This window comes from Fistularia commersonii, chromosome 29 (assembly GCF_037954325.1).
Source record: "Fistularia commersonii isolate RoL2024-O1a breed Wild chromosome 29, RoL_Fcom_v1.0, whole genome shotgun sequence".
In the NCBI taxonomy this organism is placed as follows: Eukaryota; Metazoa; Chordata; class Actinopteri; order Syngnathiformes; family Fistulariidae; genus Fistularia; species Fistularia commersonii.
In genome coordinates, this window is record NC_141312.1 from 10,291,761 (window position 1) to 10,572,500 (window position 280,740).

The 280,740-nt window shown below is 39.7% G+C and overlaps 8 protein-coding genes, 1 long non-coding RNA gene and 2 other non-coding genes across 36 annotated transcripts in view; 7 read left to right on the forward strand and 4 right to left on the reverse strand.

Moving 5' to 3' along the window:
- Nucleotides 1-9,549: 9,549 nt before the first annotated feature.
- Nucleotides 9,550-34,638, reverse strand: sec24a (SEC24 homolog A, COPII coat complex component). 5 transcript variants are annotated; one of them, XM_086176874.1, is made up of 23 exons: nucleotides 34,473-34,635; nucleotides 34,315-34,395; nucleotides 28,587-29,177; nucleotides 26,449-26,637; nucleotides 23,350-23,513; nucleotides 22,489-22,676; nucleotides 21,244-21,346; nucleotides 20,634-20,760; nucleotides 19,759-19,868; nucleotides 19,475-19,587; nucleotides 18,883-19,001; nucleotides 18,490-18,545; nucleotides 18,130-18,336; nucleotides 16,809-16,932; nucleotides 16,206-16,364; nucleotides 15,764-15,937; nucleotides 15,558-15,668; nucleotides 14,575-14,750; nucleotides 14,261-14,398; nucleotides 14,011-14,115; nucleotides 12,578-12,670; nucleotides 12,301-12,404; nucleotides 9,550-12,165 (listed from the first exon to the last, which is right to left on the reverse strand). In XM_086176874.1, exons 2-23 carry the CDS (start codon nucleotides 34,373-34,375, stop codon nucleotides 12,051-12,053), a joined length of 3,327 nt encoding a protein of 1,108 aa, XP_086033000.1. In that variant the 5' UTR covers nucleotides 34,376-34,395; nucleotides 34,473-34,635; the 3' UTR covers nucleotides 9,550-12,050. The 5 variants fall into 5 exon arrangements, with proteins under 5 accessions (XP_086033000.1, XP_086033001.1, XP_086033002.1 ...); XM_086176875.1 differs by having other exon boundaries at nucleotides 9,551-12,165; nucleotides 26,449-26,526; nucleotides 34,315-34,638; XM_086176876.1 differs by lacking the exon at nucleotides 34,315-34,395 and having other exon boundaries at nucleotides 9,551-12,165.
- A 77-nt stretch (nucleotides 34,639-34,715) lies between these two features.
- Nucleotides 34,716-47,790, forward strand: sar1b (secretion associated, Ras related GTPase 1B). Of its 2 annotated transcripts, none has more exons than XM_086176888.1 (7): nucleotides 34,716-34,791; nucleotides 37,661-37,736; nucleotides 39,669-39,788; nucleotides 41,558-41,623; nucleotides 42,621-42,724; nucleotides 43,659-43,790; nucleotides 44,629-47,790. In XM_086176888.1, the coding sequence occupies exons 2-7, from the start codon at nucleotides 37,679-37,681 to the stop codon at nucleotides 44,743-44,745; spliced, it is 597 nt and encodes a 198-aa protein (XP_086033014.1). In that variant the 5' UTR covers nucleotides 34,716-34,791; nucleotides 37,661-37,678; the 3' UTR covers nucleotides 44,746-47,790. The 2 variants fall into 2 exon arrangements, with proteins under 2 accessions (XP_086033014.1, XP_086033013.1); XM_086176887.1 differs by lacking the exon at nucleotides 34,716-34,791 and adding an exon at nucleotides 35,130-35,296.
- Nucleotides 47,791-51,221: 3,431 nt separating this feature from the next.
- Nucleotides 51,222-196,171, reverse strand: jade2 (jade family PHD finger 2). 3 transcript variants are annotated; one of them, XM_086176882.1, is made up of 14 exons: nucleotides 195,336-196,171; nucleotides 158,958-159,021; nucleotides 157,141-157,226; nucleotides 152,342-152,416; nucleotides 140,251-140,408; nucleotides 106,444-106,598; nucleotides 102,462-102,673; nucleotides 97,820-97,987; nucleotides 93,922-94,038; nucleotides 86,896-87,381; nucleotides 84,699-84,863; nucleotides 77,554-77,671; nucleotides 61,179-61,327; nucleotides 51,222-59,966 (listed from the first exon to the last, which is right to left on the reverse strand). In XM_086176882.1, exons 4-14 carry the CDS (start codon nucleotides 152,345-152,347, stop codon nucleotides 59,178-59,180), a joined length of 2,523 nt encoding a protein of 840 aa, XP_086033008.1. In that variant the 5' UTR covers nucleotides 152,348-152,416; nucleotides 157,141-157,226; nucleotides 158,958-159,021; nucleotides 195,336-196,171; the 3' UTR covers nucleotides 51,222-59,177. The 3 variants fall into 3 exon arrangements, with proteins under 3 accessions (XP_086033008.1, XP_086033007.1, XP_086033009.1); XM_086176881.1 differs by lacking the exon at nucleotides 152,342-152,416; XM_086176883.1 differs by lacking the exons at nucleotides 152,342-152,416; nucleotides 157,141-157,226; nucleotides 158,958-159,021; nucleotides 195,336-196,171 and adding an exon at nucleotides 122,195-122,241 and having other exon boundaries at nucleotides 140,251-140,342.
- A 9,131-nt stretch (nucleotides 196,172-205,302) lies between these two features.
- Nucleotides 205,303-207,250, forward strand: xtbd1 (XRN2 binding domain containing 1). The gene is made up of 3 exons (XM_086176890.1): nucleotides 205,303-206,266; nucleotides 206,764-206,869; nucleotides 206,950-207,250. Exons 1-3 carry the CDS (start codon nucleotides 206,055-206,057, stop codon nucleotides 206,956-206,958), a joined length of 327 nt encoding a protein of 108 aa, XP_086033016.1. The 5' UTR covers nucleotides 205,303-206,054; the 3' UTR covers nucleotides 206,959-207,250.
- Nucleotides 207,251-211,255: 4,005 nt separating this feature from the next.
- Nucleotides 211,256-217,822, reverse strand: ube2b (ubiquitin-conjugating enzyme E2B (RAD6 homolog)). The gene is made up of 6 exons (XM_086177249.1): nucleotides 217,659-217,822; nucleotides 215,552-215,632; nucleotides 214,716-214,741; nucleotides 213,523-213,612; nucleotides 213,019-213,107; nucleotides 211,256-211,860 (listed from the first exon to the last, which is right to left on the reverse strand). The coding sequence occupies exons 1-6, from the start codon at nucleotides 217,700-217,702 to the stop codon at nucleotides 211,732-211,734; spliced, it is 459 nt and encodes a 152-aa protein (XP_086033375.1). The 5' UTR covers nucleotides 217,703-217,822; the 3' UTR covers nucleotides 211,256-211,731.
- A 1,706-nt stretch (nucleotides 217,823-219,528) lies between these two features.
- Nucleotides 219,529-220,495, forward strand: LOC147216976 (uncharacterized). Its single transcript, XR_015109065.1, has 3 exons — nucleotides 219,529-219,576; nucleotides 220,251-220,327; nucleotides 220,417-220,495. It is a non-coding gene; the product is annotated as an uncharacterized LOC147216976 (long non-coding RNA).
- Nucleotides 220,496-234,352: 13,857 nt separating this feature from the next.
- ppp2cab (protein phosphatase 2 catalytic subunit alpha b) lies at nucleotides 234,353-246,761 on the forward strand. 2 transcript variants are annotated; one of them, XM_086176892.1, is made up of 8 exons: nucleotides 234,353-234,427; nucleotides 234,543-234,660; nucleotides 242,209-242,418; nucleotides 242,530-242,703; nucleotides 242,775-242,864; nucleotides 242,951-243,112; nucleotides 245,814-245,932; nucleotides 246,021-246,761. In XM_086176892.1, the coding sequence occupies exons 2-8, from the start codon at nucleotides 234,559-234,561 to the stop codon at nucleotides 246,091-246,093; spliced, it is 930 nt and encodes a 309-aa protein (XP_086033018.1). In that variant the 5' UTR covers nucleotides 234,353-234,427; nucleotides 234,543-234,558; the 3' UTR covers nucleotides 246,094-246,761. The 2 variants fall into 2 exon arrangements, with proteins under 2 accessions (XP_086033018.1, XP_086033017.1); XM_086176891.1 differs by having other exon boundaries at nucleotides 234,358-234,660.
- A 6,046-nt stretch (nucleotides 246,762-252,807) lies between these two features.
- On the forward strand, nucleotides 252,808-252,880 carry trnar-ucg (transfer RNA arginine (anticodon UCG)). Its single transcript has one exon. It is a non-coding gene; the product is annotated as a tRNA-Arg (tRNA).
- Nucleotides 252,881-253,521: 641 nt separating this feature from the next.
- On the forward strand, nucleotides 253,522-253,594 carry trnaq-cug (transfer RNA glutamine (anticodon CUG)). Its single transcript has one exon. It is a non-coding gene; the product is annotated as a tRNA-Gln (tRNA).
- Nucleotides 253,595-254,833: 1,239 nt separating this feature from the next.
- Nucleotides 254,834-258,227, forward strand: skp1 (S-phase kinase-associated protein 1). Its single transcript, XM_086176912.1, has 6 exons — nucleotides 254,834-254,957; nucleotides 255,716-255,815; nucleotides 255,925-255,998; nucleotides 256,317-256,460; nucleotides 257,515-257,655; nucleotides 257,805-258,227. The coding sequence occupies exons 2-6, from the start codon at nucleotides 255,719-255,721 to the stop codon at nucleotides 257,838-257,840; spliced, it is 492 nt and encodes a 163-aa protein (XP_086033038.1). The 5' UTR covers nucleotides 254,834-254,957; nucleotides 255,716-255,718; the 3' UTR covers nucleotides 257,841-258,227.
- A 734-nt stretch (nucleotides 258,228-258,961) lies between these two features.
- The window catches only part of tcf7 (transcription factor 7), a 62,378-nt gene continuing 40,599 nt past the window's right edge, over nucleotides 258,962-280,740 (reverse strand). For 2 of the 18 annotated variants that reach the window (XM_086176894.1, XM_086176893.1), the window contains exons 6-13: nucleotides 276,727-276,816; nucleotides 274,846-274,965; nucleotides 274,154-274,316; nucleotides 273,903-274,010; nucleotides 272,706-272,753; nucleotides 267,860-267,908; nucleotides 266,943-267,015; nucleotides 258,962-260,630 (exon numbers count right to left, since the gene is read on the reverse strand). In XM_086176894.1, the coding sequence (XP_086033020.1) occupies nucleotides 260,240-260,630; nucleotides 266,943-267,015; nucleotides 267,860-267,908; nucleotides 272,706-272,753; nucleotides 273,903-274,010; nucleotides 274,154-274,316; nucleotides 274,846-274,965; nucleotides 276,727-276,816 (1,042 nt within the window). In that variant the 3' untranslated portion in view covers nucleotides 258,962-260,239. Of the gene's footprint in view, nucleotides 260,655-266,942; nucleotides 267,016-267,859; nucleotides 267,909-272,705; nucleotides 272,754-273,902; nucleotides 274,011-274,153; nucleotides 274,317-274,845; nucleotides 274,966-276,726; nucleotides 276,817-280,740 lie in introns of all 18 variants that reach the window. The other 16 variants (XM_086176897.1, XM_086176896.1, XM_086176900.1 and 13 more) reach the window with 11 other exon arrangements.

The window sequence follows — 280,740 nt, forward strand, 5'->3', positions numbered from 1 at the left end:
GAAGGTAGAGGTGGCAAAGGTCAAACAAAGGGCGTATGATGATGTAACCCCTGTGAAAGTAGGGCTACTAAAATGTAGTAATATAGGAATTACATATAGATGGCACACTACGCTGCCTGAAGAATAGTTATCAACTAGGTTCTTTTTCCATATTTTTTTTCTGCTTTGAACGTGAGTTAATATGGGCTCCCTGCTCTTGAATTGCAAAAAAGATAAGGTACACTTTTAAAACTGATTATTTTCCATCCAGTTAATCTTTTAAGTTACCTTTGTACCTGAAATGAAAGTTAATGCAAGAAAGCAAGACTGTGACATCAAGTTTTATGGTTTTGAGAACTCTGGTGAACAGAGTGCGGTTTTTGTCCTCTGTTAAATCAGCCCTCGCTAGCCACGCAGGGAGATTAACATTTAGCTTACTGGCAAGAAGGATTCCTATAAAACCTGTTGGAGTAGGTGTTGAGAATTGTGTTATGAGTTATCACAGTTACAAATGCACTTAGCGTTTGAAGGTAGTGTTATGTTTTAATCCACTATAGTATATCCTATATCATTGTGTCCATCTGATTAGAGATAGTAAATGCTCTAGTTTGCTGGTGCTGCATAATAGCACAGCCAGCAGAGTAGATTAGATTACATTAGATTCAACTTTATTGTCACTACACAATTAAGGATACAGAGAAACAAAACTCTAACGGAACTATAAATAGACAGATGTCTTATACAGTAACTCTACAGAAGGATAATATAGAGATGTTATATGAACAATTATACAGAATACAGATGGAACTATAAATATATGAGATGATGAGAACAACTTTACTTATCCCGAAGGAAATTGTTGTGCCAGAGTTTCAAGTAAAAAACACAACAGTAATAGATAATAGTAGAAAGGAGGAAGAATAAGAAATGCAATGAAATATAATGAAATATAAATTGTCTTAGCTGTTAACTGTAACTACAAAGATTTGATTTGATTTGTGATATACAGATGTCTTATAGAACTCTACAGAATGGATAATATAGAGATGTTATGTGAACAATTATACAGAATATACAGAATTTTACAGAATATACAAGTATAAATAGTGTAACCAGATGAACAGCTGCCAGATGCTATTGAAGAGAATATGTTATGACCAGTTATACAGCTATGAGACATTCAGATTGCTACAGAGCTGAGAGGAGTGCAGTGAACAGGTGCTGGTGAGGATAAGAAGATAAGAGGGTGGCAAAGATCCCCTATGGACAGAGTTCAGTGTGGTGACCGCTGTGGGGAAGAAGCTATTCCTCAACCTGCAGGTTTTGGTCTGCAGGCACCTGAAACACCTCTTGGAGGGGAGGAGCTGGAAGAGTCTTTTGGCTGAATGAGAGGAGTCTCTGAGAATGCTGTGCACCCAGCGCAGGCTTCTCTTCTTGTAGACATCCTCTATAGCAGAAAGTTGGATGCCTGTGATAAATTTGGTGATTTTTACCACCCTCTGTAGTGCCTTGCAATCAGCAACAGAGCAATTCCTATACCAAACTGTCAGTCAGTTGGTGAGGATGCTGTCTATTGCACAGCGGTTGAAGTTACCCAGGATGTCAGCAGCAGGTTCTTTTTCAGTGCCCTCAGAAAGAAGAGACATTGATGGGCCTTCTTAATCACGTTGGAGGTGTAAGTTGTCCAGGACAGGGTCTCAGAGATGTGGGTCCCCAGGAATTTGAAGCTGGAGACTTGTTCCACCTCCACGCCGTTGATGTAGAAGGAGGCATGGGTGTCTCCTTTCTCCTTCCTCAAGTACTCAATGAATTCTTTGCTTTTACTGGTGTTGAGGTTGTTGTCATCACACTATGTAGCCAGGTGTTTTACCTCTGCCCTGTATTCAGACTCATCATTGTCACTAATGAGTCCAACCTCTGTTGTGTCGTCTGCAAACTTTATGATGGTGTTGGATCCAAACATAGGTCTGCAGTCATGGGTGCAGAGGGAGTAGATGAAAGAGCTCATCACAATTCCCTGGGGGGTGCCCGTGCTGAGTGTGATGGAGGTGGCTGTGTTGCATTCTGATCTGACATGTTGGAGTCTATTGGCTAGAAAGTCCACGATCCAGTAACAGAGGGAGGTATTGATTCCCAGATCCACAAGTTTTGTGATTAACTTGGACAGGATGACAGTGTTGAATGCTGAGCTGAAGTCAACAAACAGCATTCAAGTGTTCTTGTTACCCAGGTGTGAGAGTGCACAGTGCATTGCTGTGGATACAACAACCTCTGTACTCTTGTTGCTGCAGTAAGCAAGTTGGTGTGGGTCAAGTGTGGTGGGCAGACGTTCCTTGAGCTGTGCCAGGACCACTCGCTCCAAGCACTTCATCACTATGGGAGTTAGTGCCACTGGGCGGTCGTCATTCAGACACTTTGGAGAGGAATGTTTTGGCACCGGCACTACAGAGGTGGTTTTGAAGCACGCCGGTACGACTGCTTGGGCCAGAGATGACAAGATGTCTGTGAAGACTTCTGAAAGCTGCTCAGTGCAAGCTCTGAGCACATGTCCAGGTGTGCCATCAGGGCCAGCTGCCTTGTGTGTGTTGATACAGCTCAGTGCTTCAGTACGTATGTGCATGAGAGAGTGAGTAGCTCTTGGTCATCAAAGGGCTTGATCTTAATAGCCTTCTCCTTATTGTCCTTATCGAAACAAGCATAAAAGTCATTCAGCTCATTGAGGAAGGACACATCCATGGTAGCTGATGATTGTTTGCAGTGGGGATGGACAGGCTGACAGATGAGGTTAGACAGGAACCTCCAAGGACTACAGTGTTTGCAGATTACATTGTGGTGGGAGCAGAGACCAGGTGGAGGAAATCTAGAAAGGTGGAGGTATGTCCTGGAAAAGAAGAGAAATTAAGGTTAGCCTCTGGGCTAAAAGCCTCTGGGGGGAAATTCCTTTGTCACAGCAGCGCAACAGTTATAATGTCCAAAAATAAAAAAAGTAAAATAAATATGAATATAGATATAGATAGAGAAACAGGAGATGGAAGATAGCAAGACATCTGCGAATAAATAGACAGCAGCAACAACATCAGGAATAATAATGGACAACATAAAGGAACATTGAGGGTGAAAAATACACAACCAGAACAAACGACAATATAAATAGAGTGACAGTGACAGTAGCAATAAAATAAATCAGGAGGAATTTCTGTGCGCAAGGGACATGGCGGAGGGTCAAAACTGGGCACTGATTCAGCACTGTATTAAAAACAAGCATGAGATAGATATGTATTTCCAAGAATAGCTGGTACATGTGGGGAGTGGGTGTACACATACATATAAATCAGATGAATCATGCATGCAAAAAAGTATGATCCATGGAGCTATTACACAGATCATAAGTCACTTGGAGAGAAGCATGCCTTTGAGAAATCATAGATAATGGGAGACATAGGAATGTACCCTAAACCTGGGAGGATGAAGAGAGGGGTGACCAATGTGTATAACCCCCGTGAATCTTAAAAAAAAGTAAATACATTTAAAGCAGACACAGGTATGTTTCAGATTTAAAAGGTAATAGAGGGGAAAAGGAGCGGTACCATCAAGCTTGTTGTAGTAGTTCAAAAGTCTGAATCTCTGATGGTATGGGGTTGCATGCATACCTATGGTGTGGGCAGCTTACATACATGGAAGGTGCTACCAATGCTGAAAAGTGCATAAAAGTTTTAAAGCAACATAGGCTTCCACCTAGACGTCTTTTTCAAGAAAGGTCTTGCATATTTCAGCAAGACAATGCTAAACCACATATTGCATTGGTCTCATCAGCATGGTTATGCAGGAGAAGAGGTGCTGAAGTGGTTTGCTCACAGTCCAGACCTTTCTCCAAAGAAAACATTTACTCAGAATGAAATGAAAAATCTAGCAACGGCCCAGGACAGTTCAGCAGCTCGAATTTTGCATCAGACAAATATGAGACAAGGTTTTTCTCTCATAGCTCCTGCAACTGGTCTCCTCACTTCCCACACATTTGCAGAAAGTGGTTAAATGGAGGTTGCAGCCTTTTTGAGATATCTTGATGCCATCAAAACAAATTCTTGAAATTGTTTCAGTTTCAACATCAGATATCTTTTTGTTCAATTAGGAATAAAACATGGGTTCATGATTTTTGCAAATGATTACATTCTGTTTTTTTTTTTTTTTTTTTTACATTTTGCACAGTGTCAGAACTTTTTCTAGAATTGGGGTCGTATTAAGGTAGCATCAGCCCAGACCCTCCTTCTCAGAGATGCCTGTGTATGTCAATGTGAGACACTACTGTTAGCTTGTAATGTTCATATTGAAAATGGACTAAACTTAAGGCAAGCCTCCTCTCATACAGTTCACGATTTATTATACAACTATCGGTAGGATTAATCATTAAAATATATTCCCTAAAATCTTCAGATTCTGTAGCACACCTCTTTGCAAAGAATTTTTGCAACTTATTTTGGAGAGTCATATGTGATTCAAATACATAGACATGTGATTTTAGATATTGTCTTTTTTTCTCAAGTCTGATATAAACTTTACATCCTTAAATTATGCAATGTTTCAAATTTGATATTTAAAATAAAATACCACCATATCCATTTCTGACAGTAGGCATCTTGAATGATAATAACAAAGGAGTGTATCTGAAACCCCCTCAGTTTTATAGAGCAGAACTTCACAATTAAATGGAAGATCTTTCATGAAACAGATATGGCAATATTTTAATTTATTTGATCAAAGGCTATTGTTGGTATTCACTAAAATGAAGGGAATCCATTGAAAGGGATATTCAGATCTAAAGGGAACTATCTCCAGCATGGACTGAAGCTGGTTGAAGATGAAATATCTTGAGCTGAACAAAGATGAAGGACATAATGGACCAGACTTCACTGCAGCACTTCTGGGAAAAGTATGCACTGGACTGCTCAGCATATAATGACGAACAGCAGAGTACCTTTTGTAGACTCAAAATACTCACATGAAAACAGATATAATTATACATATTATATAAACAAAAATAATTCCCACATACCTTGGATGGAATGAGGCAGGAGAGCTTTGCTTATTTGTATTTTTGTATTGTCTTCTTATGAAAATGGAAAACGAATAGTAGTTAAGAGGAAATTTTGAATATTGTTATGTAATTACATCTCATTCTTCAATGAAGCCTCAGGGCAGCACTGTCCGGTGTCTCCCTGAGCCAGCCTCGGGGGGGCACGGGGCGGTGTTTCCCAAAGCCGGTCCCAAGCCCGGATAAATGCAGAGGGTTGCGTCAGGAAGGGCAACCGGTGTAAAACTTTTGGCAAAACCAAACATGCAAATGAACCATAATAACCAGATTGTACGGGATCGGTCAAAGGCCGGGTTAACCATAACCACCATTGGTATGGATGACCTACAGGGAACCAATGGAAACTGGGCTACTGTAGGTCAAAGAAGGAGAGGAGGAAGTCGTGTTTGGAAGCAGAGAGAGGGAAGAGGAAAGGCAAGAGTCTGGGACTGAGAGGTGGGACTTTGAATATTGGGAATATGACAGGAAAAGGTAGAGAGTTGGTCGACATGATGCAGAGAAGGAAAATTGATGTACTGTGTGTCCAGGAGATCAGCTGGAAAGGTAGTAAGGCTAGGAGTATAGGACCAGGCTTTAAGTTGTACTATCATGATACTGACAAGAAGAGAAATGGAGTAGGAGTTATCGTGAAGGAGGAATTTGTGAGAAATTTCTGGAGGTGAAAAGAATGTCTAATAGACTTATAAGTCTGAAACTGGAAATTGAAGGTGTCCTGCTCAATGTTGTTAGTGGCTATGCCCTGCAGGTGGGATGTGAATTTGAGAGGGAGAAGTTATGGAATGAGTTAGATAAAGTGATTCAGAAAATCCCCAGAGATGAGAGAGTAGTAATTGGTGCAGACTTCACTGGACATGTTGTTGAAGGCATAGAGGGGATGAAGAAGTGGTGGGCGGATTTGGTACACAGGATAGGAACGCAGAGGGACAGATGGTGGTAGAGTTTGCAAAAAGGATGGAAATGACTGTAGTGAACTTTTTTCCAGAAAGAACAGGTACATAGGGTAACTTATAAGAGCAGACAGGTAGACTACATCTTGTATAGATGAGGTAACCTAAAAGTGATCAGTGACTGCAAAGTAGTTGTAAGTGAGAGTGTAGCCAGGCAGCATATGATGATGGTTTGTTGGATGACTCTGGTGACAAGGAAGATCAAGAGGACAAAGGCAGAGCAGATGACAAAGTGGTGGAGTATATACAGAGAAAGCAGTTAGGAAAGAAGAAGTGGGATACCGAGAGGACTGAAGAGAACAGACAAGAGTACAGGGAGATACAGTGTAAGGTAAAGATAGAGGTAGCCACAGGCAAAAAAAAGGGCGTACGATGACTTGTATGCTCGGTTGGACAGTAAGGAGGGAGAGAGTGATCTATACAGGTTGGCGAAACAGAGCGATAAAGATGGAAAAGGATGTACAACAGGTCTGGGTGATTAAGGATAGAGAGGGAAATGTATTGACAGATGCTAGAAGAGTGATGGGAAGATGGAAAGAGTACTTTGAAGAGCTGATTAATGTGAAAAATGAAAGAAAGGCAAGGGTAGATAGGGTGACTATTATAGACCACAAAGTATCAGAGATTAGAAAAAGTAAAGTGAGGCTTTGAAGAGGATGAAGAGTGGAAAGGCAGTTGGTACTGATGATATACTTGTGGAGGTGTGGAAGTGTCTAGGAGAGGCAGCGGTAGATTTTCTGACTAGATTATTCAACAGGATCTTAGAGAGTAAGAAGATGCCTGAAGAATGGAGACGAAGTATGATGATATAGCCTATTTTTAAGAATAAGTGGGATGTGCAGAATTGTGGCAAAAAGTTGATGAGCCATACAATCAAGTTATGGGAAAGAGTAGTGGAAACTCGACTGAGAGCAGAAGTCAGCATTTGTGAACAGCAGTATGGCTTCATGCCTAGAAAGAGTACTACAGATGCAGTATTTGCATTGAGAATGCTAACAGAGAAGTACAGAGAAGATCAGAGGGAGCTGCATTGTGTTTCTGTAGACCTAGAAAAAGCATATGACAGGGTGCCAAGAGAGGAACTCTGGTATTGTATGAGAAAATCTGGAGTGACAGAGAAGTATGTTAGTCTGGACAGTGGTACAGTGTGCTGTAAGGGTAACAGAGAAGTTCAAAGTGGAGGTAGGACTCCATCAGGAATCAGCTCTGAGCCTCTTCTTGTTTGCAGTGGTGATGGACAGTCTGACAGATGAGGTTAGACAAGAATCTCCATGGACCATGATGTTTGCAGATGACATTACTGCAGTGAGAGCAGAGAACGAGTTGAATAAAATCTAGGTAGGTGGAAGTATGCTCTGGAAAGTGAGGCTCCAGGGAGTGGAGATCAGGAAGTTGGAGGATTTCAGGTACTTGGGGTCAACAGTCCAGAGCAACGGAGGGTGTGGAAAAGAGGTGAAGAGACAGGTTCAAGGAGGTTGCAATGGGTGGAGAAAAGTGTCAATGTGATACAATGTGATAGAAGACTATCTGCAAGAATGAAAGGAAAGGTGAACAAGACAGTGGTGAGACCAGCGACGCTGTATGGACTAGAAACAGTTACAATGACGAAAAGACAGGAGGCAGAACTAGAGGTCGCAGAGATGAAGATGCAAAGGTCTTCATGGGGAGTGACCAGGATGGATAGGATCAGGAATGAGTCTATCAGAGGAACAACACATGTTAGATGTTTCGCAGAGAAAGTCAGAGGAGGGATAGAGAATATATTGGTAGACGGACGCAGGAATTAGAGCTGCCAGGCAGGAAGTTTTGAGGAAGACCAAAGAGAAGATTTTGATTCGCTGTGGCGCCCCTGAAGGGAAAAGCCGAAAGGAGAAGAATTACATCTCATTCTTCATTATAAATTTTCTCAAAAAGATTAATTATCTAACACTTATACAAGTAAATAAAACCTGTATAATCTGTCCATCACCTGCTGCACCTCAGGACCAGATGAACTGTGTACCACACATGAAGGGACCCTTTAGTGTCTTATGGTGTGCTGAGCGTTCAGAAACTTCAGAGAGTAACACATAGTCACAGTCTGGGACATTGAAATGCCATTTTCTGAATTTGTGTTTAGTTGAGGTTTCCAAGTACGGAAACAAGTATATATAAATATATAATGCTCTGGAGACAACACATTAATTTTAAGATTAGTACAATGAAGTTTGTTTTGTGATAATAAAAACATTATTGTATTTTTTCTTCTTCTTGGTAGACACTGATAAATGTAGACTCAGTGGGAACTACCATGATTTGGAAAACCAAGAATCTTTATCCATTTAGTTGATTTATCCCCTAAATATCTGCAGCTGGGAAAGAAAGTGCTGATGAAACATCAGAATGCCTGTTGTGTATGCATGTCCAAGAATATAGTGTTTTTGCAAGACTTGTTTTATACTTTTTAAAATAATTATTTATATATACTGCCAAAATAAGTCCATTGTTTTCTGTGCTTCTATACCATTTAAACATTTAGAGCGCGAGCCCTTCCTGAACATAATTGTATTTTATTTACACACGTAGACAAAATTGCTGGTACCCCTCTGTTAATAAAAGAAAAAAAAACACAATGGTCACAGAAATAAATTCAAACTGACAACGTAGAGGTAGAAGTGATCAATAAAAAAAAACAAAAATGATGGAATCCCTAACTTATTTTGTTGCAGAACCTTTTGAGACAATCACTGCAATCAAACAATTTCGGTGACTTTCAGTGAGCAAACTGCTCATGTTGTCTCAAATTTGAAGGGTTTGTTTGACAGACCGCATGTTTCAGCTCACTCTACTGATGTTCAATAGGATTTAGATCAGGGCTCAAAGAAGGACACTTCAGAATAGTCCAATGTTTTGGTCTTAGCCATGAGGCCTTTATCTCAGCTGTTCAAATGACATTCTCCCAGAAGCATTGCGGCTTGTCAAAATGCTTTTTGCCAACTTTCAGTCTTCGTTTTTTATGATTTACTTTTAACAGCTCATCAAGTCCACTTTGGCTCAAACAGCTGGGGATGGTGTGATCTGACAGTGAAATACCTTGATCTTGGAGTCCACTTTAATGTCTTTGGAGGCGGTGCTTGGATCTTTTGTTAAAAACTTCGTATTTTCTGTCACTTCAATTCATCAGCAACCTTCTTCTTGTGGCCACCTCCAGGGAAGTTGGCAAGTCCCATGGACCTTAAACTTACTGGGCAACTTTGGTCACATGAACATCAAGCTGCTTAGAGACAATCTTTTAGCCTTTATAGTCAACATGCTTGTCTGTAATTTTGCAAGTTTCATTACAAGTTTCAAGACATCTGTGACGGTAATAAGAAGACATGGTTTAACACAGCCCAAATTATTTTCAATCTTTCCTGGGGGTACCAGCAATTATGTCCAGGCCTGTTTCATGTTTTTTTTTATACGACTCTGTAGAATCACAATTCAGAAGAAGTACTTGATATTCATTGGGTGATTTAGATTTTTTTTTTTAAATTTATTATTAATTTTGTCAGTTTCACATTATTTCATGGATCATTGTGGGGTTTTCTTTCATTAACATTGGGGTACCAACAATTTTGTCCACATGTGTAAATGTAATCCAACCATGTTCAGAAAGGTGTAGTGCTATAAAAGTATTAATTATATAGAAGCACAGAAAACAATGGACTTCCACATTGTTTTTATGTGCAGCTGTCAGCATATCCACAATGTGGTTGTCGAGAGTTAATATTTTATTACCCCAGTATATCAACTCAAATGTCTAGCTGTTGTCATAATACATTCAGTTTCAAATAAAATGTATCAAAAGTGATTTCAACTGTGAAACCAGTTCATATAAAACCTGACTGATGAACTATTAGTGAGCAGACAAACTACACACAAGACACATTAAAAGCAAAGTTTAGCGGCAGTGATCTCTGGTTTTAAAAATTCATTCATATCCAGCAATAACAAAATTGTAAACTCCAACAGTGCACCTTAAAATATTTTTAATAATTGTACTGAAAACCTCTGGAGGTCAGGAAACAGAAGTTACCCAGTGGCTGATATTCACTCATTGAATGTAATATTCTTCAAGTATTCAGCTTTGATATTTTTCCTGTTTTCTGAAAATGTCATTTTATCGAACTGTATACAGTAGGTTCCATTATTGATCTACAGATGGAACTGTTGAAAATCAATTCTACATGTATCAGGATAAAAAAACAGATTTAACGTTAGCTTAGAAATCACTGTTTTAAATATTTAGCATGTTGGAATGTATTCAAAACTTTGAAAAAAAAAATCAGCTGAATCAATTGAAAAAGATCATGAGTAAATCCTGAGACTTCTTTATAAATAATAGATCTATAGATTTAACAAAAAATATCAAAAGCCTTCCTTTTTATTTCTTACTATGAAGCTGATTTAAAACATTTCTTGAGAAAGATATTCTCAAAGATTATAGTGAGTGCAATATCACCAAACACTCCTTCAATTGTTCTATTAGGCTAGAACTGGTGACTGAAGGCCAAGCTCAACATTAATAGTGACTCCTGCCTTTACCCAAACTTGGGTTTTTGCCTTGTCACCCACCTACATTTTTTAATTGCGTGTACAAACAGATACACTACTATCCACCACTGTCTAAAATCAGTATTCAATTTCCACTAAAGTTGCAGGTGTTTTTTCCCTTTCATTTCAAGGTTCTTAAAATTTTTGGTTTCATGACCAGAATCCGTATCAAGTAACAAGTCCAAATCTCAGGAACCTTGTAAGTTCAAACAGGCTTTTTTTTTTTTTTTACTTTATTTTTTCCATATATAGCAACTGTGTGCATGCCCTAAATACAATTGTTTATAGCTATGAAGTTAACATATCCAATCAATAAACCTAATAGAATTTCATAAAACAGTAATATTCCTTTTCAATAGAGTAATTGCTCACCCACCATCACACAATTACATTAAAAAAAATGCAATTCTTTTTTTTAATAATTTCACCATAATGGTCATACTAAAATTATCAGCGATTTTTCAGTTTATATAATGCAGTCTTTTAATATACAAGTATCAATAAGCATTAATTAAAAGATCACAATGGCTTTTTTATGTCTGTTAAACATTTTTTTGATATCTCATTGTATTAAAATATTTCATGTATAGGGTCTGTACTTAAAAGAAGCTTCAAATAGTGATTTTCCATACAAAGCAATCATGGACACTGATAAGATTGGGAGCCTCATAAATTAAACAAACAGGGAAGAAAGGAAGATAATAAACAGAAAAGCAACGTCATTGGGAGATTTGAATGTTCAGGAGGAGGAGGAGGAAAAGAAAACATCAGATCAAATGAGTAGATCAACTGAGAAGACTTTCCAATTCTAGGTCCACACATCTGAATGAGCAGATGACATCAGGTCTGCCTACTTAAAACAATTCTATGTAAAGTCTCAGATTTGTTTGACTTACAATAAAAAGACTACAAAATTAAAAGCACACTTTCTGTTCATCAGGTCTTATTTTAGTGTTACAGCGTAAGAGTTCTGTATACAAACAGTCAGGTAGTCTAAGTGACGACACACTAACCTTCCTCTGAGATGTCATTACAAGCACTCGTGTACTTGCATACCTTTGACTGGTTCAACAAAACAAAACTGTGCTCTGAGGACATTTCATATATCAGACTAGCTGGACTTCATATGGGCAACAACTCAGTAGGACATTTGTTCTTGACAACAAACACTGATTCATTTGATCATCGACATACATAACCATATGAAAGCTGGAGATTTCTTGCGTTTGTGTTAAATCCAATACATGGCTTCAGCTGGGTAAATGCCAAATAAACACTAGGATGCATATCCTCTCTCCAGTACTGCCAAGAAAAGTATATTTTAAGAGAGATGGTGGACCAAATAGAGACATGGAAGGAGAGGTAACTATTACTCTGCTTCCACATACAAAGACACGGACAAATACACTGATGTATATTCTTGCTTCATTGTCTGCTTGTCTTCTCAGCCCATCTTTGGATTATTTGGAAATTTGTTGTTGAAGGTGAAGCAGGAACTCATAGTATGACAGGGCTGACTCTGTCCTGTCCTCGACCATGTTCTGCATAAAGTTGGCCTTCATGTGGCTCTCATCCCTGAGAAATACACAAACAGTTAGAAAAAGGTTTGCAGACAATTGGTTTTCCACAGTGGCATTTTTCATGCCAAAGAACAGCTGGTGGAATACCGATATTTGTGTGCAACATTTCGTGTATCAGTGTATTTCTGACCTGATGATGTGAAGAGAGGGGAAGAATGGCCTCTGATCTCTAAGCCATCCGATGAAAGCTCTGGTACGTTTTGACTCTGGGGTGTCCAGATCTGGGAGCAGATACTGTGACAAACACATTTATAGAGGACAGTGTGAATGCTTGTAAATCAAGTATGGAACATAGGGATAGTGTATAACTTAATGTCCAGCACAGAAGGTGCAAGGATTGGGACTGTCAGGTAGTTCTTTTGGTTAATTAAACTTTTTTAGACATGAAACCACTGCATAATTCCTACCATGTTATCAGGCACACTGGCATAGTTTGGAACGCCAAGAACTTGTGACAGGAAGATGGGGTTGCAGTTCCGACCAATCCAGAGATAAATTACCTTTTGGAAGAAAAACCACAAACAAAACATGTATGTAGGAATCCAAACGTTATTAAAATTGTCAAGTTTAAAGTACTAGGACAACAGTTTTTCTTGTGCTGTATAAATAATTTTAAGGTCCTCAGATTAAGGAGATAATTCTGAATCTGCCATGTTCTTAATAATGAGCTACACTTTGGAACAAATCAACATCTCTACGTAAAATAGCATTTTATACAGAATGCTATTTCATCTATTTACGAGCCTTTTGCATGTCTTTTGCTTCCAATTTAGTTCCAATTGCATAATTGATATACCAACCTTTTTTAGGCTAGGTGAAAAATAGGATGTAGCATAGGAACAATAGGAAGAAAATTAGTCATGACAGTAAACAAATCTGTATGGTTAGCCATGCATACACCAAAACAGACCTATCTACACAGTAACCATCATGTAACAGAAAATTATGATTTGTTGTCATTTGATGACTTCCATTTTACAACTGTTAGATAATTTTCTGTTACCATTCTATTTTTTCAGATATCCCTGATATCCCTGTACATTTCCACTTTGCTCTCTGAGACACACTCCCACTGATGCTTTCAAGGTCCTGCAACGGCCTTGATGATCGGTACCGCTCTACAGTCCATCTTTATCTGTACCGCCGCCTGGTTTGTGTGCTGCACTGTACTTCTCAATGCCTGTGTTGTTTACTCTTTTGTATAAAAGGGACCCACTATAACCAATAAATTGGAGTGGTGGTGGAAGAAGAGCAGACACAGCCTCTGTCTCTATCCGCTCCCCGTATATATACACATCCTAATTACCGACAAGATAGGCCACATCCACCATCGGCTAGGTGATCCAGACCCTTGCCTTGTACTAGAGGGACAATGAGGGCTCACCGCGGTTCTTATGGATCGCCACCACTACCTTGCCTAAAGAATGTCCTCAACAATTACCAAATTTAATTTAGTTCTAAATGATACATTTCCATAATTTCCAAGACAATATCAAAAAATATGATGGAGGCCACTTTTATTGCCAGGCCAATAATTCTCTTAGATGGACCCAAAAGTAAATCAATTAAATACAGTATATTTAAACAGGTGGGTTTTTTTTCCTATCAAAAATGCTAAAACTTTGGTGAATTCTAACTTTCATATACACCATACTAAATTGTTAATGTTGTGTGTGATGCATTCGAAAACAGTTTTAAAGCATCACCTATGACCTTTTACATTGTCATTGATGAGTTCAACAGAGAAACCTGTAGGCCAGATAAATAAATCAAATTTTTTGATGCGGCTATTGTTATATTGTTGTTGTTACTGTTTGACCAGAGGCTTAATTCAACACACCGTTCCAGCATCCATGAGGAAAGCTCCATCTCTGCTAAGTTTCTCCACAGATAGCTGCAGCACTCTTGGCTGTGGGATGGTCCGCTCACTGATTACTAGAGCACCCTGAGAAAGAAAAGAAAAATCTATGAAACTGTAATGTTTTTTTAAATAAATCTTGAAAATTAAAATGAATGCAAACAGTTAAAAAAAAAAAATCACTGCCAAAGCAACAAGTTCCTGAAATTTCCTGTCATTTCAACATGCTCACCTCATCAACTAGGTCATCTACACGGTATAATGCTGGGTAGATCATTAGCATGGCATAAACCAGTGGCTGGTACTTCAGTTGACTCATTGCGTACACCCGCTCATCAAGTCGGGTGCTGGTGCCGGTCCTGAAAGCTTTCTGTACAGTGTATGCACAAAATAAATAAAATGTATTGTTCTCGTTGGATTGAAGAGTAAAGGATTTCAATCCAAAAAGGTGGAGTCATTTTACTTTGGTATTTTATTTTGAATTCTATTAATTATGGTGAAAAGACATTTAGTGTATTAGAAAATGTAAAATAATTTTCCACTAACCTGTTTTAGAAGGGCGAGGGTGAAGAGAGGGAAAAGTTTGAGACAGACAGGAGCGAGCAGGCCAGGCTGTTGAATGGTCAACACAGACTGCCGATAAGATGATAATGAGTCAATGGCAGCGTTTGTCATTGCATCTCTGGCATCACTCAGACTGGCTGTTACTGAACGGTCCACAGCTAAAAAGAACAAAAATTTCAGTGGGGAGAAAACATAGTTATTTCAAGCCACTACATTTTGATTTCAGAGCTCCCTCAAGATTGGCAATTACTTTTGTTGAATACATACTGAGAACCATGGAATATTTCAAAATTTAGGTCTACTTTTTCATAAGGTTAAGAGTGTCGTTGTTCCCCTTTTCAGCATTTGGTTAAGCTCCAGCATAAGAAATCAGATCTCCCCTTTTTCCCCCGACAATCAATTATTTATACAAAACCAATACAGGTGTGTATCCTATACTGTAATCATATCCTATAAATATAATCAAGGTAAAACAATAGGATTCAGATGACAAGATTGAACATTCAGAAAATGCAGAACAATTTTGAACTGTGTTCCTCAAGCTGCAGTAATTAAATTTGTGTGGAAAATACTTTAAATTAAGAAAAAAAACATTGATGTGACTAATTATGACAAATAAATATATTTGTACATCTAGTTTTAAGATTTGTTGATTCAAAGAGGATTTAAGCTAATAACTATCCCTGTTCCAGCAGTTCTAAAATTATGATGTTTTGTGAGTTGCAATATCAGTGCAAGTGTAATGTAATGGAGCACATAAAGCTTTGCAAAGGACCAACGCTGCCACATAAAAGAGTTATTAGTTATAATCTTATGTATCAATAGTTTGATCAGGTAGACCTGAAACATCAAATATTTGATATATTTGGAACTCAAAAAGTATTCAAAAAAATGCAAGCCCACTGTCAAATATTTAACAATGAACAGATAGTTAACTGGATAGTGTTGCACATTGGGATACAGACCCATGCAAGCCAGCAGGGCAGTGATGGCTTGAACATCCGCCCCAGCAAAGATATCGGACAGGGAATTGACAACAGGGAGACACAAGGTATGCACACGGATCCTCCGCTCTCCTTTGAGGGAAAAAAATAAACAGGGTTTGTAAAACCCTCAAAGCTGAAGTGTTTCTCATCTTCACAAAAATGTTTTAACCCTGACAAGCGTTCACCTTTGCTGGAGGTGTAAAGCAGCGCGGCTTGGAAAGAGACAACTTGCATGTCGTCTAGATTTTCCTCAATGGACATTTGAACTGCAAAGCCTGCGTCAGGGTTCACGTTGGGGAGGGATAACAGATCCGTTGAGCGCACAAAGAAGTTCCCGTGGAACGTGTGAATTGACAGACCTACAGAGAAAGATTAAATAGACAAACCTTGAGTTGCAACAAAACTCAATTACAGGACACTAAGTCAAACACAATAATTATTCGTGGACCCTTGAGAAATGATTTAACAGGAGGCTCAGATGGGATTGGTTACTGTACTTAAAACTGGCAAAAATTGATGGGGGGATTAAAAATAAATAATAATCGACACATGGGCAAGAAACATTGAAAACAGCTGTCTAACATCTAGGAATGAAGACTTCAGCTTTATGTTCTGACTGCAACAGACCTTTGGTGCATCGTATCCTCATGACAGACTCAAAGCCAATTTTCCTTGTTAAATATCTCTTCAAATCCTTTTGGAAGCGTTCTACTTGAGATGGGTTGTGTTGGTGGTGGTATGATGGGAAGTAGTACACGCTCCCTGCTGAGTATCTGGATATGCAACCTGATGGAAAAGAATATATAATGATGGATTAAACACTGAAATGTTTGGAATCCCATCACATCATATGGGATTAATCATGGGTTAATTATGATCACCTGTCTCTCCTTTTAATTTACAATTACTCGTAAAAAAATATTTTAGATTGCAAGGTAAAACAATTTGTGCTACTAAAAATCGACTTTGTTGGGGATTTATTCAAAATCAACATTATTCTAAATACTGCCATATATTTCACGCATACAGAACATTGAAATTCCTGTTTTTCAGAAATATTATTACACCTCTCTCGCAACTGGGTTTGGATTAGGGAAAAAAAAGAAACCAAGCCATTCTTGAAAATTAATATCTTGTCTTGAGCAGCAGAAACTTAAAAACTAAAAAAAGGTACATTTACAACAGCTTCCTTCATACAGCTCACTGTCATTCAGCTTGTCTGAAACTCACCGAGGGATGCCAGGTCACAGTACTGTGAGGAGAGCAGGAACAGGTCAACTGCTACCTGTTGGCCAGAGCAGTCCAGAGCCAGCTTCTTATAGAAGTCAGTCGCTGGGGATAAGTGTTGAATGTCCTGGGAAGAAAAACAAAACGAAACAAACATAAATAAATAAATAAATAAATAAATAAATAAAACCACACACACACACGCTAAAAGTCAATTCACGTTGTCAATTCGTCATAAATATAAATTTGGAAACTGTTTTTGCAGTTATGTTACACAGATTTATCATGCAACACTCAACTAAAGTTATAATAACCGTGCGTAGATTCCGAGGGATCTAAGAGCTGTGTTGATGAGCAGTCCTCGTATTTAAAGATTTTTGTTAAGCTGCTGATTGACTCAGTCTTTCCGTGCTCACTGTGTCATTTAATCTCAAAGATCAGGCCATGGGTGTTCTCAAAATATTTCTGGAAAGCTCCTTTCAGTAGAGGCAAGATGGCTCGAAAGGGCTATGTTAAGGCAGTTGTTCCTCTCAGCTGTGCCACTTTGTATTTTATCACCAGAATTTAAACAATTGTGACAGACAAGTCTTACAAATTGGCGAGCCCATGGTTTCAGAAAGTCTGACTGCGATTTTTGATTGATGACCAAAATCGTTTAGCTGCTGACAATGTAAGAACATTTTTTGATGCAATTTTGTATATCAGTTACGGTTACAGTTGCTTAGTAGAGATGCAGTTTCATCATTATAACCTAAAATGATCAACAGAAAAGCTGAAATGGGAGTTTAGAACACTGATTTCACTTGCATATCAAAAATGTAAATGATATAAAACCAGGTTTTGGAGAAATTTCAATTTCAATTATTTCAATGGCAAACTCTTTGGAAAAGTCACAAAAAATATTTTGTGCGGAAACCGGGCACTTTGACCTCAAGATTTCCCCTCTAAAGCTCCATAAATATACAAATGAATTGAAAAATAATGAAGTCATAGAATGTTTTCTATGGTTAGTAACTTATGAGATTGAAAAGTTTCAATTTCAGCACTTGAATGGGGTTTCAATGGTAACCTCTAATACACTCATAAATACCATTCATTAATTCAGCAATATGGCTCATTCTGCACTTGGTAGCAGTGGGGCTGGAACCAATCCCAGCTATCACTGGGTGAGAGGTGGGGTACACCCTTGACTGGTTGCCAATCACAGGGCCAGAGACAATCAAATTTACTACAATTTTTTTTATAAACAAGAACATGGATGAAATAAACGTGTCTTCAGTATATAAAGTACCGATATACGAAGAAATCTCATCACAGTTCTTACCTTGGCCGATGCTCGCTGGTTTGGATCTTCTCTTGACTGGAGGGCCCCAGCACCTAGGTTTGGCAACTGAGTCTGAAAAACAGACATACGCCCTCCAGTGGGCGACAGCAGCTTGAAGGCTGCTTGCAGAGCAGAGCCCAATGCGGACTGCGTCTCCATGGTCTTTTGAAATAAAGATGGCAAGCTCTTCAGAAGATCCTGCACAAGCTGAAAAATAAAGATAGTTTTTATACTCACATACTCACAGCTAAGAGACATCCAAGACGAGAAACATTAAAAATGCAAAGAATCAGAAAAACATTAAAAAAACATAACATCTTCTTAAAAAAACAACAAAAACAGAGAACAGAAGTTTCTTACCTCTTTGCATTCATTGAGGTTTACTAAAAGGCTGTCTGGTGTTGGTAAAAAGATATCTGAGGAGCCAAAAGTTCATCATTTAGTTACTCATACAGATATGGGTTAAATCATTGTCCTGAAAACAGCATTTATGAAAATAATTATTAAAAATGATAATTAATTATGAATATGGTAATGCTCCAATGTGACTGTGTTCTGTAAGTTTTATTTTGATCAGAAAAGTGAGGAGGGGTCCTAGTGATTTTACTAATTTTTAAAAAAATGTAGTATACTATAGCTTTGTACAACACTAGTCCTACAGCTATAAGCATGAGAAGTGTTTCAAATGTAACAATTTGACACCTGTCCCTACAGTTTAATAACTATAAGTGACTAATGTGAGATGTTACTCACCTTCGATGTCAGACACAATGAGCATTTGAGGCTGTGAAAGCCCCTCTTGCAGGTTGTAGAAGTGGATGGTGCTGTCAAAAGTGATGAAGCCTACCTTGGTCCGTGTGTCTCCAGGTAGCCTTGAACATAAACTTTGTTGATAAGCGAGCAGTCATCCCCAATTGACAATTATTGTGACTGATCATTTCTAATTAATATATTTTTCTCGGGATAAACATCTGTGCCTTCAAAGAGACATACCTGACCAATTGGAAAACTGTACATCAATTATTTGTTGAACACTTCAAAATTATACAGTTGTATACATACTGTAAATCCCAAGTTCTGAAAAAGGAAAGTTGCCTTTACTTGATAAACCTATTACAATAACTCAATTTAGTTCTACATTTACATTTAATTAATTTCCCTTGTTTGCTGTAAAATCTTTGCAGAACACCTTAACTGTTGAATGACCAGTAAAGGAAAATTCACTTCATACTTAGATGTCTTAACTCAGAAACATGTTGGTTTAACTTTTACACATCTACTGAATCAGGTTTGCGTTATATGATATTATCATCTCTGCTAACTAGAACATTATATTTGTACATACGCATTTAGGTTGTCCAGCACAGACTGACAGAATATATCCAGGTAACCCGTCTCTACTGCATTATGGGATACATCCAGAACAAAGAGGTAAACAGCAGGCTGTGGCGGCCTCAGCTGGGCGAAAAAATAAGACATGTCATTAGATCAATAAAGCAACTGTGCCACCTCAGTATAATGTGTAACATATAAATATAGGATACGAATAAGAAATCAGTTCACAATCGGCAGAAGGAAAAACAACTATATATTGTAACGTGTTTTTTAATAACGTCCAGAGAAACCTACCATATATTCTGAGGGAGCAATGAACTCAATGGTGGCGTTTTGGACCTCGGGTCTTTTGTGTGGTTCTCCATATGACCTACTTACTGGGTTGTACATAAACTCCTCTGGAACTACAAAAAAAAAAAAAAACTTATTAACTTATGAGTTACTAAGTTCATTTAATTTATTTCAAAATCCTGGTAAAATGAGAAGCAACCTGGCATTCATTTAAAAAAATAAATCACAAAGGACAATTATATTTACAAAGTGCTCTCCAAGTATTGTACATACAAGAAGAAATAAGAGTAGGATACGATGAAAAATGAAATCATTTGAGCTATCATTTATTGTCTATTCGACCTATCCTGTCTTCAGGGATGGGTTGGGCTACAGGTTCACATTTCATCAACAGCATGTTTTTGTACTGTGGGAGGAAACCCAACAGACATGGGGAGAACATAGTGAACCCCATGCATCACAGTACAGGACTCAAGGTGGGTGTTAAACAGAATACTGAGATCTCTCAGACTCGTATGACATAAACTACTGGAGGACCTGACCTGAGATGCCAAAAAGGTTCTCCAGTGTGTCTAACAATATAGCATGACCCAAAGCATTAAAAGCACCCAGGTCTAACGGAGTCCAACTGAGTATACTGCCAGGAACAATTCGTTCACCTCCTGTACAACACCAGTTACAGTGGGTGGATCTATAGATTCTCAGCAGGTGAGCAGGCTTCTTCAACAAGGCTTTCACCATTGCAGTTTACAAAAAAGCTGGGAAAATGCTTGAAGCTAATATAAGACATGAGGTTCTAAGCATCACTGATCCATTTCCATCCTCCTCTGGTCCAGGAAGGAAACAAAGAGGTGAATAGAGGTTCTACACAGTCTTACCATCATTGACTCGATAGCACAGGTTGCATTTCCATCTCCTCTGGTCCAAAAATGAGACAAAGGGGTTAATATAAGTTCTGCAGGAGCGACATCTGACAATAGTGCTTGATGTCACCACAGGAAGTTGCTGTGCAAAAAAAAAAAGAGAATAAAAATAATGTCAATAATAAGCCTGTATGCAGAAAGACACTCAAGCTAACAGTCTCATTTACAGATAATAGTAACACACACGCACGCACACACGCACGCACACACACTTGTGTTGTACAAGTTGAATAATGTCAATGTATGGGAACAGATGATCAGCGTGACAGATTTTTCCCAGATAAACTGATAAGATTCAGGTGTAGTTATTTTTTCTTAATCAAAAGAAGAAAAAGCAATAGGATGACATATTTAAACTGACACCACCATCTTTCACAGGCCCAATATGAATTAGGCTAACTGTTGGCCCAATACTTTCACTGTAGTAAACGGTGAAGCCTCCTTCATTCATGCAGGCTTAAAGTGAACTCACTAAAGCTTGTTAGTATCTAATTAAACAATTATTAAAATCAAATCCATTGATAGATGAGTAAAAACATTAAATATAGATTTCAGTTAAGAGTACCGAGAGGTCTTTGAAAGGGTGAAGCAGCAGGCCTAATGGCATCTTGGCTTTACTGAGCAGAGACTGCGTCTGAGGGATGCTGTTCAGCGTGCAACGGAAAACCCTTGAAACACAAAACAAAAATTCTAAACCCTTGAAATAAATACAGATCAACTTAAGCTTTTCAATGTCGATTAGTGAAACACATTTAAGCCCTTTTTGGACACAAACAGTTCAGCATATGGGATACTATTTTCATTTGTTTACATTATTTTCTTCTTTTTTTTAAATCATGTGGATCAGAAGTTATCCAATGCTGCTGTGCCTATAGCTTCTATGTCACCGTTGTGCTGCTTTGGCATCTTTATTATACACAGCATTTCTTTAGCATCAGATGTTTTGTTAAGGTGACATAACCTTTTCTGCAAAATCTAGTGGGAAATCCACCAGACAAAGTGCTGCTTTGGCTTAATGAGTGATAACATGAAGTTGGCACCAGGGATTTTCTAGGTTACAGTATAGGTGTAGGTTTATATATACTATTTCAAGTGTCAAAATCGTTTGACATTCATTGAGAAAAAGTTATTTCATATGTCAAAATTGAAAAATGTTAACATAAACATCACATTTTATTGCAGCGATAACAAGAACAACAGAATGTGTTAACACAGGAGCGCCAACCACTGGATTGTGGACCAGTACCGGTCTGTGGTTCATTCATCTATGTATTTCATTACTCTGTATCCTCACATGTGAAATGACAACAAAGTTGAATCTAATCTTATTTAATTTGTTGTCAAGACGCACAGAAAAAAATGTTTCTTTTCATATAATCATCATTATAAAAGATTTTGTCATTTTGAAAAATGACCAAATTCTCTTTTAATTGCATCAATCTGTGCCTCCTGAGACACGATTAGACATTTCTCTGTTATATGACACGTTACCTGAAAAATTCAGCCTAGTGGAGTAAAAAAAAAAAAAAACTATCATAATAATAGCTCAAGGCTCTCGATGAATAAATGTTATGGTGATTTTAGTTTTTCCTGCACTTGATATTTGTTTTCATACCGGTTGTATCGTTTTATTTAGCGCATTTCTCTGCCACACCTTGAAAGCAGTTGATGACAATATTATCTTAAATGAAACTGGTTGGTGAAACAAAAACAAAAAAAAAAAAAAAGACGCTTAGGACTGCTGTGTTAGCATACATTTTAAGAATAATGACAACATAACATAAATTAATATGAATTTGACAAAACACACTCTGGGTTGCAGTTTATCTTCTGCAGATCATGGGGTAGGCAGGGTGTTGGTGGAGGGATTGGGGTTTGCGACAATAGGTTTCTCTCCTGAAGCAAGTTAACCACTCTCAGTGCCTCTGGGGTAGTTGACTGGAGACTCATGGCTGCTAACGATGGACTCAGCTGAGAGATTCCTGGCCCACCAGGTGACTAGGAAAAAGAAAAACGTCAAAAATCAAAACAAATGCTTCTCCATCAGTGCTTCACCTGCCTGATGTAGCTAACAAATCTTAAGAAATTATATCATTTATATTATCTGGTGCAATATTTATGTTAATTTAGGGTGAGCCCCAAATGTTGACTTATCTATATTGTTACACTGAATGTGAAACTAGTCTTTTAGTAAGTAACGATGAAACCCTTTCTGAGTTATATATAACATTCATATGTAAAGGCACCTGTGAAAGTGCCTTCAAAGCTATCAATTCAATTTTCAACATCAATCTTTGCATAATCCAAACAATAATTCAATTATGTTGTTGCTTTATATCATCTCAAAAATACTCAATATTGGTCTTAATAAGTAACTGGGAAGGAATTTCCCCATTTAAAAACAAATGAATAACTAAGAAATATGAAAATAACAAAAAAACATAAATTTGCATGATATTAGTATTAGTAAAAGTAATATTTGCAGACTCTTGAGATAAAATAAGCTAGTGAAAGAAGAGAATATGGTTGAGATCCATGTATCATAAATCTCACCCATTAAACCAATGGCATAACTGACATACAGGTACATAAGAATACAGTGTATTAAGAGACACTGTAATACTCCTTTTTTTGTTTGTTTGCTCAGTCATTTGCTAGATCAACCTCTCACCTGTTGGAATGGCTGTGGGGCTTGGTTATAAGGCTGTGTGGCACTCGGCATTGCAGGGTGCATCTGGGAGGCTGTCTTGTGGGCCACAGTTTGTTGGTACCCTGGGGGAAGGGAGGGGTAATGACCCAAATGTCGACCAGGCTGTCCTGGCTGTGGAGGGCCACCTGAAGAAGAAACAGGTTTAAAATAAATTCAGTTGGAAAGAGGAATCAGTCCAATCAACTCCAATTTTAAAGGCAAGCAGTATCTGAAACTTAAACTAAAAAGAGCGTGCACCATCTCATAATTCTTTCTTCCTTCTTTCCATCAATTGTCTGAATAACTAAAAAATAATGTAATTCTAATTAAGAATAATTATTACCTAAGACAAATAAAACAATCTAGTACAGTGGATACGTCTTTTTGAACGTTCTTTCTGTCTGTCTGGTAAATTTAGGCCCAACATTTGGCATTGTCATTTGCCTTTTTGTCTAGCTTGACATTAAATAACTACAATTAAAAAAGATTATATGCAGTGTTGAAGAATGAAGCACAGCACAATAGCTGAAGGTAACTATGCAACTAAAAGGATTACTATACAACAGATTGGTGTTGAGGATGCAGCAAGTGTAATACTGAGGCCTGTGATGTGACATACCCTCATGATATATTATATTTGGAAATTGGATGAGTTTACTTTCCTGGCTCTGCAAATTCCAAAACAGCAGAGAAGAAACCCCTTTAGCAAACATTACTGTAAAAGTAATAAGTCCGTTCAAAAATTTCTCTGTTGGTGGGTAAAAAGAAAAAAATAGAATGAAGTTGCCATGTCCAATGTAAGACACATAGCTCTACAGTTCTGAATAATTTACAAAATCAACCATTATAACAGATGGTACTTAAAGTAAAACAGGAGATCATAGTCTGAGCATGGCTAAAACGACTGTAACTGACTGACTCAAGGGCAACTTAACAGGTTCCAAAATGAATTTTATTATGCTTAATTAACCAATTCAGCAGGATTCCTTTTTACTTACTTAAGATAATGGTTGACTGTGGTGTTCTGTGTGGACTTTACACATTTTCCTGGAGACTGTTTGATTTTTCAATTTTTTTTTTTAAATATCGCCACAGTGGGACAATTAAAGGAATATTCTATTCTATTCCAAATGACTGATTATCCAGGCATGCAGAATGTGACTAGAAAAACTGTATGTCTTTATGTGGCCCTGAACTATACTTCATACATCATTCATACTATACTACGTCAGGGTGCTTTAATTGGTAAATCCACTCAATGCAGGTAGTTTGAGAATAAAGAGACACCAATGTGATTAGCGAACATGATTTAAGCTGTTGAATTTCAGAAGGCCTATAGTGGATATAGCTTCTGTTTCCAGTAACACAAGTAAATCATTTAAATATTTTAGTGTTATAAACTGTGTGCTATATAATGTCAATTAATGAAACCTGAGGTCCCCAACGACCCGGCATACGGAATATGGGTGAACTGGTCATTCATTCATTCATTCATTCATTCATTCATTCATTCATTCATTCATCCATTCTCTATATCCCTTATCCTGCACTAAGGGTCGCGGGGTGCTGGATTCTATCCACGTGGTCACTGGCTGGGAGGCAGGGTATAACCTGGACCTCTCACCTCTAGATCATAGAAGACATATAGACATACAACCCTAGACCTCAGAGCCACCTGTAGACATACAACCATTCACTCCCACATTCACATGTCTGGGCAATTAAGGGTTTCCAATCAACCTACTGCATGTTTTTGGACTGTGGTTGGAAACCAGAGAACCCCAAGGAAACCCACACAGACACTGGAAGAACATGCAAATTCCCCAGGGAAAGGCCCCCTGTTGGAATCACCCAGGGTCAAAAAGAATCCCTGGATATATGATCACCACTCACAAAGAACGATAAAGGCTTTTCAACACTGAAACCTACTGTCAAATTTAGTGACACCTGAACATTCAACATGCCCATCTCGGTAGCCAGACTCAGTGAGGGATAGGGTACATTTAACAGCAACCCCACATTGAGGTGGCATGTAGGTGGGAATGAAGACAACGGCAGATGTTTGAAAAACTGAATAACTTGTTTAAAAATAAGAGTTACAATGTTAATACCAAAGCTTTTCAAAATGCAACTTATAAAACCACATATAACTTGACTGCACTTGCGTGCTTATTTTAATAACAGCCACTATATTTCTATTGATGTCATCCAAGGATGTTAAATCAGTCATACTAACCTTGTTACAATAATGTCAACAATCAGTATAGTGTCCTAGTCACAGATTTACATATTAAGCTATCAATTACAGAACATCCATCCATCTCCTTCAGCATATCCTGCATTCAGAGTCCCAGGGGATGCTGGAGCTGATCCCAGCGGTCAGTGGGTGAGAGGCGGGTACACCCTGGACTGGTCACCAGTCAATATAGAGTCATATATAGACGAACAACCATTCACTCATTCCTTCGGGGCAATCTTCCCAATTTTTTCCAATTAACCGGCATGTTTTTGGACTGGGGGAGGAAACCAGAGAACCCGGAGGAAACCCCCGCAGACACAGGGAGAACATGCAAACTCCGCACAGAAAGGTCCCCTGGTCGGAATCAAACCGGGGCCCTTCCTGCTGTGAGGCTGAAGCGCTAACCACTGTGCCACTGCTCAATTACAGAACACCTTCCATATAAAATCCTGATATTAGCAGCAAAATAACACATTAAAATTGTGTGTTGTTTTAGTGTTTTCATTTAGAATTCTTGCAAAATAAAGCAACCAATACTTTAAGACAGATAAATGTAACTACACCAAAAGTATTTGCCTTTATCAATAGTTGACACAAAAATAAACATCTATACTTTTTTCCTGTTGGAATTCATCATTTATGAAATTTAGGTTTGAAGCATCAACTTTCATCAATTTTCAAATAACAATTGAACAAGTAGATGCAAATGTAAAAGAAGTCGCTAGCATAGAAATGGCACTCAGGTATTTTGTGAAAACTTAGCATGTAAATTTCCACCTCAATATTACATACAAATACACAAAGAATAATGTGTTACAATGACAATATGACAAAACTCTTACTGTCTGCCTTTGGTGGTATGGCATTTGCCGGTGGCAGTCCAGCAGAGGGTGGTGAGGTTTTCATCATTGGTGGTGGCTCTGTTGATTGGGATCCAGAAGTTAATGGGCCTGTGGGTGGTGGTAAATAGGGTGCTCTGTTTGGCTGGTGTGTATGGGGAGCCATGGGATTAATTGATGAAGGTGCAGTGCCTTAGAGAGAAATAACATATACTATTTGGTACAGAAAGTGACTATTTTCATTGTGGAAATCCTCTCTAAAATGATATCCATTCATAAATAAATACCTGGATAAACTAGGCCCTAAATAGACACACGCACGCATGTATGCACGCGCGCGCGCACACACACACACACACACACACACACACACACACACACACACACACACACACACACCTGTTAGATAAATTGGGAACCAATCTATCACAATAATCCAATTGAATGCAACAAATATAAAGGTACACGCATCTACTTAGCATTTTCATTTGCTTCATTATATATATAACTAAAACGCCTATATATTGTCACATTGTTTAGGTGCAACTTGTTAAAACATACCTACTTAAATATATTGTAACACTAGTAACACAATACAAGCAACACTTGTATTGTTTATTCTTAGTTCTTCTATTTTTGATACATTTTTTGAATATGTCGTCAGTTATTTTGTTCATCAATAACTGATAAAGTAATTATTAGCTTTAGTCCTACAATATTATTTAGGATGAATTATTTTGATACACATAAGACGATGATAATCTTTGCTTTCCATTTTGATACTTAGAGAGGAACAATGTGTTACATCAATATTGCGTGGTCAACAAGTTTGCCGTTTCTTTAGAAAGCTCTATACAGAAATGACCACAGCTGGTAAAAATGCAAACACAAAACTAACTACTGTAAAAGCACATCTATCTCTAATAATAAAAATAACTGAGGAACTCTTTTATGGCCCTTGGCCAAAGTATGCAACGCCACAATAATTAAATCATTTCTGTAGTCAGTCAATATATGATAAGCTCTGTATAGAAACAGAGCTTATCACAGTTGATAAAATAGCAAACCCGGAATTAACTACTGTTAGTAAACTCACATCTTCAATCATAACTATCTGCATACTTTTTGTGGTACTTAGCAAAAGTATTAAACTACATAATCGTTGAAAAAAAATCTCATGTCAGTCAGTGATATCGGCTTTATCATTGTGCTGGATCAATCTTCCCAGATGATACTGCATGATCAAAGGTCATTAAGGTTAAGCAAGCTGGTCTTGTTGGGTTGTGAATATGAACAACAATATTAAAGCTAATCCAACAATAAGATCTTTAGATATGCAGGTTACAATAAGTTGAAGGCTCTGTCACTGAATTAAAGTTAACTTTATATCCCTTCACAAAAATTACTTGGTAAATAATTCTGCTCCATCCAGATTAAACCAGTCATTTTGTAAGGTTATATTACAAATCCATTTCCTAAAAAAGAAAAAAAATGTATTTCTTTGAGTATTTCATAATGTTTACAATAGTATATTTAGCAACAATTACCAATTGTAATGAGAATCCCTTATCCATTATAACAGTAGTCATTTTAAGAATACGGCATGCTAAAGGAAATACAGAGTTGAAACCTGTCACAGAGCTATATAGTTATCAACTAATTACTTGACCTTTGTACAAATTCAGAGTAAATGAGTGTCTCTGGGAAGGATCCAGTGCCAGTACTAAGGCAGGCACAGGCAGGCACATGTAGGCACAGAAGGCATTGTCCAGCTTCAATGCATCAGCATTCTACATATATCGAATATCATTCTTGCACTTAAGAAAATACACAAAAAGGTGACCAAATATATAAATAACAGTCATAAAGAGTCTAACACTACATATATACAGTGTTTAAATCAGTAGACTATTGAGAAACACAAGTTCATTTTCTAATATTTAATCTTGTGTTTAGCAAAAACCTAAGAGATAGTCAAAATTTCTTATTTGGTCTTTACAGTAACGGAAAAAGACTGGAAGGGAAAATCATTCTCTTTATTAATCATTATAACCTAGAATATAGAACGTAGATAGAATAATATCTCCCTTCCTCAAATTATCAATAGGTGCACAAATAAGTTTTAGTGAAGTCATGATTACCTCTCTGAGGGTATTCATACACAGATGTTGGAGGAGCTCCTTGGCTTGCAGGCTGGATGGTGTTATGAGACATGAGGTCTAGAGTCGATGTCGTGTGAGGTGTAGATGCTGACAATGGCATTTTTGTGCTTACAGCTGAGCTCATATGATTTGATATAGAACCCTGGGATGGTAAACCCATGGATGTTGGTTGCCCCATTTGTTGCAGTGCTGAATTGTACGGCCATGCAGGAACCGCTGGCTGTGACTGCTGTGGGGTTTGATAATAGGTACTGGAAGATGCTGCAGCTGGGGGTGTTGTGCCCTGTGCTGTGGGCAACCGAGGACCAGGGATGGGGCTTGATGATTGAGGAGAGGTATGGGAAGCAGGACCTAGCATTGGGGACCTGGTCAGCACTGTCTGGCCAAGAGGGGCTGGGGGACCTGTCTGGTGTGAGCTACCTGCTGAAACAGGCTGGTATGGCCCAGAGGGAAAACCAGTGACAGGGGGTGCTGGAGCTTTAGGTTGCATTTGATTGTAGATTGATTGGTGAGTCATCCCATAGTTATACTCTGGAAGCTGGTGAAGGGAAACTGGATTCTGTGATGGGCCTAGAAACAGGAAGAAGCAAAAAGGCGGACTATTAGAAGACTAGTCATTATCAAACCAATTTCCAGCAATCACACACTTTTCTTTCTGAGTATCATGACTTTCAAAGTCTACCATTTGTGCTACAAATGTTGCCATTTGTCAAAGTTTTGCTTATTTGAACCTTGGTGGAAAAAAACTGTAATGGCTATTGTTTCATATTTTAACAACAATGCTTACATTTCTGATGAGTTATAAATAAAAACAATCCTACCCCAGGGGTACCAAATACCTCAATTGCGATTAGCTGGTCGATCGCAAAGGTAATGTTGGTAGATTGCAATTAAAGTCTGTCATCTTTCCTTCATGCAACACTTGCCAGTTGATTGAAATACAGGAATCCCTCACTATATCGCATTTCAGTTTTCGCAGTCCCACTGTATCGCAATATGATTTTATATCGTGTATTTTTTTTGCTATACCATGGGTTTTTGCTGTAAAAATGTATTGTAGCCTTTGACTGGATGTGTTCAAAGATGTTGAGTTGTTTGTTAACAAACCTTTCTTTTATTAGAACAGTTACGCCAACAGGCCCACAACAGCAGCAGTTAAAATGAAACTCCACTCCTCTCCTACTTGCACACACCCTGCGCCTTGGCTCTCTCATCCAAACACATCCACAAACATTAGGAAATCACAGAACTCCGAACATTATTCTCAATATTAGTGCAGGCTTGCTACAGTATTTTGATACATTTATCATTTCAATTATTTTTATGGTAAAATATGCCTTCTCTAGGGTGGCGCCCAACCAGAGCACGGTACTCTGTATCCTAAGCCCTGATTTGCTCAGTGACAGGAGCATCATTCTCTGCATCTCCCGCGCATAGCATGCATTCAGCATCTTGTCATTGCCCAATACAGGTGTGCGAAGGGTACTCGTTTAAGAGTGGGTGTTTATCAAAGAATGGGAAAGGTCAATATGAGTTTGGAAAAGGTTTATAATAATCTGGGGATGGTCATACAGCTTTAAAATACTTGTGTATAATAAAATAAAAATATAGTCACTACCTCGCGAATTTTCATTTATTGCGGCTTGTTCTCGAGCAGGCCTGGCCAACCTGTGACTCCCGAGCTGCATGCGGCTCTTAAGTTCATGTTGAATTTTGTGTTTGTGTGTTTTTTTACTTGTGCAATTATGTGCCGCTCCTGCGTTCTCCGGGCACAGCAAAAAAACAACAAAAAAACACAAACACAAAAATCGACATGAACGCAACAGGCGCATGTGGTTCGGAGCCACAGGTTGGCCAGGCGTGTTCTAGAACAGGACCCCAGCGATAAAAGAGGGACTACTGTACAGGGCTACCAGTCTGAGATCTTGTTTTTTTTGTCTGGCACACGAGTCCCCAAGCATGTGCAGCCAACCGTGCAAAGAAACTGTAAGTTCTAGCAAGTAATCCTTTCAAATTATTTCTTCTAAAGAAAGGATAAAACATGAGTGCAGGAGTCAAATCAACTAAGAAACCGAAAACTTTCCACTTCCATGCACAAAATCACAGTTGTCTGGACAGCAGTCACTTTTCTTGGGGCTAATTTCAAAAGCTCAAGACTGGCTACAAGCAGCTACTTTCCCCACTGTCCAGACAATACTGCTGACAAGTCATCAGAGTAAAGTACCCGGTAACCACCAAAAGTGTACTGTGATGCAGTATGCCATAAAAGCCAAAAAGTATGGGCACCCCTGCCCTATCTCAATGCAAAGAATTTCATTCATTGTCCAAACCACAGATTGAGGCTGAAGCCAATACCAGCTATCATCAAAAGGCCCTATATATGCTCTCATTCACACATCTGAGAAATGTAGTCTTCAGTTAACCTACACCATGCTTCAAGAGTGCGGGGAAAAAAAAAAAAAAAAAAAATCCAGAGGACATGCATGCAGACACAGGAAAACACGCAAACACCAGACAGGAAAACCACCAGTAAAGCAAACCGGGAACCTTTTTTGCTATAAGACGGCAATGCTAACCACTGCGGTGTTGTGCCACCAAATGGGAAAAGTTAAAAGTTTAAAAACAAATGTCTTCAAAGTGAATGAATAATAACTGAGGGGCTTAAGGTAAAAGTACACTAGTGTTTCTCCGCTTTTACTCAAGGCCATGATGACAGTGTGAATGAACCAACTCCAAACAGAGTCAACATCCTCCTCCATACTACCTACATGCAGCACATGACTAATCAACCCATAGACCAATATGTGATCTTGTCGTCCAAATTATGATCTGTACTTAAGCTTTGACTGGATATGGTAAATTATGCAAAAATATAAAATACTATAGCCTTTCTGAAATATAAATCACAAATGCAAAGGAATTTCTCTATTCTAAATGTATTGGGGCTGGACTGATAAGGGCTTTTTGAAACTGATTATTTCTCTTATTTTCCTTTCTGCTACTCCCTTTAGGGGTAACCACAGGGAATCAACTTCCTCTATCTAATATCCCAATATTCTCTGTATTTTGTATTTTCTATACACCAACGAACCTCATGTTCTCTTTCATTACACCCATGAATCTTCACCTTGGTCTCCCTCTCACCTCCAGCTTGAACCTCTTTGTCATACCAACAGCACAGGCCACCACTGTCTCACAACTCACATAAATGGACTGTATCAGTCTAACATGCCTCTGTCATTCCAGATGTCCTCATACAGTACCATAGTACCTTTCCTCTCACTGAACCTTGTATGTTTTTTCTAGGTCTGCAAAGGCCCAATGTATCTCCCTATAACCTTCTCTGTACTTCTCGACCAGCATTCTTAAATCAAAATACTGCGGTATGTGCGTGGTAGTCTTTCTAGCAAGAAACCATTCTGCTGCTTACAGATGCTGAATTCTGCTCTCAGTCTAGTTTCCACTCTTCCTCCTAACTTCACTGTATGGCATGTCAACTTTCCTCATCTATAGTTACAGAACTTCTGCACATCTCCCATTTTCTTAAAAATGGGCACCATCACACCTCTATTCCTCGGGCATCCTCTCACTCTCGAGTATCCTGTTGAATAATCTAACCAGAAACTCTACTGCTGCCTCTCCTAGACATTTCCATACCTCCACAGTCATATCATAAGGACCTCCTGCCCTTCCACTCTTCATCCTCTTCAATGTCCTGCTCACATCCCCTTGACTAATCTCTACTACTTCAAGGTCCACAATCGTCACCTGTCAGCTATCTGTCTACACTCTCATCTACCACTACTTTGCCGCCATGGATCTCATTACATTACATTGTCTTACATATTATATTGTCTATACAAGATGTAGTCTACCTGTGTGCTCCAACCTCCACACTTTTAAGTTACCTTATGTCCTTGACTCTTCTGAAAATAGGTATTCAGCCATGTCCACCTTTTTTGCAGAGTCCAAAACCATCTGTCCCTCTGTGTTCCTATCTGTGATGCCAAACCTGCCCATCACATCACCTCTACATCCTGCACCGAAATTACACCAATTACTTCTCTCTCGCCTCTGGCCTCAATGTAGGACAGGATGCAAAATGAAATGCATTCCTTAAAGCAAAAAGTAGCTAAATTTCTCACACATCAGTAACAGAGACCATAAGGAAGGAAGTGACAACAATAGATGTGGCATCTACACGCATTTCAGAATTGTTGAAGAGCTATACCCTTAATGATTACAAAACTAGTACATTTTCCCCATTATTCACTTCATCCTATTCCTTCAATGGAGGCAGTAAATGAGATCAGAAAGGGGTTAGAAATCAGCTCTTCTAAGACTTAGTCTAGGAGAAGAAAATTCAACAAACTCATATAATCCAACTCAAATCTCTGTCTTTCTTGAGAGCAGGACATTTTAAGAACTCATCTTTCTAGTCAGTCAATACTTGCCTCCAATAAGAAAGGGCCAAAAGTGAGAAAACCTTTAAGAAATCAAAAAACATAATCAAAGAAATGTCATTTAAAAACAACAAGCACATTGCAATTCAAGCTGACATATCCACCTAAGTAACAATTCACATTCACTGATCTAAAGAAGCAGAGCTCTCAGCTTTTGAAACATGGTACATGCCTTTTAGAAGAAGCATTCAAGCCAACAATAAATTCACAAATAAAACAACTAGCCAAGGATAGCAACATATCCTTTCCTAGTTAACATTATTCTCTTTGACTCCAAATTTGCTTTTCCTCTATATCTAGGAGTGTAATACTTTTGTTACAGGGTAAACACTGATGCCCCCCCAGGTAGCAGAGCTGTCTTGCAAGGTGTGAATGGGGCAACATGAGATTTAGTATGTTGCCCAAGGACACTTCAGCATGCAGACAGGGTGGGGATTGAACCACTGACCTTTCATTTGGAAGGATGCCCATTCTATCAAATGAGACACAGTCGTCCCTTAAAATATTGGATTATTCACAACCCAAAATCAGTCAGAGAATAGCCTTTATGTTTAGGTGGGAGATACTTTGTGTTCAGCAGTTCGATGTTCTTTTGTGATAAGAGCTCTTATATATATATCAATACAATTATATTTTAAAAAGGTATAGCATGTACCTGAATAAGTGAATGTGGGTGGTGGTGGCTAATATTGAGGCTCCTTGCAGAATGATGCATTAAAACCCCAAACCCCCTCCTAGATACTTAAATGTGACAGGAAAAAGTTCCAGCAACGCAAACAGCTGGTTGTGACGAGATTATTGTCAAAGTCCTAGGGTCAAAACAGTATCGTAATGTTTTTTACAGACGAGGTAGAACAGCCTAAGACCCAGCTTGGCATGTCGCTGTCTAAACCGAGCCCTCAGTTGGTTAACCTGTTGGCTTTGCCACCTAGACAGTCGGCAGAGTAACAGCGACTGAAAACACGTAGCAACACAGTTGCGTTAGGTCCGCCTTGTATACGGCAAGAGCTCCTTGAATCAAAAATAAATCAGTAATCTGGGCTTTGGACATGGCTTTTCCTGCGTCCGATGTCATTAAAAGTGACGCTCGTAACACTTTTTTTTCCAAGAAAGTTAAATAGCTAACTGTTAGCAACGAAGACTGAGTTTAGATTAAATTGCTGTCCCTATTAGCTTGCTACCCAATGCCAACGTCAACGACACGGTATCAATATTGAGATCTTACAACTGTACACTTTACATACCGTTCACGTATGCGTTTCCTGTCCCCGTCCCGTTCTGAGAGTTAAACCCCGCAGTTGACATCTTGAAATAGACACCAGGACCTAATTTAAAGGTAGTTGTCAGGCGAGTGGCTAGCTGCGTCTTTAGCTAGCAAACTTGCAGCCGCTATGTAACGTACGTTCTATCTTGAGACTCTGGTGATGTGATGTAGTCAAACAGCGTCTACGGTGAAGTTTCGTAGTTTCTTTAAGAGCGGGTTAGATTATTTGTTAGCAATCACACGACCATGGCTATGATCGATACCCATTCAACCACATACGGGTGAGCAGCGATAGGCCTTGTCGGAGTAATGTTTAAAAGCGGAAGTTGGGAACTCTTAGAAGGATATCAACGTCGAAAGTGTTGGGCATGCGCAGTGTGTACACGTGGCATTTCCTTCAGTGCTCCCGAATTTATAGAGTACTGGAAACAAGAAGAGAGCCCTGGCCTGGGTTTAGGTAGGTCACTGTCTTTGTTTTAAATACGCACCCAGTTAATTTGATGTGGCAGAACGTTTAGTCACCTGGCAAATTTACCAGTGGAAGTGACACAATGTAATGACTTACTGTGGCTCACAGGATAGATAGAAAATAATGTTACATCACAAGATGGAGGCAAATGTATCGATTATCATTATAGTTGGTATTTTATTAAATGACCGCTCTTGTACGTCTAATGTTGCACGTGTCACTGTACAGTAAGACTGTTTTTTGACAATACAGATGATAGTGTACCATCCGTAACTTGTGCCTCCAGTCGGAAAGATGATGGTGAAACATAACCAGGAAGCTGCTGGGGCCGGAGTTTTTGGGAGTTGTTGGGACAGCCATTGCAGGGTCGTAGCCCAGTAACAAAATAGGAAAGGGGAGGAAGACCTAGCGTTTGGCAGTTTTTTGTCATCTGCCTGGGCCCAATTATATGACGCGAAGAGCGAACTCCCTTGGTAAACGAATCTAAAAACGGGTAAGCGTCCACATTTAGTTTTATCTTCAATGATTGGACGACTATCTTTGAATGTTCGCCATCTAGGCTAACAAATTAACCCCTTTGCTAACGGTACCATGTTAGCAATGCTAATATGTTCACTTCTTACCTATTCATGTAAAGAGAATCTCATATCGGTTAACATTTTTAAAATATGTGTTTTTTTCTAATTTAGAATACTCATTTTTTAATGCTAGCTTTATTTTGTTTATATTTTGGTAAAGTATACAATGTGGGCAAACTGCTATGTAGCTTACGTAGCCATCAGTCCCTCGCTGCTACGTCGCCTTTGGAGAATATGACACGTAACTAGTGGTTTCCTGTTAGCCAGCATGCTAGCCGACGAAACACTGTATATTAATATTGCTTTTATCTGTATATCGAATTTCGACACAACTGTTTGGTAATTGGGATCTATTAATTTCAATTCCTACCAGCGTGGGATTCCGTGATTTAGTCTGTGAGCCTCTCGGACAAATCCTTGGTTTTTAACAGTAGGAGCCACTCGATATTAATCGACGATGAATACGGAGTTTGCAATGTTCTAACGATGTGCACTTGCAGAACGTACCCGAGATCGTAGATAATGTTTAATAGAGACACTACCCTAGTGACAATGTGTCATACCGATTCTTTTAGACTTGTGAGATTAAGCATAATTTGATGTGTACCTAGCAATGTTAACAAAACTATATATTGAGTATTTCTATTATGTGGACGACAATTCATCGTTGTTTACCAAAAAAATGTTCACAGGGATTATGCTTCAAACAAACCATTTGAAGCATAATTGCTCTCCTAAGTTTTAGCAAATTAAGTCCCATTGCCACAATACAATTTGACAAGAGCAAATTAAAAAGACGCAGAACGTTTTTAAATAATGATTTGAGTAGTAATGAAATCTCCTCGTGATTTTTATGTATTGGTGCTATGAACATAGCCCTTTGTTAGACACAGGAAAGTTTTTTTCAACTGATGCCAGAATATGTTTGGGAGAAAGCAACATTTGAGGCAAGGGACTTGAACCCCCAGCAGCGGCTGAAGTACATTTCGGCTCTATGTATGTGGTTTTGACCCTTGACAACATTATACTTTAGCCCTCGTGTTGTTTGCGTCTTGCGTAATGAGTATTAGAGGTCAGCAACTTACTTTGCCAAGATTCCTCTGCCATAGAAACAAAGATATGATAAAAAAAGATGAGAAGAAACTTTTAAGTTTGAGTCTGTCATTCATTACAGAAGAAGAGATTGGGGGGTAACATTGATTAATTACAACAGGCGCTTTTACTGTATAATCTTGTCAATATTTGAGTCAAATTGAGGAAGATTATCCTGAAAGGATAGGCTCTATTGACAGTGTTTTCACAGATGTTTTTTTTTTTTTTTTTTTTTTGAAGTAAACACCAACTTCTCTGAAATTTCTGACTTGCTCTCCAAACAATAGTGAAGTAATCAAGTCTGAGTTGCTGAAAAAAAACAGTTTATCTAATATTACAAGTAGTCAACATTTGAGTTGCATCACTTGGACTGGTGATACATCACTTGCATCACTAGTGCCCATCAGATATTATTTCCTCCTCCCTCTCTTAATTGTATCCTGAATGTAACTATGATCTGATTTGTGAATTGATTGAGTTTTAATCATATATCATCTGCACAAATGAATAATTAGCTATAAAGTGGTCAAATAATGTCACTGAAAATAAGATTGCCATAAGTTATATCCAGGTTTTGATGAAAGATTTGTGCTACTGTCACTATTTTGATAAGAGTAATCTTATTTATGATTTGCTAATTGGGCCCTTTTTATTCCTTTCCCAAAAACAGTTCACAATTGTATTTTATATCAAAAAACAGTTTATTCTATCCTATCAAATAATCTTTTAAGACAGATTTGTAAGTGTATATTTGGCACCAGTGCTTTCCATATGCAAATAGTTTCCAACAGCATTGTTTCGTCAAGGTTTAGGGCTGATTTTAGTTTTGTTTGGTCATTTCAAAAAGCATATTGTGTAGTGGAAATAAAATCTATTAATCAGAATGGAAGCTAATTAATGTAACATAAAACATATAACAAATCCATGTTAATTTAATGAGGGTTATAGACACAAGAAATATTGCAAGCCAAATAAAGACTGTATGCTTTTTGGAGTGTCTTTGGATTTTCACATGAATAATTTTACGTGTTAATTATATATGGTGAAAATGCTTTTTGGTATGTTCAGCTAGCTGTAATGCCGTTATGTATTTTACTGAAAAAAAAGTGATGATTTCAAGTCCTTTTTCTGAATATTGTTGAGAATTTGTATCTTTCTTACCTGTCTTTTTATGTTTCTTATTCTAGGATTCAAAAACTCCAGATATGGCTTTCATATTTGATTGGATTTCTAGCGGTTTCAATAGTGTACTACAGTTTTTAGGTGAGTATTGGAAATCAGACACCTCAACTACTCTTATTTACAATTTGAAAGCTTAAAATTACTCATGTCACTTTTAAAAGGCTTGTTAAAACAGTGTTACTGACGTGTATATATAGCCAGTAATCCACATATTAAATGTCATGTATAAAAGAAAAATTGTTACAAAATGTATATAACTTAGATTTACATTTAATTTGACCCCCAATCACACATGCTCTTCAAACTGCTGAAGTGCCATTGACTCCAATTTTTGATACATCATGAGAAGGTAGACGATACTACACTACAGTGAGGTTTGTTTATTGTGTATCTGTTTGTTGTAGTTGATGGTTCAGGTAATGAAGCATCTATGTAGTCACAGATGTTGTCAGGTAGAATGTTTTAATTCAGGTCTTTAGCCAAGATATCATTCAGTCTTTTTCTCATGGAGTGAATGACATTCATGCTGTACATAAAACAACTCTTTACTCACCCCCCATTCATTAAATGTCTACCAGGGCAAGTTTTTTTCTTTAAAAAAAACAAACAAACAAAAAAAAATCTTACACATGGGAATGATAAGCAACAGAGACATCTAATTCTTTTAAAATAATTGTCCTTGTGTGTTCTATCTCCCCCAACCATTCTTGTAAAATGGTTTCATTTTAAGAATAAATTCTAGAGTCAGCTCCACTTGCTTTTACAAGGTGTATTGATTGAAGGGGTAATCTTGTTCTTTGCCACACAGTTTAATCATGGTATTTTTGCTTTGTATGTTTCGATGATACTAAACATGGCTGCATGACCCGTGTACTTCACCTGCTTGCTGATGTTAATGTTTTCCACGTTGTTAGAAATTAATCAAAATTGTAATTTGATCCTCTTCCTCCAATTGCTTTTGTGCAGCTTGAAATCAACACTTACAGTTTTGATATTGGTTTGTTATGCAAGCCGGTTAAGCTTTGATTTCTACAGGGGACACAACAGCAAATTAGCAATGCAGTAGAGTTCTGCAAAGTGTGTAAAATCAATTTCTGTCCATACTTTGTGAACAACTCATGGCTGTTTGATTTGCTCACGTTACTGACTGAGTCAGTGTTCCTGTCAAAGCTGCATTGTTGAACTTTCTGTCTTCAAATGGTTCCTTTCAAGGTCCTGTTCTCCCTGTTTGACTGGTTGCATCGTGTCATAATTATGCCACAGCTGAAAATGTTAAAAATCCACAAGTTTTAAATGCCAACTAAATATATCTGCTATTTTAAGTCTCATGATACTGTTTTTAAGATGCAGTTAAGTTGTAGAAGTACTGACTTTTTGTGTCTTTGGCTCTTTGTATTAGTTACGTCTCTACATTAATCAAATCTTCTTTTCCTTTTGGCTTTTCCCTTCAGGGGTTGCCATAGGGAATCGTCCTCCTCCATCTAACTCTATTCTCTGTATCCTCTGCTCTCAAACTAGTTTACTTCATGCTAACTTCTCTACATTGATCAAATAGGGGCTGAAAATCAAGCTAACCATTTTGCGCCTCCAATCATTATGGATAATGATTTTCAAAAATTTCACAAAATTGTAATTAAATTATATGAATTTTACACCTTTCCAGAGTTACAGTGCAGCTACAAGTTCCATAACTAAGAATAGGAGAGAATGTAGTGTATTTTCTGTGTAGGACTTCTAATGTTGAAAATATTGGAGGAACACCCCTTATTGCTCATTGTGTGTCATAAGAAACTGTTTAAAACTGACAAGCAGAATGGCAAGGTAATTCTGCCCCCCCCCAATTGTCCTTTGTTTCTTAAAGTTATGAAAAGTTGTGATGGAAAAATATTAATTTCCTTCAGTGTCAAAAATTATAATGCAGTTAGAACATTTGTCACAATTGTATTTTGTAGACATTTTAATTCCTCATAGCCTTACTGTCCTCCCTTGTTCACTGACCTTCTATTTTTTCAGGACTGTACAAGAAATCTGGCAAGTTAGTTTTTCTTGGCCTGGACAATGCTGGCAAAACTACATTACTGCACATGCTCAAAGATGACAGATTGGGACAGCATGTGCCAACTTTACACCCAAGTAAGTTTGCGCCACTCATGCCCAAGCCCACTGAGATGTATGTTGACAATCCTCAATGCAAACAGTACATTTTCAAATAAACTACTGTTAAATGTGTTTGCGCTCCAAAGATGTGCTAAATAAAAACTCGAAATGGGTAGAAAAAATATCTAATGTGGATTTCGCCATTTAGGAAAAAGATCTCTAAATGTTTTATTTGTATGAAATTATGGACATCACATGTTGTTGAGCTTTATAAACATAAAGGCATGGTTTTCCATGAGAGGAATTAATCCCCAGTTCTAGACTACACTTTTTAACTGAGGACTGAAACGGCTTTCTCAGACTTGGATTAAAACAATATCAGGCTTGTCTTAGTCTTGACTTATATAAATTCTTGAAGAAAGGCTGGAGCGAATCCAGGTCTCAGGTCTGAGGACTATAATATGACCGGAGGCAGATTTATCTTCCTGATTATAAAGGTTGTTTGCCTCATGGTGCATAGAGAAAATGGGCTACCTTAACTATATTTATAACACTCAGAGACAGGAGTAACCTGTTATTCCTGAGTTTGTGTTCTTTTTAATATTGTCATTTCGACTTATGAAACTCTATAGCAAGTTTCTCATACATGGTCAGTCTTTTCACTTGTCTGCCTGGGTCAGAGACACTGGCTGCTGCTGCTACCAGTGCAGAGGGCTTCTGTACCTGAACTGTCTGGGTCGCCATTATCTCGGGTACCATTTCAGGAGTTGTTCAATTTTCTAGTCATCTAGTCTCCAAGGTCTAGATAGGGGTCCCCAACCTGTCTCAAAAGTTGTTTTGTTTGGAAGTCATGTTAGCTCCTTTCTACAACCGCAGTCCATGCATTCCTTTTTTTGCGTTGGTAGTTCAATTATGCTGTTTTGTTTCAGCTTTTGGGTACTTAGAAATAATGTTCTTTATAACTCTAATCTCACTTATAGAAGTTTTCTGAGTGTATTGTTTTTTTCCCTTTCTCCATTATAGATGAGTAGTAAAACTCCAGTTACACATACTCATACACTGCTAGTTTTATTTAGAAAAATTCCGCCACAGGTTTAGAGCATCCTCCCCTTTGCACCATTGAAAAATTGTTCATCTTGTCCAAGATTACTTTAGTGTGAGACTGTAGTCTAGGACAAATTGATCTGAAGTTATGGTAAGTAACATTTAGCAAACCATTGGATTAGTGTGGATTAGTTTAATACGATCTAATTAAATCCTGGTTTTATTCAAGCCCTGAATGTGAAACTGACCCAAATAGCAGATGCAACACAACTTTCCAAGTTTTTCTGAGGCAGTCTCATAGTCATTGTATTATTTGTGAGACCACATCTGGACTTTCAACACACCCTATTTAGTTATATAAAAGCTATAGAATTCACATTTCTGAACTTATTTCACCTCTACATTTTAGTCAATGTTGAGTTTTCAAGTTTAGTTCCCCTTAGTAACAATCATAGTACAAAAAACACTGGAGAATTGTGGCCCACGTATTTTACCCAATATAAACTGATTAGATTAAATCAAGCAAAGTAATTCTAAATACAGAAATCAACATTTATTGAACATGAATACAAAATTGTACCTTATAAATAGTCTGGCTTCAGTACAAAAAAGTAAAGCATTTTGCAATGGTAAACTTGTCTGTATGCATTGGTAATCTAATGGTATTTGTGATGAGGTAGTGGTTAAATGTGTTGAACAGTGTAGCTGAATTCATTCCCTTTATTCCCTCCTCAAATATTTTATTTTTTTACCTTCTACAGCTTCGGAAGAATTGACAATTGCGGGCATGACATTCACCACATTTGATCTCGGAGGCCATGCACAAGGTATTATTTGCTCCTTTTTTTTTCTTTAGGTTTTTTTACAGTTTATTGGTCTGTTAAAGTATAACATTCTCCTTTCCATTTGAACACCTTTGAGGCATTATAATTTTTACCATATTGGCATACCTGACCTAGAGTGAAGAATGTGCAGTGAAGACAATTACTGTGTTGTTCTGAATATAAGATGATCCTTGATGTAAGATGACCTCCTTTTCAAGACAGGCTTGTGGAAGAAAGGATTCTCTAGTAACATTTTTAACGTCACAAACACATCTTATTAAAAAGACAGTACCGATAAAACCTGATAAATAGTGGATCCTATATCACAAAAGAGGAAACATTATGATAACATATGGTAGATTGTTGTTTATAACATTCAATATCTTGGTGTTTTCCTGGGATATGGAGGCCACATTGAAGCATCTTTTTTTTGTAGCATCAGCTACATGAAATTTATTGGTTGGTATATTCACCTCTTTAGCCATCTACAAAGTGTTCAGTTGCAATATGGCTCATTTAACAGGCTCATTCTGTTTTTTTAGCAGCATAATCATACCATTGCCTGTCAATTTATTGCAAGTTTTCGTTTTGGGGCTGTAAATACTCATCGCTGAGTGTTTGTAATTTTGCAATGGTCTTTCTGGTTATGCCAATTTCCAACATCACACTCTGTGACTCCATAGTATTTGGCCACTTGAACATTGTTAAATAACTTTGCAGCATTCACCATCATATACCTAAGATTAGCATCATCATTTGATTTGCTTGCTAACTTCAACAGAGATGGAACGAACATGACATTAAGTTATTGACCCTTGTTTGCTGCCATCTATTATTGTGAGAGTATTTTGAACACTGACTATAAAGACAATCCCACCTTTTCAAAGGAGATTTTCTGGGAAAATCTACTCGCATTATATATACATATCAATAAACATTATGATATTTAACTATTAAAGACATTTGACTAAAACTGTTGGTTTTTGTTGATTCATAACAGCCCGCAGAGTGTGGAAAAACTACCTTCCTGCCATTAATGGCATCGTCTTCCTTGTGGATTGTGCGGACCACTCAAGATTGCATGAATCAAAAGCAGAACTTGATGTAAGATCCACCTTCAGATTTGAATTTTAGAGAAGTATTTATTTTACTATTCAGAAGTTCCTTTTTAGAATTTAGTATTATACATTGAGGCTGAAATGTCAGCTTACAGGGGTTTTACAATCATGGTGAAATGAAAAAGAGAAGATGAATGTTGAATCGTTTAGACTGTATGAAGATTCCCAACTCCTTGGTTTGTGTTAATTTTTTCTCACTGTGTCAGGGTTATTCCCGCTTCAAGTTAGAAAAATATATAAAAATACAAAATATATAAAAAAAAAGTGCTCAATTGTAACGTGCCACGTGTACACTAAGCCCAGGCTGGGCTGATAGGCTTACGGACATCTTGCTTACTCTTGAAGTTTGTTGTCAGAAACATTAAATGATACTCAGCATAAACTAACCCAGTTAAATTTTTATAACCTAGATAAAATGACAACTTCAGTCAAGACAGAGAAAGGAACCAATACAGGAGGGGAGGAAGAAGAAAGTAGGGGAATCAATTATTAGAGCAAGGGAGAGGGAATTTCATGTGTCTCACTGGTCAAGTATGGACAGGCCCCATTTGTATCTGTATAGAAAGTTCCTCTTAGCACAATTTTGTCCCCACAAAAGTAAGAACTACTAATTATAACTTAGGTAGTCGCTGAGGTAAATCAGTCTGACTTTCACATTTGTTAATTAAGCTGGGGTAGCTAATCACATTATTGTGGATTGTCCTCTATTCCAAATGTGATTCAGTTCAATGCTTTTCTGTATTTTTTATGAAATTGTGGATACACCTGGGAAATAGAGAATTAAAGGAAAAATTAATGGCATGGCTCATGCCTGGGGGCCCCTAAATATTTTAATAATCGCTAGTTAAAATTTACATAAGTTAGAAAAGCATATTCGTATCTCAGGTTACATTTTTCCCTTTTTATATGTACCCTCCCAGGCATTAATGACAGATGAGACCATTGGAAATGTGCCTATCCTGATACTTGGCAACAAAATTGACAGACCAGAGGCCATCAGTGAGGAGAAACTAAGAGAAATTTTTGGATTGTACGGCCAGACGACAGGCAAGGTGAGTTCAAGACATTCCCCATATGAGACGTTGCACCCTGAAATGTTTGTCCTTAAGTACTGCTGATTCAAGAATTCGTAAGCTTATAGCCCTTTGTGGAAAAATGTTAAAATGAACAATTGTCACTCACACTATTGAGGTTTTTGGTCATATAGAGCAAACTGTATATTGATGAATGGAATTTCATCACAATATCTACATTCCTGCTTACATGAAATGACTACAAAAGAGCATGGGGATCTAATTGCAATGCCTATAATGATATGGTTTTAAAAGTGGGGATACTGCCTCTTTAAGGTTTGGTGAAGATAACAATTCAAAAGAAAATCAGGCCTTGAGGAGGACCTTGAAGAAGCTAGTGTAGCTGCTCGTTTGAGCACCAATTTACACATCTTATCTTCATTTTGACTGTGGAATTTTACTTTTACCATTTGGGGAAAAAAAAAAGAATTTTGTCTCATAACCAAAATGTGTGTAGGTGTACAAATTAGGGGAAGAATATGAATTTTGATTGTTTTTTCGTAACACTTAAAAATGTTGATAAGTAGTTGAAAAAATATTTGCTAATGTTTCAAATAAGCTGACAATGTGCCTGAGAGCTGTTTTTCAACTGTTTGTAAAACAAGCACATGAAAGTCATTTCTGGTTGAAAGAACTGCTTGGTTAAGAAACCTGTGTTAAAGGGTGACTGGATTTTATTTAACCGGAGTCGTTGAACAAATTTTAGAATAGTTTTTAAATGGTAAGTCACTTTTTTTGCATCAAATGCACTATCTTACTCCAACTTTGCATCAATACAGTAAGTATTGTGAATGACATTTACTTGCTTTCCTCTTAGGGTAATATTCCTATGAAGGAGCTGAACACAAGACCACTGGAAGTATTCATGTGCAGCGTCTTGAAGAGGCAAGGCTATGGGGAGGGCTTCCGCTGGCTCTCCCAGTATATTGATTAAAGCAGCCAAGCCTTGTAATAAACCAACGCCACCGCCATCAGTGGGCGCTAAAAACCAAACACCCAAGAAGCCCACCGTTGCCACCACTACCATCATCTTCAGCCCCATGTTTGGTTAAACAAGTTTGCATCCACTTTCACAGAAACCAGTAAAAATTGATCCCAATAGACTTTTTATTGGTTGAACATTTGGTTCTGCACTTACAGAATTCATAACTGTATAAATGTGCAAATGCTTTCCAACTCTCTTTCTTTGTCAAAGAGAGCTATAGCATTAATTCCACAGCAAAGGGTATTATAACCCTAAACCAACAAGTCTTTTCAATATTGTGTCTGTTGTTTGCGGCCCTTTTATCACTCTTCTAACCATCTGTTGACGGCACTGTATTCTCATTGTAAATTACATAATTCCATTGATATATCAACAATCCTTAATGCGACTCACCCTTCAGTTCAATATAAATAGCTAAGCAACATGGCATATACATTGCTATTCACCTTAAATGTTTGATATTCAGTCAACAAAGTATTCAATCACCAAGCTTTGGTTTGTTCCATTTTTTTCCTCCCTTAAATTACATATTAAAAAATAACCCAAACAAACAATTGCTCAAGTTTTGATCATGTTTTCAGCCCCTGCTATAGATGTATGGGTATTCAGCCCTTTAAATGAAAATGGACCATTTGTCATCATCATTTCATTTGTCAAGGTCAGAAATTGCTAGTCTAATTGAAATTAGACTTGAATTCCTATGTTTTGGTTACAAACTTAAATGACATTGAAAAACTTCAAGTTGTCTGGGTTCCCTTGTAAAGAAATGCATGGGGCTGTAGTGTAGAAGTTGGGAGGCCATTTTAATAGAAAATCAAACTGTTGAATTCCCCTATGAAGCTTGGGCTGTAACTCAAATGAGGTTTAAAGACAACCTAATTAGCCCAATGGTCATAAATTAAAACTACACAAGTAGACCACACTTGAACAATTGGCATAATTAGCTTTATAATAGCCTGCGATGACAGGAGACTCATCCGATGGCTGTACATCTATATTGTAGTTGTTTCTAATCTTCTCTATCTACAGATTTATTTTCCGGCACAACTTTTTGGCTAATCTAGTGACCAAATGTCGTTTAGAGATGGACAGTGTCAATACTAGGCACTGGTAGATCGACCATATATACATATATGGGGACCATATAAATATATGAAATGTACATGAACATCGTACATGGATTTTGTATCTTTTGGTGGTATCCAATGTGCATTACCAGAATTTGTCGCGCATGCCTTGTTCTGTTAGATTTTTTTTTTTTTTAATTGATCATTATTATTTCTGAGTACACCAGGAGGGATGACGATGCCAAACTTTACAATGAAAGCTAAAAGTTATGTTTTTAAATGGAAATTACATAATTGCACATAATACGCTCTTTTCTGTCCCAGTCACATTGTGTCTTTCATTCTTTCATAACTATGACTTGGGATTTGCTGTTATTTGCATCATAAAAATGTAATAAATGTTTGCAATGAACAATAGGCTTTAAAATGAATCCATTACAATTCTGCATTTCTTTTCCCTTATTTGCTTTTTTGGATTTTCTTTGACCGTTCAATCATTTTTAAATTCCACCCTCTGTGACTTTAAGACTACAAAATAACAATGTAATGAAAATCATAAATTAGTTCCAAATTTGGCCACTAGATGTCACAATGATGAGTAATTTTAAGCAGTAGTCTTTTTTTTTTTTTTTTTTTTTTTTTGTCATTCGCTCACAATGGTAGATTGGTAGATCATGCTCCAGGACCAGTAAGACAATTAGAATCTACAAAGTAATTTATCTTGAGACACAGGAATGATATGACCTGAAAGACCACTATTGCTTAAATTCTAGTTACATAGGTGAGAAAAAAGGAACAAGGGACATATTTACATTGTATCGCACTAATACGTTTGCATTTTTCTTTTAATCTGTTTGATTACTATTCAGTGTAAAACAGCGGACGTTGGCTTGAGAATTTCTCATAATTTTTTATCAAATCAATTATGGATTGACTCACAGCGAGTAGATAATAGCCAGAACAATGGGAGCTGCCATAATTGACATCACTTTGGCTTATCTGAGCATTCCCTTTGACTTTTCCCCAGCTTACATTGGGGAATACGCTGACAGTGGAAACTAATTTTGGCGGAGATTCGAGACGTGCCTGAAAAAGCGTGCTGGTGATGAATACAACAAATGGATTGCATTTTTCGTGATCACGTCTGCATGGGAAAAATAATGTTCCTTAGAGTGCATACATATCAAAGAAGGTCATGGAAACACTAGGTCTGAGAGCATTCCTGCAAGCTCGTATTTAATGTTAATACAATTAAGAAAATTGGTTTATAGGTATACTGTATATTATACCATCCTATCATATTTTAACTGTGTTCCAGGTTAAAAAAAAACTATATGATTGTAAGCAAAAGGTGAAGAGTTTGCTGCATTTCTTTACTTTTATAATGCTTATGTGGTACATTTAAGCCAGCAGTTTATTCTGACTTAAAGTGTGACAACATAATACGTGCAGAACACTTCTGCCTGACCCCAAGAATTTTCAAAATTAAATTCCAACTTGTCTGTGTGTAGTTTGGGTATTCTCCCTGTGTCTGTGTGGCTCTTCCCCAGTTTCCAAAAACTGCATTTGGATAATCGAAGACTGAAGATGTCTGAATGGTCGTATGTCTACGTACACGTAGCCCTGCGATAGACTGACAACTGGTCCAGGGTTTACCCCACCTCACAATGACAGCTGGAATAGGCTCCAGCAGTGTGCAATGATGACACAGATTTTCATATATTTTTTTCATTTTAACACACATGCTCTATATTCATGTATTGTTTCATAATTTAATAGCACAACATGCTATCATCAGATCACTGCGACCCCCTTAACTGTCCCTTAACAACCCTCATCCCACCTTTTGAATGTGAAGCAGACTTGAATGAAATATCTTGTGTTCATATTGTATACAATAAAATACAATTAAACATACATCTCACTATCTTGGTCAGGATGATACATTTGGTATTGTTGTGTTGTGGTTTCCCAGTACTATTTAAGAAAAATAGATGATTGAAGAAGCATTTCAATCAAGAAACTTGGTTTGCTTAAAAGATCATGAATTTAACTTAACCCTCAAGTGTTTTTAGCCACAGTCTTATGGAAGGTTGCTCATATAAAGACTTGATAAAGATACATTGAAATTAAAATGTGTAATGGCCAGGCCTCAAAAATATTGCATTGGGACATCCACAATGTATGACAGATTATTGCATATTTTGCTTAGCTCTAAAGCAGCTGGTGAGATTGAAAATATGGCTGCATTCCTCTTGTCCATTTAACAAATCAAAATCTACAGTTCTATGCTTTCTCAAATGACAATAAGAATGATTTCAGGATTTCTAATGCATAAACAATAATTTAAGCATGTGGTTTGGTGACAGGATAACCAACATGCTTCAATTTAATTTTTTTGGGTGGAAGTAATAATTGAAGGTATAGTATAAAATTGAGAGTTTTTTGGGAAATCACGGTTGGAAACATCTCCACGTACCTTTTGATTGAGTTTTCATGACTTTTAATGTTTGTTGTCGGAAAGAATGAGATCTACATGGAACAGATTATGAAGCAAAAAGGAATAAAACAGACATCGAAGTATTACGATGTCATACCACAAACAACAAATTTTGGGATATTGTCATCAGTATTCGATTATAATTATTCTCATTGTGGTGCACTGGGTGACATGCAGAACTATAACAGGATAATCAATTTCTAATAAAAATCCATTTAAGGCCCTGAAAAAAACCAAAACCACCTTGTTTTAAGTGCATGTGGTTATCCACACAACAGTGTCTTTGACCTCAAAACCGGAGCAAACAGGTTCAACAGCTTACTGACACTCGCAAAAGGGAAAAAAAAAGGATGGTATGGGAATCAAAAGATGGGCAAGTCAACTATTACGAGGTGTGATGGTGCCCAAGAATAAGGGGGATATGCAGAATTGCGTCAACTATAGAGGGATAAAGTTGATGAGCCATACAATGAAGTTATGGGAAAGAGTAGTGGAAACTAGACTGAGAGCAGAAGTCAGCATTTGTGAACAGCAGTGGACTTCATGCCTAGAAAAAGTACCTCAGATACAGTATTGGCTTTGAGAATGCTAATAGAGAAGTACAGAAAAGATGAGATGGAGCTGCATTGTGTTCTTGTAGACCTAGAAAAAGCATATGACAGGGTGCCAAGAGAGGAGCTCTGGTATTGTTTGAGGAAGTCTGGAGTGGCAGAGAAGTTTGTTACACTGGTGATGGACAGGCTAATTGTGAGACAGTGGTGCAGTGTGCCCGGATGGATAGGATCAGGAATGAGTCTATCAGAGGAACAGCAAATGTTAGATGTTTTGGAGAGAAGGTCAGAGAAGCCAGACTGAGATGGTTCGGTCATGTACAGAGGAGGGATAGAGAATATTTTGGTGGACGGATGCTGGAATTGGAGCTGCCAGGCAAGAGGTCTCGAGGAAGACCAAAGAGAAGATTTATGGACGTAGTGAGAGAGGATATGAAGGTAGTTGGTGTGAGAGAGGAGGATACGGAGAATAGGGTTAGATGGAGAAAGTTGATTTGCTGTGGCGATCCCTGAAGGGAAAAGCCGAAAGAAGAAGAAACAAAATGTGTTGCAAAATCAGCCGCAGAGAAAACTAAAATACATTTCTGCATGTAGCAAAACATTTTGAACTCCGAAGAAGACGATGGGTTGAAGGTTACTTTTAAGCAAAATACTCAGTGTCTATTTGAGTTCGCCTTGTATTCATGGGTAAAAAAAAAAGCAAACTTAAATTATCCACCGGCAGCAAACCAAAAATGCCGTCCTCTCTGTGTTTACTGTCATCCTTTTTCTGGCACGTGCAGTCACTTACTAAGAATGAACAAACAAAAATAAAATACATTTTAATTAAACACTCGTTAATTATTTTCAAAAGCCAAAAGGAGCTGCGTCAGAGGGATCAAAGAGCTGCAGGGTTGCCGACCCCTGACCTCTTCACATCATTATAATAATAATAATAATACATACGATTTGTATAGCGCTTTTCAAGGTACACAAAGACGCTTTACAAGTTGATGACAGAAAACATAGAGCATACACTTTGTGCTCCCAGGACACGGGGCTACTTGCGGTAAAATGGCATCCAGAGCATTCAGCTACCAAGTTCTTCAACTGTGGATCATCTCATCGATCTGTCTTAACCCTCATATTATGTTAAGGGTCAATTTGACCCATTTCACCCATTGACCCAATGGGTCAAATTGACCCTTAATTGACCACAGTCACTCTCTTTGTGTCTGAATAGTATTGAAACCTTCCAGCTTATAGTTAGGTTGACTTGGGCTTGCCCCCAGTTATGCTGCTCGGGCTGCTGACAGATATCCCATAAGGCACCTTTCTCCTTCCCTCCACTCCTTCTACCCTCTCTGCACTCATGCACGATCATCGATGCATGACAGTAACTTCATGTCTTCTCCTGAGTCCTTGGGGTCTTTCATTTTGCAGGCTCACATGGGAAGTGGCTTCATCTTCTGCAGTGGTCTCACCAGGCGTCCACCACGGCTATTTCCATTATCACTATTAAAGTTAATAATGCATAATTTCAGCTTTTATCCATGTAACTGTCATTCCTACTTGAAATAATCTGATAGCGAGTAGATGAAAGGCACATTGTTTCTGTATTCTAGCAGTGACTTATCCATTAGAATTATGTGCCCTTCCTTCCCAAATCCCCCTTGTTTCTGCCCCTGAAGGGAACAACTGTAAAGTAAAAAGAGCGGGTCTAGAACTACTCTACATATAAAGAAAGGTGAAACAACTCTGCTCATGAATTGGTGCTAATTTGGAATTATTCTAAAGAATTCAGATGTGTTGGAATAGAAAAGAATAAAAAAGCGTGACATGATCTTTGTAAATTCAATGTTTTTTTTGTTTGTTTTTTTTTCAAATCAGACACAAAACACCAGTGAGGCCTTCTTTGTCAGATGAACAAATAGGCAGAGTTCAATGTACTGTATGAACACAGAAAGCACTGCTTTATTGACTGCACTGAACTGGAATAGTCTAGAATTGATCAAATGGGGATTGAGCTTAACAAATGAGATCTGGAGTAATGGAGCGTGGAACGAGTTGTGAGGCGAGGCAAGTTGTCAGGGTCGTTGTCAGGGTAATTTTGTGATGCAGCCGTTGTTAAGGCAACACAAACAGCATGCAGTTATGGTCACAGCGAACATAGTTATCATTATATTGCTTTCCAAAATCTTGCTTAAAACAATCATATAATACAATCATACAAAAATGAAGAAAATAGATTTTGCATTAAAAAAAATACATTTTAAGATTTTCTATCCTAAAAAAATATTCTAACAGGAAAATAAATATAGCAAGACACAAACAAAGAATAATTTAATTGATCTTCTGTTGTGCTGGTAACAAATCACACAACATTCTTTGAAGCAAAGAATACAGAATCATATTAAAAAGCCCCATTCAAATCATTGCAAAGAAAAACTGACAAAGACTTATGGACAACAAGGGAGAGATTTTAAAAACTTTGGAGAGAATAAATAAGAAAGGGAGAGAAACTTCGAATAAAAGATGGTGGTCAGTATTTGAATAATTCCCAAATACAATCAACAGGATGCAAAATACACACATACTAAAGCTGCAGATCAATACCCTGTAATATTAAGGAAAATACTGTCAGAATGTACATTAGCTTCATCTTATTTCTAACAAATATAATTATAAGTGCTTAAAAGATATAGAAGATAAACAAAGGACATTTGCGTTGCTCGAAAGTTGAGGAAATGAAACAAACCAAAACACCATTGATTTTTGATTTTAGTTCTTTTTTTTTTACCCTGAGGGAGAAAACTTTGGGTATTTCAGGTCGGGATAAAGAAAGGGGTCAACCTGTCCTGAGTTATCGGACTTAGGACAAAGAATGACGGAGTCAAATTGATCATAGAAAGATAGAACGAGATGACGTTATGGAGATGCATACAAATACATCCACTGTAATCTCAACGCATACTGTAGATCAATGGGGTAGTGGTGTTGTCTTGGAGACCGAAGATCTTGCAGACTGTGTTGATATTTCTTAGAGCAAGATATCTGCCCGTTTATCTCTCCTAAAGCTGTATGATCATAAATGGATGATCGTCGAATGTACGTTCCTCTCGATGACAGATTTTACATGAAATATTCACAATTTGAATCTTTAAGTATTGTCTTAGTGTCCAAATTAAGTTGCTTTTTTCATGAGTAGGTGTGAGCTTAAGCTTCAGTTTGTTATTACACTCACTGTGCTTGTATCTTTTTAGGTAAATACACTTGACTGTCAATAACCTGTATTCGTAATGGTTTTCTTTGGAATCTGTGAAAATACCATTATGTCAGCGCTGTAGCAGTGCAGGGTCACAAGAAACATTTTTTTTTCTTAACAAAAACAAAAAAAAACCAATAAAGACAGTGGATTACTACAATGTGAAGTTTTTAGTTTTAATCAAAATGACTAGAATGTAAGGCTGCTGTCTAATTGTCGGAAATTTTAAAGAACATATGAAGAGCTGAACAATCTTTCTAATCATATACATGTAAACCTGCATTCTCACACATAAACACACAAAGGGACTATGCGCCCACAGATGTAATCTAAGTATTACTCATTGTGAGTGAATAGCAGGGAAGATTGAACAAATTAATAAACAAATTAGCACAGAACAGTTAAAATTAGAATTATACAGACAGAGACGGATGAACCTCTGAATAGTCACACCATGTAACATAGAACCAGACTAAGATATGGCTGGTCACTCAAGTAAACTACTGTGTTTTTGCAGTAAAATTATTCTTTCCTTCATGTGGCATTCAAATCCCTTTTGAATCGTTTATATCCTATCCTGTAACACTTGGCAAAATGTAACTGCCGTCATAAAGGAACGCGCTACTCACAAAAGAAAATCCATTCATGAACTGTTCAGCTCAAAGCTGATAGAAGACAAAAGAAGAAAGAAGACGATTCAATTCTTGATTATTGAAAACACTTCAGCGACATTATTTACCTGGTGTTTCAACAAAAAAGTCTGCTGTAGCTTTATAGCTCAAGGAATAGAAAGATTTTGCTCTGAATGCCAATGAATTTGAACATGGTTTTGGCAATTAAGCAACAACAAACAGCTTTCTTTTCTAGTCAGGATTAAAACCCTTTTATTGACATGGTGAGTTTTCACCAGCAGCAGCAGAAGCGGCTAAAGCAGCAGCAGCAAGTAGCAGAAGGTTTGTGTGTTTAATTCAGAATAGAGTAGGATAGAAAGTACTGTATAATTTTATAATCATTATTATTATTATTGTTAATATTATTTTTTATCAAGTGACAATCATTTGAAATCAAAGTAACTGCAACCGTTTGACTTGTTTCCATTTCAAATTGTTGAGTTTGAAAATAATTTAGCTCAGTAGGATCTTGCTGTATATAGATAAAATAAAGCGAATAAAGAAGGTGATAAGGAGGCAAGAGGAAAAGATGGTGAGGTCTCTGAGTTGATTATGTTAGCTGCTGTTTGGTTCGTAATGTATGTCCCTTGTCTTTCTATCCTTTAACTCATCTACTTGCTACCTCCTGTTCTTGGAGGTACTTCCCTTGCTGAAAAAATAATTCCACATCACATGCTTTTCATTATTTGACCTAAAAACTACTGACAAACAAACAGGGTAGCTGCTCAGAAGAATAATCTCACAAATTGTATTGTATTTAAGCAAACTGAGTCAGAAGCAATGGCACAAATGTGATTTGTAGATAGAATAAAAACAGTAGGAACTGAAGTGTTTTTGATTCAAAATACAGTTTTTAGGTTTTTCCAAAAATCTTATGTCGTAATTTTGGAGAAGAATGCTTTTAAAAAGCTGGAGAGTATCGGTCGCTAGGAAGGATAAATACATTAGAGGCAAATTAATAGAAATAGCTTCCATGACCAAATGCTAATTTTTTCTGGTGAGAGGCAAGATTCTTCTTGGTGAGTGCTACATGGGAAAATTTGGTTCTTATTCAAATGTATTATCAGGGATGTTGTGAACCTTGGATCTAAACTGTTTCTTCGCCACTGTTGAGTCATTAATGCCCAAAATATTCTTGTCCTTAATGTCCTAAAAGTCGCATGCAAAAAAACAAAAATAAAAACAAAACACGTAACCTAGTAGCCTAGACTGAAGTTTCTAACCTCTGCCACTTTTTCTCATTGTTTATATTAATTAATAAGAAAAAAATAATTTAACATACAACAAATTTGACACAATAGTCTTGACATGAAATTCAAAACTTTGCACATTTTATCCTATGATGAATCAAGCCAGTCAAGTAACCCAGCATTAGAGAACCTCCTGAGGTTGTGAGCTAAATTCTGTGGCATGTTTAAGCTTTTAGCACCTCCACCTGGATTGGACAAATCATAGCGCATACGATTAGAACCTTTAGGATGGCCAATGCAACACTGATCCTTTCAAGCAGGGACTACATTTCTCATTGAATTCAAATAAAATGACATTAAAATGGGCTGAAACTCTGGCAGTAATTGTTTGTATGATCAAATGTTGTATCTATTGTGAAGCCTGAACATTACATTGTGACTCGGAAGAGCTTGACGCTATTTAAATCTTGAAGAAGGAGATTTTGTGCTTTCTTGTTAGGTGTGACCTGGGTCAGCTGGTAGAGCAAGGCAAAAACAAAACAAAACAAAACAAAACAAAACAAAACAAAAGGAACCACAACCAAAGGAAATACAAAAAAAAAAAAAAAATAGTAACCAATGAAAATTGATTGCAATAATTAAACAGCATTATACATTTTTTCAAATGGTAAATGGAAAGTTGGTTTAGTATGGGTAGCATAAATCATGGACCAGACAATAATATCAAAACCGGTACAAATGCATTTAGAGAAAATTTGATTCTTACTTTTGGTCAAGAGCTAAAAGACTTAAGAGAATAATCCAGTGTACATCTGCTACATTATTATATTAAACTATATCATATTATAAGAATTCAAGATGACATCCCTTGGCACCACTAGTTGCCTGGATAGTTTCTTCAATGGCAAAGAGAGAAAGAGAGAGGTTAAGAAAGTCAACAGTGCAAAAGATTTGGAATATGTGGCCAAATTTGGATTCTCTTGACAAACCATTTCCCTAGTGAATGGCGGAGTAAAGCAGAAAAACCCTCTTAATAACACTCCATTGTCATTTTGGTCATGAAAACAGCGCAATTATGTTTGTCATGTAATTTTCCACTGTCAAAACAAACAAACAAACAAAAGAAACATTTTCTTTCATGAACGATTAATTATGGACCACATTTTTGTTCATATCCAAGAAATATATCTTATTCTTAATTTTCTAATACAGCCAAAATGTTTTTAAGTTTATAAGAACTCAATTTTGTGTGTTCAGTTTGTTTATTTTGTTTAAGTAAATCTATTTAGTGGTAATCTATTAATTTAGCTCGCTTGTAATGTCCCATATCTTCTATTGATATTGCTCACTCTGAGGCAAAAAGGATTCTACGACCAAAAACAAAATGTAGTTACTGATGACAGAGATTTTAAAGCCTCGAAGAATAATCAATGCAAAGGTGTTGTCTAACTGCATTATTGAGTTAAGACATTTGTACAGATTTGTACAGATGTCAAAGAAGTTTGAGCACATTTCAGTCTTGGAGCCGACACTAACTCTGATTTTCTATGTTGTATAACATTTGATACGGATTATAGATAAGCTTGCAAAAAAGCAGTTGACAGTATCAATGCAGTGAATGGAAATGGTGGTCAAGCCATTCTGAGGCAGCATTTCGATTTAAGAGACTGCACAATGTCTATGTGGAAAAAAAGAAAAACAATCAAATAAAAAACAAAACAAAACAAAATAAAAATGTAATTTACTTATCAAAATAGAAAATTAATCTAATCCTGCACAGCACTTTGAGACATCATTGCAAACTGAATTAACAATTAGAACAAAAAGCTAGTGGGAGGTAAGCTACTTTTTTTTTTTTTTAGAATTGCGTATAAGTAAATTCAAGCATAAACTTTTTTGTTGTTTTGGACAAGTGTGCATAGCAGTTGGAGTACAAGTAACCAGTGTAGATGTCCAGATTCCTCCACCTGTCCTGCATTTGATGAACGTTACACATTAACAGTAAGCTTCATTCAATAATTCACACACAAACCTTCTATTAAGAATTGTCTTAACAGATTTTCAAATGCTATGGAAAAAAAGGACAAGAAAGCAGTATGTTGATGTAAGCCATTTATGATAGCCACATTAAAATGACAAAGGAGAAAGACAGACTTTGCTGTCACCTGTCCAGCTATTAGAGGGCATTTTATTTTGACCAATCAAGCATCCTGTTGCAGTCAAGACTATACACACACACACCCACACACACAAAATGAGTCATCTTGTACATAAGAAACCCTGTTATACCAGTCATGCTTGTGTGAGTGTATGTATTAGCTATACGCTGTGTGTTCTGCTCAGCAGAATTTGCCATTTTATGGTGGAGATTATTGTGTGTCATTATAAGCGTGTTCTTGTAGCAAACGTTAACAATTCTAGTGAAAGAAGATCAAGGGGAATGGATTTTCGGGAGATCAGGAGATTGACCCTGCTGTAGAGAGGATCATGTAATGCTATACCATGAGGCTGTGTCTTGGTGTCTCTGATTGAACCTAACTGGGCTTGATTGAACAAAGCGCAACGTCCAGAAGTCACAAAGACTTTGACAAGGATTTACCATAACCTGGGTGACTGAGGATCTTCTAAGACAAAGGTTCAGAAACTGATATATTTGTTCAATACTCATGTTTGATTGTGTAGATAGTGTGGGAATATACTGCTTTGAGTTATTCTTTGGTGTGGTCACTTTTCGAAAACTGTTTATAAGCTCTTCGTACGCATATTAAATAGAGAGTTGATCAAATCTGCACTTCTTTGTAAGTGATTTTATCCTGCCTAGGTATTTCACTCTACTGGTATTTCACTCATTGATAGGCTCATAGTCAGAGACAAAAATCCTGACTAGTAGCTGTTTAAGATGCCAAATGGCAATGCTCATAAGTTAATTTCTAGACAGACAGACACACACACACACACACACACACACACACACACTTTATACATGTATATATATTTAATATATATATTAATTCTTACTTGAATTTTATATTTCATCCGTTTTATGTTTTTAAACCTGCTTACAAATTAAATCTTCATTAATATATAATATAAAATGCATATATCTTAACACATTTTGTAGTCCCCTTTTTCTTTTATTATTTTTTAAAATATTTCTTCTCATAAAAAAACAAAACAAAAAACAAACCCTGAGAATACCATGGGCTGCCATAAGTATGAAAAACAACTCTTTAAGACAGCAACATAAAGTTTTTTATGGACATATCATTCTAAGAACTTATAAGTGAAGGGTTCTGAAATGAATTACTAAAATGTAATTTAGCATCTAAATAAATCCTTATACACAAAAGCCGATTTCATATTCTGGAACCAAAGAGGCCTAGTAGAGTATTATCAGATGAAAGCTCCTGCTAAGAGCTTCACATGGGATACAATTAAACTGAAGATCCATTCAGTTGTGATTGATTGACAAATTAAATATATAACATTGTAAGTTTGGTCAATGCCAATAAGGAACCGAAATGAGTAACTACATGAAGTTTTAGAACAGTTACAAGTAGTCGAAATAATAGCTATATTTCTTTTGACGCTTTTGACTAAAACTGGCTAAACCCTGCATGCCCTCAGATGCATGAAACAGTAAGAACTAACTTCTGAGGACAGAACATCTTGGAAATTAACAGTGATGTATTAAAAGCCTTATTGTTAGTTTGGAAGAAATAAACTGATCATACTTAAAACTGCTGTCATTGCTTCAAGAATAGATCCTGAAAGATGCAGGAACTTTCTTGCATTTCGATTGGTTTGATTTCCAGTTTTGTATCATCATTTCTCTTTCTGTGCCAGAAACAAGTCTTTCCCTGAAAGTTGATCATTTGGAACCAGAACAAATTTGCCTTCATTTGTAACGACCAGTATTCATACATATTTTTTTAACAATCGTTTCCAATAATGATGGATTACAGCATGGATTCACACAATTGAAACACAGCAAGGGATGCATGTTACTTTGCAGTCCTTAAGAATCAATTACACAGATAATTCTAAACTGCAGTGACCGAGTCACTGGGGGCTGAGTACAATGGGCACTGGCAGTGAAAAGTGGCTCTTCTTTGCAATCGAATCATGCTGATTGACTGAAAATGTATTCACAACCTTATTTCAGGCACTCAACAATTAAAGTGACAAAAGAGCCCAGATCTATCTAAGCTTAAGAACCAGTGCAGTTGGATTTTACACTGAGTTTTGATTGTTTCAAATCCAAAAGAACAGCTGATTGATTTGCTAGCTGATTGTTTCGTCAATTGAAAATATTCGAGGGTTTGGAGGGGAAGGCAGGCATGCATTGTAAGCGATAGAAGGCACAGAGTTTCTACAAATGAACAAGGCGCATCACTGAACTTGATTTTCAGGAAGAGCTTAGGAGTCAGTGGTGTTGCTGTTCGAACACTGGTAAAGTTTCTTTTCATTTCTGGAAGTAAACTGCAGGCTTTTGTGTATTATATTCAATTGACTTGATAAAAAGAGACCCTGACCCTGAATGATAGACAAAGGTAACTATGTTACAGCTCTTGTGATGAGTTGTGCTTTTCAATGTTGAATTCTTGTAGTCCCATGATTCTATACATGTTAAACCATCTTTGATATGGAGAAATACAATTGTCTTCCGACTAAACATACAAAAGAAAATGCAGAATTAGAAGCAATGCAGACCATTCAACTGGGGGTGAAGCGGAACCTAAAATAATCAATTTTAATAATAATAATATTAATAATAATAAAAATACTTATTATTATTGTTATTATTATTACAAATATGATAACAGCTTTTATAACAATGCAGATTTTGTATCCAGGCAAGCCTGGCTAACAACACAGATGTGAGGCGTTAGAAAACAAAAAAGACTAAAGGTTATGTCCATTTCTTATTTGTTGTTTGAATTATGAACTGGTTAAGACACTTAACTGAACGACAAGAAAACAGCTACATTCAAATTACTCTGAAAAGAAGAGCTGCAGACATAATCCACAGAGTCATTCAGTCATGTTTTGTATACTGTAATGTTTACTGGGAGAAACGTAGACTCACAGCACTCAAATATGTGGACGGGGGTTTGAAAAAAAACTTAAGGGTTCTGTTTGTTCGAGTTCATTCTCTCTAGGATGCCAGCACGCTTCTTCTCAGCAAGTCTTCATTTCCAGAATGCAACTGTGATAAGTGGAGCTTCTGTCCACCAGACCGTGCATCCAAGTCACTCTGCTCACTGTCAGAGAAATACTCATTTGCCTCAGCAGCATCCAGTAGGGAACCATCTTTTGAACTAAGGGGTAGGTCAACTGCTTCAGAAGCAGGTATTCTGCCACCATTGCCCCTTCCTTTGGATTTTCCTTGACGGGACACACGGAGTCGTGGTTTACTCCCCTGTAGGATTGCCTCTGCATCGGCCCGACTGTGCTTAGGGCGGGAAATGAGAGATGGGGATAGACTTATGGTGAAACCAGGCTCATCTACTGATGCTATACTATTTTCTGTGTTGTTTTTATCACAAGGGCCATGTTCCTCAGACATGTGACAAGATATTATTTCAGAAATGGGCTGCTGCAGAACTGGATTGCTGTCCAGGTCAGGGCTTTTGCTCTCCTGCTGAGGAGTCGGGGCGTGTAAGGCTCTGAGGCCACTTCGCTGCTCCCTTTTGCAGCCAACATGACCGGGCCTCTCATCCTCGACACTTGCCCAAAGGCTCTTTGTGGAAGGGATGCTGTGGGAGGCCTTGGCAGCAACAGATGAACGCGTCTGTGGTGCGGTGATGCCGGGTGATTGCTGATATCCACGAGCACGAAGTTTGTAGCTTGCATGTGATTTGCGGCCCAGCTGGGGAACTTTCCAAGTGGACTCCATCGAGTTTTCTATCATTAAATTTAGCAGGTTTTTCTCACCCTGCAGGAGCTGTTTGAGAGGAGACAACAAGAGAGTAGTTGAAGAGATGTGGACAGAAGGCTGAAAAAATTAGTTGCAGAAAAGGACAAAAGTAAGAAGGAACCTCAGTGATTTAATGAATAAAGACAGGGAATTATATATGAGAGCAGAAAAGTTCACCATTATTTTGGAATATCACTGAACATTTAACACTTAACTATACATTGAGTTAGATTTTCTGGTGTTGAAAATAGTTTGCTAGAAACATTTTGGGACAAAACAGTGAAAAAACTATTCATAGCATCAACAACTATTTTATTCCCGAATACATTGTTATGAAGGACATAAAAATCTGAGAATTTATCCAAATACTATAACAAGTTACAGTGCTTATAATCTCACACACAGATATTTTCGTGAACTTAAACTGATTTATATACTGAATCACCTTATTGCTTTTCAATATGTATAAAGGGGCGTTGTATTTTTATGTCAAAAGCAGATCATTTGGAACTAGATTTAACTTTTTCATTGACACAGCCATTTTCATTGTCATGGTTCTACTATGTGTGTTTAGGAACCTCAAACAATTGTTTTACCAGAGTCCAAATAATAACAACCTGCAGCTCAGCTACAGTTGGAAACCAATCAACCTCGGTGAGATGTATGCGCATGATGTGTCTTATCGACACAAAAAAGGCCATTATCCTTTCTTATTCACTAAAGAGTAATTGGCTGGTCAAATAAACTATTTGGATAACATAAACTGGCTGTCAGACATTATAATGTGGAACTGAAGACACGGACAATGAAATCAAAAGTGACACCAGTCACATAAGAATTTGGAAGTACTCTATTCATTTGAGAACTTCAAGCGACATTCTGGTATGTCAATTAACAATAATAAAAACCACTACACAAAAGGATCTACAGCCACATCAATAGTAATAGCCTGTGTATTCCTTTGCGTATCCTATAAGCACCTCGAGCTGACCGACCGATAAGATGAAATAATTTTCCACCGAAATCTGTCTGGATATGCAGAAAATTTTATGTTTGTAAATGTCCTTCTCCACATTTGACATTTATAATAGTTTTGAGGTTAGTGCAGAATAAAACATTAACCTTGATCAGTTCTGTATTCATGTTTATCACTTTAAACCTGAACCTGCTAAGCAACTTTACAATGAACTTTAAATATCTCAAAGATCTTTAGCAGGCATCCGGCAACGAAAACCAGACCTGGTCTGTGAGAAGGTGGTCACAAGGCTTGTCCTGATGCTGTGCACCCAGTGTCCACTGGCTGAGCATGTCATCGGCAGTGATCTGAACTGACTGGGCAAGCCAGCTGTCAAACAAAGTGTTGTCCAGTGGAAATGAGTTTGACAAACCTAAGGAGAACAGAGAGTAAGACAGAAAGTGAAAATACATATAAGGTGCTGTATACGTTTTTTATTTACAAAAATATTTGAAAATACCATGCAATTCAAATTAAATGTCTTCAGCCACAAAGTCAGGAACTAATTTCCTGGTCAAATCCATACAACAGAGAATGTAAAAAGTAACACCTGATTTGCACTTTGCACAAATACTGCAAATTGGAATGCTAAAAAACGATACATGATGATCTGGCTCAAGGTGCCAGAACTGTAATGGAAACAAGGCCACAAATCTACTTCCTAAATGTTGAACTGGTCAGAGCTTAAGTTATATTTTGTGAGACAAGGTCTATCATTCAGAGGCTGTCTGCATTAATAATAATAATTTATCCTTTATTCATACCCATGGGGAAATTCATTCTCTGTAATTAACCCATCACAGATGAGCCATAGGCTGCTGTCCACCAGTGCCACAGAAGCAGTTGTGGGTTCACTGTTTTTCTCAACAACACTTCTACACATAACACATGACCCAGGAATTGAACCAGAAATGTTTGGTTCCAAAGGCAATTGCTCTACCTCCTGCGCCACACCGCCCCGACATCCTGTTGATGTTTAAATAATTATTGTTACACTCACAGGCTTCTAAAAGAAAAAAACCTATCACAGGATATCAACATATATCTAATCCTGACAACACTCTTGTGACTTCATCAATAATAAATGTATAAATCCAATTCACATTGAAAATGTTTTTCCACACTCTGGCAATAGGAAAAACCCAGCTAATGATGCTATATATGTTTTATCTGTTTGAGTGTGTTTTTGTTCCTTTGTGGAAATCAAGATATTGTATTTCCAGTCTGTGTGTGTCAAAATAGGAATCTCAGAAACATAATTTCTTATTCTTGGGGTCCAAACACAACACAGTGTTTGGAATAGTGCTAAGATCCAACAGATAATAATGGAGGATACTATTTTGTCTGGATCATGTTCAAATATTTTTGCAAATTTCCTGTTATGGGGTTGAAAAAGGTTGATATTACCTTATTCAGGCCTACAAACTGCATGACTAAGCATTAGCACTATATGCAATCACTTTTTTGATATGTGCCAGCTTTGCATACCATTGCACTTGGAAACTTCTGGTAGAGAAAGAAAAAGAGGAAAAAGAAAATTGGAGGAAATTTGGACTTTTAAAGATTCCTCTCTGCTGAGATCCAGTCCTGGTTTGTACCCTTTTAAATCAATCAATATGAGAACAGGGTTAATTGCAGGGCCACAAGTAGAGACAATCAGCCATTCACTCTCTCATTCACACATCAGGGCAAATTTTCCCAATTAATCTTCTGCATGTTTTCATGCCTAGAAAGATTCAGTATTTGCTTTGAGAATGCTAATAGAGAAGTACAGAGAAGGCCAGAGGGAGCTGCGTTGTGTTTTTGTAGACCTAGAAATAGCATATGACAGGGTACCAAGAGAGGAACTCTGGTATTGTATGAGGAAGTCTGGAGTGGCAGAGAAGTATGTTAGACTAGTGCAGGACATGTATGCTAGCTCTGAGACAGTGATGAGGTGTGCTGTAGGGGTAACAGAGAAGTTCAAGGTGGAGGTGGGACTCCATCAGGGATCAGCTCTGAGCCCCTTCTTGTTTGCAGTGGTGATGGACAGGCTGACAGATGAGGTTAGACAGGAATCTCCATGGACCATGATGTTTGCAGATGACATTGTGATCTGTAGTGAGAGCAGAGAACAGGTTGAGGGAAAACTAGAGAGGTGGATGTATGCACTGGAAAGGAGAGGAATGAAAGTTAGTTGCAGCAAGACAGAGTAAATGTGTGTCAATGAGAGGAACCCAGGTGGAACAGTGAGGCTCCAGGGAGTGCAGATCAAAAAGTTGGAAGATTCCAGGTGCTTGGGGTCAACAGTACAGAGCAGCGAGAGTGTGGAAAAGAGGTGAAGAGATGGGTTCAAGCAGGTTGGAACAGGTGGAGAAAAGTGTCGGATACAATGCGATAGAAGACTATCAGCCAGTATGAAAGGAAAAGTGTACAAGACAGTGGTGAGACTAGTGATGCTGTATGGCCTAAAACAGTTAAAATGACCAAAAGACAGGAGGCAGAGATACAGGTCGCAGAGATGAAGGTGCTACCAAAGATGCTAAGGTACCAGGATGGATAGGATCAGGAATTAGTCTATTAGAGGAAGAACGGAGAAGTGACCGTTCTGTGGTGACCCCTGAAGGGAAAAGCTGAAAGGAGAAGAAGATGTTTTTTGGGGGGGAAACTGGAGAACTGAGAGGAAGCAGCCTGCAGACACAGGCAAATTCCAATACAGAATGCTCCCTCTGAGAATGAAACCAGGGTTCTACATGCTGTGAGGCAGAAGCACTAACCACTGGGCCCCAAACTTTATTCTACATTCTTTACTGTTCTCCAAAGTTGTCAGTTGACTTAGAAATGTGTCATGGTTCTTAATGTTTTTTTCTGTCGGTCCCACCTCATCAGCTGATTTGGTCCACCTGGACACATGGCTGCTGCCAATGACAGGCAATCGGTGCTTATTTAAAAGCTTCAACTCCAGTCCCAGTAGCAGTCGGATGGCCATCTTTTAGCTGTAAGTCATTCTATGATTTCCATCTCTCTGTTTTAGCTCTCAACTTACTATTTGTCTTCCCTCTCTTATCCACAACCCACCCCCTAACACACACTTCATCCATACCTGCTGAGGAATGCAGAAAACACCCCCAGTTGTGGACATTGGTTGATTCTCTAAATGTAATAATACTTGATTTAAATGCGGCATTACAGTTGCCCAGTGGTTAGTGCTTCCACCACATAGTAAAAAGTTTAATTACGGCAATTCCAATTGGGAGCCTTTCTGTGTGGCGTTTGTATGTTCTTCCCATGACTGTGTGGATTTTCTCCAGGTTGCTCAGTTTCATCCCATAATCCACAAACATGCAGTAGGTTAATTGGAGACTGTAAATTGCCAGGAAGTGTGAATGAGAGAATGAATGGCTGTTTGTCTGTGATTGACTGGTGACTGTCCAGGGTGAACCCTGCCTCTCATCTCATGACAGCTGGAATAGGACCCCTGAGAACTGAGAACCTCCATTGACAACTCTCTTAGCTGAGCAGCAACAATATAGCAAATAAATTAAGCAAGTGCAGCTACTCAAGTAAGCTTTATCAAAACATACTTAGTCATTCCACTGAGATGAATCCATGAATGCAATAAATGTTTTTTTATGCTAAGTAATTGTCAGAAACATCACATGCATCTTCGCTGCCCAATCAAGTGCTTCTGTGGAGTGAGCTGTCCTTCCACTCCTGGGTACTACCCTTGCACCCTGAGAGGATTCAGAAAGTACTGGCACACTGTTAAACTACAATACATTATTATATATAACACTAATTATACAATCCCATATATGATGACTTGTATGCTAGGTTGGAAAGTAAAGAGGGAGGGAATGATATATACAGGTTGGCAAAACAGAGAGAAAGAGATGGAAGGATATGCATCAGGTCTGGGGGATTATGGATAGGGGGATGAAATATACTGACAGACAATGGAAGAGTGATTGGAGGTTAGAGTACATTGAAGAGTTGATGAATGAGGACAATGAAAGAGAGCAGAGGGAAAAAGCGGTGACTATTGTGGATAGTGGAAAAAGCAGAGATTAGTAAAGGTGAAGTGAGGAGGGCATTGAAGTGGATGAAGAGCTAAAAGGCAGTTGGTCCTGATGATATACCTGTGGAGGTATGGAGATGTCAAGGAGATGCAGCAGAGGAGTTTCTGGTTAGATAATTCAATGGGATCTTAGAAAGCGAGAGGATGCCCGAGGGATGGAGAAGAGGTGTGGAGAATTATGGTAACTATAGAAGCATAAAGTTGATGAGCCATACAATGAGTAGTTGAAACGAGACTGAGAGCAGAAGTCAGCATTTGTGAGCAACAGCTTCATGCCTAGAAAGAGTACTACAGATACAGAATTCACCTTAAGAATGCTGGTAGAGAGGTAGGGAGAAGGTCAGAGGGAGCTCCATTGTGCCTTTAACATCAACCATCATAGCCTCAGCTTATATTCCCCTAAAGATGAATTGCGGCTGAGTCTTTCAGCACGACAATGATACCAAACACACTGCCTGGGCAACGAAGGAGAGGCTTCATAAGAAGCATTTCAAGGTCCTGGAGTGGCCTATCCAGTCTCCAAATCTCAACCCCATAGAAAATTTGTAGAGGGAGTTGAAAATCCCTGTTGCCCAGCAACAGCCCCAAAATATCACTGCTCTTGAGGAGATCTGCATGGAGGACTGAGCCAAAATACCAGCAACAGTGTGTGAAAACCTTGTGAAGACTAGCAGAAAACATTGGACCTCTGCCATTGCCAACAAAGGGTATTTAACAAAGTATTGAGATGAACTTTTGTTCTTGACCAAATACTTATTTTCCACCATAATTTACAAATAAATTCTTTAGAATCAGACAATGTGATTTTCTGGATTTTTTTTTTTTTTTTCCGCATACTGTCTCTTATAGTTGAAGTGTACCTATGATGAAAATTACGGGCCTCTCTCATCTTTTAGAAATTGCACAATTGGTGGCTGACTAAATACTTTTTTACCCCACTGTATGTGGCAAGGCATTCAGGTCATCACAATCAACAAACCCATCTACTCCATCCCCGCATCCATAAACAAAAATTTTCTGAACAAGCCTAATAACTTCTACGCCAAATTCAAAAGGAACAATAAGAACAAATACACTACCAGCAGACCACCAACCCCCATACTTTCCTCCACTGTTGTCTACACACCGCTGAGGCAGATCAGCCCATGCAAGAATGCTGGTCCTGACGGCATCCCTGGATGAGTGGTCAGAGTATGTGTAGAGAAGCTAGCTGTGATTTTTAAGGACTTCTTCAACCTGTCCCTTGTCCAAGCAGTTGCTCCAACATGCTTTAAAGCTATGTACCAGTGTCATTATACTCAAACCCAGGGGTCGGCAACCCGCGGCTCCAGAGCCGCATGCGGCTCTTTCATCTTTACACTGCCGCTCTGAGTGGCTTGGGAAAATAAATTTTAAAAATTAAATTGAAGTATATTTCATTTGTGTTAATTCCTTTTTTTAACTTTTAGCTCTAAGTTGGAAGATTATTGTGATCTTGAAATATTAAATAAAATTATATCTATTGTTTTTCGCCGCTCAAAATAACGTCACACTTGCGGAAGCCGGTATAACCGCCAGCCGGTAAAGTCCCGATTTGCAGATGGTGTGCGGGGACGTTCAGGAGCAGAAGTCCCATAAACCAGGTAAAATAAATATTCATGAAGATATTTTTCAAATATTTATTGTTTATTGTTTACTGACACAGTGATTTTTTTCCCGATTTATCTTTAAAATTCAGGTCAAGGCTCCGCTAAACGCTCTGAAAGCCCAAAGCTCAAAATGAGTTAATTACATAAATAACATTTAATTTTCTGTGTAATACTTTGTGAATTTCAGAAGCAACACACTACACACTTGTTTATACAAAGTGTAAAGGTAATAAAAAGCAATATATACAGTGGTACCTTTATTTTAGACATCAAAAAGTAATTGCGGCTCCCAGTGTTTTCTTTTCCGAAGAAACCGGGTCCAAATGGCTCTTTGGGCGTTACGGGTTGCCGACCCCTGCTCTAACCCAATGTCTCTCAACGACTACCACCCAGTAGCACACAACACAATCATTATGAAATACCTCAAGCGCCTAGGCCTGGCACACTTGAAGGACCCCCTTCCACTCACACTGGATTCACACCAGTTTGCCGATCGCAGCAGCAGGAGTGTAAATGAAGCAGTTTCTGCAGTGCTGCACTCCTTGCTCACACAGCTGGACAATCAAAACATCTATGCAAAAAATTGCTGTTTGTATTTTTTTTTGTATAGCATGACTTATCATCTGTACATTTCCTCTTGTAAATCATCTCCATTGTTCCCACCTATAGCTTACCACATTTAATGCACATATCCATCTGTATAATCGGTACATAGTACCCAATATGTAAACTATCTGTGTATCATTGATATAATACATCATGTCAGACTGTTAATTTACAGTGTGTGTGTGTCAATGAGAGGAACCCAAGTAGAACGGTGAGGCGACAGTGAGTGATACAGAAGGTGGGGGATTTCAAGTCCGCGGGTCAACAGTCTCGGTCAATGGAGAGTGTGGAAAAGAGGTGAAGAATGGGTTCAAGCAAGTTGGCTGGAAAAAAGTGCCGAGAGTAATGTGGGATAAAGGAGTATCAGCCAGAATGAAAGGAACGGTATTCAAGAAAGTGATGAGACCAGCAATGTTGTATGGGCTAGAGACAGCGGCGTTGAGGAAAAGACAGGAAGCAGAACTGAAAGTTGCAGAGATGAAGATGTTGAGGTTCTCTTTTGGAGTGGAGAAGATGGATAGGATTAGAAATGGGTCTACTGGAGAGACAGAGGAAAGCAAGAGAGGAAAGTTATGGATATAGTGAAAGAGGACATTAAGTTATTTCATGTGAGAGAAGAGGAGACAGAGAAGAGGAGAATAATTGGCTGTGGTGACCCCTGAAAGGAAGAGCTGTAAGAAGAAGATACTAATTTTACAATCGATATTGCTTCAAAAACGATACAGATTATATATTTTTATCCACTAGATGAAGAACCTCAATTCAATCAACCTCAATTTTAATCAATCCAGTGATAGATAAGAGTGTGAGGGGAAAATAAACAGACAAGATTGATTGAGGTTTAGAAATGAGTACACCCACCAACTAAAGTTCAAACATACTCTTATAGAGCATGTATGCATTTCTATTTTGTTCTTCCTTAAGGCTTCCTGCCTGGAAGTTCCAACCTTAGCATTCATCTACTGATATAAGAACACAAACCAAATACAAAAAAAGGAGAAATGTTTTTTCTATGGTATAAATTGTAACAGTAATGTTAAAATATGACTATCGATAGAATACAGTTGAATACAGTTGCCTCCTTTGGTCAAACATTTGATACTCAAATTTGATATCCCTCACTTTTATTGTTTGCTTATGTTTCGGCAGCACTGTCATTTCAGTATAATATTGTCTCGGGTGTATCAATTTACTCATTTCCCATCCTGACCACCCAAATATCTTTCAGACTCCATTTTGATATTTGACCTGCTATCCTTGGTATTTGGCAGATATACTCTTTACAAAATGCATATAACCTGGAACCCATTATATCCTCTAAGAATAAACGGGAAGGAAGTTTGGCAGTTAAATTCAAGATTTTGGGGAAAGCTTGAAATAGAAAACATACCGTTTCAATTTGCTTCTAACACCTAGTTCAAGGATAAACATCACTTCCTTAAGTCTAAAGCGAGACTTAAGTGAAAGTTCATGTCTCGTATCAATCATGTGTGATCATGTGGTGCTAAAGCCGAAAATCACGAGCCAACCTCTCACATATATATAGGTTTTGCCCGAAACTGGAAAAATTGCTTGCAGTTAATGCTTTTAACATTTTTAGATGTCTTTTAATAAACTATACTGTATTCCAACACTGCAATAATTGGAATAACTCAAGAGGATACCAATTTTTGAGCCATCGGGGAAATAATGCAATTGCTTATGGTAATCTCATAGCTAGAGGACTGATAAACTATGAGTGGTTCAAGGAGAAAATCCCCCCAACCTATAAAATGTGGATTAATGACCTACATTATTTGACATTGGAGAAAATTTGCTTTTCTATGAGAAATTGCGCTCAACAATTCTGCATAGGAACCTTTTTTTTAAATATCTGGAGAAATCGAATGCTGATATTAGATTTTCTGGGTACCATCATCTTTTCTTGATTTATTTAATTCAGGTCTGTTTTACTTTCTTTTGATATATCATTGTAAATCCTAAAAAAGAAATATGCAGCTGTTTATGCAATCAGCATTAAGTGATTGAATGGTATGGTATTGTTAGAGGAATGAGGCGCTTTTGGAACATGGCAGATATTATATGCAATGTGAAACTTGATGTGCGACTAATCAACAATCTGAGCTCAGGTCATTTCAAATACACTTTCTTCTTTTTTGTTCTACCTAATGTTGCTTTTCTCAACCCCTCTGACCCGTGATTACATTTTTATAAACGCATACATGAGGCATGCACACATAAGTAGAAAATTGAATTCTGTGATGCTTGTCATTTTGAGAGGGGGTTTCCTCGTTCAAGATTTAAGGTTTTAAGATGTAGGAAATTACAAAAACAACCTTCAAAACAAACAAAAAAAAAAAACAGTAATAAACAACAAAACACTTACAAACAAAGAAACAATCTCAACAAATCTTAACAAACTCTGTGATTGTGTTTGATCAAGACTTGGTTCAAAATGTTCGGCATGTCAAAACAGTTGAAAAATAAAGGCTGCTTTCCAGCGGTTAATGGAAACGGTTGAAAATAAAAGGAGAACTCTTTAAATCCAAATGTACATTTTAGAGTGCAGGCTGTCCTGCATTGAGTGACAGATAGCTCATTCCAGGGGAAGAGACGTGTAAAACACTTACCATTTGGATAAAGTGTTGTTCCAGCACTTGAACTGAGGTAATTTTAGTGTTTATGCGAATGTCAATGGCAGAAACTACCCATAAAGCAACTGCATAGCATATTCTACAGTAACATGATCCCGGAACTCTTCCAAACCATTTCAACTGAATAAAAAGACACCAATGAATGTCGTATGAATTAATGTTAAATTTTTCTCTCCTTCTGTGTCCTATAAAGTGAAATTCTGAAGTAGTGACGCACTCCGAATTTATATTGTGACTGAATCTTTAGCAAAATTACAACATACAATCATTTCCCCTATTTATAATATTACAAGGGATGACTTATATTCATATAGTTCCCCCCCAGGAAGAAGAAAATATTTCACACGCCCCCCCACTCTCCGCTGCAACCATAAATAGTATAATTTGTCTATAAAATTGTACATCTCTGCATAACACTGTATCATTACTAACGTTAAACGAAAGAAAAAAGAAAAAAATATAGATCAACTTACAACCAAGAATAACCTTATTAAAATTTATTAACATAACAGTGCTTGCTGGTTTACTGAAGTAGCTTTCACAAAAGGGAATGGTTATTAGCAATATTCGGCACGTTTTGACAGAAAAACCCAAGCGGCTTAACAGTATAATAGTGGTGTAATGTCTTTAGGTGACGCCTTAATTTATTTGGCTTCATGCTGTCCACTGCCAACATTTTGAAAGTGTAAACACACCAGTCTTTCCTTGTCTCCCACTGTAGTCACACTGAATCTAAGCTCTTCATACGGGTCGTCATATTTCCTCGTCTCAGCCTTCGGGTGACTCGTTTGTCTCATTATCTCCGTCTCTCACCGCCTTTTGTATATTTTTCCATTGTGTCTCTTGAGGGTTTGTTCACTGCACTTCATATTTCCTACTCTGTGCTGTGTGCTTAAATGGTCGGTGCAAAAAAAAAACCCTACACCAGATACTGTAGCTAATACTACACCATAAACATGTTCCCTAGCCCCCCCCCCCCCCCACTTAGCCCACCTCTTCCAATGGACAGGCCAGCTTTTTTCACACTATGATAATACATTAAACTTTGGACAAGTCATTGTAAGACATGATTTATTTATATATTGTGATAGACGAGTAATCCCCAAATAATAGAATAAAGTCTTTTTATCCTTCTTCGGTAAGAATGTTCCTTGTAAACCCCTTTGCTGTGTTGCTTGTTGCTCCATTCTTATAAGAATACTTACAATAGACTTGATGTGGAATCTGTATAAATCACAGATTTTCCATTTTATAGGTTTGTTGTATTGTATCTCTCCTGGGGTGAGTGCATTGTGCAAGATTATTGACATACTGAATATCCCTGGTGTTTAACTATCTATATTATACAATATCTGTAAATGATAAATTGCACAGCTCTCTACAATGTGCATTGCCTCCCTCCATCAGTCAATATTTTTTCTTCTTCTTCTTCTTCTTCTCCTCTTGGCTTTTGCCTTCAGGCGTTGCAACAGCAAATCAACCTTCTCCATCTAACCCTATTCTCTCTATCCTCCTCTCTCACACCAACTACCTTCATATCCTCTCTCACTACATCCATAAATCTTCTCTTTGGTCTTCCTTGAGACCTCCTGGCTGGCAGCTCCAATTCCAGCATCCGTCTACTAAATGTATCCGCTATCCCTCCTCCATACATGACCAAACCATCTCAGTCTGGCTTCTCTGACTTTCTCTCCAGAACATCTTACATGTACTGCTCCTCTGATGGACTCATTCCTGATCATATCATCCTTGTCACTCCCAAAGAGAACCTTCACATCTTCATCTCTGCCATCTGTCTTTTCATCATTGTCAATGTTTCTAGACCAGGGGCGCCCAATATGTCTATCCCGATCTACTGGTCGATTGTAAAGGCAAAACAGGTTGATCCCGGAGCCGTGCCTTTCAAAATAAACTCTGCTGCACAACGTAAAAAAAAACAACTCAACTGCGAGTCGCAGTATACACAACAGTACAAGTAGTGTGGATTGATCGCATTTCATTAAAAATAGCTGTTAACCTATCATCCATTCCCCCTGTGGCATTGCGTGCTTGATTGACATATAGTACAGCCAATCCGAGATCTTGATATGAATACCGTTCCACCATGACTGATCGATTTGGAAGTGTGTTAGAGGCTGGGCTACCTGATAGTTCATACAGTGTAAGACGTCATCAGATTAAGGCCAAAAATGGAGGAGGTAAGGTACCTGACATTCACACACACACACACACACACACACACACACACACACACACACACACACACACACACATATTTTGCTGGTAGATCATTTGGACTTGGTCATTTTAAGAGTAGCTCGCAAGCCAAAAAAGTATAGGCACCCATGTTCTAGACCAGGGGTCGGCAACCCTTAACACCCAAAGAGCCATTTGGACCCAGTTTCCTCAGAAAGAAAACACTGGGAGCCGCAATTACTTTACTAAAAAATAAACTAAAATAAACTTTATTACTAAAATAAAGGTACCACTGTATATATTGCTTTTTATTACCTTTAGACTTTGTACAAACAAGTCTGTAGTGTGGTGCTCCTGAAATTCACAAACTATTACAGGGAAAATTACATTTTATTTATGTAATGAACCCATTTTGAGCATTGGGCTTTCAGAGCGTGCAGTGGAGCCTTGACCTGAATTTCAAAAATAAATCGGGAAAATATCACTGTCAGTAAACAAAAAAAAAATAATTATTTGCAAAACATCTTCATAAATATTCATTTTACCTGGTTTATGGGACTTCTGCGCCTGAACTTCTGCGCACAGCATCTGCTAATCGGGACTTTACCGGCTGGCGGTTATACCGGCTTCCGCGAGTGTGACGTTATTTTGAGCGGCGAAAAATAATAAATGTAATTTTATTTAATATTTCAAGCTCACAATAATCTCCCAACTTAGAACTAAAAGTAAAAAAAAGGAATTAAAACAAGTGAAATACACTTCAATTAAATATTTATAATTTATTTTCCCGAGCCACTCGGAGCCGCAGTGTAAAGGTGAAAGAGCCGCGGGTTGCCGACCCCTGTTCTAGACTATACAGCATCGCTGGTCTCACCACTGTCTTGTACATCTTTCCTTTCATTCTGTCTTCTATCATATAGTACCCCTGAAACTTTTCTCCACTCATTCAAACCTGCTTGAACCTGTCTCCTCGCCTCAATATTTTTTATTCTATTACACGATAAATTCATATTCCATTATATTCTCTCAGAACTGAAGAGGCCTCTTGGATGAGGGTTGAAACGTCTTCAAGTGAAGATATTCAAGTCCAGTTGCCACGACAAGAAGATTTCGACAAGAATTCCCCGTGACCTGGATGACTGAGAACCTCAACAGACATTATATTTTCCTCTATCGTTCCTTGTACAAACCCCAATTCTGATTAAGTTGGGACATCGTGTAAAACATAGATAGAAATGTGCAAAATTATTTGCAAATCATTTTCATCTGATATTCAGTTGAAAATAGTTGAGTACCCTACAAAGACAAGATCAGATATAACGTTCAACCTGATAAACTTTAATGTTTTTTGCAAATATTCACTAACTTTGTATTTTAATCCTACAACACATTCCAAAAAAAGGCTGAGGCCTGAGGAGGACATGACGGCCATTATTTCCATAACACTTTGAAATGTAGACACATCAGACCACAGCACACTTTTTCACTTTGCATCAGTCCATTTCAGATGAGCTCTGGCCCAGAGAAGCCAGTGCCATTTCTGGATGTGGTTGATGGGGGTCCCCAAATTTTTTTCCTGCAACGGCCAAATAACTTTTCCCTTCTCTGAGGGGGGGCCAGGCCAGTTTGTAGGAACAGTGGACCAGCTCTATACCCTTGGCAGGGTCCTTTAGGGCCCATGGGAGTTTAACCAACAGTCTACATCAGGGGTCCCCAAACTTTTTCCTGCGAGGGTCAAATAACTTTCGCTTCTCTGACGGGAGGCCGGGACAGTTTGTAACAAAAAGTGTGACGATCGCAGTGGTGTCTAAACGTAAACATTTATTGTTGTTTTCCAGAAAGCCCCGTATAACCAAAAATTAACCCTTTCTGGGATCTTTACAGGAAAAAAAAAATCAGAAAATAAATATTAACATTATTCATGAAATTATTAAACCCTATTTATGAAATAAATAATGACCAAATAACCCATTTCAAGATGTTCACAGAAAAAAGACCAAGGAACATTAACTTTCTAGTAGACACAACTGTTACTCATATCAAGTTCACTGTGAAAACCAGAAAGCAAGCAGGCTATGAAACCCAACTGATACCAACACAGTAGATGTCATTATGATTATATTTGTTTGTACTCAGAATGGCTCGTTCAAGTCATAAAAGTAAGCTTACCAATATGCCAATATGAATATAATACCAATATGAAATTGTATGTTCATCCCGATTGGACCAGCCTGATTAGACCGCGAGATGCGCCCACAATACTAGGAGCTCTGTCAGTCGTGATGCTAACAAGCTTTGACCAGTCCAGGTTCAACCCTTCCATGGTTATCAAACTTTGCCAAAAATATTCTCCCCCGTCGTAGTCCCTTTGAGACTCTGGAGGGCTGTAAGATCCTCGCACATTTCAAAGTTTACGCTAACTCCACAAATAAAAATTAGCAGCTGCGCTGTGTCCTGCACATCTGTGCTCTCATCCAGTGTTAATGAAAAAAAGTCAAATTCATTCATCTTCTGCTGCAGGTGGGCATATACATTACCCTCAATTTCTTCAATGCGTCTTGTGATAGTAGTTGCCGACAGACTCACGAAATTAAAGAAATCTTTTTTCTTGGGACACATCTCCTCCGCGACAGCATTCAAACATTTCTTGACAAATTCTCCATCAGTGAAACGTTTACCACTGCTTGCCATTAGTTGAGCAACCCGAAAGCTCGCTCGAACAGAGGACCAGTTCAGCTGCGCTTGGCGTACAAATGTACTCTGCTGAGCAAACAGTCTTTCTTTCAGCTTTGAGAGTTTGTCTCCTCGCATTTGGCCGAGCAAGCTATCATACTTGTCTTTGTGACGGGATTCATAGTGTCGGCGCAGATTAAACTCTTTGAATACAGCCACCGTCTCTTGACAGATGAGACAAACAGCCTTTTCTTTGAATTGAACAAAAAAAAATCGTTTGTCCACTGCAGGTTAAATACCCTGCATTCTTCTGAATCTATTTTTCTCTTACCTAATCTTTTCGCCATTATTCCGTGTTATTTGACAGAGGTGTGTCCAGGATTTTTTTTTCTTTTGAGGGAGGGGTTTCAGATAAGGCACAGACTTCAGAAGGGTGGAATAGAATGTTACATTGTATGCATGTACAAATCACGATTACGTGGCCAGAATGGAAAAAAAAAATCATAATGTATCTCTGGTATTGTTCAGGGGCCGGGAAAAATGTGTAGGCGGGCCGTAACCGGCCCCCGGGCCACAGTTTGGGGACCACCAGTGTATGGCTTTCGCTTTGCATGGTAGATGCAGCGATGATCTGTTAACTGGCAATGGTTTTCTGAAGTGCTCCTGAGCTCACGTGGCAATATCCTTTACAAAAAGATGACGGTTTTAATGCAGAACCGTCTGGGGGATCGATGGCCATGGGCATTCAATATTGGTTTTCGGCCATGCCGCTTTCACACAGAGATTTCTCCAGATTCTCTGAATCTTTTGACAATATTAGGGACCTTAACGCCTTACAGTGGCACATTAAGAATTTTTTTTCTTCAACTGTTGGTACTATTTTTTATGCAGTTGTTCACAAACTTGTGAACCATCCTTGCCTGTTAACAATGGAGCCTTTCAGGAATGCTCCTTTTATACCCACTTTCCAATTTATCAGTGGAATATTCCAAACAGGTGTGGTGATTTGCAAATAATTGTATTCTTTTATTATTTATATTTTATTTATTGACATCCCAACTTCATTGGACTTGGGGTTTGTATATACTGTTTTTCTTTTCACACCAAGCATTTTACAGAGCTAAAAACCAAAATCTTGTTTTACGGTGTTATTTGCAATGTTGCATCACTGCAATGACAACAAAATACCTTTCTATTCTATTCTATTCTATTCTATTCTATTCTACTCTTGGTCAATTCAGAATACCTGATGATGCTTTGCTTCCTGTGAACCTCATCAGCCACCACAGCATATGATAATACAAGAGAAATTAGATTTAAACCCATGATGAGTAACAACAAATCAAAACAACACTGGACATGTTCATCTTAGTTCAACAAAAGCCACTAACTGCTGATTAACAACCATCCTCGAATTTAAAGTCTGATCCTACGCAGTGTAATATTTTGGAATTGAAGCCAGTTATGATCCATCAAAGTCAGTTAAATTACTGTCAGAAAACTAGCTTCCTTTTTCTTCCTGATAATGTTACAATGACCCATCAATAAACAGACAAAAACCTATTTTGCTTTGTTTAATCACCTGTAAGAGCCAGAAACATTGTTCTATTTGATTATTGATAGTATGCAATATATGAGCAGTTGCACAAAGCACTCATAATACTCTTTCTAGCAGTTGTGAGTTTTGTTTAGTGAGCCTAATCTCATTGCTTATGTGTTTTATTAGCATTTTGAAAAATATTGAAAAAAAAGGAAGCTAAGCCTGAGTGTGTTGTGTGCAGGGAAACGTCTGAACTTGTTTAAAAAGTACCTCTTTGAGCTGCTCCAACCCTATTCTTCTGCTAGGCCCCTCAGGTCAGCTGAGCAGCTGCTCTTTGAGGTATCCAGATCAACATGGTAGAAGGGACAGAGCCTTTTTGACTATGACTCCAACCTTATGGAACAATCTGTCACTGCAGCTCAGACCCATCTATGACCCATCTAAAAACCTGCTTGACTCCCTGTTCTTTGACCCCATATGAGACATTCGTTTTATTGCCTCTATTGCTGCTGTTGCCTCAAACTACGCCAGTTTGAGAGACAAGAGATCACTGGACATCGGTAGGTAACCGCACACCAAATTCATTGAAAATTTGTAGCTATTCTCATTTGTTGTTTAAACAAACTGATAAAAGACATTTCACAAAAGCCTTTCACTATTTTGGCCAATATTCGGCAAACAGCAGGTGTTACTGTTATATCTCAATCCAAAATACCAATAATCTCTTACATGTGATTGATTATGATCAACTTTTAACTTGAAAACTGCTTTGTATAACTTTAATCATTGCCTGGTAAAAATCATTGGGTATTTGGCAATTTCGTGAGTAGATAAGCTTAGAATGAACCAGTGAACCAATGAACCAGTGAACCAATGAACCGCATGAAATGTATCAAAACACTACATATTTGAATGACCATTCATCACCATTTCTGTATGTAATGTACAGTAGTACATTGCACTATCTGGTGTGGCAAACTGTACAATTGGAGAGAAGCCATTTCCAATACTGTCCAATTACAATGCTCAGTGAAAGAGTTTAGATTTACCTGATGAATTCATATTTGATTTCATATTTTGATTTCATGATTTCATATTTGTGTTTTGGGTGGACGTGTGTTGTATGTGTTAACCTATAATGATTAAAAGGTAATGACTTTACGCTGGTAAATTTAATGTGTCTTGAAATTAAAAAGATCAGCACTGAGAGAACTGTTACGCTTTTACATGATGTCAATCACCTACCTCCAGCCATGTCTTCTTCTAGCAGTTGTATCTGTAGGTGGAAGATCTTCTCCTGTAGGTTGCACAGGGTTTGCTTCATTCTCTCCCTGCGGGTCACCATGTAGCAAAGGTTGCGGACCTTTAACAGATGATTTTTTTAGAGATTGTAATCTCCTGGATAAACTGATAAACTGATTCGGAGTCACAAATATCACAGCACACTTGCACGCACACACGCATGCCTGCACAGATGCATGCACAGACACACATAAATACACACAAAGAACATGCATGCATATGAGTACATACTATATTGGACAACAGCTAGTTTGACTCAAAAGTGTTTAGTCATTTTCACTCCTTGCTTGTTAGGTCAGCCATTAAATTCCTAAAGCCAATGTCGAAGGAGGGGGGGGGGGGTCATACTGTATGTGAATGAGAGGCGGTGTAATCCCAAATACATGCACATCAAGGAAAGTCTTATGGCTGTGGGAATGAGGCTGTTTTATTTGCCACAGGAGTTAACGTGTGGTCGCTGTTTACATCCCCCTATCAGTGGATGCCGTAGTTGCGTAGGACGTCATCAGCTCCACCACTGCTACTCTAAAGGCCAAGCACCCGGATGCATTCGGGATCATTACTGGGGACTTTAATCATGCTTTCTTGGACACTACACGTGACATTGTCACACACGTGAAAATAAAACACCGGATCTACTGTATGCCAATACCAAAGATGCATACAGTGTCAATGCCCTACCCCCATTTGGCAGATCAGATCAGAACCTGGTTCTGTTAACCCTTAAGTATATTTCCCTGGTGCAGAAGCAGCCTGTTCACACAAAGGCAGTGAGGAGGTGGACAGAGGAGGCTACTAATGCACTACAAGACTGCTTTGGGACAATGGACTGGGATATGATGGACTGCATCAGATTCATCACGAGAGCTGGCTCTGATTGGATGGAGAACTTTGTGACTGTGGTGAATAGGAAGATGCTTCAGAAAGGACAACCCCGACCACCCCCTCTATCTCACACTGGATAGACAGCGAAGAAACTTCTCTAGTAGACTGTTACAGCTCCGCTGTCGAACAGAAAGATACAGGAAATCTTTCCTACCTCATGCCATAACACTATACAATAGCTCACACTAATCAGTTACTGCACTGCTTCACATTGTCACTTTGCTCTTTATTTATTCCTGTATATTGGTAAATATGACAAGGCATTTTTTTTATTATACTTTACACTTTTACACTTCAGAGTTGATTTATTTTATTCATTTTTAAGTGTATTTTTGCTTGCCTTATCCTTGTGTGTCTTGCTGCTCCTGCGAAACAATTTCTCTAGCATGAGATCATTAAAGTACACGTCATGTCATGTCATGTCATGTCATGTCATGTCATGTCATGTCGCGTCATGTCGCGTCATGTCATCTCAACTAAGACAATCACACAGTGTCCCCTCTCCTTAAAGATAATTCCACACCTCCTGCATGCCATAGGGGATGTAGCTCAGTGGTACAGCACATGCTTCACATGTATGAAGTCCCAGTTTCAATCCCCGGCATCAAACTTTAGGAGGTGGCGTTAGTTGCAGAGAATGAATTTCCCCATAGGGGAAATAAGAGACAATGGTTGGAAGATGAGGGGTTGATCATGAGACGAGGATAACATGCGGACGAGAGAAGTTGGTTAACTTGTGAGGGGCGGTACTGACAGGAGGAGACCACAAACAATGGACCAAAAACCCAGGGCGGAAAGATTGTACTTAAGACATTAAAACACTTTCTAGCCTTGACTTTGACACTTTATAGTTTTATTTGTATTTCTTATTCTCACCCCCTTTTTTTTACTGTTTGTACAATTTCCTACTCTTATTTATTATTGTTATGTTTTACTTGAAACTCTGGCACAAATTTCCTTCGGGATAAATTAAGTTGTTCTTATTATTATTCTCATTCTTATGAAGAAGGGACCAATCGGGAGACGACAGCACGGACGAGCTCAAGGAGAAGGATACATTGAGTTAGAATGAGATGAAGAACTGTTGATCTTATGAACTGTCACCTCTCATCTTTTGTGCCTTTTTGAGTGAGTGAGGAAAAAACAGGTTACAATAGGACTGTTTTATACCAATGGGTTTTGAGGATCCATTTAGTGTTACATGATCCAACAGCTGTAGAGTACTATTCTACCAGCAATCAGCTGCTAATTTTACAATCTCCATGAACATGTTTGTTTCTAAGCCAATCAACAGCAATAAAAACAGGAAAATCATCTTTCAGAATTTTTGGTATAATGTACTGTTCTGTAGTCTCATAGCTTAAAGCAGTGATTCCAGACCACTGTATCACGGCACATTAGTGTGCCGCGGGAGGATGCCCACTTTATCTGATTGGTCCAAAAATGATTTTTTACACGCAAATAATGTGAGTTTGTATATCTATCTATGTGGGCAGCATGCAGTGACAGACAGAAAAATCAAATGTTCTCCACAAGATGGCAACAAGTATTGAATTAACCTATGTATCTACCTGCTGCTGCTCAAACAGCAGAGGAATTAATGATGCTTAGAGTGAGACAGTGGCAGTGATACTTGATGAATAATTATTTTTTAAATGAAAAAGTACTCCATCAGAACCCTCTGCTCCTGAAGGACATTCTGACCCAGATGAAGGCCCACATATGAGTAGTGGTCAGAGGAAAGTAAAAAAGGTGAGCTCATGACAATACAATGAAAGTTATATTGTGTTTGAATTCACTTTTACTGGGGAACCGACCAAGCCGACTCTGTTATGCCTGGTGTATAGAAAAAAGTTGTCCAACAGTGCGATGGGTTCCAAGCAAACTTAAACGCCACCTCCAAACTAAACACCCATCACTTCAAGATAAGAATACCAACTATTTTGCTCATCTGCATAAACAGACTAAGAAACAGGCAGCGTTGTTGAAGAAAACCACCAAGACGAGCAAGAAAGCACCGAAAACTAGCTACAAAGTTGCTGAACTCATGGTTAAATGCAAACAGCCAAGCATCGTGGCAGAGACATTAATACTACCTGGCTGCAAAATCATCGTAGAAGAAATGCTCAGCCCTGGCGCTGTTCAAGTAAATGTCCAAGTCATGCTCTCAGGTAATACAATTTAGTATTGATGACATGTCTGAAGACATTGAAAAAAGTGTTTCAGTGAGGAAATTTGCATTGCAACTTGATGATATATTAGATTTCACACTGAGTAAGTAAATAAATACTACATCTTTTCAATAACAGTTTTTCAGTAAAAACGTTTTTGACATGTTTATTTTGTGGTGTGCTGTGTGTCTGTTTTCTAAAGTTAAATATGTGCCATGGCTCAAAAAAGGTTGGGAAACACTGACTTAAAGTACTGTATCTAATATCCACAACCTTTTTACTTTCATCTTTGTCTCATTAATAGGAGAAGGGCAAAAATTCTTACGATAATATATGCAAATATTTTGCATATCTTTTAACATTATACTTGTTTGCAGTTCCCCCTCCTCAGTCCTGCCACCTTAACAAGGTGGAGGGACTTGTGCGTCCCAGTGATCCTTGGAGCTAAGTTGTTGGGGGATTTATGCCCCTGGTAGGGTAACCAGGTGCCAGGTGAGGGACCAGAAAAAAGGGGGCTCACAAGATCCCATTGATGAAGAAGAAAAGTTGACCTGGTTTTCCCATTGTCCCGTAGTCCTCACCGGCTCCAGGGAGGGTGAGTAACTGGTGGCTGGGCGTGTTGGGTGGTAAGTGCCTGGTGGCCGGGCCTGCATCAATGGGGCTCCGTCGCAGCCCAATGATAATATGGGCTATGGGGTGGTGGTCGCAGCAGGGGACCTTGGTGGTTCAATGGTGCTACTCGGTGCTACAGAAGTTGACTTAAGGAACATGGAACATTATTATCTCTCTGGTGGGGAAGGAGCCCAAGTTAGTGCAAGAGGCTGAGAGGTTCTGGCAAGATATAGTCGGACTCACTTCAATGTATGGCTTGGGCTCTGGAACTAGGCCACTCAAGAGGGGTTGGACTTTTTCTACTCTGCAGTTTCCCCTGGTGAAAGGTGCTGGGCAGGTGTGGGCATAGCGGTCCCCCCCCGACTCGGCGCCTGAATGTTGGGCTTCAAGCGAGTGGATGAGAGGGTAGCCTCACTCCATCTTCGGGTCGGGGGAAGGGTTCTGACTGTGCTGTGTGCCTATGCATCCAACAGCAGTTTGGACTACCCATCCTTTTTGGGGCTGCTACAGAGCACTCCTCCTGCGCTCCTGCGACCCCCTTGTCTTACTGGGAGACTTCAATGTTCACATGGGCAATAACATTGAGACCAGGAAAGGCATGGTTGCTAGGACCAGTGTGACCGGTTTGAACCCAAGCAATATATTTGTACTGGACTTCTGTGCTTGTCATTGACCGTCTACAACAAACACCATGTTCAGACATAAAGGTGTGCATGTGTGCACCTGGCATCAACGCGCATTCGGCTACAGTTCAATGATTGTCTATTCGGTGACATCAGACTTGAAGCCGCGTGTTCTGGACACCCAGGTGCAGAGGGGAGCAGAGCTGCCATCTTATCTAACTGGTGGTGAGCTGGCACACTGGCTTTGACGGTGAGGGAGGATGCCGAACAGACCTGGCAGACCCACATGTGTTGTGAGGGTCTGTTGGGAATGTCTGGCAGAGTCCCATGTCAGAAAGAGTTTCAACTCCTACCACATCCCCGGAGAAGCGGGGGACATTGAGTCAGAGAGGGCCATGTTCCTCCATTGTCGAGGTGGCATACCTGAGCTGTGGCTGTAAGTTGGTCGGTGCCTGTCAATGCGGTAACCCCTGAATTAGACGGAAGGGATGCCGTCAAGCTGAAGAAGGACTCTTACGGAGCCTTTCTGGCCAGTAGGGCTCCAAAGGCAGCTGACAGGTACCTGCAGGCCAAGCAGCATGCGGCTGTGGTGGTTCCAGAGGCAAAAAACTAAGGCGTGGCAGGATGCCGTTCCGAAGGCTCCAAGGAGATTCTGGTCTGCCATCTGGTGTTTTAAGAGGGGGAAGGGGTACACCTTCAACGATGTGTACAGTGGGAAGGCTGGCTGCTGACCTCAAATAGGACATTGTGGATCGGTGGAAGAATAACTTCCAAGGCCTCCTCAGTGGCGGCGTCTGAGAGTGGATGAGAACCGACTTGGGTTCCTTAAGGCCTTTGATGTTGTAGGGCTGTCCTGGCTGACACGCCTCTGCAGCATTGCATGGAAAACGGGCAAAGGGCCTGTGTATCGGTAGACTGGGGTGGTGAGCCCCTCTTGAAAAGGGTGGATCGGAGGGTGTGCTACAACTACAGGGGGATTGCACTCCTCAGCCTCTGTGGAAAAATCTATTCTGGGTCCTGGAGAGGAGGGTCTGACAGGGTTGCTGAACCTTAGATCTAGGAGGTGTGGTGTAGTTTTTGTCCGTGGAACAGTGGAACAGCTCTATACCCCTGGCAGGGTCCTTTAGGGCCCATGGGAGTTTAACCAACAGTCTACATAAGGGGTCCCCAAACTTTTTCCTGCGAGGGCCAAATAACTTTCGCTTCTCTGACAGGAGGCCGGGACAGTTTGTAACAAAAAGTGTGATGATTGCAGTGGTGTCTAAACGTAATTATTTATTGTTTTCCAGAAAGCCACACATAACCAAAAATTAACCCTTTCTGAGATCTTTACAGGAAAAAAAAACAGAGAATAAATATTAACATTATTAATGAAATAAATAACACTAAGAAATAAATATTAACCAAATAACCATTTTCAAGTTTTTCACAGAAAAAAAAAGACCAAGGAACATTAACTTTCTTGTAGACACAACTGTTTGCAGCTCTCCCATATCAAATTCACTGTGAACATTTCTTGACAAATTCTCCATCAGTGAAAGGTTTACTGCTGCTTGTTATCAATTGAGCAACCCAAAAGCTCGCTCGAATAGAGGACTGGTTCAGCTGAGCTTGGCGCATAAATGTACTCTGCTGAGCAAACAGTCAACTTTTTAGCTTTGAGAGTTTGCTCGGATTTGGCCTTGCAAGCTATCATACTTGTCTTTGTGACAGGATTCATAATGTCGGCGTAGATTGTATTCTTTGAATACAGCCACCATCTCTTGACAGATGAGACAAACAGCCTTTTCTTTGAATTGAACAAAAAATAATCGTTTGTCCACTGCAGGTTGAATACCATGCATTCTGAATCTATTTTTCTCTTACCTAATCTTTTCGCTATCATTCCGTGTTATGTGACAGGGGTGTGTCCAGGATTTTTTTTTTTTGAGGGAGGGGTTTCAGATAAGGCACAGACAGTAGAAGGGTGAAGTACAATGTTACTTTCTATGTACGTACAAGTCACCATTACATGGCTAGAATGAAAAAAAAAAATCATAATGCATCTCTGGTATTGTTCAAGGGCAGGGCAAAATGTGGAGGCGGGCCGTATCCGGCCCCCGGGCCGTAGTTTGGGGACTGCTGGTCTACATGCTCTATATTATCCAATTAAATGTACCTTTTACTGCTATGAAAGTGAAAACAAATGTAAGAAAAAATCAAGGTCATTCATTCATTACCTATACCCCTTTTCCTGCACTCAGAATTGTGGGGGGGCTGGTGCCTATCCCAGCTGTCACTGAGCAAGGGGCAGAGTACACCCTAGACCAATCGCCAGGTGATCTCAGAACCACAAATAGAGACAAACAATCATGCACTCTCTCATTCAGACATCTCCACAATTGAAGGTCTCCATTGAATCTTATGCATGTTTTTGGACTGCAGGAAGAAACTGCAGAACCTGTAGCAAAACCATGCAGACATGGGAAGAACATGGAAACTCCACAGAGAAAGGCCTCAAGTTGGAATTGCTCCAGAGAGCTCTTGTGGTGAGGGAGAAGTGCTACCTGTGCCATGGTGCCAGTAAAAGGAAAATACTTAATTCATTGAGCATTAAGATATTAGCAGACACTGAAACTAATCCTTTACCCTACAGCCTTTGTTTTCAAGATTTTTGCAAAAGCAACAATACATGACATAACCAATAATCCATGACATTGCAGATAATCCAAGTGTCTTCAGACACCTTCACCCGTGTATGCACACACACTCACAAGCAATACACGCAAAGTTTACTACTACTAGATTTACTACTCACTCTTTCCAGGTCTTGTCGAAGGTGTGTAAATAGTTTGAGACGTCTATAGAGAAAGTCTTGCTCCTGCTGGGCCAGGTTATCCACTTCATCCCTCTTCAAGGTCACCAGAGGTCGGTTATAATTGGCCTTCCTTTTTAACTTCCAGAACTGGTAAAGGAAGTCCACCTTAAGGAAAAAAAAAAACATTTATGATATGATAATATATGTAAATACATTTCCAGTTGTTCCAAATAATTGTGTGTTGGAATTCCTAGTGTTTGAAATCTTTACCGATATTGATTAGATCAATTATGATAACTTGAACAAGCACTAAAACCATCACGAATCTAAACCTGGTGCATTACATTAATTGAGATATATTATATTTCAAAAACGTTTTTAGTGAAATAGAACAAAACTGTAGTCTCACTTTGCTTACTCAATGTGAAATCTAATATATCTAATATCTGTAGATTCATCAAGTTGCAGTGCAAATTTCCCACTAATGAGCAACTTTTCCAGAGCACTCTTTTCAATGTTTGCAGACATGTCAACAATACGTCTTGTTTTCTTTGAGAGCATACTTTGGCTATTTCTTTCACAGCGCCAGGACCGGGCATTTCTTCTACGATGATTTTGCAGGCGGGTAGTAATAATGGCTCTGCCACGGCGTGTGGCTGTTTGGATTTAATGATTAGTTCAGCAACTTTGTAGCTAGCTTTCAGCGCTTTCTTACTCTTGGTAGTCTTGGTGGTTTTCTTCAACAATGCTGCCTGTTTCTCAGTCTGTCTACACAGATGAACAAAATGGTCTATACGCTTATCTTGAAGTGATGCACACCAAGCAAAACAGAGTCGTCTCTATTGGTTCCCCAGTAAAAGTGGATACAAATGAAATATAACTTTCATTGTTCTGTCCTGAGCTCACCTTTTTCATCTCCGGCCCCCCCAGAGCCTTTCTCAACTCCTCCCTGAAAACCATACAACACTCCTCCCTTTTCAGCTTCCACCACTTTGTCATCTACTATCTTCATTCTACTGCTCTGCCTTTGTCCTCTTGATCTTACTTGTCACCAGAATCATTCTACAAACCAGCATGCTATGCTGTCTGGCTATACTCTCAACTACAACTACTTTGCAGTCACTGATCACCTTTAGGTTACCTCGTCTATACAAGATGTAGTCTACCTGCGTGCTCCTACCTCCGCTCTTATAAGTTATCCTATGTTCCTGTTTTTTCTGGAAAAAAGTGTCCACTACAGCTATTTCCATCCTTTTTGCAAAATCTATCACCATCTGTCCTTCTGCGTTCCTATCCTGTATACCAAATCTGCCCATCACTTCTTCATCCCCTTGACTGCCCTCACCAACATGCCCATTGAAGTCTGCACCATTTACCACTGTCTCATGTCTCGGGATATTCTGCATCATTTCATCTAGCTCATCCCAGAACTTCTCCTTCTCTTCAAATTCACATCCCACCTGTGGGGCATAGCCACTAATAACACTGAGCATCACACCTTCAATTTCCAGTTTCAGACTCATAAGTCTATCTGACATTCTTTTCACCTGTAGAACAGCCCTAACAAACTCCTCCGTCAAGATAACTCCTACTCCATTTCTCTTCCTATCAGTACCATGAGTGGTACAACTTAAAGCCTGCTCCTAAACTTCTAGCCTTACTACCTTTCCACCTGGTCTCCTGGACACACAGTATATCCACCTTCCTTCTCTGCATCATGTCGACCAACTCTCTAAATTTTCCTGTTATAGTCCCAATATTCAAAGTCCTTACTCTCAGCCCCAGACTCTTGTCTTTCCTCTTCTCTCTCTGCTTCCGAACATGCCTTCATCCTCTCCTTCTTTGACCTACAGTAGCCCAGTTTCAATTGGTTTCCTATAGGTCATCAGCACAGGCCTGTGTCTCTTCAAGGCTGGCTCGGGGACACATTGGCCTGTGCCGCCCTAAGGCTGCATTGGTGAATTCTCATAAGAAAATAAAACTGGAAAATTGCCGAAGTTTTAAAGGATAAGTCTATAATCAGATGTAACTAGTCTTTGAATGCAGCTCATTCATTTAAGATTTGACAGACATATGCCATTCACTTCTCTATGCTTGCTGTAGTATGCTAAATTTCTGATTACCACTAATGAGCTTAGCACAGTTAAAAACTGATTTGTATGATAGATATGGCGACTGTTTTTTTGATTTTACATACTTGAGTCATGGGCAGGTCCAGGTTTTCGGCCAACTCCCTCGGATCCACCAGCTGATAAAACTCATCTTCGAGTTCCCGGAGCTTCTGTTTTCTCTGGCTCACTTTCTCCCTTTCCAGCTGGTCCCACTCAGCCCTTTCGGAGGCAGATACTGAAATGGAGTGCAGTACCGGCCCATGCTCTGGTTGATTGCTGTTGTTTGGCTGATGCTGTTGGTTTGGCCAGTATTCAGAGTCGACACCAGTCGTGGCGCAGTCAGCGCCATCTGCTACATTGGTTATGGAAGAGGGAATGTTGTTGCTGTTGTTTGAACTTGAGCTATGGGTGTTTGTGTGGGTTGTACCACTGCTGCTGGTGGAGCAGCTGTGCTCCAGACAGAAAGACTTAAAGCGCACTTCATCATTCTCAGCCAAAATGGTCCTCATTTCCAGACTGTTGTCAAAGGCGCATGTTACATGGAAGGCAACAACGCAGGAGGGCATTGAGCACTGGAAGAGGAAGAGAATAAATTACTGGGTGATAAAGGAGAAAAAAAAGGTTGTTAATGTTGCATCAAAAGATTATATTTTTCCTTTACTCAAGTTAAAAACCTTTGATTTTATAATACTGCAATTGTTTTTGATGGATTAATTCAATGTCATACATGTGCTAACTACAAATTAAAACATCACAAGAGGAAACACACTGGAAAATGAATACAATCATGATGGCTAAATTCTACTTTTGCACACTTTGGCTCACTACCACTGGATTGCAATTAAATGACAATTTTTGAGCTCAGCCAAAAGCAGGGCACATTTTTACATGGCGTTCCCGGTCGACAGCTCTCCCAGTTCACACCAGGCATGAGACTGTACTTCCATATGTCAACTTTCATCGCTTCATTCAACAATGTACAGATTTGAAAGCCAGGAGAAAGAAGGATATTTTTTGCATTATTTAGTCTGCTAGGAATTAAAATACACAAGTACATAATTTTTAGACACAATAAAAGTAATTAAAAGCAGTATAAATTAGGCTTATATTTTTGCTTCTTTCAGGTTTATCAATTCAAGGAGAAAATTCACATAATTTGGATTTTTCAGCAATTTACAAATGGTATTCATGAATATCACTTAATGTTGCATAAATGTTACACTTATAAACACTAAAAAAACTTTGACTGATGACCAACTGGCATATAAAATCTTTCTTCACTCTTGAATTTACACTTGCGTGGTGAGGAAGAACTCATAGTATGCAAAATATGTGGAAGCAGCAGTTAAAAGTAACTATTCAAATAGGTACATAGCTTCCTTTCCTTTTGTAATACACCTGCCTATAGCAATAATACGGCTGAAAATGGGTTGGTGATTGATGTGATTTATTCTAGCGAGCAGACAGGAAACGTTTAAATAAATCCATATGTATTGTGTATACTGCCATTGTGGAACTTGGTGTTTATTCATGTCGTAATTTTCTCTTTAGAAACAATCTGATGTTGGTAACCAGCCAATCAGAGTGATTACTCTCATTGATGTCTTCCAACTGGTAGATATAATCCACTTGACTTGACAACAAGATAAGGGATTGTATTTATTTATCGTTGTTTTGGGCTTTGCTAATAATATACCTGATGATGTTTCATTATCATCTTTTATCACTTGTAAGCCAAAGACAAATTTCCACCTTGGTGGACAATTAAGATTATATTCTAACAATGGCGCACAGCCAAAGTATGAGATGCTATTAAGACAGAGGTCATCAAAGATTATTGAATTACCAACCGCTTACTAAATGGGTCTAATGTTGTTAGAAGCTCCACATAGAGGATTTATCTATTCATTTATGTGGCACTTTAAAGTAGTCAAGGTAATAATTACACTGCTAAAACAAGTACAACATGATTACATAATTTCTTTCCAAGATAATTACAGATCTTAGTGTATCTTAGGTACATTAAGACTTGTGATCAGAACTTCAGACTACACTGGTCTATGGGAAATATAAAGATGAGATACTTCCAAATGAAACCATTAACAACAATGCTGTTTATACTTATATTTGGAGAAGTTTGCATATCACAAGAGCACTTTCACCCTTTAGAACAACCAAAAAATGTTGGGGCTGGTGGGTAGGTCTTGCTGCAGAAGATGACAGCATAGCTAATACAAGCAAGCAGTGTCACCTGTCAACAATTGACCACATCAGGGTTCAGTTTCAGAAACTAAATTTTTAAGTCAGTAATGCCAGTGATTTCAATCTTGGTTGGAATGGAGTTAGTGTCATTCTCAAGCAAATAAGATTGGCTTTATTGATATCATAACAAGAACATTCAATAAGATATTTAGGTGTTCTTGTTTTTCATAATGTTCATAGTTGAAAATCTGACTCACAGCTAAAAGTTGATCAAAACATACTTTGGTTAAAGCAGAGAACACTGAGACACAGTCGATTGTCAGAAAGTAGCAAGGTCAGTTGCTTGAAAATGCTCTCTTAATGCAGCATTTCCTTGCAGAACAATGAGCTCAAGCTGTAGAGATCCTACATGGGACCACTTGAACTTCTGTGCCGTTTCCTTCAAAATATCTCAAGACTTCTTTGATGAGCAAAGATGATTAAATCAGCAGGGGGAGCTGCTGACATGGTATAAGCTATTGAACCTTTTTTTTCAAAGTTTCCAATCTGCTTGTTTATGAAGTTAACATAGGGAGAAACATCTTTTTCAAAATGACACCTTGGGGGACCTTATTTCTACTTGGGCAGTAGGAAGCATATTGTGTTGCTTAACAATGCAGAGGCCACGTTGATGGTTTTTTTTAAGAAGAAGAAGAAGAAGAAGAAGAAGAAGAAGAAGAAGAAGAAGAAGAAGAAAAAGAAGAAGAAGAAGAAGAAGAAGAAGAAGAAGAAGAAGAAGAAGAAGAAGAACTTTATTTATCCTGAAGGAAATTGTTGTACCAGAGTTACAAGAAAAATATAACAATAATGAATAATAGTAGTAAATTGTATAAACAGTAAAAAAAAGAGAAAACGGAGAATAAGAAATACAAATAAACTGCAAAGTGTAGTAACAAGTGTCTTAAGAAAGAAGTGAAAGATAAGGAGTGACCAAGAGTATGACAAAATATTGTACATGTAGCTGTTATGAAATAAGTTTATCACCCACAACTGCTGTTGAGTTAAACTTGATATATTTTACATTTTCCTTTTGAATGTTTCTTGTTTAAACCCAGTATTTGAATTGAGGCATTTTTAAAACTCAACTCAAACTAAAATTGAGCACATTAATATGTGATGTCAACCAAGAAAGCAATCTCATCTTGCAGAAAAAGTTAAAACCGTGTTGCTCTCTGACTCTAGACCTGCTCTAAGAAAGGTGCTATTTATTTTTTAATAGACCAAAAACATTCCAGTGCATTGCTTTTACTCAGCCACTTCACGTTGTTTCGTAGTAAAAGGTCATTGGCATTTGCCTCAACATCTTCTAAGAATTCTCTCAGGAGGCCATGTTAAAGAGGTGAAGAAACCCTAGTGAAGTTGATGAGTTTCATCACTTTGCTCATTACTTCAACAAAATGTTCTGATACTGTAGAGAAGAAAGTGGTGAGCTATATGATCTATAGGATTACCACTATGGCAGGGGCCACCATCTGTGGTGACAAAGACTATTTGCCTCTGATTCATGCCTCTTTTTCTCAGCATCTCTTTTATTGCAGCATAAGGATAATTTTCTTAAATTATGATGTTTTTTTAAAAAGAGAATAATTTTCTCTTGTGTATGTTTTAAGTGGTGCGACACCAGGTAGGTCTGCACAGAGCTCCTTCTTATCTTTGTGAAAAAGAATTACATGCACGAAAAGCTTGACATTATCAGAAACATTTGTGGACAAAACAATGATCAAATATGTGAATGGTGCGCTTCGAACAGATGCATCAAGCTGCATCAGAATATCACCTGCTAATATTTCTGCAGTGTGTGTGTGTGTGTGTACGTTTGTGTGTCTCTGTCAAAAAAAAAAAACAAAAAAAAACCCTCACTAACCCAAGCTTACTGTTCTGTATATTTCCTGTGCATCGTGTATTTGCAAGTTTATTTGCAGTCCCTATGTCCTCTATTGTAAGTCGCTTTGGATAAAAGCGTCTGCCAAATGCAATGTAATGTAATGTAATTCCTCAGCACATAGTGTGTAAGCTTCACAACTGTCCCATCACTAAATTATTTTATGTTTTCCCCAAACCCACAATACCTTTAGTGAACATTTGTACATTTGGCTGTAAAAGTATGCATTACGAGTTGGGTGGAGGAGTTTGGCGCGCCCTCAGCTCAGATTTCAGATGATAACTTTGCCCAAAAGAGCTGTGCTTTGTTTCACATTGCCACTTTTAATTAGAGCAATGTTTTCAGAGGATATGAGACACTCTAGTTCTGAACTTCCTGATGGACGAATGAACATGAATTTCATTCATCTTTAAAAAAATAGTTTTCCCACATCAACCCTCCTTCTTTTGGAAGAAGCCATACGGTCATCACTGTCGCTTCCTGCCTGCTCTGGTGCACTGGCTCTGCAGGGTGAAAAAAACAATTTGATAGGCTAAACTCAGTGATGCTATCATCTCACTGAATGGAGTAGCAGCTCCCTCTGTCTGTGGCCGCAACAGTGGAAAAAAATGCTCCATTAATATGATCTATTATTGTGAATTTATCAGTGATTGGTCACAGGAGAGTCTCATCATTCGGACTGAGATCCGCCATTTAGTGATGCCCGACCTAGAGTCTTGTCCTATATGATGGATCCTAAACTTGATCGATCTTGTCTTCAAGGCTTGTTGTTGTGTGGCCTTGATCAATGCCGCTATGTCTTTCAGCGCAGCCTTTGTGAGCCACCGGTATATTTTTAAGCCATCAGCCATCCCTTCAAACTTGATGGTATATTCCAGAAAAGGGCTTATCTGTCATGACAGCCCTTCAAGGTCCTCCCTCGCCTTCTGCTGTATGAGGCAGTAACTTAGCAAGTGGTCATTTGGAGCCATCTTCCCGATGTTCTCCTGGAGTCTTGCTCTTTCCTCCTGGATAGCAGTTCTGATGCTCACTAGTCCATAGCTTCTGTTTTTTCACTTATTGCATAATCTCTTCACTTAGGGTGATACTCTCTATGCATTGTAAGAAACCTTCTTGTCTTGATATCTTTGGCTTCCATTTCTTCCAATGGCCAGGACATTATACTAGTCTGATCAGTGACAGGAAATAAAGTAACTGTTGCCTGGATCTTGTTCAAGCCATTCAACTGACTTTTCAGGACCTGTCTCAACCTCTGAACATATTTGGCCTTGGCTGACTTCCATGCTACCTGTGCATGGTTTCCATTGAAGACAGCAGAATAATCATGCATGTGCACAACTTAACCTGTTTTTGTTCACACAGAGAAGCAGAGAAAGAAGAAATAATTTTCTGGGACAACTCAAGCTTTTCCTGGACATTTGACTTTGTTCTCCTGATTTTCCCTATGTTTTGGATAACTGGAAAATTGGGCAATAATTAAAGGTTTTCAAGGACCCGTAGGAACCCATATTGTTGTATGATAGATGAAACTGTCGTTCCATTCTTGATAAAAACTTCAAGCCTGAAGCGATGCCACTGTTGCTCCTGAGTTAACAAATCCTCCTTTAGCTGAGGAGTATTGTTATTTTTGAGCCTCTTACAGGGTTTTGCAGGGGCCACTGAATCAATTCTTGGTTGTTGTTCAAGATGCTATTACTCTAATGTGGTTTCAAGCATCCTGAGGTATATACAGGATTTCTAACTTTAGAGGTTCTTGCCAGAAGCAACTTGGACAATGTACTCTGAGTGGGATTCGAAACCCCGCTCTCCTGTACCATGTGCCAATATACATATTGCTATGTTGTTCATATATGCGTTGCATGTCTGTCCATTGTGGGAAAGAGATATTGCCTCCGAGGCTATTCCTGAGTTATCTGCTTTTTCACTGTACCTTTTGATGCTTTTTATTGACCGTAGGAATAATGGGAAAGAAACAACCTTGATTTTGAACATCACTTTATGTCAGAATAACGAAAAAGGACAATACCCTCTCAGTGATTATGTCCATCCATCTATTTGTATGACATATTCTCCCAAAAGGATCAGGGGGACCTGAACCTATATTGTTTGAGAGGCAGGGTTCTACCCGGTCAACAATCAATCAGGGTGGGATATATAAATATATAACAATTCACTTTGTAATTCATGAAATTTCCTGTAAAATTTGTGACAGGTTACCACATTTTTGAACAAGCTACAATTGTAGTTTGTCTATATTGACAGTGTTAGAGAGTCTTTGAAGGTTTGATTACAAAATCATTACTTTGAATTCACAGCTCTGGTTATAATTCTTCCACTAAGTTTTCGTGAAAACTAACGAAGTTCCATTTCGTTAACCGATCAAATGATAAAACTGTATCAGTGGCCATTGTATGTTCACAGGGGTTGATCTGTAGAGACTGGGGGTGTTTGATTAACTGTTTATTCAATTCTGGTTTAAATTTTAGTAAATTAATGCTTGAACAGAACAAGCTTTATTTTTATTGTTTTCAGTGCAATTCATCTTAACTAAAGTGAAAAAAAAATGCTGAGGTAGCCATATTTTGTAGAGATTATTGCCTGTAATTCTGGAAGATAGTAATAAAACTGACTTCAAGCACTCGTTATTGTATACAATATTGTGAGATGTAACCCAGGTGCACATTTACTGTGACTGAGGAAAAACACTGTACAAAAAAGAAATTGAAATGAATTGCTTCCTCCTGAAAATCTAAATAAGCAAAGTCCTGAGTTCTGACCTGAGGTTCAAACCAAATTCAGATTTTTTTTTTTTTATTTGCTGGTGAATAAATGCAGACAGCCGAATATGATTTATTGTTGTTTAGGATACTTTCAGGGCATGACTGGGGAAAGCGAACTCTGTTCATAACAAATCTAATTGAGTGTTAGATATTTGTTGATACTGAGGTTATTCCGTAATTTTTCATGATAAACGGTGCATCTAACATACCTGAATGCAAGTTCCCGTGTGTTCTCCACACAAGCTACATGACAGAGCCCATCGGCTGGCTGGAATATGGGACAATTTGGTTATGGGCTCCATCTTCTCCGGGCAGCCAATACTTACCTAAAGGCAAAACATTGTAGATTAACACATTGATTTGAAAGCACATTTTTAATTAAACTAACTATACAAATGGTTATCTTTATTTGTCAAACAAGTTCAACCGTAAAAGTAACTTTACATGACAAAGCCTTAATCAAGCATGAGTAAACAAAATCCCCATTTTAAAAAAAGGACCTTCATAGTTCATAAATAACATTTGTAGGTAATAATAAACAAAATCACAAATTATTCACCCTTTATTATTAAATTACTGATTATATACTATCACAAATAATTGATTCAATATTTGCAAATGAAAAACTACATCATACAAGTCAATTCATTAGATTTGAATGTACATGGCATTATTTTAAGTACTTATTGATTGACAAACCATGTATATATACTTTTACACAAACAGTCATAAATATCCAAGTTGTATTCACCTCAATTGAAAAAAGTAGACGGACACAAAACAAGTTTGTATGAAAATATAAATATTGATCAAAACAAAGTTAAAAAAAGACACTTGTGCTCATTTGTATTTTCTTGCAGTCTCCTAAATTAAAAATTAAAATGTTTCTTGCCTGGTTATTCATTCCACTCAGTGAGTTCGAGCTCAAAGCCTACACCTAAACCTATCATACTATTTCAGTAATTCAGAGATTACAATGTTGTGAACTTTTTTATAATATAGCTTTTTTTTAATATAGCATACTTGTATTATCCTCCCACCCCACACAAGAACAATTTGACCTACTACCAAAGTAGTTGTAGGTGAGAGTGTAGCCAGACAGCATAGCCTGCTGGTTTGTAGAATTATTCTGGTGACAAGGAAGATCAAGAGGACAAAGGCAGAGCAGTAGACAAAGTGGTTGAAGTTGAAAAGGGAGGAGTGTTATATGGTTTTCAGGGAGGAGCTGAGAAAGGCTCTGGGTGGTCAGGGAGAGCTTCCAGATGATTTGACAACTACAGCTAGTGTTATCAGGGAGACAGGTAGGAGAGTACTTGGTGTGTCATCTGGAAGGAAAGTAGATAAGGAGACTTGGTGTTGAGGAAGTGCAGGAGTATATACAGACAAAGCGGTTAGAAAGAAGAAGTGGGACAATGAGAGGACTGAAGAGAACCGACAGGAGTATAGGGAGATACAACGTAAGGTAAAGATAGAGGTAGCAAAGGCAAAACAAAGGGCGTACCATGACCTGTATGACAGTAAGGAGGGAGAGAATGATCTATACAAGTTACAGAGAGATAAAGATGGAAAGGATGTACAACAGGTCCGGATGATTAAGGATAGAGGGAACTGTGTTGACAGATGGTAAAAGAGTGATGGAATGTTGGAAAGAGTACTTTGAAGAACTGATGAATTTAGAAAATGGAAGAGAGGCAAGGGTATAAGAGGTGACTATTGTAGACTACAAAGTGGCACAAATTAGTAAAAGTGAAATGAGGAAGGCATTGAAGAGGATGAAGAGTGGAAAGGCAGTTGGTACTGATGATATATCTGTGGAGGTGTGGAGGTGTCTAGGTGAGGCAGCGGTAGAGTTTCTGACTAGATTATTCAACAGGATCTTAGAGAGTGAGAAGATGCCTGAAGAATGGAGATGAAGTGTGATGGTGCCCATTTCTAAGAATAAGAGGGATGTGCAGAATTGCGGCAACTATAGAGGGATAAAGTTGATGAGCCATACAATGAAGTTATGGGACAGAGCAGTGGAAATTAGACAGAGCAGAAGCCAGCATTTGTGAACAGCAGTATGTCTTCATGCCTAGAAAGAGTACTACAGATGCAGTATTTGCTTTGAGAATGCTAATAGAGAAGTACAGAAGGGGCTAGAGGGAGCTGCATTGTATTTTTGTAGATGAAGAAAAGCATATGACAGCGTGCCAAGAGAGGCGCTCTGGTATTGTATGAGGAAATCTAGAGTGGCAGAGAAGTATGTTAGACTGGTGCAGGACAGGATGACAGATGAGGTTAGACAGGAATCCCCATGGACCATGATGTTTGCAGATGACATTGTGATCTGCAGTGAGAGCAGAGAACAGGTTGAGGAAAATCTAGAGGTGGAGGTATGGGCAGAGAAAGGAGAGGAATGAACGGTAGTTGCAGCAAGACAGAATATATGTGTGTGAATGAGAGATACCCCGGTGGAACGGTGAGGCTACAGGGAGTGGAGATCAAGAAGTTGGAGGATTTCAGGTCATTAGGGTCAACAGTCCAGAGCAACGGAGAGTGTGGAAAAGAGGTAAATAGATGGGTTCAAGCAGGTTGGAATGGGTGGAGAAAAGTGTCAGGGGTACTACTTGATAGAAGACTATCGGCCAGAATAAAAGGAAAGGTGTACAAGACAGTGGCGAGACCAGTGATGCTGTATGGCCTAGAGACAGTTACAATGACAAAAAGACAGGAGGCAGAGCTAGAGGTTTCAGAGATGAAGATGCTAAGGTTGTCTTTGGGAGTGACCAGGATGGATAGGATCAGGAATGAGTCTATCAGAGGAACATCACATGTTAGATATTCATAGAGAAGGTCAGAGAAGCCTGACTGAGATGGTTCGGTCATGTTCAAAGGAGGAATAGTGAATATATTGGTCAACGGATGCTGGAATTGGAGCTGCCAGACAGGAGGTCTTGAGGAAGACCAAAGAGAGGAAGGTAGTTGGTGTGAGAGAGGAGGATACAGAGAATAGGGTTTAGATGGAGAAGGCTGACTCGCCATGGTGACCCCTGAAGGTAAAAGCCAAAATAATAATAAGAAGAAGACTGAAATTTCTGGGTAGTTGCTAAAGACACTACAGACAAATGACTGACTGATGTCACATTCAAATCCATGTGTAAGGTTGAAAGGAACTCTATCCCCAGATATAAATAAGAGGCTGCTCTATTCTCAATCAGACCATTTTAGGTGGGAGTGGAGACTGTGGTTCAAGTTTTACCAACAAATGTCTTCAGGGGAAGAATTGATGTTCCTCTTAATAGTCCAGTTGCCACACAAAGATTTTTACATGATGATCAAATATGTTTTTTGCAGCCATAGTCATATGATTTCCATTCCTGCCAGTTAGGTTTTGACTGAAGAGCGTCAATAAATTGTTATAAGCTGTTAGTTCATGACAGAAGGTGGTGGTGGTGATGGTGAAAAAAGCCAGTAATTATGAAATTACCTTGAAATTAACCCACTTCTCTGATTTGTTCCTCATGCACTCTGTCCCAGGTCAGAAAAACTGATACAAGTAAATGTATTGTGAGGAACTACTCAGTTATAGAGCTGTAAAATTTCTATTCTTTTTTGGGTTTACATAAATATTTGTATCTCTGTGATTACAAATATCACCAGTTTGCCATCGTCTTGCATTTGCCATGGACAGAACATAGAAAAGATGTTGCTGTATTTGTGTCAATATGGATGCTTCAGGCCAAGATAGCCACCACTGGGGTGGTGCGAAATTAACACAATCTTTCATTTGGTCCAAACATTTATCAATGGAAGCTCCATTGTTTTGTTACCATTTAGCAAATGACAATGGAAGCTCCATGTTTTGTTACCATTTAGCAAATGATAAAATACAATATCCACGATACTTCATCTCAATATATTCACCATTCAAGAAAAGGTAGACTTAGCTGTTATATAAGCAGCTGTGATAGGTATAGCCTAATGACATTTACTGTTAGAACTCACCTTGGCTCAGCAACTAGGAAAAGTGTTCATAGTGCATTAAAAAGTTTACTGCAAGCAAAATCAATTAATAGATCAAAAAATCACAGATTTCTTTTTTTTTTTGTCCTACCCCAGACTCACCTCAGGGATCCATAAGGCACAACTGACATGGACCCACTTGGTTCCACTGCGGGTGGGCTTCAGGGCCCCACCTCTTTTGGGACACAGAAGACATTTTGGTTGGACACCCAGAGCACAGGTTCGACACAACCAGTTTCCCTGTGGTACTTTCAGTATCCCATAGCATGCCTGTCAGTTAGGAGAGAGGGCATTTAGTATCAAAACATCTACTATCTGTATTAAGGCTGTATTTGTTGACTGGTAACTTGATGTTGACTACATGGGTGAGGTAGGTTGAAACATGAAAAATGAAACATGAATATCCTCTGCGACATTCCTCAACTGAAATGGCCATAAAATTTTACTTTGCCTGTTTAGTATGTTAAAGAATGAACTTGTAATGGAATATTTATCATGTTTATCAATGTTCTCATGTGATTATGAGTGCAAAAACAGGTGACCAGATTTGAAAACAGACAATGCATATGTGGAAATGTTGCATGTGTTGGAGTGAATAACTGATATATAGTTTTAGGGCTCATTTAGTTTGAAGGGTATTTATGTGTTCAATGACTTTACAGGCAGCATTTCATCTTCCATCCACTTGTTACAGAAAAACAGTCCACTTAGTTACTGGATAAGTAACAACTGGTGGTGCAGCGCAAACACTAGATCAATTGAAATCTGTAATTTTACTACAACCCTGATTCTGACTCAAATTGAAAACTTAAAATGGACAATTTTTGGATCTGTTTTTTTGTCTATATACACCCACACACACTTCTTCCATGTCGTTGAGTGTTGAATAAGATGGCTAAAATTTTTTTCTTCTAAATCAACACTCTATCTCCAATTATTGCATAGAGACAAGGTCAACTGATGAACTTTGAGTCTCTCCCATGATGACACTTGGTACAATGAATGCATGCTTGTTTGTCAAAGAAAATTCATTCACAAAAAGGGAGCCTTCAGAAAAAGATAGAAACAGATAAACATTTATTGAGGAATTTAATCTGCCTGGTGCTTTTACTACATGTCATTGCTTTTTTTTTCCTTTTTGCTTATTCAAAGTTGTTTTTTCCATAATTTGGCAAACTTATGAAAATTGAAATTAAAAAGTTTCTCATTTGTCTCATCTTGCCGCTCCTTAAAAGCTTGTACCACAAAGGGCATAACCAAATAGCACAAATGTGCCACAGGAAACCCTCTAAAGCATCCATAACCACGGCTCCCACTACAGTATTTCCCCTTACAAAATAATTGCATTCTAAAGTAAAAAAACAAAAAAAAAACAAACTCAGATGTATTGAGTCTCTATGCGATCTGATATGATAAATAGCACTAGAAGGTTATTCTTGAATTAGAATATTCACAGGCATTTAGCCAATAATACAAAGCTTATCACAATAAATTGGAACAAATGCCATTATGCATAGAATGCATTTCCCCCAAAAGTTTGTAGTGTATATAGAAAACTCAAAAGTCAAGAGGGTATATTTGGCAAAACACTTATAAAAGGATTATTTTTGGCACACCTGGTTGAGTGCTATATGAAAAAGATCTTGAAACAAAAAGGGTTATCTGTAGACAGACACCCAGTAGCGGGTTCTAAAACCTCTTTGAAAAGTCTTTGTAGATTTAACTCAACATAAAGTATTGTAGTTACAACCCTCTTGTTAGAGTTGGAGACCTGGATGTTAATTTTCAAGGACAGGAGCTGAAATAAGATAGCTGCAGCACAAAAGGGGTTCAGTGGAAACTTTGATAATATGATTTGGTGGCATCATTTATGTTGGACTAAACCAAAGAATTATACGCAATTCTTCAGAGATCCTTGAGATTTTTGATGCACAAATCAAATCCTACAGGTGAAAAGTTGGAATAACTCAAGAGTATTACTTAATTAAGACTGGCTGATTGGCTTTATATCAGTGATTAAAATGGAGAGGTAGGAAAAAAACAAGGTTTACAATATCTGGATAATCTCAGTGGGTCATTAAAAAAAAGACTTTAGGGATGAAAAACAATAGAGGCAGTTTTCCAAGAATTTCACAGTGTTAATATTGTTGTTTATTTTACACTGAGACTACAACACATAAGTTGCAAGTTGGCCTGCAGATACATTATATGGCCAAAAGTATTCGCTCACCTGCCTTGACTTGCATATGGACTTAAGTGACATCCCATTCCTAATCCATAGGGTTCAATATGACATTCTTCCAGACACTCATTTGTGGGATCACACACTGCTGTTGGACGAGAAGGCCTGGCTCTCAGTCTCCGCTATTCTTCATCCCAAATGTGTTCTATGGGGTTGAGGTCAGGACTCTGTGCAGGCCAGTCAAGTTCATCCACACCAGACTCTGTCATCCATGTCTTTATGGACCTTGCTTTGTGCAACGATGCACAGTCATGTTGGAAAAGGAAGGGGCCATTTCCAAACTGTTCCCACAAAGTTGGGAGCATGGCATTGTCCAAAATGTTCTGGTATGCTGAAGCTTTCAGAGCTCCTTTCACTGGAACTATCGGGCCAAGCCCAGCTCCTCAGAAACAACCCAGAACCACAATCCCCCATCCACCAAATTTCACACTTGGCACAATGCAGTCAGACAAGTACCATTCTCCTGGTAACCACCAATCCAGACTTGTCCATCAGATTGTCAGATGGAGAAGTGTGATTCGTCACCCCAGAGAACGCATCTCCACTGCTTTAGAGTCCAGTGGTGGTGTTCTTTACACCACTGCATCGGATGCTTTGCTTTGCACTTGTGATGTGAGGCTGCTGGGCCATAGAAACCCATTCTATGAAGCTTTCTGAACACTGTTCTTGATCTAATCTGAAGGCCACATGAAGTTTGGAGGTCTGTAGTGATTGACTCTGCAGAAAGTTGGCGACCTCTTTGCACCCTTCACGCCTCGGCATTCACTGACCCCGTTCCGTCAGTTTACGTGGCCTACCACTTCGAGGCAGACTTGCCGTTGTTCCCAAACACTTTAAATATTCTTATAATACAGGTGTTGACAGTTGACAGTGGAATATTTAGGAGCGAGAACATTTCACGACTAGATTTGTAGCACATTTGGCATCCTATCACAGTTCCACGCTGGAATTCACTGAACTCCTGAGAGTGACCCATTCGCACTCAAATGTTTGTAAAAAACAGTCTGCATGCTTGGTTACTTGATTTTATACACCTGTGACCATGGAAGTGATTGGAACACCTGATTCCAAGTATTTAATGGGTGAGCGAATACTTTTAGCCATATGGTGTAATTCTGAGGGAGAGACTGACGACTGGCAGATTAAGAGGCTTGTATTTGCTTTTTGCTATAGCTCTTTTGTTGTCATGCATGACTATCTTAGTGAGTAGTGTTGGCCAAAGAGTCAACAGCAGGAGCCTGGCTAGTGCAGTATTAATATGTCCTAAGAGTAACAAAAGAGTCCCCAAGAACAGAAAAGGCTAGCAATGTCTAACACTAGCTGAAGCAAAGACCCCAATGTAGTAAATATGAATAATGTACAAATATTGCTGACCAAGCCTGCACTACAATACACACAGCTAGTTAAAAACAACACTTCTCAAAGGTTTTTGACATTTCAATATTAGAATTTTCTTTGAATGTGTATGTTCAAAGTTGTTAAATCAAAAGGTATAAACAAAATACCAGGATACTATGGGGCAGGATGCTATGAACTTTGAATTTTGATATAAATCAGACTGGCAACTAAAAGGAAAAACATATTTGTTGACCAGGTTCGAGACAAATAAAAAAAGAACCAAAAACTAAAGTGTGTCTTCTGTTACTAAAGACGGATTTTTTTCAACTTCTGTTCATGTATGATACGTCATAGCAGCAGATCTCTGTTCTCTTGACCTCTCAAAAACATAGGACTATTTTTAGGACTAGCATATCTTTGGTATTTATCGAATGAACCTGTCTCTCTCATTTGGAGTCTTATGAGGCTGAAACCAAGGATTCCAAATGGCAAATTTTGCCAGCTAACGTTGCCTCACTGAGACATCCCTGATCAAGATACTCGTTTCTTATTAGTTAATGTTACTGCTTCTCTGCATTACCTTTAAATGTACAATATCCATGACTGACTCATGTTCCCATCACTACAAAGTGGACCTGATGAGTACTATTTTTTCAGGACAATACAATGATACCAGTCTAAATCAAGCACAAGAATATAATTAAAGTCAAACCAACCCCAAATAAAAAAGACAGTCTGTTTTGGTACAAAAATAAGTAAAATTAAAAATTAAATAAGAATGAAAGACCATTTACAAAAAAAAAAATGTCCTGGTGAGTATGAGTTTATCAAGCAAAGGTCAATACCTCTTTCTAAGCCTCCTATCATTTATTATATTTATGAAAACCGCAGATTAGTTAAATTTTTTGTAACACCACCACTTTCTAAGTTTTTAATTTGTTCATTCAAAAATTGTCTGTACAGCTTGTCCTGCAAAAAGGGTCACATCAGGGATGCAAGAGGATGGATCCATCATTGGGCCACACAGAGATATGTTGTGTTTGATGCTGTTCACAGAGGATGAATAACTAAAGCAAGAACAAAACACACACACAAACACACACAAAACACACACACACACACCAGCAAAAACCTCTTTCAACAAGCTTTTCCATAATTCCTGACCTGATGAACGCATACGTTGCACTTGTCACAGAAGACCATTTCATTGCCATCTTCTCCCTCTGGTGAGTGGCAAACATCACAAACCACGTCTTCATCATACTCGATCCCAAGACCCTCCTCTGTCTCAATGGCCTGCTGCATCTTCTCCGCGCATACACTCTCAAGCTCGACCAGAACAAACTCCATTGTTAGCTCATCCAGCTCTGGTAAGGCTGTGGATCAGAAGATAAAAAACCTTTGATTCATGCTTGTTAGCTCATTTGGGCCTAAGCAGAAGGGCAAACAGGTAACCACCCGACACTAGTAATGCAATAAAAGACAGAAATAGATATTTGAGAATGAGTGATGGAAGCTAATTACATTTTTTTTCCTTTCAGAGTGTAGAATAAATTATGAAGCCGAATCCCACATTTTGTTGACAAGTACAAGGAGTTGAAAAATAATTATGCTTCAAAAGAATAGATATATTCTACAATAAATAGCCTTTTCATAAAAACTACAAGAAAGAGTGAAAGAAAATAAACACTCTCGTTCTTGTTATGGCCAGCAAAAATTCTGTATAAAGCTCATCTACAACCATCTGACGCTCTGAATGAAATTCAACTAGCTTTTCTTTCCGATTACGTCCTTGCTTTCACTTTGATTTTGGTTTTACCTAATTTAGGGTTAAGTCCTAAAGTGTTGATGTGTGTATCTGTACTTCTCTTGCAGTTTAAGCCATACAGGTATGCGCTTTATCTGTCATTCATAGTAAGGTGAAACTGAAATTTGGCCATGCAGCACTTTGATATTCTAATACTTACATACTATATATACTATATATAATATTTTCATGTTAAAATATGTATATATTTTTAAAGTATCTCAAATCAGACACTCAAAAATCTCACAGTCCTACCAACTCACTAGACATTCTTTCACAGGTTTGTCTTTCCCTTTGTTTGTATTTGTTTTGATTCCGCCGGTGTGTCAAATCGTCAAAGATGCAATTGCAGGGGGAAAGTGTTGATTCATACAGCCGATGAGGATGCACATTACTTGCCGAATTGTCATTCTAGCCCCACTTCTGACACCACTGTTGCAAGCTGCGGGTTTTGCTCTTTAGAAATGACCAGGCATGAGTATTATTCAGTCATCCTTTGAATTTGAATACACAGAACAACATATTGTTGTCAAATCTTAACACGGTAATTGGGCTTAGTTTCTTTCTTTGAAGAAGTTTCACCTATAATTGGAGAGGCCTTTTCAGTTCTACCAGACAGTGGGTAATTTCTGATATATTCCCGCTTTGGTTTATAAGGCATTTGTTGTGAAGGAATTGGGTTGAAGGTGGTTTCTATGCAAACTTGTGCATCATGATATGTATAGTTTGGAGAACAGCGGAAATTATGGGGATTCACCCAAGTTGAAATCTGAATAGGTTAAAGTTAATGCACAACCTGTGTGAAATAAAACAAGTCCATTAGTTCAATTTGGCAGAGAATCGGGTGGGTCTTGCCTTGTTGGGTTTTTGACCTCTATAGGGAAATTGTACGATGCAGATGGATTGGCCGGTCTGTGTATGCTTATCTGTTATGGAATGGTTGTGTGAACTGAAGTCGCCGATGACAACAGTCATCAGCCTCATCAGAGACAATGACGAAGTTGCATACGGACAGGAGGTTTATCAGCTGGTTCTTTGCTGGATTGGAGCAACCTGGAGCTTAACATGCTAAAGAATGTGTGGATGACAGAGGAGGAGCCCTTCTACACAGGCCCGCATTGCCATAATAGACAGCATTGGGGTGAAGGCAGAAGTGTGCAGGTTCCTTGGAACCACCATCTCCCAGGGCCTTAAGTGGTCAAACAGGCGCAATACAGGATCTACTTTCTGCGCCAACTCAGGAAGTTCAACCTGCCTCAGGAGCTGTGGATTCAGTTTTACACTTCTGTCAGACAGTCTATTTTTTGCAATTCCATGATTGTCTGGTTTGGTTCAGCCACCAAAGAAGACAGAAACAGACAATAAGGACTACAGAACATATAACTGATGCCAAACTGCCCACCTATCCCCAATTGCCCCTTGGGGAAAAAAAAAGTTTCTCTGATTCTCAATTCAGGACCTACAATCTTTTAGGGTTAGCAGTGAATATCACAACTGACTCATCAAACCCAGGATACAACCTTTTCCCCCTTCTGGTATGGGATACTGATCCCCTACCTGCACTTCCAGACATAGGAACAGCTTCCTCTCACAAGCAATCACTACTTAATGCATAAGTCCCCATTGCACCTTACACACCAGGTCATGTACTGACCATAACATCTCTGCTTGAAAATCATTTCATTTACCTAACTAATTTTTCCACAACCTCATTGACCACATGACTTAGGTGGATTATCAACTCATTACAGACTTTGCATTCTGTATTATTTACAGTGTTCTTGTCCTGTCACTTTACCTCATGTCAGTACAGGTGTCAACAGGAGCCAAATTCCTTGTATGAGAAAACATACTTCGATCATTGAAATTGACTCTGATAATAGCTCCTCATTGCCTAAATACGGAAATAAATACAGGCACAGAAGGTTCAAGTTGTACTTAATATAGCGAAGCAAAACAGTTAAACAATGACTGCTGTGACATTTACATCTAGTAAAAAGGATAATTAGAAGCATCTTCATTCTTTTGGTGTATTGCATACATTGTGGCTTCATTGTATTGCCGACATGTTTGTAAAGGTGACAATACATGTTTTTCCTGTTATAGGAACTACAATCTTAATATACTCTTTCCTGAGTATTCACCTAGCACTTTTCAACAGATCTTTATTAACCTTGGTGAAAAGGTGGCATTATCCCAGAAGAGCTTTGTAGGGTTTTAAAATTGGGCATCGCAGATGTGGGCTGGGAATGGACTAATATATATTTGTAAGTTAGGAGAAACATTGTATGAACTTTGCTAAAAAATTTAGGGGAGGAAAAAGAAAGTGTACACGAACAAGCTGCTTTCATTTTGGTACTTTGGAATGAATGAAAAAAATGACAGTTTTATAGAGTGATATTCCTTTATAAGTGCTGAATCAGCATACATTTCAGTGGCCATGGACTTAGAAATCATGTAACATACAAAGACATAGGGGATTACGGGGTAGATCAGGAGAGAAGGGATGGATATTTTCAGCATCCACAAACAGTTTGCGCCACCTGGCATGTGTACTACATTGGTGAAAAGTCACATCTTGATAATTGGAGATCATCAAGATCACATTAACTACAACTGCCTCAGTTTTTCCTTAGTTTATCTGCAACGGTTTGTGAGGTCTATATCTGTTCCCTGGAACAAAACTACACTAGTATCACCATTTAGGAAACAACATTCACATCAAAGCTCTCCCTGGCATGACATCATATTTACTACAAACCAGCAGTGTGGTAGTTGTGAATGTAAAAAGTTATATACACAGATACAACTAAATCCAATTCTTTCAATCAACTGGCAGGTCAAATCCTTTCAGGCCATGATATCCATGCAAGCCAGATGTGAACTGTGAGGATTAAGGATTCTCCATTTCAAGCCACTTCAAGATTTAAACCACAAATGTTTAGCTGTACAAACAGCAGGTGTTGCAGAAGTAGCAGATAATGCCAAATTTGCAACAGGGTAACCCTCAGTGCTGATAGTTTTTCAGGTAGATTCAATTGGCTACAATCCAAAAAGGTCAAAGTTAATAATATTGAAATTTTAGCACAGTAAAGATACTAAACATTTCAGAAGTAGTGCTGCTTCCAAGATAGCAAAGTATAAAACAGCATTGCTACTGATCGCACAAATGTGTCTCTAAAGCTTTAAGAGTTTGACCAACTGACAGTTTTTGCTTGCAACAAATACTAACCAAATACTAGCTGTAACAGTTGCCTGTTCCACAGGAAAAATACAGAAAGGACCATAATGCAATGATGACTGTCATGATAGCATTGGGTGCAGTCTGTGCATACTTACCCATTTCTTTGAACTCATGATTGACCAGTTCTAACCACGCAACATCCAAATCATCCAGGTCATAGCAGGTATAGAGCTGTGCGTCAGAAGGCTGGCTCTCACCCTCCCTGTCCAGCATTTTTTCCGTTAGACCACCTGGTAACTCCGGTAGTAACCTGAAAAAAAACAAAACAATTAACAGAATGGTCTTATAACCTGAACTTGTTGCATTTGAAATGAAAAATGATGTTGCCATGACAAATTTCAGTAATACTTTATAAAAATTAAATAATTAATTGTTAGTCCGATTTTGACTAATATACTTTTGACGATTATAATGGCCATTCAATTTTTATTGTTTTTTCCTCTTGTTGCTGTAGCTACAGTATATGCAGGTAATTGAATACGGTACAGTCTCATGCATATATGCCAAACTGTTAACAAAGTATTCAGTCCATCAAAATATGTAGCTCCACAAATACCAATAGACATTTTTGACTGCTTTTAATAAAAGGCAACAATTCCTTTTGACCTATAAAGTTCACCACCTGGCATTTGAACCCCATCTCATCAACCTGAATGCTTCTGTCACTACCGGTCCCATTCCACACTCACTTAAACTCGCCATAATCACTCCTGCCAGTTACAGCCAGCGCCTTTCTCTTTGTTTCAAGTTGTCATGCTGGTGTTCTGTGTTGTCAATCAACTCCGGCCAATCACAATGTGCTGACTTCTTTAAAGCTGGACCGTTCAATGATAAAAGGCTAACTACTATATGGGGGCTGACTCTGGTTATGGTTTTTGGGTTCTTTGGGTCTTGTTCCTGCTGACACCTAGGTAGTGTAATGTTCTTGTGATAAAGGACTGTTTTATTCCTTTCTTTGATTTGAGCAGCAGCCAACCCCCCCCCCTTTTTTTCTTAGTTGGGTCACGATTCATATGTCATCTTGAATGAACTGCACTACCTTAGCCCCTTGTGTGGGTTGCACACTCCGTCTCATGCTACCACTCGAGTGAACGCACTGCCAGCATTTAAAAGTGACCAAAACATCAGCCAGAAATCATAGGAACTGAGAAGTGGTCTGTGGTCACCAGCTGCCGAACAACTCCATTATTGGCGGTGTCTTGCTAAGTGCCAATAATTTCCTATAATTTTGTTGCCTATTCTATGTGAAATTGATTGTCAATCAGTGTTGCTTCCTGAGTGGACAGTTTGATTTCACAGAGGTGTCATTGACTTGGAGTTACATGGTGTTGTTTAAGAGCAGTGTGCTTATGTTTGAGGAGCTCAAAAACGGTGTGCCATGTAGCTGATTAATATATGCTCACTAAAAAGACCGATTTTCTGTCAGTACCCAGAGAGAAGTCCCAATACATTCCAGCTACAAACATCAGAAAGCAACTGATCAATGGTGAAGGAGGCTCGGGAGCGACTGGGTTTTTATTGCCACACACCTGGACATGTCATTGCTAATTGTAGAAGTTTGAAAATCAAATCACAGCCATCCTCTCCTCAAAGCACACCGCACAAGGCCATCGGCAATCGGCCTTTTAATTAAAGCGGAGCTGCACAGATCTTGCTCTGTTCCAGACGAAGATTTTGATTCCTGTCATAAACCCTTTGATTTAGTATCCAGCCAGCCAATCACTCAGCTGGTGAGTATCTTAATTGGCTATGCTACACAAAATTGCCCTGAGATGAAACTCTGAGAGGCCAGCTCTCCGCGCACTGTTCTTGAGCTAATCTGAAGGCCACATGAAGTTGGAGGTCTGTAGCGATTGACTGCAGAGAGTTGACAACCTCTTCACACTATACGCCTCAACATCCGCTGATCCTGCTACGTCAGTTAATGTGGCCTACCACCTCATGGCTGAGTTGCTGTCGTTCCCAAACATTTCCATGTTCTTATAATACAGCTGACAGTTGACTGCAGAATATTTAGGAGTGAGGAAATTTCACGACTGGATTTGTTGCACAGGTGGCATCCTATCACAGTTCCATGGTGAAATTCACTCAGCTCCTGAGAGCAACCTATTCTTTCTCAAGTTTATAAAAGCAGTCTGCACGCGTCGATGCTTGATTTTATACACCTGTGGCCGTGGAATGTGGTTCTGCTTATTTGGATGGGTGAGCAAATACTTTTGGCCATATAGCGTATGTGAGCTTGCATGTGCCAGCTTGCGGAAAGAAGCTCAATGTCTACTTGCAGCAGATAGAGGAAGTAAAGATTAAACATAAGACTGAACTACCAAGAACCAAGAGTAAGGCATCTTTGCTGTAGGAAACGCTTTGCCACCCTGGCGTGGTTTGCCAGAGTTCCAGTGAGCAGAATCTGCAGTTACTACTCTGTCTTAAGCAGCAGCAGACCGTGTTGACTGAGAGCACCGGCTGCAGAAATTGAGAACCAGAGACAGGTATATGGAGCTGGACAGAATGTCCATGCGAGGTGACGAGCCAAGAGAAAGATGCTGAGGAAAAAGAAAAGGACCTGCAGGAAGTCAACCAGAAGACACGCAACTGTCTGAGTTTGTGAGCCGCCTGACATCGGAGATCTCTAAGTTCCAAGGGAATCCGGTGTTTAAAGACACAGACCTAAAGCACTGAGGCGGGAGGTTGCCAGCAAGATTTCCAAGTCAAGACTGTTTGATGGGGGCACTGCGCAACCATACTGTTGGATGAGGGTCAGTGTGTTTATCTGTTACTTGACACTGTTACTTCTTACATGGCAAATGTATTGACGATGTAACCCACACCAAAACCATCATCACCCAAGCAAACCAGAAGCCATGGCTGACAGGAGATGTTCACCGGCTGCTGAGGGCCAGAGACAGAACCTTCAGAGCCAGGGACGGAACTGGCCTGAGAGCAGCAAGAGCCAATGTGGTGCGCAGCATCAGGAAAGCCAAATGCAAGTACACCAGCAAGATAATCCGCCAATTCAAGGACAGCAGTGACGTGCGGAGCCTGTGGCAGGGCATCCAAACTGTCAGTACGAGTACGACAACAACATCTTGAGCTGCGTCACACTTAGCACAGTGGCCCCCCCGGCATGCATGCTCAGTCCCCTGCTCCTCACCCTGCTGAATCATGACTTCAAACCCACCAACAGCACCAATCACATGGGGAAGTTTGCCAATGACAACTCTGGTGAGTCTCATCACCAAGGGGGTCGACCTTCTAACTATGTGCAGAGACAACAACCTACTGTTGAACGTCAGCAAGAGGAAGGAGAATGTTGACTTCAGGAGAGGCCACACCAAGCAGGCTCCGCTGACCATCAATGGCCCTTCTGTGAAGCGAATGAGCAACACCAAATTCCTGGGGGTGCACAACAGAGAGGACCTCTCCTGGACAACCAACACTGCATCACTGGCAAAGAAGCCACAGCGGCACCTGTACTTCCTTCGCAAACTCAAGCGAGTGAAAGACAGCACACCTTCTACCGGAGCATCATCAATAACATCCTAGCCAGCTGTATCACTGTGTGGGGTGGGAGCTGCACAGACTACAAAAGGAAAGCTTTGCAGCGCATGGTGAACACAGCTGGAAGGATCATTGGTACCCCTCTCTTAACTCTGCAGTCTTTTCTATCCTTGTTGGTCCCAGCGCCCACGCATCCTGCCTATTTTTTTCAACTTCTTTTATTCTTGTCATTTCTATTGTCACTCTATTTATATTGTTGTTGTTGTTTTAGTTTTGTCTATTTTTCACCCTTACTGTTCCATTCTATTGTCCATTCTTATCCCTGATGTCATTGTTCTCCCTGCTGTCTATTCATTTGTGGACGTCTTTGCTACCATCAGTCTTCTAACTGTCTCTCTATTTATATTCATATTTATTTTTGAAATTTTACTGTTACACTGCTGTGACAAAAGAATTTCCCCTATGGGGATCAATAAACTGTCTTCTCTTACACAGCCTATTCAGCCTCCTGCCATCAGGGAGAACATACCAGAGCCTCTGGCTCCACCAGGCTCACCAACAGCTTCAAAAACCAGGCTGTCAGGATGCAAAACTCTTTCCGACTATCCCACTCCCTCCACTCGCCCCACCCCAAGAAACTGAACTCTCTCTCTCTTCACCCCATGCCCCTGATGCCGATCTTTCCCCTCACTCTGTATTGGACTCTGATAACATATCGAAACCATGTCACTTTCTTCTTCCTTTTTTGCACTACTGCTACTTTGCCCTCAAATCATCATGCTGCTATTCTCCATATACACTGCAAGCACCATTATTAGGCAAGTTGTATTTTTGAGGACTTATTTTGTTATTCTGCAACTACAGTGCTCTTGGTCAATTCCAAAATGTAAAGAAACCCTCAACCCTGATCATTTAAGTGGAGAAAGTGAAGCTTTGCCTTTCTTGAGAGAATATTAATATGTACACCATGATTAGGCAACTATTAGTGTGCTAACTATTATGCAACTAAATGGAAAAACAAAGATTTTTCCGTCCCACTTGTTATTTTCACCTGTTAATGTGGGAATAATAAACAAACTCAAAATTTACAAATAAACATTTCTGAAATTTTCCGCCCAAAAATCTCAGAAACCAATAAAGCAACCCTTCTTTTCGATAAGTCACAAGCCTTGAATTCCCGGAGTTTTCTTTCAGTTTCTTGATCTGGTCTGAATCACATTTTTATGCAGCCGTAACCACAGCATCCCAGAAACTGTTCAGAGAGATGTACTGTTAACCTTCACTGTAAATTTCACTGACTTTTTCCTGTACCATTGCTTGATAGAAGTATCTTCTAAAAATTGGCAGTAGGTCCGAAAGTTGATTTTGAGTCAATTTTCTACCTGAAAAAGTCCAACTAGCTCATCTATAATAATACCTGCCCACACCAGTACCCCACCTCCACCTTGCTGGCGTCTGAGTTGAAGTGGAGGTCTGTGTCTGTTACTGATCCAACCACGAGCCTATCCATCTGGTCCATCAAGAGTCACTCATCAGTCCACAAAACCTTTGAAAAATCTGTCACATATTCCTGACAGATATTTCAGATATTTCTTGTCCCATTCTTAACATTTCAACTTGTGTCTTGTTCAGAAGTGGTGGGGTTTCAGCCTTCCTTACCATTGCCATGTCTTTGAGAACTGAACACCTTGTACTTCTTGACTCTCCAGGTAGGTTGCAGTCGCAGAATATGGTTGTCAATAAGACATCCACTTTTTTGCTCAGTTTGGGGTAGCTGCACCTGCACCACCACTGACAAACCAGCATTTTCTGACTGTTGAGGATGCCAGGAGAGTCCTCTGCAGAGTCAACCCCATGAAAGATGCAGATAGAGACAACATCCCCAGGAAACATGGTCAAAGACTGCGCAAATCAGCTGGCTGAGGTATTCACAAACATTTTCAACCTCTCTCTTGCACCATGCACTGCAGCAAAATGTCTCAAAATCACCACTTTCAGCCTGTCCCAGAGAAATCACATCAGTACCCTATGTAACAGACCAGTCGCACAGACATCAACAGCAAAAATATTCTGAGAGGCTGATCCAAGTAACATGTTAAAGCAGCACTCTCACCCTCCCTTGATCAACACCAATTTGCATCTTCAACAGAAGATGCCATTAACACCGCACTTCACTCAGTATTGACTCACCCTGGCTCATATGCAGAGATTGTGTTTGTAGACTTCAGTTATGCATTCAATACAATCATCCCTAGTAGGCAAGCTACTCCAACCAGGAATTTCTGGCGGCATGAACAGATTGATCAAGGACTACCTAACAGACTGCCCTCAGACTGGGGTCTCACAACTCTCCAGTCCTGACTCTCAGCACTAGGGTTCACCAACACATGGTTCACACTTCTGACAGCACACTAACAAGCATATCAGGTGGCGGATGATACAACACTGGTGAGATTGATCCAAGAGGATGATGAGTCAGCATACCGAAACTAGGTCCACAATTTCAGTTTGGTGCTCCAAAAACAACCTGGAACTGAAGTCTCACAAAACAAAAGAACTGATAGTGGACTTCAGTAGAAGGAGCGTCAAACCTGTTCGTCTGTATATCAAAGGAGCAGAGGTCAACAGAGAAAAGGAGGTTCCTGGGCACACACATCTCCAAGGATCTCTAACGGACAGCAAATACCATCACCCTCAAAAAGAAGGCACAGCAGCGGCTCTATATCTTGAAAAGTCAATCTCAGAAATCTAAGAAAAGTCAACCTCTCTTGGTGTTTTCTAAAGATGCTCTGTAGAAAGCATCCTCTGTCATGGTAACCTGGTGTGACTCTGCAAGCTGCACCAAGGCTGAGGGGAAGGCACAACTGAGAATCATCAATACAGCACAGAACTTCCCTGACACACACCTCCCCTTCCTTGAATACATGCAACGGGCCAACAACACAAGACTCATCACACCCAGGAAATCCCCACTTCACCTTTCCCTCTAGAAGGGAGCACAAGTGCATGAACCCACATTTCTTGATTACTGAACAGCTTCTGAGCAATTAATGACAGGATGTGCAATACCTCTTTCAAATGTAATATAAGCATCACAGTATTTCCCACAGACATGTCTGTGTGGGAAAGGTGGCTCTTTTTATTTTTTTCATAAATACCTTTTATATATAATCTTATATATGATATATAAGTAAGATGTATTATTTTATCCTTTTTTTCTCCTTACACTAGTACCAAGGGAGTAGCATTAACAAGTTCATTGTAACAGCAATGTTTAAATGAAAATTAAAAAAAAAGCATTCTGTTTCTGAATCAGAACACCTGTAATAAATCAACTCTAGCCAAACACCATGTGCTGATGTCTTTAAAACCAGACAAAACCATTCTTGGAAGTGGCTGATGTGCAGCATGTCAAGGGGAAACTGGAGTGCTGTGTGTTTTTCCTCCAGTTTCAGGTAGTATGGATTTTGGTTCATTGTTGTTCATGCTGTGGTCTGTTGGATTGGAAGTTCTTTCACATTTTCACTGTGTTTTTGCTGTTGTCTGTAAAAGCGTAAAAGCAATCAGTTGATCAGGGAAGGAGCGGTTGACTGCAGTGTGGGCAGTGACAGTGTTATAGTTGGTGATTGTTCTGCTCGCCACATGTGAGATGTTGTGATAATTATTGTCCTTAAAATGCTGTTTGATTTTCATTTTAGTAGCAGTAATCCCTATTCTGAGATCAATTCTGGATATCCTTTAGATCTCTGTCATCTGATTGCAGCAGTGTGTTTCTGGCTTTCAGCAGAGCATGAAAACAGTGCTTTTAAACCAAAGAATTGGACTTTGAGGCACTAACATTAAACCAGTTCTGGACAGTAGGGATGTTGCTCTTTCTCCCTGATGAAAGTGCTACCACCCAGTGTCCTCAAAATAGTCCTGCAGTACTGCCTAAGGCTCTTCAGCTATTCAATATGTGAATTTGGTTAGGACAGACTTCAGGTTTATGTAGTTAAAATTCCCTGTCACAATGATGAAACTATCCAGTGGGATGAGAACCACTCTGTTGGGAACAAATGACATATATCCATCTTCAAGAACATTTGTGTAATTAAGACAAGAAGCATTTTATTTGTCTATGGCATCCACAGTGCTTCCATGCCTACAGGCTAGGATCCGAGCATCCCTTCCTGTGCAAACTCCTGCATCGATCATGTAGCACTCTGACTGTAGGACAGATTGCTGATATGTCATAGTGGATACACCGTGCACAATGCAATGAGGTGAGCTATTTTAAAGAGCAGCGAACACTGTACATTGAACTGTAGTCAGAGTTAGTGAAGAAATCAACCATTCTCATTGACACAAGGACAAACAGCTCACTGCTCTTATCCCTGACACTGATGGAGATAACTGCCAGAATTAATTGCATGACTTGTTATAGCAGATGCCCAGTATAAGACTACAGTATAAGTATGAGACTACATTGAGTGATGTACAAATTAGCCATGGTGTTACTCCCTTGTGTAAGATGTGAGACACTGAACTTTACAATTCACACAAGGCGAAGGAACATACTTATTATGAAATAAGTATGTAGATGCATGTTATACCAATGCTGTGTTCCTTCATCAAGTATGGACTAAGACATCCTCAGGACGGTGAAATATTTGTGACGAAGTATAGCATAGTAGAAAAACTGCAAAGATGGCCACACTGATCGACTGGAGGATGACATCAAAAAAGTGAATTAAGTGCACAAAGATGTTATGATGATGTTCACTTGTATAATTCTGTCATGGTCTCCAAGTATATAAATTGTATGCTCAAAATCAAAAGAAATGCCGAACATGAGGAGTTATATTTTTGAGAACGCTGATTCATTTTCTTTATCTATTACTGTACAATAATGGGAGAAAAGGGAGGCATGTAATCAAAACTAGTGACTTATGCTACATATTTAATAAGATAAATATATTCCCAGGCTTTCTCTGATGATGAGATGATCTTGGCCAAGCTTTATTTGGTATTCCAGATGTGGCACTTAATATGAAAAGGTATACTGTATGTATCATTATGCTTGTGAAATCCTGTAAATGGGTGAATTGCATGATTGATGGATGAATTATGAAGTAGTTGACAGGCTTACTGGGATTGAGATTTCAGCCCCATCCTGTTTCCTGTAGAAACAGTGCTATAAGTGCTTCTATAGTGTATTCTTGAAGAATAAAAGAGCAGAGCAAGACTTTGCCTTGTTCGGGTCTTGGAATTACTCCCCCCCGCCCCTTATAAGTCCTTTGGGGAGTGTTAGAGAGTGCTCCTGCTGGGGGACTGTCCATAATGAATACCATGTTCAGACATAAGGGTGTAAAAGGGGCACCTAGCACTAGGACACCCTTGGTCGCAGTCTGATGATTGACTTTGCAGCCATATACTGTATCTCGGCCAGAGCTGTGGCATTAATGTGATGGTTTTTGTGGCGATAACCGCAAAACTGTTGGTAGACACCCATGATGACAGATGCCATCAGGCATTTCAGCCTATGGGGCACAATGTAGCAGGTATGTACTGACAGGCTAAGTGGTAGGTGTCTTAGGTGGTTACCGAGGCAACAATTCAAGAGTGGGAAAAGGCCATGGAGAACTATTTCTAGACACCTTCAATGGAACTCTCATCCATCATCCAGTAACTCAAGAGTGGTAAGCAGTGTACTGTCAGCACTGCATATGATGGGGATGAGGCACTGCTGAACCGCACTCTGGATGTTGTGGGTTTGAAGTAATACTTTGAGGGCGTCGTCAATCCCACTGACGTGCCATCAAATGAGGAAGCAGTCTGGAGACTTGGGGTTGGCTCCCCTTTCACTGGGGCTGATGTAGCCGAGGTGGTAATAGCTCTTAGGGCCCTGGAGGCATATTTGGAGTTCCTAAAGGCTCTGGATGTTGCGGGGCTTTTTTGGTTGGCACAAAAGCATGTTGATAAAAGTACCACTGGATTGGCAAAACAGGTCAGTGGTCCCCCTCTTTTAGAATGGGGACCAGAGGGTATAGTCCAAATGTAGTAGAAGAAGACATTCCTCTGCCTCTCTGCTACGGTTGAACTTCTGCTTCAGGATTGGCAGTGTTTTTTTTCCGCATTTACACCCATGACATTTGGATGTCATTTGGACTAGACAAGCGTGAACAAATGTTATAGAGAAGAGTGAAGCTGATCACCTCTGAAGGGGCTGAACTTTCTGAAGGCAACATGTCAGATGTTCAGGAACACTAAAGATACCAATGGATCCTGCAGGCAAATAGCAACCATGAAGAGACAGCACAGAGGTCAGCCAGAACCAAATACCTTCAGGTTGTGACAGGTTCTGAAAATTCAGTTGAATGGCTAAAGGAAATCCGTGCAATGAGCACTCATGCCCTACAAGTGACCAGACACCCTGTCTGATATGATATCTTAGCTACTGGAAGCAATGGAAGCCACCAATATTAAGACAAGGAAGTTACTTACAATGCATGTTCCAATGTCCTCAAGGAATACAGGGAGCAGGAGGGTGGAGTAGTGAGCATCACAGCCACTCTCAGGTAGTAAACAGCAAGCCTCTAGGAGTACATTTGGAATATAGTCCTCAATGATGTGTAGGTTAACATCTCAAACTGCCGATGCCCAGTGGGCTTTCATGACAGACAAGCCAATGCATAGCACGTACTATCAAAACTCAAAGGAATGGCTGACATCCTGAAAAGGTAACAGTGCCTGGAAAAGGATGGACTGAAAGACAGCACAAAGGCAGCTATCATGGCTGCACAATAAGAAGCCTAGAATACAAGACTGATCAAGGAGACCCTCACACTCCCGCGCTTCAAGGAGACACGATGTCACACAGATATGGTGAGACAGGGATGTGTATATATATATATATATATATATATATATGTACACATCTCATGTGCATTGGATTTGGAAGCTGCTTTAATGCATCTGTACTATACATCTCAAGATAAGCATACTGTGAAAATTCTTCAGTATTTACATCCATTAAAAGTATCAAGACATATGTAAGTATTGCTAGTCTGTGATGCAGAACTATCGCGTATTAACATACTGGCAAAGACACTGTTAAAGTTTATTCATAACATCGTTGCACATTTTTTCCCTTTAACTCCGAAAGTAATACAAGTTTCATCAGAGACTCTTTTGTCATTGTAATCAAATATGATCAAACAAAGGTTTTCAGCACATTGTTCTAATCTTTAATGCCTAAACAATGGAAAAAAATCTCTTCAGCATCCAAAACTGTATTGAAAATTCATATGTAACTATTGCTGTTGATTATTACTTCCATTATTTTGTATTTTTCTATTTTGATGACTTAATGAAGCTGTAAGGTCTCTTTATACCCAGTGAGAAGAGAGAGGTATGGTCTTGCAAAGGATGTACAGGCCTTTCGACATACATTGTCATACTTAACGTATTGAGTGTGTTGTTATGACCAACTGTGAACAATCCAAAGATCTTCGGATTACAGAAATAGAGGGATAACTCACTTCAAATAGGATAAAATAAAGAAGCTGTTTGCGAACATAAAATAATTCCAGTGTTGGCAGAATGACAATGGCTCACAAAGGAACGCATCTAGTTTAATCAGACTCTAATTCTGACAGACCATATATGTTATGACGAGGAGGAGAAAGTACTAAGATGCAGTTGGACAGATGAATCAATCTTTGAAGGGGAAGAGTGGAAACCTGACAAATTCTGAGGAAAATAATAGGGAAACGAATGCGAAATGCAAAACTGAAGTATGAAGGATATAGGGCACTTAAGGGAGATAAAAATACAGTATGAATATGCAATATGTTAATATTTTCAGTGTGCTTGCTGAAGTCTCCTAATTATCTTAAATTCAAAACCAATCCTTGCTATTACTTACCAGCTAGTAAGAAAGGGCATGAGCATATGTTTTTTATTTATTTATTTATTTTTTACATAATTTATTTAAAAGTGAGATACATCTTGTAGGCATATGGGCTCAACATGTCAATCACAAAGTAATACATAAGTGTCACAGATTTAAATTGTTAATCAGTTCAGAAAGACACTCAGAAAAGAACAGCTAAATAACAAAAACATCAACATTTGAGTGTGTGTGTATGTTGGGGGAGTTGGTGAGAAATAACATATCACTCTTCATATTCCTTTTTCACAGTGATCCCTTTCTTTTTTGCCTCTACTCAAGAACACATTTGTGTTAGAGGACAGTATAATCTGCAGGTGGAGTTGGCCATAAGAAAATTGAGAAGTGTTTGTTTTTTTAAGATAAACACCAAAAAGTTTCTCTTTGTAAAAATCATGATGGAGAGCTTTACAACTACACCAGTGGGTTATAATAATGTAAAGCTGGCTTTAATAAATAATATACTGTTGGCAACCAAGGTACTACAGTCTGAACTGGAATCAGGTTGTATATGGATGAAACAGAGACACAAAACATGAAACTGCAAACACAATGGGCGGTGTGGCGCAGGAGGTGTAGCAATTGTCTCTGGAACCAAATATTCTTGGTCGAAGTGTTGTTGAGCAAGTCACTGAACCCCTAACTGCTACCCTGGCGCTAATGGACGGCACCCAACTGCTCATAGCCCATCCATGATGGGTTAAATACAGAGAATGAATTTCCCCACGAGGGATTAATAAATTATAAATTATAATTATGTATTGGGTTGTGTTTGTCTGCTCTGGTAATTTCCCCCCGGGTGCAGCCAGGAGGCGATAGTGTTTATTTGGGCTGTGGTTGAGGCTTTATCATTTGTCTTTCTCTTCAGTGTGTCAATAAAGGGACTACAGGCCATTGACAACAATATTGAGTTGCAGAAGGGCTATTCCATCTATGGTAGCTGCCAGGTGTCAGCGGTGGGCCCTCATACTAATGGCCCACCATTTCACAATTCAGTATAGGAGTGCAGCTGAACATGGAAATGCGGACGGCCTTTCTTGCCTGCCCCTGCAGGTAGTTCATAAGGAAAAACTTGGTTTAGTGGATATGGTGCTGATACATCATCCAGAAACTCTGCCGGTGTGCAGCACAGACATTCGCAAAGAGACAAGGTAGTACTCGCTCAAGTGATGGACAAGGTACTCTCGGGACAGTTCCCCGTGACTCACGGGCGCAACAATGCCCTTTTACTCACAGAGAGATGAGCTCATCAACCGGGTGATTGTGCCCCCAAGACTGAGACCACAGTTGTTGAAAGAGCTGGATGCAGGGCATCAAGGGGTGGTGCAAATGAAAGCCATCGCTCAGAGTTGTATCTAGTGACTGGGGATTGATGCTCAGATTGAACAACAGACTAAAGTTTGTGATTCATGTCAGCGCAACCAGAAGGCTCCCAGTCTCTCCCCACTGCACTTTAACCCATGGTCAGGGACTCAGTGGTAGCAAAGAAGTGGATTTTGTGGGGCCTTTGAGGGCCCGCAAACTTTTGTTTCTGGTGGTAGTTGATGCCCACTGGAAGTGGTCGAAAGTGCATGTTGATGGATTCCACCATGAACGCTAAGACCATTCAGGCTCCTAGGAGTTCAGCCCTCACGGATTGCCTGAAGTGTTGGTCAGCGATAACAGCCCACAATTTGCTTCAAATGTTTTTGCAGCTTTTCTCATTACATTACATTACATTACATTACATTACATTACAGTCATTTAGCAGACGCTTTCATCCAAAGCGACTTACAAATATTGCAATTCAATAACCGAAAACCCAAAGTACCAGTAGTCGTTATTCAGAAGTCACCACTCTGCCAAATAACCATCTCAAAACCATATAAAGAGGTACGTTTTCAGATCATGGCGGAAGATGGGCAGTGACCCCGCTGTTCTGACCTTTTCTGGGAGTTCGTTCCACCACTGAGGAGCCAAGACTGAGAAGAGCCAAGACCGGTTCGATCAGCAGCCAGGGGCTCGGAGTGATGGGGTGGACAGTTGCAGAGAGGTGGCAAATCGGAGGGGACGGGTAGGGACATGTGAATTGACCATATCCTGAAGATAGGACAGGGCTGTCCCTTTCACTGCCCGGTAGGCGAGCACCAGGGTCTTGAACTTGATGGGAGCGGCAAACGAATGGAGTGAAGCACATGCGCTCTGCACCATTTCTCCAAGCCACAAATGGACAGGTGGAACATTTTGTGCAAACGCTGAAGCGCTCGTTGCAAACGTCCAAGGAGTATTCACACTCAGCTACAGAAATGCCCCACACGCCATGACTAATGAGTCCCTGGCCATGCTCTTCCTTCGCTGTCGGCTCCGCACCTGTAACAACGTCCCCATGCCAAGTGTGGCAGCGATGGTGGATCAGGCTCGGGCAGATCAGCAGAATCGCAGGTCTTGATCTGCCAAGTACAAAAACTTTGCAGTGGGGAATTCTGTTCTGGCCCATGATTATAGGCTTTGGGGAGGAAAAGTGGTTGCCAGGTATAATGGTGTCACAGTCGGGGCCAGTGTTTCACACAGTGGATATGGGCTCAGGAGTACTCTGGAAATGTCACACTGATCAGATGCAGGCCAGGGAGCAGGGAACACTTGTACATCGTGAGCCACGACAACCAGTAGTACTGAGTCAACCAATTACAGTCCCCATGATAGAGCCGCCGACGGCTCCCACAGTGGGGGGACCAGAGCTCCCCCAGAAAGATCATCTGGTCAACCAAAAGGAGGCAGCTGACATATCAGTAGCGGTCACTCATCCTCCAGAGACATTAAGTAGAAACATTTCATGGGTTTACAAACCTATGACTGTCAAACCTTTTAAGAGACTTGGAGTACGGACCATCGCCCCACAATCCCCCGACAAACTCGAGGTGTGGTGTAGTCTGAAGCTGGGGTTAGACTGATTCAGCAGCGGTGTTATAGGTTCATTTCATTGCATAAAGGCTCAGTCAGTTTATTGTCTGTTGTTTGTAAAAGGAGGGGTTGATTTTGGGGCTATCTTTATAAGATATTTAGTATTGTTCTGTTTGAAAACCTAGTTAAGACCCAACAGAGTTGGGGGATTGTATTCTAAATAAGTGGGTAGGAGATGCGATGAACTGGGCTGTTTGCTTGCTCTGGTTATGTCCCCTGGGCGCCGCCAGGGGGCGATAGTGTTGATTTGTGTTGTGATTGAGGCTGTATCATTTGTCTTTCTCTCCAGTGTGTTAATAACGTACTTCAGGAATGGCACTAGGTTAACATGGCTTTGCCCCTATTATTTCTGGATAAGTTAAGTCCCAACAGTTTTAAGTATTTAAGCACACTTGCTTTGGGAACATAGTACAATGAAAATGACTTTTTCTACTTGTTGTGCCAAACCTGCATTTTACAACACAGAAGCACACTCAATCTCTGCAATCTGCATATTCTTCAATTTGTTAAGAGGGTTCATCAGGACAAACCCTTTGAATGCGTCACTGGTGCTATTTGAGCTCAGCACTGACAATTTATATACATTTAAAATCCTTTCTTGTGTTTTCCTGGACTGATAACAGAAAATTTTAAGCATATTGCCTGTTGAAAAAATAGTTGCCATACAAGACAGTAACTTGATATATCACAGATCAGGTATTATAATTTGTTAGAAATCAAACTAAGAGTATCATCACAAAAAAAGTGTGTGTGTGTGTGTGTGGGGGGGGGGGGGCATTGTCATACCATTACTTTAATTTTATGTTTATGTTTTATGTACTAAAGGTTCACCTCAACATTAAGTTAAAGCTATACCACATGGAGCTTTACTACAGTTAATATAATCCGAGGCTATGAGTTTGTGTTGATATTTATCACCCTTTTTTTTTTTAAATCTACTTCAGTAATTTGTACTAAGAGCCAAAATCCATCTACGAAAGCAGTGTGAATTAGCTAGAAAAGTGATCTTGAAAGGTAATTATGATCAAAAAAAGCTGAGAGATGCTATAGGGCACTGTGGAGTTGATTTCCTCCTAAAATTAATTGGCTTAGATTTATTTATTTGTTGTTGAATTTGTTGTATTTTTTACATGGCTGCACAGTGTGTTGCACCACATGGGCAGTAAATCAGATTTCACATTACAATCCCTTGGATTGGCTGACAAGTGCTTAAAGTACACACAGTATTTCCATCAAAAAAATATACGACCTCAAATAAAAAAAATAAAATAAAATCAGCAGAACACCCAAACTCTTCTTGTGCTCATGGATACAATGAGCATGTGCCAAAAACAGAAGTAGGGCTAATACTTCAAATAAAACCATTCACTTAAATTCGGGATAAGCAAATTACCACACCTGATCAAAGAGTATCCTGCAACTAAAACATTGAGGACCTTCAAATGTGTTTTACACACAGTCAAAACGAAAACGTTTACCTGAGGCAGAAGATGGACTCAACTGAGAACTGCGGAAGACATTCCAACTGTAAAAGTTCCAGAAAAGACAGAAGGATGGGTTATTTTGGGATTTATGAAGCATCAGATCCTACACCTCCTGGAGCAGGAACAATTTCTCAGTCCTCAGGTAATAGAGAGAACTTGACCATAATTATACCAAGGGCAATTCTGCTGTGTTTGTTACAAAAGTTTAAGACTATCCATTGAGAAGACAAACAATATGAGCATCTTTCCTGACTCCTCTCAAAGCAGCAATTCAAGTCCGGCATCATCAAAATATAACTTTGACACATGAATACTAGTAACCAATCTCGCCCTCTTTTCTCTGCTATCAGGAGTCACAACTTTAATGATGTAAAAGGCTTTATGAAAGTGAATATGGGATGTCACCATACCAATCAATTCCATATCACAATGCAGATCAACCAACTTGACCAACTTGTAACAAATCCACATTTTTTAACTATAGGATGGATGGATTATCATCCCTTTTTAAGTAAACTTTAGAGATGGAAGAGGAATTCATGGTTCTGACATTGAGTTTTGGTAATAACAGTAAAAAAAAAAAAAACATGCAACATGAATTATTCCGTGCAATGTGTTTGATTTAAATTTATAAATAAGGTGGTAGAGATTTTCTGATTATTAATAGAATGTTTTAGATAAGATTGAATACATGAGATATTTATGTTTTGAATTAACATAAAGGAAAATACAATAAGCCCAATTGATCCAAAACAAGCATCAATGTGCAACACTTTTTGTTGTGCGATCAGTGTTTTTTTTCCATGTTTTACATCTTACTTCTTTTCCTCTTTTGGTTGTATTAGAGCAATATCCTGTATAATTTAAATATCATATAAATATCTGCTCATATGATTTTAGGTTCAAATGAGAGAAATCATCCAATAAATGATATCTCTTTAAAAATTTAATAAAGTAGTTACTGATTTGACATAATGAAATTTCAACATTGAACAATAAGGCTTAACTTACGTGTGTGCGTTTGTATGTGTTTGTCTCTGCGTGTGTGTGCGCATGTGTTTGTGTGAGTGAAATTGTTTGCATGCACCACAAAGAACCCTGGAAACAAAATTAGTGAACGGTAAACTCAACTCATATCCCCAAAAAGATGACCATGACAAACCGACTACATTTGGAAATTCTGATAGTTTGAGATCTCAAAAAGCTGAGAAATCAATAATAATAATACACAGGCAAGACACAAATGTGGGACAGTACAGGTCAATTATTTTAAATTCACTTATATAGATGCCACAGCCTCTTTCCTGGCTGTCAGGACATTACTGTGCTCAAAAAAAAAAGCGAATAATAACCAATATCACTAAGATTTTTTTTAAAACAGTGTATTACGCACTTGTTTTTTCGCTAATATATACTAGGTAAGGGGAAATTTGAAAAACTCTTCTGAATGGTAGTGTGTAGCTGAATTTCAGTGCATCATAGTGCAATACCACTGAAAAAAATGTGACATCGAAATAGTTGGACAAATGAAAATGAAAAAAATTTGGGATATCGCTACCAATATCCAAGTATTACAGAAAATGTTATTGTAACATTCTGTAATTAATAAATTCAGGGGCCCATTATTTATAATCAGGAGATATTATCTTACCCAACATTATTTTTTCTCTATGGTGAGCATTTTGTTGTTATTGCACCAGGACATCATATTCACAATGTCAATAGTGGTAGGATAATATCAGGAGGTGGGAAACAAAAGCTCAGTGCTAAAATTTTAAGCAATTGCATGGGTGGAAATCAGAAAGGGAAAGAATTTCTGAGCTAAAAGCAAAAACAAAGAGCTTGCAATGATCAGACGAATCCAGTGCTTCTACATTATAAAGACATTCAAATTTTATTACGAGTTATACTAACATTATTTCCAAAATCTCTGTTAATCACATTTTAATGACATGACTGTCTTATGTCATGTTTATTATCATTTACATGTTATTATGACATTAATTGTTATTAGAAGATTGATACATGATGTTGAGTTTTTAACAAGACCTGGACTTCTATGTATACATTTTTCCAAGACAAAGTTGTGTGTTACCTTTGTAATGTATTAATTGTTGTATTAACAGATTACAATTTGAATCACTGTTACAAGATGCAAACTTATGCAGTTAGTCCAAAGATGTCTGAGGCTTTACCAGCTAAACTGCAAAGTCAGGAGTAAGCTCCACAAATCTAAGGATTGAGCAGTCAAAACCAGCAATGTGTTACCTCACAAGACCTTAAGAACCAGTAATCTATTTTCTGAAGTTTTTGAGAGACTGTTTTTTTTTACTTTTGTTTTCATTTCATTCATTAATCCCTTGCATTAATCCCTTCATTTTCTGCACTTTACCTATCATGGATGAAGTATTAGTGGTGGGCAGGCACTAAGAGGCGCCTGGGGAGCAATTAGGGGTTCAGTGTCCCAATCAGTAACACTACAACAGGCTAGAAGCTTGAGAATTGAACCAGAAACTTTCGCATCTCACCACCTGAGTCATGCTGTTGGTGGAATTGGAGTGTTACTATACCCAAATAAAGGAATAAAGAAACATTTCAGAACATGTCGGAACAGATGAAGGACAACACAGAAATTGTCTAGACTATTTGCCCTCTTGATCTATTGATCTAATAGTGAATGTCCTCCCATGGAAGTCACTGTTAGCGTACATTATTATTTTATTGATTCATGCAAACTGATTTATTGCAAAGAGTCTGCGGCACAGTAAACAACTGGCCACACCAACACGACATACATAAACAGATACTATAAAGGCCAGATATTTAAAACATACACATCCAGAATCTAAAGTTATAGGGAATGCAGACACATGTAAGATCAAATAAGTTTGATCAGTGACATCAAGAGATACCTTCCTCAACAAAGTCACTGCACTTCAATGTTTCAGTCCTGTCTAGATAAATACTAAAAAGTGATGAGGCCCATAATTCTAAGAAGAAAAAAACAGACATTAGAGACAGTGATTGAGTAATGAGTTGGTACCTGGAGCAATTTTGAGCTAACAAGACAAGGGGGGCTTTATTCATTTGTTCCATTTGTTCTTTGTTAGCTTATTTGTGTACCAGAGAAGCAGAAGATAAGATAAATATGGGGTACATAGAGAGACAAGCTGCGCTTACCTACCCAACAGTGCAATCTAGGCTTACAGTCTAGGTTTGAAATGTCACTTCTCAGTCTGTTCCAATAAAGGCTGTCTTTAACCAATAGTGTAAAAGTCAATTACCCATTCTCGCTCTCGCTCAGTCAGAATGAATTGGTTACACATACTTACTCTGATCATTTCAGTACATATCAGGTTTGGAGGATGAATATCGTTGTGTGAAATGTGTAAAAAGGAACTGAAAAAAAAACTAAAACATTTTTTGACTTTTCAAAGAATATTAATATTACTGTATAATATTATAACTTTTGCATGTACGCTTCTTGTCAAAACCTTCATTACATAGCAACTGGACTTGATTTTCTTCGCTTGAAGAGGTCTCACCTGTCATGCAAGAGGCTACTTCAGTTCCAACTTTGAACTGAAGAGCATGGACTTACATTTAGACCTTTAAACAGACCTTTCTCAACTGGTTTAACACATTTCATGAGAGATCTTGCTATGTTTCAACACAATGTCACATTCAATCCGCAATGTTGTGAGACAGAGACTGTTGATCATCTTATTATCATTCATATCTGATAATCTGTATCCTAACTCTGGTCCTGAAATGCAGTGTATCCAGACGCAATCTGACTTTAAATCCTTGTATGGACAGAAAATTGTTCATCTCAATTGGGCAGCTTGTGATCCAAAATGGACATGGTCGAAATTTTTGGTTTAAACAACAGATTCAGATATAGTTAGCAGATGCAGATATAGCAGTTACAGTAAGACAAGGACAGCATAGAAACTGTGGAAGTACTGCTGGGGTCATGGAAGGAGGGCGACAATGTAAGGGAACAAGGAACAGCTGAACAAGAACCAGCTTGGCAGGTGTTGCGTCCGGGTCCTCCTGAGGAACTGAACGCGATTCAAGCATTACCCAACTGTCCACCCAGTTGCCATCTGAAAGCACAGCACGCAATGCTGCCTTTGAGTGACCACAGGATCGATTCACACACGCTATTAGCCTGAGGGTGGTATGCAGTAGTATGGTGCACCTTCACACGCAATGATCTTGCAAGTGCCGACCAGACCCCTGAGGTGAATTGTGGACCCCTGTCAAAGGTGATATCCGACGACGTGCAAAAGGTCAGCATGCACATGATCAAAACACCTGGCCAAAATTAGAAACAGTTAGAGGTGCGTCCTTGTGTACTGGTGAACCTTAGTGCGCTGGCATGTTACACATGCAGCCAACCAACCCTTGACATCCTTGTGGAGGCCAGGCCAGACCAACTTGAAACTAACCAGCTTCAATGACGCCTGAACTCCAGTGATGAGAGAGTGAACCGAGTCAAAACCTCAACGGCGCCAGGCCACTGGAACCAAGGGAACAGCCAGTGAAGATGTGACAAAGGAGGGCAAGACTACCTTTTTGCACCACTGCATCTTCTAACTTGAGGTCAGTGCGCATTGATCTCAGGGCAAGGACATCTGGATCGCTGGGCTGGTTGGTGCCCACAGCTGAGAAATCCACCCCGAGGTGCACAGGACACACAAGCACATGAGAGAGATAATATGCAACAAGGTTGGACATCCCTGCCACATAATGTATATCAGTTGTGAATTCAGAGATGGCTGCCAAGTGGCCCTGCTGATGAGCAGAAAAAGGGTCAGTCAACTTGGACATGCTGAAAGTTAGCAGTTTATGGTACACATAAGCAGTGAATGAGCAAACTTTTATCAGGAACCGCAAATGATGTATTACAAGGTAAAGGGACAGCACCTGCCATTCAAAAATGGTGTAGTTGTGCTCGCTGTCTCGCATTTTGTGGCTAAAAAATGCAAGTGGTTACCAGGCATTTTCCACATACTGTTCAACCACCTTCCAGACGACTGTCAGACGCATCAGTAATTAAAGCTATGGACACCATGGGTCCAGAATGGCTGTGGAGAGCTGCATAAGCCAGGGCATGCTTACTCCCATCAAAGGCCTGGACAGGCCTGGGAGTCCTTACGCAATGCCTTGTAAGTGGTTGGGTGGGGAAACCGCCACAGCTTACACCTAAGATGACAATGCAAACTGGGCCTTACAGCAAAATGCAGTAACCCAAGAGTCTCTCCAAAACTCCAATAGACTCACTCCTGATCCTATCCATCCTGGTCACTCCCAAAGAGAACCTTAGCATCTTCACCTGCAACCTCTAGCTCTGCCTCCTGTCTTTTCGTCATTGAAACTATTTCTAGACCATACAGAATCGCTGCTCTCACCACTGTCTTGTACACCTTTCCTTTCATTCTGACTGATAGTCCTATATTGCATAGTACCTCTGACACTTTTCTTCACCCATTCCAACCTGCTTGAACCGGTCTCTTCATCTCTTTTCCTCACTCTCCGCTGCTCTGGAATGTTGACTCCAAGTACCTAAAATTCTCCAACTTCTTGATCTCCACTCCCTGGAGCCTCACCCTTCCACCCGGATTCTTATGTCTTGCTGTGACTACCCTTCATCCCTCTCCTTTCCAGCGCATACCTCCACCTCCCTAGATTTTCCTCTACCTGTTTTCTGCTCTCACTACAGATCACAATATCATCTGCAAACACCATGGTCCATGGAGATTCCTGTCTAACCTCATCTGTCAGCCTGTGCATCACCACTGCGAACAAGAAGGGGCTCAGAGCTGATCCCTAATGGAGCCCCTCCTCCACCAAGAACTCTGTTAACCCTACAGCACACCGTACCACTGACTCACAACTAGCATACATGTCCTGCACCAGTTTAACATACTTCTCTGTCACTCCAGACTTCCTCATACAATACCAGAGTTCCTCTCTTGGCACCCTGTCATATGCTTTTTCTAGGTCTAAAGAAACACAATGCAGCTCCCTCTGGCCTTCTCTGTACTTCTCTATTAGCATTCTCAAAGCAAATACTGCATCTGTAGTACTCTTTCTAGGCATGAAGCCATACTGCTGTTCACACATGCTGACTTCTGCTCTGTCTAATTTCCACTGCCCTTTCCCATAACCTCAATGTATGGCTCATCAACTTTATCCCTCTATAGTTGCCGCAATTCTGCACATCCCCATTATTCTCAAGATTAGGCACCATCACACTTTGTCTCTATTCTTCAGGCATCTTCTCACTCTCTGGGATCCTGTTGAATAATCTAGTCAGAAAATCTACCACTGCCTCTCCTAGACACTTCCACACCTCCACAGATCCATCGGAACTAGCTGCTTTTCCACTCTTCATCCTCTTCAATGCCTTCCTCACTTCCCTTTTACTAATCTCTGCTACTTTGTGGTCTACAATAGTCACCTCATCTACCCTTGCCACTCTTACATGTTCCACATTCATCAGCTCTTCAAAGCTTTCCATCGTCCCATCATTCTTCTATCATGTCAACACATTTCCCTCTCTATCCTCAATCACCATAACCTGTTGTACATCCTTTCCATCATTATGTCTCTGTTTCCCCACCTGTGTAGATAATTCTCACTCCTTACTGTCCAACTGAGTCTATGAGTCATCGTATGCCCTTTGTTTTGTCTTTGCAACCTCTATCTTTAACTTACGCTGTATCACCCTGTACTCCTGTCTGTTCTCCTCAGTCCTCTCATTGTCCCACTTCATCTTTGCTCACCATTATCTCTGTATATACTCCAGCACTTCTTCATTCCACCACCAAGTCTCCTAATCTACTTTCCTTCCAGATGACACACAGAGTCCTCTTCTACCTGTCTCCCTGATAACACTAGCTGTAGTTGTCCAATCATCTGAAAGGTCTCCCTGACCACCCAGAGCCTTTCTCAACTCCTCCCTGAAAACTATACAACACTCCTCCCTTTTCAGCTTCAACCACTTTGTCCTCTGCTCTGCCTTTGTCCTCTTGATCTTCCTTGTCATCAGTCATCCGGACAGAGTCTGTCCTGCTATGCTCTCACCTACAACTACTTTGCAGTCACTGATCTCTTTCAGGTTACCTTGTCTATACAAGATGTAGTCTTGCAATTAACTTCAATTAACTTAAAATCTACCAGATTACATTTCCTACATTAACTATCTCCGTTCTTGTAAGTTACCCTATGTTCCTGTCTTTTCTGGAGAAAAGTGTTCACTACAGCCATTTCCATCCTTTTTGCAAAATCTACCACCATCTGTCCGTCTGCGTTCCTATACTGTAAACCAAATCTGCCCATCACTTCTTGATCCCTTCTATTGCCTTCACCAACATGTCCATTGAATCCTGCATCAATGACTACTCTCATCTCTGGGGATATTCTGCATCACTTTATCTAGCTCGTTCCAGAACTTCTCCTTCTCCTTCTCCTTCTCCTCAAACGTCCCATCTGCGGGACATAGCCACTAACAACATTGAGCATCACACCTTCAGTTTCCAGTTTCAGACTCATTAGTCTATCTGACATTCTTTTCAACTCTAGAACATTCCTTACAAACTTCTACAAGATAACTCCGGCTCCATTCCTCCTCCTGTCGGTACCATGATAGTACAACAAGCTTCAAGACTCACTACCTTTCCATCTGGTCTCCTGGACACACAGTATATCCACCTTCCTTCTCTGCATCATGTTGACCAGTCCTCTACCTTTTCCTGTCATAATTCTGATATTCAAAGTCCCTTCTCTCAGTCCCAGACTCTTGCCTTTCCTCTTCTTTCTCTGCTTCCGAACATGCCTTCCTCCTGTCCTTCTTTGACCTAAAGTAGCCAGGTTTCCATTTGTACCCTGTAGGTCATCCGTACCAATGGTGGTCGTTGTTAACCTGATCCAGTATAACCTGGTTATTAGGTTTGATGTTTGGTTTTGGCAAAAGTTTTACACTGGATATCCTTCCTGATGCAACCCTCTACCCCCCCCCCCCCCTCCCAATGCTGGCTCAGGGAGATACTGGCCCCTGCTGCCCTGAAGCATTGGACCTAATGTTGGTATCAAATTAAAAGTCTGATTAAATAAATAAAATGCCAAAGGAATCATTTGACAAAGGATTTGCAAAATGCCAGTACAGGCAAAGCCAGTATGGCAATGCCGGTACGTTATATCAACAAATATATCAACAAGTTTGGCATGCTGTTTGACAGCTTCACACCTTAGCAGGTCAACTGGCACTGCACCTTAAATGTTAACATCTACCAGATTACATTTCCTACACTGCAACCTTTTTTTTTCCTGCAGGCAGGCCTCCAAATGGGAATGCCATCAAACTCTAGATAAAGTAACGGTATCTGACTGCCACCCTGGTAACAAGAACACCTTACTCTACCATGCCAGTAACCAACCATTGATAAAAATACAGCATGGCAAGCAACCATTCAAGTTAGTCCACATGGTAAGACTTATTGAGTCATAACTGTGAGATCTGCCAATTGGTCTGAGGCCCGACCAATTACTACAAAACAATGACATCTGGAACAGTTAAGCTTTTTTGGTTTGGACTGCCAGGACAGGAATTTTCCAAGTTATTCTGGTCACTTGGTTTGCATGATGTCAATTTAAGGAAGCAATCTCTTTTTAATTGTTATTTTTTTATACTTTAATTACTCAAGGTAACTTTTCATTGACCACAGTGATAAAGCACTCCTTTACCCTCTGACATTCCAGTGTAATGAGAGTATAATTTAATTTTTTTACATTCATGCTCTTGTTGTATGTTCAATTAATGATGGAAAGAGCCTGTTTGGCTTCTTGGATTGACCACTGAGCCACTTAGGCAAGTGATGGCTCTAGTAAGAAAGCCAGGATTATGGTAAGGTCTGAATGAATATAGTATTTAATTCAGAAATGAAACACTTCAGCCAATTACTTTGGTAGAGAACCAGTCACTCAGTTATTTCAGTGTCAGGATTCAGTAACAAAGAGGGGGACTGAAATCCTGGGGGAAAAAAAGAATGAATGCTTGACCATTTTTTCAATCAAGTATTGGTCAGTGAGAAAACAAATATTACAAATCACAATGCCCAAAGTACTCACGTACCACTAGAACCTATCATAAACTAGAATATTCACATTGTGATTTGGTATTGCCATTACAATTTTCCTGCATCCACACTGTGAAGGTTCTAAATCATCCAGTTCATGTTGATCTGTCTTGGAACGGATCTCAGCACGGCACTGTGAGTTGGGTAAAAGGTTGTGTCAAGGTTATGTTCCGCAATTGACACACTTGCCTTCCAGTTACATATTCAAAGTCCAACTCAGGTCTGTTCCCCTATTTTTTACCGTTGTTCTCCGAAAGTCACACGCATTAACATAGCATCCCCATTCAATCCATTCAATCCAACGGCATAACAATTCACTCGTTAACATATCCTTCATGATCGACCAGTAACCACCCCTAATCCCAAGAGTTGTATTATGGACGCCCCCACTGTCAGTTGGAACTGAGGAAGCCTTTCAGATGAGAGGTGAAACTTATCCGAGGAAAGAGACCAAGTCCAGTTGCAGGGATAACAACTGTCTTAGGAGGTTCTCATTCATCAAGGTCATGGTCAATTCTTGTCCAAATCTTATTATGGCAACTGGACTTGCCAAATCCTCTCCCTTGCCCAGATCATAAGATAAAAAATATTCTCAAATTCAACAACAATAATTGTGTTGCAAACAACACCAAACCAAATCTATTTGTTGTTCGAACTGTATCAACTGGGCTTTTGACAGCTATGACCCAGAAAATTTGTGATTTTGGCCCCATATAAGTAGTTTTTGGCCCCATATGAGTAGTTTTTGGTGTGAGAGAGGAGGATACAGACAACAGGTTTAGATGGAGAAGGCCAATTCGCTGTGGCGACTCCTGAAGGGAAAAGCCAAAAGTAAAAGAAGATGAGTAGTTTTTCTGTCCATTTATCCAGGTAGTTCAGAATCACTTTCATCCTTTCATCTTCCTCATAAGTTATCTACACCAGTCCCTCAGTAATTCTTGATAACCAGTTGCTGTTTAAATCATCAAAAATGTTTTCATTAAGTAATAATCAAATTATTAAGTGATTCCATTATTCATTCAGATCAGGATTTCTCAAGTTTTATAAATATACAGTGCAGCACATTACTCAATCGGGGCTAAAATACCAGTTTCCAATGGTTGAAAGTAACATATACCAAAAAGACATTAACATTAAAATCAACATAAATCTATATTAGAAAGATCACAGAAATTCTGGTCTAAAGAAGAGATAACAAAGACTGACAGATTGAGCCCCATTTGAACATTCCCATACATCTAAATCGATTCCTCCTTTCATATTTGTATCAATATTAGACACGGGGTTGGCTAGCTGTGTTTTTGCCTGTGCTCAAAAGAAATCAACAATCACAATCTGGTCGGTTGATCATGTTGTGACACACAGTATTTGTTAAAGTCATTAATAGATACCATATGCAAGTTAGTCTGACATTCATTCACTAAATTCATCTCACATAAAAGCTTCGTATCCGTAAAATAAGGCTAGAACATTCGACAAAAACACAGAAATAACAAACTGACGTTGGTATGCAATCTATTAGTACATTCTTGACACACATAAGGCGGAGGGTTTTGTTAGTTTAGTGTCTGATGGCCAATGACTAATTGCTGCGATCCATTAAAAAGTTCTTTTAGGGGAAAAACAAAGACAAAAACATCTTTAGGGAATTGACAGATTTTGTAAAGCCACTGAGCAACACATGATCGTACTTGATGCAACAGGGAAATATGCTGTCCTGCAAAGTAATACTATTTTCAGGCATTTTCAGTGATTCTCCCTCACTTGTCCTTTGTTTTTCAGTATTTTTCGTGTGGTTGGTGTGTTTCTTCTCTTCTGGTCATTAGTACATTGGAAAAATTGTGAATGAGTTGACAGAGCATCTGATTTTAAGTCAATTATACTTCATCTGGTCTCAAAAATGATTTACTAAATTAGTAAAGGTGAATCTGCACATCTCAGATTGTGGATTTATGGATTTATGGAACTTATTTTCAAGTCAGGTATGCCTTGCATTTTTGGAATTTCCAAAGGCAGAGAAGTATTTCAAAATAAATAAATGAATAAAACCTTGAACCTTGGGTGTAGCACAAATTATGTTTTCAGGAGTCTCTCCAAGCAGTGTTCTTAGTAGCACAGCTTTACAAATGACAGAGAAAGACAAAATGTTTGGCCAGTCCCCAAATGGTAAAATTCTATAAAGCCATGGATAAAATAAAGGATATGTTGTTTCTTTCTGCTTGTGAAAAAGGCATATCACCTTCAGTGAAATGTATTATTTTTTCCCTCAATGACCCAATTTTGTCCTCAGGGGCCAATGCTTTGTTTCACAGCCAAAACTGAGTTTACTGTCTGCACATAGCCAGTCTTATGCAACAGCTAATTACAACCATTCAACCCCAACAAAACCATGAGGTAAGAGAAGGTAGAGGGGCAAGAATGTGTGTGTGTGTGTGTGTGTGTGTGTGTGTGTGTGTGTGTGTGTGTGTGTGTGTGTGTGTGTGCGCACGCACACATGCATTTGTGTGCTTGTGTGTAATGCATGAAGAAAGAGTCTGACAGGGAAAGGCAGAAATATTCAAGGAGAGGCAATAGGGACCAGAAAAAGAAACCAGTAGTTTTTGAATATAGACAGAAAACATTTGAGGGACCGGGGAGGGCAGAGGAAGTAGAGGTGAGAGAGAGTTTATTAGTGGAAGTAAAGTTTATTGGTGGAAGTAAAGACAAGATTTTCATGGAATTCATGAAGCGGCAGTCTAAATGTTCCTTAAATTGGGAAAAACAGAAAAGAGGAGCTTTGCAAAGACCGCAGGCTTGCAGCACTTTCTGTCAATGAGACATTTTGAAAATAATGTCATTATTTAAAAAAAGGTCAAGGGCAAGAAATTTGTCTGTGCTTCCAGCTGAACTGGAGCAAAATGAAGAATATGCAAAACAGATGGAAACACATTTACAAATAAGATATTTCACGAAAAGGTGATCAACACAATCATAAAAGTCAACTTGAAGGTCGGGGGAGGCAACTGAAATTTCACACTGACTAGTATATTTTCTATCAATTAATATGCCATTGTAAAACCAATTGGGTGGCCTTACGGCAAAGACATTTGTGATTCAGACAATATGAAACATTTTATTACTACCCTTTGTGTGCATAAACTGGCTTACAGACACATACACACACAGAGACACACACATAAAAATAAGGTGCATCTCAATAAATTAGAATAACATTGAAAGGGTATTTAATGTCAGTAATACCATTCACGAAACTGAAATGCATACATTTTATGCATTTTGATGAAAACGGTGTACAGCTAACGCTGAACATTCAATAAGCCAGAAAAAGTAAAATATTGTGTAAAACTTTAGGTGGGATCAGTGGCAGTGTAATTAGTGCCTCCACCTCACAGCAAGGATGTTCTTGGTTTGATATCAACAAGTGGCTTTTTTGTGAGAAGTTTGCATGTTCAAGCCATGTCTGTGTGAGTGATCTCCTGGTTCTCTGGTTTGCTATTTCAGTCCAAAAACAGGTTTATTGGAGAACCTAAATTGCTTTGACACATGAATGTAGAAGTAAATGGTTGGAGGTCTCTGTATGTGGCCCTGTGATTAAAATTGTAGACCAGGGGTCTTAAACTCGCGGCCCGCGGGCCAATTGTGGCCCATGGGTTGATAGCTTGTTGCCCCCAACTTAATATGAAAAGTTAAATTTTAGTACGGTCCGCGAGTTTGATATGTATGCCACTTAAAGGTGGGGGCAACAAACTGTCGTCCCGTGGGCTGCAATTGACCTGCGGGCCGCGAGTTTGAAACCCCTGTTGTAGACTCATGGTGACACACTCAAAGCAGCTTTTGTAAAAAACGCAAAACACCTGCAAATGTATCCTGAGTCTTTGAAATGGTCCAGTATGATGTGGTAATAGTCATGGATCAGTAGGCTACACAATCATGAGGAAGACCACTGACTTGACAGTTGTCCAGAAGACACTGGAATCCTCTACAAGGAGAAGCCCATAAAACATCACTGCTAAATTAGCTAGCTTTTCAAAAAATCAATTAAAAGTTGAGTGGAAGACGTTTTTTTTGTGGAAAAAGGTACATAAAGCAAAGGAAACAAGTGCAGCATTGAGAGTATAGTGAAGCAAGAATTTAGGAGGAATTCACAAGGAGTGGACTGGGGCTGGAGTCAAGACCCACCACACACAGACTTTTCAAGGCAATGGGCTAAAATTTCCTTCCTTGTGTTACGCCACTGAACCGGACATCATGTCAGAAGTGGCTTACCTGGTCCAAGATGAAAAAATGACTGACACTCTGTGGCCCTCTTTTCAGATTTAAGTACATTTATTTGAATCTCATTTGGAAATCAAGATCATAAAGTCTGGGTTTGAGTCTGAGTGATGATGCATAGAATTCTAGCTGCCAGCGGTCCAGTGGGAAGGCCTCTCAGTCACTGATGATAGGTGGAGCAATGTCATCCGCTCATATTAGTCCTCTGCATTTCATCCAGTGAAAAGTAAGCACAGCCATGGCTAGCCATCGGGTGATATCTTTTTGTGCTTGTCTTCAGTGTTAATTACTAAACCCAGATGATCAATTCCTTTACTTCTAGTAATGTGTCAAATTCTAAATCACATTCTGTTTAATCTTCTTGACTAGGACCAACTGCCACAATTTTTGTCTTTTTGGTGCTAAGCAGCATGCCTTTCATTTTACCTGCCTCCTGTTTCTTTTTGAGTGATGAAAAATCCTGCTAAATCTTCTCTACTGCATTACTATAATACAGTTGTGATGTTATGATCTTGAGATGATATATAGTTCTGTGGTTGCTCTATGAGATTGTCCTACCTGGGTAGAAGTAGTTTAACACCTCTGCTTGGATCATTTCCTACTCTTCCAGTTTTTATAGTATAATTTCCATAGCCAAGAGATCCCTGCATTCCTTGATGCCTTTCATATCTCTGCTGACATTTTGTCTGTGCTAGAGGCCTGTTTCAGGGTGTGCTCTTGTGGGTGGGGGTTCTTCTGCCTCACAATCAAGCTGTGTTCTTGGTGATGGCAAGGGCTCCTTGTGTGTTTTTGGAATGGTCAGAGTGAAGCTGTCTTTGACATCTGATTTTGCTAACCGTTACCCGGGAAATTAAAGTCTCCTATCTTTGGCCGTTTCAATGGTGCTTTCCTTCAGCCAAAGTGTCTTCCTGTTGATGAGTTATTTTGATGTGTTTCTTATTGTCTCAGGCATCCTTCTAAAAAAAATCCCTTGGAAAGTGTGCTCTAGCAGGGTACTCTTGCAGCGAGCACTTGGGATGATGTTTGTATCCTCCAGGGTGATCTTGCTTCACAATGATGAAGTCTATCAGTTTGGTTACTCCATTGATAGATTTCTCCATGTGAAAAGCCTTCTTGGTTGGTGTATGAAGAGAGTGTTGCCAACTACAGTATGAGGTCATTTGTGTTGCAAAGGTCCAGTAGCTGCTCTCCATCCTCATTGTATTCTCCTAAACCAGGGGTGTCTAACTCATTTTAGCTCAGGAGTCACATGGAGGAAAATCTATTCTCAAGTGGACCAGATGGTTAAAATCATAGCATAATAACAACATTTTCAACAACATTAATTTCCAATAAGGTTCTATATACTCAATTGTGCGATTAAGTTCAATGGGGTTGTTCTGTCAATGTCATATTTGACAGTCTCACTTGAAAGCAAAGATAAAAATTCTGGCAACTCACCTGAGTCAAATAGAGGCATGTAGGGCTAGTGTGTTCTTTGTTTTAAAAAAAATGAAAGTCTGTTAGCTCAACTGAGTTGAGGCTCATGCAAGAGTTGCTAGGCCTTGGTGTGGGTTGTTGACCTCTCCAGGCAAGTTGAAAAATAGAAAAGAATAGAATGTGCATTTAATTGTCCTACAATGGGGAAATTTCAAAGGGACAGTGCAGTAGAGGTAGTTAAGTTATAACAACTGTAAGTTGAAACAGTAGCATACAAAAGTATCAGAAAACGTATAAATAAATGAAAATTAAGCACTCTTGGACAAAAAAAATGGAGACAACAGTCTACCAACAACACGAGAGTGTATGGATGAGTGGATGCGGCAATGAATGAATGAAGTCTATTAAGAATACAGCTTGGTGTTAAAACAGCTGAACAGCAGCTGGGAAGAAGGAGCTGAGATATCTCTCTACACACTTATAGTGAAGAAGTCTATTACTGAAGGAACTGCTCAGTACTGCAATGACGTTCTGGATGGGGTGGGAGATATTGCCCATTAGAACTGACAGCTTTGCTATCATCCTCCTCTATCCCACTACCTGCACTGAGTCTACGGCCCCCCAGGACAGAGCTAACCCTCATCAACAATTTGTCTATTCTTTTTGTGTCAGCTGTTGACAGACCACTCCAAGGACAAATGGCTGATGCCACCATTGTGAAAAAGAAAAAGGACCTCAGGAGAGCTTCCTGCACTCCCTCAACAGGAACAGTTTACGTTGATATTTCCTGAAGCGATCATCGGTGTTGTATCACCAATACTTACTTATAATAGACCACTTTCTCAATTTCCATGCTCTATATGTTCTCCGGTGTTGGGGTGTGTCTGCTCTTGCAGAAATTCATCACCAGCTCCTTGGTTTTTCCTGTTTTTAACAGAAGGCAGTTCCACAGGCACCAGTCCACACCAGTCCTGTATCAGTTCTCTGTATACTGTGTCATCAACATCCTTAACCCCACGATGGCATTCATCAGAGAACTTCTGCAAGTGGCAGATGGCAGAACAGTGCATGAAATCTGCAATGTAAAAGGTGAACCAGAAAGCAGCCAAGGCTTTTCCCTGAGGGGCCCCTTTGCTGCAGACCACCATGTCTAAGACAGGTCTTTGACCTTCCAAACTGTGGGCAATTGGTGGGGTAAACCAAGCTCTACTTTGTAAGGTGATGGTCTCCACCCATGAGCTCCCGCATGTCCCTCAGTACCAGAGGCTACTAATGGTGTTGGAGGAAAACTGGAGAAATCAAAGACTGTGATCCTCACAGTGCTTCCAGGCTTTTCCAGGGGAGAAAGATGATTGTGTAATCCAACCCAATGCTAGGCTGGTGGGCAAACTGTAGCGGGTCATCGCTCTAGAGTCTTCATGAGGTGTGATGTCAGCACCACTGACTTTTGAGCTTTTGAGATCCTTCTGTTTGGCACCACTCAGGATATTTTCCACAGATGAGGAAGTCTCTCCAGCTTCATGCTCAGGTTGAAGACATGCGTCACAAACCCAGAGAGCTGGTCCACACAGGACTTTAGGAGTCTGGGGCTGATGCCATCTTGACTCACAGATTTTCTTGCTTTGATCCTCCTGAGCTCTTTTCTCAACAGTCTGTAGGCAGGGACAATTTTTGACTCAGGTGCAGGGTGCTTTGAGATGTGAGAGCAGTTGGAGGCATGAATGGAGGTGAAGCCATAGGTGTAGATGTGGGTTGTGGGGCAGTTGGCATGGGGGCTGAGGTGGCAGGAAAGGGCGCACAGAGTGTGATGGGGAAGGCTGTTGCAGGAACGACTAGGTCGGGGGAGGGTTAGGTGTCTGATCAAATATGTTGAAAATGATTCAGATTATTCACCTATTTCCGGTCCCCCTTAGCCTGGGAGTCTGGCACTTTATAGCCCAAGATGGACTTTGGATGTCAGAGGCCTCTCCAGACTCCACTGATGTTGTTCTGTTGCAAATGGTCCTCCATCTTCCTGTAGTTTCTCTTTCCCTGTCTAATCCTCTACCTCTGCACTGGCTCTTGATCACACAGTTCTGCAGAGAGAGTCTGGTTGATATGCTTTGAGATGGGTCTCCACAAGTGTCAAGTTATATGTGGGTGAAAATTTGTGCCAGAGGCCCCGTCCACTGCTCAGTGAAGTTCTCTCCAATTTAACAAAAGTGGCTTATTTGACTTCTCTCTCAAACCATCTGTATCCTCTGGCCAGAATGTGGACATTGCTGTCTCCAAAGCGGTAGTGCGACTCCTTAAGGTGTTAAATGGTCTGTGGAGCACTGTCCATGAGGGGTGGCTTTTCATTGTTGGGCTATTTATTTGTGCAAAGATTATTGTGTGGCACGGATTTGTCTCACATTCTTTTTTTTGCATATAACAGCATACACCACATTCTTAAATTAGTGTCTGGGTGTTGTGTGGTTTCAAATTATTTTTCTTTTTTAAATTGAATATCAAACTTTTCAATGATATGTCTAATTTATGTGTGAATACACTATATATTTCTTTCTTTAAATTGAAAAACTTAAAAATTCGTACTATCAATAAAATGCAGGGCGTGCCTGCACACATCTACGTGCAAGCTTGAGAGGCTGATATATCTGCAGTACATGGGTAGTTTTAACTGTTTGCATTACATTTACATCCACACTTTTGTTGTGTGTGTGTGTGTGGTAGAGAGAGAGAGAAAGAGAGATACAGCGAGAGAGAGAGAGAGCAAGAGAGAGTAGGAACTAGTATGGAGGTGTTATCCATTAAACGAATTTCAATTTTTATTCACAGCAAGGGATTTAAGTCAATTACCTGTTACCAGTTTTAACAGTTTGTTTAACTTGTCACTATTATTTGGTTCAATTTGATTTTCGGGGGTTATATCTCCTTAGCTTTAACATTTTTAGTTGCTTTTAGTTGAAAACAAATATTTACTGTAAATCTCTCTTGCAAATCCAGTGACCCAAGGATCCCATCTTGCCACTTTATTGGAGACATGTGACAATGTACAGTGGCTTAAGAGGTTGATTCTTCTTTGAGTTGATGTGCAACGATGACTTCTACCCCATTTTCCAACAGTACTTGTCTGTATGTTATATTAAGATCATATATACTTTTGGTTTACTTGATATAAGACTCTTCATGCTGCAATAGCAGAGCAAAGTATTTTGCACATGCATATCCTACCTGACCCCAGGCTCTGGTATGGCCTCAAAGTTGGCAGGGACCTGCACTCCCTTCTCCCATTCTTGTCTCCATTGGTCTGACAGGATGTAGAAGTCATCCAGGCCAAGCTGGGCTGAGTCTGGCAGTTTCATGGCAGTGATGAAATCAGTGCGAAACACCTGCGCAGAGATCAAATCAAACCAATAGAAAGTAATCCATACATCAATACACATTTGTATACACCCAAACACCAACTCATATACGTAACATGACAGAATGGTAAATGACATGTTCACTTGGCAATAGTATTTGAAATTGCAGAGGAAAGAATGATAAATGAATGTAGTGCTACATAATTTTGCCTTGTATTTAAGATTCATGTGTCTATGCTGAAGGAGTGAGTTATCAACCTCATTATCGTTAACTGCTTATTCTAAGTCACATTCTTTTCTCTGTTTTTCTTACAATTTCTCATCATATGATAAATACATTTAACAAGAGTTCATGGATTTGATAAGAAAAGAAAAGAAAAACTAGATTTACTGATTGTAATGTTAAAGAGAAATTTTCGCAAAGAACTCAGTGATACCTCAAAACTCAAAATTACAAGATATTTATGGTGAATGACTACACATAAATTCTGGCATTTTAACAAGACATAGTTAACTCAACAATTAATGCCTTGATAATCATTATATCCAATGTCCTCTTCTTCTTCTTTCAGCGTTTCCCTTCAGGGTTCACCACAGCGAATCAACTTTCTCAGTCTAACCCTGTTCTCTGTTCCTCCTTTCTCACACCAACTAACTTCATTTCCTCTCTCACTACGTCCATAAATCCTCTCTTTGGTCTTCCTCGAGACCTCTTGCCTGGAAGCTCCAATTCCAGCATCCGTCTACCAATATAATCACTATCCCTCCATTATACATGACTGAACCATCTCAGTCTGGCTTCAATGACCTTCTCTCCAAAGCATATAACATTCGCTGTTCCTCTGATAGACTCATTTCTGATCCTATCCATCCTGGTCCCTCCCAAAGAGAACCTTAGAATCTTCATCTCTGCGACCTCTAGCTCTGCCTTCTGTCTTTTCCTCATTGTAACTGTTTCTAGTCGTTACAGCATAGCTGGTCTCACCACTGTCTTGTACACCATTCCTTTAATTCCAGACGATACTCTCAGTACTCAGTAGTCCTCTATTGCATAGTACCCCTGACACCTTTCTCCACCCATTCCAACCTGCTTGAACCCGCCTCTTCACCTCTTTTCCACACTCTCCGTTGCTCTGGAATGTTGACCCCAAGTACCTGAAATCCTCCAGCTTCTTGATTCCCACTCCCTGTCGCCTCACCATTCCACACAGGCTCTTCTCATTCACACACATATATTCTATCTTGCTGCTACTAACTTTCATTATTCTCCTTTCCAGAGCATACCTCCATCTAACTAGCTTTTCCTCTACCTGTTTTCTGCTCTCAATAAAGATCACAATGTCATCTGCAAACATCATAGTCCATGGAGATTCCTGTCTAACCTCATCTGTCAGCCTGTCCATCACCACTGCAAACAAGAAAGGGCTCAGAGCTGATCCCTGGAGTCCCATCTCCACCTTGAACTTCTCTGTTCCCCCTACAGCACATTGCAACACTGTCTCCGAGCTAGCACACATGTCCTACAACAGTCTAACATACTTATCTGGCACTCCAAACTTCCTCATACAATACCAGAGTTCCTCTCTTGCCACTCTGTCATATGCTTTTTCTCTCTACTTCTCTATTAGCATTCTATTAGCATTCTATTAGCATTGAACTTGTTCAATCATAGTTTTGGTGGGGAAGAGAAATGGAGTAGGAGTTATCTTGGAGGCTTGTTAGCTTGTTAGGAAGCTTGTTAGGAATGTTCTGTCGGTGAAAATGAGTGTAAATACAAGGATGACTTTGAATCTGGAATTTGAGGGCTTGATGCTCAATGTTGTTTCCAACCTATGGGATAAGTTAGAAGAGAAGGAGAAAATTTTAAATTAGTTGGAGGAATTGTCATTGGTGCAGACTTCAAATAACATGTTGGTGCAGGCAACAGAGGAAATGAAGTGATTGGCAGGTTTGGTATCAAGGACCAGAATGCAGTGGGGTATGAAATGGTAGACAAAAAGAAGCAAAATGTTAATGGCTGTAGTAAATGTTTTCTTACAGAAGAGGCAGGAACATAGGGTAACTTATAAGAGAGGAGGATGCAGCACGGAGTAAAACTACATCGGAGTAAAACTACATCTTGTAGAGATTACGTAATCTGAGTGTCTGCAAAATCGTGAAAGGTGAGAGTGTAGCCAGACAGCAAAGGATGGTGGTGGAAAGAATGAAAAATAAAGAGGACATAGGCAGGGCAGAGGATAGAGTGGATCTTGTGTGGTTTTTAGGAAGAAGTTGAAATAGGCTCTGAGGGGTCAGGAGGAACTTCCAGGTGACTGGAAATTGCAGCAAATGTGACCAGGGAGTCAGGCAGGAGAGTACTACCTCTTCCAGGAAAGTAGATGAGAGATTTTGGTGGTGAGACTGAGGAAAACACAGGTAGCGGAGAGGAAAACATTGAGGTTGTCACTGCAAGTATTGAGAATGAGAAAGTCAACGCAGGGGGCAGCATATGCAATATGTTTTGAAGATAAAGTCAGAGAAGTAAGACAGATGGTTTTGGACATGTACATAGAAGAGATAGTGAATACAGTATATTTGTAGAAGGATCCTCAGGTTGGAGCTGCGTTTATTTGAAATGGACTGATACTACTATTCAGAAGATCTGCAGCTATGAACGGCACTGAACAGATAAGACTGGATTAAGATGCCCTTGGTGACTGGTTTTTAAGATAAGCTTCATAAATTTCTTGCTTCTGATTGTTAAGGCTGAAATTACGCAGGGGTGAGTCATATTGGTGATGATTTCACTCTTTGGTTAGGTGTTATTCACATCAGTAACAGAGTTAGGAATCTTGGTGTATTCTTTGACAGGGCTTACTTTCAAACGTCATATTATATGGATTACCAGAGCTCTCCTTTCCATCTAAGAGGCATCACTAAGATCAGATCTCTCGTCATTAAAGGATGCTGAAATCTCAACCAATCAATTTGTGATAAGCACATTACGGTTCCAGAGTTCTAGCCTTTTGTGGGTTCTCAAGATCTGACAGACTTTTTGCAAGAGGGACCCTTTTGTTTTGTGCACCAACATCTTGACAGGTCTGCTCTGTTGATGCCTTTAGAGCAAAACTGAAGACTCACTTGTTTGGAATTACAGTACATACAAGTCATGAGTTCACACACACACACACAGACACAAACGCACACAAAGACACACAGACACAGACACACACACTTATGCCCCACAGTGAGAAAGTCCTGTTTCGATTCCAACAGGGGCCTTTCATGTGGAATTTGGATGATTTCCATGAGTCTGCATATGTTTCTTGCAGGTTCTCTGGTCTCCTCCCACAGTTCAAAAACATATGGCAGGTTAACTGGATACCTCTAGCCCAGGGGTGTCAAACTCAAGGCCCGTGGGCTGGATTATGCCCGTGAACTGCCTGTAATCTGGCTCGCAAAGGTAAAAGATACCAGATTTCAGGGGTGAATTGAACAACACGTATATTAATAGTAGTTAATATGATTTTACACATTCACCCCTCTTGAGCATAGATTGCCCTCCATGTGGCCCCTGAGCTAAAATTAGAGTTTGACACCCCTACTCTACCCCAATTGTGCCCTTAAATGCTGAAAAGTCAGAATTTGCAGGGAATTAACAATTTTTAAAATGTCACTGTCCCACTCCTCCTTCTACTTGTTTGGACAGCACTTTGATTAGACGCTCTGTATAAATATATTGTCATTATTGTTGTTGTTGTTGTTGTTGTTGTTGTTATTATTATTATTAGTTGTGTTGGTCGTATGATTATTATTATTATTATTATTATTATTGTTATTATTATTATCAGCAGAGATCAGGAAGTTGGAGGATTTCAGGTACTTGGGGTCAACGGAGCAATGGAGAGTGTGGAAAAGAGATGAAGAGAAGGGTTCAAGCAGGTTGGAATGGGTGGAGAAAACTGTCAGGGGTACTATGTGATAGAAGACTATCAGCCAGAAGGAAAGGAAAGGTGTACAAGACAGTGGTGAGACCAACAATACTGTATTGTCTCGAAGCAGTTACATTGACAAAGACAGGAGGCAGAGCTAGAGCTAGAGATTGCAGAGATGAAGATGTTGAGGTTCTCTTTTGGAGTGACCAGGATGGACAGGATCAGGAATTAGTCTATCAGAGGAACAGCACATGTTAGATATATAAGGGTATATATTGGTAGACGGATGCTGGAATTGGACCTCCCAGGCAGGAGGTCTCGAGGAAGACCAAAGAGAAAATTTATGGATGTAGTGAGAAGATGTGAAGGTAGTTGGTGTGAGAGAGGAGGATGTAAACAGTAGGGTTAGATTGAGAAAGTCAATTTGCTGTGGCAACCCCTGACGGGAAAAGCCAAAAGAAGGAGAAGAAGAAGATTTGCATCAGGGTTTTGTATAGTCACTCACATCCCATTCACTCTTGTACTGACCTCTTAACAGAGCAGTGCCAAGTGCTGTATATCCTCTTCTGTATGTCATTCTGATTCCTCAACCTCTCTCTCCATCAACAATATTCATACTGTTTACTTCACTTCTGACTCCAATGTTGTAAACCAGCATAGATTAAGTTAAGCAAGTCAATAGACTACATGAGAGTTTTGATTTTGGTCGCACTACAAAGCAAGAGTTTTGAGATTGCCTATTATTAAAAAGAAAACCAGATCATCCTACTGGAACATTGGCTATATTTCAATTAACACCACGTTCGTCTCAGTTGTGGTTATCACTAACCGGAATCAATCGCTGCTAGACTGTAAACAACTGAAACAACTACTTAAAAATACATCATAACTATACGAGAAAAATACATTACAACTGCAATATTTAAGAACTACAGTAGAACCTTGGCTTATCAATTGAATTTGCTTTCTAACTCTGCAAATGAATCAATTTTTCGCATTGAAATCAATGTAAATCTGTTCTCCAGACCCCAATAACATACTGCACTCTACTGAAACTTTTTTATGGTATATGGAAAGGAATTAAAGATAACCTTAAGTCTTTCTGTTCTTGCCGGCACTTGTCCTCTGAGATTCCTTCACATAAAAAGCCCCTCACTAACGTCTGCCATTAATCCAAACTAACAATCACTTTTCTACTTTCTCTAAGACTTGAGACCTTCGTTTTGTTTACATAGTCACCCCTTTAGCCACATCAGCCATCCTCAGCGCATCTTTGTTCTTCAGGATTGTAGAGATGGTTGACTCAGCCATGTCGTAGTGCTTGGTGAGATCAGTAGCACTAACACTGCCCATCACCTTGAGCTATTATTTCCTTCTTCAGATCAACTGTAATTCTTCTCGAAACTACGAGCACACTTAACTTTTTTGGGAGCCGTTATAACGGCTAACTTACTGAGGAAAAAAGCACGAAAAGCATTGAAAACAATGAACAATATAAACAATGCACTAAGCACGACGGCCACTACATGACAACACCAGAATGTGAAAAGCCTGATTTTTTTTTTTTGCATGTGTGTTCGTGTCCCGAGGCTTCTTCACATCTCAATTCAAAATTTTATCAAAAACCTGGTCCTGATTAGGGGCATTCATGAGCTGAGGTTCTACCTTCTATCATTCCCAGCAACCTTTTAGGGGCAGCACCAATACTGGTTGTTACAATATATTACTCAAAGCTCAAAGCTGAACCTGTAAATTTCATCACTAAAAATTGACCACTGAAAACTGACTAGATATTTGAGATTTGCATTCTACATATTAACAAAGCAGCAATGAAGGTCCATCCAACTCTTTTTTTTTTTTTTTTTCCCCCCATCACAATCAGTTAGGACAGGGATTATCTCAATTATAACCAGTGGATAATAAGGGGGAAGACAATTAAGGTAAATCAAAGCATAATTTGGACATAGATTAACAAATCCTATTGTTAAAGCAATCAATGGAGATTTGTCATACAGACTTTCAAGAAATGAGTGACATCCTCAGCCTTGCTTATTTTACTTTTATTCACTATTATTCAAAAGGGCATGACAATATGGGAGTTAATTACGGAACTGTCTATGTTCAATTTGTGTCATTCCAGGGAACAGGAGTAAAATGGAATTCTTATCTCAGCTGCACAGTTATTAAGATAAAAGCTAAAATGTAAACACAACATCATAGCATCACATGTGAACAATTTATATTACATTACATTCACAGCTTTTACTCATTACTGGGAGTAAATAAACAAATTACTGGGAATGAGCTAATAAAGTTCCACAAAGTTAGGCTATCCACACACTCCTATACCAAAAGTCACATTTCAATTAGACCGTTTAGAGACTGGTGAGCCAATAAGTATCAAGTAAATGTAACCCAATTAGATCAAGTTTAAGAATAGCGATTTCTAACAATGCCAGTACTTCAGATTTTATCCATTGTGGTGTTTTATTGTAATTGTAAACACACATCTAAGAGTTAACAAAACTTTTTAATTAATGTATTCATTCAATTAATTATATATTCTCCTAAAAATAAAGTCAGAGGAGTAATAGTTTAAAATGAGGTCATGCTGCAAAAAAGAAATTGCAAAAATATAATTAAAGATGTCTCTAATGAAGTCATTTTCCTCATTGATTTAGGTAAGTAAATAGCAAAAGTCCCAATCTGTCCAAGATTAACAACTACTAATGAAATCTGTAATAATACTTATTTTTTCAAAACATTATCCGGGGGTAGATATGAAAATAAGCAGAAAAATAAAAAGAGAAAAATGAGAAAAAGTGATGTTGGTCAGGAACTCTAGAGGTGCTGAACGACTCTTCATATTTTGATACATATATAATGCAAATGTTTTATGTCTAAAGACTTTTTCTGCATTCATTCACAAAGTTGTAAATTGGAAGTCATCTACAACAGTGGTCTATTTTTGGGAGCAAATGCATGGAGAACCCCAAACAGGAGGAATCCTCATCTGATGTCCTTAGATTTGAAGGGGCGGTGGCTTGACTTTGAGCTTTCCCCAGATGTCTGTACTCCCAAACCTATTTGTGAAGCTCATTTTAGCTGCTTGTGTTCTGGACTTCATGATTTCAATCATGACCCTGTGTTCGTTACAGTAGGTGAGAGTAGGGATGTAGTTGGAATGATATCCTGAGAGCTTTGCTTTCTGGTTCAAGTCCCTCCTCCCCACAACTGACCAAATGCAAGGCTTTCCAAATGGTATTGCAGACATGGTACCTGTCTGCCTTTTGAACAAGACTGGTCAAGATTTTACAACATTTTATAAATACCAAGAAAAATATCATGCAAAATGGTCAAGACTTCTGCTTTGTCTGAGGCAGATGTAAAACACTTCCACAAAACAAAATAGTCAGACCTTGATTACAGATGATGACACTGAAAATTGAGAGGGACATTGGTGTCAGTCCAACCTTCACGATAGCTCGGTTTGAGAAATGCAGATGGTGTCTGAAAATATTTTGGGGGGGGAACAGGCACATCTGTGTTTCCTTGATTTGCGAGGAACAATGCCGGACCTGGTTTGGCATTGTTCATCACATATATTGACTTGCTAAAGTCATGGCTAAAGATTTTGGCTATTGATAACATCAATAAAAAATATGAAAATGTATAACTTTGTTTATTTTAGAGGAAATGTGTTTTGGGTGTCAGAACCTTTTGTTGACCCATGGAGTTCATGTTCATTTGATCATGGTTGAACCCTGATGAACTGCGGAGTGTCATGAAACAGACAAAGGTTACCAGAATGCTTTTGTTGATAAAGCCAGACATACATCCAGACATACAAAACTTTATTCCAGTGTAGACTTGCAACCTCAGAGGATGGAGACAAACTCCCACATACAGACATTTAAATTATCTGAAAACATAAATATTTTAGATTTTTGAATTTGTGATTTATAATAAGAAAGAAATAAATGAAAATGAATAATTGTATTTGTTACTGGGCGACCCATGAAGGGAAAAGCTGAAATTAGAAAAAGAGGTAGTTACTGGGCAAAATATTTAAGCATAGTACCCCCTGTTGGGAGACATGCTATTTCGAATTCAGATTTGTGCCTCCACCTTACTCCACTTAAACCTCAGTTAGGATTCATCAAACTTTATTCCCAAATTTCTATTTTTGAATAACATTTTCCAATTTTGCTTTGAGATAAATATCAAATTTGTGTTCAAATGAACTGGTTTCAAACAAGTTTCTACAAATTTTATACAACCTGTTGGTGTTATGACACCTAAAAGAAATCCTGAAAGGATTGCTTGTCTCATGTATTTTCTGTTTAACTGTAACTACTATTTACCATGAAATAGTACATGACATGGTACCTTGACAGACAAGTCCACCTAGAACTGTTTTCAGTTGATGTGAGTTTGCGTGCTCAAGATGAATGAATTAATGCTTAATTGGGAAACTATGGCTCACAAGCCATACATGGCTCTTCCGGTGGCGGCATATGGCTCCCAGACAATTTTGAGTTTAAAAAAAAAAATCAGTTTGGAACTGATTTTAAAGTACTTGTGATATTTCCTCATAATACTGTGTCATTTTAAAGTAAACAGAAATTCGATTTGAAGATAAATTTCACGGGTCACCCATTGGTCGGGTCAGGAACCAATGGCGTCTGAGCATTTCCAGGTCATTATAAAGGTGAAGAAATACATTTTATCAGACAGCCAACTAGTTAATCCTTGTAATGGAAAAGATTACAAAAAATAAAAAAGACAATGATTACTGTGCATTCCAGGCCGTGTGGTCAAAGGAATTTACATTTGGATCTGTGGTATGTCTAATATGCAATGATAAAATTGCATCAATGAAACGGTGAAATATGAAGCGGAACTTCAAACAAATCCATGAAGCACCAGAGGTCGCATTAAAAGTAAGACATACTTAATTTATTAAACATTAAAAATACTATATGGCTATCAATGAAATATATTCAGAAATATTTGGCTTTTATGGCTCTCCCAGTCAAAAAGGTTCCTGACCCCTGCACTAGATGAAGTACTGGCAGCTTCACCGACATCTATATTTTGTCTTGGCTGACACTGGCCTTGCCGCCAACAGTGTAGCATCTAAGTCTCTTGCAACAAGAAAACATTGGCAAAAGCAGGAAGTTTGTGTTTGCATCTTCAGTTCAACATAAATGAAGCAGTTATTGGCATAAGTTGATAAAATAATGTTTTTTTTATAAATTTATGAACTCTTGCTTGGTCTCTGTGTGAGCTCTTCATAAGAGGTGCTATGTAGGGCAAAGTAGACAAAAGCCTGAAAAAATCTTGAAATGCATGCTGCACCCTACTTTGGTTTTGGATGAATAGGCAGGAGAAAAGAGGCATAAAAGCAACAGAGAAGGGAGTCTTGTTTGTAGAGAAAATGTATTTCATGCTAAACTGACTGACATCGACAGCTTTTACTGCTCTCTTTTTCAAACACAAAAGATTTGATAGGATTGTGAAAAGGATTTCCTCTTACTCTTTTTATATGCTCACTCTCCTCTTAGGTCTGAAATGTCACATCTGCAGCTCTTGGCCTTGTGCTGTCTTGCCAAGCTATGAAAAGGCACTCAGCCAACAATCCGCACCCCTCATTAGCTTGAATAGAGACAATGAACAAGTCCTTTTGAGACCTCTCTGAGTAGTGGCTCCTCATCATAAGCCCCCTGGCATGGAAGATGTATGGAAGGATGCCCCACCCCCCCTTACCAAGGGTATGCTGATTGCCAAAGCTTCTCACAAAGGTCATGCAATTAAGCTTTGTTCCCACTTCAGTGAAGCTTTGACTAAATAACTATGGATGTAAATTTGAACAGATGTGATTTTTGGCCACTGGCAAGCAAAGAATTTGCTCATTCTCGTATTTAAACGAATTACAGACTAAAGAGACTGATGGAAAGACGAAGAATTACAAACCCCGCATCTCACTGGCACAGGAAATTTCATACAAAAATGTTTTTTCCTCTTCACTCAATATCTTTTGACAAAACATCTTACCTCCATACTAAATCCCTATAGTGACTGAATTGATGTATGTGAAAAGACGGTAACTGCACTTGGAAGAATGAGAATAGAGTAGAAAGAAGTAGTAACTTCAATGTATGCAATTTACATAAGACAGCCATGCATGTGTAGTAGTAACTAAATCACTGAAGTAAATCTTTTCTATGGTGGTTGAGCTCGTACTCTACAGTTCTCAGGTGTGAATGTGTGAAAAAAATATGAATATGTGATGGGGGAAAAAGAGAGGGGGCAAGAGAGTAGGAAGAGGTAGAGAAAAAGAAAGAGAGAGTGAGAGAGAGAGAGCTGCCCAAGCCCTCTGTTCCAAAAATGAAGAAGTAGGTCACTGACTTGATAAAATGGGGACTCCAGAAGCAACAGCAAAGCCTTCTGAGCCTGATGCAAATATTATTTTTTGTATGGTAAGCTCAGGCTGATGATCTGGTAAAATTGCAAATTACTCTGGAGGAGGATGTGACCTAATTTTGGAAATGTCTGCCAAAAAAACAGTCCAAATAACCACATAATTAATCCTGTATCTCATGTGTCTTCTTCAGAATCAGCTTTGCAGAAGGAGAATTAGAGGAAATTAAAAACTGTACTGAAAGCCAGCATGCTGCAGTCCTTAGTTTTACCCAGCAGGTGCTTTCCTAATTTTATTTTGTGAAACACCAGTGATGAACAGAGCAACAAAATAATTAGTTTTGATATAAATTGCAGACTTGAAAATTGGACTGATCGCCAGGCCACATATATAGACAAACAACCATTCACTCAATCATTTGGGGCAATTTTCCCAATAACCTGCATATTTTTAGACTGTGGGTGGAAACCCACGCAGACACAGGGAGAACATGCAAAGTCCACACAGCAAGGTTCCCTGGTCGGAATCGAACCAGGGTCCTTCGTGCTGTGAGGCCGAAGCGCCAACCACTGTCACTCATTCTTTTAGTCACTACCCACAGCTCGTGACCATAGGTGAGGGTAGGAATGTTGATGGACCAGTAAATTGAGAACTTCGCCTTCTGACTCCCTCTTCACCACAACAGACTGGTACAGAGTCCGCATCACTGCAGATGCTGCACCAATCTGCCTGTCAATCTCCCGCTCCATCCTTCCCTCACTCCCAGAGGTGGGAGTAAACAAGACCCCAAGATACTTAAATTCCGTCACTTCGAGCAGGACCTCTTCTCCAACCTGGAGTGGACACTCCAGCCATTTTGGCTAAGCACCATGGTCTCAGATTTGGAGGTGGTGATCCTCATACCAGCCACTTCACACTCGAACCCAGGGTGGACCTCATCCACCTCTGGGGCACCACTACTGAAGAGCTTTTTGACCGCTTCAGCAACTTCAGCCCCAGAAATAGGTGTGCCCAGTTCAGAGTCCCCAAGCTCTGCTTCCTCATTGGAAGACGTTTCGACGGGATTGAGGAAGTCTCTGAAGTATTTCTGCCACCGATCTAAAAGGTCTCAAGCTGAGGTCAGCAGCGCCCACTCCCACTGTACACAGTGTTGATGGAGCATTGATTCCCCCTCCTGAGCCACCGGGTGGTGGACCAGAATCTCCTTGACGCCCACCGGAAGTCGTTCTCCATGGTCTCCATGAACTCCTCCCACACTCAAGTTTTTGCCTTGGCAACCACTGAAACCGCATGCCACACGGTATCTGTCAGCTGCCTCCAGAGCCCCACAGGCCAGAGAGGCGTAATGGGACTCCTTCAGTTTGACGGCATCCCTCACCACTGGGGTCTACCAGCGGGTTTTAGGGTTGCCACCCCGACAGATGCCAACGGCCTTACGACCACAGTTCCTCTCCGCCACCTCAACAATGGAACATGACCCATTTGGACTCAATGTCCCCCACTTTCCTCGGTACATGGTTGTAGCTCTGCCTGAGGTGGGAGTTGAAACTCTTTCTGACAGAGAACTCTGCCAGACATTCCCAGCAGTCCGTCACATTATATTTGGGTCTGCTAGGTCTTACCGGCATCCTACCCTGCCATTGGAGTCAGCTCACCACCAGGTGGGGATCAGTTGACAGCTCCACTCCTCTCTTCACCTGAGGGTCAAGGACATGCGGGCGCAAGTCAGATAACATGACCACAAGGTCGATTAAAGAACTGTGGCCTAAGGTGTATTCGTGCCAAGTGCACATATGGACACCCTCATGCCTGAACATGGTGTTTGTTATGAACAATCCATAACAAGCACAGAAGTCTTATGATAAAACACCACTTGGGGTGTTTTGGGTGTTTGTGGGGGGGCATTCCTTGCAATCATGCCCTTCCAAGTCGCATTGTCATTGCCCACGTGAGCGTTGAAGTCTCCCACTTGTCCACCAGGTAGAACACCAATGTAGAGGCGCTGAGTCGGGGGCAATCAATATGCCCACAACTGCCCGGTGCGAGAATGAGGGCCCGGTGCGAGAATGAGGGCAGCTCCAGACTAAAAAAAGAGTCCAGCCCCTCTCAGGAGGCCTGGTTCCAGACTCCATGCTGTGCGTCAAGGTGAGTCCAACTATATCTGGTCAGACTCTATCAGCCTCGCGCATCAGCTCAGGTTCCTTCCCCTCCAGAAAGGTGACATTCCATGTCCCAAGAGCCAGCTTCTGCAGCCAATTGTCATAACACCAAGGTCCCCCGCTCCAGCTACCACTCAGCTCACACTCCGCCCGACTCCCTTGGCCCTTCCTGTAGGTGGTGAGCCCGGGGGAAGAGGGACCCATGTCATTCCTTCGGGCTGTGCCCGGCTGAGCCCCATGGGTAAGGACCCGGCCACACAGGTGCTCACCGCCGAGCCCCATCCCCGGGCCTGGCTCCAGAGGGAGGGCCCGGTGACCCGCATCCAGGTTCTATGATGATGTTCTTGGGGGTCTACTGAGCCACTCTTTGTCAAGTCCCTCACCTGGGACCTATTTGCCTTGGGACCCTTCCGGGGGCATAAAGCCACCAACAACATACCTCCCAGGATGACTGGGACGATCAAACCCCTCCACCATGGTAAGGTGGCAGCTCAAGTTTTGCATACTAAGCTGACAAATATGTTCATGGTAGAAGTGTAAAGAAACAAAGTAGAAAAAAAAAAAAGTCAAATTTTGTCCTAAATGCCAAGTGATCTTCATATTTGAATTGAATTGGAGTATGAATTGCTAATCTAGAAAAAATAAAAAATAAAATGACAAACATATATTCCAAAAACTCATTTTCAAAATAAACACAAATATTATTTCTCCACTGAAACACAAATAGTCTGAAATCAAACAATTCTCTTCATTGTTGAAGGGTTGTTATTTGTAATGTAAGTCAATTGTGTGCTTATGCTGCCATAAAGACTGGCGATTTGATTGATGGTTCAGAATCTGACCCCTGTATTAACACATATAACTTCCACTGAGGTACTCAAGTATGGTTTTGCTAGTATTTTCATCAATGCTTATAACAGTGACTGAACTACTTTTACAGAGGACTAATCCAAGAAAAGTTAATGGGGAGACCTTGCTGGCTTTGGGCATATCTAAACGTTTGTGCGTGCGTGTGTGTGTGTGAGAGAGAGAGAGGGAGAGAGAGAGAGAGAGAGATTTTCATTTAAATTTACATTTTACAGTTTAATAAAAGTATATACATAACAATAGAAAAAGTAAAAAATGTACAAAGTTGAAGAAATATTTCATTTGATTTGGTTGTCTAACAATGAGTGTCTCTGAAAATACCCTAAAATTGACTTTAAGTTTATAAAAAACTCAAGTGACCAATTTACAACCAACTTCTAAGCACATTTGGCAAGTACTTTTCCCCCAGAGCTTTCTTCAGACCATTCAAAATAGTTCAGTTTTTCTGAAGAGAATTAATAACTTCACAGTTCTACATGCCAATCAATAGGCTAAGCACAATGGTGCAATTTTTGCAACATTTTGGTGCACCTATGAATCAGAATTCCTTGAAGCACCTCATCATTTATCATTCATTTTAAAGAGGATTTAGTCTGGATGGAAATCAGAAGAGATTCAAATGTGCAAATGTGCAAATAATTCATTATCTATACCACTTATATCATGGAGACGCCGGGAGAACATGCCAACTCCACACTAAATACTTAGGCCCTGGTCAGCCTAAAACCAAACACTTTTTTATCCTAATGCAAATTGCTAATAACCAAAATGTAGGGCTGCTCATCAAGAAGCAATATATATGATTATGTTATATATCATATATTATTATATTATTAATTACATCATATATTAAGAGAATAATCTTAATTTTTACTACTTCACTGAACATGTTAATATCATAAAAGTTACCATCACAGACTATTGTCTGCTGTCCTTTCTATAGACACATTTTCAGGTAACTCTTCAAATATTTATAAAACACAGGAAAGAATGCATGTTTGTGGCTGACCTATCTTGAAAACTTTCCATGTGCCATTTCCAAATGATTATGAAAGTTTGTTCCCCAGGGAATTTATGTTCATCACAATAGGATGTTCCTACCTAGTACTTTAGCGAACTAATTTGTGCCATTAATACAACTGGCTGATTTTGATATCGTCATCAAAAGTATTTACACTGGATGTGACACTGTCTCCATGGTAAAGACACAGCCAAGATGCATCCAACCAAATGAAATAACAGTTATCCCTAAATACGACAAATGATCAGATGGCTGTTGTTTAAAGTCAAAGTCAGGACCTCCTGAGTATATCATAAATGGAAATCCATTTGAGCCCTTTAAAGGTACAAATCAATACCACTTAAAAGTGGTATTTCTTGAAAAATTGGCAATTTATGAGTTAAAATTTCCAATAATGACAACTTAGAGAAAAAAATAGTTTTGTTGTGAAGAAAACATGAAAAGACAGAAATAGCAGCAACTAGCTGATAAACATGTGGGTTTAACATTCAGTTGTAGCATTGCTTGCCTGACTTTGCTCAATTTGGAAAATCTATCAATGAATGTTGGTTTTGTAACAGATACAATGATGAAAAGACAGGAGGCAGAACTAGAGGTTGCAGAGATAAAGATGCTAAGGTTCTCTTTGGGAGTGACCAGGATGGATAGGATCAGGAATTAGTCTTTCAGAGGAACAGCACATGTTAGATGTTTTGGAGAGAAGGTCAGAGAAGCCAGACTGAGATGGTTCTGTAATATACAGAGGAGGGATAGTGAATATATTGGTAGATGGATGATGGAATTGGAGCTGCCAGGCAGGAGGTCTTGTGGAAGACCAAAGAGAAGATTTATGGATGTAGTGAGAGAGGATATGAAGGTAGTTGGTGTGAGAGGAGGATACAGAGAATAGGGTTAGATGGAGAAGGTTGATTCACTGTGGCGATCCCCGGAGGGAGAAGCCGAAAGGAGAAGAATTTTGTTGGTTTTGTACTGAGTAATATAAAAACATTATTGGAATGAAGTGTAAGCAAGCTGCCAAAAAAGCTAAATTTCAGGATAGTGGCCGCCACATGCTCGAGACTAGAGCTAGAGGTTTTACAGTGCTCTCAAATTAACCTCAGCACAGCAGATTATTTAACCCCGTAGTCAATGTAAATACCTCTTGTATCTGAACCATTATTAGTAATTAGCATATAGCTACAGTAGGTGACACGGGTCATCTTAGTGGGGATGACAGTTTCGAAAGTTTTGTCTTTGGCAATCCACCATATCATATTTCAAATAAGCAGTCCTCTTCCACATTGGGGAGATAAATTCTGACTAAAGGGAGTTGGACTTATTGTTATCAGACATTTGCCTGTTCCCCTTATTCTCCTCTCTTGGGTGGTATGTAAACTATTTTAAAATCTCCCTCTTGGTCATACTGGCTGCACTGTATAGCAGCAGTCAATTAGTTTGACCTCAGCCTCTGCATGACCACAAAAATATCCAGATGTCTAATCACTATGTATGAACTTTTTTTTTCAGAGCCACTGAGATTTTATACTCATGCAAAGAAATGGAAAGTCAGACTACAGACAAAGTCCATAGTTTTGATTAAATTGGGATTTATAGTTTTATGTTGTTTGAGTACTGCATTAGTCTTAAACCAGCTAAAGTGGCTTGCAATCTGCCAGTTGTGATGGTAAAAGGGTTGATCACAATATATTCTTACCCTGGATGGGGTGTTTCTGGAAGTCTAATTATTTGAGCATTTAAACAACAATAAATAAAATATTGGTAGGGGGAATTCCCTTGAAAGTGTATACAGACTTGTCAAAAGAAATTGCCTTCCATTTGCATTTTAAAGCTTTCTCTGCAGGTCATGGACAGGGTATGGTAAAAGGAAGTCAACAAATACACGTAACACCTCGACTCTGTATTCAACCTGAGATCAGATGGTGCACCCTATGATCCCTGCACCATTCTGTTTCTTTCCTCATTAATATCAAAGAATGAAAGAACAGCTCACCTACACAATTGTTAACTCATCTAACTTGCTAAAACTAATGCATACTTTTCTGTTTACTTCTCCCTTCTATGTTACAGGAGTGGAAGCTGATTTGTGACAGTCTTAAACTTAATTATCTTCGTGCTTTACCCCTAAAATATTTTTTTGCATATGTGGTTTGCAGGATTTCTTTCTTTAAATTAGCATTTTAACTGTGCACAAAAAACAACACTCTCATTGACCACTTTAGAGCCCAATAACCAAAGAGTGTCGATCAACCAAACCACCAAGCAAAATATTAAGCATCAAGTTTGTGAACTGAAGAAAGTTAATGACGATGACTTCATTTAATTTATGTGTCCTGTAAATGGATGAGATATTGGACAAGGTAAAACACAAAATTACCTCTGATGGTTTCTTGTGCTGGTGACGGATCAATGTACTGCTGGTCCCCATATTCTTTGCTGACTTGGGCCATGATGTCACCTGACCTGCAGAAATAAAATTTCAATATAATTTACACAAACTTCTAAATTACTAACACACCAAATGTGCGATATGGTCAAGAACATAGAGGAAAATGTGTAAAACATTATTTTATATTTGTGATAGTGAAGTTCATCTTTAAATATGAAAGCTTCCATAGAGTTAGAAAAAAAAAGACCAGGTGTCTGGTGGTACACTCAAGTCAAATACAAATCTAGTTTAAACACTAGAAAGCAATTATTTTTCCAAAACCGAAAATAAAAACCTCATGAACTGCCAGTGAATCAGTAATTTAAAAAAGCTGTGAATCCAAAGCTTTTAAATTGGTATGGAGTGGAGAAAAACAAAATTTGTTTCAACATATGTGAAACTTACTAAATGTACTGAAAATATCTGATATATATATATATATATATATATATATATATATATATTGAGCTAAGTATGGATTTAGAAAAAACAAGCTGTTAATACTTTCACAAACCCAAAAGAACACAGAGCAGAGTCTCCAACTCTTCTGCCAGACCTGCCTTACTCCAGCGTCCTACTGCCTTTCCTGCTTCATTTGCTTTCTGCTACCGAGAACTATTCATCTGGTGCTGGATCTACAGTGTTCTGAAGTCACTCTGTTGGCACTGAGTCTTTGTGTTGCATTTGGATCGATACCCCCACCTGTCACAGACCAAACTTTACCTGATGAAATACAACTTGGTGGGCGGCATTAGATTCAACTAAGGATTACATCGCAACACGTTTACTTCAAAAAGTCTGAATTTAAAAATAATGATCACATGTGAGAGTTTGACCAAACTCCAAGTGAAAACACCAAGTGACCAAATGAAACACAAATAACACCGGAGCCATTAGCTCAATGTTACCAGTCTTGTTTCATGATCAGAGACAGACCCGAAACGAAGTGCGACAAATACAAATACAAAAAGTGCAGTTTGTATATGCAAAGTAAGGTCTATGGTTTGACTACAAAGTTTTAATGCAATATCACCGTAAAGTCTATAAATTATTCTTGCCTGTTTTCATCTTAAGGTTTAATGGGAAAATGCAGCTGGTAGCTATCCTACACAGGGGTGATTGTACACCATGAATGCTGTATCAAAGAAAGAGTAATGCTGTGGAGGCATGGGGGAGCCTTCAAACACATGCACAGCTCATTTATGTAGAATGGTAAATACACATACACGTCTCTTTCTGTTGACTGAAATTGGACGTGGAACTCGGAACTTGGAACCAAACTGAAATGATTTCTGAACTCTGCACTGTCCTCCAGTGAAGCCCTAACTTAAAAACCATGGCAAAGTAAAGTATGCATGGGAAATATGCTGGCGGTGACACTTTGCAACGCAAAGTATATACAATACATACCTTTTTACATATGTAATGTGAGCAGAAATTAGCCTTAAAAGTTAAACACATACATGTATCCATCACAAAGAAAAAGCGAAAGCGATTAAGAGATTTGAGTTGTTGTAATTCATACATAATAGCTACATGGCTGTTTGTGCCATCAGTTAATGAAGAATTGTGATCAGAGCTGAAGGGTATGACAGTGATATATGCCAGGAGAATTTTTGGAGGAATGTGGGTCTATCATACTTCATGGTTATTAATGTCAAACACACACACACACACACACACACACACACACACACACACACACACACACACACACACACACACACACACACACACACACACACACTCCTCAATTTGTATCTTACTGTCAGTGGTGTCAGAGTCATTGCTGCTCGTAGAGTATTTTCTCCTCTTCTTCTCACTCTCCATCTGTAGAGTGGGGGGGTGAGAGAGGAAGACAGAAAAATACAAGTAAGAAAACATTTATCATGAAAAAAGAACAATAAAAATACTTAAGAGTTGATACATATTGTATAAATGATTCAATTTTTTCAAATCCTCAAGCAGTCAGTGAGCCATATTTGAAACGGATGTATTATTACTCTTTCAAACTTATAAAGGATTTCACAATTCAGTTGTTGCTTCTGCACATGCAGTCACAGCCCATCCATAATTTTAGACATTCATTTCTACATATATATTTCACAAAACTGCAGATCTACACAGTTTTATACAACGAAATTAAAAAGCAAATTCAATAAAAACTTTGTTTGAAAATAACAGCTACTGTATGTATATGAAAATTATTTAGGGACAGGTGAAAGTCAGAGGAACAGAGGAAGGTCACTGGAGGAAGGACTATGAAAAAGATCACAAATAAATAAAAGTTATCATAAAAATGGGGAAGTGCATCGTATAATTCTGTCATAGCAACTGAACTTGTTCATTGCCCTGAAGATATTTCACCTCTCATCTGAGGGTCTACTTTAGCTGCATCATTAGTTGCTCGGATTAAATTGAATGAAGAGTTATTTGTCAAAATCTTTAGATGGAACACATGGTACTGACAGACAGAACTCACACACTGGGGTGTTTAACACATTCATCTATTAAATGAACATCAAAACAGTATTGTACCCATTTTCAAAAACACTCCCGCCGGAGAAAAATATGTGGTTTTCCATCAAATATTGCTGTGAAAATATGACCACAGTCATAGTGGACTTCTAAAAAAGTTAAAGCAGTGCATTAAGGCAGCAGTTCAGTCCACGGCTGAACTGTAGTACGAGTTATTGCTTGTGCCTATTCCCTTTTACATGGGACTCTTCCTGTAACTCAGCCTTCCCACCATTACTGTAAACTTAAACGGCCTGAAATGTTCTATCATTTTTTTTCTCCTCTTTTCTTCCCCTATCTAGTATCAAAAAGGACTGTGAATCTGTAGGCCACAAGGTTAAGAACGTGATTGACTTTCTTAGCTACACTCATAAGTCTATCCATCTACTTTTTTGGCTCTGTCTAGGACCCCCTTACTCATCTGCCTTTGACAGTATTTACATACATTCTTGAATTTTAATGTTTCCTGTCTACTCAGAGCATAAAGTGAAAGTTTAGGAATAGGTCTGAGGAGATAATTCCTTACATTACACTTTAAAGTACATGATTTTTTTGAACTCTGCATGGAGGAACCTTAAGCAAAACATTTTGGCACATGAGAGAAATTGTGATTGAAATTTGCTCCAGTGTTCAAACTGTTTAGCTGCTACTTGTGACTACTCCTCTGCCAGGTTATTTTTCCCATGAAAAGGGGAGATTTTCCACTGAAATAATATTTTTTGGCTTGTTGCAATTAATAAAGATGTATTCAATTACCTTTGAATTACAGCATCTCTGAGATTAAACTTCTCTACTCATCAGATTACTTTATCAGTATGAGCCACAATAAAGTCCTATTTTTATTACTAAGTGATGCAATACCTAATATGATACATTCTGATACCTTCCCTTATCTAATGAAAAGTAATTTGTCACCGAAAATGAGGCTAGTCTTTAATGGACATGTTACTGGCAAATGACAAAATATGTAAACATAAGGTGATTACCCAACTCTTCTTCACCTATTCCTCTGATAAGCACAATTACAGAATTGAATAGAATAGTAAAGATAAGAATACAATGTGCTGTAACCTTCCCAAAATGGGGAAATTTCAATTTGCACAGTAGAAAGTGGACAGTGCAGTAAAGGTAGTTCAGTTATAAATGTTTTAAGTTAAAAACAGTAGCATGCAAAGTGTCAGAAAAAAATAAACACTTGTGCAAAAAAATAGAATAAAAGATTGGCTTTAAAATAAAAGATTATGCTTGATTTTTTTCCCAACAACTGCTTTGCAACTTTTTGATCTGTCAGAGAGGCAGAGAAAACTGCACTACCTGTGGGTTTGATGGATAGACAAGATAGATAGACAGATGGCTGGTTGAATAGATAGACAGACAGAAAACATGCACCAAGATGTGTGAGTGGAACTGTTACCATTTCACTAATAAAGTAATCCTTACATTATAAATATTCATTTATCAGTCAGTAAGAATGGACCACATCATGATTTACCATGGTGGTAAAGGTGTCGACATAAAAAAAATCTTTGAAGCTACGACTGCTTTGAAAAAACTGGAAAACTTACAGTAAGCAAGCAATTCATTCTCAGATGACAATGCAAAACATTATGCTGTTCTAATGAGAGAATTGCTATAAGGTTTGTGTTACTCTGTTTTCAATATAACATAAGAATTCAACACAAATAAGAGCAATGGAGCAGTATTTTAAATACTGGTCCAATTGCAAACCGTATAGACTGGTTTTCAATTATGTAGCAAACATGCAAGTCTTTCAGTCAAAGAGACATGTCTCTTTATAGGGGATTTTTCTCACACTGCACTTCCAATAACACTGATATAACAGTGAGTATATGGTTAGATGCTGACATTTAGTATTCATTTTGGTTTGTGAAGAGCTCTTTCCTGGTTAACTGCAAAACCAGAAACTGCCCCTGTTTTGTAAAGACAGCCCCTTGTGAGTTCTCCCTATAATTTTTGCTTTATGTTACAGCTGCAGATGGGGACCTGATTCAAGTGCAAATTCTTGGTTCTTCTGTTAGTATCAGCATAACAAAATCTGTGGACAAATCCTAGATGTAAAAAAAAAGACATTTTACACATAACTGTTTTGATGATGTTGAAGACCAAACTATTTCCTCCATTGTGTCTTGCAGACTTGTCTCTCTGACCCATCATTGTTGTGTATGTTTCTCCATTTTATTTGTTGGGAAACTCCTTATTAAACTTTTTATGAAGCAGTTCGATTCGTAGATGTGCAATAATCTGTTAAGATCATGGATTTTGACATCTTATTTCAGTGAAAAACTGCTGTCTCTCAAAACTGAGGGGATTGACTGTAACAGGAAAGAATCTCCTTAAAATCCTTCTGTTTTCTAATTTGAAGGACGAATATCAGATATATTTCACCTCCGGCAATGAGAGAAAACACTTCTTTTTTTTTTTTTTTTTTTTTTCAAATATTTCTATGTCACAAACAACATTTTCTTTAAATGATGGTACCCTGAAAAGCTAGCACATCATTGCCTATTTTTATCTCTAGCCCTGGTGTTATATTTATTGTCACAGTAACACAACATCAATTCTACTATGGCTCCTTTACAAATATTTAAAGCTGACTGGTTAAACTGCCCTTCAGTTTCAGAGCCCCATGAGGGCGTCTGCACCAGTAGTCACAACAAAAAATCTGTTTCAACCAGTCCAGTTCCATAACTCAGCTGCATTTCGTATAGCAATTTCTGGGCCTCTACTATCATACCTGACCCTTAAGAGAATACTGGTTGTGATTAGATAAATATTTGCCAAAGGAGTTGAAATCATTATTAATGGTAAGGAGTCAGACAGATCATCTGTTTGAAATCAATCTTCAATCTAATTTTGCTGATGACCAAGCTACTCTTTCTCTTCAAATTAGCACTAATAAATAATAAACAACTAAATAGATAGGTATATACTGTATCTGTTACTGCTATTGGTGAAGGTCATCACAAGTTTTTTGACAAGATGCTGGTTATAGTTCAAGTCTATCATCAAGATACAGCAGATAAATTGCATTTTATAATAAAATTGTTGATCGGTTAATAATACAGATAACAATTCTGTAATGGGATTGAACTGAACATTTTACGTCTCGTATAAAAAGGCAAATCTGACTTTTATCGCTTTTTAACATGCTTCGTCAATAATTGTCATGTCATGCACACATATAAGGGATTAGAAGGTTGTTATTTTCTCTCCCAGTATGTCAAGAACAGGAAAACAATGGCTGGGGGGGCTATGCTAATTTCTCATAGTGTAAGGATTTTGGTAATCTTACAATTTGCTTGAGATACAACTGTCTAAATTTGCACTGTCAAAGTTTAGGCAGAATAATAGCTTGCACTCCCTTCACAACACAGTTCCAACCACTTGGAAAAGTGTGATTAATTCTGAAAATACTGGAAAACTTGTGACAAATAGTGTCATGCTCATTAAAATAAAACTTTTGGCTTGTTAAAATACTTGAGTGGTTGGGACCTGTGGTGCAAGTGTGATGTTTGTTTGATAACATTGGAATATACCGTAGTGCATAGCTGTTAGACAGTGAGGGCCAGAGATTCCTGAAAAAGATGTGGCAACAGTGGCTGAGTGTAAAATAGATGCAGGGAATTCCTGTATCTACCCACTAATAGTCTGCAATACACTGAAAGACACACGCACAGATATTTTGTAGCATTTGCTATGATTGGTCATTTTTGTAAATCTAATGCAGCCTCAGGGCAGCACAGGCCAATGTCTCCCTGAGCCAGTCCCAAGCCCAGATAATTGCAGAAAGTTGCGTCAGGAAGGTCATCCAGCATAAAACTTTTGCAAAAACCAAAAATGCAAATCACACCTAGTAATCTCATACAGGATCAGTAGAGGCCCAGGTTAACAACGACCACCATTGGTACTGATGACCTACAGGGTACTAGTGGAAATTGGGCTACTGTGGGTCAAAGAAGGAGAGGAGGAAGGCGTGTCCAGAAGCAGAGAGAAGAGGAAAGGCAAGAGCCTGGGACTGAGAGTAGGGACTTTGAATATTGAGACTATGATAGGAAATGGTAGAGTTGGTTGACAAAATGCAGAGAAGGAAGGTGGATAAACTGTGTGTCCAGGAGACCAAGTGGAAAGGTAGTGAGCCAAGAAGCTTAGGAGTAAGCTTTAAGTTGTACTATCATGGTACTGACAGGGAGAGAAATGGAGTCAGTTATCTTGAAGGAGTAGTGAGTTAGGAATGTTCTGGACGTGAAAAGAATGTCAGATAAACTAATGGCCCTGAAACTGGAAACTGAAGGTGTGATGCTCAATGTTGTTAGTGGTTATGTCCCGCAGGTGGGATTTTGAGGAGAAGGAGAAGCTCTGGAATGAGCAGAATATCCCCAGAGATGAGAGAGTGGTAATTGGTGCAGACTTCAATGGGCATGTTGGTGAAAGCAATAGCGATGAGCAGATTTGGTATAGAGGATAGGAACGCAGACAGACAGATGGTGGTACACCTTGCAGAAAGGATGGAAATAGCTGTAGGTAAGACTTTTTTCCAGAAAAGACAGGAACATAGGGTAACTTATAAGAGCGGAGGTAGGAGCACGCAGGTAGACTACATCTTGTGTAGACGAGGTAACCTGAAAGAGATCAGTGACTGCAAAGTAGTTGTCGGTGAGAGTGTAGCCAGACAGCATAGGATGGTGGTTTGTAGAATGATTCTGGTGACAAGGAAGATCAAGAAGACAGAAGCAGAGCAGAGGACAAAATGGTGGAAGCTGAAAAGAGAAGAGTGTTGTATGGTTTTCAGGGAGGAGTTGAGAAAGGCTCTGGGTTGTCAGAGAGAGCTTCCAGATGACTGACAACTACAACTAATGTTATCCTTCAGTGTGTTGGGTCTTTACATTCTTTGTGGATCTAATCTATTCATCTATTTCGTGGCTCATCTTCAGAGAAACCAGTTTCAGGAGGGGCACAAGCTACTGTTCGCCACTTGAGCTGTTTCTAAGCCTGGATGAATGCAAAGGGTTGTGTCAAGAAGCTGAGGCCATTTGAGGTTTGCAGCACAATCCTAACCACTATTACACCATCATTGAGAACATAATGACCTTCTCTTTCACCTGCTGGTCCATTGCCTCACCCAACACGACAGGAATTGCCTGGAGTGCACCACCTTGGTCTGTTCCAAATAATTGGCCAAACCCTCAGACCTCTCTACCGCTTCCATGACAGCCAAATTTTAGAGATAGCCAAAAGATCTTCGCAGATCAGTCCCACATCTTACACCTGGCCTGTGAGTGGCTCCCCTCAGATCGCAGACTCCACTGCCCTGCCTGCAAAACCCAGAGAAAAAGGGCGACTGTTGTCCACAGAGCTGTTCAACTCCACAATTCCCAGCAACCCTTACCTCATCACCATACCAGCCACCGAGTGTAATGCCGCTCATGATATATCTATTATATGAATGCAGAGCACAGCGTACTTCACAGTCTCTTACCAATGAAACAGTTAGCACAATTCTGTACAGTAATTTATTATACCTATATTATATATATTCACACATATATTTAGCAATGTTTACAATTTCATACTGCTACACCTTGTGCCTCCCAATTGTCCCTCGTGGACAAATAAAGTTTTTTCTGATTCTAATTCTGATTCCAAAGAAGAGCATACAATGTAAAACATGTGCCAAGCTAATGGGGATGTAACTTCCTGTTTTAACCCAGTGCTGATAACGTAGTGGAAATAGAAATACAGTGGGTCAAAGAAGGAGAGGAGAAAGCTATAACCGTAAGCACAGAAAGAAGAGGAAAGGCAGGAGGCTAAGACAGAGTAAGGACTTTGAATGCTGGGACGGTGACAGGAAACACAAGAGTTGGCTGACAAAATGTAGGGAAGGAAAGTGGACATACTGTATCTAGGAAACCAGGTGGTAACATCTAGAACAGGGGTGTCAAAGTCCTTTTAGCTCAGGGACAACACGGGGGAAAATCTATTCTAAGGTGGGACGAATTGGTAAAATCATGAACTACTGTTACATACCTATTGTTCGATACATTCCTCAAACCTGGTATTTTTTAGCTTTGCATGTCGGATTAAACCTGTTTACAGTCCTAATCCGGCCCATGGGCCTTGAGTTTGACACCCCTAATCTAGCAGCTTAGAGCAGGATTTAAGTTGTTCTATCACGGTATTGATAGGAAGATAGGAATTATCTTAGCGGAGTTTGTTAGGAATGTTCTGGAGGTAAAAAGAGTGTCACATGGACAGATGAGTCAGAAGCTACAAGTTGAAGGTGTGATGTTTAATGGTCCTTGTGGTTATATCACACATGAAGGTTATAGGAATATCCCCCAAGGTGAGAGAGTGGTAATTGGAGCAGACTTCAACGGATAAGTCGATGCAGATAACAGAGGTGAGGAAGAAGTGATGGGCAGATTTGGTATGCAGAATAAGAATGCAGAGGGACAGAGGGGAAATAATAAATTTCAGGGTTGATGAATCAGGGAATCAGGAGTACAAGAGGTGAAAATTGTGGACCATGGAGGAGCAGAAATTAGTAAAGGTGAACAGAGGGGGCACTGAAAAGAATGAAAGTTGGAAAGGAAGTTGGTCCTGATGATATACCTGTGCGGGTATGGACATGTCTAGAAGAGGCAGCAGTAGCGTTTTTGATTAGATAATTCAACAGGATCTTAGAATCTGAGAGGATGCCTGAAGAATGGAGAAGTGTGCTGGTGCCCAATTTGTTTGCTAAGATCAAGGGAGATGTGCAGAATTGCGGAAACTATAGAAAAAAGTAGTTGAGCCAAAAAGAAGTTTTGGGAAAGAGTAACGGCATCTAGACTAAGGGAAGAGATGAGCGACTGTATGGTTTTATGCCAAGAAAGAGTACTACATATGCAGAATTTGCTTTGAGAATGTTGCTCGAGAAGTACAAACAAGGTCTCTAGATGTGCATTGTGACTTTGTAGATCTAGAAAACGCATATGGCAGGGTGCTGAGAGAGGAACTGTCATGCTGTCTATGGAGGTCTCAAGTGACAGAAAACTATGTTCGAGTGGTACAGAACATTTATAAGAGATATGAGACAGTTGTGAAGAGTGTCATAAGTGTGACAGGGGAGTTAATAGTGGAGCTGGGACTGCATCAGGGGTCAGCTCTGAGCCTCTACTGGTTTACTATGGTGATGGACATGCTGAGCGACAAGGTTAGAAAGGACAATGAGGTTTGCAGCTGACACTGTGATCTGTAATTTGAGCAGGGAGCAGGTGGAGGAACATCGAGAGGTTGTGGTCTGATGGATCGGATGAAGGCAGATGATTTGCAGTAGTGAGCCGTGAAGGGAACGACCGAAAGACACCTCGGATTTTATGGAAGTTGAAAAGGAAAATAGGCATCTGGCTCTGTTATTCATCCTAAAAAGTTTCACAGTTTGGAGAATGCCAAGGATCCCAACTTATCAGGGTCATTCCTAGTTTCCCTTTTGCTTGAGCAACAGGCTCTGTACTCTTGTGGTTTTGTGATTTACAACTAATTGCTTAATTTTATTCTGTGGTATAATTGGCTCTTCCAATATCTTTTTCTTTGGTCTTGTTGAGCCCTGAAACATTATCCCCTGATGACTGTTTTCCCCACAAAACTATTCACCAGATTTACTTCCCCATTATAATTTGTGTCACAATATTCTTTTCTGCTCTGTTTCAACCCTTGACCTATGTTCTAATGGTAAGGAAATAATTGGTTTTCAGAATCTGAAAATGTTTTCTTTGCCTAAATCTATATTTGGGATGATAGGGGCATGGTGACTTATCATTTGTGGTTTGTCCACAGCTTCATTTATGTAATGTTTTGAAATCAAGCAGAAGTCAATCCTCTTGTCACTTGTGACATAAGGGAAAAAGGTGGCGTCTTTAATTTTCAGACCGTATACTTCCATGTGTACTTAAGTTTTATTTCTCAGATTCCTTTTTTTCCTGCTGTCTTTTCAATTTATAATTTATGTTTTTTACTATTGCATTGCAGGTTGTGGAGAAACATAATTTCAATCCTCTGTATGTGGGAAACATATGGTACTATCTGAAATTAATACATGTACTTTGAAATTTTCAAGCACTTTACTATTGCTAGTTTTGCTTCCTCTCTCAGCTGGTCTTTTATCTTAACATCCACCCAGAACAGTGTTATAATCTCCTATTATTACTATAATTCCTTTAGCATTACCTGCAACAAAATTTGCAGCTTCCTTGAAGAAATTCTGATCATATTAGTTTGGGGCATATACATTCATAACACAACCCCAATTCTAGAGAAATGTAAATAAAAACAGAAAACCGTGATTTGCAAAGATCATAAACATACATCTTATTCCCAACAGAACTCAAACAACGTATCAGATGTTAAAATTAAATAATTAAGGCAGGATTGTTGGCCCATTCTTGTCTGACCCAGGATTGTAGCTGTTACTAGTGTACCAGTGCTGAGTCTTGGTTGACAGATATTTTGTTTTATGATGTACCAAATACTTTCTATGGGTGAAAGGTCTTGACTGCAGGGAAGACCATTCCATTACTGGTCTCGTCTCCTGTTAAGCCATGTTGTTGCAGTATGTGGTTTAGCATGATGGGAGCAGAGATTTCTTTAAACCCATCACTTTACCTCCCAGCACTGATGTGGGAGGTCCAGATGTGTAGGCTGTCCTTGCCATATGCACCAATGCAACCTCATACCATTTGATATGCAGGCCTCTGAACTGACAAGCTGGATAGTCCCTCTCCTTTTTAGTCCTTAGAACACGGAATTTCCAAAAAAGAATTTCACCTTTTCATTCATCTAACCACTGAAGAGTTTTCTGGTTAGCCTCAGACTGTTTTAAATGAGCTTTTGCCTGTAGACAGCTGTGTTTTTGGATTGTGTTCACATATGGCTTCCTATTTGCATGATACAGTTTTAACTTGTATTTGTGGATTGCACTGAGATCTGTGTTCACAAACAGCGATTTCCTAAAACGTTTTCCTGAAGCCCATTCAGAGTCATAAGCATCGAGTTTTGACATTTGGCTTTGTCCCTTAAGCAGAGACTCTTCCTGACTCTGAATCTTTTGATGATACTATACACTGCAGATGGTGGAATCTTCAAAGCTCTTTCCCAATTTTACATGAAAAAACATTTTACTGAAACTATTCCACGCAGATTGGTGGACCGCTGTCTATATTTACATCTGTGAGGCTCTGCCTTGCTGAATTGCTCCTTTTATTCCTAGTCATGCTACTGACCTGTTCCAAGTTAACCTAATTTGTTAGTCACATGTTTCTCCAGTTGTTTTTTGATTTGAGCCAATTACTTTCTAGCAAAGCAGCAACATATTTATAGCGGCAAAATTTTTTTGCCATCAAATTCAAAATGAGCTAAAACTTTTCATGAAATGGTAAACGTTTCAATTTTCACATCTGATACATTGCTTATGCTCTACTGAAAAATTGGTATATGAGATTTGCAAAGACATTGTATTCTGACTGTACTTGCATTTTATACATAATCCGAATTTTTTTCATATTGAACGTTAGAGCTCTTTCCAAGTCTCTTATCAACTATCATTACAAACTCTATAGTTTACACTGCCTCTGAAGAGATTCATACCCTTTGGATGTTTCAACCTTCTAGTGCCTTTATAAATGAAATCATGGTCAATAAAGTTTGGCCTTTTTGACAAAAAATTTCAAAAATTCTTTAACATTGAAAAGGAAAGAGTTTTACAAAATAATTGTGATTCAAATTATATCAAGTAATCTAGATTATTGCATACATTTGCCAATTCAAGTCAGCATTTAACAGGTGTGCCTTTGGCTGTGATCACAGATTCTGTGAGTATATTTCTCAATCAGACTGGCACATCTGCGATTTTCCTTCAATTTTCCTTGTAAAGCAGCTCAAGCTCTGTCAGGTTGCTCAGGGATTGGGTGTGAACCTCTTCAAGTCCAGCCACAAGTTCTCAATTGGATCAAGATCTTGGACTTGACTTGGTGCCTCATCAGTCATCTTCGTGCTCGCCGGCCAGCTAAGGGACATTTAGACAAATACTACTCACTGATGGATTTAAATTAATTCTGTGGGATGCCCAGTAAATTGGAAGTCTTCCACTTTTCAACAATCTTGAATTGCTTGGAGTGTTCTTTTGTCTTCATGTTGGAATTGTAGTAGGGATAATGATAAACCAGGGACTGGACCTCCCAGGCCCATGTCATTATATAGTGCAATCACTTGAAACACGTCAACTGCACTCAGGTCATCTCCATTTCGCTACTTGGGACACTGCTGGCATCAGCTAGCTGGATCTATGTCAGATTAGGTCAGTTACTTTAACAGGGGTGAATATTTCCACAAATGGTTATTTTGCACTATGTATTTTGAATGCACTTTATAGACTGGACTCCAATAGACTGGAGTGGTCTACGAACTCAGAAATCATCTACAAGAAGGGCCTGAGCTGGCTTTACTCCCTGAGGAGGTTTGGGTCTTTTAATGTAGATGAAAGGATGAAAGGATTCTCCAGATGTTTTGTCAGTCTGTTGTTGTGAGCACCATCTTCTTTGCTGTGGTTTGCTCAGGTACAGGCATGTACTCATGTTAGGTCAAGGTATGTAATCCTGTACCAAATAAGCTGGTCAAATAAGCAGGGTCTGTTCTTAGCTTTAAGCTTATCTCCCTGGAGGAGGTGGCCGGGGACAAAACTAGCAAAACTACTGGCAATCATTGACAAAACCTGGACACTGGACAATATTAAGAGCAGCTTCAGCAACAGACTTATAGGACCCTGTTGCCTAAAGGAACATTACAGGAGATCTTTTCTGCCTGGTGCCATCAGACTCCTTATTAAATCTGCTTTTGCCAGACCTGTGGTCACTGAACTGGACTAAAAAGCATTTATATGTTGCACTCCAGCTGTGGTGTCATTCAACCTGACTTTGAAACACTTGTTAAAGACCAACAGAGACTAGATGTATCTCACTAAAAGAAAAAAAACCTGAACCCTGAAAACAGCAACAAATAAGATTGGTAGACCACAAATGTAAGCATGCAAAGGTATTATACCAACAAGCAGTGAACTGGGACACTCGCTTTCACAGTTTGTTGACAAATATCAAATAAGTAGAAGTAGAAGGAGAAGAAAGAGAATATTGATGTTTTCAAAGCTGAGAACATTCTCTTTCCAGCAATATATGAAACTTAAAATGGTATTTGGGGTTTATATGAAAATAATAGAGCAAGTCATAAATGGTAAAAATGGTCACATTCTGTTCAACATTGTTCTGGAAAATTTGTTTGAACAAATGTTAGGTAACCTCTTATGTCATTTCTTAATCATAACATTGAAAAGTTGCAGCTTGACAAAATAATGCCATGTACTGCCTTTTATAAAGACATACAATTGCTTTCATATAGAATTGAGTTCAGCCAACCGGCCCAGTCCTTCAAAATAGTTAGTTTCTCATGTGGCTCCATGGGAAAAATAATTGCCCACCCTTGACTTAGAGGGTTGGGCACCACATTCCCCCATGGGTGAGAAGGTCTTCAATCTGTATTCCAGCCAGATTTTCAGGGGGCAAGGAATGAAGGTTTTCATTTTTTATTCTCTTTGAGCTCTTATTACTTTCAGCACCTGCCTGCATTTCAGTTGCACCTCTGATGTGTTGTCCTTGACGAGCATTGCTCAGCTGCAATATTTTCTTCCGTGCATGTTTTGTTGGCATCTGTTTAATCTCATTTATATTCCTTTGAAGCACTTTACTTTTCTTGTCTGCTTGTTTCTTTTTAAGAACAAACAATATGTCAAACTTGTGTAGAGCTAAAAGAGGGTTTAGCTCATTTTCAAGCACTTTCTCTCCAGCAGTGACAAAATCAGGCTGCTATCCCTTCTGTAGCATCACCAGAAGTCATTCCAATTTTTTTCAAATTACAATAATCCATTTTACATCAAAGTGCTGTATAAACAAGAAAAATTAAGAGCAGGACATAAGTTTGCCTATCATTTTTCATAACAGTACATTCCCCCAACCAAATGCTATGCCATTTGCTACCGAACGTTTGCTAGTAGAATACAGAGTATATCTGCTCTGGGTATTGAAAATTCAGTTCTGTAATGGATTTGTAAAACTTGAAATAGGCCATGAAAACACTCTGCGGGTGGCCTTGCCATTGAAAAGAGGACATAAAAAATCGGAGCAATTCCAGCTCAGTTTCTGATTCCAGCTTATACTCTGGGGGAGCAGTTTGAAATTAAGTTGTTGATTTGGTTTGTTTTGTTTTCTGGAAAAGGTGGGTGGGTCGACACTAACAGCAGCATCTTGCTGCAGATGCATCCAGAAACAAGCAACTCATTCTGTCTGTGAAGGTTCTCAGTCATCCAGTGCATAAAACAATAGAAAAGAAAATACCTTTTATCATCCTACAGTGAGGAATTTTCAATGATCTAAAAAATTATCAAATGTGTAATGTTAATTTATACACCAGGGGTTTGCAAAGTAAATGAAGGGGAGCATAACATCAGCGAACATCAAAGGAGATTCATCAACATATTTTGAGAACCTCAAAAATAAGGAAATAAGAAAACCTTGTTAACATTTACAATTGTTTTTTTCTTTCTACCCATCCTGTAAACACATTTTTTAATGACTCAGCTCAACATTAAAGCATCTTTGCTAATCCAATTTACACTTTCTTGTCAAACGATTTCACACTAAAGTCTCTGCGTTCTTCCATAAAACTCTTATCAGCAAAACCATACAATAGAGTGCATACCAGCAGTCAGACTCTTTTCCTAACCAGAAAAACCTTTATACAAAACACGTGCAGCTATGCCTTGTTGTCACGGCCTCAGCATCGTCTATAAAATGCTCTTAGGGATAATATCAAGCAAATTTCCTCACCATATTTGCTTAATCTTACTTCAATGTCCAATGTGCATCTTTGGTATCCACAGGTGGTTAATACAGGGTTGCAGTGCAGAGATTTCCAGATGATATACAAATCCCCCATAGCATTAAAATGACTATCAAAAACTTCTAGATTCCAAGTCACCAAACCACTCTTTTGTCCATTATTTCAAATTATTAAATTTACACCTCACAATGTAAATAAAAGAAAACCCTCAGCTCAAACATAAATTCAAACCCACCAAAAACTTATCTAAAGCAGCCAGATGTAAAACTCATGATGTAACCAGATGGTGTAAATTGAATGCAGACTCAAATGACGAGACAATAAGTTTCCATACAATACACAATCAAACTGTGATAAGATTCATGAAATGCATATTTGGAAAGCAAGGTCTTCAGGCAGCAATCCATCCATCCATCCATCCATCTTCCAACACTTATACAGAGTTGGGTTGCAGGGGCAGCTGCCAGACCAGTAATGCCCAGACCTCCATCTCCCCTGCCACTTGGTCCAGCTCTTCAGGGGGGACCCCAAGGCATTCCCGGGCCAGCCAAGAGACAGGCTGTCCAGCATGTCCTGGGTCTTCCCTGCGGCCTCCTTCCAGATGGAAAAACCTCCCCCGGGAGGCATCCAGGAGGCATCCTGACCAAATGCCCTAACCTCCTCTGGCGCAGTGACTTGCCCTTCTCACCTGATCGCTGAGGGAGAGTCCAGCCACCCAACAGAGAAAACTCATTTCAGCTGCTTGTATTCCCAATCTCGTTCTTTCGGTCACTACCCACAGCTCATAGGTAAGGGTAGGAACGTAAATTGGCCATTAAATAGAGAGCTTTGCCTTCTGGCTCAGCTCCCTCTTCATCATGACAGGCCAGAACAGAGTCTGCATCACTACAGAGACTGCACTGATCCGCCTGTCGATCTCCCGCCCCATCCTTTCCTCACGTGTGAACAAGACCCCAAGATACTTGGACTCTTCCACTTGGGATATGGTCTCGGATTTGGAGGTGCTGATCCTCATCCTGGCCGCTTCACACTCAGCTGCAAACCACTCCAGTCAGAGCTGGAGATCATGGCCCGATGAAGCAAACAGAACCACATCATCTGCAAAAAGAAGAGGGTTGATCCTGTGGCTATTACACATGATCACCTCAACGCCCTGGCTGCGCTAGAAATTCTGTCCATAAAAGTAATGAACAGAATCGGTGACTCAGGGCAATCTTGGCGGAGTCCAACTCCCACCGAAAACAGGTCAGACTTACAACCAGCAATGCGCAGACCATGCTCCAACATCAATCATACAGAGACCGAACAGCCAGTATAACCAAGGTTGGTACCCCATATCACCGGAGCACCCCCCTCAGGCAATCCTGGTCGAATGTCTTCTCCAGTTCCACAAAATACATGTAAATTGGTTGGGCAAACTCCCATGCCCCCTCGAGGACTCTGCTGAGGGTATAGAGCTAGTCCACTGTTCCACAACCAGGATGAAAACCACACTGCTCCTCCTGGACCCACCAGCCTTGCCACCCTCACAGGTGCCGACTACCTGACGGCCACAGCTCCAGTATTTCCAGTAGTTCCGCTGGAAGTGGGAGTTGAAACTGCTGACAGAGGACTCTGCCAGACATTCCCATCAGACCCTCACATAACATCTGGGTCTGCCAGGTTTGACCAGCATCCTCCCCCACCATGGGAGCCAGCTCACCATCAGGTAGTGATCAGTTGACAGCGCCACCCTTCTCTTCACCCAAATGTCCAGGACATGCGTCTCCAAGTCAGACGACATGACCACAAGGTCGATCAAAGATCTGTGGCCCAAGATGGGTTGGTGCCAAATGCACATATGGACACCTTTATGACTGAATATGGTGCTTGTTATAAACAATCCGTAATGAGCACAGGAGTCCAATAACAAAACACCGCTTGGGTTCAGATCGTGGGGGCGTTCCTCCCAATCATGCCCTTCCAAGTCACACTGTCATTGCCCATGTGAGTGTTGAAGTCTTTCAGTGGAACAAGGGAGTCCCTGGGAGCAGCGCTCTCTAGCAGCCCCTCTCGGGACCCCAAGAAGGGTGGGAAGGGTGGGTTCACTGCACTTCATACTTCCTGCTCTGTGCTGTGTGTGCACGTGCTCAGTGCAAAAAAAAAACAAAACAAAAACTACACCATAGAGCTAATACTACACTATTACCATGTTCCCTGGGGTCATCCGGGGAACATTGCTACACCAAGCTCTAAAAGGGTACGGTAATGTTAGCGTGTCACATGCCCTTTGATTGGATAGTCAGAGAGTGTACCAGCCAGAGCTAGCAGGCTCCATCTGTAGTGAGCTGCATGAACACAAATATAGCTGTGTGGATATAAAAGCTAATTTATCAACCCATGGTGGCTGAAGGAACAGAAGAAATTGATGTGGTTGCAGATTTATTGTCAAAGCCATTTTCAAGACCTACTTTTCAAGAAAAGCAGGACATTGTTAAGAAAGGTCAGGCAATTCCAAAGCTAGCAGCCCTTTTAAAGGAAGGAAAAGGATTTGTCCATCACTTTCAGTCTGCTAACTATGACCAGTACCCCTGGCTCACAGGCTCCAAGGAACACTGCAAACTGTAGTACATTGAGAGTGCTTGTTATTTGCCACTGGTCGACTTGATGTTTCGAGCCAAACTGGGTTTGTAAATTGGACTTGCCTAACCAAGGCCACAATAAGACATCAGAGCACTGCTGGATACTTAAGAGCAACAGTCCCGTCCAAAACCTTTTGGGAGACCAGAGTGGATCTACAAAGGAGTAAGCAAGTGTCCAGTGAGTAACGCAGCGCAGCTCGCACTGGTCCTGCATCATGCAACAGGTGTCAAGGAGCGGTTTATCAGATTTGAAGACGTTACCAGTGGGAAATGAGACGATGACATTGTGGCTCTTATTATTCAATTTTTGGTGGCAAATCAATGTCTGGGTAAAGTTGTGGCACAGTTGTTTTGATGGTGCTGCATCCCCGTGTCCACTGCTTCTGGCGAGCAAACATTTTCAGCCCTAAAGCCAATTTATACTTTTGCCAGAATTTCAACAGGGCAGGCTCATCTTTCTGCATTACTTTAGATGGCGATAGAAAAGCATATCTTGATGGAGCTGAAGCGCACGGATAATCTGTACAACAGAATAATTGAACTCTTTTTGAGGAAAGAAAGGAGGATGGTTTTGTGTACTAATAATCTGAATTTTTGGTGAGTAAAATGTTTCTATTTTCCTAAATAATATTGCAATTTTATGAGGATATTTTTGTTGCTTGCTTGTGTGTGTGTAACTGCAGTAGGAGACTTGTGTATTCTGGGTTTGTTTCTTCAGCAACAGCATTTATTGTAGCTACACAAGTTAGCTCTATGATGTAATGGCTCTTTATACTGCATTTTTGCGTAATATGGTTATTATGGCCATAAAATGGTTATTGAGGGGTGGACTGAAAATGGAGCACTACTGAAGGCCTAGGTGTGAAATCCACAGCCCACCACTGATCTAACTGATAGGAAGTCACATCATAGAACAAAAGGTTTTTGATACTGTATATGCTGAAATCAGCATTGGGCAATATCTTCTATCATTCTTTCATTGGTGGCTGTCATTGGTTTCACATAAATAACTAAACAAGGACAAACAAATTATTCAAAATTACCATTGTTTTATAACTGATATCCTGTAAGCTAAAAAAACTATAATTGATGTTTTGCCATATCAGCAAATGTTAAGTTCCAACAAAGAATTTGAGCTTCAGGATGCGTGAGCAGACGCTTTAATTTAAAATTTAAATTTTTAAATCAAAGTTTTGCTGGAAGACACCACGGAAACTATTAAAACTATTAAAAGATTGAATTGTACATCAGCAATATACAGTGACAAAGTTCCTATTGGCTTGTATGCATTAATGTATTATGATTATATTGTATTTATCTTTCTGACAAGTGTCATTCAGTACTGTGAGAATTGTAGACGGTTTACATACAGTAAAGGGCCTACAGAATTTTCAGGAAACATTTCAAGATGGAAAATAGAACAGACTACACTATACTAATAGATTTCATTTTACTATTTTCACTGATAGATTTAGATTATATTGATCAGTCATATAAGATAAAATAAATGTTATTGATCCCCATCAGGGAATTTCCTTGTCACTGCAGCAAAACAGTTATAATGTCAAAAAATAAAAAAGGAAAATAAATATGAATATAAATATAAATAGAGAGACAGAAGATAGCAAGACATTCACAAATAAATAAACAACAGCAACAACAACAACAGCAACATCAGGGATAATAATGGATAATGACAATAATATTGTCAAAAAACTTTTTTTAATTTCCTATACGAGTAACATACGGAAATGTTATGGTAATGAAGATCATTTTTAATTTGGTAAAGTTATAAAACCTTTGGTTTTTTTAGAACCTGGAATGAGAACAGTCACACAGTGAGTTGCAAAAACATGTCAGACATGCATGGGCTTCAGAGTGAGCCATTGTCGTGCAAAATCAGGCCCATCTAGGGGAAATGGTTGGTCTAACACTGCAAGATGTGTGCAAGTCTTATGTAAAAAGCATTTATGTGAGCATTATATAATACTGATGATGTTATTGTGTTTATTTTTGATAGATGAATAAATGCTTGTTTATATTTCTCCCTCTACTCCGCCATTGAAAGCAATCAGTACGGAAGTACAATGCTATCATTTTGCATTAGACCATTTGGTTCATCATCTGGGGTTGTACTTGTCAGTGGTTGTCATATAAGATCGAGTATAGCCTCCGGGCATACTGCAGTTTCGGGCAGTGTGGCTCAGGTGGTAAGAGCGGTTGTTCTGCAACCAACAATTCCTGGTTTGATACCGAAGTTCCACCTGTCCTGCCAAAGTGTTATTGGCAGGACACAGAACCTCTTACTTCTCCCCGACAGCCGCTCAAATGGCTGCTCAGGGTTCATCCTAAATGGGTAAAATGCAGAGAATAATTTCGTGCATGGAATCAATAAAGAATCAAAATAGAAAAATATATAGCTCATAGTAAACCAGAGGTGACTGAATTTGACATAATCTGTGTTCAGTTAACTATAGATGTTTTTCAAATACTTTGTATGTTTGTTTAAACCTGATCATAGTATGCTTGATATAAAATATGTACTGCCTAATTATTGGTGTGGTAAAGAAATTCCACTAAATTAGTCCCCAGGCCATCTAAATGGAATAGGGCCCAAAAGAACATTACTAATTAAATCTGGGTGGGGGGATTCCACAGTAGCTTATACAACTATCGGTCATGTGAACTGATTCTGTGCAGATGCAAATGACACAGAAAAAGGATTCCCTCACCTTTCATAAAATTATTTTCAAGAATTTTTCCAGGACATTGAGTGCTGTTCCAGTATGACAGACAAGTTATCATGCCATCAAGCATAATCCCATCCCACTATACGTTGCAGTGGTACAATTGTACCTTGCATTTTGCCAGATTGCTTCTATGTTTAGTCAGCTTCCACACCAAGGGCTCAGATTTAATAGAAATTTGAAATGAGAAATTATGACAAATGTTTCACTGGTAGAGCAAAGTCACTCACTAGTTTTGTCTGTTGATGTTTCTTTGGAAAAAAAGTCACTAAATCTAGTGGAAAGGTCAAGTGGAAACAATGGGTAGCAGGATTGCGCTGACTGGAAATTTTATTGGCTGGTTATGTCACATGCGGCACTGTGCTAGACAGAAGTTGAGAAGCACTAGATCTCAATGTCGTCCCTTGAAGGCAGAGTGACGGACACGAATGTGCATAACTTAAGCAAAGAAGCTGAGAGAAGAGACACAATTATCCACGAAAACTCGAGCTTTACAGGAAATTGGACTACTTTCCTAATTTTCTTTCCTAATGTTTTCCATGAAGATTCACCGGGATGTGTGAGAACCCTGAGAAAACAGCAACAATAGACTGTATTTGTAGATCAAACACACAGTTACTGGGCCATTGACATTTGTATTGCATGAGGAAATTTTGATTGGTAACGAACAAGCAATTGGTCGTACTGACAACACAGCAGCAAGTTGTTTATTCATTCATTCATTAGAAGAAAACCTTCTCATGCTGTACATCTCTTGACCTGCACCCTACTAGCTTCCTTGAAGGGACCATTTCTTTGCAACCCTGATTGCCAACTTACCACAGAATCAACCACCAAGCTGTGTGAGCTACCACACCACAACAACATCTGGACAACACATGGTGCCTTATATCTATAATACCCTCATTTAACCCTTAAAATGTTAATCATTGTTAACAAAGGTTGAAACAGCTGACTGTAATAGCGAGACAATGCTTTTCAGGAAAGCCATTCAGGATTTAATAATTGAACACAGCAAAAATACAAAACTTGCTTATATAAAATTCCACCTGCCTGATTCACTAACAGCCAAATGCCGTGGAAAATGAGGTATACTCCAGTGACACATTTAATAGCTCTGAAACCATTTAAATCTTACATCATTGAAGTTAATCTTACTTGTATTATTTTGTTATTTCCTTGAATACTGTATTTTAAGGACCATAAGGCACACCACACTATAAGGCGCAATATCAATGAACGGGTCTATTCTTATACATAAGACACACTGCGTTATAAGGAACATGATAGTCATTCACAATCATTTAGAATACTGTTCAGTTGTAAAAAATATAGAAACTCAGTTTGGTTTTCTTTACTTGGACCAGTTCATCTGCCTGTTTCCTCCACTTCCATATCATTGATTCATTAATGTTGTATTCTTTCACAGCTGCTCTATTCCCTTCATCTACTGCATGACTAACAGCCTTGAGCTTGAATTCCGCTTAACAGGTGCCATTTTTGGGAATTCTCATACACACAAATTTACAGTAACATTATGTTGAAGCATGGCGGAGGTAAGCGTACAACGCAATGTCTGACTACTTTATTGTTGCCAGCGATAACGCACTCCTGAAGTTACTGTGAGGTTGGAACAACGTTGTATTCCAGGACTACATAATTAGTACTTTAATGTTGTCTACTGTTGTAACACATATTGAACCAAGGACAAACTTTAATATAATGTCCCTGTGTCAGGTGGGAATGGTACCACAATCAATCAAGCGAGCGGCTTCGTCGCTTACCAAAGTCGCACGAAAACATTTTGACAGATTTTTGAACACAGTGTACCACATAAAAATGGTTCGAGGTCAGTAAGCACAACAAGAATTCATAAGGCGCACCTGACTGTAAGGTGCACAGACAATTTTTGAGAAAATTTAAGGAATTTAAGTGTGCCTTATAGTGCGAAATATATTGTACATGATCAACATATAAACCTGTAGCTATATTTTGCTATAAATTTTAGCTAATTTTCAAAGCCCTGCCTTGTATTAAATATTCAGACCATATAAGTACTACAGTACTGGTGGGGCTTGTGAATTTAATAGCTTCATTTACAAGCATGAACAGCTGATCATTCATGTCATATTGCCAACAGCAAAATAAGAAAAAAATTTGATACATCAGTTTAATGTGAGAAGCACAGCTCATTTTGTTATATCACACACACTAACAAGCAGGTCCAACACATTTTAATTTACAATCAAATTTTTGACTGAAATTCATTCAGTCGTTTTTGATCTGCTGTGATTATCCTCCATACAGGGTCATGGCTCCTAGCTAAAGCCACTCCCTGCTGTCTTTTGTGAGAGGAGGATAGATCCTAGACTAGTCACTAGTCTAACAAAAAATGAAAAAACAAACAAACAAACAAACAAATAAATAAATAAAAATAATACAACAAAAACTTTCATCATTCCAATGTCTTAACCAACTGCATGTTTTTGTACTGTGGGCAGAAGCTGGAGAACCTGAGAAACTTGATGCAAATATGCAAACATTGATGACACGCAAACTCTACACGGAAAGGTAACAGAATTAATCAACTGATCTAATATTGTTGAATGATGCATTACTACTGTCTCAATGAGGAATGATTGCAGGGAGAATCAAAAGGAATACTGTATGTTTTGTTTGTAAAATCTTTTGTCGGTCTACACCTACAAAATGTCTCCTTTTTTCCCCATTTTGTCCATGTCTCTGTCCATATTTATTTCCGACCTGTGTTTATTTCCCTAACATCTGTTTACCTATTTACTCATTTAGTCGACAAGATGGCAATGCACTAACTCATTAGCAGGAAAAAAGACTTCTTGTAGCTTTTACTTTGCTTCACCTAAGATCATCACACAACAGACAGCCATGTGAGTAATCTATTTTTAGAGAGCTGCACTGGTCCAGTCAGCAAACTGCATAACGACAGACAAAAAGGGTCTCTGGAGACAAATAGGAAATCTAGCTGTCTGGAGGAGCAGACAAATCCATCAGCATTTAGAGAACGTAGCACACAGGGAGCAATTTAGACAAACATATGGAAAATCATTTATTAATAAAGCAAAAGGGCTATGTCATTGTACTGTCTGCAAAGACAAAAATAAACTAAAATGAAAAACGTTACACAACCACAAGACATTTGCCAATCAGCATGTGTGTGCATGCACACACACACACAGCTGGCAAATCCACAGCACTTAATGAAGTGCCAGAGGTCAGTCCATTTCAAAAGTTTTGCTTTATAGAAAGCTACCTCTGAGCCAATTTTGCAAAGATAGATATATGATTTTGCATCCAAGGTGAGGGACTGTCACTGTGTGTGTATGTCTGTGTGTCTATAAGAACAACTTTATTAATCCCGAAGGAAATTGCAGTGAGTGTGTCTGTGTGTTGAAAAGAGTAAGACCTGCTTCATGAAGAAACTGATACTCTTGCAAAATGTCAAAAAAAAGCCTTTAACACCCAACTTAGAAAAGACTTTGAGTTTCCCCTTTAGTTTCATTGCACTTTTTTATCACTCTTTAATTGTCAATATTCACCTTAACATTGTCCCTTACTATCATTTTCACCCACCATATCTCAGTGTTCCATTCTGTGTTCAACTGGTTTCAGAACCCCTGAGACCCTGTGTGCAAGGTAAGGGGTATTCGAATGAATGAATGTATATATATATATATATATATACACACACACACACACACACACACACACACACACACACACACACACACACACACACACACACACACACACACACACACACACACACACACACACACACACACACACACACACACACAAAAGAAATGGGAATGTAGATTGGTACACTTCAGTTACAATCAATTACACTATTGTATAGTCCAACCTTGGGTGAACAAGGTATAAAAATTTACTGTAAAAAATCATGATCAATATTATTTGGCTCTTTAAGAATATATAGTGTACAACATGTGTTTGCAAAAATATTCTCCCCCTTTAAAGTGACTAACAGCTTCAGTGGCCAAGATGGGAGAATACTATCATTTTGCATGCAATTGAACAAGGTGTTTAAAAAGGTAGTCAGTAACTAAAGCTCAAAATCCTTACAATAGCTTTCATTTCCATACTTGCAATGCATTAGGAACACTGCATAGTCTATTCCAAACCAAAAAATGAAGGAAAATTTATCCAATTTGTTCTTTGAAAGTGAATAAAAAGAAATATTAGGCTGTTCCAAAGAAATAGCAGTGTCTGCATTTTTCTTTATAAACTTGTAAATGAACTCTATAAACTGAAAAATGCTTGAAGATTTAGCTTTTCTGTGAATCACTGAAGAAATGTTTATTGGTATTTCCACTGTTTCCAAAAACTAGTTCACATCTGTGTTGCATAGAGTCAACCAGCTTCTGGCACCTGCAAACAGGTATTCCAGCCCAGAACGATTGGATTTCTTTCCACAATTCCTCTACATTTCTTGGTTTGGCCAGAAACAAAACCACATTTTTTATGTCATCCCACAAGCTTTCTTTTTGGATTAAAGTCCAGGGATTGGGCTAGCGTCTCCAAAATGTCAATCTCATTGGTCTGCCACTAAAATGCTGCTTGACTACTACTGTAGTTGGGGTCATAGTCTTGTTGAACCAACCTTGTTGATTTTCGCCCAGTGCTCTGATTGTCAAAGTGAAGAAATTCAATGGAGCGTGGGTATACGGCGGGAATAACTATGACTCTCTGAACGGACACCCTGGCCAGGTTACGTGGAATCTGTCAGCGGTTGGTTTTTGTCGCTGGGAGCCATAAGTGTCCTCACCTCCTCGTGGTTCCCACTGTGCTTATTATAGCACTGCTAAGAGGACAGCCCATGGGTTGGTCTGACCAGCCAACTTATAAGCCAGGTCACAAACCTTACCCCTTTGGGCACTTTCAAAAAGTGATTTTGACTTTTTCCGGGTTCACCCTCCTGGAAGTGCAAAATTAGGGTGACGCACGGGGTAGTGTTGGGCTCCATCGAGTAGTGGCTAATCCATCACTCCTGCTGGCTAGGGATGGGGTCAGCGGGCTACTAACAATCCACCCAACCACACGGTAGGCGGGAGCGGCTTTGGGCTCTCTTAAGATCGAGGCTATTGGCTCTCTTGAGCCGAGGTAGCCCTTGCCACGTTTTGGACCCTCTGAACGTATGGTGAGAAAACAGGGCGATCTTGAGAAACCGCTAGGGCCGACTGTGCCCTCAGCAGGCACTCGGATGCCCAATAACATCCCCTGCCTCTGTCCGGCCCATTTTGGGGAGCTGGTGATGGTGGGGACAGTCAGAATCTTGTAATGATTACATAACAGCCGTTAGTGTATCCTCATGGGATAATGCTCCTACGCTATTGTCAATGCGCAGCACCAGGATAGCACCAGTTGGTCGGCAAGTCAATTCTTGCACTAGATGGGCCAGTTATAACCCAGAAAGGCCTTATGGAAGACCCCCGGGTAGCCAAATGCCTCATCATATAATTAGTGACATGCATGAATGGATGAACGAGTTGATCTTAAGGCATTTCCTCTTTGAAAAACTGCAAAATGACCTCTTCAAATATTTTGATGTGTTCAAACTGATCCATTATCGCTGGTATACCATAAACACGACCAACACCATGGTGTGAGAAACATTTTCATATCATGATACTTGCACCATTGTGCTTCACTGTTTTCACAGTTTACTGCAGCTTGAAGTCAGTGTTAGGGAGTCGTCTGACGATATGTCTGCGGCCCCAAGAACAAAACAACAATCTGAATTCAGCAGTCCAACAAATGTTGCGCAATTTCTCTTTAGGCTAAACTCTTAAACACATGCTGCTTTTTCAACAATTGGACTTTGAAGGGGCTTCTTCTTGCTGACTTGAATTTACGTGAGTATCTTCTAATCGTAACAGTCCTCACAAGTAACTTTAGTTCTTTCTTCCTGGGGCTAATCATTGGCTTTTACATTTTAGCTATTCTTCAATCCATTCAAATGTTTGTCTTCTGTTTTTAACTGAGCAGATGATCATTTTCTGCACTTTTACTTTTTATTTTCTCAAACTTTTTAATTAACCTATACAGCATTTTATTTTCAGCTCAGAAAAAAACTGAAAATGAAAATAATGGTAATTTTGGCAATAATTATGATGCTCCTTGGACACTTTTTGAAGTATTTCAGATCTACTAGCTCCATTCCCAGGGATTGGCTGAAAAAACATTATGCTAGAAGTATTTTAAGTCAATAATACTGTGTAAAGTTCACAAAGAAAAACAAGAAAAACTGTGTTTTCCACTTTGAGGCAATATTATGTCATGGGGAAAAAATATAAAGAAATTGAAAAAGTTTGACAGATATTTTTTCACCTATTTTGAAATCAAATAAAAAAGTATGACACAGGTATGCAGGCATATCTGAGTCCTGCTCACAGTTGTTGTATATTTTAGTGGTAATGTGATCATGATTTGTTTTGAACTCTCTTCAGCGGGTAAAACAGAGAATGCACACCTCTATTTCAAATTCCAAAACACTTCCTCGTATCAACAAGATGTGCTTCGATTTCTCTTGGGATTTTTTTTCTAATTGTTTTGATGACTATCCACAATAACTGCAGTTTTTTCATCTTACAATTTAAAGCAGATGATGCCTTTGCTTTCTTGGAATGTTTTTTTAATGTTCCAGACAGCAGAAAAACATTTCAGCACTGAACCCCAAGCCACCATACTTTACTTAGCAGAATATCTGAATATGCACCGTCAGCCTCATTAAAGTTTGAATGGCCTTTTAACAATATCAAGTTCACTTCCTAAATAATGAGCGTAATCTCGATCATATGTTCGATAATCTTTGAGCACGTGGTACTTCTTGGTGCAACATGCAACATACAGGACTGTCTCAGAAAATTAGAAAATTGTGATAAAGTTCTTTATCTTTTGTAATGCAATTACAAAAACAAAAATGTCATACATTCTGGATTCATTACAAATCAACTTAAATATTGCAAACCTTTTATTATCCTTTTATTATTTTAATATTGCTGATTATGGCTTACATTTTAAGAAAACTCAAAAATCCTATCTCAAAATATTAGAATATCATGAAAAAGTAATTTTTGTTTTTTTAATTGCATTACAGAAGAAAAATAACTTAATCACAATATTCTGATTTTCTGAGACAGTCCTGTACAGTAGTTTTTAATCAAGTGACTTCTGAAGTCACAAGCCACTTAATATCTGTGGTTGTGCTTCTTTAGCTTTGAAACAATTCACAACAGCCTCACAAATGTCCTTCCATGAGTTTGGCCCTTGAGCAGTAGCAAGTCACTGATTTCTTCCAAAGGCCATTCAGCTCAGTATCATAAACCACTTAACTCAGGAAATCAAGAATGCAGAAAGAGGAAATAATCTTCTGTAATAGTTGAATGAAATTTTTTGAGAGCAATGTATCTCTAATTTGATTTCTGCTTCATATTTTTGAAAATCGAACACAAGAAATCATTTTTGAAAATCAAGAACAGATGTTATAATACTATAAATGATTCTCTCACAAACTCTCCGACCTTACGACAGATGTCCACACCTTATTAAGATAATACTGTTGATTCCCAATGGGGAAATTCGAGTGCCAAAGCAGCAGAGGGCAAGATGACAGGAATCAAAAATATATTACTATTAAAAAAGACTTGGACAATAAATAGACAATACACAAAAGGTATTGACAAAAACAATGAGCTGCCCATCAGCCACAGCTCATCATGCACAGAGAGAGAAGGATTGTCCAGGATTGCATCAAGTTTGTCCTTCATCCTCCTCTCAGCCACCATTTCCAAACTGTCCAAGTTTCGTTCCACCACTGAGTGGACTTTCCTCATCATCTTGTGGAGCCTGTTGACCTCACCAGTCCTGGCACTGACCCACCAGCATACTACAGCAAAGGAGAGCGAGCTGGTAACCATAGACTGGTAGAGGGTCTTGGGGAGCCCACTACAAACAACTAACAACCTCAGTCTCCGCAGGAAGAACATCCCGCTCTGTCCTTCCCTGTAGAGGGCATCTGTGTTATGGGTCCAGTCTAGTTTATTGTTTATGCGGATCCCAGGGTACTTGTGAGAATCTATAGTCTTCACCCTCCTCAACCCTGGATGGTGACAGTCGAAGCTATCAGGGTTAGTACCAAACCTATTGAAAAGAGGTTTAAGTCTGTGGTTAACTCCTTGGCCTTTTACTCCACTTGCGGTTATTCCCCTCAGCCTGTTATCCTCTTGATCATGCTTTTGACCTCTTTTGTGTTTTGTCACATCTTGTCCTCAAACTAGTTGTTTCTTGCCTCTCCCGGGCCAATTTCCTTCTCAGCTGCGTCTGGACATCCCTGAGAGCCTGGTCTTTGGCAATGAATGCTCCCTTCTTTCTGTTGAGGAAGTCTGAGATAGGTTTGCTGATCCAAGGCTTACTGTTTGAGAAGCAACAGACCTAATAGTTGAGACAATGTTGTCCTCACAGAATTTTATGTAGTCAGCGATGCATTGAAAGAGACCCTCTGTCGTCTCCGAAGTCTTCTTCAAAGAGACTCCAGTCTGTTACATAATAGCACTCCTGAAGTGCCTCCTCTGTTACTTTGGACCAGACCTTTACAGTCCTGTGCAGTCCTCTAAAGTCCTTTTAGCTCATGATGCCACAAAAAAAGCATTAGTAGTTGAGTATGGAGACTTGACAAACCCCCAAAAAGTGTATTTTCTCTGCTAAACACTCAGTCATTGTAAGATAGCTCTTTTAAGTCCTTCTCCAGCTTTATGCTCTGCCGCAAAAGCTCTCTGTTGTCCTGGTAATGTCTTTTAGTATTATATTTTTTCAATGTTTTTTTTTTTTCCTCACCAAATAATAAGCGAGTATCATTGGCAAGGAAAACCATGTCTATACAGAATCTTCGTGTTTCCAAGAAGCTTTTTTCCCCCTCTGTATTCATTTCATCCACTGTGAGTTGATCTGAATGAAGGCAACAGCCCATAGACAAGGGATGTGATACACATTGTTGTCAAAAACTTTTGATTTGTCTTTCCTCTTCATTTTAGTGTTTACCATTCTCAATTGTGCAAATAAAATGCTAATAAATATGTCTTTAATTAGAATGTAAAAATGTTGACATGCTAAATTAAAAGAAGTTAGTTGGTGTGAGAGAAGAGGATAAAGAGATGGAGTTAGATGGAGGGGGGATATTTTGCTGTGGCAACCCCTGAAGGGAGCAGCTGAAAGGAAAAGAAGATAATGTGAAAAAATTAACAAGCTTTCAAAATCAAATTCCTCATTATTTTTTTCCATTTTGAGCTGGTACAGAAAATGCTGCCATACCCAGCCAATTTTTATCTGGACACAATTTTAGCATGGGGATGGCTTCCACAACATTTCTCAACCATCTACCTTGCACTGACAGTAAGTACTGAGACCTAAGTCCTTATATGAGTCCAAAGGAACACTCCATATGGACCATCTTTTCTGTAACCCCAGCCGAGCTGCAGATAAATAAACCATAGCCTGAGTATTCCACTGTCATTACCTCATCTCAGGTCTTCAGTAAATTTCCAGATATTTCCAGATGTTGTAAATTCAGTGCTTCTGAAAAGAACCCACACGACTAATTCTCAAAACAAGAATTAAAGGAGGAAACAGTGCAGAAGAATAGCTACATGCGGTATGAGTCAAGTATATAGTTTATTTTTCACTGTAATGTTTTTCAGAAACAGAAATGTATGTATATTTACTAAATCAAAAGAAACTTTGCCATTGAACCAGCATGTTTGTTCTGATTTGAGATCGACAAGCGATCCTCAAAGAGATGAATAAGCCCAGACAAGTTTCATATTTGCGGGGGGCCAATGACCACTGACGGCATTTAAATTTCTGGTTCTGTTGCTTGAAAAAACTATGAGTGTTTTCATTTGGAGTGACATTGTTTTCAGGTTGATTTTTAAAACCAACAGAAATTAGTAAATTCTCTATGTGGCTAAGATTCCTTTTTTTTTTTTTTTTCTCCTTCAGAGGACTCTCAAAAGGGACCCTCATGCATGCTACATCTAATGCCACAATGTCTGGCTAGTATTGTCTGCAATCTGAGATTGCACTTTATAGTGTTTACTACGATAATTCCAACTATTCAGATTGACTTGTTTTTGAGTTTCCATAAATAACAGTACCCAGTGTGTTTTTAGTGCCTGCTCTGGTGAGATTCCAAGCAAACTGAGTCAATACTAAAATTTGATGTCAGACTGCCAGCCACTGATCGGCTGGAGAATGTAGTCACTGAGCATGGCACTTCACATTTGAATAAAACTGCACTTTTTTTTGATTAAATATACTACCAGAGCACTAAATGCTGCTGCTGCATCTTGCCGCCTGTAGCCCATCTGGCTCTCTTCTATAGCTTTGTGTGTGACAAAATGCCACAGGCCGAGAACCAAGTCCACCATCACTTCCTTTGTCTGTTTCGTGTTGCATATAAAACAACATCACGGTAATTCTGCGTCGCTTTGCTATGACCACCCCATAAAGAGGTACTATTAAGTAATGGAAAATCACCCAAACTGAGCCGAGTTGGGCCAAGCTGGGCTGGAACTGTGTTGTGGAAAAGCACAATTAGTGAGTCGTGAAAGAAGTTAAATCTTTCAGCTGTCATCTAGATCCTGACAAACAGGTGCCTGAATCTGCCAGGCCCATTAGTGTGGCACCCAAGGAGTAGTTAGTGCTTCAGTGTCTTGCTCAGCAATGCTTTGGATCAGAGGCACCTGGAAATAGAACAAGGAACTTTTGGTTCCAAGACAGACAGTCTTACAACCCGGGTATTGCCACCCCAAATACAAAACCCCCTATGATGGTCAGAGATGACCACTCAAGACTGCTGTTTGCAGAATGAGCTGTGCATGAAAACTACAACAGGCAACAATCACATGAGTGCAATGATGGGATGGGTTATACCCTGAGGTAGCACTAGGTTCCTGGTAACTCTGTTGGATAAAATGAGTCCTCACATAATTCAAATAAATTTAACTGATAACTGCCGAGAGGCCAGAAAATTGCAGTGGCGTGGAAAAAAAATGACAACTTATTTTTGAATGCATGTGACCGTAAAATGAGAGTAAATTCTGCAGCATTATACCATTGCAAATGTTGTTTTGTGTTTATATTTTCTTTTAACCAATAAATGCATGTGCTCTGTTTTTAAGAGGCGATGTTGCTTTCAGAAATACGTTTGGACTGCATGCAAAAAGGCAAAAAGAAGTGATCAAAAAGTAAATATAAAAGCTTTCCAGGGGATCACAATTAATGTCTTCATTTCAAAAGTGTGGATATATGTATAAGCTAGTTAAAAGGTAAAGCTGATTAGTGGCTAAATCCCAATGTGTAATGTGACCCTGAATGGGTTGGCCTTTACACAAGAAAATAACATGCAAAAAAAGAATGCTGCAAGTAATGCAATGCCATCATATCAAGGGTCAATTTGTCGTTACTATGAAAGTTACAAACAAGTCAGTGTCACTAACTTTTTGTTCTGGGAGTTGATTTGCTCAACTTATGCCAAGCTTACACCTTGCGATTTTTTTGGCCAACTTTTAGCCGACTTTTCAAAACAGGAGACAGGACAGCAAATCAAACCATTTAACGTTAAGTGTATAAGCAACAGGCCTCTTGAATGAATTCTCAAGAGCTAGAGAATGGCTCTTAACTCAAGAAATCCACAGAACTGGAGCACATTCGACCCCAAAAGAAAGCTCCAGTAAAGCAACACATTAAGTAGGCCACCTACCAGAGCATTGTCTGGAGCAAAGCCTTAGTAGCTGACTGTTCTGTTAATCCCTCCTAACTGACAATCCCTCTCACAAAACTGCAATACACTTAAACATCAGAAGACTGCTAGGCCTCAAAAACATGACCATACTAAACTGGTGATGTTGTCAACAGGTAGGTTAAGAATCGCTAACATAACAACAACATTGCTAACATGAAATATACATTAAAAGCTGTCTTTTGTGAAATTACTTTTTGAGCTATTCAAAACCTATGAAGGGTATTGCAAGCCTAGCAGTCTTGAATTGGTCTCTCACTGACTGATCAGTTGACAGTCTTTTTTTTTTTTACATTTATTTGTTTGATTAACTATTTGCAGCTTTTGTTAAACATACAGTGGGGTTTTAAGGGTTATTTAAGGGTTTTATCAACCCTTAAAGTGTAAATCCATGGGACTCCAAAATCAGAGCAGAATCAATCCACTACATTTAGGCTTGAAGCTCTATTTACTCATTAATTTAGTAAATAGAGGGGGTATTGAGTGTTTTCCTTGATTAGCAGGAAAATTGGGACAATTATGCTGTAAAATTTGGACATTTGAAAATAGATGACAGCAGAAGAGAGTCTCTGAAGCCTCTGTCTCTGTCCGGTAAAAAAACAGCAACATTGTTCAATCTGGCCCATCAGGCACTAATAAGAACAACAACACTATCTTATATTTTAATTTGTCGGATTCCTTTCAGTGTATTTTGCAATACTCAATTTGTACCACCAGGTGGCACATCCCAATTATCACAGGTCTTATGATATCAATCTCTTTTTTGAAGTTGCTTCACACAGATTTGTTGGCTCATTATAAGTAAAATATACTTGGCATTTAAAAAATAAACTTTTTAATTTACTGTTTACTTGCTGCTCGTTGTATACTTTAAGAAGAAAGACAGCTGAGTCACACTGGCATTGAGGAAAGAAAAAAAACATATTGAAAAATTCTCCCCTTGAAGTCTAAAAATCATCTGCTGCCAACAGCAGGTTAGTCTGCACACAAGAACACACACTAATGATGTTCTAAGCCCAGCAGGATCATCTGCTGAGGGGAGAAGCTGATAAAAACCTACACAGGCGAGTGTATCCCAACACAGAGCAAGTGCTCAGTCCATTAAATGGATGGTTTTGGCACAACTCTTAAGACATGAAAAAGAAACCACAACAATCCCACAAATATTTAATAAAACATACAAAGGAGCAGGACAAAGTAATTCTCCAACAATAATAACTCCACACATTCTTAAATCCCATTTAATTACAATCTGACTTAGAGGAACCAAGATCAAATAAAAATGATTCTATTTTTCCGTTAAAAGTAAGAACTTTGACAGCATATCATCTTAGTATTGCTTATTTAACACTGAATAGACTTCATAAACCTAACAAAGATAATTTAATATGCATACATTTTTCTAATGAAGGAAATGATTGAGATAATTTTTAGATGTCCAAATTCTTATACTGGTGTTTGTATTGATCTGTGAACAGCCTGCAAGATGTATTTGTGCAACAAATCAGTGCCACAGTTAATTTCCTCCTAGTGGGGAATGGGGGTAGCAGCATCTCACAAAACAAATCACACTTCTTTGACCTGGATGTGTGAGGATGTTATTTTAGCCATTACATTCCAAGCAGGCAACTCTTAATCCTACACCATAACACAGCTGAAAATATGCAAAGTGGTGGTCAATTGGGCACACTGCCAACATTTTCCCTGTCCTTAAAATGAAGGTCTATTTTTCTTCATCTCTGTGCACATAGACTGACAAGACAAACAGAACTTAAGAAATGGGAAAACAAGGGTTGAATAAATGACTATGGTGTATCAGATTTAATGAGATGGTGAAAATATTTCCCGTTATTTTCTTGGATAACAAGAGCTAGTGAAACATGGTAGTAAACAAACAACCTACAATCATCCTGGATCATGGACAGCAATGTAAAATAGACAGAAAACTTAATAAAAACATGGATAGCATTATCTGAGAACAGACTACGATCCCTAATTTTTTCAACTGAAAACAAAAAACTAACATGTGATTCACATGTGCCACAAAGTGGCACAGCAAAAAGGATCACAAAAAATGGCCCTGTGTCACAAAAACTAAGAATATTTGCAAGGTATCATAACTCAAAAGTTCAGCCTTTTGAGTTTACAACCTGATGCCTTAATCACAGCTTCCCTAACTGATCCACAAAAATAACTGAGTTCTCTGCAACACTAAAATACACACCCATCTCCACCACAGGTGTGAACATATATTCTGCATATAACATATTAATTAGAAATAAATAGTTTAGCTGCACAAAATAAAATAAGTACCAAAGAGCTGAAATTAATAAAATCTAAATTCAGAGTGAATTGACAATTGTGATAATTCACAAGCTTGCAGGTAACAGAAGCACCCAGCTCACTTTTTCATCTTTGTTTTAGCTCAATCAGCAAATCCTTAACCCCACAACCCCACAGATGTCTGTGGGGTATCAGGTTTATGCAGCTAACAGGTGAGCACACGGATCAGAGATACAGTTTGGAGCCAAACTCTGCATCATACTTGACCTGGAACGACCCACCCAAAACAGTAAAGTAGAAAACGGAGCAGGTGCATAGGAAGCAGGACACAGACATCCAGATGAAGTACACATAAGAAACCCCACTTTACTTACCATCTATCTGTGAAAATAAAAAAAAGTATCAATCTATCTATCTCTCTATCTATCCATTTTTTTATTTAAGTACAAATACCACAGAGAAGGCTTCATTTATGTTGAGACATAAGATGTAGACCACAACTAGTTTGAGACCGACACCGGCATAGAAAAACAACCTCATTAAATTTTTAATAATACTCATTCTGCTAAATAGTTAATAACCATTTCCTACCTCCTCCTCTCCCTCCTCAGGTGTGATCATTTAGATCACTGGGCTCATGGAACTCCAAAAATACCAGCATTATAGCTGTAAAGCCCATGAGGATCTAGCACAGCATAACACACACACACACACACACACACACACACACACACACACACACACACACACACACACACACACACACACACACACACACACACACACACACACACACACACACACACACACACACACACACACACCTTTCTCAGCTCAGTTAGTTCCCATTGTTGTTGTCAAATCAATCTTCATTCTAGTTTGAAATCCTCCAGCCTACTATCCACAAAGGGTTTATCCAGCCCACTGACATGCTGTATGGAACTAGCTGAAGTTTCTGTCTGTTTGCACTCCCATCAGAAATAGGGTCTTCTTTCCATGCTATGAAATTAATTCCAAATAAATTCCTATTAAATCCAAAATCATTTGACTACTTGACACCACTGAGTGAAGCTGGTTTCTACTTAGGATTAATCAAGGAGGAAACTCACTTAAAATACTGACAACACTTAGCTGATTACATAGTGGCAATCAGGGTGTAAATTTGTCATCACATTTAGAAGAATTAAATGCCTTTATTGTCACACTCTCTTATACAAAAAGCACAACTTGACCACTGCATTTAACCCATCATGGATGAACCATGAACAGTGTCAGGAGAGCAGATCAGGGGTTCAGCGTCTTACTCAACAACACTTGGACTGGCTCCGAGGAGCACGGGAGTCAATGATATGAAAAGAGGATCAACTAAAGAAGAATTTCTTTCTAAGTATATTGTAATAAATGAACCACTCACATTTCTCAGTCACCCACATACACACTCTTCCAATGAACCTATTTTAATTGCATGTAAAACATGTAAGTCCAAATGATAGGGAGGATTTGTGTGTTGTACATTTTGCACAACCCCGTGGTCCATTCATGAACAACACCACTCCTCTTCCTCCTCCTCCTCCCCAATACGTGGCTGCTAATGTGATACACTGCACCACGTGGGGTGCTTACCCCCTTTTTCAGCCAATCAAAGGTCAGCACTTAGTGGAGCGCACATAGACGCACTCTCATGCACATGCTACATATAAGCCAACGCCCACACACGTGTGTGTATGTACACGAGGCATAAGTCCCGAGTGCCTCATTTTCACATGACACATCGTGGGAGGAGAGTAGATACATGGCAAGAGACACGCACACACGTATACGCTTGGACTAAAGGGGATGCTAGGTTGGACAACAATCCAAGCAGTCAATTCATGATAAAAGAAAAAGTATGGAAGCAGATCAGAGCTGTGGAAAAGATGAAGACTGATGCTTATTGGAAATTGGTAAGATTTTCAAAGAAAAAATCATAATGAAACATCTCGTATCCTGGTTCAGCTGTGTTGAAAAACAACAAACCGTCTCTGGGCGAGAGGAGTGCGCCACTAAAAAGAGGAGAAGAGAGGGAGGATAACAAGAGAAAACAAGATAGATGTGAATCAGGAAGATATGAGAAAAGGAGGAGGGTGCAGAAGGATAGAAAGTTGTTATGCCCCCACACACCATGACTCATCTCCGGTTTCATACCCAGCAGGAGGAGGGCTGTGTGTCTCAGTGTGTGAGTGTGAACGCAAGTGTGGTTGAAGAGCCTGGTATCTACTTGAATACATGTTCAGAGTAAGCAAGGATCCTCATAGTGATATGGCAGTATGCAAGCATAAATCAAGCTTGTGTTGAAGATGCTGTGTGTGATGATGGGCTCCTGTCATAACTGGAAACAACACAATCTTTACGGATTCCTGACCGGAGCCAGTTAAGCCTCACCTGTGCCATTATAGAAAAAAAAAAAATCAAATCTGTATAAATTGTTCCATCTGTTAATATTGATCATTCGCAGTTGCTAAAGCACAGTGCAGAAAAAGTCTCACCACAGGTAATCCATTATTCATCTAAACATCATCATCCACATGTCATGTTTTAGAAATTATTGTTTACCAGGAACATTGTACACCGTATCAGCAACATTCATCCAACCCTCATCTTCAGAAAGAGAGCAAACTCTTAGTAGGAGGAGGGATAAAGTGTAACCGAATACCTATTTCCTTCTTATATGTGTACAGTGCTGAACTGTCAAAGCACAACAGCTATTCGTGGTTCCCTCTTTGCAAAGGGGACTGCAATTCCTCCTCTCTCCCGACTTCTAGTCAAACACCCTCCCCACAGTGCAAGGTAAAATAACCATTCGTGTTTAAAATAAAACAGTTTCTATATACAAAAAAAAAATGGCCACACTTGAACAGTGAATTAAAATGCACCCGTACAACCGTGTCATAAGGGGCACACATGAAACGTGCAACATTATTTCCAGCCTGTGTGCAAACAGGAGGCGTGTATTATTTTTATTATTATTTATTTCGGCTAGTGGCATAAGACTTAACACAACATGCGCCATCGAGGCTTCCTGACAAGCCCACTGCAAAAGTGCGTGCAACGCTGCTGCTCTGCTGGCCTAAAACAGATGTTGTGCAACACTTGGATAAATATATATAAATACATATTTGTATTCGCTGGTCTTGTGTTTACCTTGATAGCAGACAGTTCGGATACACGGACGTCCTCAGGTCCTGTGCGACAGGAGATTCCCAGGGATTAAGAGATCATTGAGAGCTTGGCACATGTATCTTTTATTAATTTTTTTTAGTGGTCGGTTTTCACTCTGGTGAAACCTGCCCAACCGGCACCCAGAAGGGCTGCTAACGGTGTTCGCCTCACAGCCCGGACTCCGAATCCACATTGGGGTGACAGGACGGTCCCCTCCCTGCCCTTCACGGAGTGCGCGGACGGCGTGTCAGCCAAGCGAACACCAACGGTTAAGTCAAAAATACCAAAATCACAAATATCGAAAAGTGTCCGCCGGACTAACAAAAATGCTGGGTAAGGTCACAAACAAGCTGGGTGCTAATCGCCGTCAAGCAGGCTGCTAGGTGCGCACGACGTAACCGCTTCACGGTTATGTCGCATTTTGCTAAAACGAACCCCCCAAAAAACGTAATTGTCAAAATTGTTCCCCCTCCCCTCCCCCCCTTCTCTTCTTCCCTCCCTCCCTCCAGCGCCGAACGGCACAGGACGACAAGACTGGGGAAGACTCAGCAAAAGAACGGGTGAAGGGGGGGGGGGGGGGTTAATGTCTTTAAAAAAAAAAAAAAAGAGTCATAAAAGATTGCAATCCAGGTTGGCAGCTTTTCACGACAAAAAAATACATTTAAAAAAAAAAAAGCGGCCGTTTGAATCCATCGAGACGCCCGGTTGACGCACACGCGGCTCCGGTATAACTGCGCAGTAGAATTTTGTCTTGTCTCTTCTTGTAAAAAAAAAAAAAAACAGCATGGAAAAGAGAGGGGGGGTCTTATTTTCGGCTTGAAAACTCTTTTGGCGCCATATTTATGGCGTACTTTCAATTCAATCGCGAGCTGTACTTCCTCACTGAGAGATGCAAAAGGTAAACTGCGCCTCGGAGAGGAGAGGATGGGGATTGAACTTTCACCTGCTGATTCTCTGCCGACATACATTTTACAGAAAACGTGTCGAAAAGGGGAACCAAAAACTCATTCCTTCACTGTCTTGGGCCGAGGACAGTGTAAAGTGAACCATAAATTAATTGACTATAAAATCTTGTGCCAAGTAGCATTATTTATTTTAACATTTTAAATGTCTTGGTTCGAGCACATGCGACCTATACTGTGCTATTCTGTGTTGGAAACCAGCATTTTGGAGCTTATTGTCCATTGCTAAATCTGATGTTTTGCTGTTTGGGTGCTTCCTTATTGAATTACTGACGTATTCCTGTGTGTAATTACTCTGTTTTAAAAAAAAAAAGGAATGCAGAACTATCCTTTACTTTTGTGTTAGCCTGCTACATTTGGTGCCTAAAACTTTATTTATCAACCCTTTAAACCCTATAGGTCACATATTTAATATGATAAGGGAAAATAAACAATCTTCGATGCTTTTTAATAAAGCTATACCAGAAGTGTAGAAGCAAAACGCAGCCTCAGGGGCGGTCACAAGCCACTGTCTCACTGAGCCAGTCCCAAGCCCTGAAAAAATGCTGAAGTGGGATGTAAGTTAGAGGAGAAGGAGAATTTTAGGAGAACTTCTGGAATGAGTTAGATGAAGTGATGCAGAATATCCCCAGAGATGAGACAGTGGTAATTGGTGCAGACTTCAGTGGATATGTTGGTGCAGGTATTAGAGGTGATGAAGAGGTGATGGGATGGTTTTATATCCAGAATAGGAACCCAGAGGGACAGATGGTGGTAGACTTTACAAAAAGGATGGAAATGGCTGTAGTGAACACATTTTTTTTTTTTTCTTCAGAAAAGACAGAAACATAGGGTAACTTATAAAAGCGGAGGTAGGAACACACAGATAGACTACATCTTGTATAGAGGAGGTAACCTGAAAGAGATCAGTGACTTCAAAGTAGTGGTAGGTAAGAGTGTAGCCAGACAGGATAGGGTGGCTGTTAACTCGTAACAAGGAAGATCAAAAGGGCAAAGGCAGAGCAGAGGACAAAGTGGTGGATGCTGAAACGGAAGGAGTATTGTAGGGTTTTCGGGGAGGAGTTGAGAAAGACTCTGGGTGGTCAGGGTGAGCTTCCAGAAGACTGGACAGCTACAGCTAATGTGATCAGGGTGACTGGTAGGAGATTACTTAGTGTATCGTCTGGAAGGAGAGTAGATAATGAGACTTGCTGGTGGAATGAGGAAGTGCAGGAGTATATACAGAGGAAGTGGTTAGTAAAGAAGAAATGGTTTACTTGGGGGACTGAAGAGAACAGACCGGAGTACAGGGAGAGACAGCATAAGGTAAAGATAGAGGTAGCAAAAGCCAAACAAAGGGCGTACAATGACTTGTATGCTTGGTTGGACAGTAAGGGGGAGAGAATGATTTTAACAGGTTGGCAAAAGAGAGAGATAGAGATGGAGAGGATGTACAGCAGGTTTGGGTGATTAAGGAAATGCATTTACTTTATTCAACAGGGTCTTAGAGAGTGAGAAGATTCTAGAGGACTGGAAAAGTGTGACGGTGCTCATTTTTAAGGATAAGGAAGATGTGAAGAATTTAAGTTATGGGAAAAGAGTAGTGGAAACTAGAATGTGAGTAGAAGTCAGCATTTATGAGCAGCAATATGATTTCATGCTGAGAAAGAGTTCTACAGATGCAGTCTTTGCTTTGAGAATAGTGGTACAGAAGTACAAAGAAGGTCAGAGGGAGCTGCATTGTGACTTTGTAGTCCTGGAAAAAGCATACAACAGTGCAAAGAGATGAACTATGGTATTGTATGAAAGATGGGAAAAAAGATGAAAAGAGGCAGCAGGGCAGAGAGCAAAGTGGTGGAAGCTGAAAAACTAAAAGTTTTGCATGGTTTTCCGGGAGGTGTTGAGATAAGCAATGGTCAGCCTTCAGAGTGGGAGCCTTGTTTGGATGTTTGGATAACTGCAGCTAATGGGATCATGGGGACAGGTAGGAGAGTACTTGGGTTGCCGTCTGGTAGAATATGGAGACTTGGTGGTGATGAGGAAATGCTGGAATATATACAGAGAAAGATGTAAGAAAAAGGAGATTCAGCGCAAGGTGAAGGTCGAGGCTGTAAAAGCCAAACAAAGGGTATCTGACTTGTATGCTAGGTTAGACAGTAAGGAAGGAGATAATTAGTTAAACAGGTTGGCAAAACAGAATAATAGAGATAGATAGGATGTGCAGCAGGTTCAGGTGATTGAGGATGAAAACAGAAATGTATTAACTGGTGCTAGAGGACTGATGAGTGATGGGAAGATAGAAAGAAAACTATGAAGAGTTAATGAATGAGGAAAATGAAAGAGGAAAGAGTGACTATTGTAGATGACAAAGTTGCAGAGATTAAATGTGAATGAGAGGGACCGAAGTGGAACATTGTGGCTACAGGGAGTGGATATCAAGCAGGTGGAGGATTTTAAGTACTTAGAATCAACAGTCCAGAACTATGTGATAAATACAAAGAACAAAGAGGACATCTGAACTTAATGTATTTCTCTTTACAAAACTGAGTCCTAGATCTTGATTGATTCTTTGCCTTTTGCCTGTTGCCTTTGAACACAAAATAAGATGTCAGTGTGATATGATTCCCATGCACATGCTAAACACCCTACTGTCACCTCGTTGACAGAATCCAGCAAAATTTTGACCACTTGCTTTTGTTTGTTTTTCATTCTTTTTTCGCATTTGATTTTCATTGAAGGCATTAATTCAAGTATTGGGAGATAACAGTATTGTAGGCAGTTTTGTGGTACAATCAAGAAAGAAAGGGGATGGAAATAATCAGGAAGCCTATGCACTTGTTCATGGCTCAAATATCCCTGTCTACTGTAATTAGGCCAGTAATAACAATTTGTCCTTTATTAATCCCCATGGTGAAATTTGTTCTCTGCAATTAGCCCATCATGGATGAACCATGAGCAGTAGGTTCCCCTTACCCACAAGAACCTGTGATGAAAAGGCTTCTAGCTGACTATGTACCTCCCAATTCTGCTGATTAATCATTCATTAGGTGGATCAGCAAGGATGGCCGTCTGCCAGAAGTGGCTGGAATGCAATATATTATTCCAGCATTAATGTATATTTCAGGGTGAGGGAGAGAGAGAGAGAGAGAGAGCACGGCCATAAACTTGATAGTCTTGCCTACTCAATGACGTAAGGACTTGTATGACTTGGAGGCAGCTCAAATCAGAGGGATTAGCAGAAGTTTGTTTGTATTCTGCATGTTCTTGTATTTCTTCATTCTTTCTACAATGACAAGGATTGACCCAAGGGTAGCAAAAGCAGATAAGGGTGCCAAGAGAGGACTCTGGTATTCTATGAGGAAGTCTGGAGTGGTAGAGAAGTATGTTAAACTGGTGCAGGACATGTATGCTAGCTCTGAGACAGTAGTACGGTGTGCTGTAGGGGTAACAGAGAAGTTCAAGGTGGAGGTGGGACTCCATCAGGGATCAGCCCTGAGCCCCTTCTTGTTCGCAATGGTGATGGACAGGCTGACAGATGAGGTGAGACAGGAATCACCATGGACCGTGATGTTTGCAGATGACATTGTGATCTGTAGTGAGAGCAGAAAACAGGTAGAGGAAAATCTGGAGAGGTGGAGGTATGCTCTGGAAAGGAGAGGAATGAAAGTTAGTCGTAGCAAGACAGAGTATATGTGTGTGAATGAGAGGAACAGGGAGTGGAGATAAAGAAACTGGAGGATTTCAGGTACTTGGGGTCAACATTCCAGAGTAGCGGAGAGTGTTGAAAGAGGTGAAGAGACGGGTCCAAGCAGGCTGGAATGGGTGGAGGAAAGTGTCAGGGGTACTATGTGATAGACGATTATCGGCCAGAATAAAAGGAAAGGTGTACAAGACAGTGGGAAGACCAGCGATGCTGTATGGCCTAGAAACTGTTACAATGACGAAAAGACAGGAGGCAGAACTAGAGGTCATAGAGATGAAGATGTTGAGGTTCTCTTTTGGAGTGACCAGGATGGATAGGATCAGGAATGAGTCCATCAGAGGAACAGCACATGTTAGATGTTTTGGAGAGAAGGTCAGAGAAGCCAGACTGAGATGGTAGGGTCATGTACAGAGGAGGGATAGAGAATATATTGGTAGACGGATGCTGGAATTGGAGCTGCCAGGCAAGAGGTCTCAAGGAAGACCAAAGAGAAGATTTATGAACATAGTGAGAGAAGATATGATGGTAGTTGGTGTGAGAGAGGAGGATACAGAGAATAGGGTTAGATGGAGAAGGTTGATTGGCTGTGGCGACTCCCGAAGGGAAAAGCCGAAAAAAGAAGAAGAACGTGGCTTGGATCATCAAAAGATTTCCATAATTTTGGAATAGCAGCCCATAACCATTACTCAGAGAATTGGATTTTGTGTAAGCTGTTTTATGAGTTATTGCAGGATGTGACACAAAACATCCGAATCCATGTGTTCTTGTATAAAGGTTTTCCCTTGCTTTGCATTGGCTGATCATCACCGTAATGCAGCCGTCAATAGTTTTTTGAATTAGATCTTAGTCTTAGACATCTTGATGTTGGGACATAGTTTTTGTCAGTCATACCATAAATTATTTAATCATGAAATGTACTGTGGACAGCACATTTTAGATAACTTCACTATCTTCACTGCATCTGAAGTCAGACTTTAATATTTTTACTGCATGATGCAGTTTTCATACATTTCATTGGGAATCATGTGGTTAAGATGAGAATTATGGAAACTACTTTGTGTAATTAAGGTTTGAAATTGGTTTCAATCTTTTGTTTGTTTGTTTGTCTACGTATTCTTTCATTTTAAGACAACTGATGCAATTTTTGCAGTAGGGGGCCTGACTTTGCCATGTGTTGATTCTGTGTTTTGCAGAGATCTTAAAAATTCAGAGAAATCAAATGAATACTGAATCAGAGAATAAGGATTTTGGCAATTCCTTGCCGGCCCTCACAAAAGCAGTCCAATTTGGCACATGTTGAGGAAAAGCTTCATTTTTCAAAGATTAATGGAACACGGTGAATTTAATGTGTGGAAAAGGATAAAACTTCCCTCATAGTCCAGATATTGCAAGGGTCCGGGCTGGAACCTCAAGACAGGGTTGAATTTCTGTTATTAGGGGCTTCTGTATTCTCTGTAAAAATATTTTTTCATACAAATCCTCAACCCAGTACTTTTCTCTTTGTTTGTCTTTCCTCTGTGTGGTCTGGATCCATGTTTAGCAGGCATTTTGATAGGCGGTGAAGGATTTTTAAAGCAAGTGCCTGGCCAAACCATTTTTGTGGTCAGTGTGGGGGTGTTCGTCACCAGTATTTCAAGGACAATAAGGAGGAAAAAATAGCTTTAATCGTATCATATCATATCATATCATATCATATCATATCATATCATATCATATATCTTTTTCCACAAATAAGCTGATTTAAAAAAATTATTCTTGCAGAAAATGTAATGGTTGGAGGAATGGAGGAACCTCAGGGGGCTGCAAGGCGTTGTGACAAAAATTGGTGCTAAAATATAAAGTGGTTAGCAAAGAAGAAGTGGGACACTAATGGGACCGAAGAGAACTGACAGTAGTACAGGGAGACACAACGTAAGGTAAAGGTAGAGGTAGCTAAGGCAAAGGTGTACGATAACTTGTACGCTCGGTTGGACAGTAAGGAGGGAGAGAATGATCTATACAAGTTAACGAAACAGATAGATAAAGATGGAAAGGTTGTAAAACAGGTCCAGGTGATTAAGGATGGAGAGGGAAATGTATTGACTGATGCTAGAAGAATGATGGTAAGATAGAAAGAGAACCATAAATAGTTGATGGATGAAGAAAATGAAAGAGAGGAAAGAGTAGAATAGGTGACTATTGTAGACCACAAAGTTGCAGAGATTAGTAAATGTGAGGACTTTGAACAGGATGAAGAGTGCAAAGTCACTGGGTCCTGATGATGTACCTGTGGAGGTATGGCAGTGTCTAGGAGAGGCAGCAATAGAGTTTCTGGTTAGATTATTCAACAGAATCTTTGACAGTGAGAAGATGCCTGACGAATGGAGAAGAATTGTGATGGTGCCCATTTTTAAGAATAAAGGAAATGCGCAGAATTGCAGCAACTACAGAGGTGAGTTAAACAATGAAGTTATTGGAAAGAGTAGTGGAAACTAGACTGAGAGCAGAAGTCAGCATTTGTTAGCGGCAGTATGGCTTCATGCCAAGAAAGAGTACTACAGATGCAGTATTTGCTTTGAGAATGCTAGAACAGAAGTACAAAGAATGTCAGAGGGAGCTGCATTGTGCCTTTCTAGACCTAGAAAAAGCATAGAGGGCGCAGAGAGATGAACTATGGTATTGTATGAGTAAGTCTGGAGTGGAGTCCTTGGATACATGTAGACATGTATGGAAGATGTAGGACAGTTGTATGGTGCCTCTTGTAAATATGACAGAGAAGTTCAAGGTGGAGGTGGGATTACATCAGGGATCAGCTCTGAGCCTCTTCTTGTTTGCTGTTGGAATGGACAGGCTGACAGATGAGGTTAGACAGGTGGACCATGAAGTTTGCAGATGACATTGTGATTTGTAGCAAGAGCAGGGAACAGGTTGAGGAAAATCTAGAGAGGTGAAGGTATGCTCTGAAATGGAGGGGAATTAAGGTTGTTTTCAGCAAGACAGAATATGTGTGAATGAGAGGGACCCTATTGGAATGGTGTGGCTATAGGGAGCGGATATCAAGCAGGTGGAGGATTTCAGGTACTTTGGATCAACAGTCCAGAGCAATGTAGAATGTGGAAAGGAGGTGCAGAAACGGGCTCAAGCAGGCTCGAAAGGGTGGAGGAAATTGTCAGGGGTATTGTGCAATAGAAGAATATCAGCCATACTAAAAGGAAAGGTGTACAAGACAGTGGTAAGACCAGCGATGCTGTGTGGTTTAGAGACAATGGCATTGAAGAAAAGCCAGGAAGCAGGGTAGAGATAGCAGAGATGAAGATGTTGAGGTTCTCTTTGGAAGTGATGAGGACATGTGAGATGTTTTGAAGATAAGGTCGGAGAAGCCAAACTGAAATGGTTCGGTCATGTACGCAGGGAGAGAGATAGAAAATATATTCTACCGGTCAGGAGATCTAGAGGAAGACCGAAGACAAGACTTATGGATGTAGTGAAAAGGGATATGAAGTTAATTGAGAGCAGACTACCAAACTGCCCTCACACTCGCCGGATAGGGAACTCTCCTTCACTCTCTACTGGACTCTGATAATATATCTAAAATTTCTATTTTTTTTTTCTTATTTTTGTGCCACTGCTACTTTGCACTGTGCTACTTTGCACCATCATGCTGCTATTGCACCATATACCATTATGATACTACCTATTGACTGGTACTGCCTACTTGCACTAAACAGTACAAATACAAAAAAAAAACCTCCCGAATGGCGTCAAATATCAGTCTGTATCTGTATGCACTGTGTAATTCACCCACAGTGACGTGCAGTCAAGGGAGGCAGGAGAGGCTGTGCCTCACTTGCCAAGCTTGGAAAGAAAAAAATGTAAAATGAAAAACATAATGACGTAAATGGTTGTATTTTTCAGTGATTTGCACTAAATAACTATCTAACTTCACCAGTTTACGTCGTTTTTTAATTCAAAATTGCTGGATTTTCACATTTACTGTTCAAATACTAGGAAGAGACATGAGGTGACTGTTGAGCCTCAATGTAGATTGCATTGAGACCGTAATCCTGACTCTGTATGTCGCTATTAAAATGTTAAAACACTTTTGCTATATGAACTACACTTCCAATGTACACTGTTTTTTGTCAACAACTGCATCTGTGTTACTAATTCCTTGTACTGAGTGATCATAAAATGGCTGCGAAGAGCCACTTAGTGAGGCACGCAGTTCTCCTGCCTCATGGGAGGGGGCGCACTTGATTCTGGGGATACCTCTTGCGACTCCTCGGCTGCAGACTACAGTGCCAGCAAGGTGGAGTTAGCAAGTAAAGTGCAGCCGTTCATTTCTTGTTTTCATCTCCTCCCTTTCAAAATGGAGGATTACGTACCCAAATTTAGACAATTTTCTAAATTGGACTCGCATGGACTTCATTTAAAAGTAAAGTTAAGACCATAATAACTTTTTTTTAATTATGAGTGCTTTTGTGTGCTATAGTTTGTATGTGTGAAGAAAGCTGATATGAAATTTTAAACATAACCGGTTAACTGGAGCCAATCAAATGGTGAATAAGCTACTCTGTAGGCTTCATATGTTTGTAAATCTGATTGTGATGAAGTCAGTGCCTCACCAGCCATGAACCTCACTGCAGGTTACTGTTCATACCTCATAGTTTAATGTCTACTGTCTAATGTAACAGTGCACTTTACTGCTATTTGCACTCTTTGGTTATTATTATTTTGTTAATATCATGTCACCGTGGGATTGTGAGAAATGTCTTCTCGATTCCTCGGACAAAGATGACTTTGACTTTAACTTGGATCAGCATTGGTCATTGCTCTTGTGTTTAGCACATCCTGTTGGTCTGTAGAGCAAATGATTCTATAGCCAATGAGGTGCCATTTTTGAACCCCCTATTGTACTAGTGTGAGCAGAGCAGATCCTAAACAGGGCTGCTTGGTTGTGGTTACAGCTGCCAAGAAGCTCTTTCTGATTCAGTCCAAGAACTTAGTGACTGACTCCGACACCCGTAGCCTGTTTGTCAGGTCAAGGCTCGGGACTCCCAGACTTCACTGTCCTACCCCTGTCACCACTTCCTGATCGCCACAGGACTTTCATCCTGAATGTTAAGTGGATGGATTCCCATTCGGGGGGGGACGCCTGTGCATGACATTGTTGAATCAGAATAAGAATAAGAATGAGGAATAAGAATAAGAATAACTTTGTTTATCCCGAAGGAAATTGTCATGCCAGAGTTTCAAGTAAAACATAACAATAATAAATAATAGGGGAAAATTGTATAAACAGTAAAAAAAAAAAAAGGGGGGGGGTAATACAAATAAAACTATAAAGTGTCTAAGTAACAAGTCAAGGCTATGAAGTGTCTTAAGGTCTTAAGTACCAGGTGAAAGATAAGGAGTGCACAAGAGTATGAAAAAATATTGCACATGCAGCTGTTATGAAATGAAATATTGCACAGTTATGAATATATATACAGATAAATTATTATGATTTACTGTAAGTGGGTGAGATTTTTTTTTTTTTTTTTTAAGTTTTAAGATTTTGAGATTCCCTGCAGCTGAAGGGAGAGGAATTAAAAAGTTCCATAACCTCAGGTAGGAAAGACCTCCTGTGGCGTTCAGTGAAGCTCCTCGGTGGTACCAGTATGGGGAGGTTGATGTGCCTGCAGTCACCACACAATCCTTGGCAAAGGGAAGCTTTGTAAGGCCATTACGACCGAAGACCACCCTCTGCCTTCTTGCACCATCAGTGCGGTTGTGACCATAGTCTTCCTCTGCCACTTTTGACGCTGGGGTCTTTAGGTCGCACTTTGTCTGGACCATCTCCTTGGACCTTATCACCATGGGTTACCCAACCCGGAGTTTGAGCTCCAGACGGCATTGCTCGCAGGATCACTGGAACACACATAAGGTTCTCCACTAACAGCAAGGTGGTGACCAGATAGAACAACAGTGCAGTACACATAAAGTGCCACAGGGTGTCGCTGTCGGAGTCAAGCGAGGCTGAAAACTAATCTTACACCGGAAATCTGCCTTTGTTGACTCGATGTGAGGATAAGAAACATGTCTGCTCTCGATGTCGATCAATTCATTCAGCAAAACAGAGCTGTTGCCGACGAAGTAGAGGCTTTCAGGGGTTACTGGGAAAGCGACAAACATTGGGAACCCAGACGGGAGTTTATCTTGCGGAATTTCAATGACTTTGAAAGCCAACAGCTGGACCAGCTGGTCTCCCTTTCCATGGTCTGGGCGAACCATGTCTTCCTCGGTTGTCGGTACGTAAACGCAACATAAATGTTTCTCGTGTTCACTTTTTGTTTACATTTTCTTAATGGCATCAATTTCACTTTATGAATTTCACCATGTTGTGTTTTGCGTAAAAGACGACCGGAGATATTAGAGTAGCACTTAGTTATTTTACTGAAGAGCAGAGCACAGGCGATGATAACAATTCGTACCAATAGACTTGAGCCCGCCTACAGAGAGTCTGCGCATGTGCAGATTGCAAGTAAACATATATGGTTAATTGTTCAATATTACTGTGTCCACAGTCAATATTCTACAATCTTAAAGACGGTTTCTCTTTGATCCTATACTGATCCTAACTTAAAATTGGGTTTTGTTGGGTGAACGGCAATGACGATGTAACAGTTGTCGATAAGATTTGGCTCTACTTGAATAAAACTTGTCTTCACAACGCTTAATGAAACTCTGACCAAATATAAATGCTGGATGATAACTGACCGATTTCATGTGTCTTCCTTTATGGCAGGTATAGCAAAGACCTCTTGGAAAAAGTGAATGAAATGGCTGAAGGCATTGTGGTAATAGATGCACCAGTTTTCAAGACAAGAGATGAAATAATGAAGAAACAGCAGGTAATTTCTGTGTACCCATATTTTCTGCATGTGTATGGTAATGGACAAACTTCTTCATGTATTGTTCTGTTCAATTGCAGGGTCGGTAACGGTTTTTCCTGGTCCGAAAACTGCTGAGACTTCCACACGGGTTGTTTTCCCTTTTGCTCATTTCTTTGGCTGCTTCTCTTTGTACCTTATTTTCCAGATGTGTAAGGTTTTAATGCTCATCATATTCAAAATGTCTTTTTAAAACAGATTTTTAATATTTTATCTGTTTTGTCGTACATAGATGTTGACAGTGTGAAAGCTGCACTAGTAAACAATGTCTGTATGACCATTTTACATCATGTTTTGACTATCTTTTTATAAATAAATGGATGAAAGACTATGTTTCTTATGTCTTTGGGTGAAATTGTTGTCAGTGTACTTTATTGATCCCTTGCAGAAAATTCCTCTCAGCATTTAACCCATCACGGATTAACCATTAGCAGTAGGCAGCCATCAAGCGGCAGCAGTTAGGGTTTCAGTATCTTGCTCAACAACACTTCGACCCACTAGGAGCTGGGAATTGAACGCTGCTATTTCAGATTTCCTGATTATATGATAATGAAAGTTACAGTGGTGCAAAAAAGTATTTAGTCAGTCACCAGTTGTGCAAGTTCTCCCACTTCAAAAGATGAGAGAGGCCTGTAATTTTCATCATAGGTACCCTTCAACTAGGAGACAGAATGAGGAAGAAAAAAAATCCAGAAAATAACTCTGATTTTTAAAGAATTTGATTGTGAATTATGGTGGACAATAAGTTTTTAGTCAAGAACAAAAACTTATTTCAATACTTTGCTAAATACCTATTGTTGTCAATGAGAGAGGTCAAATGTTTTCTGTAAGTTTTCACAAGGTTTTCTCACACTGTTGCTGGTATTTTGGCCCATTCCTCCATGCAGATCTCTAGAGCAGTGATGTTTTGGGGCTGTCGCTGGGCAACACGGATTTTCAACTCCATCCAAAGATTTTCTATGGAGTTGAGATCTGGAGACTGGCTAGGCCACTCCAGGACCTTGAAATGCTTCTTACGAAGCCCCGCCTTCGTTGCCCAGGCAGTGTATTCGGGATAATTTTCCTGCTGAAAGACCTAGCCACATTTCATCTTCAATGCCCTTGCTGATGGAATGAGATTTTCACGCAAAATTTTGCCATACATGGCCCTATTCATTCTTTCCTTTACACGAATCAGTCGTCCTGGTCCCTTTGCAGCAAAATAGCCCCAAAGCATGATGTTTCCACGCCCATGCTTTATGTTTGGTATGGTGTTATTTGGATGAAATTCAGCATTCTTTCTCCTCCAAACACGACAAGAAGAGTTTTTGCAAAAAGTTCTATTTTGGTTTCATTTGACCATTGGAAATTCTCCCAATCTTCTTCTGGATCATCCAAATGCTCTCTAGCAAACTTCAGAGGGTCTGGACATGTACTGGCTCAAGCAAGGGGACACGTCTGGCACTGCAGCATAGTGTGTTACTGTTGGTAGCCTTTGTTACTTTGGTCCGAGCAGGTCATTCACTAGGTCCCCCTGTGTAGTTCTGGGATTTTTGCTCACCGTCCTTGTGATCGTTTTGACCCCACGGGGTGAGATCTTGCGCGAAGATCAAGGGAGATTATCAGTTTTCTTGTATGTCTTCCATTTTCAAATAATTGCTCCCACAGTTGATTTCTTCACACCAAGCTGCTTACCTATTAGAGATTCAGTCTTCCCAGCCTGGTGCAGGTCTACAGTTTTGTTTCTGGTATCCTTTGACAGCTTTTTGGTCTTGGCCATAGTGGAGTTTGGAGTGTGACTGTTTGAGGGTGTGGACAGGTGTCTTTTATTCTGATAACCAGTTCAAACAGGTGCCATTAATACAATTAACTTGTGGAGGACTAAGGCACCTCTTACAAAAGAAGTTACAGGTCTGAGTGAGCCAGAGATCTTGCTTGTTTGTAGGTGACCAAATACTTATTTTCCACCATAATTTGAAAATGAATTCTTTAAAAATCATACAATGTGATTTTCTTGATTTTTTTATTTTTATTTTTCATATTCTGTCTCATAGTTGAAGTGTACCTATGATGAAAATGACAAGCCTCTCTCATCTTTTTAATTGGGGGAACTTGCACAATTGGTGGCTGACGAAATACTTTTTTGCCCCACTGTATTTTGGTTTTCCTATGAATACCTACCTGCTATGATGAAATAAAGAAAGATGATGTCCCTGAAACCCAAAACATAAGTGAAGCTGTACTAGCTCAAGGCTGTACAGTGTAGGTGAGTAGGTTCTTTATTCATCCTTAAGGGGAAATTCACAGTTTTAGCAGTGCATTACGTCAGGGAAGCAACTACAGTATAATGAAGGCATGCAATAAGCACTAGTAAAAAACACAATGAGGAATCACACAATTAAACGAATGAGGTGCATGGTTTCCAGTGTGTAGTGTGCCGATCACTACAAACAGAACAGTGGGGAGTGTTGACATTAAGGTTTCCCCCCCTGTGCAGAGTTTAAGAGCTAAATGACATCGGGGAGAAACAATCTCTTCTATCTGTCAGTGGAGCAGGACATTGACAGCAGTCTTAACACTGAAGCTCGTCCGCTGTCTGGATATGGTGCTGTGCAGTGGATGCAATGGATTGTTCATGACTGATAGGAGCCTGCTCAGCGCCTGGATCTGCCACAGATATTTGGGTGTCCAATTCTATGCCAAGTGTGACACAGCTCACAACATGAGCCCCCCTTCCTCACTAATTTTGTCCAGATGTATGGCTTCCATCTTCTTGATGCTGCCCCTAGAAGAGAGCGCTCGCCACAATCTTGATAGAATATCTACAGACGCTTTTTGCAGGTGTTGAAGGATGGCAGTTGTCTGAGGAAGTGCAGCTGGCTCTGACGATTGGTACACAGGCATCCCAGGTATTTGTAAGACAGTACCAACCACACAGTCATCCTTTTTGATCACAGGCTCCAGGTCAGGCCTGGCCGTTCTGAAATCTACCACCATATACTTGGTCTCGGTGTTGTCCAGTTGCAGGTGATTTTGGTCGCATCATGCAACATCATGCAATCAGTTTCCTGTATTCCTATCCATTCCCAAAACGGCCAACTCAAGGCTGTACAGTTAGTGCTTAACAAGTACTTTAACAGCTTAAAGGCTTCAACTATCAAATTTACAATGTTTCTTCTGTGGTGCTCATTTAACTTTTATGCTATCCTCTGGTCAAATGTTACATTTTTAAATCATTCACATCACATGGTTTTCTTCAGTGGAAAACATTGAATCTTCTAGATTGCATTCTTTCAAAATTATTTTTGTATGTTGGATGATGAAATGAATAGACCAGAGAGAAAAAATGCTCGTTATTTTTTCAAATATTCGTTTTGACAGAAAAATATGTCAGAGTGTAAAATCTGTAATTATCAGATCAAGTAAAAGAACTGTTGATATCTATGTGGCATTCATCTGTATTTGTTTCACTGCTTGAAACAGGAATTAAAGTTGAAAATGTTACTGATGCAAAAGATGTTTGCAGAAATACCTGTTAAATGGCCTGTCATTGTTTGACAACCAAAACGTAACACTCAGCAAACTCCTTGCTAAAACTCAATTCATGTCTGAAAAATTATTTTGGTTAGGTTGACACTGCACATTGAAGTAAGTATACATGTATCCATTCTGTTTATTAGGTGAAATAAAACATGTATTTTTGATGATCCTTATCGTAAAACTGAACTTTAAGTTCCTACTCATAGGCATTACCCTTGATAGATAGGAGGTCTATTGATAAAAAAATATACAAAGGCAGGCATACAAATCCAGGCCTTTGGGGGAAAAGACTGTTGAAGCAGGACTTAATCCTAAAGTTAGTTGATAGGCTGTGTTGTGGTTACCTCCACCCAAAAAAATTCAAAGCCTAGGTGCAGACACATCTTAGGTGCTACTTTTATATCCTGGCTTTTTAGATACCATTTAGCTATGAAGAGGTAAAATACAATTTAAAAGAAAAAAAAAAATGAACTGACAACAGATGTGTGTATTTTGGAGTTTGACTTTTTTAATGATCTAGTTTGAGGGATTCCCAGTTATTAAACACACTGTGTTTCCTACTTTTCAATCCAGTTTATATCATCCCTTTTTCTGATATGCTTTCTTCCAAACTCTACCTTGGAGCAGAAATGACTAAAATAGAAGCTCAAAGCATGTTTGCCAGATTTTTCTCTTGAGTGCAGTAATGAATCGAAGCTGTTTGCCGCCTGTGGTGTCTAAAAATAATTCTGCTTTTAAAATTCTTCATATCATTTTGGAAAAGATCAGGTTTCACTCTTTATTGGCAGTTTCTGTAACTGATTTGAAGAAAACAAATAATCAAAAAAGGTTATTTCTTGGTTTTTATTCCTCCATGACTTTTGAAATATGCTGATTTGGTCAAAAACCTGCCTTTTCAAACAGTCAAGTTGTGTGCACATCAGCAGACATTATAAAACAGGAATTTTTCAAATGGAAAGAAAAAACGTGTCATACTAAAACACTGACAGCATCAGTCTAACCAGACAACAAAGATATATTACAAATTCTGTTAGCAATAACTTATTTCAAACCATGCATTTAAAAAAAAAGAAAAGTAAAATTAAGGACAAAAAACAACATTGATTTCCTTGTTTCCTCTGATGTATTGAGCAAGAGAGTTAATGTCCATTGTGTTTTGGTTGTTCTTGATCTTTTCAGGGTGGTATTTGAGTTCTTGGGATATTGTTGCCGTTTTATTCTTTATGAGGTAAAAATGGCAGAAGTGTAGCAGATGACTTAGAGGTGGGTTGATGGAGGTTGAAAGAGTAAAATGGCAGAGAAGCTCAGACATCCACCCAGCTCTGCTCCACAATAGCGGTAACTCTCTTCTCGTACTCTCTCTTGTTTTCCTGATAGAGCTGCGCAGCCTGACTGTTGGCTGGGCTGTTGGGGTTTGGCTCGTCCAGCAATGACTGAAATTCAAGGGGAGGGAAAATGTCAACATTTCTTATGACTTATCTGCTGAAATACACACAATGAATGTATGAGGACACAAATAGTTTTCAGTTGGTAAATATAAATCACTCACTTAAAAACCCCAACTGAACATCAATCACGCAATTTGAACAATACAAAATACATTTATCATTAAATTTCCCTGATTTTGAAACAATGTATCAAATTCATATTTCAAGAGAATTCTCTTTAAATAATTCTTGCTGGTGATGGTGTCTGATGGGCTTTAATCACCTCATTTCCATTGTAGACTCCTAATTTGACTGAAATCAATATTGTGTCATGGCAGACATTGACGTTTAGATAAAAACTGAATTGTTATAAAACCTATGATTTTAAGGTACCTTTGTGACGCCTGTGTATCAACATATTTGAAAGAAAAATTTGATCTACATGTTCCTCACAGGTCCATTGAAAGTGCAGAGAATTAACAGTACGTATAAGAAAATAAAAAAAAGACAGTTTTAAGACTTAAGTTATAGAAAAGTTTCTTATAAAAATTCCTATCCTGTTTGATCAAAGACACTGGCATGTGCTTAATTTAATTTTGCAGAAAAAAATAAAATTGTGTACAGTCATATTTTACCTATCTCAGTATCATTAATAACACTCCTGAAATAGATATTTCTGAACATCATCAATGAAAGTTTTCAGTCATCCAGGTCATGGTTCTCGTAAAATCTTGAAACAACTTGAAATGTTCAGGTCTTACAAAATTGTTTCATCTTGTCATGTTGGAGTCTTCTTCATTTCCAATGGGCCATTGAAAGTTTCCTGTATACTGTGCAAGTGCTTAAGGTAGGATTACATCTTTAGCACGTATTTGCAAACCCCTCCATTTCTTTTTTTTTTCCCCGAAATGACTGGTACACCAGTCTAACTGATCCCAATCGACCCCTATCAGTGCCCACCCCCATCTTTAGCGCCAGAAACTCCCCACTGTCCTCTAAAAATCAAGAAGCCTCTCAAATGAGAAGCAAAATGTATTCAGAAAACTGAAGTCCAGTTGCTACAACAACAGTTTTGCAAGCAATTCCTGATAGCCTTTTGTTATATCACACATTCAAAATGGCTGTGTGTGATCATTTCCAGTTTAATAAAAGCAGCTGACAGACCTGGATGGAGGTGAGTATGGATGAAACATCGTATGTTGGGCTCCAGCGATTCTGAAGGATGTCTAAACATATACTGCCATCTGCATATACTAAAAAACATAAAGCACAAAAACTGCCATCATCAACATAAATTATATTATTGAGGTGCATTCAAACATTCAGGATTTTTAATTATAACCTCAATTAGTTCACCTTCTTCAAATTCATTGTTTTCATTGAATGTAGTAAGAACAAAATACAATTCACATCAAAAAACTGTGAAAGATAAATAGCTTACATTTAATTGGTTAAAATGTTATCTTTATTCTAATGTGTCATTGATACATCAGGTGTCACTCTTCGGACGTGACAACTAAAAACAAAAAACAAACTAAGCTGACTACTTTTAATTGGCAGGAATACTGATATATTTAGACTAAAAATATAAAAGAAATGTTTCTACAGCTTCAATATTTTCTTCAAATACCTGAACGTGTTAAAGTATCTAGACTGCTTCAAACTTACCATTTGGGTGGAACATTCTGGAGACAAAACGCACTGTGGGAGGTTTATTTGGGTACTCCTCTGAAAACTCTATCAGAAGCTTAAACGTTCCTGCACACAGACAAAAACGAGAAAAGGCAGCATGTTCATCGGTGCGCTCAATAAACTTACAGATGTGATAATAATCTATGATCAAAGATGGGATAAACATGTTTTCTGAAATGTTACAACTTGAGGAAATACCAAAATGTTCAGTTTGGCAGAGATGTCAACTTTGGAGGCCACAGAGCAGATAGATTAAAGAGGCAGCATTGAGACGAAACCTAATGGATTTCTCAAGATCAAATCGCAGCTACATGTAAATGTATATGAAATTTACACTCCACTGTAAACTCAACACATCTAAATGACACATCCCAAATTGGTGGATTAAAAGTCAGTTATATTTTTCGGGGGCACTGATAATATATATATAAATCATCACAAATAGTAAAAAAGGTTGTACATGGTAGCTATCAGTTGTTAAATCACTTAAAGTGTATGTAATACAACACTATTAAGTATTAAATGAACATGGGTTCCATTTTACCTTATTTACCGACCCCCTGTGCTATATTAGAAAGAAATCTGTTTTGATAGAATCTTTAAGTTTGTTTGATGGAGTACATGTAATACATTATAACCAACGGCCTAGATTTAATGGTAGTTGCTAACATTCTATCAAGATATCTTCATGAGAGTTTTTAATCTTAAGGAAGCAAATGTTTTGAAATATCCAAAATCACTGTCTTTGTTTCAGCCAAATGGTGGTAAATTCAGTTTATGTTGTCACTGATTACTGATCTAAGGAGGATTTGGAAGAGTGATGGCCATGCTGGCAAGAGACATTAGCAAGTATTCCATGATGAAAACAAAACTCAAACAATATACCACTTTGAAGAACTATTTAATGTATACACCTGATCAATAAGTAATAACTAATTGCTTTTGTAAGTTTTTCAGCATGTCATTTTGTGTACTTCGAGGATAACTGCTTGAAAGGTAGGTCCAACTTTAAGAATGTACTGCTCAAAGGTTTTGTAATAAATTAATGGAAAAAATAAACTTGTCAATAAGAAGTACAAAAAGTTAATTAAATCCACAACCTTGAGTAGAAATTTTTCCACTAAACCTGTTTGCATCATGGACAAGATAAATCATGATGGACAACTTACCATCTTCAAAAGGTGTTCCCACAGGCCTGGAGAAAGTCATAGTCAAAACACAAGTCAGACATATGGCAATATGAAAAATCATAAAACATAAGGCTTCAGAATGTGGAAATTTTGAAATTCCAGCTGCAAATAATGTTAACTGGCTCATAATTTAACAACTTGCTTAAGTGTAATACACTGCCTTATTTATAAGACCATTTTCTAGAAGAGCAATCTAAATCCATAAGTTTTACCAGGTTTCGTTCATTGATAAATTTGTGGAATACATAGTGGAATATCTAAATCTCACTCTCACTTTTGAACTGCATAAGAGTTGTAGGGCAATCCTTACTTCATAGCTGAGCATCATCTAATATTTATCAATTAGTTTATTAATGCATACAGAAAACAAATGACATTTTATTCATTCATACACACACACACACATATATACACACACACACACAAATACATATACATATGAAAAAATATATGTATCATATATATAGATAAAATGAAAAAACTTGATCTTAAAGTGATCTAAAGTGATTAAGTGACTTAAGGTTATTTTAATATTTGCATTGAAATTTTAATTGCAATTTATTTTCCCCTCACTCCAACTTCAAATCATACAAAGATATTTTCTCTCTCTAATTCTCTAAATCTACCAATTTCATTTCAAACAGAGACTCTCATCCAAGTTCCTCTCATTATTATTGATTGAATGGCTACATGCTGATTTTATCATTTCTACACATTGGGGTATAATCAAAATGTTCTTTTTATAGATAGACAGTAAATCACAAAGGTAAGGAAAGGATTGAAGGGCCAAGTATGCAATTAAAAGCATGACTCACCCAAAAATTACAGCATTCCAAAGCATAATATTGTTCTCTGATGGTGCTCCGCTCACACCAGTAGGAGGGTCTTCTTGAAGTCTGGGTATCACAAACCAAGAAAGACACCGCCGGAATGTCATAAATCCATGCAGGGTGGATGACATAAGAGACAAATTACAGAAAATGTTAGGATGTCTATTCATTACCCTGTTGATTATTCTGTTTTTGTTGAGTAACTGGAATAGGCTTCACAGTACTGTGAAGTAAGTTTACTGAATGACTCTGTCAGACCACTGCAAGCAGTTGCTAGGTATGCTAGGGGAAGGACTCAGGTATAACCATTTTCCAATGCATTTGTTCCAGAATGAGCAAAATACTTGGGCCTTCGATTAGACAGGCTGTGGAAAAGCTTGTTTAGTAAGAGCTTAAATCAAGGTAGCCTCATTTGTAGATCTATGTGTAGATCTATGTCTATGTCCCACACTACTGACAAACCCAGTGCAATTAACCTCATTTTCCATAATCTGCCTGAGCTCTTTTCTGTTGAAGGCTGTTCAACTCAGCTTTCCAGACTAATAGTTTTGTTTTTTACAGGTAAATTGCACATTACTAAGCAGTCTGCACCTTGTCAGATTTGCAAAGCAATAGGTTAGTCTTGATCCATACCATGAACAAACTATAATGGCTGAGTTAAATTGACATGGTTTTGATAGACAACAAACAAACTGACAAGATGGACTGAGCAAGATTTTCTCTTTTTTAATACTTTATAAAATCCTTCGAAAACAACAAAAACACCCATTAACATAATTTTTGTTTGTCATTACTCCTAGTTACATATTATTGGCCCAGAATTGAACAATATAATTTGAAAGGCCAAGCAAACCAATAAAACAAGGAGAAATTGATGGGAGAAAAAATAATAAATGGAACAAATCAGTTTTTTAAATGCAAAATATATGGCTGATTGATTCTGTATCAAAATGCTTTGCAAAAAGTAGGACTTTTCATCTTGCTTTTTATTTTGTCAGATCATAAATAAGAGCTTCAAAAAACAACGTTGTGTCACACTCGAGAAACACCTCATGACCTCAAACTCAACATGCAAACAAGTGTTGCAGTTAGTCATTCCACAGCATAGTTTTAAGACAGATATAGCACAAACACTTTGACAAACACAGTGAAAAATATTATTATATGACAGGGTCGGTCAGGCAGTCAGCCAGCAGTGACAGGTCAGAGACTGATCCAGGAACGGCCCATTGTTTTCCTTGCATGTGTTAAGCATTACCACCTGGAAACTGACAACAGAGTTGTGTTACAGTGACACCCTACCCTCCCAGCTTAAATGGATGTTCTCAGCCACGTAACTTGGCATCTTTTTCCACTGACAGGCATGTGTTTGTAACACACAAACAAAAACAGATGCCATATGGCGGCCAGCAAAAGATTTGGGATAGAAGATGGTAGAGGTAGGCCCCTGTCAGATGAAGTTCTCTGAGAAGGCAAACCAAAATTACATTGCTCTTTGGTAGTGGTCAAGTAAATAGGTACACTTTACGATCTTGAATTTTAACGTAATCCCCTTTCGAACAAACACTCAGCAAACTGTTCAACATTATAAAATCGCCGTTGCTAGCTGGGTGCATTTGACCAGATGGCAGATTGCGTCAACTAAGACATACCGAATCATATAGTTTACAATAACGACTGGTTATGTCAAAAATTATCTTACTAAATCGTCTCAGTTTTGTGCAATCTAGACAATCTCTGCTACCTGAAGTTACACCAAACAACAACATACAGACTGACCATCAAAACATACGCAATAACGCGGATCCCCTGGGCACAGAAACTGCCCTATTTGATAATCAACCGCTGAATATCTCATCGATAAAATACCTAATCGAGACACTGTCATTCTAATGAGCACCAGATACAGATATAAATATTGCAGCTTAACAAGTCTTGTATTAGTTTCGCAGGGCGATCCCTGTCTAATGTTACATTCTGCCTCTTTTCGCCAGTAGCAAAAGTAAGCTACGCTAGCAACCGAGAGCTTCATCGACTAAACCCTACTAGCTCAACACAAAAAGAGGAAGGGGATTTCAAAACGTTTCGGTACCTTTTAAAATCTCTCATAAGCCGTCTCCTTGCAGGGGTCGACATAATTCAAGACCTTTAAAAACTAAACCAAGACCATACACTGAATACTGTACGAAACCGAATAAGGGTGTTTCTTCCGCTTGGACCCGTTTCTTCTTCTTCCAAAACAGCTGGCTAGCTCGCTATTCATGGTGACGTCGCTGCTGACAGCGAAGGCCATCAGAGGTACAACCCCTTTTAATTCTGTAAAAATGATAACAAAATAGTTCCTACTTAGAGCATATCACTCCATATTCGTTTTCCGTTATGATAAGAGAGACGTTTAATGTTTTCTGGGAATATGTGTTTATCAGCCCAGTATTCGAAATTTGGTCCTTTCTGTTTCGTAAAAGTGCTCTTTTATTAAACCGGTCTGGATTGGAAAATGCAACATAAAGTGACACTTTTTCCAGGCACTATTTAGACATGTCTTTTGTGTTTTAAAACTGTATTTATGTGTCTAATTTCACATTATTAAGCAACATGATGTATATTCCACAGGTGCTTCACCTCACCATTTTATAACTCACTTGCGTTGCAAATTTGGGGGAATTGAATGCTGACTGACTAACTTCAATGTTGTTTTTATAGTTAATTTGGAAATTACATGCTATCATGTCTCTCTCTCCATCATGTCCGATGATGACAATCCTGCTCCTGCTACTTGATCCACCCTGCCTGCTGCACTCAGGGGCAAGTGAATCCATGGGCTGGGGTTGTAGATATAATACTGGCTTCATGTCTCCTTGTGCCTTTCCTCATCCATCTATCAGTTTGATCCTCCTCAAGTCTGTGCACACCTTGTTGGCAGAGCCTCCACCAGGTGGAGCACTGGGTACTAGTCTCCTCCTTCTTCAACAGGATTTTCACTTGGTCCCTGAATCGCCTTTTCTGGCCACCAACAGAGCGTCGACCAAGATGTAATTGGCTGTAGTGAACTTTCCGTGGTAGGCAATCTTTGGGCATCCTAATGTCATGGCCAACCCAGCAGAGCTGGTGCTGGTAGACTGTGGTCTCCATTCTGACGGAATTGTTCTTACGGAGTATCTTTGTGTGGGGGACGTGGTCCCTTCAGGATATACCTAGGATGCATTGTAGACATCTGATGTGGAGGGCCTCAAGCATCCTTATGTGTTGTGCGTACGGTGTTCATGTTTCACAACTGTAGAGGAGTGTTGTTAAGACTACTGCCTGGTAAACAGACACTTTAGTGTGGAGGTTGAGGTGTGTGTTCTGAAAGACCCTATGTCTGAGTCGGCCAAAAGAAGATGATGCTTGCTTGGTCTGGTTTTGAATCTCCCTTTCCATCCTGCAGTTGCTGGAGAGGAAGCTGCTGAGGTATTTAAGTGACTCTAATTGCAAGGGGCTGTTCTGAGATGGGGAAGGTGGGGGAGTAGCTGCCTACTAGCACAGTATCTCGGTCTTTGCTACATTTACAGAGAGACACGGTTTGCAATAGGCACTTGCAGCGGTGGCTGTGAGTACAGCTTGAAGTCCCTCTGGTGAGCGGGCCACAACTGCATACTGTTACGAGCATAATGTGCTCGGAGGTTACTTTTGTGAAAGTCAGAAGCCTAATAATTTGTCCTTTATTAATTCCTGTGGGAAAATTCGTTCTCTGCAATTAACCCGTCATGGATGAACCATGAGTAGTAGGCTGCCAACAACAGTGTTCTGCTCAACAACACTTCGACACAATATGAGGAGTCGGGAATCAAACCAGGAATGTTCAGTTCCAAAGTCAATTGTTCTACCTCTTGCACCACCCTAAGTAGTGAACTGCCATGGCTGTTGCCACAGTTGGACTTGTCTCCTTTGCCTTTGTAGATGGTGATGATGTTTGTGTCCCTCCACTGATGAGGAACTGTTTCTTGCTGCCAGACATCTGCATTAAAGAGGTAGAGTGTGCAAGTGCAGAGGTAGCCTCCATATTTGATCTCTGCAGGGATGTCATCAGGGCCAGCGGCCTTGTTGTTCTTCAGCGATCTTACTGCATGTCTAACCTCCTCAAAGGTTGGTGGGAGATTGAGGTCTTTAATAGTGGGGTGGTCAGGTAACTCATCCAACACTGAGGGGTCTGTTGGGGAGGGCTGGTACAGGAGGGCTTCAAAGTGTTCTGCCCATCTGATGATGAGCTTCTGGTCTTTGAGGGGGTTGTACCATCAGGCGCACTTAAGGGAGAGACTGAGCAGCTTCTTACGCCACAGATGTTTTTCGCTGCATCATAGTCAAATCTGCATCAAATCTTTGTACTTAAGACCTTAAAACACTTGATAACCTTAACCTTGACAATTTATATTTTATTGTATTTCTTATTCTCCCTCCCTCCTACTATTATCTATTATTGTTATGTTTTTGCTTGAAACTCTGGCACAACAATTTCCTTTGGGATAAATAAAGTAGTTCTTATCTTATCTTATCTTATCTTATCTTATCTTATCTTATCTTATCTTATCTTATCTTATCTTATCTTATCTTATCTTATCTTATCTCATCTTATCTTATAAAAGTTGTGCATGTTGTCTTATGATTGTATCTCATTAGCTTTTGATGTCCACCACTCATTCTGCAGGGCGCGCAGTCTTGACTGCATGTCTCTCCTACGTGGCAGCGACCTCTGCCAGAGTGCAGCTGATGTGGGGTTGTCGAGTATGGCACTGAGTGCTGCATGCTTTTGCTCAAGCATGGTGATTTCACCTGTGTTATCATTAAACCAATCCTGTTTTTTTCTGTTCCAGTGGCCAATGTATTGGGCTGCTGCCTCATTGAGCCTGAAGCTGACACAAGACCATTTACCATCTACAGAGACATCTGTACACAGCAAAGACTCAATGTCCCTCGGGTTTCCAGCCAGGGAATGGCAAAGATTGTCCCGATCAAAAGGATTTTCAAGCTGGACACAGCCAAGCCTCTTATTCCCTGACCTCTTGGAAGGTGATGTTTGGTACTGGCACATTCTAGGCAGATTTCAGGCACTTTTGAACCATTGCCGGAGATAGAAAGAGGCTGAAAATGTCTCTGAAAACTCTAGCTGGATGGCTTATACAGTCCTTGAGAACCCCAACTGGTATGTGACTTTACATGGGTTGACTTTGCTCAGTGCACATTGTACCTCCATGACTTCAATATCAGAGGTTATTCCTCCTCTATGAATGCAATCATAGTCCCTGTCTCTATCTCTGCTGTCAAACCAAGCAAAGTAGTTGTTGAGCTTTTTGGTCCGTGTGATGTCAGAATTGAGGGAGACAGGGGCGCCTTGATAGTCTGTGAGACCTCTGATGCCTGGCCTACTCCTGGTGTCAGTATTGCTTAAGGGGTCCTCTATCCATTTTATTTAAGATGCTTTGACCTTACTTATGCCTTTCTTCAGATTGTCTCTGGGATTTCCAGCTTGGTCCAGCTCTTCTGGGAGGATCTTGAGGCGTTCGCGGACCAGCACGGAGACATAGTTCTCCAACATGTCTTGGGTCTTCCACGAGACCTCTTCCTAGGTGGACATGCCTGGAACACTTCATAAGGGAGGCGTCCAGGGGGCAACCATACCAGATGCCTGAGCCACCTAATGTGACTCTTCTCCACATAGAGGATCAGCGACTCTACTCTGAGCTCCTCCTCGAAGGCCGAATTCCTCACCCTATCAGGTTTAGCTCCTTCTTCACCAAGAAAAAGAGTGCAGAGTCTGCATCACTGCCAACCCTGCATCATATAGCCTGTCAATCTCCTGTTCCATCCTTCCCACACATGATACCTGAACTTCTCCCCTTGAGGCAGGACCTCCCCCTGACCCTGAGTGGGCACGCCAAAGGGTTCCGGCAGAGAACCATGGTCTCGGATTTGGAGATGCTGATCCTCACCCTCGCTGCTTCAAATTCAGCTACAAACCACTCCAGGAAGAGCTGAAGGTCATGGGCAACATAACCACATCATCTGCAAAAAGTAGAGACGCAATCCTGAGGCCACCAAAGTGGATCCCCTCAACACCATGGCCAGGCTTGCAAACTCTCTCCATAAAATTTATGAACAAATTTGGTGACAAAGGGCAGCCCTGGCAGAATCCAACCCTCACTGGAATGGAATCTAACTTACAACTGGCAATGTGGACCATGATCTGACACAATCATACAAGGACCGAATCACCCCCCACAGGAATTCCCATGGGACACGATCAAATGCCTTGTCCAGGTCCTCAAAACACATGTAGACTGGTTGGGCAAACTCCTTTGCACCCTCAAAGACACTTCTGAGGGTAAAGAGCTGGTCCACTGTTCCACGGCCAGGACAAAAACCACACTGCTCATCCTGGATCCGAGGTTCAACTACCTGTCTGACCCTCCTCTCCAGCACCCCTGAGGAGACTTTTCCAGAGAGTCTTAGGAGTTTGATCCCCCTGTAGTTGGAGCAAACCCTCCATTCCCCCTTTTTAAAGAGGGGAATCACCACCATAGTTTGCCAATCCAGAGGCAGTATTCCTTCCACCAATCCACAATGTCCCTAGTTGAAGTTAGTAGCCCTCCATCCCCACTGTACACAGTGTTGATGCTGTACTGTTTCCCCCCTCTTGAACCACTGGATGACAGACCATTGGATCTTCTTGGAGCCTTCCGAAAGTCATTCTCCATGGCCTCACCAAACTCCCCCCATGCTCAAGTTTTAGCCTCGGCAACCACCCCAGCAACATGCCACTTGGCTTGTCTGCTGCCTCTGGAGCCCCAAAGGCCAGAAAGTCTCAGTAGGACTGCTTCTCCAGCTTGACAGCATCCCTCACTGCTGGGGTCCACCAACAGGTTTGGAGGTTACAGTCTTGACAGGCACCAGCCTCCTTGAGGCCACAGCTCCGCCTTAACAATGGTGGCACGGAACATGGCCCACTCAGACTCAATATCCCCACCTCTCCAAGGATCTGGTTGAAGTTCCACCAGATTTGGGAGGGGAAACCATCCAACCGTCCAGTCTAGTTTATTGTTTATATTGACCCCTCGGTACTTGTATGAGTCCATAATTTCCACCCCATCACCCTGGATGGTTATTGGCACAGGTCTCCTCTAGTTGTTCAGAAATCCACCATCACCTCCATGGTCTTGCTGATATTGAGTTGAAGGTGGTTTCGGTTACTCCATGAAACAAAAAACTCAATCAGTCCTCTGTACTCCTCTTCATAGTCACTGATACATCCGACTATGTAAGAGTCATCGAAGAGATTTTGGAAATGGCAGGAACTAGAGTTGTAGCGGAAGTCGAAGATGAAGAGGGTGAAGAGGAATGGAGACAGGACAATATCTTGGGGCACATGTTACATGCCACAGCCTTAGATACACAGTCATCCACCCTGTCATACCGCAGCATACTGCATACTACTCCTGTGAAGGAACTAAAGATAATTCGGTGAATAAATAACAAAGGTAAGAAATGTATTATTAAACAGCAGAAATATCATTTAAATTGTTCCTTCCACCAGTACGTTGTAGAATGTAAGTAACCAACTTCTTTGACAATACATTGAACTAGAACATCAAAACAATGTAAAGTTGAAATCCCTTTATTAGATTCACAGCAGGAACATTTCACACCAAAGAAAATCAGAGTCTCCTTATGTAAACTCTATATCCTAGAAAGAAGAATTAACTACCACATACATTTTTTGCCACGTGCTACTTACTGTATGACTGTTTTCAAATCTTCCTGAAAAGAATGTAGACTCATATGTCAACACTTATCCCTGGAAGTTGAAGACAGAGTAAGCCAGAGTACCAGTCCCGCTGCAGTCAAATATTCCAGCAAATGTTAATGTATATTTGATTTGATAAAGCCTCAGTGCGCCACACGCTGATGTCGCCCCAAGCCGGTCCCAAGCCTGGATAATGCAGATAATGCAGAGGCTTGCGTCAGGAAAGGCATCTGGCATAAAACTTTTGCCAAAAACCAACCATGGGAATCAAACATAATAAGCAGATCATGCTGGATCGGTCGAGGCCCGGATTAACAACGACCGCCATTGGTACCGATGACCTACAATGGAAACTGGGCTACTGTAGGTCAAAGAAAGAGAGGAGGAAGGCATGTACGGAAGCAGAGAGAGAAGAGGAAAGACAAGAGTCTAGGACAGAGAGTAGGGAATATATGGACTATGACGGGAAAAGGTAGAGAATTAGTCGACATGATGGAGAGAGGGAAAGTGAATATACTGTGTCCAGGAGACCAAGTGGAAAGGTAGTCAGGCTAGAAGCTTAGGAGCAGGTTTTAAGTTGTACTATCATGGTACTGGCTGGAAGAGAAATGGAGTAGGAGTCATCTTGAAGGAGGAGTTTGTTTGGAATGTTCTGGAGGTGAAAAGAATGTCAGATAGACTTATGAGTCTGAAACTAGAAATTGAAGGTGTGATGCTCAGTGTTGTTAGTGGCTATGCACCACAGGTGGGATGTGAGTTTGTGCAGAAGGAGAAGTTCTGGAATGAGCTAGATGAAGTGATGCAGAATATCCCAAAAGATGAGAGAGTGGTAAATGGTCCAGACTTCAATGGACATGTTGGTGCAGGCAACTGAGGTGATGAAGACTTTGCAAATAGTCTACCAAAAAGATGGAAATGGCTGTAGTGAAATTTTTTTTCCATAAAATACAGGAATATAGGGTAACTTATAAGAGCGGAGGTAGGAGCACGCAAGTAGACTACATTTTGTTGAGATGAGGTAACCTGAAAGAGATCAGTGACTGCAAAGTAATTGTAGGCGAGAGTGTAGCCAGACAGCATAGGATGCTGGTTTGTAGGATGACTCTGGTGACAAGGAAGATCAAGAGAACAAAGGCAGAGCAGAGGAAAAAGTGGTGGAAGCTTAAAAGGGGGGAGTGTTGGATGGGAAATGGGAAATGTATTGACAGATGCTAGAAGAGTGATGGGAAAATGAAAAGAGTATTTTGAAGAGCTGATGAATGTTGAACATGAAAGCGAGGTACGGGTAGAAGATGTGACGATTGTAGAACACAAAGTAGCACAAATTAGTAAAAGTGAAGTGAGGAAGGCATTGAACAGGATGAAGAGTGGAAAAGCAGTTGGTCCTGATGATATACCCGTGGAGATGTGGAAGTATCTCGGAGAGGCAGCGGTAGATTTTCTGACTTGATTATTCAACAGGATCTTAGAGAGTAAGAAGATGCCTGAAGAATGGAGACAAAGTAGGATGGTGCCCATTTCTAAGAATAAAGGGGATGTGCAGAATTGTGGAAACAATAGAGGAATAAATTTGATGAGCCATACAATGAAGTTATGGGAAAGAGTAGTGGAAACTAGACTGAGAACAGAAGTCAGCATTTGTGAACAGCTGTATGGCTTCATGCCTAGAAAGAGTACTACAGATGCAGTATTTGCATTGAGAATGCTAATAGAGAAGTACAGAGAAGGCCAGAGGGAGCTGCATTGTGTTTTTGTAGACCTAGAATAAGCATATGACAGGGTGGCAAGATAGGAGCTCTGGTATTGTATGAGGAAGTCTGGAGTGGCAGAGAAGTATGTTAAACTGGTGCAAGACATGTATGCTAGCTGTGAGACAATGGTGCAGTGTGCTGTAGGGGTAACAGAGAAGTTCAAGGTGGAGGTGGAACTCCATCAGGGATCAGCTCTGAGCGCCTTCTGTTTGCAGTGGTGATGGACAGGCTGACAGATGAGTTTAGACAGGAATCTCCGTGGACTATAATGTTTGCAGATGACATTGTGATCTATAGTGAGAGCAGGGAACAGGTTGAGGAAACTCTAGAGAGGTTGAGGTTTACGCTGGAAAGGAGTGCAATGAAAGTTAGTCGTAGCAAGACAGAATATATGTGTGTGAATGAGAGGAACCCGGGGGGAATGGTGAGGCTCCAGGGAGTGGAGATTAAGAAGCTGGAGGATTTCACGTACTTTGGGTCAACAGTCTAGAGTAGCGGAGAGTGTCGAAAAGAGGCAAAGATACGGGTTCAAGCAGGTTAGCAAAAAGTGTCAGGGGTACTATGTGATAGAAGACTATTGGCCAGAATAAAAGGAAAGGTGTACAAGACAGTGGCAAGACCAGCGATGCTGTATGGCCTAGAAACTGTTACAATGACGAAAAGACAAGAGGCAGAACTAGAGGTTGCAGAGATGAAGATGTTGAGGCTCTCTTTGGGAGTGACCAGGATGGATAGGATCGGGAATTAGTCTATCAGAGGAACAGCACATGTTAGATGGTTTGGAGAGAAGGTCAGAGAAGCCAGACTGAGATGGTAGGGTCATGTACAAAGGAGGGATAGAGAATATATTGGTAGACGGATACTGGATTTGGAGCTGCCAGGCAAGCGGTCTCTAGGAAGACCAAACAGAAGATTTATGGACGTAGTGAGAGAAGATATGAAGGTAGTTGGTGTGAGAGAGGAGGATACAGAGAATAGGGTTAGATGGAGAAGGTTGATTGGCTGTGGCGACCCCTGAAGGGAAAAGCTGAAAGAAGAAGAATATATATACGCACACGTACACATACATATACATATGCATAGTAAACACTGAATTAGATTGTTCCAGTGATTTTCCAGTGAGGTTTTTTCAAGGTCTGTGAGTGTCTCTTATTTTTCAGGAAAAAATTAAATGTAAGTGTTGTTATGATAGCATGCATTTCAATAGACGCATGGGCCACAAACAGGAAGCTTTAAGTGTTCTGCAGGATGGTGGATCCAGGCATCTGGATAGAAGGATAGTGGGGGACCCATCGCCCTCATTGTACTGCCTGTTCACAACCCTCCCATCACGCTGCAGGTTCATGTCCATCAGGACCAGAACCACCAGACATTTGAACAGTTTTTTTCCTCAATAAATCCTCACAATCCCCCACCCCTACCCATTCCCAAGGACACTTGTCTCCTTTCTCGCTATGTACATACATAACATGCATACGGTATATGATAGACAGTATATGTTTCCTAAGTCCAAACTGTGTTTTTTGTTCCTCAGTTAATGTTTCTTTTCCTATAACTTATAACTTGTATCTTAACTTTCCTGCTATTAGGTGCTGACATACCATGTCAAATATCTGTGTACATTTCACATTTGGCGATTAAAGAGATTCTCATTCTGATCTGAAACCAAGAGGTTTGATTAGTGTCATTGAGAATGACCAATGTTTTGACGGCTATTTCTCCTGCCAACTCCTTTAATTTTTTGATATATAACTTCATTATTCATGATTTACTATGTGGGGTAAGGTGGAGATCTGCCTCATAATCATCTCAGTGACTGGCCCAGTCTATCATATAATTGCTGTTGTCATTGATAAAATAAAAATAGGTGTTCCAAAGCGGACAGTGGTAGCCTTCGTTCCAAAAGAAAATCCAAAATATATTAATCTGTCACTCCCAGAAATATATCTTGTATTTACCTATCTAAAATTAGAAACGGCAGGGGTCTAAACAATCTCTCACCTTGATCATAAAATTAAAAAAAGCAAACTGTATTTTTAATTAATGTTTCATTTCTGAGATAAGGTAACTGGATTATTGGAACGTTTTTGAGAAACATTTATTGTTATCTGCAATGCAGCCTCAGGGCGGCACTGGCCCGTGCCTCTCCAAGCCTGCCTTGGGGGGGCACGGAGCAGTGTCTCCCTGTGCCGGTCCCAAGCCCGGATAAATGCAGAGGGTTGCGTCAGGAAGGGCATCCGGCGTAAAACTTTTGCCAAAACCAAATATGCGAGACAACCAAAACTATACCATACCGGATCGGTCGCGGACCGGGTTAACAACGACCGCCATTGGTACTGATGACCTACAGGGTACTAATGGAAATTGGGCTACTGTGGGTCGAAGAACAAGAACAAGAAGAAGAGGTGGAGTGCGTGTTCGGAAGCAGAGAGAGAGGAGGAAGGGAAAGAGTCTGGGACTGAGAGTAGGGACTTTGAATGTTGGGACTATGACAGGAAAAGGTAGAGAGCTGGTCGACATGATGCAGAGAAGGAAGGTGGATATACTGTGTGTCCAGGAGACCAGGTGGAAAGGTAGTAAGGCTAGAAGCTTAGGAGCAGGCTTTAAGTTGTACTATTATGGTACTGACAAGAAGAGAAATGGAGTAGGAGTTATCTTGAAGGAGGAGTTTGTTAGGAACGTCCTAGAGGTGAAAAGAATGTCAGATAGACTTATGAGTCTGAAACTGGAAATCGAAGGTGTGATGCTCAATGTTGTTAGTGGCTATGCCCCGCAGGTGGGATGTGAATCTGAAGAGAAGGAGAAGTTCTGGAATGAGTTAGATGAAGTGATGCAGAATATTCCCAGAAATGAGAGAGTGGTCATTGGTGCAGACTTCAATGGACATGTTGGTGAAGGCAATAGAGGGGATGAAGAAGTGATGGGCAGATTTGGTATCCAGGATAGGAATGCAGAGGGACAGATGGTGGTAGATTTTGCAAAAAGGATGGAAATGGCTGTAGTGAACACCTTTTTCCAGAAAAAACAGGAACATAGGGTAACTTATAAGAGCGGAGGTAGGAGCACGCAGGTAGACTACATCTTGTATAGACGAGGTAACCTGAAAGAGATTAGTGACTGCAAAGTAGTTGTAGGTGAGAGTGTAGCCAGACAGCATAGGATGGTGGTTTGTAGGATGACTCTGGTGACAAGGAAGATGAAGAGGACAAAGGCAGAGCAGAGGACAAAATGGTGGAAGCTGAAAAGGGAGGAGTGTTGCATGGTTTTCAGGGAGGAGTTGAGAAAGGGTCTGGGTGGTCAGGGTGAGCTTCCAGATGATTGGACAACTACAGCTAGTGTTATCAGGGAGACAGGTAAAAGAGTACTTGGTGTGTCATCTGGAAGGAAAGTAGATAAGGAGACTTGGTGGTGGAATGAGGAAGTGCAGGAGTGTATACAGAGAAAGCGGTTAGCGAAGAAGAAGTGGGATACTGAGAGGACTGAAGAGAACAGACAGGAGTTCAGGGAGGTGCGGCGAAAGGTAAAGATAGAGGTAGCAAAGGCAAAACAAAGGGCTTATGATGACTTGTATGCTCGGTTGGATAGTAAGGAGGGTGAGAATGATCTATACAGGTTGGCGAAACAGAGAGATAAAGATGCAAAGGATGTACAACAGGTCCGGGTGATAAAGGACAGAGAGGGAAATGTATTGACAGATGCTAGAAGAGTGATGGGAAGATGGAAAGAGTACTTTGAAGAACTGATGAATGTGGAAAATGAAAGAGAGGCAAGGGTAGAAGAGGTGACTATTGTAGACCACAAAGTAGCAAAAATTAGTAAAAGTGAAGTGAGGAAGGCATTGAAGAGGATGAAGAGTGGAAAAGCAGTTGGTCCTGATGATATACCTGTGGAGGTGTGGAAGTGTCTAGGAGAGGCAGCGGTAGATTTTCTGACTAGATTATTCAACAGGATCTTAGAGAGTGAGAAGATGCCTGAAGAATGGAGACAAAGTGTGATGGTGCCTATTTTTAAGAATAAAGGGGATGTGCAGAATTGTGGCAACTACAGAGGGATAAAGTTGATGAGCCATACAATGAAGTTATGGGAAAGAGTAGTGGAAACTAGACTGAGAGCAGAAGTCAGCATTTGTGAACAGCAGTATGGCTTCATGCCTAGGAAGAGTACTACAGATGCAGTATTTGCGTTGAGAATGCTAATAGAAAAGTACAGAGAAGGCCAGAGGGAGTTGCACTGCGTTTTTGTAGACCTAGAAAAAGCATATGACAGGGTGCCAAGAGAGGAGCTCTGGTATTGTATGAGGAAGTCTGGAGTGGCAGAGAAGTATGTTGGACTGGTGCAGGACATGTATGCTAGCTGTGAGACACTGGTACGGTGTGCTGTAGGGGTAACAGAGAAGTTCAAGGTGGAGGTGGGACTCCATCAGGGATCAGCACTGAGCCCCTTCTTGTTCGCAATGGTGATGGATAGGCTGACAGATGAGGTTAGACAGGAATCCCCATGGACCATGATGTTTGCGGATGACATTGTGATCTGTAGTGAGAGCAGACAACAGGTAGAGGAAAATCTAGAGAGGTGGAGGTATGCTCTGGAAAGGAGAGGAATGAAAGTTAGTCGCAGCAAGACAGAATATATGTGTGTGAATGAGAGGAACTCGGGTGGAGCGGTGAGGCTACAGGGAATGGAGATCAAGAAGCTGGAGGATTTCAGGTACTTAGGGTCAACAGTCCAGAGCAACGGAGAGTGCGGAAAAGAGGTGAAGAGACGGGTCCAAGCAGGTTGGAATGGGTGGAGAAAAGTGTCAGGGGTACTATGTGATAGAAGACTATCGGCCAGAATAAAAGGAAAGGTGTACAAGACAGTGGTGAGACCAGCGATGATGTATGGACTAGAAACTGTTACAATGACCAAAAGACAGCAGGCAGAACTAGAGGTTGCAGAGATGAAGATGTTGAGGTTCTCTTTGGGAGTGACCAGGATGGATAGGATCAGGAATGAATCTATCAGAGGGACGGCACATGTTCGATGTTTTGGAGAGAAGGTCAGAGAAGCCAGACTGAGATGGTTCGGTCATGTACAGAGAAGAGATAGTGAATATATTGGTAGACGGATGCTGGAATTGGAGCTGCCAGGCAAGAGGTCTCGAGGAAGACCAAAGAGAAGATTTATGGACGTAGTGAGAGAGGATATGAAAGTAGCTGGTGTGAGAGAGGAAGATACAGAGAATAGGGTTAGATGGAGAAAGTTGACTCGCTGTGGCGACCCCTAACGGGAAAAGCCGAAAGAAGAAGAAGAAGAAGAAGATTTATTGTTATCTGCATTCAGAAGCCTTTCATTAGAATTTTTAAAAGACTGAAACAAACCACTTTTCACCATGATAGGAATATGTGTTTAGTAACTTGCATGTGATTTTGCATGTCTTATCAACAGAACTAAGGATATTTATTATTATTAATAACAAGAAAAGACAATGAAAAAAAAAATCAGGCCCAATATTGCGCTATCTATTTTGTTTTATTCTACATTCACTCACAATCCTTCACTTGTATTCCCAACTAACTAATGATAAGTGAATCCCATGAGAAGTGTGAATGAGTTCCTGGGATTGTCTTTTAACTCCATGGTTGTACCAGTTTGAATCCCAGCTGCATCAGGGTCACAACAATTTGATTGCCTAAAAGAGCTTTTTTTTGAAAGGGATAGATGATATTGTAATGCAGAAAACAAGAAATCAGAGTTTCCTCATCATGATCCAAAGTAGGCAAAATGCTAAATTTTACTTCTTAACAGATTGTTACCCAATATAGTGGTGTCAGTGTTTTTTTTATGAGATTTCTCAGAACAGAGAATAAAATGTGCTGTGGTCCAAATTAAAATAAAAAACAGGATAATCATTATTAGACAGGGGTTGACCTGGGTTGGAGGCAAGATGTTTTATTAAAAGAACCTACTCTGCATGTGTTTCACCTGAAAAGTTTGTTAATTAAGGCAATTCACTAAAAAAAAAAAATTCTCTAGCAATGTTACAAATGTAAGAGAGTGACATTGTCCATTGACCTTCAGTTCTAAATGCACATTGTATTTATAGGGAGACAAATATGGAAAGGTGACTGTAGGTCATTCACACTGGTCTGAAATAGATCTTCATATGCTGCTATGAGATCATGATTGCATCAACAACAATGTTTCATGATATAAAATTATTGCTATATGACACTTATAGTTCAAACACTTACTTTTCACTTGGCTTTTAAGGCAAAGGGCTTTAAAAAAATCCATGTGATTCAGACTGGAGAAGAACAACACTGCAACAATGGAGTGTCTCCCAATGTATGTTAACTTTATTTTATAATTGAAAAGGTATTTTTCCAAGCCTCACAAGCTCTTTTACAGGGAAGTCTTGCAATAAAGCATGCAAGCTCCAGCATTCCTCACTTAAAAAATGAATCCAGGTCCCATTTGTAGTTGTGGGCATGTCAGGTGACATCCTCTAGGAGTACAAGGAGAGAGTAATCTAAAAATCACATTTAATTAATATTCAACTTGAGATCACTTAATTTCTCTGTGGGGTGTTCCATCATTCATTCCAAAGTGTGACTTATTCATTGACTTTTTGGCATCAAAATACAGGCATTTTTGCTATTAAATGTAGGTAACTAATGTGTAAAAATACCTTCATTCTGTGTAAATTTTGTGGGGTTTTTTTTTGGTCATAATTAATGAATGTATTTTTCACAAACACAGAAACATTGACTTCAGTAGAGGGTCTCATTGAATAATGGGTGAAATTATAAAATCTAAAACGATGTGCTGCCTCTGAGAAGCTGCTTAAGAGCTATGAGGATGCACCAAAATTGTGTTGCTTACAACACAATTGCCTACCGTAGGCAAACATAGGCGACCTACCATTTCATATTTACTCCTCTATGAATTCAAATGGCCTTGGAACTGCAATCAGGCTACATTTGCCTCAGTTACATGGATTGATAACTAAACCATTTTTGATTGTTGATCACCTGAGCAAGCAAAAAGTATAGTTTTCTGTTTTGTTTAATGACTACTACAATGACTACTGATGTAAGCTAACAATGGTATATTCATTGTGATGTATGACAACATTCGGTATCAAGCCAAAGCTCAGTAGGAACGCTGGTGGTACAGCACTGAACCAACAATAAAGCTGTCAAATGAGTAGTGTGTCACTGCAGCACAGCTAGTGGGCTTTGGTTTCATTCTTCATCAGCTGTCAGAGCAGATGTCAAATTTCAGCTACCTCCTCCCCCAAAATGGCTAAACGAAAGGCGGACACTGAGAACAGCGGATTTCAAGGCAGGTAGGAGGCAGAGTACATGTTCACGCAAGTAAAAGGCAAACCTGTGTGTCTTTTATGTGGAGAAAGTTTGGCTGCAGATGCGGATAGAAAACTTGAGCCGCTTTCGCAGCTGCCAGACCATGAGAGAGAAGCTCTCTACCACTGTGTTCCTGACTGCAGGGTTTGCTGATAAACCCAACATACTTGCTGCCGACTTCAGACGATGATTTACTGACTGAAGCCCAAAAAAGCAGGTTTGCACTGCTCGGCAATCCTTTTGCAGTTGACGTGGAAAACGCACTATCAAACCTACAAATGGAGTTGATTGAGCTCCAGTGCAATGACACACTGAAGGAAAAATATGAGAATGGGTGCTGCTGAGTTTGCACGTTTCATCCCCGACACAATGCCCCAGCTGCACATCCAAGCCGCTCAGACGCTCTCTATGTTTGGCAGCACATACTTGTGTGAACAACTGTTCTCTTTGATGAAGCTAAACATAACATCACACAGGAGCCGTCTTAGTGATAGCCATCTTCACTCAATCCTGAGGATTTCCTCATCTCAGAGCCTGAACCCGAACATTGATGAACTTGTACAAAAGATGAGACACCACCAAGTAACAGGCTCAGCCTCCTGTCGGGCCCCTCTCTGCGGCGGTGGGGAATCCGGAGGTTGTGTTTCGGTTGGGGCCACTATCAGGGTCCATGTACTACCCTTTATGGGGTCCCTGCCATTTCCCAGAGCCTGACTTGAGCTTGGGCACTCTGACCAAATGTCCAGGACAAATGTACCACCACACACAATCTCCTCCACAGCCATCTTCAATGCTTCCTGCAGGATCTGGGGTTGCTCTAGCTGCACCTGGACATGCAGCCCCGTAGGGGCGTGTCCTAATAAACTGGTCACATTCCAGCATCCCCTGTACATCTAAAGCAGAGTTGGGCAAACTTTTTGGCTCAGGGGCCACATTGACTTTTAACATTTTCCACAAGATATGAAAAACATATATAAAAAAAACAAAAACAAAACACATTTGTTAACAGTACATATCGGAATTATCTGACATTTGCTTTAAAAATAAAACCAGCTTGGTTTTGAAGGCTCTGACGTTTGCTTGTATTTCATGTACAAACTGTTTTTTCCCTTGTAGCCTCACATCTAGCTCATTCATGTGTGTCAGTAAGTCCACAGTAAAGGCTAAATCACAATTTCTGGTGTGGCGAGGAGTGTCGCGAATCGCTGACAATGAGGTCAGGCCGGCCTTGCTAGACAATTTCCCTGCGCCGCCCATGCTAGCACCATCTAAAAGGCTGACACACAGTTGTGGCGCAGCTGCGACAACGTCCACGAGGACGGCATCCCTTGTCCTAAGTCACCAGTGTAACGTTTCGTCCACAACGAGGCTTTCCATCCAGATGCTGTCGCTTTATTCCCAACATTTCACTTTGTAAAACCTTACTCGACAACTGTGCTCCCACTTACTTCTTGAATCTTCCCGTTCCTCACCCACTTCGATCCCTCCCCCAATTATATCCCAATCACCTGCATCCTATATGACAAGCCTGCCATCCAGTGATCAGCCTATAGCTTTTATTCAGGGGTCGCTACAATATTGTATTGAAGTTCACTCGTCGATTGATTTATAACATTACATAGTACCTTATAACACAAATCACTGACAGTTAGGGTAGGCTTGTATCCAAGCTCCAGAAATCTTAGTTATTGATCTTGCAATTTTGAATTATTTCCAATTGGAGATAGGGGCTATATATAATTCTGAAGTAATTCAAACACAGGTATTTAAGGAACTTTGGAAAACAAGCAGACTGGTCAAGTCTCTCTGCACTGTCAAATCCTGTTTCTGGGGTCTTTTCTAAATAATTCGAAGCAATGCTTTTATTTTGAAGAGCACAGACGGAAACGTAGCATCTTACACAGTGCGCAACTAGATACACTCATAACCAGGGTGGATCTCCTGGCTGACGTCTCTTCAGTTTCAGTTGACTTAAATCTCTCCATTGGTCAGTTTGCCCGACAGTAGACTCCGACGGCAGTAAACGTATTTTGGAATATTTTCAGGTTTTGAAGACAAAAATCCTCTCCAACCCCCCAGATATTTCACGTATCTAACTGCAGCGAGCCCGCCGCACAGATGGACGAAAAGGCGTTTACAAAAGAACTTGATCAGTGGATCGAGCAGCTGAACGAGTGTAAACAGCTGACGGAGGGACAAGTGAAACATTTATGTGAAAAGGTAAGGTACACATTTTCAAACGTTTGTCAATCAAAGTTAGTCTCAACGTCTTCTTCCCCCAGTACCGCGCCGCCTTCCAGACATTCTTAAAATGGCGTCTACAGTTTACATTTCAACTGCGCTGCCTTCGAATATTCCAGTAATTGTGACCGTTTTAAACTGTTGGACGGGGGAGTAGAGAGGTCACCCGATAGAAATGTTCAAGTGATGGGCAAAAACTACGCGGCGGTTCACTGTGTGGGATACTGAATCCTAAGTACGTACCCACCGGGTTTAAGTCATGAGAATTTGAAGTCACGGACTGATTTAACTGCCCCTTCATCAGACTGACGGCTGTGACATGTTGCCTCCCATTCTGTCATCTGAGGCTATAAAGAGGCCAAGTTAAATACAGTGCGGAGTCCGCACTATATGTTAGCGATTGCGTTGCAGGGATAGTCCGATGTGGTCAACAGTCGGTATTTGACAGCTGGTAGCGTGTGTAAATTGTGATCATGGGAAAAACAAGAATTCGGACGTTTTGATGCAATAGATGCAGCGGCGTAAAAGATGAGTAAAGGGTCCAGCATGCTGTAAATATAACTCATGAACCTCGGCTGCATGAGTCTGCATTTGTCAAGAGTTAGCATGTTCAGCAGATACTTCATCTCCTTCCATCCATCTTCCCCCTCGTAGGTACTTCGTCTCACTTCTGATTAGCCCTAATAGCTGATAAACAACACATAATTATTTTGCAACATCAGCGAGATATATCGCTGTATAATCGAGGTTGAACGGTCTGTCGGTTGTAATCACTCATTTATCACGTTTTCATCTATAAACGTCCATAGTGATATTCATTATGTTAAAGGCGCTCCAGAAACGCTCACATTTAGTCACTCTCACACCAGAAGTTGATGGTTGAGAGTATATCTAGAAAGCGGTCTGCAGTTCGACGTGAAATTGTGACAATTTTTTCTCTAGTTTTTCCTTTACTGAATATGTGACTAAGAAGGTAAAATATTGCTGGAGCAGGGAAGGTCATAGTGGCTTTATCTTGATTTGAAGTTGGATCAGTTTTCTCACATTTTTAACCCTCATATTATGTTAAGGATCAATTTGACCCATTGGGTCAATGGGTGAAATGGGTCAAATTGACCCTTAACATAATATGAGGGTTAAACTGTATAAGGTGTTTTCAGCAATTCCATTGTAACGTACTGCCTGTTATGAAGGGTAATAGTATTTGTTTTTAACATGGGAAAGGAATATCATCTAAATCAGTGATTTTTTTTTTCTCCCGGCAACAGTCAATACCTTAAACTTGTTTGGGTCAAACTACCTGGCACAGTACATGTTTCAAATATTTCAGTGGTCATTCACTTTTTCACTAAATAGTTCCAACTCACTTGTTTTTTTTTTGTGTTTACTTTCGGGATAGCACCTTGTACACTGTCCTGTTTATATTATTACATGTGAGTTGAGCTGAAACTAATGTAAACTGACGGACACTGATTGCCCAGAAGCTGGAGTCACTGATTTTGGCGCTCAGCACAAGAACCAAACTTGCAATTTAAAAAAAAAAGAAAAATTGCAAAGGCACTTGACACTTGTGGCCTTCTCTGACTCTTCTCATGCTTTGTGTCTGACCAAAGGCCATTGACCGGCTAAGCGCAAAGTGGACCATCACCTCGATGTCCTCAATGGTTTGTCTTTTTGTGTCGCGCATAAAATGACATCTTGGCAGTTTCATGCTGTGCTCTGACAACACCGACCACACTGAAGAGGTGCTATGAAGTAATGGAAAACCATCCAAAATGAGTTGAAATGTGCTGGAAATGTGTAGTGCAAAAGCACTAAAATGGGCTTGCTTTTGAGAACACATTTTATTTTGTTGTCCACTGTTTATGTTTGGTACAAATACAAAGACACTTCATTGGATTCACATACCTTGAATGCATAAACTTGGGAAACAAGGATGACTCATACTTACTTTAGATCATTATGTTCAAAGTCTGCCCACTTATACATTTAAACACTGAAACAGAAGGCATATACAGTGTGTATATACATAAGCGTTGTGCATTTTGTTCTTTTAACATGCATTCACTTACTAAAAAAAACTCAGAAGCAGCAATACCATATCAAATAAGTTTTTGTGCACTTTCCCTTATGTTTTTTTTATGGCATTGTTCCCTTTATGCGATGGATACTGAATGGGTATACTATGGGAATGGGGATGCCAATCACCCTCAGAAAACAATACCAATTAACAGGAAAAATAATTGACATGGAAAAAAAAATTGGACCAGACCATCAGAATGAAGTGAAATGACTGAAATCATTCAAGCAGTTGTTTTTGGTAGGCATAAGAGCTTGATTTTTGACATGGCAAGTAGTCTGAAAGCATATCAGGGTCAAACTGGAAATTTGAGGCCTCCATGTTCTGACTGAAAATTGACCCAATAGTGAATGATATGATCAATAAACAAATTCATTCTTACAAATGTTACATAGAAGGGTCAGGTGGCACTTTTTAGTGTTATTAAGCCTGTTTTCTTGCATTAAAAGTGTCTTTTGGGTTGGCATAGTGGCACAGTGGTTAGTGCTTTCTCCCCACAGCAAGAAGGTCCCTTATTCAATATTGACATGAGTTGATGTGTGGAATTTGTACGTTTTTCACAGGTGCTTGTATTTCCCTACAGGTTCTCTGGTTTCGTCCTACAATCCCAAAACATGCAGTAGGGGTGAGGGGTTTGGTGCTCGGATAGATTCCAGCACCCATGCAACCCTGATTGCAGGATTAGTGGTGAGAATGATGAATGACTTTGTAAATATTCTTTGAAACAAAATATTAGAATTTAATATTTTTTACTGAAGTCTGTTAATATATATGAGAATTGGTTCTGTAAAAAAAATGGAAATATATAGTTTTATTGCCAATAGAATGTTAATTATTGCGTATTAGAATGGTTGTTGATTAATTTGATATTGATTTGCTAATTAACTAATTGTACAAAGTCTCAAATCAAATGTTTTTGGTTTTCTTCCAATTTACTTCAGTTTTAAGAGTTAAGGACATATTTCTAATAACATATTATGGTGCAGTTCAGAAGTACATTTTCATTGAGACTGAACTAATCTACATTGACTGGGTGTCTGACATGTAGTGTGCTTAGTAACTATATTTTTTCTGCGCCTCATTCTTGGCTTACACCCCGTCAATTCCGAGTTGTTCTGATCTCAAGTGGAGCTTACTCCTAATCCTTATTCAACACCTTTCCCAAGACCACCTGCTCTTGTTTTCTTTGCCTTTTAGATTTTTTGGTCTCCTACCACAACTTGGACTACAAGTGCTCTGTGAATAAGTCCCACATGGCTGCTTTCATATGGGCGAACTGATGTTTACTAATAGCCTCACTTGTAAACAAGAAAGGAAGGCAGCAGAATATGTTGATGCTTATGTTTAGTCAGTCTTTATCTTACTTTAAGCCAATTTGTACACTACCATGGCATGCAAACGAAGCGATTTTTATAGACAAAAGTAAACAGCACAATGTGTAATTACACAAATAGTGACAGAGTGGCAAATGTTACCCCAGGCTAAATCGCCTCTTATGCATTTGCAATTTAAGGTCTTTTTTCAGAAGAGATGGCCACAAAACTCTAAATGGGGCATTTCTACACATATTTAACGTGCATGTCAAATTACATATTTTTTTTCATTATTGGTTTTAAGAATGCATGATAACATCCCTGATGGTTTCTTCTTTCAGGTCCAGGTAAAAAAAAAAAAAGTTGAATGAGACAAGTGCGGTATCTTCTCATTCTTCATATTGGCGACTGAGTGAACGTTTTAAACATTTTCAAAAGTTAATGCAATGTTACCGCAACTCTCCTGCCAGTAGGGACAGCACCAACATAGGAAGCTAAAATAATTTTGGACCAATAGACAGTCTCCCCGCCTTGTATTGCTCTGTTATTGAGTGTGTGATAACATTTTCCTTGGTTTTCTGGTTTCACTCTATCCCCCTGCAGAACCGAATCCGTTTTCTAAACCTATTTAAGTCTGCTCCAAAATCATCCTGTCTGTCATCCCTTCGCAGGATTCTTTAGCACCCCTGTCATGTCCTCTTCCACCGTATTTTTGAGTGTCTTTCTTCAGGAGGCAGACTTTGTTGTCCGGTTGCAAGATTCATAGCAGACAGACTAGCTTTTTTTCCCCAGGGCTGTGAAGCTCCTGAATTCCCAACCTCACTGATTCAGTGTTTGCACCATTTTCTCTTGGCACCTCCATGCACACTATTTGTGTATACCTCTTTGTCATTGCAAAATCGTTACAAAATAACCTCAAGCCTAATGATCATTCTTTCATTATCCTGGTAACAAGTGAAAGACAACTTGTTCTCAGATCTTGACACTGGGTATACTACTGCTGTAAAGCATTTCTGCTTTTTTCAGAGCAGTAAAGGAAATTCTATATTATTTATTTATGTATCTTTGTGAACATAAAAACATCTTTATATTTCTCTTTATCAGAGAAACTTAAATCCAGTTGCCATAAGATTGCAGAGCGAATCAGACATTGACCCCTCCCCCTTACTTTAAACCCTGATGTTGACTGTTTTGCTCTGACTATGCTGCCAGTGACTGTTTATATTTGGAACAATTTGGCTGTATTTAACTGGGCAAAACACCTTGAAGTAGATAACAACAGGGCTTCGTGATTTTTACAGGGACAATGCAATAATAAATTGATTCTGTTAACATATTCAAACAGAAAGACTGACTAGCAGCTCAAAGGCACATTCTAAAAAACTTAACAAAACTGCCTATCTTTCTTTGCCAGTGTTCCCTATTTTACCACTGACTAGTGGTAAAATAAATGTTCAATGCATTGGGTCCGTGTTAAGAACCAATTAACAACCTAGGTCTGTGGTTTTAACTCATTGTTGAGCTTATATTTACAAAAAAAATTTTATCTTGGTGGATATTTGTAATTCTGATGCAGGAGCATGGAAGTACTGATGTCACTTCTGTACACTTCATTAAGCATATTGATAGTGGGACATTTGATATCCTGATAGTGTTGCAGGGAACTTCCCTGCTGTCCCTAGGTCATTTCTTGTTGCAGCTATGGTGTTTAATCATGGGAAAGCATTTATGTAACCTTAGCTATAATGTTTTCTTTATTTCCAAATGGGATGGGTTTCATCAATTGTAATTTGATTCCAAGTTGAAGTGGGTTGGGATTAGGGTTAGGGGGAATGCAAAGCATTGTGGTTGCCAGTAACAAACAGGCCAGATTGAAACAATCAGGATATTTATTTGATTTTTTTTCTTTTCCTCCTTGTTTTCATTTTGTCTTTTTTATTTTATTTTAAAATTCATTCTTTCATTCATTTTAATATCACTGCTTTTACTACTCAAGCCAAAACTAGAAGCTACGTGGATAAAATCATGATGCAAAATACTTCTGGTACAACACACCCTCAAAATCTCACATCGACATGGTCCCCTTAATTGAGGGGAATTTCTCAATGTTGTCCATGACTTCATGGACACTCACACACACACACACACACACACACACACACACACACACACACACACACACACACACACACACACACACACACACACACACACACACCACATATCCATCCATCCATCCATCCATCCATCCATCCATCCATTCTACCTACCTGCCTACCTACCTACCTACCTACCTACCTACCTACCTACATACATACAATCACCAACTAGTAAGAATTTCAGCTCTGACAGACCTATTAGGTCTTCTTTAAGTAGCCATCCTGTTCTCCACTCATTTCCTGTATTAACTGCACAAGTCTGAACTCCTTACCTGTATAAAACACACCTGTCCACACACTCAATCAAACTCCAACTTCTCCACAATTGCCAAGTACCGAGAACTGTCTAAGGACATCAGGGATAAAATTGTATACCTGCACAAGACTGGGAAGGGCTACAGGACAATAGACTAGCATCTTGGTGAGAAGGCAACAACTTGTCTGCGCAATTATTAGCCAATGGAAAAAGTTCAAAATGGCGGTCAGTCTCCCTCGGTCTGGGGCTCCATGCAAGATCTCACCTCGCAGGGAATCAATGATCATGAGGAAGATGAGGGATCAGTCCGGAATTACATGGCTGGACTTGGTCAATGACCTGAAGAGAGCTGGTACCAGTCTCAAAGAAAACCATTTGTAACACACAGCGCCATCATGGATTAAAATCCTGCAGCGCACCCAAGGTCCCCCTGCTCAAGCCAGCACATGTCCCGTCTGAAGTTTGCCAATGACCATCGAGATGATCCAGAGGAGGAATGGACGAAGGTCATGTTGTCTAATGAGACAAAAATAGAGCTTTTTGGTCTAAACTCCACTCGCTGTGTTTGGAGGAACAAGAAGGATGAGTACAACCCCAAGATCATCATCCCAACTGTGATGCTTGGAGGTGGAAACATCATTCTTTGGGGATGCTTTTCTGCAAAGGGATGGATGGATGGATGGATGGATGGATGGATGGATGGATGGATGGATGGATGGATGGATTGATGGATTGATGGATTGATCCTGGCCAACAACCTCCTTCCCTCAGTAAGAGCCTTGAAAATGGGTTGTGGCTGGGTCTTCCAGCATGACAACGGCTGCCCTGGCTGTGAAACACACAGCCAGGGCAACGAAGGAGTGGCTCTGTAAGAAGCATCTCAAGGTTTCAGAGTGGCTTTGCTTGTCTCCAGACCCGAATCCAATAGAAAATCTTTGGAGGGAGCTGAAACTCCATATTACCCAGCGACTGGCCTGAAACCTGAAGGATCTGGAGAAGATCTGTATGGACCAGTGGGCCAAAATTCCTGCTGCAGTGTGTACAAATGTGGTCTAGAACTACAGGAAATTTCTGATCTCTGTATTTGCCAACAAAGGTTTCTGTACCAAATATTAAGTTCTGTTTTTCTGATGTATCAAGTACTTATGTCATGCTATAAAAAGCAAATTAAATACTTAAAAATCATACAATATGTTTTTCTGGATTTTTTTTTAGATACTGTCACTCACAGTTCAAGAGAGTACTTAGGATAAAAATTACAGACTTCTACATGCTTTGCAGCTGGGATAAGCAGTAAAATCTACAGTGTATCAAATACTTGTTCTCCTGCATGTATATATACACACATTATAAACTACTTTGACAGTTTTAGTGCGCAGGAGGAAGACCGAGATAGCGATTGGCTAGCCGGAGCGGTTTATAGTGAAGTGCGCTAAATAGTCCGGAAATTACGGTACTTATTGTCAGCGATTGAAAAGCAGAAACACACCATGAATAAAGTTGATAGAATCACATAAATGTTAAAAGATGTTTTCAATGCCAGCGTGGACCATCGTTGCAGGATTTAAGTTTGATGTATGCCAATGCCATTTGGTATCCTTTTACTGACCTTGCACTTTGGAAGTCTCCTTTGAGTTTGTTTAATTTCATATCTTTTGATTTTGCTCTATCTGGTGTTGGTTGAGCCTAAAGTGTAGATGTTTTTCTTTTTCTGTGCAGGCAAAGGAGATCCTGACAAAGGAGTCGAATGTGCAGGAAGTGAGGTGCCCAGTGACTGTGTGTGGAGATGTACATGGCCAGTTTCATGACCTCATGGAGCTTTTCAAGATAGGTGGAAAGTCTCCTGACACAAACTACTTATTCATGGGAGACTATGTGGACAGAGGCTATTACTCGGTAGAAACTGTAACTTTACTAGTAGCACTAAAGGTAATAATCTCATGCCATCTTAATAAACCACAAGAATCTGGAATTTTTTATTACTCAAAACTGAGTTGGAATTTATTTGACACCTATTCCTGTTGACTACTTGTCTTCAAGGTACGGTTCCGAGAGCGCATCACAATCCTTCGGGGCAACCATGAGAGCAGACAGATCACACAAGTTTATGGCTTCTATGATGAGTGCCTAAGGAAATATGGCAATGCTAACGTTTGGAAGTACTTCACAGACTTGTTTGATTATCTTCCCCTCACTGCCTTAGTAGATTCTCAGGTAACAATACACTCTTTACTAACTTGAGAGAGAAGATTCATATTCTCTTAACACTCAAACTTTACCTTCAGATTTTCTGCCTTCATGGAGGCCTGTCACCATCCATAGATACATTGGATCATATCAGAGCTTTGGACCGTTTACAAGAAGTACCACATGAGGTAAAGAAAGCATTGTAAACTGACTGGGGTAAAAAAAATGTAAGAATTGCGACCATGAACTCAAAATGCTCCTCGTTTCCTGGCAGGGTCCCATGTGTGACCTGCTGTGGTCAGACCCTGATGACCGTGGTGGCTGGGGCATCTCTCCCAGAGGAGCTGGTTATACGTTTGGTCAAGATATCTCTGAGACTTTCAACCATGCAAACCGCCTCACACTGGTGTCCCGTGCCCATCAGCTGGTGATGGAGGTGGGTTATCTGTTTTAACCGTATTTTCAGGACCATAAGGCGCACCGCACTAAAAGGCGCAGTCTCAGTTATGTCTGGCATTACTGTATTTAACACAGATAAGGAGCACCTGATTATAGGGCGCAGGATTTATATACAATCCACGCCCACACTTCCCCCTTTAACATTCTCATGGCGTCCTCTACTACGTCCGCCTTACAACTACAACACACACACAAGCATACAACTTTGCGTATTTAAAAATAGAGCGGGAGCAAAACTGAGTTTGTTATTCACATATTTTTTTACCGGTAATTGTCATCAATCAAACCCATCAAAGTCCTCATCCTCTGTTTCTGATTTGAACAGCTGCGCTAAATCTCTATCAAACATGCCAGGTTCACTTTCTTCTCTGTCAGAGTCACTGTCCGTGCCGTGCCGCTCCTCGGAAATGATGCCGGCTTTTGCGAAAGCTCGAACAAAGGTGCCAGCAGACACGTTAGCCCGAGCATCCACAATCCATTTGCAAATTGTGGTGTAACTCGCCCGGCGCTGCCTTCCACTCTTAGTGAAACTGTGGTCTACAAGAAGACTTTTCGTACCCCGTTGTGCGTAGCAGTATCCCGTTGTGCGTAGCAATACGTACAACGGGATGTTGAAAGTGAGCGGCACCTCGTCCATGTTGGTGATGTGGTGATGTGGCCGGGCTGGATGTGTTTGTCGGCAATGTTGTCAGGGTTGTTAAAACAACGATGTTCTGTATAACGCACATACCCGTTCTTTTATATACAATCAATGCCCACACTTCCCCCTTTAATGTTCACATGGTGTTATCTACTACGTCCGCCTTACAGCAACAACACACACAGGGCGCACTGCACTATAGGGCGCGCCGCACATTTTGAAGAAAATCTAAGACTTTTATGTGCGCCTTATAATCGTGAAAATACGGTATTTGGTAAATATTAGTTGGGGTCAGAGTACTATCTTTGTGTTAGTCGGGGTTAGATGCTGTCTCAAAACGTATTTGAATTTTCCCTGACCAGTAATGCAATGTAATTAAAAGGTTCATATAATTGCCACAACGTCTGCGGAGATTATGCATAAAGTGCTCTTTAGTCATTTTAAGATATGACCAGACAATCAGCTATGTGAATCTACTGATGTGATTTGAAATTGTTTCATTCAGCTGATCCCTTCAGTCTGATTTCAAGTGGCTTCACTCCATCTTACCCCATTGTCTCATAAGGGGTGGATTTTTATATGAGGACTGAAGGAATAAGAAAATATCCATAAATTCAGGGAGCCATTTATGTAAACTTTGGATGGCTTGTTCGGTTCTGAACAATGTTATGGTTCACATGTTGTGCCTTTGTACATCTAGAAAAAGCATATGGGACAGGATACTGACAGAGGAACTTTGGGACTTTATGAGTAAGTCTAGAGTGGCAGAAAAGTACAGTATGTAAGACTGGTGCAGGACATGTACAGTATGAAAGCTGTGAGACAGTGGTGAGCTGTGCTGTAGGTGTGACAGAGGAGGCCAATGTAGAGGTGGAACTACATCAATGATCAACTCTGCCCATTTTTGTTTGCGGTAGTGATGGACAGTCTGACAGATGAGGATAGACAGTCTCTCCATGGGAAATGATGTTTGTAGATTGCATTGGGATCTGAAGTGAGAGTACAGAGCAGGTTGAAGAAAATCTCATGAGATGGAGGTGAATGAAGGTGAGCTTCAGTAAGGCAGAATACATGTGTTTGAATGTGGAGGACTCAAGTGGAACCATGAGGCTACAGGGAGAGTGATAAAGGAGAAAGATTTTGAGTACTTCAGGTCAAATGTCCCAAGCAATGGAGTGTGTTAAATGGGTGAAGAAATGTGTTCAAGCAAGTTGGAACAGATGGAGAAAATTTTCAGGGGTAATGTGTGTTGAAAGACTATTAGCCAGAATGAAAGGAAAGGTGTACAGGACCGTGCTGAGACCAGCTATGCTCTATGGTTTTGAAACGGTGGCATTGAGAAAAAAGCATGTAGCAGAACAGGAGGTTGTGGATGATGTTTAGGTTTGTTTTGGGGAGTGACTAGGATGGATAGAATCAGTAATAAGTCCATCAGAGGGGCAGCACATATTAGATGCTTTGGAGATAAAGTCAGAGAGGCAAGACTGAGATGGTTTGGACGTGTTCAGAGGAGGAATAGTTAATATATCGGTAGAAGGATGCTGACGTTGGAACTGCCAGGCGTGAAGCCTAGAGGAAGAACAAAAAGAATGGGTGTAGTAATTCAGGACATGGGATTGGTTGGTGGGAGAGAAGTAGATACAGTGAATAGGAATGGAGGAAGTTGATTTGCTATGGTCCCCCCTGAGGGGAGGGGCCAGAAAGAAAGAAGAATCATTTTGCAGTACTTCATTTGGTAGCAGAATGTAAGCAATAACATTTTTCAGGGCTGTTTGATTACTAACCGATGATTAATTGATGAAGGGCTTGACTGTGTCCAAAGCAATGATATGCTCTAACAAACCCATGCTGGATTGTAAACAGGAATGATGATAAAATAAATGGCAAATACAGTCTAATCAAATGACTACTGTAACACTAGACATAAAGAGTACTTTCCCTCTCTTATAGAGCTCAGATAAAACATTCGTTTCAGCTTTGCTTTAATAGTACCATTTTCCCTGAGCTACCAGTTGAACAAAACTTTGTGTTCCCCCAGGGTTATAACTGGTGCCATGAGAGGAATGTGGTTACGATATTTAGTGCGCCCAACTACTGCTACCGTTGTGGCAACCAGGCAGCTATCATGGAACTAGATGACACCCTCAAATACTCATTGTAAGTACTTTATTGTTGTTTTTTTTTCAGTTTTTAAGAAAAAAAATCAAATTTGCTGAACAACCCTATTTTTTTCTTCTCTTACCAGCTTGCAGTTCGACCCTGCACCCCGCAGAGGGGAGCCTCATGTCACACGGCGTACACCAGACTACTTCCTTTAAATTAGACTGTTTGACACTTGTATAGTCAAGTCCAGTAATGCCATTGAATTGAAAATAAAATGAACATGAAAGGGGAGAGTGGGAGGTTGGGTGGGCAACACAGTAGTGCACATTGTACTTTTCGCAGAAGAGACCTATATAAGCATTTAGCAGAGGCAATGTGTCGGTCTGTCGATGGACCAAAAAGGTGTGTGCCATAATCGTGACACTATTCATCACCAAGTATTGGAAATCTCACACACATTTTAAAACAACAGCGATGTTAAACACCTCATCCTGTACTTGTATTCCTGGACTGACATCAAAGAGGTCCACAAATACACCAGTTTTCACTTTAACTGTGGCTGTTGGAACTCCACATGCCATGGTTTGTGTTTGGAGATCTCAGAAAAAAACTGTTTGCACTTTTGTAAGATATGCATCAGAAGGTAAAAAAAAAATGGACACATTTTTTTCTATTAGATTTTTTTCAACCAGAAAGAATTTTACCAAGGTTTCTTTTGCTTTAAATTATAAAAAAAAAACTTGTTCCACAGCCACTTGTTTGTTGTAAATATGCTATATAGAAAATTAAAGTGTTCATCCACATCAACTCACTTAAATCCCTGAACCACGAAGCCTGTGTCAATCTTAACATTTGAATAATAAAGATGAAAGAGTCTCCTGGATGTGATTCTTTGGTTATTTTCAATTATATTAAAAACTGAGCTTAAATTGAGCTTAAAATCAATGTGGATCTTTTGCAAAGGTCCACCTTACAAATAAGGGCTCATTCTAAGCATGTTGCATTTAGAATCCATAGCAAGTCATTCAGAATTTTAGAATTAAAATGGTAATGTCTCTATTGCTACCATTACTTAGGTTAATTGAATAAAATTAATCTTTTAACATAGAGGTTTTAGGTCAGCAGGAGATGAAATGTTCAAGAATTTAACATGTTTCTATGTGAACTGTGATATGTAACCCAATAATTTGCAAGATTCATTTTGTAGTATAAAGTCTGCACTTCAAGAAAGCACTGGTGAACTTTGGAACTAAATTATGGAATTAATGTTTACTGACAGAAGTAATGTTGCTTCTAGCAGCACTACTCTGTGGTGGCTAAACAAAAGGAGAAAGACAGCGAGAGAGAGAGAGTTGTATGTCACTAAACCATTGTGAAGTCTGCAATTTTAATTGGCCTGATGGGCTTTTTAAACAGGTGATATTCATGTTGTATTGGGGTTGTTTTATTCAGCGACACTGCACATTGAATATATAAAAATGTATTTCAACTGTTGGGTGCCTCAACTTTCTTCAACAGTTATCTGTTTAATCAACTAATCATTTATTGTTGATTATTATTGAATTTTCTTTCAGCCGGTGTATTGATAGATTAATTTACTCACATGGAAAGTGCTATTATTTAGTACTGCAGCTTTAAAGCATTTACACTATATGGCCAAAAGTATTGGGTCACCTGCCTTGACTTGCATATGAACTTCATTGACATCCCATTCCTAATCCATAGGGTTCAATATGATGTCAGTCCAGCCTTTGCAGCTATAATAGCTTCAACACTTCTGGGAAGGCTGTCTACGAGGTCCAGGAGTGTGTTTATGGGAATTTTTGACCATTCTTCCAGAAGCGAATTTGTGAGTTCACACAGATGTTGGACGACAAGGCCTGGCGCTCAGTCTTCACTCATTCATCCCAAAGGTGTTCTATGGGGTTGAGGTCAAGACTCTGCAGGCCAGTCAAGCTCATCCACACCAGGCCCTGTCTTTATGGACCTTACTTTGCGCACTGATGCATAGTCATGTTGGAAGAGGAAGGGGACAGCTCCAAACTGTTCCCACAAAGTTAGGAGCATGGAATTGTCAAAAATGTCTTGGTATGCTGAAGCTTTCAGAGTTCCTTTCACTAGAACTAAGGGGCCAAGCCCATCTTCTGAAAAACAACCCCACACTGTAATCCCCCCTTCCATCAAAATTCACACTTGGCACAATGCAGCCCGAGAAGTACCATTCTGGCAACCACCAAAGCCAGACTCGTCCATCAGATCGCCAGATGGAGAAGTGCAATTTGCCACTCCGGAGAATGCGACTCCACTGCTCTAGCGTCCAGTGGCACCGTGCTTTACACCACCAGATCCAAGCACTTGGTCATGTGTGGCTTGAATGCATCTGCTCAGCCATGGTAACCCATTCTATGAAGCTCTCTGCCCATTTTTCTTAAGCTAATCTTAAGGCTACATGAAGTTTGGAAGTCTGTCTGTCTGCTCTTACTACAGATCCAAATGTCATCTTCAAACATCATAGTGCATTGGGTTTTCTGTCTTCCCTCATCAACAACACATCGAGAAGGAGAAAGTTGGCAACCTCTTCACACTATGTGCCTCAGCATCCGCTCCGTCAATTTACATGGCCTACCACTTTGTGGCTGAGTTCCTGTCTTTCCCAAAAACTTCCATTTTCTTATCATAAAGATGACTGGAATATTTAGGAGCAAGGAAATTTTACAACTGGATTTGTTGCACAGGTGGCATCCTATCAGACTTCCATGCTGGAATTCACTGAGCAGAGAGCGACCCATTCTTTTACAAATGTTTGTAAAAACAGTCTGCATGCCGAGGTGCTTGATTGGAACACCTGATTACGATTATTTGGATGGGTGAACGAATACTTTTGACCATATAGTGTATATTGTCCCATGGTATATACCCTAGCTGTTTAACTTCACTTCATTCATGATAGAAAGAAGAAGGGATGCATACGTTTCTCCAGAATAATATTGACCATGAATGCTGTAACTACTTATCTTAAAATGAGGTTTGGGACCAAGAGATATTGTAATATAAAGTGTAATGCAGTCAGAAGTTGAAGAAAAAGAGTTGTAGTTTTGGATGTACATGTGTACTCCCTTGACTTCAGCCTTCCCTCCTTCGCAGATCCTCAGAACAGTCTGCGTGGTGGGTATATAGTGTATCCAAGGTCCCTGTTAGTATTGCATTACTCTGCCCTATATTGAAATGTTCAAATTCAAGATTTGAAGTGTCCTTTTCTGTAAAATAAAAATTAATAAATGGATGTTTTATAACTGGCATTTTTTGGGATAAAGCCATGGTAAGATTTGGGAAAACACTTTATTTTAGTGAGCTCTATGCTGTTTGCTGTTCAATTCGAACTAAGGAATTGGGGCCTCAATCTGCCCCCTTCTAACCCTGTCCACTGCATCCTCTTCTCTCCCACCAAATACCTTCAAGTCATCTTTCACCATATCCAACCTTTTTGGTTGCTTCTGCCTCTCCTGCTTGGCAGTTAAAACCTCAGCATGAGATGAGATGAGATGAGATGAGATGAGATGAGATGAGATGAGATGAGATGAGATGAGATGAGATGAGAACAACTTTATTTATCCCGAAGGAAATTGTTGTGCCAGAGTTTCAAGTAAAAACATAACAGTAATAGATAATAGTAGAAAGGAGGAAGAATAAGAAATACAATGAAATATAAATTGTCTTAACTGTTAACTGTTAACTACAAAGATTTGAAGATTCCCTGTGGCTGACTGAGGGAAGAGGAATTTAAAAAAAAAGCATCATTCTACCTATTCAATCACTTTCCCTCCTTTCTTCATGTCCCAAACATCTAACCCTGGGCTCTATGACTTTATCTTCAACATGCTGTGTGCATATGCTGCCACTCTGATGGACTCATTCCTGATCCAATCCATCCTCATCACTCTCTCCTCAACATTTCAAATCTGCTACCTCCAGCTCTGCCTTTTCCTCTGTGTCACTGTTGCTAAACCATACAGTATTGCTGGTCTTACAGCTGCCTTGTACACCTTTCTTTCATTCTGACTAATAACCTTTTTATCGCATATCACACCTGACATTTTCATTTTTCCTCCACTGTTCCAGCCTGCTTGCACATGTTTCTTCATCTGCTTTCCAAATTCTCTATTGCTCTGTATTGTTGACTTGGTACATTACTTGAAATCCTATACCTTCTTTATCTATATCTGTGACCTCACCATCCACTTTAGCCTCTCATTCACACACTCATCTTCACTCCTTTCTGGGGCAAAGATCCAACTCTAGATTTTCTTCCACTTGTCCCTTATGCTCACTGCAAATCACAATGTCATCTTCAAACACCATAGTCCTCTGATAGACTCATTCCTGATCCTACCCATCCGGGTCACTCCCAAAGAGAACCTCACCATCTTCATCTCTGCAACCTCTAGCTCTGCCTCCTGTCTTCTGGTCACTGGAACTGCTTCCAGGCCATACAGCATTGCTGGTCTCACCACTGTCTTGTTCACCTTTCCTTTCATTTTGGCTGATAGTCTTCTATCGCATAGTGCCCCTGACACTTTTCTCCACCCATCCCAACCTGCTTGAACCCGTCTCTTCACTTCTTTTCCATACTCTCTATTGCTCTGGACTGTTGACCACAAGTACCTGAAATCCTCCAGCTTCTTGATCTCCACTCTGTAGCCTCACCGTTCCACCCAAGTTCCTCTCATTTACACACATATACTCTGTCTTGTAGCCTCCCCAAGGGTGGCACTGGCCCGTGTCTCCCCAAGCCTGCCTTGGGGAGACACGGAGCAGTGTCTCCCTGAGCCGGTCCCAAGCCCGGATAAAGGCAGAAGGCTGCGTCAGGAAGGGGAAACCGGCGTAAAACTTTGCCAAAATCGAACATGAGAGTCAACCATAACCAGATCATACCGGATCGGTCGAGGACTGGGTTAACAATGACCGCCATTGGTACTGATGACCTACAAGGTACCAATGGAAATTTGGCTACTGTGGGAGAAGAAGAAGAGGAGGCAGGGCGTGTTCAGAAGCAGAGAGAGAGGAGGAAAGGAAAGAGCCTGGGACTGAGAGTGGGGACTTTGAATATCTGGACTATGACTGGAAAAGGTAGAGAGTTGGTCGACATGATGCAGAGAAGGAAGGTGGATATACTGTGTGTCCAGGAGACCAAGTGGAATAGTACTAAGGCTAGGAGTTTAGGAGCAGGCTTTAAGTTGTACTATTATGGTACTGGCTGGAAGAGAAATGGAGTAGACTTATCTCGAAGGAGGGGTTTGTTAGGAATGTTCTGGAGGTGAAAAGAATGTCAGATAGACTTATGAGTCTGAAACTGGAAATGGAAGGTGTGATCCTCAATGTTGTTAGTGGCTATGCCCCCAGGTGGGATGTGAATTTGAAGAGAAGAAGTTCTGGAATGAGTTAGATGAAGTGATGCAGAATATTCCCAGAAATGAGAGAGTGGTAATTGGTCCACACTTCAATGGACATGTTGGTGAAGGCAATAGAGGGGATGAAGAAGTAATGGGCGGATTTGGTATAAAGGATAGGAATGCAGAGGGACAGATGGTGGTAGATTTTGCAAAAAGGATGGAAATGGTTGTAGCGAACACCTTTTTCCAGCAAAAAAAAGGAAAAAAGGAACATAGGGTAACTTGTAAGAGCGGAGGTAGGAGCTCGCAGGTAGACTACATCTTGTATAGACCAGGTTAAGACCAAGCTAATAGAGAAGTATAGAGAAGGCCAGAGGGAGCTGCATTGTGTTTTTGTAGACCTAGAAAAAGCATATGACAGGGTGCCAAGAGAGGAGCTCTGGTATTGTATGAGGAAGTCTGGAGTGGCAGAGAAGTATGTTAAACTGGTGCAGGACATGTATGCTAGCTGTGAAACAGTGGTACGGTGTGCTGTAGGGGTAACAGAGAAGTTCAAGGTGGAGGTGGGACTCCATCAAGGATCAGCTCTGAGCCCCTTCTTGTTCGCAATGGTGATGGACAGGCTGACAGATGAGGTTAGAAAGGAATCTCCATGGACCATGATGTTTGCAGATGACATTGTGATCTGTAGTGAGTGCAGAAAACCGGTAGAGTAAAATCTAAAGAGGTGGAGGTATGCTCTGGAAAGGAGAAGAATGATGTGGTTTCTCAACAGTCCACAGCGTGTTATCCGATTGGCTGACACCAGAATGGCTTAGGCAGGTCCAGTGGCCTAATGGATAAGGCATCAGCCTCTGGAGCTGGGAATTGTGGGTTCTAGTCCCACCTGGATCGTGACTACTTCCCCTTTGTACCAACAAATCATCTTTGGGTGGGGAAGATGGTGAATCAATATATACTTGTCCACCCTTCCTAAATTCAAGGCACTATGCTAATAAGCCTTGATTGTTAATGGACGTTAGTCATGGAAGGGATGTTATGACTTCTCAAAGATTCTCTGTCCTAAACTGAGTGGGTCAGATTTCCATGGATTTTCCCAGAAAGTCAGGAGTGCAGAGCTTCCCTCACTTTGTCTTTTGCTTGGAGTCACCACAGCAGCTCTAGTTATCCATTCCTCAACACTGGGCAGTAGCCAAACTACATCGTAGGCTACAAGTGGAGGTTCTCAGTCGTCATGGTGAATTGTCAAAATTCATTTCCAGTTAACAGGATCGTGACAAGATGATTTTGACAACAAAAAATCAAATCAAGCTCATTCTGTGATGGGTCTAATGGTAAATCTGACAGGACCTTTTCACAACTTAATGGCTTAATTCAGCAAGAAGGGGTTTCCTGGGTCCAAAGGGGGACCAAAGCTATCCATTCTTTAACACTGGGCTGGAATCAAGGCCAACATTCTTCATTTCCCAAGTAAGTGCTCTTCCACTGAGCTGGAATCATTGACAGCTTCTGATTTTCCCATTCCCCATCCCTTTTTGTGGTCCAGTGGCCTAATGGATAAGGCACCAGCCTTCGGAGCTGGGGATTGTGGGTTCGATTCCCATCTGGATCTTGGGCAACCTCTGGTGGTAGGGGTCTTGCAGAAGTGTGTCATAGCTGACAGGAAGTCAGCAGCTTTTCAGTGCAGGCAATAGACGGGATGAAGAAGTGATGAGCAGATTTGGTATACAGAAGATGAACATAGAGGTGTGAGGTGGTGGTAGACTTTGCAAAAAGGTTGAAAATGGCTTTAGTACCACTGTTTTACAGGAAAAAAGGGTAACTTATAGGAGCAGAGCTATGAGCACGCAGGTAGACTAGATCTCGTATAGGTAACATGAAAGAGATCAGTGACTGTAAAGTAATTGTAGGTGAGAGTGTAGCCACACAACATCATGGTTTGTAGGATGACTTAGGAGACAAGCATTGACAGTTCAGTGTACACAAGTGATTGATCAGGGTATTCTGCAAAGGCTCCAAGCAACAATTTGATCCAGGAGGGACTTGAGCCCACAATTCCCAGCTCCGGAGGCTGATGCCTTATCCATTAGGCCACTGGACCACAAACATGGTCAATGGGAATGAAAAAAAGTGGGACCAAAGCTATCCATTCTTCAACACTGGGCTTGAATCAAGGCCAACATTTTTCATCTTACCAAGTAAGTGCCCTTTTGACAATAGAAACTGTAAGTTGACTTTTTTGGCAAAAAGAGTGGTCCAGTGGCCTAATGGATAAGGCATCAGCCTCTGGAGCTGGGGACTGTGGGTTCAAGTCCCACCTGGATTGTGAGAATACCCTTGTTGGTGTGCAAAGCCAGATTGTGTTGACAGGGTAGCTTTGGTAAAAATGTATGGTGAAACTGCTGCACCCTCTCTAATTGGGTGAGCTTGTGGAGGTTCTCAATTGTCAAAATTCACTTCCCATTTTCAAGAGAAGATAATTTTGTCGGTTTCACCTGTTAATATCTTAATTCAGCAAGAAAGATGTCCCTGAGTCCCAAGGTGTATCAAAGCTATCCATTCTTCAACACAGGTGGTTCAAGTCCCAGCTGGATTGTGAGAGCCTCTGTTGGTTTGCCAGATGGTGCTGATATGTTAGGAGGGAAAAAACCTTGGGCAAAAACTGTCTTTTGCATCCTTTCTGATTTGGGTGAGCTTGTGGAACTTCCCTGTCGGTATAGAATGATCTGCAGTGAAAGCAGGGAACAGGTTGGGGAAAATCTAGAGAGACGGAGGTATGTGCCGGAAAGTGAGGAACGAAAGTTTGTCACAGCAAGACAGAGTAAATGTGTGTGAATGAGAGGAACCCGGGAGGAACGGTGAGGCTACAAGGAGTGGAGATCAAGAAGTTGGAGGATTTCAGGTACTTGGGGTCAACAGTCCAGAGCAATGGAGAGTGTGGAAAAGAGGTGAAGAGACGGGTTCAAGCAGGTGGGAATGAATGGGTGAAGAATATTGTCAGGGGCACTATGCGATAGAAGACTATCGGCCAGAATGAAAGGAAAGGTGCACAAGACTTTGGTGAGACCAGCGATGTTGTATGGCCTAGAAGCAGTTCCAATAACAAAAAGACAGTAGCAGAGCTAGACTTTGCAGCAATGAAAATTCTAAGGTTCTCTTTGGGAGTGACCAAGATGGTCAGGAATGGATCAGGAATGAGTCTATCAGAGGGACTGCTCATGTTAGATGTTTTGGAGAGAAGGTCAGAGAAGCCAGATGGTTTGGTCATGCACAAAGGAGGGATAGTGACAATATTGGTAGACGGATGCTGGAATTTGAGCTACCAGGCAGGAGGTTTTTGGACGTAGTGAGAGAGGAGGATACAGAGAATAGGGTTAGATGGAGAAAGTTTCATCGCTGTGGCAACCCCTGACGGAACAAGCCGAAAGAAGAAGAAGAAGTCCGAAAGATCGTCCAAGTTGTAAGTGAATATTAATTTCATCGGGAAATGGTCGAGGGGAGTTTTAAATACTGTACGGCAACACCCAAACGGCCAATCCCTTCTCCCTCCAGCAGAGGGCAATACGGCCTATGTCCGCTAGGTGGCAGCCTATCAACCTCATCTGGACGGTGACACCCCAACTGTGTCCATTTCTGTCAGGCCCTGCGACCGAGTAGAGTACCATCATCTTCTGTGTAAAACATAAACGGTACGTAGTGTCGCCAATGGGCGTCTTGTATTTAAGATTTTTTCTTCACTCGACGGATATTGAGGTCAAATTGATGTCACAATGTGTTAACGTCTTTATCCTTAAATGTGGTGGCTAACAGGCCTAACTGACATAGCTGGGTCCTACAGTAACGCTCAGCCTTGTTGCTAGCAATGTGCATAGTAATGCTAGCAGTGCGGATAGCTTGCTGCATGATTAACGTTCACTCGTTTTCTTCATACTATGCTTTCTCGGCCGGCCGATTAAAAAACATCGGCGTACGTGACGCGGTTCACCCTCGACCACAATTTGTCTTTCTTTACGACGTAGTATTAGCCTTTTGGCCATAGTGCTACATTGTTAGCCTTACTGACGCGGAGTCTGCGACAGCCTGAAGCTGCAATGTTTTATTAGTTAGCTTCGCGGTAACGTTTGCGTTGTCAACAACTTTCTGAATCGGTCTTCCAGGTAACGACGCATTTCCCGCTGACTTCATATTATGCTCACGTTTGTATTCGTGTTAATGTTGCGCTTCAGTTCAATGTGAACACATACCTTTACTGTGTTTTGGGGGGCAACTTCACGATCGCGGTAATATTGTAACATCTTCCTGGACTTGTTCCACGATGAACGAGACAACGTTGAGCAGTGTGTCGTGTTATCATCATCGCCTACTACCAGCTTTCAATGGTTCGTTGGCGGGACTTATTAAGTTGTTTTAGAATACTATATTGTGCTTGTTGTTTCCATTTCCCCAGATAATGCCCACGATCAAACTTCAGAGCTCCGATGGGGAAATATTCGAAGTGGATGTAGAGATTGCTAAACAGTCTGTCACGATCAAGACCATGTTAGAAGGTGCGACCATTAACACGCTTCAGATTCTACATCCGTTTCAAGCTCCCTAGTTACATTTCTTCACGGATTCAAGTCTACAGTGCATAACTTGTATTGTTTTATGGGATAGATTTGGGAATGGATGACGAAGGAGACGATGATCCAGTTCCCCTCCCGAACGTGAACGCTGCCATTCTCAAGAAGGTATTCATATGTCACACATGTACACACCTCCCATTATGAGCTTATAAGAGTAGGTGGTTTTGTTTAAGGTTCTAGAGCTGTAACTGATTTAACCCGCTAATTGACAACGAAGGTGTTGAAGTACAATCAGATAGCTCAAAAGTTCAGTCTGTTTATATTACAAGTTCCAACTTGGGCTTCAGACCGTTTTTTTAACATTCTGCTACACAACCAAGGCCCACTGTAGGACTGGAAGAAGAGCACAGTTTAAATTTGAAATGCGGTACATCTATGACTTTTCTTGCCCTTCTTGGCTAAAGTCTTAATAATTCCCCTTAGGTTATCCAGTGGTGCACTCATCACAAAGATGATCCTCCTCCACCTGAGGATGATGAAAACAAGGAGAAGAGGACAGATGACATTCCTGTATGGGACCAAGAGTTCCTCAAAGTGGACCAGGGCACCTTGTTTGAACTCATTCTGGTAAATAGTTTTAACTATCATTATTTACTTTGTTTAAACTCAAAGAAGGCAAGTTTATACCGTATATTTTAGACCAAAGGCATCATCAGGCTTCATAGCTGTGGAATGCAAGCAGCTTAAAAACAACTATCGAGGTAACTTCAAAAATACGAAGTCAGTCACTGTGCAACTAAACTAGCCCAACGTAGCAGAACAAGTAAGACTGTTAAAAGAATGCTGTAACAAAAACTTGTTGATTTCTGTAACCCTGATGTAAATTACTAGTTTTATATGTAATACTCTTGACTCAAGAGGTTTAAAATGTTCTTATATGTCTGGCATTCAATGCTGTGAGTACTAAACCTTCAAAGTAATGATATAGTGATAAATAGCCAGTTTTAATTGCTAAAAATAATTTATCTAATGATTTATCAGGCATTTTTCAATTGCAGTCAATTAATGCTCAAAGTTCTGATACTGCTGCTATGATAGAAAATAGCTTTTTAACCCAACACTTAAACACATTTCTGACTACTACTTCTTAAAATCAAGCTCTGCATGAGACAAATTAAGGTAAACAAAAGTGCACAACTAAAAAAAAAAGACTGCTCAAGAGACAGTCATACATTTGGAAAAAGTTAAAATTATTTTTAAATGTATTTTTTGATCTGATAACAATTACCATGCGCTCAGTGTAAGTTAACAGCATAATTAGTGGTTAATTAGACATTATAATTAGACATTTTTTTTTGTGACACAAATTTAGATCAGCCAAGATTCATTGTTTCAGTTGTTAAAATGTATTTATTTTAAATATTTAATGTCAACAACTGACATCTGTTTAGAAAAATAAAAAGTAAAAATATACCAAAAATTAGAACAGTTGATGTTTATCCAGCCGCATTCTTGAACACATTCCTGGTATGTAGTCTAGTGATGTGAAATTTTTAGTAGCGCTGAATTTATTTGATTACTCATTTTCTGCAAATGGCTGTGTGTGTGTGTGTGTGTGTGTGTGTGCGTGTGTGTGTGTGCTGGTATTTTCTTTGTGTCACTGTTGTGATTTCTGCCCTAGGCCGCCAATTATTTGGATATCAAAGGCCTGTTAGATGTCACCTGCAAGACAGTGGCCAATATGATAAAAGGCAAAACTCCAGAGGAGATTAGGAAGACGTTCAACATCAAAAATGATTTCACAGAGGAAGAAGAAGCCCAGGTAATCATCCCATCCTTTCCCATCGTGTCAAAGAGCAAAATGTGCCAATACATGAAGAATTTTACGTTTTTTTCACAAGGCGAATCAGTCCAGGTTCAGTTTCAAGCATTATAGAACTCACCCACCATCCCTGTCTTTCTTGTCCTTAGGTACGCAAAGAGAACCAGTGGTGTGAAGAGAAGTAAGAGCGATGATCCTGCCAACCCTAACACTGAATAGGAATGTCTCTGCTAACTGGTTGCACTGGTGTTGTTCATAATTGTTAATATTTACATTTAGTATATTTAGACCCCCTACCCCTCCCCTCAGTTCCTTTATATCACTTGCATGATCATTTTAACTTGCCTGTGTGGTGTCTTTAATTTAAATAAAGGTCATTTTCTGTTTCCACCTGATCATCCTGTGTATTGATATAAGCACCATAGTTCTGGTTTTGCAGCTTTGTATCCTGAAAATTTAGAAAGCAGTCTTTTCATATTTTCCTGATAAATCACTATGGTTGTCTTTTTTTACTGGATGTGTTTTTCTTATAGGTTAATTGAATAAATAAAATGGCATTCTGACAATGGAAATGAGGGTGGATATTTTATTTTTGCTCTGTAAATGCATCCATTCTATGAAACTGTACCAAGGGAGAAGAAGGCTGGTAATAGAAAAATAGTGACTTTTAAACTTGAAATCATTTTAAAGTCCATTGAAGTTGAAAGTTCTTTGTGTGTTCTCGCACAATGCTGGATATCCCCATCCCTAATTCATGTCGAACTGAATTGGAAAACGTTTACTTTAAGTCTGTTGTTCATCATTAGCATAATCCTGAAGGAATGAATAAAGTGTATGACAAGGTTGGTGTTTGTCATTCTTCGATGAGCGTGACCTTTGTCTATTTCAATATCAAAATTCTTTGGAATATTCTCACACAAAACTGTAGATCTACTGTAAACATGAAAAAGGTATATAAACAACTTTAATACATCAAAACAAAAACAAGTTAATACAGCAGGGAGATTTGTAAGAAATAGGGGTCCCCAAGAACTAAAACAATTGACGTGTATCTTCAAATTTAAACTTTAATACAACAATAACCTGCTAGAGAGAAACCAAAGCTGCTGGAAAGTGTTTGGTTTGCCAGCTTGACAATGATACAGGAAATTCTCTTCAGCCAGTTTTTTCATTATTTCATTAACTGGAAAGATTGAAAAAATAATGTTTGAAGGCATACATAGTAACATTTGACATAAAAGGTAAGGACCAACACAAGAGTTCAAAACAATGTATTGCTTTAAAATAAAAAAACGAGACTAAAAGATTTTTATTTTTTTCACAACATAAAAAATTTAATAGGGAATTTCATCACTTATAAATCTTTACAACACATTGAAAAATAACCATACCGATTTGGTCTCAGACGAGTAAAGAGAGCTGCAAAATGGTCACTAAAAGAAATAAAAATGTAGCATCCCTGTCCTATACAACAAGAAATTGACAACCTAAAAGTGCCTAAAATGCATCATCTAATGTGAATTGGGATTACTTATGTCAATTCATTCTTCAACTGTTTGTTTCATTTTTTCCAGGGCTGCAGAAGAAGACATCATGGTGTAATTTGGGAAAGAAACGAAATGCATAAAATGTTTAGAGAAGGGATGAATTCACCATCTATTCGCTAACGAGGTGTGTGTCACAAGTCTGAATTTTTATTGCTCTGCTTGGATGGTTTCATCTAAATGAAATTAGGTAATGAGGGCAATATGTAAAGAATATAGAGGGGAGACAGCTAGAAGGCTTTTTTTTGTTGGTTTACATTTCTCTGTACTAAAAGTAACATCTGAAGGTGAGTCTTCTGCAACATGCATCTTAACTCCACAACAAGCCAGGTGCTTTGGAAACTTGAGAAGTCATGTTGACTTGATTTCCTATTATTCAGCCTCCACTGGGATTTCACCTGTAGGGCAGATTTGCCTCGGTAGTGCAGGGAGTATCCTGCATTCTTAAACTTTTTTTTTTTTGTTGAGGGGTGTGTGTGTGTGAATGATAGGACCTTCCTGAATGGACCAATAGACCATGCTTGACTTGACTGGACTGTTATCATCTACATAAGACATCCTCATACACAAAATAGTGTTGCATTCACATACCCCTCATAGACTTACATCGAAAAGGTATTAAAATAGAAGTTTGCTACCAAAAAGTGGTTTTTCTTTGAGAAAAAAAAAAACTCGCTAACATTGATAATACCTAATTCATAAAATTTAGCATGCATTTGTCAATTAACACCAATGACAAATATCTGGCACATCTTGTATTGTCAGACCTTTAGGTTTACAAATATGGTTGAATATCTGAATATTGAGTTGCTTTACAGTAGTTGGGAGAAAGAAGAAGTCTTGATCGAAATTTGGCCTTTAATGGATCCAGTGTAGTATCTCTGGTGATCTTAAGCCTCCCAGCCAAGCTCTGCATATATCTTTAAATCCAACTAGGGGCATAATGAGGCAAAGATGAGTGTGAAAATAAAGGCATGATTGAGATATTTTTGGTTCTCAGGGAAACTGAGGTGGGTGGATTTGAAAGGAGGCCTTCACAATCACTGAGTCTCTGTTAGGACTTTGAGAGAAAGTCCTGCAGCCTTGGAGGCTGACAGCACTGTTGTTGCACCATGCATCTGATTGCCAGACAGTTCCAGGCGTGAGTGTGTGTGTTTGGCTGTGGTGTGATTGAAGTCACGGCGTTTGCTGGCATACTGCTCTGTAGATAAGTGCGTGTGTGAGCGTGTGTGTATTGGTGGGGACAAGGGGAGCCGTGGTGAAGGGGAGGTTGGAGTAGGGGAGCATACAGGGGACAGAGGATGCTGTTGCTGGTATAGCCGGTGACGATTTAAGGATGGGGACAGGGGAGAGTCAATAGCACTTAAATCTGAAGAAGTTGGGCTGGGGCAGCCTCCTCCTTGAAGGTAGCGAATGCACTTCTTTTTCCTCCTAGGGACAGTCAGAGAGAGTTATCTGTGAATAAAGTGTGAATGGTAAACGTCAGCAGGCTTCAGCAAAGATGTAGCATTCACACTGAGGTCATCACCAATCAACAGATGTCAAATGACAAAAAGAAATATTAGTATAGGCACATTCATATACTGTATATGCTGAGTGCATGACTGATTAACTTTGGTTATGGGGAAAATTTACCAATTTCTTCCCCTGTTATACACAACCACTGCCCTGTAAAAAGTGAGTAAGACCTTTTACAATACTACCCTACTTTGAAATTTTCCCACTCTCAGACATATCAAGGCACATTCTATTTAATTCTAGTCTAGTTGGATTGAAGCATCCTAAGCAAGTTTATCATTGGATTCTGAATGAAATGCATAAAAAAATGCCTATTAGGAACTTAGCGGTTTTGCTGCATCACAGCAATTTTTTTCATAATTTTCAAACTAATTAATGCCTTGACTAAGTTTATTTGTTGGTGTATCAAGATGATCTCACATAATATAATCGTAAAATATTAACCAACGCCAACTACAAGGAATTAAGCACTTGCCAAAGTTAAATTTATCCCTGAGTCCTATCTGGATCCCCAATCCCGATAGGGCTTAGCATATGTCTCTTCTATTTTCTATTTTTCTATTTATATTCATATTTATTGATACGGTTATTGTTGCACTGCTGTGACAACGACTTGCCCCTATGGGAATCAAAAAGTACCATCTTATCTTACGGACATTTTTCTCAAGAGCATTCATGGTTTCCTACTTGCAGTAGATATGTTATAAAATTATACAGTCTAACCTTAAAGACCATAGATTTCAAAAAACACAAATAGTTGGTAGTTGGTTGACCATGTGGATTTTGATGTAATACCAACATGCAATTGCTAAATAAGGCAAGACTGCTCGCTTTACTGTCAACTTCTGAGTTGAATTGAGGGCATTTCAAAGGGCTCAGGTGCCTGCAATTATCCGACCCCACTGGGAGTTTGTGAAAAGTATGTGAAAACACTTCTTCACTTCAGGTGTCGCAGTAGCTATGCTGGGATTCCCAGGATCCTTTGCCATTCTTTCCTGCCTTCTGCTTCCCTAACTGCCTCTGCCAGACTTCATCCATCCATTATCTAGCACTTAGCCTATTTAGGGTTGTGAGGGATGCTGGAGCCTATCCCAGCTGTCATTGGGCGAGAGTTGGGGTACACCCTGGCCTGGTCGCCAGTCAATCACAGGGCCACGTATATAGACAGATAACCATACACTCACTTACTGATTTGGGCCAATTTACCAATTTTTTTTCCCAGTTAACCTTTTTGTACTGTGGGAGGAAACCGAAGAACCCGGAAAAACCCAGCACAGATATGGGGACAACATGAAAACTCCCTGTATACAGTGGACTAGTCACCAGTCAATCACAGGGCCACATATAGAGACAAACAACCATTCACTCTCACTCACACATCTGTTCAATTTTCCCAATTTTTCCAATGAACCTTTTTGGACAATGTGAGTAAACCAGAGACCAGGGAGAACATGCTAACTCCCTGCTAAATTGAACCAGTGCTCTTTGTAGTGTGAGTCAGAAGTGATAACTGTAATGTCCACTCTGCCAGAATTAACTCTGTCATTTCTGTGATGTTCTTGAGCCATGAGTCAATTATCTTGCCTGTGATGACTGTTTTCTCTAGTCTACCACAGTGAATCACATGCCCAAAAAAAGTAACTTACGCTTCTTGATGGAATTTTGGAGTGTCAGCTTGTTTTCTGTTTTGTTCACTATCAAGATGTAAGTCTGTCTTCCTGTTCATTGTATCTGCAGTACTCTCAAATAACATCACATTTCAAAAGTATCCAAGATCACTGGATTACCACAGCAGGGTAGGGCAGGTCTTGGATGAGGAACCAAAGAAAAAGGTAATCCTAGAAGGACGGAAAAACCTAGTGATCTCTGAAGCAGTGATAATAGAGTAGGAGTGGCGTTAGACCACAAGTGTAAGCACTGCAGGTGTACAACAAGCTGTGGTCAACAGGACTGTCATGCGGGCTGATGGTGAAACATGGCAAAGGAAAATTTAGCATAGTTTTCAGGGACATGTATGAAACCCTTCCCAAACTCCTGATCCTGCATCTATGGTACGAATCTGCTATTGTCTGCTCTAGGTCCAAAGCTGTTCATACAGATTGCACCACAACCAAGTCCAACACCTGTTGCCAGGAGTACTAGATACGATTATGTGTGAGGCAAAATGGGACAGCTCAACAGCAACACAGAACCACTTTCAGTTTGTGAAGCATGGCAGGAAGGAATAGTCCCTCCTGACCTTAACTGCAGGTTTCAGCCTAACATAGTCCTCCAGTCTACCATCACTATAAAATGTATCTTGGCCAAGTTGCCAATGGGAGGAGGGTAGACAAAAAAAGAAAGTACAAATCTGGGTGGAGGGCTTTCTTTTAACCATCCAGAAGAAGTTGTCAACAGTGGGCATCCATTTTGTGGGTTTTTAAGTCTCTTGGCATCACAGGCTCCAATCAGAAGACTCAAAGATCTGGCAGAGGAGGTGGGATGAGAGACTTTCTGGCTCCGGTACCATAGAAAAGGACAAGAAGTTGGGTAAAGACAGATCCTTGGGATGGCTTAAGGGCTGGCTTCATTCTTCATCTCCAAGACTGAGCATTTTTACTGATTTTCACTCTGAATCAAAAACTGATGAATCGTTTTGCTGTAATAACTTTATAGGCTTGTACTTCATGGCATACAATGAGACATTCTGTTTTTAGACCATTGATCTGAGCTGTTTATTCGAGAACATAGTTCAGTGGTGCTGCAATAAAACCACAAGGGGGAAGTATCCAGTACATAACTGCTGGGGTTGGGCATTGGTCTTAGTACATCTTGTAAAGGTTGCATCATGTTCATGAGTGAGTTGCTATGCAGCAATAGGATTAATTGGGGTTGTTAAGTCCGTGTGTGCATCATTAAGTGCGTGTGTTGTTTTGGGGACAAAGGTAAGAATTTGGGGGTCCACCTGAGTTGGAATCTGAATAGGTAATTTTAAGGGCTGTTATGTAGGTTATGTAAAAGAAAAGAGGTCCATTTGTTCACTATGGCTGAGGCTTGGGCAGGAGTAGCCAGGATCTGGTTTGGGTTGTTGAAATTTCCAGGTGAGTTGCAACCACACCTGAGGGTGTGTATATATTGAGTTTTCTTAGGAAAATCTCAGTACAGCATTGTAAGTACTGGTAGGTGAAAATTTCTGTCCGTTCAGTGCAGGTCTCGACAGTTAGACAAGGGTGGCTTCTTCGTCTTCCTTGTCTAATTCTCTTAAACCATTCTCTGGCCAGAATATTGACATTGTTGTCTTCAAAGGGGTGGCCCTTGCCCTTGAGATGTAAATGGTCCAGAGAGTCCTGTTCTGAAGTGGTAGCTCTCTTATATTGGACCATCCGTTTGTGCAGAGGTTGCTTTGTCTCACCAAGTATAGGTCATCAAAATCCTTAACAGATGCAGTAATAGTGATGAGGAACCAACTGCGAAAGTGTTGGTTGAAACACTTTGGCCAACAGACCCAACCTAATAATGGGATTCACTGGCGCCCTGCTGGACCTCAGCTTACAAACCACCAATTTTGTAGTACAACGGCTGCTTCTTCAGACAAAAGTATGGAAGTGCCATGGGCTCACAAGCGTCTCCCATAGCAGCAAAACCTATACATGGAAGAGGTAGAGAGCAGGGCACTTTGTCTCTTTCTGGGGCACAGTACTATCACTTTGGGTCAAGTATGTGGATGACATATGGGTTAAAATAAAGAAAAAGGTGGCAGTTAAAGTGGCATACTTCAACATGGTTGACACTCACATTAGATTCACTAAGTAGGATGTCATTGATGACAAAATGCCTTTCTTGGGACTCTACAGTACACAAGTCTACAGGACAGAGGCCTGGGCACAAGGAACTTCCAAAAACTGACATGCACTGATCTGTATTCATTTAACTCTTACAAACTTCTAGAACACAAACTAGAGGTCATCAAGGTGGGTGGAGAAAATCCTGACAAAGAATCTGGCTGAGGGAAGGAAACCAGAGGTTTTCCCTGTCAGAAAAGCCCTAAAATCCTGTGGCTACCCTAATTGAGCCTTTGCAAAAACAAATCAACTGAAAAAAGCAAATGAAACATGAGGAAGAAAGAAACAAATGGAATACTATACTACCATACATTGCTGTTATTTCTGAAAAACTTGGGAGGGCTTGTAATATCATCGAATACATTTCAATGATACATTTCAAGCCCCACAACACCATATGGCAATAATGAATGTATTCCAAGGACAGAACAACCTGAAACATAGTCCAGAATGCAGTGTATGCTCTCAAGTGAAATTACGATTGTGATGACCTCTCCATTGATGTGACAGAGCAACATCTGCAAATATAGATGCCCCAAAACAGGCAAGCCACCTCTTCAGGACAGGACCCCATAGTCCACTTAAGCACAAGGGCCATTCCAATGACAGCATTCTGGCCAGAGAAGATGGATGCTTTGAGATAGGGGTCAAAGATGCCATCCTGGTCAAACTGGAGACACCTTCACAGAACAAAGGAAGGGTTTTCAGACAGAAATGTTCACCTACTCATAATGCTGTACTGAGATTTTCCCAAGATACACATAATGGTATGCTGAGAGCTGTCCAAAGACAGATCAACACACACATACTCTTAGATCCATATGCACACTGAAACTCACCCAAAAAGGTCTCTAACCCAAAGCCTGTCCCAGCCACTTCCGCCCAAGCATTGGTTAAAGTGAACTAACGCAGCATAAACATTAGCCCTACAATTACATATTCAAATTCCAGCTCAGGTGACTCCCTTGAATTCTTACCTGTGTTTCCAATATGACACACACATTATGACGCAAATATTAACATTACAACCTTATTCAACCCTATGGCTTCATAACAACTCAGTCATGAACATAAAATAAAGTGGAACATGTCTTCTGATACTGTACTCTAGCAGAGAATGACATTTAAATGGAAGCTTCTTCTTTGCCTTTCAGATGTTCCCTTCATGGGTCCGCACAGTGAATCATCCTCCTCCATCTAACCCTAACCTCTGCATCATCTTCTCTCACACCAGCAAACTTCATGTCCTCTCACTATATCCATAAATCTCCGTTTTAGTCTTCTTCTGGGTTTCCTGCCTGGCAGTTCCAACCTCAGTATCATTCTCCCAATACATTCACTATCTTCCCTTCTGCACATGTCCATACCATCTCAGTCTGGCCTGCCTGACTTTATCTCCAAAATACTTTACATATGTCTCTCTGATAGACTCATTTCTGAGTCTATCTACTATCCTCACTCGCCTTGTACGCCTCTCTTTTCTGGCTGATAGTCTTTTATTTTTTATTGTAAAAACAATTATTCAATTTTGTGTTGCGTTCTGCTGCCTTTTTTGATAAACTAATTCTTCCACTACTTTTAATGGCGATGGAACATACTATTAAGTTAATAAAAAAAAAAAGTATTTCATCTCTTATAATATAAAACTATTGGATGGAAACTAACTATTGTGACTGATTTTTGAATCATCAAGATGCAAACTATCTGGGTAGTTGGGGTATTATTTATACAACTTATCCTGCACGAAGGGTTTTGTTGAGGCAGGGTACACCCAGGACCTGTACACCAGCTATTCACAGTGCTACATTTAGAAACAAACCACTCATCTTCTCATTCACACTTCCAGACAACTTAGATTCTTCAATTTACCAATTGCATTTTTTGGATTGTTGGAGAAAACCCACATAGACATTGGGAGAACATGCAATCTCCACACAGAAAGGCCCCAGCTGGAATCCAGTCAGGAACTGTCTTGCAGTGAGGTGGCAGCTCTAACCACTCTACCGCCATGAAAATACAAAAATACAATAAAAAATACATTTGTGGGTTGGCTTTTATTATATTTGCTTAAAGGCTTATATCATTTTGCAATGGTAGCTTGTGCAGAGCAGTGAGTTAGAGGCAGAGGGGCATGCAAAGCTCAGGCTGGATTTTCATGTATTCTGCCAAGGCAGATCAGACAAGAAATGGAAACTTAGAATTTGCCACTTAATCTAATGTTAATTCCAAAAATTAATGAACTTCGTCAGGTGTCAATGTAGATCTGCCTTGGAAGAAGTATTTTAATTTGGTGGTAGAAATGCATTAATGAATGGATGACTACCCAAAGGAGAAGTGAGCGAATTGTGGACCGCAGACATTCTGTACAATGGGGTGGGGGTCATGGTGGATGTCTGGTACACACCTGCAGGGGCCACACCAGTCCGTTTGTTGGTTGAGGCCAAAGCGGGCTCGGCATTTCTTAGGAGAGCCCGGGTCTAAGCATAATGCACAGCATGCAAAAAAGAAGCAAAGGCAAAGAAAAAAACAGGAGAATCGTTAGACATGAAAGACGGGTAGGAGACATAAAGAAAGAATGGGGAAAGGAACAGAATAAACAGAAACAAAGAGACACAAAAAGAGTGGTCTCGAAAGGAGAAGCATCAAAACAGTTGTAAATACAGAGAAAGAAATCAAGTCAAACAGTTAGTAGCCAGATACAGCAGAGCAAAACATTAACAGACCCACAGAATAAACAGCCAAACACAGACATCACTTTTTTTGAACAAGTCTGACATCCTGGTGACAAGCTGTTAGGATGCACTGAGAATGCAGGCAGACCCGGGTTACCTGTGACACAGTAATTAAAGGAGGTGTTTCCAATTACAGATCGAGCAATACATTCTAAGGGCCAACAGTTTACTCCTGTTTTTATTTCATTTATTTATTTATTTATTTTTTTAAACACAGCTCATTAGCAGTTTTCTTAAAGTTCAGTTATGGGTCAAGCTGCTTCATTTATGTTGGACTACCAGGGCCTCATTACTCTTATTGCTTTCCTACCAACCTTTATACAACAGCTGCCTGTGTGCCCTATAATACTATCATTATCATATTATATGATTAAAAGACAGGAAAAGAAAGGCATTTTTTTCACAAGGGATACAAATGTTTATAATGAAGGTTATGTGGAAAATGCTTTGTGCATGGGCAACAATGTTAAGGGACATCCCGCCTTACACATATCAGCAACACCAATGCAAAACTGATCTTGAACTTAGTCGTTATCAGTCTTTGTTTCATCCAAGACAAAGATTATTTTTTTTGATAGTGGGTGTTTACCTGTGTTGGAGTCTTGCTGCTTCTCCCGTTTTCTCCTCTTTTTCTTGCCCTGAGGGGAATAAAAGCTCAGTTGTAGAAATGAAGAATTTGTTGCAAACTTAAGATTTGTTTTTTTTTTTTTTAAGCAGGGAAACAATTTACAAAATCAGCCATGTATGGTAAAAAAATGAAGGTGCACGGCTGAATTGTGTTAGAATTTCTGACACATTTTTAGATGATTCTTGCTGGCTTCTCAGCTCAACATGCTTGTTTGCTGAAATTTTAACTGAAATACAGTGCAAAAGTCTTGAAATGGTCTGGATGTTATGAAGAACCTGAAACTGAAAGTGAGAGCCTTAAAGAACAGAGAAAAATGTTGCGATAATCAAAGGACAGAAAATTGAGACCAAAGCAGACATCTAATAAGCAATAAAAGTGGGACAAATTCTAGAAAACAAATGATGCAAATCTAATCCATAAAAACAGTTTCACAAAGGCTTCACACAGGTTTAAGAAAATAAGTCTTTCCTGTCCTTTGGTCAAAAGAGAGAAGAAACAAAATTGTAAATCATTTGTTCTCCAAAGTCACCTAACCTCGCTTTTTAATATCACCATAAACCTTTATACTTATCAGGGATGAAGAGTAAAAATGATAATATAAATGTCAATAAATATTTTGTATCAGCATACAGACACAAATAGATATATTTCAGTCAGTTGGCTTACCTGACTATCAGAAATATTTAATGTCAATAGAGTAATGATATTTGTATATAAGAATCCAAGATATTAAATTTGGTTATTTCACAGTAAATCCACCATTATGTAATCAAGTAATCAAGTAAGTAAGCCAGTAATCAAACGGAAAAACATTAATGTAACTGTGTTTATGCAGCCACTTCTCATAAATCAGATGATAACCATGCCTTTGGTATTATATCTCCTATTACTTTCTCAGCATTAATCCAGCCTATTTACAGGACTAAGAAATATTTTTTATAGTTTCTACCTTCATGGTAGAGCATTCAATACTGGAAATGTAACAGGGAGTTATGGCCTTATGTACCCTTTAGGGATGCTGGGCCATTTTATGAAACAGGAGGGAATAATAAGAGATAGATCAAAACAGATTAAAATAGTGATTAAATTGCTTATTTCATCTTTTTTAATGATGGAGTCTTTTTTTATTCAGGGAGAGCTGGATATAGTGGTGAGAATGGAATTTCACACCACCATCTGCAGTGTTCAACTCATATTTGCCAATAACCCAATGAAGAAATATTCATGTTCAATATGTTATACTCAAGCAAGGAACAAGTAAAATAAATTGTGGCCGTTTTCACTAAATAAAGGATAAGGGGGAGTGAGAAGAAGAAATAGGGACAAAAACTGCCCCTGGGTCTATAACACCATTTTGTTTCGATAGGGAGTTTTGAGCACAGTAACCATGAATTTTATCAGTGAAAATTCTGAAAGTATTTTCTAAACCCATGTGTTGCTCCACTCGTGAGGCTGACTGAATGGGTTACATCAAAGTTGCTCACAAAGATATGATCACAAAGCCTTTCCATTCAGCTGTTCTCTTTCGGGGTCGCCATAGCAAATCATCTGCATTCATCTCACCCTGTTCTCTGCATCCTCTTCTCTCACACCAACTAACTTCATGTCCTTTTTCACTCTTTCACTGTATCCGTAAATATTCTCCTTGGTCTTCTAAGTCTATTGCCTCGCCTCAGCATCCTTCTACAAATATACAGCATTCGCTATCTCTTTTTCCGCACTCAGTTGCTCTGGAAGTAAAATCCTTCACCTTCTTTATCACTACTGCCTGTAGTTTCAATGTTCTACCTGGGTGTCTCTCATTCACAAAAATACTTTGTCTTGCTGTAGCTTACCTTCACTCCTCTCCTTTTCAGAGTAGACCTCCACCTCTCCCAGACTTTCTTCCATCTATTACCTGCTCTTATTACAGATCACAATGTCATCTGCAAACATCATTGTTCATGGAGATTCCTGTCTAACCTCATCTGTCTACCTGTCCATGAACATTGCAAACCTGAACCCTGACACTGTCCCCACATCCAACTCCTTTTTCACACCTAAAACACACCTCAACACTTTCTTACAGCTGTCATACATGTCCTGCACCACTCTAACATACTTCTCTGCCACACCAGACATCATCATACAGTGCCACATTGTTTTGTCAGCACCCTGCCTTTTCTTGACCTACAATACCACAATGCAGCACCCTCTGTTCTTCACTATCATAATTCTTCTAGAAAATATTATATTTGTAATATTTATAATATTTTCTACTACTTTGTTAAATGGGTTATTAATTTTTGCTCCATTCTAGTTGCATGTCTCTCTTGTTCTTAAAAATTGGCACCAACACACTTCTCCTCCATACCTCAGGCATTGTTTCACTCTCTAAGATCCTGTTGAATGTCTAGTCAAAAACCTGACTGTTATCTCTCCTCGACACTTCCTTACCTCCAATGATCAGCCACCTTTCCATGCTTGATCCTACTGAGTGCCCTCCTCACTTTACCTTTATTAATCTCTGCTATTTTGTGGTCCTCTATGGTCATCTCTTTGGGTCTTCATTCTCTCATTTTCAGAATTTATCAATTCTTCAAAGAACACTTTTCATCTTCCAATCACTCTATCGTAAATCACCCAACCTGCAGCACATCCTTTCCATCTCTTTCTATATCTTTTTCTCTATGTATAAATCTGTCTCTCCCTTTTTACGGCCCAACGTATCATACAGGTTATCATACCCTCTTTTTTTGGCCTTTGCCAAAACTGCATCTCCTTGTACTCCAGTCTACTTTGTTCCCACTACTTCTTAGCTGACCTCTTCTATGTTTACACTCCTGCTCTTACTCATTTCACCACCTAGTCTCCTACCTACTTTTCTCCCGGGAAACACACCAAGCACTCTCCTATCTGTCTCCTTGATCACATTAGCGGCAGTTGTCCAGTCATCTGGAAGTTTCTCCTGACCACTCAGAGCCATTCTCAACTCCTCCCTGAAAGTTACGCAACGCTGTACCTTTTTCAGATGACACCGCTTTGTCCTCTCTTTTGTCCCCTTCATCTTCCTTGCCACCAGAGGCATCCAAAACACCAGTACCGTATCTGTCTAGCTAAACTTCTACCACTGCATTACAGTCACCAATCTCCTTCAGATTATGTTGCCTACACAAGGTGTTATTAACCTGTGCACTCCTGCCCCGATTCCAATCTTCCCCTGCTCTGGAAGAAAAAATCAAACCATTTAGATCCTTTTCATAAAATCTATCACCACATGTCCCTCTGTGTTACTTTTCTGGACACCAAACCTGCCCATCACTTCTTCATCATCTTCATCATCAACGCCACTCCACACCCCCCACAATGGTATAGCACCTCTGCAGACCCACCAGGGGTCAAGGACCACTGTTGAATACCTCTATCTATTCTTACACCTTCACTTTAACTTGGCTTTGTCTGTTTGTATCTGAGCCCATGTGAAGGTCGGCAATATGTACAGTATAAGAGAGGATGCACTAGTAAGGCTGTGTTAGTGGAACCTTTCATATCTGCATCACTATCTAAGGAACTTTGCTTCCTGTTTCGAAATCTGGTTTGATGAGGGTTTTTTTTTAGCCTAAAGAGAAGAACAATGTATTGAAGAACATTGTGCTATGGAATGGTATGTATATGTTTGAGGGACAAAAAATATTTTACTGTTCTTCACCAGAAGGGAATTATTTCCCTTTTTTTAAAATTTGGATGTTGAAGTTAATGATAAAAGACTCTCTTCTCAAGTACTACAATGCACAGTATGTCCATCATTACAAGCACTTACAGCAGGTAAGATTTAATATGTAATAGTATGAGCCCCGCAAACCATAATAATATTGTGTAAAAATGTAATCTCCAAGTACAGATGTGTGAATTTTGGAATTAATTCCATTAAGGACAAAATAAAAAGCACCTAACTAAATTTATACAACTATGATCTTAATTGACTTAAGCTGGAAAAAAACGTCATACACATGATGTTGCTTTAAGAATAGGTCTTTAAGGAGAATTTTTGAACCTTTATTTTGCAAAACCGCATCAATTTGTATTTTGCTGTGCTGCCAGCTTGAAGTTTTAAAATGAAATGAAAATAAAATAAAATAAAATGCATGAACAAACAAAATGTCAAAGCTTATTCTAGATCTTGCATAACAGATAAGCTGTCAAGGAGTTAATTTATGGCACTGCCAGGCAAATATATCACATTAACCTCGGTTTCATGCCTGCAAATCTGGAGAATCAGATCCATCAAATGAAAAGAGACAAAGTCAACTATTAAAGCATACACACGTCAGCTCTCAACAGGCAGGTTTCTCGTCTGACCAAAAAGCAGTCTGTAATTCACCCAGTGATGTCATTATGATTTTAAAGCCATATAAGCAGTCATTGTTGACAGACTAAACTGATAGTCAGGGTTCGTACTTTTAAAATGTATAAAAGGATGCCTCCCACCAGAAGTACACATTTAAGTAAAACATACAGCAGTGAGGCCAACCATGCGCCTCTGCTCTCTGTTAGTTGAACAAAAGGGGGTGATTTATTCCTCTGCGTGTTTGCAGTTAAGTTGAGGAGACAGTTATCACCATAGAAACATGCAATACCTGGTGAAATGCATTTGTGACTCCTTCAGCATTAGCAATTTCTTGCCTTGTTTGGCTGGCTGATGCGTGAGATTTTTGGAAAGCGCATGCAAACTTTGCACTGTTACCCACAATCCCTCTCATGCAGCTGTTCGACATTCCATTTTTTTTCCACCACAGAGGCATAAATCCACCCTAAGATGTATCCCTACCCAATCAGCTTTATTCTTTTCCCCTGCGACCCCGCTAAGGCCCGCCTCCTGCAAGAGTTCAACAGCAAACTGACAAGTCAGAGGCACATAGAAGCCCAGATACAGCACATCCCGCAATACATTAGACCAAAGGAGATACTCTTAAACACATGCTAGTATAGCTTTACGATCGTCTTGTATTCAGGGAAAAAAAAAAACTGTTGTCATTTGATTCTGTAAAGGGGCCAGGACTTTTAAGGCAGGTTTAGAGTAAATTTAAACTTTCTTCAGCTCTGACAAGAAAGGTCAGCCTCCTGGGAAACTTATTTAACTGAATATTTTTTTTTTTTTACAGGGGAGTCACACCAGAGAACAAAAAAGTCAAGTGGTTGGCTGAGTACCTATGCTTTGTTCAATCAGCACTAACAACACAAAAAATTAAATGCATAAATTAAACCATCAATGATTGAAAAAACAAATTAAAATAATATATGCCAGCACTATGTGCAGTCATTGAAGCTGAAAATGCCTATGATTTGTTATGTCAGACATTTAATGCTCATCAGCAAGATTGTGTAGTAGTCCCAGTAATATTTGTAAATGTATGCAGCGAGTGACTACATTTTTGATACATAGTCATTATAATCATTTTCTTCACTGAACCTCTTGATTAAATGGTAAAAAAAAAACATAAAAGGAATCCATCCCAGCAATGACAAACTGCTCTAGATTAACCCAAATAAGGTTTTCATACAAATTTCAAGCCACAAAGCTGCATTCAGAAGTGGAGGATGGTGCTGCGTCTATCCCTGCTTGAAATCCACTTCTCAGTTGACAGAGGGTTGCCCACTTTCTCAAAACACATGTGCCCTGTGTTTCTTATTATTTAATCTTAATTTCTGAAAAGCTTCATGAATATAAAGGCTGGTATCCCAGAATGTAGGCCGAATTGTTAACGAAAAAGCAAGTAATCACATCCTTGATGACCAGTACTTAAACAGCACATTTCCTCCATTTTAGTAAACATGCAAACCATTATACCTGAAGCAGCCATATGGCTTCTCATCTTTATGGAAAATGACTCCCTCTACAGCTCAGGTGCAGGCTAGAAGCTCTCTAACACGACTAAGGTTGTTTTACTTCACTTTTACTGACATTTCTACCAACTACCATTCATTAAATATGAGTACAGCAACGGATGAAAAGGAAGAGCCTTACATAGTTGTCCCTGGCAGACCAGGTTGGGTAGAGCTGCATATGAAGTTGTCTCTCCTTCCTGGCCAACTCATAGTACTTCGCCTGCTCCTCTCTGGTCAGCGCATGCCACTGGAGAAACATGCACACACACGTACAAATGCAACTTCTTTAAAAAAAAAAAAAAATCCCTCCAATGTTCTTCATGTGCGAAAAAAAACTGTATGACCTGAAAATGGGATTAGTAAAATACCTAATGTGTGTGCATTTCTTACCCTTCGTCCCAAAATCTGATTGATGGCGGCGCTCTCCTTCAATGTGCACTCTGCGATGACCTTTGCCCTCATCTCTTTCATGTACAGCATGAAGGCGTTCAGTGGTTTCTTGATGACCGGCTTCTTGGGCTCCTTTTCCCGCTTTGTCTCCACATGCGGCTTCCTGAGGGATGAGGAAACAGATTAAGTAGGAAAGATGGCTGAGGGAAGAAATTTGCAATTTCTTTTTCAAACCCTATGCAGGTTAGTGTAATAATCATTCATAGAGACTGAAAGGAAATATTAGGCATGGAAAAAACCAGGATTTAAATGTAATATCTATATTGCAATAATTAAATATGTCTTGTTTTATATAGTTGTGATAACTTCTATATTTTCACTTCAAAATTATATAGGGGAAATGACAAACATTTTGGCATTTTTTGTCTGTTAAAATACTGACATTTAAAATGCAAGCATTTTTTGTTTGAATGACCACTGTTTTTACTCCACTTAGTCAGCCATTTCAATGTAAGGTTATTCTATACATCCAAATTAATTTGCATTGAAGAAGTTTTGCATTTCATAGAAATTGTATAAATGTGAAAAAACAGGACAGTAACTGAGAAGAATAAGGCATTTGTTGTAAGGCCAGTACAGAATGATAAACTGTGAGGAGTGAAAATAAAACATATAGGTCAAATTATACTTACACATACATGCCCCTGTCATACTGTTCATGCTCCTGTTTGCCTGTAGGTGGAACTATTGCTGGGTGAGGGATGCCTGTCGGATGCATGCCTGATGGGCCAAGCATCAGCGAGTGAGAGAACCTGATGGAGAAGGAAGCAAATAAGCAGGGACAAAGGATACTCTTAATAATTTGAGTGTGTTATTGGTTGATGTCGGAGAGGATGTCGAGGGTCAAAGCAAGCAAAGAGCCTGAAAGCATTCAGAGGGCCATTTTTGGAGTCGCAAGGGACTTTGCATCAGCTTGGTGCATCAGGTGTAATCTTTACTGTGCTGTAATAAATCAGAAAAAAATATTTATATTTTCCAGACAAGTGTCCACGAGAGACTGGAAACTTCCAACTACGATGACAGTCGATACAATGAATGGAATAAAAATATCCTTATCATAGGCTTTAACCAGATGTCTCAGTTTAACCCTCATACTATGTTTAGAGTCAATTTGACCAATTTCACCCATTGACCCAATGGGTCAAATTGACCCTTAATATAATATGAGGATTAAAATATGAAAACTGGTGTTGGGCACTGATGTGTACTAGTAAGTTTACAACCACTAGAGGGCAGCCTAGCCAAAGGGAGCCAAATCTGAACTCCTAATATGAGAGCATATTGTTTCAGAGTTCCTATAGCCTTTACAGAGGTGGTTGGTTAGAGTGCGTTAATGTCCAATCTGATTTATTCTGATATTTGCTTTCACAAATAAAGCCAAAGGGTAAAGTTAGCATGATTTCAGGTTTATGGTTCATTTGTGAAAGGGCTTGTCTTTCATCTCTATTGTTAATATATTATGTCACCATCCAAATTTATTTCCAGATTTTCAAAATGTATCTTACAGAGTTTCAGTATTTGAAGGAAATGGTTTCAGAGACTGGCGGTAGCATCTTTCAGGTGGAATTAGCAATAAGCATGATCTGCTAAGTGAAGACAAAAAGAAAAACGGTTTCAAGTTGCTGTAAAAATATTCATATAATTTGTCTTAGCCTGCATTAGTCCACCACTTGTAAGTTGGACCTTGCTACACTAATCAAATTCAGAGGCTAGAAACAAAAATAGATAAGCATAGGAATCCAATGGCATGTCAGACTCATCTAGATTCACCTTATTGGAAAATGAAGGTAACATAGCCAATCATCTTATTAACAGTGAAACAAGAGATTTTGGTGTACAGTAATTAACGCCATTTGTTAATTAAGATTTATTTTGAAAATCACATTCCATTTAAAGGTATCATGCAGGCCTCAAACAAATCATATGAGAGGGGGTTAACTGCAAATGTCAACTAGCAAGCGCTTCTACAAGGACATCTGTCTGCTGCAAGCACTGACCTTATGGTCGGGAATGGTGGGGCGTAAGGACCTCTTAGAACGCATGTTAAGATGCTAAAATCACACTGGGATTGAAATACACGTTGGTAGAGTTTGAAAGCACTTTTGGCTTGTTAAAAGTCTCATGTTGTTTATTTACATTTGGTTTTATTTGATAGAGGTATGGATAGGATCATGAAGCATAATAAGCAGCAACAGAAAGGGAAATGTTGTGATCTTCAGATTATTTAGCATGTTTATGCATGCATGGCAGACTAAACTCAGCAGTAGCAAGCAGACTGACTTCACTGGTTTGCTTTTGCTTAAATTGGTAAAATACGAAACTTTTCCGGATCGGGGTACTCAGCCCACAATGGGATAATAGGTAGCCAAAAAGTCAGCTATCTCAGAGATCCATGGTGAATGGAAATCTCAGATTCTCTGAATATGCTTCAAAGAGAAGTTTGTTGATGTAGCGATGTTGCGTTTGTCTCTCTCAGCTTGGCCTGGCTTGTGCCTGCAAGGAGGCCATGGTACCTGGGATAGGAGGAAGCACTGCGGAGGTTGGAGGAGTAGGACTGCCTGAATCCACAGGAAGACAGGGTAGGAAAGACTGGCTGGCTCTGCCTGCCACAGTATAGCAAAGGGGACAAATGCCAACAGCTTTAAATGTAAACTTGCTGATCCTTGAATCGAAAATTGCTCCTACAGGTCAATTATATCTTATTTTCAATTAAAATCCCAATCAGGAATTCATTTACAGCTTTCAACTACTTTTTATTATGTGTTTATAGTGCTATGTTGAACTTATAAGTCAGTAATGGTCAGTTTATTTGCCATTTATTTCACGCCATAATCCACATAAATACGGGGGATCAAAATATCAAAAGAAAAAAGATGAACAGGAAAAAAACTCTGAGAAGGATTACAAATAATATTAAAACATTGTGGCCAGGTTTAAAGGAAAAAAGAAAAGACAGACAAATGGATGGAATGAAATTCACCTGAGCGAAAAATTGTTTTTAAGCGAGGTGATTACATATTTGGCATTTATAAAAGACAAAAGTATAGTATTAACCGGTAAATGCCACTATTTAAAAACATATCGGTCAGGTACTTGCAAAATTATTTACTTGGTTCAAATGTACATGCATGGCTTACACATTAAAACACATAGGTTGGGACTGCCAGGCAGGCAGTGTAGAGGAAGATCGAAAAGGAGATTTACAGATCTAGAGAAAGAGTACATTGTTAGTTGGTTTGAGAGGAAGTTGATTCATTGTGGCGATCTCTGATGGGCTCAGCCTAAAGTGGAAGAAGAAGATATACTGACAATAATCCTTTTGGTTTAGAGTTGTCTTGTCAGCTTTAATAGCGGGTAAATGGCAAAAAAATATGTGGTAGTGTGAAATGTAAACCTTTGAAGTTGAACTGTTCAGGCTTTTCACTAAACTAGGAAGGAAACTTCAAGTGAAACAGGTAATGGGAGCAGCAGGTGATCTGGTTGTGTTTTCCTGAAAGAGGGGCAAGCAAAATGATTTTTAGCAGGGTAAAATTAGGATTCATTAATGTGGATATTAGTGAAGAACAGAAACCTGGAACTCTGAAGCACTACATGCAGGTAAACGCATCTTGCATCTTGCACTCTGTTTCGATTCCTGGATTTTTTTTTCTCTTGCACATCAAAATTACCATGTTTCAGGTCTGTTTAGACATCACTATAAGTGCGTCAGCTGTCTACTTTAAGAGTCCTATCACTGTATTAATAGTCTTCTTTTTTGAACAATTAAACTTCTACTGAAATGCCATCTAACATGATGTGTGCAGAGTGGGGATGAATGTGGACAAGAAAACTATTTCTTAATCTTGTAGTCTGGTTGCTTTCCTAATTTTAAGAGTTATGGCTGGGGAGGCTAAAATCTATTTACATGAAGCTTCATATCGTCCATGAAAAATGAGTTACCCAGTCAAATTGTCATGAATTAATATTCTTAACAAAAGAACCATTGCCAATAAAAAGCAACAAAGCAAAGGACTGCCTTGGATAAATGGATATGGAAGGTTCAAGACTATGCAAACTGTAAAGTATGCTGATGGGTATCTGTGGGGATTAAATTATCTGAATAGCAATGAACATGAACAAACTATCAAACTGTAAGTAAAACTCTAAGTGTTGTCCAGTTCATTAAGAGATTTTGAGAAATTGGCCTTACTTGCTTCTTTTTTTGGTTTATATAATATACAAGTACTATTGCTACGACTACTAATAATAATAATCATATTTATCAGTATTGCTATTATCATAATTAAAACAATATGAAATGACCACTACAATGCATTGAAATATTGATACAAAAGATCAGTTAAGATATTGATAAAAGGAAAGGAAAAGAAATATTGTCAAATCTTATAGTGGCAAGTGGACTTGAGATTCTTTTTCTTGTAATTCTTGAAATTCAAGGAAAGGACTATTGGCCATGATCTGGATGACTGAGAACCTTCAAAGACATATTAAGAGGTACATTAAAATGAAAGATTAGCATTGACATGGCTGATTAGAGAACAGAAATGTGTAATTTTTAGACTCTAGGCATTTTACTTTTCTGTGTGCCCCGTGTGCCAATATCTCTTTTTAACAGCCAAAATTCGCGATTAACAGGCAAACAAATTACACATGTAAAAATGTGGCTTTCAGAAGGCACATCATATAAATAGAAAAATATGTTGCAAAACACTGTGATCTCCCATGGCGAGTCTCAATCAGCACTGTTGAGCACTGTGTGTCAGTACTCAGCTTACTAAGAGAACAAACACACATACTCGCACTCCATGGGAGGTACAGGGTGGGGGTGGGATGGAAGCAAGAGCCTTTGATATGTAGAAAACCACACATCTACCTCCTGAGAGCCAATACAACCCCAACCCCCTCAATGATTCATCCTAACATCTCAATGCACACATGCGGCCATCACACACATTTTCTTCATCTTTCCACCCCCTTACAATTTCAACTATGACCATTCTTTAGCCCCAGGATACAGTACTACAGTAAAGTCCAAGAGTAGGAGCCCTCAGTTGGGAAAAGATCCAAACAGCACTGGGCTCCATTCCTGTGGAACCATTCATGCTGTAATCCCGTTTTAATGGAGGTCACAAGACAACCCAGGTCAAGTGTTCTTCAGATAGAGGTGGTCTGAAAAGACAGTCTGCGTTTCATCTGGTCAGCTTGTACTAAAATCTCAGAGTCCATATGTCTGTCAATCATTTTTTTTTCCTTTATACCGGAGAATGACTCCACTGAGCCACTATTTGCAGTTGAAACATCAAAATCCTTTCATGGAGCAGCTTGAGAGTCAGTGACGTCATACTAACATCAGCGAGTATTCTCTGAGAGAAGATCCAGCCGGGCTCTGGTATACTAAGAATTGAGTATCTGCAATCTCCATTTAAACACACTGAAATGATTATAAGTAAAAGACAAAAATACAAAAAAAAATTAAGACCTATTGATAACTTGTCCATTAAAGAAACAAAGTTAAGTACTACCTGTGAATGTCTGCAAAAGCGGATGTATTAAGTTTTTGCCACCCAACACTAAATGCTTGAGGATGACTTTCTGCCCTCTTATTCTTTAGTTTTAGTTTCTGAATGTACCAATCAACACATTTTTCTGCCATAAAGAACTAACATAAGAGGAATTACCAATGTTCTACTCCACGCCATAGTTGCAACCTTCATTACTTAGTGATGGAGATTTAAACAATATTTCTGGATAATTTACCAACCAAAAACTGGAGATACAAAATGTTTTGTTCTTCTCTACCATCTCCTTCAGCCATTGTTATTGAAATGTGGCATGTTTGTGAGACTGATATGTCCATAGCATCATCTTTCCATATCATGAATATTTCCCAACAAATTCCTGTCAAGTGAATTAACCAGACAATAATAACTCATGGGACAAGAGGAGGAACCAGGGGATGAGACCAGGCTAGTCGTCGAGAATAACAGAAAACAAGCTTGACATTTAACTAATAAATGCTTTTGTTCCCCAACTGCCTCTTCCTTCTACAAAGAAGCATATTACAACGGCCAAAAACAAGAAAATAATCTGGGTTAAAGGAGATTAGCTGTTAATAATACTTGTAAAAATCCACAGTGAAGAGGTCTTACTTAGAAAAAAGGAACATCTGCAAATCAAGACCTAAGTAATATAGAGACACACACATTTCCCCCAGAAAACATGAAAGACAGACGTAATCACAAAAGCTAATGCACATAGAAAGTTTTAAGCTTCTATTCCAAATCTCCATGACATTTGATGTAAGTCTTTAACTGTTTCTGTAGGGGATTTGTCAAGACGCAGATACTTTAGTTTGTAATAATTGGATTTTTGTACATCCATAAATCAAGTGAAGCCTGGAATTAACAATGAACCAGCAGGACATTGCAAGCTCATGTAAAGGCTTAAGCCCATGAAAAATAAAAAAAATTGAAATGGAAACAGATGTGGCCATTATTCATGTCCCATATGGCAAATAGCTTATAATG

Bases quoted from the DNA above. Each gene is read 5' to 3' on its own strand.
- sec24a (XM_086176874.1), bottom strand. From the start codon at position 34,375: ATGTCAACTGCGGGGTTTAACTCTCAGAACGGGACGGGGACAGGAAAC. The intron at 26,638-28,586 runs GTAATCATGACT...TTTCTCTCTAAG, and splicing joins GTATGAATACCCTCAGAGAG to GCACTGCACCTTCATCAATT. The intron at 12,671-14,010 runs GTGTGTTGAATT...TTCTTCCAAAAG, and splicing joins TCCTCATGGATGCTGGAACG to GTAATTTATCTCTGGATTGG.
- sar1b (XM_086176888.1), top strand. From the start codon at position 37,679: ATGGCTTTCATATTTGATTGGATTTCTAGCGGTTTCAATAGTGTACTA. The intron at 39,789-41,557 runs GTAAGTTTGCGC...TACCTTCTACAG, and splicing joins TGTGCCAACTTTACACCCAA to CTTCGGAAGAATTGACAATT. The intron at 41,624-42,620 runs GTATTATTTGCT...GATTCATAACAG, and splicing joins TCTCGGAGGCCATGCACAAG to CCCGCAGAGTGTGGAAAAAC.
- jade2 (XM_086176881.1), bottom strand. From the start codon at position 159,021: ATGGAGAGTGAGAAGAAGAGGAGAAAATACTCTACGAGCAGCAATGAC. The intron at 87,382-93,921 runs GTATGTTAGATG...TTCCTCTTCCAG, and splicing joins ACACGGGAACTTGCATTCAG to TGCTCAATGCCCTCCTGCGT. The intron at 59,967-61,178 runs GTCTGGTTTTCG...CCTCTCAAACAG, and splicing joins ACCACCTTCTCACAGACCAG to CTCCTGCAGGGTGAGAAAAA.
- xtbd1 (XM_086176890.1), top strand. From the start codon at position 206,055: ATGTCTGCTCTCGATGTCGATCAATTCATTCAGCAAAACAGAGCTGTT. The intron at 206,267-206,763 runs GTACGTAAACGC...CCTTTATGGCAG, and splicing joins CATGTCTTCCTCGGTTGTCG to GTATAGCAAAGACCTCTTGG.
- ube2b (XM_086177249.1), bottom strand. From the start codon at position 217,702: ATGTCGACCCCTGCAAGGAGACGGCTTATGAGAGATTTTAAAAG. The intron at 215,633-217,658 runs GTACCGAAACGT...TGTGATACCCAG, and splicing joins CTTATGAGAGATTTTAAAAG to ACTTCAAGAAGACCCTCCTA. The intron at 213,108-213,522 runs GTAAGTTTGAAG...TATGTTTTTTAG, and splicing joins CAGAATGTTCCACCCAAATG to TATATGCAGATGGCAGTATA.
- ppp2cab (XM_086176892.1), top strand. From the start codon at position 234,559: ATGGACGAAAAGGCGTTTACAAAAGAACTTGATCAGTGGATCGAGCAG. The intron at 234,661-242,208 runs GTAAGGTACACA...TTTTCTGTGCAG, and splicing joins TGAAACATTTATGTGAAAAG to GCAAAGGAGATCCTGACAAA. The intron at 243,113-245,813 runs GTGGGTTATCTG...GTGTTCCCCCAG, and splicing joins CCCATCAGCTGGTGATGGAG to GGTTATAACTGGTGCCATGA.
- skp1 (XM_086176912.1), top strand. From the start codon at position 255,719: ATGCCCACGATCAAACTTCAGAGCTCCGATGGGGAAATATTCGAAGTG. The intron at 255,999-256,316 runs GTATTCATATGT...AATTCCCCTTAG, and splicing joins ACGCTGCCATTCTCAAGAAG to GTTATCCAGTGGTGCACTCA. The intron at 256,461-257,514 runs GTAAATAGTTTT...TTTCTGCCCTAG, and splicing joins CCTTGTTTGAACTCATTCTG to GCCGCCAATTATTTGGATAT.